Source organism: Balaenoptera acutorostrata, chromosome 1, assembly GCF_949987535.1.
Source record: "Balaenoptera acutorostrata chromosome 1, mBalAcu1.1, whole genome shotgun sequence".
NCBI lineage: Eukaryota > Metazoa > Chordata > Mammalia > Artiodactyla > Balaenopteridae > Balaenoptera > Balaenoptera acutorostrata.
Genome location: NC_080064.1, coordinates 112,938,305 through 113,184,094, shown reverse-complemented (window position 1 = coordinate 113,184,094; position 245,790 = coordinate 112,938,305). Strand labels below are relative to the sequence as shown.

Here is a 245,790-nt window from a genome sequence, read left to right as displayed (position 1 = left end):
AATGGATCTGGGATGAGACTTGGGCATCAGGTGACTCACTACTGTAAAGGTACATTCTCTCTCCGTGCCTGTCTGTTCCTTGCAGCACGGGCAGGGAGGAGGTTTGGACTTTGGAAGCAGATAAAGACCTGGGTTCCCATCCAGACCTCCACCTACTGTGTCTGTGACTTCTGTTGAAATCCCTTGAGCTTCTGTTTCCTCATCTGTCAGATATAAGAAAGTCTATAGTGGTCGGGATGTTTATGAAGATACCGTGGTTGTGAAGCTCTAGACACATGACACAGGGTCCAGACCACAGGTGCTCAATCGATGTCAAAACGTGCATGTCTGCCCTCCTGATTTGACAGACAGAAACTGGTGCTTGGCTTTCAGAAGCAACCACAACCAGCTCTTGAAAGGGCTCACCAAGATTCCCCAAGGAGCCTGAAGCTGACAGGGTGGCCTCAGAGCCGAGTTTGGAGGGAGCGCAAAGTGCTGAAATAAGGTCTCAGCTAAGAAGTTTCTGGCCGAGCAACTGCTAATTAGAATGTGCTTTTCCACTTTGGGCTTCAGACTGATCCTAACCAGGATCCAGGTTCCTGGGACAGCAGGAATGGGTGTGGCCTGACGGAAGCCCCCAGTGGATAGGACCTGGTCTGAAGAAACAGAGCTTCTGAAACGCAGCCCTCACACCCGGTGCATCTGGCTTTCTCTGTGGGAACCACCCATCAGCGGTGCCTGGCAGAACTAGGCACATGCCCCGACCCACCTCCTGACGGAGGCTGGTTTGGGTGGGCTTGCTCTGGCCACACCCACAGACAGGGGTGAAAAAAAGGCATGTTGAAAGGTAGATCTTTTGGCCACTGGCCCTCTCTCCTGATATTTAAAATGAGGTTGCAGGAGGCCTGGAAGGTGGTTCCCACTGTGGTTGCCCCCCTTTCCCTCTATTTGTGGCAGATACAGACCTGAAAAAAATCAAAGGGGGACTGAAACCAGAAGGCTGCAGAAAGCCCTCTGCTCAGGGAGGAGAGTCTGAAGGAGGGATGTTCAAGCCCAAGAACAGGTGTCTCAGAACGCACCTGGCTTCTGCACCGAAGTGGGCTGCCCCGTCCAAACCACCAGCTGGAGCCTGTGTTCTGGAGTCAGACAGATCGAGTTCCCATCTCAGCTCTGCCATTTGCTGGCTGTGTGACTAGGGCAAGCTACTTAACCTCTCAGAGCCTCTATTTCATGATTTGTGTGACGAGAGCAGCAATATGCAAGTTATTGGCATTGTGGTTCATATGAAAATATCTGGCCTATCTTTATCTTCTTAGCCTCATTTTCTGCATCTCCAAGCTTGAATATAATTCTGTTTCTACAATATTATTTATGTCCTCTCAACTCCACACCTTTGTTCAAGTTATTCCCTCTGCCAGAAATCCCCCTAGAGAACTAAAGTGTTGCCTGCCCTATTAGTACACAAAGGATGTTGCAGCCATCAAGCCGTCACCCTGCTACCCCCATGGTGCCCCCTGAGGAAACTCAGGATGAGAAAGCACAGGATACTGGCCCCAGGTAGCTGAGGTGCATATCAAAGGAATGATTTCAGTGAGCCCAGACTCTTGCACCTTCCCATACATAGAAAAACACTAAATTCCTTAACTTGAGATATCTGGTTTTCTTTTATTAACAGTAATCTTTTGATCTTCTGAGTACCTGGTCTTTTGTTGCAAAAACTCCCGTATATCCTTGTTTCCTTCTTGCCTCTTCGGATCAGTCTCTCAGATTTATTTGAGATGCTGTCTTGAAGTCCTAAGAATGTCTGCTAAATTAAACAGAACTCTCAACTTTTAGGTTGTGCTTTTTTTTTCAGTCGACACCCTCCTTTGTCCTACACCCTACTAACCCTTAAGACTCACCTGGGATGTCTTCTCCAGGAAGGCTGACTGCTTCCCTGGAATCCTATCATCCACGAGGTTGGATTAGGTGGTCTGTCTCTGTGCTGCCTCAAAACCCCCTCCTGACTTTGTTCACCACCCCATCTTCCCTGCCACACCATAAAGCTCATCTTTGTATCCACACGGCTGAGCAGGGCCTGGCATGTGGAGGGCCTTTGTCGGGGAGATGTGGCCTCCCCTGGGGTACAGTCTGAGCAAACTCTCTGAACTCCTTCAAGCCCCACCTGAGTTCTGCACTAAGTGAAGTTTCAAAATTCATGGGCCAACATTCCAGGCTTTGTTGTGAAAAACACTGATAAGGAAGAGAAGAAAACATACATGTTCAGTTCAGCCTGACCTGCCCTCTCCCAGGCCTGGTTCTTGATGCCAGCTCCCATGGGGGTCACCAGTGTCTCAGGCGAGACTTTTTGCCCCCCGGAAGAGGAGAAGACTCAGGCCTGTGGGGGATATAGACTTGGCAAGAGCTCTGGGGTGAATTGCAGAGTGAGGATGGGGCTATCTGGTCACCAGAAATCAGAAATAAAGACCAGACAGGGCTGAAGCACCCTGGGGACCTCGATTGCCAGACTCACTGCAGTGATCCTGCAGTAGAAGGGACAGCTAGGACTTTAACCAGGGCACCTCTCTTGGGTAACTGTGCTGCTTACAAAATGCTTTCGCAACTTGATCTCCTTTGAATTTCTTAACCCCGAGAACTAGGAGATAGTGTCCCCAGTTTTCAGAAGATTACGCTGAGGCTCAGAGAAGTGAGATGACTTGATCAAGACTGCACAGCTGGTACCTGGCAGCTCTGGAGTGAAGTCTGGCTCTTGACCCAGAACTCTCACTGAGGGATGGCGCAGTGGGCACAGGACCAAGGACACTGCAGGACAACTGTCGATCCCATCACAGCAGGCACTCAGGGATAAGTAGGCTGGAGGGGAGAGTAGGCTGGGGGGGTCCCTGGCATTTGGGACACGCCCTTCTTGGGCCTCCCAGACCCTCTCCTTCCACTCACTGTGTGTCCCTGCAGTTACCCTGGTCTCCCCTAGAGGGAGAAGCTCTGGGCTGGCGCCACTTTTTTTTTTTTTTAATTGAAGTATAGTTGATTTAAAATGTTCTGTTAGCTTCAGGTGTACAGCAAAGTGATTCAGTTATACATATATATATATCTACTTTTCTTTTCAGATTCTTTCCCCTTATAGGTTATTACAAAATATTGAGGAGTATAGTTCCCTGTGCTATACAGTAGGTCCTTGTGGTACTGCTTTTATCAGACTCCTTCCCAACCAGCAAGTCCTCTCTCACCTTTGACCTGAAGAGATTAAGCCTCTTAAAGTCTGCCACAGACAGAAGTCTGTTGGAGGCCCCATAGAATAAATACATAGATTGTTTTGAATCCAAAAGGTATTCTTCATCATCTGCTCCTCTGCCCTCAGACCTCCTGAGGGAGACTGGTTTGCCAAAGATGAAACAGGCAGCGACCGCTGGTCAAGATCCCAGATATAATGACTCAAAGGAGTCTTTTTTTTTTTTTTTTTAATTCTCTCCCTGCCCCCATGCCCTCCAGGCTTGGGCTGCTGTGTTAGGGCTATTCTCATCTGGGAGAGTTTAAAACAATACGCTTTGTTTTCTATTCACTTTTAGGGGCAATGATAATCCTAAGAAGTGCAGCAGGGTCGGGGAGTGGGATTGGGCTGAACTGCAGACCCCTCCCCTGGCCTCCTGCCCTGACTAATCAATAATTACCGGAAGGTGCTCATTATTCCCTGAAACTTTCCCCTCCCTTTCTCCTCAGCTGGAAGGAGGTTGACAGCATGCGGCCAGCTGAGGTATAATATGGGAACCCCTCTAATCAGCAGAACTCAGTGTCTTAGGTCAGCAGCACCCCCAAAGATCAAGCCCCAACCAGGGCCCGGCACCCTCATCCTGCCTGGGAAGACTTCTCCACCTTCACAGTGGAGGTGAACTCCAGCTCCACAAAGCACTCAGGCTCTCTCCATTCACCATCTGCAGCAGAGCTTAATACATTGTCCCTTCCCTTTTTCATCACATCACCAGCTGAGTTGGCCCTCAGAAAAGGGATTTTTTTAAAAATTGAAGTATAGTTGATTTGCAGTATTATATTAGTTGCAGGTGTACAACATAGTGATTCAATATTTTTATATATTATACTCCATTTAAAGTTATAAAATATTGGCTGTATTCCTTGTGCTGTACAATATATCCTTGTAGTTTATTTATTTGATACATAGTATTTTGTACCTCTTAATCCCCTACCCGCCCTCCCCTGTCCCCACTGGTAACCACTAGTTTGTTCTCTATATCTGTGAGTCTGTTTCTGTTTTATTATATTCATTTGTTTTATTTTTTAGGTTCCACCTATAAGTGATAATATACAGTATTTGTCTGACTTATTTCACTAAGCATAATATCATCTAGGTCCATCCATGTTGTTGCAAATGGCAAAATTCCATTCTTTTTTATGGCTGAGTAGTATTCCACTGTATCCATTTTGTGTGTGTGTGTGTGTGTATACCTCACATCTTTGAGAAGGGATTTTTAGCACCATTCTCAGAAAGGGTTTATAAAATCTCCCCTTTTTGTAATGTTTACAGAATGTTATAACTTTGTAACTGCTAAAAAGCAGCACAATTAAAATGAAATATGATCTAGCAATGCCATTTTGGGGTATATATACAAAAGAATTGAAAACAGGGACTCACACAGATATTTGTACACCCATATTCACAGCAGTATCATTCATAATAGCAAAAGGTGGAAGCAACCCAAGTGTCCATCTTTGAATGAACGGATAAACAAAATATGGTATCTGTATACAATGAAATATTATTCAGTCTTAAGAAGAGAGGCAGTTCTGACACATGCTGCAACATGAATGAACCTTGAAGGCATTTTGCTAAGTAAAATAAGCCAGACACAAAAGGACAAAAACTGTATGATTCCACTTATACGAAGAACCCAGAGTGGCCAAACTCATAGAGACAGAAAGTAGAATGGTGGTTGCCAGGGGTTGAGGGGAGACAGAAATGGACATTATTGTTTAATAGGGATGGAGTTTCAGTTCTGCAAGATGAAAAGAGTTCTGGAGATGGATGGTGGTGATGGTTGTACATAATGTGAATGTACTTAATGCCACTGAACTGCAGACTTAATTATGGTTAAAATGGTAAATTTTATATCATGTACATTTTACCACATTTTAAAAAAAGCATCACAATTATAAAATTAAACAAACTAGGGGCTTGAAAATTCAGATATATAAAATAGATGCAATGTTGAGTAGGTGGGGAAGGGAGATGACCCATGTTATTAAAGGATTTACTTGAAACTCCTTCAGAGTGTGGACTTTTTAAAATGCAATATACAATATAATTCTATGTACACAGACTCTGGAGCCAGATTGCCTGGGCTCAATTTCCAGCTCTGCCGCTTATTAGCTGTATGTCCTTAGACAAATTACTTAACGTCGCTATGTTTCAATGTCTCCATCTGTAAAATAGGGGAAATAAAAGTAGCCTCATGGGATTTTTATGAGAATTAAGTTAATTACATATGTAAAATGTTTATAACAATGCTCCACACATGGTAGCTCCTATATGAGTGTTTGTTTCAAAAATGTAAAAGTAAATTTTCCCAAAGCACATTTTTTTCTAGACAGAAGAGTCCATCTGAATATGTTTTTTAATTATAGCTCATTATATCACCCATAAAGTGAACAGGTTGCAATAGAATTTGGTTATTAGACACTCTCTTAGGCCCCTTCTAGCTTCATGGGTTAAACAGCATTCTGGAATAGAGAACAATTTACCAGCAGACTTAACATTCCAGACCAGTTTGCTTCTGCCGTCAACAGTAGTCTTTCTCAGGGCTGGGGCCTCTGCAGTTACTACCTCTGTCTGCCATTTTACCTTTCCTGGAAGATAGTCTAAACTTGGATTTCACGAGTACATGTGAGCTGTTTGTTCTTTCACTTCCCAGCAGAAGCTGCATTACACTCTGGATTTTCACAGAATAAGGGTTGAGTAATAATTACCCTTCCCATCGCTGATCGTCTACTCCATTTGTGTCCATTAGCTGGCTCTTTAGCAATCATTCCTGTATGTGTAGCTGTATACATACGTGCAGACATACATGTGTAAGCAGATTCCTGAGCCAAATTGCCCGAATTCAAATCCAGCTCTGCCATTGACCAGCTGAGGATCTTGGATAATTTCTAAACCCCATTTCTCCAACCTCATTTTTCCTTATCTGTAAAACAAGAATAGTAAGAGTTTCTACTGCACAGGGCTATTGTGAGGATTAACTGAGAAAACTATCTGATGTACTTAGCTCAGTCCCGGCACCCAGGAAGTGCTCAGGAACTGTTAGCCTGATAATAATAATCTACATGTGTAATAACCTCGTCCGCCCCGTGGAGATGGGTGTTACTTACGGGAGAAGGAAGGTGTTACTTATATCTTTTTTTTTTTTCTGCTAACTGAAATTTTCCTCCAAGGGAAAAACCTTATTTATACTGACAGTTTTCATGAGTCTCTTTGCTAAATTTATACACTTTTCTGGATCATGCTGAACATAATTTTATTAAATTTCAAGCGATATAGCATAGAGATTAAAAGCTTTTGAGTCAGCTAGAATTTAAAAGTCAAATAATAACAAGTGTTGACAAGGATGTGAGCAAATCAGAACCTCATACACTTTTTTTTTTTAAGATTCAATTTTAATTGAAGACAGCATTGTTTGTTTTTTGGTTTTGGGGTTTTTTTTGGCCACACGGCATGTGGTATCTTAGTTCCCCAGACCAGGGATCAAAACCGTGCCCCCTGGGCTTCCCTGGTGGCGCAGTGGTTGAGAATCTGCCTGCCAATGCAGGGGACACGGGTTCGAGCCCTGGTCTGGGAAAATCCCACATGCCACGGAGCAACTAGGCCTGTGAGCCACAACTAGTGAGCCTGCGCGTCTGGAGCCTGTGCTCCGCAACAAGAGAGGCCGCGACAGTAAGAGGCCCGCGCACCACGATGAAGAGTGGCCCCCACTTGCCACAACTAGAGAAAGACCATGCACAGAAATGAAGACCCAACACAGCCAAAAATAAATAAATTAATTAAAAAAATATATATATATGATATTTAATTTAAAAAAAAAAAAAACGTGCCCCCTGCAGTGGAAGCGCAGAGTCTTAACCACTGGACTGCCAGGAAAGTCCCTCATATACTTCTGGTGGGAATGTAAAATGATACAGTCACTTTGGAAAACATTCTGGAAGTTCCTCAAACGATTAAACATAGAGTTACCATATGACCCAGCAATTCCACTCCCGAATATATACCCATGAGAAATAAAAATATTTGTCCACACAAACACTTGTACACAAATATTAAAGAGACATCATTTATAATAGCTAAAAGGCAGAAAGAACCCAAATGTCTATCAGTGGATGAATGGATAAACAAAATTCAGTATCTCTGTACAATGGAATATAATTCAGCTATAAAAAGGAATAAAGTAGTGATACATACATGAATGAACCTTGAAAACATAATGCTAATGAAAGAAGGCAGTCACAAAAATCCACATATTGTAAGATACCACTTATATGAAAGTCCAGAATAGGGAAATCTATAGAAATAGAAAGTAGATTAGTGGTTGCTTAGGGCTGGGAGCATAGGGGATGGATGAAGAAATAGAGGGGTGATAGCTAGAGGTTATTGTGTTTCTTTTTGAGGTGATAAATATGTTCTAAAATAGACTGTGGTGATGGCTGCACATATCTATGAATATACTAAAAAAAAAACATTGAATTGTACACTTAATTTTTTAAAATATTTACTTACTGATTTATTTTATTTGGCTGTGCCGGGTCTTAGTTGAGGCATGTGGGATCTTATTTGCCGTGTGTGGGATCTTCGCTGCGGCATGTGGGATCTTTTTAGTTGTGGCATGCAGATTCTTAGTTGCAGAATGCATGTGGGATCTAGTTCCCAGACCAGGGATCGAACCCGGGCCCCCTGCATTGGGAGCTTGGAGTCGTAACCACTGGACCACCAGGGAGGTCCCGAATTGTACACTTTAAGTGGGAGAATTACATGTCATGTAAATTATATCTCAATAAGGCTGTTTAAAAGAATAAATAAATAAAATGAAATAAGTTTTTGAAACTTTTGAGTCAGACAGACTCAGTTTGACATCTTTGTATTAGTTATTTAATCTTTCCCAGCCTTGATTTCCTTACCAGTAAAACAGGACCAAGAGTAGGACCAAAATCATAGGGTGGACATGAGGATTACATGAGATAATACACGTGAATCGCTTAGCACAGTGCCAGGCACATAGTATTAACTCAGCATGTTGCTAGGAAATAGCATTATGTTTCTAACAAATATTTAATGGATGTCAGCCATGTGCCAAACTTGGAGCTTGGCACTACAACAAATTCAAAGATAAGAAGGACAGATTGTGCCCTTCTTATCTTAAGCTAATACCTAATATATTAATAATTGTTCATGTTAATTATACCTATAATTGATTACTCTTATATATAATACTATATTAATTACATATAAAGGTAAAAAGAATCATACAATAGACATCCATGTACTGCCATCCAGATTAAGAAATACAGAAACATGCTCTAGGGTTACTATACGTGACCTTTGAGCAGCCTTGGACAGGTTTACCATTCCTTCCTTCTTAATTCACTCATTTGGCTTCCTTACTATCACACTTTCCTCCCACCTTCCTGGCCACTCCTCTCAGTCTCTTTTATAAACTCTTCCTCCTCAATCTGATGCTGATATTACTCCCTAGGCCACCTTCTCCTCCCAAACATTCTCTCTCTAGTCTATTTCATCCACTTCCACTGACTCGCAAATGTTTATCTTCAGCCCAAATATTTCGTTGGCACTTGTGATCAGCACATACAACTGCATACCTGACATCTCCACTTTGAGGTCTCATGTGCTGCTCAAACTCAATGTGTCCAAAACTGAGCCATCCTCTTCCTCTCACGATTTGATCTCCCTCCTGTGCTCTCTACCTCGGGGACTTGCCCAACCCTCTGCCCATGTCGGAAACCTAAGAGTCATCCTTAACTCCTCCTTCTCCTTTTCTCTGTCATCCAGTTCGTTACAGCACTGCGATCCAGAACAGATCTCAAATCCTTCTGCATCTCTCTATATTCACCGCACTAGTCCACACTTACCATATCACTCTTTTTTTGCTTAGAACCCTTATTGCCTTCTCGTAGGCATGTGTCTGTCTCGTCATCACTCTATCCTCAGTGCATAAAACAAGTTCCTGACACAGAGTAGACACTTAATAAATATTTATTGGATGAATAACCAAAGAATGTTCACAACCTTATTCAAGGAGTCTTTGTTTTAATCAAAGTGGAAGAGGGAATGAAGGCCATATATGAAAAACCCACAGCTAACATCATACTCAATGGTTAAAGAATGAAAGCTTTTCCCTAAGATCAGGAACAAAACGAGGGTGCTCACTTTTGCCACTTCTATTCAACATAGTACTATAAGTGCTAGCCAGAGCAATTAGGCAAAGAAAAGAAATTAAAGACATCCAAATTGGAAAGGAGTAAGTAAACTTATCTCTGCTCACAGACCACATGATCTTATTTTTTAAGAAAATTCTAAAGATCTCACACACACACACACACACACACACAAACTTGTTAGAGCTAATAAATGAATTCAGCAAAGTTGCAAGGTACAAACTAAACAGACACAAATCAGTTGCATTTCTACACACTAGCAATGAACAATCAGAAAAGGAAATTTTAAAAAACAATTTTATTTACAATAGCATCAACAAAAGTAAAATATTTAGGAAGAAATTTAACCAACAAGGCAAAACACTTGTATGCTAAAAACTACAAAACATTGCTGAAAGAAATTAAAAGAGACCTAAATAAATGGAAAGACATCCTGTGTTCATGGATTGGAAGACTTAATACTGTTAAGATGATGATACTACCCAAAGTTATCTACAGTTTCGATGCAATTCTTATCAAAATTCCAATGTCACTTTTTGAAGAAATAGAAGAACCCATTCCAAAATTTATATGAAATCTCAAAGGATCCTGAATACTCAAAACAGTCTTGAAAAAATAGAATAATATTGGAAGACTTACACTTTTTTATTTCAAAACTTACTACAAGGCTACAGTAATCAAAACAGTGTGGTGGGACTTCCCTGGTGGTGCAGTGGTTAAGAATCCACCTGCCAATGCAGGGGACATGGGTTCAAGCCCTGGTCCAGGAAGATCCCACATGCCGAGGAGCAACTAAGCCCTAGTGCCACAACTATTGAGCCCGTGTGCCACAACTATTGAAGCTGGCGCGCCTAGAGCCTGTGCTCCACAACAAGAGAAGCCTGCGCACCGCAACAAAGAGTAGCGCCCACTCGCCGTGACCTCGCATAGCAGTGAGGAACTCACACAGCCAAAAATAAATAAATAAATAAATAAATTTATTTTTTAAAAAAAACAAAACAGTGTGGTACTGGCATAAGGACAGACATACAGGTCAATGAGATAGACTAGAGAGCTCCCAAATAAATCTTTATACATATGGTCAATTGATTTTTTTTTCAGTGCTATTGAGGAATCTGTACTTGATATGGCCAATTGATTTTCTGACAAGGGTGCCAAGACCATTCAACAGGGAAAGGACAGTCTTTTCAAAAAATGGTGCTGGGACTACTGGATATCCACGTGCAAAAGAAAGAAGTAGGAGGAATTCCCTGGCAGTCAAGTGGTTAGGACTCAGCGCTTTCACTGCCTTAGCCCGGGTTCAATCCTTGGTTGCGGAACTAAGATCCCACAAGCCTCCGGGTGCGGCCAAAAAACAAAAACAAAAGGAAGTCGGGTTCTTACCTAACACCATATACAAAAATTAACTCAAAATGAAGAAAACATACAGAAAGGACTTCCTGGCAGTCCAGTGTTTAAGACTCCACGCTCCCAATGCAGGAGGCATGGGTTTGATCCCTGGTTGGGGAACTAAGATCCCGCATGCTGCACAACGCAGCCAAAAAACAAAAAGAAAAATACAGAAAAATCTTCATGATATTGTATTTGGATATGACATTTAAAAAATAAGCCAACAAGGGACTTCCCTGGTGGTGCAGTGGTTAAGAATCCACCTGCCAATGCAGGGGACACGGGTTCGAGCCCTGGTCCAGGGAGATCCCACATGCCGCAGAGCAACCAAGCCCAGCGCCACAACTACTGAGCCCATGTGCCACAACTACTGAAGCCCGCGTGCCTAGAGCCCATGCTCTGCAACAAGAGAAGCCACCACAATGAGAACCCCACACACCGCAACCAAGAGTGGCCCCTGCTTGCCGCTACTAGACAAAGCCCACGCACAGCAACGAAGACCCAACGCAGCCAAAAATAAATAAATAAAATAAATTTTTATTAAAAAAATAAAAACAAAATATGTGGAAGGGAGAAAGACCAATTCAAAATTACTGTACTTCCCGGAAGGATATCATAATATCCATAAAATAGATAAGTCTGCTTTTTATAAATCAGAGTATGGTCAAGAAAGCAAAAGCCACTCCATATTTTTTTTTTTTTTAGATTTTTTGATGTGGACCTTTTTTTTTTTTAATTATTTATTTTTATCTATTTATTTATTTATGGCTGTGCTGGGTCTTCGTTTCTGTGCGAGGGCTTTCTCCAGTTGCGGCAAGTGGGGGTCACTCTTCATCGCGATGCGCGGGCCTCTCACTATCACGGCTTCTCTTGTTGCAGAGCACAGGCTCCAGACGCGCAGGCTCAGTAGTTGTGGCTCACGGGCCTAGCTGCTCTGCGGCATGTGGGATCTTCCCAGACCAGGGCTCGAACCCGTGTCCCCTGCATTGACAGGCAGATTCTCAACCACTGCGCCACCAGGGAATCCCAATGTGGACCATTTTTAAAGTCTTTATTGAATATGTTACAATATTGCTTCTGTTTATATTTTGGTTTTTTGGCCCTGAGGCATGTGGGATCTTAGCTCCCTGACCAGGGATTGAACCCACACCCCCTGCATTGGAAGGCTAAGTCTTAACCCCTGGACCACCAGGGAAGTCCCTCCACATGTTTTTCAATTGATGGAATGAAATATAAGGAATTAGTTACAAAGGTATTGGGAGGGCTGGAAGAGCAAAAGGCGGAAGTGAGATTTGGACAGAACTACTACACCATCAGCTCTCCTGGGGCTCCAGCTTGTCAGCTCACCCTGCAGATCTTGGGACTTGCTAGCCTTCAGATCACATGAGCCAATTCTGTATAATAAATCTCTTTATTAAAAGAGATGTATATAGGATATACAGAGAGATAACACACACGCACACAGGATATATATCCTAATGGTTTCATTTATCTGGCTAATACAGACAGGAATGGAGGTGAGAAAAAAGTGGCCTTCATTAAAGGTTTGGGAGTTTGGGAGTTCCTATTCAGTTTGAGGGCATCAATTTCATAGTGGAGTTGACACTGAGCTGGACTTAAATGTACCATGTCTGTAAATAGAGATGGAGAGGTGAGGGAGAAGACAGAGAAAATTCCAAGCAGAAGCAACGGTATTAGCGAAGACATAAAGACAGGAAAATTCTGTCTGCATTTGAAAAATAATGTATCACGGTATAGCACTTTATAGTTCATTGCTTCCTTCCTCACACCCTACTGAGTCATCACACAGGAGCCAATAGAAAATGGGGACCCAGATAAACTTACCAAAGGGCCCATATAGCTAGACCCAAGTTGTTAGCTCCCATCCCCAAACCCACAGCCTCTAGAGAAAAGTACAGTCTCCTCAAAACACTTCACACTCTGGCCCCAGGATGCCTTTTCTTCCCCTTTCCCATAAGCCCTCTCCAGATATACTGTGTTTCAGCCAAAGAAGACTTGAGACTTCCAGACAGAGGCCAGGAACCGGAAAGTCACCCATGTGTCAGTGTTAACTGACTTAGCCAACTTGAGAAAGCCAAATCCTAAAACTGCCAGCAGGGAAAGACAATTTATTCCACAAAATCCTCAAAAGACTCATGAGCTGACAGTTCCAAGGACCTTTGAAACTGAGTGTGTGTATGTGTGTGTGTGTGTGCGCGTGTGTGTGAATAGGGAGAGGTGGTTGAAAGCTATTTAAGAGGCAGCTCTCTCAATCTCCCTCTTCTACCTTCTATTATGGGGTAACTGTCTCCCTTTCACTCCCACAGAAATCTACAGGTTTATTCTCTAAACAGGGCAAAACAGGACCTCTGAACTGGGGGACATCAGGCACATTTGAGAGCATAGGCGAGGTTTCTAGAAGAAGAGGATTGGCTGTGTGTGTGCTGAATGCTAAATGCCGAGGCCCACAGCCCTCTGCTCCTTTCAGCAACCAGAATATGGGGGGCCAGACCAGTGTTCCCTGCTGGAAGGTGACTGCTAGATTCTTCTCCGGGAAATCTGACGAGCCTGAGAGGAAAGACCTAAAGATTCAGACATTTGGGAATTTTCCCAGCAAACAGTCCCACTCAGATACCCCACCTCCACCCCGCCCCAGAGCTTCCGGTCAGCATCTTGGTTCCTGTGTCAGATATTTCCCATCTGCTCCTCTGCACCTCCTTCCTCTCCGCCCTGCCCTCTGCTTGGGGACGCTCCCAGGTATGGAAGATATGCAGGCTCCCGCACCCTCCAACTTCTGGTTGGTTTGACCAATGTGGAAGCCAGGAAGTAAACAGGAGCGAGGGAGGAAGACGAGGCTGGGCCGTTTGCTCTTCTGTTCCTCTCTGATGTCACCTCGGCCTCCCTGTGTCTCCCCACCAGAGACGCAGCTCCTCCACTCTGCCTTTGTAAACAGCCATTTTGTAAATAAAGCCTCCTGAAATTACCCTAGTTTGAGTGAAACTATGTTTACTGTTGGGACCTGACTGATACAGTTTGCCTCTCAGAAATAATCAGACTGTCTAGGATTACCAGACACCTGAGTAAAAACCTTCAGCACAGAAGATACCAACAAACAAAAAAACAGAAGGGGGGGCTTCCCTGGTGGTGCAGTGGTTGAGAATCTGCCTGCCAATGCAGGGCACACGGGTTCGAGCCCTGGTCTGGGAAGATCCCACATGCCGCGGAGCAACTAGTCCCATGAGCCACAATTACTGAGCCTGCGCGTCTGGAGCCTGTGCTCCGCAACAAGAGAGGCCGCGACAGTGAGAGGCCCGCGCACCGCGATGAAGAGTGGCCCCTGCTTGCCACGACTAGAGAAAGCCCTTGCACAGAAATGAAGACCCAACACAGCCAAAAATAAAAAAAAAAAAAAAAAAAAAAAAAAAACAGAGTGAAAAGCAACTTGTTGAAACAGAGTCTGTGCAGGAAGAAGACTTTTTAAAAAGTATCACTGATATTCTCAGAGAGACACTAAAAGATATTATGTTCACAAAACAAAAATGAAATGCTATTTAAAAAGAGGAAAAACATTCAAGGATCAAAAAAGAGCTCTTTGAAAATTAAAAACATGACAGCAGAAATTAAAAACTCACTAGAAGAGTTGAAAGATAAAGTTAAAGAAATGTTCCAGAAACTATAGCCAAAAAAAACCAAAGCAATAGAGTATAAAAGGAAAAGATAAGAAAATGAGAAAAACAGTCCAAGAAGTACACTATTTGAATAATAAGAGAGAAAAGAGAAAATAGAGAGGAAAAAATAATTTGAATAATTCAAGATTTCTCAGAACTAAAAGACTTGATGAGTTCTTGGACTGAAAGAGTCGGCTGAGTGTCTAAAACAAGGAATGAAACTAGACCCACACCAAGGAAACACTGAAGACAAAGAAAGACTTTTACAAACTTTCAGCAAGAGAGAAAAAATAATCACCACAAAGAATCAATGTGCCAGTTACCAATGTACTGTTTCTCAGCTCCAAATCTACCTTTTAATACCTTCTCAGTGATGATGGATGGGATTCTTTTTTTTTCCAATCAATTTATTTATTTATTTATTTATTTATTTATTTATTTATTTTTGGCTGCATTGGGGGGATTCTTTTAAGCATCTCTCTTTCACAGGGAGCAAGCTGTTGCTCGCTATTAAGCTTTCTAGGTAGAAGGTGCTGGAGGGACATTGCAGGAGGAAGGGGCTTTTCCTGCTGGGTCCAGCAGCTGCACCATTGGTCAGAGGTGGGAGGGAAGGACATCCTGGGTTGCTCTGCCCCAGCCACATGCCCCACTGTCCTCCCGATGCTGTGACCCTTCACATATGGACTCTGTGCACTGCAGGCCTACTGCACCAGTGCTCTCACCCTCTTTGTATGCCGGGCTACCAGCTGTGGCTCACCTGTGCCCTGAAGGGTTGTTTCCTGCCTGCCCAGCAAACCAACACCCTTCTCTGCTATCCATTGGGCTGCAACTACACCTTCTCCAGTTAGGTCTGAAACCCTGCCTCAGGGAGAGAGATCCCTTCCAAATGTATTCTTCCTTGGATATCTCCCTCAGCCCTCAGATACCATAGAGTTCTCTTACATCTTATAATCATTCTTTTGTCATACTTTAACACCTTTTTTTTTTGGCCACACTGCACGGCTTGTGAGATCAGGGATTGAACCCATGCCCTCAGCAGTGAAAACACCAAGTCCTAACCACTGGATCACCAGGGAATTCCCACTTTAATACTTTTTTGTAGTAAACTTCCCTGTGTGGAATCACTGTGTGTTCCTGTCTCCTGATTGAACCCAGACTGATAGAAACAGGAAGCAGAATGGCTTGGTCTCCATAGCAACACTAGAAGAAAGAAGGCAATGGAGCAGTGCTTTCAAAATTGTGATGGGAAAGTATCTCCAACCTAGAATTCTATACCCAGCCAAAATACAAACCAAACGGCAGGGTAAAATAAGGGTGTTTTAAATAAAGCTGTCAGAGTTTGGAGCTGCACACAAAAATGTGTGCTAATAACAGAACAGGCCTGTGGGATCTGCAGGAGGGAGAAAGCAGCAGTGTAGATTCTGAGCACGGGGAGACGACTGCTCCACCTGGAAGAACAGGTCTACACCTACCCGTGTACAGAAATGCCTGCAGCTCTGCTGCTACAGACAAACCAGTGAGGAACTGCCAATCGTTTCCTCCTTGCTTTTAGAATCAGGCTCTCTCCTCTAGACGGGCTTTGTGGTCTGTGACCTGCCAGGCTCACGGGACTTTCCAGTGCCTTCCTTTCCCCTCCCCACCCTCCAGCCCTCTGCCCTCAGGGTCCCCAAGTTAAACAATCAAGATGTACACTTCAGCCTCCAGGCACCACACCCCATCCCTTTCCTGGATCTCCACCCTTCCCAAGGTGATGGAGAGGAGGGGGTTAGAGGGGAGGAACTCTAAATTCAATGAATAACATGAGAAATGAATACATTGGAAGTTAGTCCTATTGTTATCTTTGAACCGTAGGAAAGGGCAGTGTGAGAAGGACCCAAAAAGCCTCACTCCAATTGAGTTGGAGTGGGGCAGGCTCTCCTCCACTTTACACCCTTCATGGGCTATGGCTTATTCCCAGTATCAGGCTGAAATGCCTCAGCCAAGAAAAGGGTTCTCCAGAAGCCACCTCTGCTTTTATGTCTTGCCTCATCTCTGGCCTCTTTCTCCTTGCTGTCTGGGCTTCAGCCTCAATAAACAGTGCTCTTGCATTCAAGAACATTGACTTGACATGAGTAAGTAGGGCTCCTGCCCTGGGCCTCACATTTAGAACACTCCACATTACACACACACACACACACACACACACACACACACACACACACACAGCACAGCACTCCCCGGGTTCAGTTTGAGGACAGACATGATGGATGGCAAAGGAGACACTTCCTCCCTCTTGCTCTGGATCATGCTGAGTGCAGATGTGAGACCTGGGAAAAGACAGTGCCAGAACAATCCTTGGAGCATTGCCCCCTGTCACCACCATCACCCAAAGGATGGCAGGACGGCTGAGCTGAAGCCCATTCATGGCTATTTTGACTTTTCTGATACTCCAGCTCAGGGTCAGCAAACCCTAGCCTTTGGGCCACATCAGGCCCACTGACTGTTTTTGTACAGCACGTGATGGATGAATCTCACAAATGTAAAAGACACAAAATATCAGGCTGCCTGATTCAATTTATATACAGCGTAAAAACCGGCAAAACTGATCTATGGTGTTGGGGGTCAGGATAGAGGTTACCTTTGGGGAAGTGGGGGCAGGTGTCTGGAGCAGAGCACTAGGGAGGTTTCAGATGTGATTACATGGATAGTTCACTTATTAGAGTTATTTCTAGATGTTTGTTTTGGAAGCTTATTATAAATGGTATTTTTCTTTTTTATGTTCAAATTGAAACATATTATACATAGCCATGAGGTACACTAAGTGTAGACCTTAAGTGCATAGTTCAATGAATTTTTGCATATGTATACATTCATGAAAACTCCACCCAGGCCAAGATATAGAATATTCCCAGAAGGTTCTTCCCCATCCCCAGCACCGCAAGAGTAACCACTATTGTGAGAATGACTATTGCTGGTTCTGCTTCTTCTTGATTTGGGCATAAATGAAGTCATATATAATGTTATCCTTTGTGTCTGGCTTATTTTACTCAACATAATGTCTCTGAGATTAATCCATGTTGTTGTGTGTATCCATAGTTCATTCTTTCTATTGCCATGTAGTATCTCATTGTATGAATGTACAATTTGTTTACCCATTCTGTTGATAGACAGACTGTTTTGACTTTTTGGCTATTGTGAATAAAGTTGCTGTGGACATTCTTGTACATGTCTTTTGATAAACATATACACATATTTCTCTCACCTAGGAGTGAATTTTCTAGTCACAGAGTAAGCATACATTTAGCTTTAGTTAATACTTTAGTATTTAAGTATTAAGTTAGTATGTTTTATGTCTTAATTTTCTCTCTACTTCAAGGTCATAAAAATAGCCTTCTTTGTTTTCTTCTAGAAGCTTTATTGTCTTACCTTTTATACTTTGGCCTATGATTCATTTTGAATTAATTTTTTTGTGTATGGGTGTGAGGTAAGGGTCAATATTTATTTTTTCCATATACATTCAATTGTTCCAGCACTATTTATTTAAAAGAACATGTTATTGTTGATTTATATAGAACTTCAATCAATTTTTATTTGACTTTGTATCCATAATCTTCCTAATTCATTTATTAATGGTAATAATTTATCTATAGATTCTTTTGGGTTTTCTATGTACACAATCATGTTATCTGCAACAATGATTTTTTCCTTCCTTTCTTTCTTTCTTTTCTTCTTTCCCTTTCTTTCTTTCTTTCTTTCTTTCTTTCTTTCTTTCTTTCTAATACTTGCCATTTTTATTTCTTTTTCTTGCCTATTACACTGACTAGAGCCTTCAGAACAATATTGACTGGAAGTGATGATAGTGGATAACTTTGTCTCATTCTCAGTCTCAGGAGGAAAACTTTCAATATTTCACTATCAAGTCATGACATAAGATGTAGGTTTTTTATTATACTCTTCATTAGATTAAGGAAGTTTCCTTCGATGTCTAGTTTTCTAAGAGGTTTTATTATGAATTGTATAGAATTTTATCAGGCACGTTTTCTGTATCTATTGAGATAGACATGTGTTTTTCTCACTTATTCTGTCAATATGATTAATTACATTGATAAATTGTCAACTCTTACACCAGTCTTGCTTTCCTAGAATAAGTCCAAATTTTTTGTGATGTAGTAAGTTTTTTATATATAGTTAGAATCAATTTGCTAGCGTATTATTTAGGATTTTTTGTATTTATATTCATAAGAAAGATTAGCCTACATATCCTTTATTAATGTTCTTATCAGTTTTTGTTATCAAGGTTATGGTGATCTCACAAAATGAATTGGAAGAATGTTTTTACTTTTTGCTTTGGTGTTTATTGGAATTCACCAGTGAAGCCACCTGGACCTGGAGTTCTCTTTGTTGAAAGATCTTTAATTTTTAGACACAAATTCTTTAACAAATACAGAATCTTCAGACTCAGATTTTCTACTTGTTTCTGTTTTGAAAAGTATTCTTCATGGAATTTGACTATTTCATTGGAAATTTCATGTTTATTTATGTAGAATTGTACACAGTATCCTCTTATTATCTTTTTTTTTTTTTTTTTGGCCTCGCAGCTTGTGAGATCCTAGTTCCCCTACCAGGGATCAAACCAAGGCCCTAGGCAGTGAAAGCATGGAGTCCTAACCACTGGACCTAGAGGGAATTACCCCCTTATTACCTTTTTAATGTCTATTGTGATATCTCTCTTTTCATTATTGATATTGGTAATTTGTGCCTTTTATGTATTTTTTAATTAATTTATTTTTTAAAATTTTGTTGCGCTGGGTCTTAGTTGCAGCAAGCGGCCTCCTTAGTTGCGGCAGGCAGGCTCCTTAATTGTGGCTCGCTGGCTCCTTAGTTGTGGCATGCGAACTCTTACTTGCAGCATGCATGTGAGATGTAGTTCCCTGACCCCAGGCCCCCTGCATTGGGAGCGCAGAGTCTTATTCACTGCGCCACCAGGGAAGTCCCAATTTGTGCCTTTTTTAAAAAAAAGTTTATCAGTCTTGCCAGGGGGGTCATCAATTGTATTAGTTCTTTCAAAAAAACAGCTTTTGCTTTGTTGATTCATACTATTATATGATTGTTTTCTATTTCATTAATTTCTGTTCTTAGATTTATTCCTTCCTCCTACTCTCTTTGGGTTTAATGTGCTGGGGGTTTTTTTCCTGATCTCGAAAATTGATTATTATATCATTGATTTGCAGCCTTTCCTCTTTTCTAATATATGCACTTAAAGATATAAATTTCTCTCTGAGACTGGGTATAGCTGCATTCCCTAAATTTTGGTGTGTTATAATTTTAATGTCATTTAGTTCAAACTATTTTCTCATTGTTGTGATTTCTTCTTTTTGTTCATGGGTTACTAAGAAGTGTATTACCTAATTTCCAGCCATTTGTAGATTTCTACTTATCTTTTCACTACAGTATTACTATCTACATTAAGTCCCTTGTGGTAAGAGAACTTTTCTGTATCATGTTAATCCTTTAAAATATGTTGAGACATTTTATGATCTAATATACGGTCAGTTTTGTTCAGCGTTGAGACTTCCCTGGTGGCACAGTGGTTAAGAATCTGCCTGCCGGGTTTCTCTGGTGGTGCAGTAGTTAAGAATCCTCCTGCCAATGCAGGGGACTCGAGTTCAAGCCCTGGTCCGGGAAGATTCCACATGCCGCAGAGCAACTAAGCCCACGTGCCACAACTACTGAAGCCCGTGCGCCTAGAGCCCGTGCTCCGCAACAAGAGAAGCCACCACAAAGAGAAGCCCGCACACCACAACAAAGAGTAGTCCCTGCTTGCCACAACTAGAGAAAGCCCGAGTGCAGCAACGAAGACCCAAAGCGGCCAAAAATAAATTAATTAATTAAAAAAAAAAAAAGAATCTGCCTGCCAACACAGGGGACATGGTTCGATCCCTGGTCTGGGAAGATCCCACATGCCGCGGAGCAACTAAGCTCGTGCACCACAACTACAGCCTGCAAGCCACAACTACTGAAACTGTGTGCTGCAACTACTGAAGCCCAAGCGCCTAGAGCCCATGCTCCATAACATGAGAAGCCACCACAGTGAGAAGCCCGTGCACCACAATGAAGAGTAGCCCCAACTCGCCGCAACTAGAGAAAGTCCGCATGCAACAATGAAGACCCAACACAGCCAAAAAAAGGAAAAATTTTGTTCAGTGTTCATGTGCTCTTGAAAACAATGTAAATTTTGCAATCATGGGTGGCAGTAGTTTATATGTCACATTCGATCAAGTTTCTTAATTGTATTTTTCGCATTTTTGTATCTTTATTTAAGTTTTTAATCTCCTTATTCTATCAATTACTGAGAGAAATGTGTTAAAATCTCCTGCTATGATTGTGGATATGTCTTTTTCTCCTTTTAGTTCTGTCCTTTTTTGCTTTGTATATTTTTAAGCTATGTTATTAAGTACATATAATTTAGAATTATCATATCTTTCTGGTCTTTTTATCCTTTTGAAACTTTCCTCTTTATTTCTAGTAATACCTCTTATATTAAAATCTACTTTGACTGATAGACCTATAGCCTGCCAGCTATCTTTTAGATACCATTTGCATTGTATACCTCTTCCTTCCTTTTACTTTTAACCTTTCTGCATCCTTATAATTAACATGTGTTTCCTGTAAGCAGCATACAGTTGAGTTTTTTTTTTTATACAATTCAACAGTCTTTGTCTTTTAATTAGGGAATTTTGTTCTTTACAGTAATTGAATTACTAATATATTTGGATTTAAATCTTACCACCTTATCATTTGTTTTATATTTATTTCATCTTTTCTATTTTTCTTTTCCTGTCACTCTGACTTCTTTGGATGAATTAATTATTTTTATTATTCCATTTTTCCTTATGTTCAATTCTTAGTTATACATTCTTTTTTTTTAATTTTTATTTATTTATTCATTCATTTATGGCTGCGTTGGGTCTTCGTTTCTGCGCGAGGGCTTTCCCCAGCTGCGGCAAGCGGGGGCCACTCTTCATCACGGTGCGCGGGCCTCTCACTGCAGCGGCCTCTCTCGTTGCGGAGCACAGGCTCCAGACGCGCAGGCTCAGTAATTGTGGCTCACGGGCGTAGTTGCTCCGCAGCATGTGGGATCCTCCCAGACCAGGGCTCGAACCCGCGTCCCCCGCACTAGCAGGCAGACTCCCAACCACTGCGCCACCAGGGAAGCCCAGTTATACAGTCTTTTACTATTTTTGTTGGATACCTTAGACCAGAAATTCTTAAAATTTTTGGTTGAAAGATCCCTTTTTACTCTCAAAAATTATTAAGAACACAACTGGACATCCACATGTAAAAGAATGAAGTTGGACTCTTATCTCACACTGCATAGCAAAGATAACTCAAAATGGATCACAGACCTAAATTTAAGAGGTAAAACTATAAAAGAAAAAAACCCTTAGGAGAAAGCATAGGGGTAAATATTCATGACCTTGGATTTGGTGATGGTTTGTAAATTATGTTACCAAAAGTTCAAGCAACAAAAGAAAAAATAGGTAAGCTGGACTTCATCAAAATTAAAAGCTTTGGGCTTCCCTGGTGGCACAGTGGTTAAGAATCCGCCTGCCAATGCAGGGGACATGGGTTCTAGCCCTGGTCCAGGAAGATCCCACATGCCGCGGAGCAACTAAGCCCGTGTGCCACAACTACAGAGCCTGCGCTCTAGAGCCCACGAGTCACAACTACTGAGCCTGCGTGCTGCAACTACTGAAGCCCACGCGCTTAGATCCCGTGCTCCACAACAAGAGAAGCCACTGTAATGAGAAGCCCGCGCACCACAACGAAGAGTAGCCCCCACTCACTGCAACTAGAGAAAGCCCGCGCACAGCAACAAAGACCCAATGCAGCCAAAAATAAATTAATTAATGAAAAAAAACTGAATTAAATGCTTTTATGTTTCAAAGGATACTATCAAGAGAGTGAAAAAATATCCCACAGAATGGGAGAAAATATTTGTAAATCATATATGTGATAAAGGTCCAGAATACATAAAGAACTCTTAAAACTCAAAAACAAAAAACAAAACAAAGCAAAAAAAAAAAAACTCAAAGACCTGAATAGATAGTTCCCCAGAAGAGCTATACAAATGGCCAAGAAGCACATGAAGAGATGCTTAATGTCATTAGTCAGTAGGAAAATGCAAATCAAAACCACAATGAGGCACTTCCCTGGTGGTCCGGTGGTTAGTAATCTGCCTTCCAATGCAGGGGATGTGGGTTCAATCCCTGGTTGGGGAACTAAGATCCCACATGCTGTGAGGCAATTAAAGCTGCACGCTGTAACTAATGAGCCTGTGCGACACAACTAGAGAAGCCTGTGAGCCGCAAAGAAAGATCCCGTATGCTGCAACAAAGATCCTGCACGCCACAACGAAGATCCTGCGTGCCACAAATATGACTCAATGCAGCCAAATAAATAAATATTTAAAAAAGCAAAACAAAACAAAACCACAATGATATATACCCTCAAAATGAATGGCCCTAATAAGAAAGAATTTTAAAGGAGAAAATAAGAAGTATTGGAAAAAATGTGGAGAAACTCGTACACTCATGCACTGCTGAATGTAAAATGGTGCAGCCACCGTGGAAAATAGTTTGTCAGTTCCTTGATAAGTTAAACATTGAATTGCCAGTCTGACCAGCAGTTTCACTCTTAGTATATGCGCAAAAGAATGGAAAACACCATTCTTTGTGTTCAAACAAAAAACTTGCACACAAAGGTTCACAGCAGCCCTATTCACAATAGTCAAAAGGTGGAAACAGCCCAAATGTTTATCAACAGATGAATGGGTAAACAAAATGTGGTATATTCACACAATGACATATTATTTGGCCAAAAAAAGGAATCAAGTAATAATACATGCTACAACATGGATGAAACTTGAAAACATAGTGCTGCGTGAAAGAAGTCAGAGACACAAAAGGCTATGTATTATATGTTTCCATTTATATGAAATACCCAGAATAGGCAAATTCATTGAAAATAGAAAGCAGATTAAGGGTTGTGGCGGGTGGGGAAATAAGAGCGACTGCTTAATGGCACAAGGTTTCCATCTGGGGTGATGAATAGGTTCTGGAACTAGATCGTGGTAATAGTTGAACAACATTATGAACATACTTAATGCCACTGAATTGTACGTTTTTAAGTGGTTACAACAGTAAGTTTTATGCTAATCTATTTTACCACAATTTAAAAAGTAATTGAGGACGTCAAAGAGCTTTTCTTTATGTGGATTATATGTAACAATATTTACCATATTAGAAATTAAAATTGAGAATTTAAAACTATGTATACTTTAATTCATTCTAAAATAATAACAAATTAGACCATTACAAATAACATATACTTCATTTGGGGTTTTTTGTTGTTGTTGTTGTTCGTTTGTTTAGAAAAAAGAAACAGAAATAAGAGTGGCATTGTTTCACATTTTTTACTTTTATTTTAATTCTGTCTTATAAAAGACAGCTTGATTCTCATGTCAGCTTCTGTCTCCATTCTGTTACATGATATTTTAGTTGAAGTATATAAAGAAACTTTGCACACCCATTGGATGGCTGCTACCAAAAACAAACAAACAAAACCCAAACCTCACAAAATAAGTTTTGTTGAGGATATGGAGAATTGGAACGCTTGTGCACTGTAGGTGAGAATGTAAAATGGTGCAGCCAATCTGGGAAACAATATGAAGGTTTCTCAAAAAAATCAATCCCGCCTCTGGGTATATACCCAAAAGAACTGAAAGGAGGACATTGAAGAGATATTTGCACACCCATGTTCATTGTAGCACTATTTATAATAGAGAAGAGGTGGAAACAACCCAAATGTCCATCAATGGATAACTAGATAAACAAAATGTGGCATATACATACAATGGAATATTATTTGGCCTTTAAATAGAGGGAAAGACTGATACAAGCCACAATGCACATGAACCTTGAGGACATTATGCTAAATGAAGTGTCAGTCATAAAAAAGATAAATATTGTAAAATTGCATTTACATGAGGTATCTAAAGTAGTGAAATTCATAGAAACAGAGAGTAGAATGGTGGTTGCCAGGGGATAGAGAGAGAGGGAAATGGGATATTGTGATTTAATAAGTACGGGCAGACCTCAGAGATATTGTGGGTTCAGTCCAGACTGCAATACAGTGAACATCACAATAAAGCAAGTCACACAAAATTTTTTGGGTTCCCAGTACATATAAAAAGTTATGTTTACACTATACTGTAGTCTATTAAGTGTGCAATAGCATTGTCTGAAAAAAATGTACATACCTTAGTTTAAAAATACTTTATTGCTGAAAAAAAATATATTAACCATTATCTGACAATGCAGGGTTGCCACAAACCTTCAATTTGCAAAAAAAAAAATGTAATATCTGCGAAGCACAATAAAGTGAAGCACAATAAAACAAGGTGTGCCTGTGAAAAAGAAAGTTTGGCATTTGCAGATATGTAATTGGAAAATAGAATATTTTAAAAGCCTTTTCAGATAATTGTGGATATTCTTTTTTTTTTTTTGATAGATTTATTTATTTTTGGCTGCGTTGGGTCTTCGTTGCTGGGTGCAGGCTCTCTCTAGTTGTGGCGAGCAGGGGCTGCTCTTGGTTGCAGTGAGCAGGCTTCTCATTGCGGTGACTTGTCTTGTTGCGGAGCACGGGCTCTAGGCACGTGAGTTTCAGTTGTGGCACACGTGCTCAGTAGTTGTGGCTCGCGGGCTTAGTTGCTCTGCGGCATGAGGGATCTTCCCGGACTAGGGCTCAAACCTGCGTCCCCTGCATTGGCAGGTGGATTCTTAACCACTGCGCCACCAGGGAAGCCCAAAATGTTCACATTCTTTTTGTACATTAAAACACATTGGTCTATCTTGCGCTTTATTTTTTTTATTTATTTATTTATTTTACTAAGAGTTCAGTCTTTTATTTATTTATTTGTTTTGCTGTGTTGGGTCTTCGTTTCTGTGCGAGGGCTTTCTCTAGTTGTGGCAAGCGGGGACCACTCTTAATCACAGTGCGCGGGCCTTTCACTGTCGCGGTCTCTCTTGTTGCGGAGCACAGGCTCCAGACATGCAGGCTCAGTAGTTGTGGCTCACGGGCCCAGTTTCTCCACGGCATGTGGGATCTTCCCAGACCAGGGCTCGAACCCGTGTCCCCTGCATTGGCAGGCAGATTCTCAACCACTGTGCCACCAGGGAAGCCCAAAATGTTCACATTCTTTTTGTACATTAAAACACGTTGGTCTATCTTGTGCTTTATTTTAAAATATTTATCTATTTTTTTGGCCAGGCTGTGCTTCATGCAGGATATTAGTTCCCTGACCAGGGATTGAACCCACGCCCCCTGCAGTCGAAGCATAGTCTTAACCACTGGACAGCCAGGGAAGTCCCTATCTTGCGTTTTTGTTTTTTTTTTTTAATTTATTTTTGGCTGTGTTGCATCTTCGTTTCTGTGCGAGGGTTTTCTCTAATTGTGGCAAGCGGGGGCCACTCTTCATCGCGGTGTGCGGGCCTCTCACTATCGTGGCTTCTCTTGTTGCGGAGCACAGGCTCCAGATGCACAGGCTCAGTAGTTGTGGCTCACGGGCCTAGTTGCTCCGTGGCATGTGGGATCTTCCCAGACCAGGGCTCGAACCCGTGTCCCCTGCATTGGCAGGCAGATTCTCAACCACTGCGCCACCAGGGAAGCCCCCTATCTTGCGTTTTTTTTTTTTAATTTTTTTTTTTTTTATTTATGGCTGTGTTGGGTCTTCGTTTCTGTGCGAGGGCTTTCTCTAGTTGCGGCAAGTGGGGGCCACTCTTCATCGTGGTGCGCGGGCCTCTCACTATCACGGCCTCTCTTGTTGCGGAGCACAGGCTCCAGACGCACAGGCTCAGTAGTTGTGGCTCACGGGCCCAGTTGCTCCGCGGCATGTGGGATCTTCCCAGACCAGGGCTTGAACTCGTGTCCCCTGCATTGGCAGGCAGATTCTCAACCACTGCGCCACCAGGGAAGCCCCCTATCTTGCGTTTTTAATGGACTTTTTAATCATGCAAATTTTTATAACACTGTGCATTGGTCATGGTGTATGATCCTTTTAGTGTGCTGTTGAATTCATTTTGCTAGTATTTGGTTGCAAATTTTTGCATCTATGTTCATCAGGAATATTTGCCTATAGTTTTCTTTTCTTGTGATGTCCTTATCTGGCTTTGGTATCAGGGTAATTCTGGCCTCATCAAATGAGTTTGGGAGTGTTTCCTCCTCTTCAATTTTTTGGAACTTTGAGAAGCACTGGCATTACTTCTTTAAATGTTTGGTAGAATTCACCAGTGAAACTATCTGGCCATTTCTTGTTGGGAGGTTTCGATTACTTATTCAATCTCCTTATTTGTGATTAGTCTGTTCAGACTTTCCATTTCTTCATGATTCAGTCTTGATAGCTTGTATAATTCTAGGAATTTATGCATTGCTTCTAGGTTGTCCTATTTGTTGGTATGTATTTGTTCATAGTAGTCTCTTATGATCCTTTGTATTTCTGTGGTATCAGTTGTAATGCCTCTTCTTTCATTTATAATTTTATTTATTTCAGTCCTCTCTCTCTCTCTCTCTTTTTATTTGCTAACCTGACATCAGTTTGAATTCTTTTCTTCTTATCTTGTAATCTAGCAACCAGCCATTTATTTAATTCAAAGCTGAGCATTTTCCCCTTCAGTTTTACCTTCAGCAAATGTCTAAAATTTTCTTAAAGGGACAGCACATTTAAATAATTAATTTAAATTATTATTTTTTAGATAGCTAGTGGGAAGCAGCCACATAGCACAGGGAGATCAGCTTTGTGCTTTGTGACCACCTAGAGGAGTGGGATAGGGAGGATGGCAGGGAGACGCAAGAGGGAGGAGATATGGGGATATATGTATATGTATAGCTGATTCACTTTGTTATAAAGCAGAAACTAACACACCATTGTAAAGCAATTATACTCCAATAAAGATGTTTAAAAAAATAAAAATAAATTATTTTTTTTAATTTATTTATTTGTTTGCTTGTTTATTTATTTATTTATTTGCCGCACTATGGGGCTTGCAAGATCCAGGAGTGGCTGTTTGTTCCAAAGGAAAATAACCCTGTATCTGCAAGCCTATCTCCATCCCCTTTCTCTTCCCAATGGGCACACCTACAAATGAAGACTCTTGATCTGCCCAGGGTGAGGATATTTTTATCTCTTTGTACTCTGCAATGCATGCGGCAGCTCCTCTCCCTAGGTGACCCAGTTGGTGACAATGCAGACTCTGTGAGCAGAGGCCAACCTGCAGCTGCAGGAACCTTCTTTTCAGCATTCCCCTTACTGCCTCTGGAAGCCCTGCAGAGCCTCAATCATTGCCCTGGTCCATCAGTGGGAAAGTCCCAGTCATTCATGATGGTGGCCATTCCACCTCACATCTCATCCCACCAGCCTTTTCTGCCCTCCCCTCTTCTCTCTGGGTTCTTCTTATGTCACTGTGTGATGATTTCAGTAGATCAAGTAAAAATTGTATTACAGACGACAGTAATGCTAGGAGGAAAGAATGAAGAAAACCAGCACACAGTGATTAGAGCCCATATTCGCACAACCAAAGAGTCAAGAAATTATGGATACAAAAAAAAGAAAAGAAAAGAAAGAAAATGGAATGATGGATTGATGGATACAGAATGAGTAATCAGCTGTGGCTGCCAGGTGACACTGTAGCAACTCCAGCTAGGACAAGGCAAAAAAAAAAAAAAAAAGATCAGCAAGCCCTTCATGCCTTCGTAGTATTTATTATATGGATAGCTTTTTTTTTTTTTTTAAAGGAAGGAGCATGGCATATTTTATTTTATTTATTTATTTATTTATTTTGGCTGCATTGGGTCTTCGTTGCTGTGCGCGGGGCTTTCTCTAGTTGCAGTGAGTGGGGGCTACTCTTCGTTGTGGTGCGCGGGCTTCTCATTGCAGTGGCTTCTCTTGTTGCATGCAGAGCACAGGCTCCAGGCCCGCGGGCTTCAGTAGTTGTGGCACGCAGGCTCAGTAGTTGTGGCTCACGGGCTTAGTTGCTCCGTGGCATGTGGGATCTTCCCGGACCAGGGCTCGAACCCATGTCCCCTGCATTGGCAGGCGGACTCTTAACCACTGCGCCACCAGGGAAGCCCTGGATAGCTATTTTTTTTTTTTTTTTAAAGGATTTTCTTATTTATTTATTTATTTATTTATTTTTTTGGCTGTGTTGGGTCTCCGGTTCGTGCGAGGGCTTTCTCCAGCTGCGGCAAGCGGGGGCCACTCTTCATCGCGGTGCGGGGACCGCTCTTCATCGCGGTGCGCGGGCCCCTCTCTATCGCGGCCCCTCCCGTCGCGGGGCACAGGCTCCAGACGCGCAGGCTCAGCAATTGTGGCCCACGGGCCCAGCCGCTCCGCGGCATGTGGGATCCCCCCAGACCAGGGCTCGAACCCGTGTCCCCTGCATCAGCAGGCAGACTCCCAACCACTGCGCCGCCAGGGAAGCCCTGGATAGCTATTTTTAATAGTCAAGCTCTTCTGTTATAGAACAGATTTTCTTATTTATGAATATGTAATCTGTCTTTGATTCTCTTGTCTATCCTTGGCCACTGGCCAAGTAGAAGCCTAGTGCCATGATACAGCGTAAGGAGTTTTGGACTTCTGGATAAATTATGCTAGAATTCCACACAGTTCAAGGGTCTATATCCCCAAAGCAGGTATTCTCCTTACACCACTCTTAGACTCAGGCAAGAAAGGCTATTGTTCTGCGTTCATCTAGAGTACCCTCTCACCACCACCACCATGGGCCTTCCTCTGGCCTCCCCACCCTAGGGACTGGCTTTTCTGGAGCCCACATTGACTCTTTCTAGACCGGGGCTACTCAAAGTGGTTCTCTAACCACTACCAGTCAGCAAACTTCTTGTTACTGGTCCACAACACACACTAAATATAGGAATTGAAAGCAAGCATTTAGAAATTTTTATCACAATTTGACTTTGTTACAACTTCCAAGCTCCTGGTCATCCTCCATTTTCCAGTAATGTTAATATAATACATTGCATTGCTAGTGCTAATGCTAGTAAAATTACATTGTATTTTATAAAAGTAATAGTTCATCCCAGATTGGAAACTTAAAAAGCTAGCCATTCACCAGAAGCACTGTTTTATTTTAGACTCTGGCATTTTCTGCCCAAATAGCCTGAGCCCATTTCCTCCAGGGTCTCTGCAGGCCTCTGCCTGGGACATCCCCAGGTGGGCAGATCTCTCTACAAGTGTGCACACCTAGCCTCAGTAGGTGGCCAGGAACCACTGTTCATAGGTGTGCAGATTGAGCTTGGACTTGTGAGCTGGGGTGTCCATTGTGTGCATGCAAGGCCCCTCACAGTGCAGAATGGAGGGAGGGGAGAGGAATGGGAAGGGAAAGGGCACAGGTTGAGGGTTGGAGAGCCATGAGTGGCAAGTTCTAAATCTAAACCTGGCCTTCCAAGTTGTTATGAAGAAATATCTGTCAAGGTAGAAGGATAGAACACATTTTAACAGTGCGTTAGCCTGACCTCTTAAGGCCTCAGTACTCAGACAAGTGGTATGTGGGCCTCCATTTGTTACTTGCCCTGGGGCCCATAAATGTACCCAACAGAGCTACCTTAGGCATCCCTGGATGGACAGCTGAGGAGCCCATTAAGCTACATGCACTCTGTAAAGACACATGAACGTTTTCTTGCATAACTTTTAAGCGGACCCTGAGCCAATAAGATTAAGAGCCACTGGCCGAGATATTGCAGAAAATCTGCTGGGACAAGTCGGCCTGTTCCACTATGCTAGTTCCAGAGACAGAGTCAAGGACTGTCTCTTCCTCTTCTTGGGGCAGACCTAGAGAACAGCCATCATTGGTGGCCATGAAGGTCTCCTGCATTCTTCCTGTATCCTTTGTATATCCGATGACAAATCAAAATTATAAAGGAGTATCGACTGAAAAAACAACAACAAAAACAAAAACTGCACAACCTAAAAGCTGCGAGTTGTGTTTTACTGAGAACTACAGACCAGGAGACAGCCTCTCATATAGCTCTGAGGCAAAGGAGGAGCCAGGATATATAGGAGTTTTTGCTGGGGAAAAACAAACAAACAGAAAACAGTAGTCAAACGTCAAAAGATTATTGCTAATCACAAAAAAAGAGACATCTCAAGTTAACGATTTTAGTGCTTTTCTGTGTATGGAAAGGTGCAAGAGTCTGGGATCACTGAAATTATTCCTTTGATATGCATCTTAATTCTCTAGGGCCAGCATCCTGTTTTTTTCCATCCTGAATTCCCTTCAGGGTGCACCACTGGGGCTGGCTGCAGCGGCCCACAGCTTGATGGTGGGCAACATTCATTGATTACTGAAACAGCAGGCAACATTTTTTTGTCAACAAGAGTAATCACAGTTCAGGCATTTAAAAATGGAGTCAGGAGGCCATTGAGGATCTGGTCTCACACACGTCTCTGCACCACTGAGAACTTGAGCTTTCTTTGAATTCTACCAGACCGAGGGACACCACCAGCATATTCAGAGCAACACCTGCCACCTGCAACCTTATGGTCTCCCCTTGTAACTATGCAACCACTTGGACCCCAACGAATCCTCACTTAACCAGCACCCTTACTTCTTGCCAGCTTCGATTATAATTCTTGATAACGCATGTAACTTAACTGTAACCTTGCAGTTTCTGCCTTTACAAACATATCCCACTTTGTAGTCCAGCAGAACACAATTCAAGTGCTTCTTGAATTTGTGTCTCCCAGGCTGCAGTCCTAACAAGCCCCAAATAAACCTGTTTATTTCAGTCAGTCTGTTTCTAAAATTTGTAACACTCCCACAGATCAAACTTGCTGGGTTTCTAGGAGTCGTCCCTTCCTCTCCAGTAAAGACCCAACCCCAAGATCCAAGCTCTTGCATTTTTCCCCTCTGGCCCCGCGGGTCACCAGGTGTTGGAGAAGGCACTTTCCCTGCAGGGGCAACCGCTGGCCTTCCTCCCGTTGTGCTGGCGGGGGAGCCCAGGGCGCTATGAGGAACAGAGGCACGCTCTGTGAGATGCCTCCAGCATCTCTCCCCCCACCGCTGGGAGCAGGTTCCTAACCTGGAGCCCTGTCACAGCAGCCCCCCACCCGGGTGTTTCCCGCAGAAGCACCGCACCCAAGGGTGACCAGGGAAGAGAGGCACCCGGGCTGGCTCCACGAGGCGAGCAGGGCCAAGAGAGTGGCTTGCGGAGGGAGTGGGGCAGGACATGGTCTTTTCCTTCCACCCGTGCCCCCTCCTCACCTCCTGCAGGCCCTGAGTAAACCTGGGCACCCTCTCCGCCTCTTCCTGGTACTTGGACCCACACTAGTCCCCTCTGGGCCCTGGGGGACAGAGAACTGACCTTTTCCAGGGTGGCTGGGGCCTCCGGATCCTGCAGTCGTGGACAGATGGAAAATTTCTGTGGGACCTCCGGCCCAGACAGACCTCAAGCCTCAAGCTGTCCTAGCCAAGGGGGAATCTCATGCTCTTATCCAGAAACACTCGTTTCTTAAGGGAAAACATCCCATAACTTTTTTTTTTTTTAGATGGATTCTAGGCCCTAGGAAATGTTTGGGAAAGACTTCCCTGTCACAACTCAGCGAGATGAAGGTTACACCCTCCCTGGCTGGCTCAGCTGCTGCCTCTGCAGTGCAGCTCCCAGCAACTCACTGAGAACTGGAAAGCTTCCAGAAGTATTGGGAGAGTCAGAGAGGAGGTCAGCATCTCTAACTGGGGTCAGGACACAGTTCTTCAAGATAGGAGGATGAAGCCCCAGAGGAGCGTCTGCACTGAAGCCTGGAACAGACACCGTGACTTCCACTGGACACAGTCAGAGCCACCATCGCCTCCCCCATCCCTGACCTTAGGAGGTAGCCCTCCAAACCCAAACTCTCCCCCACACAATGTAAAAACTTGGGTGCAGTCTTCCCAACTTTGTTCTGAGAAATGAGATAAGAGGGAGAATTCAGCTCCTCCCTTCAGCTCCAGAGCTCCAGCTGCTGGTGCAGGGAATCTCCTAATAACCGATCCCTCCTGAGTAGAGACCACAGACCATAGCCCTGGGTCTTTATCAGTGACTCCCTCCTTTGTGCTCGAGGGAGGTGGCAATGGTGCGATGCTGCAGCCACCTGCCTATTTGACCTGAGTCCTCTGGTCTCTCCCCATTATCTCCCGCAGCACCAAGGAATGTAGCGTTACCCAGCTTTTCTGGCAGAAAAAATGTCTTTGTGTTTTGAATCTCAACCTATATGGCTCCCCCTTAGGGCCAGAAATTTGGTTGGTCACAATCACTGGGAAATAGTGGCTCAGGACATTGCAGTTTAATTCATTTCATGCTAAACATCAAGGAAGATGAAATATACAACATGGAACGTGGTGGCACCAGAGCAGATGTATGGGGTTTTTCTCCAGGACTTGTGAGTCTGGCTTTGGTAACTGGGAAGATAGCGTGTCATTCACTGAAATAGAGGACGCAGGAGGAGGAGCAGGTGCTGGGGGGGAATAAGGTTCATTTGGAGGCATGTTGAATGTGAGGTGCTGGTGGATCATCCAAGTAGAAAAGTCCAGTGGATAGTTGAATACAGGCCCTGGACTATGGGGGTGAGCAGGGAGAAGTCCAATCTGGAGGTGAACCATGGTGACGCTCCCAAATCTTATGTAAACCATGGGTTTGGATGGGGACATTCAAGGACCTTGCACTGACCAGAAGAGCTCGGAGCCAAAATGGTGCCATGGGGGAGAAGAGCAGAGGAAGGAGCTCCAGGAAAGGAGACTGAGAAGGAGCAGCCAGAGAGGCAGAAGTGAAACCAAGAGGGCTTTTGTTTGTTCTGTCTTTAAGCCAATGGACGGACGACAAGAGTTTCAAGGAAATAAGTCAACAAAGGCAAATACTAAGAGATTGCAAGTAAGATCAAACCTGGGACTTGGCCACATGAAAGTCAAAGGCGATGTTGGCGAGAGCATTTGAGGGGTGGGTCAAGGAGGAGCCGGATGGTAGGGAGTGCAGGAAGAGGACGAGGACATGGACACAGATCACTAAGTCGTTTACAGGGCTGAGGAGGGGGGAAGTGCGGGAAAAGCTGAGCATCCTTATTTGGTAAAGGGAAGAACCGTGAGCGAGGAAGGGGAAGGTAAGATAAAGAGGACAATGGATGGGGGATCATGGAAGGTGAGAGGATGGGGGCTGCGTGCCCTGCCTCTGCGGAGTGAAACTTGTAGGTGACGGGGAAAGCTGAAGAAGTTATTTTCCTCTGTGAAGTAGGAGGTAGAACCATCTGCATAGGGTAGGGTGGGAGATGGTGGGAAGGAGTTGAGGAAAGAGGAGAGAGTTAGGGATTGTCATTGAGGGGAAGCAGAATGAAAGTGAGCAGAGATGCACAGCATTGCCTCACTGTGTGACAGGCCTGCTGCGGCGGGAGTCTGTGAATTCCCAGCTCCTCTACTCAATATGGTCACGCGGCTTCCTCCTTCTACATGGACAGCTCACCGTGGGACACGGCATGTTGACCCAGCATCGGAGTGCTGCTAGGCAGAGTGGTTAATACCAGACCACAGGCTATGGGCTGGGATGCCAAGCAAGTAAGAGCCCACACAAAGGAGCTGCACGACCAGAAGAAGAGGAGTTTGTAGTATGTATTGGGAGTATAGGTGAAAGGCAGAGGAGCTGAAGGACACAGACAAATGCTGGATTGTGACCTTTTGGAGGTGACACTCCCGATGGCAGTGGGGCACCCATGGGAGTGCGCTGTTTTGTGGAGAAGAGGTGAATGCCCTCAGAAATGAGGAGGCTGAAGGAGAACAAAGTGAGGGCATCACACAGATTTCTCAGACACACATTCTGAGAAGGCACTAGGGTAATGGTGGGAGAAGGGACCAGAAGACAGTAAGCCAGGTGCCCAAGTCCTCAGTGAGTGCAGGGAAGGAAGTAGGAAATCAAGAACAAATGGGTTATCTGAGTGGCAGGAGACTCAAACTCATGCTTATCTAGAGATGGAAGAAAAGATATCTGGAAGTGGCAATGAGAGTAAAAAAATAACTCGGGCCCTGCCCCTCAGATATGTATAATGGGATCCTGGGTGAGGGGAGACCTCAGCTGCTCATTTGAGGAGCGGGGGAGAACATTCTCTCCATGCTTGAATAGCACTTTGTCTGTCCTCTGAAACCTCTCTTGTAGGTCAGCAGTGGGGGGGGTGGGGAGTGGGGACCCTGAGGATCTGTCACAGGGTGAGGGACATCAGCCCTTTGGTCAGGGTGAAAAGTGGCAGGAACAGGAAGGCTGGGAGCCCAACCAGCCTCAAGGGATTAAGGCCTGTTTCTCTGTCCTGGGGGTGGGGGGATTGAGGCCAGATGCCACTTGCTGCCTGAGGCTCAGGGTTCCAGAAAGAGCCCGGTAAAAGGCTGATTTGCCCCTAAACAGGTTCTTCCTGTGTGGAGGCAGGTACCAGTTTGTGTCCCAGGGGTCTGTGGGCTATCCCTGCCCTGAACTATTCCTCAAGAGGAAAACTGATCTTATCTCCATGTCTTTCCTCCAAGCTGAGGGACCATTGATTTTTGTATTTGATTTATTTTTATTTACTTATTTATTTTGGCCAGGCTGCGAGGCATGCGGGATCTTAGTTCCCTGACCAGGGATCCCTGCGGTGGAAGTGTGGAACCTCAACCAGTGGACCACCAGGGAAGTCCCTACTTAGGCTCCTTAATATTTACTTCTGTGAAAAGCCAGGAAGATGGGAGGATATGAGGCCTGTGCCAATGGAAAAGGCATGGAGTGGTGGTTAAAAAAAAAAAAAAAAATCAAACTGTTTACCCGGTACTTTCCCCTACACATACCCACCTATCTGGTATGTGTTAGGAATGAGAGTTTGGCTTGTGTTTGGAAAAGCAAACAGTCAAGGTCCTAAGCACCCAGCCATCAGCAGAACACAAAGTCCCTGTGATCCACATCAGTCCCGCCCACTGCCCCATCTTCCAGCTGAAACTCAGATCCCAGAAGGTGTGCAAACAGAGGAGGTGCTCTACCCCACCAGTCAGATTCTGTTTTCTCCACTTCGGCCCACATCTACCCACTCAGTTCCATTTAAGAAACAGTTTCTATCTGTCTTTACTTTTACCACCAGTCTTGGTTAAACATCAGAAAAGACACAAATTACACACTTCTCAGAAATTGGAATTTTATAAAAAGGCATTTTTCTCTTATATCCATAAAATGATATAATTTTTGCAAGTATAGAAATGTGTCATAAATTATACAGAATGTTCCTTAATTACAGCTCATTGCAACTTGGTACTTTCCTCCCTCCCTAAAAAATGAGAGAGAACCAAAAAAATAATATATATATAACTGTATATATATATATATATATATATTTATATTTATATAATATAGACAAACCAAATATGAAAAAAAAAATCATTTCCTCTTTGGTATAAAAATCAGACTCTCACCTTGAGAGACACACAAACAGACATGATGTTGGGTTTGTAAACCGTGTAGCCTAAAGAATTTCCCTGTCAAGCTTTCCCCGCCCCCATCCCCTGCCCACCCCACCCTGCCTCAACGCAGCCCACCTCCAGTTCCCTTGGGACTCCCACATACCCCGCTCCCAGCTCCACACCATTCCTGAGTAACCCTCTCCACTACCAAAGACAAGGAAAAAATTCTTCCCAAGACTGATTTGGTAGCAACTAGCTTGGGAGACACGTAATTTGGGGAAGAGCTTCCTAGGTGTAGATGATGGAGAGGAAGGACAGGCAAGCCGAAGCTCTGCTGTCCAGACCAAGCCAGGCACGGGGCAGCCGCCTCCTCTGCTTTTCCCCACCACTCAGTACAGGGGCCCCACCAACTCCCGCCGTGTGAGGGGCCTGGAGGGGCTGGGACCTCTTTTACCAGAGGGAGGAGTAGCGGTCGGCTTCCCTTCAGCCTCGTCTCGTGGTGCTCAGCTTCCCCTTTCGGGCCGCCTCAGGCGTGGGAAAACACCAACGAGGAGGGAGAAGGAAAGTCAGAACAGACTCTGCCAGTGAACTTGGGTCTAAATTTAAAATTAAAGAAAATGTTCTTAGGACTACATTTCACACCCAGCTTTAGGTCACTGAGAAGGACGGGGCCACTTTCCTAGGCTCCAGCCCAGTACCAGCAGGACTTACGGAATCCAGGAGTTGCGTGTGTTGGGGAGGGGTAGCACTTCACTCTCAAGGTGAGGAAGGAGACAGGAGCAGACCCCTGTATACTCTCCCCGCACCCTCTGGCTGACAGGCACCTCCCTCCCTGGTCAGCCTCTCTGTCCCTCGTGGGCACCAGCTCCTCCCAAACCGCTCCACACCTAGCCGGCCTCCTCTTCCCCAGGAGAGTGAAGAAACCAATCACAACATAAAAGTCATATAAAGGCCTCCTCCACTTGCCAAATAAAAAAGACAAAACCAAACTGGACACAAACACAAATCAAGGAGAGACACACACACTGTGAGGGGCCCAGGGCCCCAGCAGGTCTCTGGCTTCCCGGCATGATACATTCTTGTGTAATTCAGGAACAGGGGCTCTGGGGCCCCTCTGGGGAGTGGGAGTAAAAAAATACAGAGATTACAGTCTCCCTGTGGGCTCCCAGGCAGGGCAGGGGCAGACACAATCTCTCAGTTTTTTCTTCTGTTTTTGGTTCCACATCTGATCCCCCACTGGGGCTGGTCAGCCCCCGCTCTGCCCTTGGGGCCGGCCCCCTCCACCCTCCCAGATGCTACGAGGGCCCTGGGCTGGGGATGCCCTGGCCACTCCTAGTGGGACCAGCAGGACAGAGTCTACCAGGGGAGATGGGATGAGGACCTGGGCAAGGAATGAGGACGCGCAGTTCCGAGATGCTGTCCTCTCGGTGGCCGGCCAGCCCTGCGTGCGCTGCTCACCGGCAAGGGGCGTCCCTGTCCCAGCCGTCACCCCTTGAGGGGCTTGTCGGCCCCTCCGCTGGGGCTGCTGGCGCTGTCACTCTTCTTCCTGCGCAGGCTCTCAATCCAGCTGGAGCTGGAGCGGGTGGTGAAGCCGGAGAGCGCCAGGGAGCTGAGCCGCATGTTTTTGCCAGACATGATGAGCTCCCCGAAGCCCTCCTGGTGGGAGAAGGCGTAGCCCGAGCGCCGGGAACCCGTGCGACCCACCCGCCTCATGCAGCGGTGCTGGGCCTTCTGCTTCTTCCTCACCAGCTGGGTGTAGCGGACCTGGTGGGGGAGGCGTGAGGGAAGGAGCCTCCGTCAGCGTCAGCGTGGCAGCGTCACACACCGCCTCAGGGAAGGGACCCAGAGCGCCTGGGATGGGGCAGGCACGGGCACCTCCAAGACTGCACAGGGCGTCTGTCCCCGGGAAGGGCAGAGGACCACCATCCACGCACTTAACAGAAACTGCAGCCACAGGCGTATTTAAGCCCGAGGGCTTCCGGACACACGGGCTCCGTCCCCCAAAGCAGACAGCCTGGCCTCTCACCGTGTCTGAGAGATCCGGCTTCAGGTTCAGCTTGAGGAACCGAAAGGCGACCACAGGCATGATGCAGACGACTGTGGTGAGCACGATGGTCAGCCACACGGTGGGCTGGGCCAGGGTGTTCTGGGCATTACCTGGGGACAAAGGAGTCAGGGGCCCTGGGAGTCACAAAGCAGGTGCAAGGGCAGCACACCCCCGCTGAGTTCCCCATTTCTTTTTCTGGCAGCCCCACTTCCCCAGTCTCAAAACCTAAGTCATCCCTGGCTTCTCTTTCTCTCTGCTCTCCAAATATTTATCTCCAAATTGGACTCTAGCTCCAAACTCTGAAAACAACTTCAGACCTGCTTTGTTTTGTCTTTTTTTTTTTTTTCTTTTTTTGGCTGCACGACACGCAGGATCTTAGTTCCCCGACCAGGGGTCGAACCCGCACCCCCTACAGTGCAAGCACCAAATGATAACCACTGGACCGCCAAGGAAGTCCCCAGACCTACTTCTTTAACTGCCTTAACCTGACATCTCTGTTGAACGTCTAACAGGCATCTCGGTTTCACACGGCTGAAAGTGAACTACTGTTTCCTCCACCCCAATCTGCTCCACATCTTCCCCAGCTCAGGAGGTGCCACCACCCACTAAGCTGCCCCAAGTAAAAGCCCCGGAGTCAACCTGGTTCCTACCCCCACCATCTCAGGCCCCCATCCAATCTGCTGGCTCCATTTCCAAAATATCTATGAGATTCCACCACTTTTCACTTGACTCCAAGCCACCATCATTGTCACCTGGGTTACTGCTATAGCCTCCTAGCTGGTCTCCCTGTTTCTACCTTTGCCCTCTACCTTTTATCATCCACAAAACAGTCAGAGTGATCCTGTAAAAACATAAATCAGTTTATGACATTTCCCTGCTCAAAACCCTCTGATGATGGCTTCCTATCACATTTAGATTAAAATTCAAAGTTCTTACTTTGACCTACAAAGGCTTAAATGATCTGGACTGATTCTCATCTCTGCCCTCCTGCCTCAGCCCTACCTTCCAACCTCGTTTCCTTCACTCCCCCAGCTCCTCTGCTGCTGACGACCTCCCCACAAGCCCTCACCTAAGGCTTCCATGTCACTGTTTCCTCTTCCTGGGCTGTTCCTGTCCAGAGAGGCACATGGCTCACTCCTTCCCTTTATTCAGATTTCTCTGTGCCAATGTCTCTTCCTCAAGAGGGCTTTGCTGATGACCCTTGCACCTTTCTACCTTGCTTGATGTTTTTTATAGGACTTATTGATTTCAGACATTATAGCTGTTAACTTGTAAATAATTTGTCTCTCTCACTGAAATATGAGATTCAGGAGGGCAAGGATTTTGCCTGTTTTGTTAACTGTTGCATCCCTGGCATCCAGGATAGCGGGTGACTGAATGCCCAGTGGATTAATGAATGAACAGATCTAAAGCAAATGCCAAGACCCGCAAATGAGTCTTTCACCTCATGCTTTCAACCAGTCCCTCTTGGCCACCCACCAGAGCCACCCTGCGGCGGTTCTGAACACCCTTGCACTTGATCACTACAGCAGCTTCCTCACTGGCTGTCACTGCCACGTTCATCTTTCTAAGGTAATTCTTTGATGCCATTCCCCACTCTCTCCTCAAAAAAAAAAAGAGAGGCTCCTGGCAAGTCAAATGCACACCTGACAGCCTGGCATTCTGATTCCTCAAATGGCCTGCCTTTCTAGCCTCTCTTCCACTGCTTCTCAAAGGGTATTCTTGTCCCACCCTAGCTGGAGCACTCTCTGTTTCCTGGAAATAAACAGCCTTTTCACACTTCCAGCTCTCTGACTTGGAATCTGGCTCCCCAATCCTGGCTACACCCTCAGCAGCCTCTTCTGTGGGACTATCCCTGACCACCCCACAAACAGTCATTTTGCTGACCATGAAGCCTACCACCCCTTCGCCTCCCTTGTAGCCTGGCAGGGCTGTTCTTCATTTTCACGGATATGGAGACCCTCTGAGGGCAGGGCCTGGGTCGGATACACCTAGATCCCCACAGCACCTTGCAGAATACCTGGCACATAAAGAGTGTTGAATAAATGCCTACCTACCCCATTAGTCCCAGAACAACTGTGATTCCTCACTGATTCAAGAGGAAGCCACAGGCACTCACCCACAAACCGGAACTGGTTTGGAAACATGTCGAAGAGCCCATTGCTGTGCATGGCAAAGAGGATAGCAAAGTAAACCGCCAGGCTGCCCCAGATGAAGAAGTGGTTGATGGCCGTCCAGTAGCCGGTATCCAGCCCAATCTGCAAAAAGCAGTTGTTACAGGCAGAAGGAGCACCCCCCCCCCACCAAAACCCAGTCCCCCCTCCCAGGAACAGAACTGCAGTGCCCAGGGCACCCCAAGGACAGGAGCCCCACCCCTTCCAGAGGGGAGGCCAGTTCCCGGACTGCCTCCTACCTGCACACTGACCACGATGACCAGTGAAGTGGCCACGGTGACCGCAAAGGACTGGTAGTCAGCCAGCTGGGTGCCATCATCGCGGGTGGCCTCAGCAAACACCCCATAGGGGATGAAGAACATGAGCACAGACGTGTAGATGCCCTGGGCGATGCAGATGAAAAACTCCCGCTTGTTGAAGAGGAGGTTCAGCTGGCCTGGCTCGTACAGCTTAGGGTACTCCATGCTCCGCTGCTCCGGGACATCCTGTGTGCGGAGGGCCCGTGGCACAGGACGCCTCAGAAGCTGCCGCTTTAACTCAGGAAGGCCAAGGGCAGACTCTGTCCCCCCTGCCTCTTTTTTTCTAAATTCTTCGACAGCTATATCCGACCTCAAGCCAGCTGCCCCCAATCAATCTTTTGTTCAGCAACCCAGGGGAGTTACAGGGCAGGTGCGGCTGAGAGGGAGAACCAGCCACACCCTGCCCAGCTCACAGAACTGCCTTCCCAGGGACCACAGGCAGTGGGCACAAGCCTACCACTATCAGGTGTCTCCCTTGCAGCAACGTCTTTCTCCCCAGCCCGCCCGGTCATCCAACTCCCCCATACCTGATCGAAGACCCCCATAGCCAGGACTGGGAGGGAGGTGTACACGATGTTATAAAGGGTGATGAAATACTGGTCATAGACGGTCTGGAAGGAGAACAGGGAGCAAGAGAGGAGTGAACATGCAGTCTTTCTTCACTACAAATCAGGCGGAGGAAGACAGCCGACGTGGCATATGTGGAGGCCTAAGGAATTTTCTGGAACTCCCTCTCCACTTCTTCAACAAGCATTTTTTTAAATGCATGCATCAGACAACAGCTAGGCCCTAAGGGGACCAAGCAATGAACAGGACAGACACAATCTCTGTCCTTAAGGAGCTTAAGGATTGGCAAGTCAGGGGACTGGGGAGCTCACTACCTGGGCCGAGAAGCCGCAGAAGAAGCCAAACCAGAAGTGGACCATGGTGAAAGCGAAGTTCTTGTAAAAGAAATAGCAGAGGAACTTGCACATGCGCAGGTAGGACCAGCGCCCATGCACCAGCAGGAGGCGTTGCAGGAACTTGAACTGGGAGAAGGAGTAATCGGAGGCCAGGACAGCCTGGATCCCTTCCTGCCCACTGATGCCCACACCAATGTGAGCCGCTGCAGAGACAAGAGATGACAAGAGGATGAAGACAGCCACACCCTTCAGACTCACATCACATTTCGGCCCCCTCCCCCATCATTCCTCCCTGGGCCCCTCTCCCTTCCCCAGCGCCCAGCCGCCACACCTACGCAGTCCACTCACTTTTGATCATGCTGACGTCGTTGGCTCCATCCCCGATGGCAAGGGTCACAGCCTTCTTGTACTTCTTAACCAGTTCCACCACTTGTGCCTTCTGCAAGGGGGTCACCCGGCAGCAGATGACAGCTTTGCAGGCACAGGCTGTCTCCAGAAACTCCAGCTCCATGTCTGCCTCTAACGCATGGGCCTGGAACACAGAGTGCTGAGAGAGCCCCAGTCTTCTCCAGGAGAGACCTGGGGGTCAGCTCCTCCCAGTCCCTTTAAGACTGCAGCCCCCCTGAAGTCCAGGGAAATGGGAACAAAGTAAGATATAAGAGCCGCTCTCTGAAAAGATACTGCCCAAGCGAAGGATGGCGACACTTACCAGGCTGTGCCCGTTGATGACCAGGGCGTACTCCCCAGACACAGCTTCCAGGACAGAAGTGAGCTTGGAAGAAGAAAGCTTCTCCTGGTAGGTGAAGCCGTTGCCTACAGTGCGGGACGAGTCCATCATCTTCTCCCGGGCTTTCCTGTGAAGGGGGGAAACGAGACCGTGGTCTGCCAGGACAGGAGCAGGGATTCAAGCCCAATCGGGGAACCTCTGCCCGACCCCCAGGTACAGTGCAGAGCATCTACCTGCCTCGGGCCTGTTTACCTGAGCTCCTCCCGCACTTCCAGGACCGTGTGGCCAGTGACAATGAACACCTCCGTCATGTCATCCGTCAGCATCTTGCAGGAATAGCCAATGTTCACAGCCGTCTCTACCAAGAGAGATTGCAGGAGCTCTGGACAGGCCCCCGACAAGGTCAGCGCACTTGCCAGCCCGATGTCCTAGGCTCATGCAAGGACCCCACGGGGCTGTGTCCAGATGCAATCTCCTCTGCCCTGCTGGTTCTCACCTTGCTTGTCTCCTGTCAGCACCCAGATCTTGATGTTGGCCAGCGTCAGGAGGGCGATGGTCTCTGGAACCCCTTGCTGAAGCTTATCCTCAATGGCCGTGGCGCCCAGCAGCTGAAAATACCAAAAGGGTCCCTGGGAAGAGAGTCCAGGGACGACCACTCCTTGCCCACCCTTGGCCCGTTCTGCAGCCCATACCATCATGTCGCTCTCAACCTCCTCGTAGACGCTGGCCAGCCGGTCCTCCCGGCTGTCCTGGGCCAGGCTGGCCTGGAGCCGTCTCTCGGCCCACTCCTCATAGTACTCTTCATCCAGATCCTTGTAGGCCAGGACCAGGGTCCTCAGCCCTTCGCCCGCATACTCCTGGAGCAGGAGTCAAGAGAGTCAGCCCTCAGCCCCTCCCACCACCCCACGAGTAGCAGGACCACAGGGCCCCCTTCCTCACGCCTACATTCAGGTGGTCAGCGGTGGTGTTGAGGAGCTCCTGGGTGGAGTGGTGAAGTCTGTCCAGCAAGATGGTGTCAGCCCCTTTGCAGTACAGTCGGATCTTCCCCTCTGGATTCCGCACTACGGGTGGGGCGGGGGGAGAACGTCCCAGAAAAATTCAGGCAGCTGAAGCCCCCAACCTTAAAACATCAAGGGTCACCCAGTACACCTCACCCATCCCGGGTCTGCATGCTGCCCCTGAATGCCCCCGGCACCCCCGTCCCGGCCTCACCTATGACTGACATCCGTTTGCGGATGTTGTTGAAGTCCAGGATGGCCAGCAGCTGGTAGGTGATGGCTGTGCCCATCTCGTGGACAGTGATGGTCTTGGGTGTACGAGAGCGGAATACGAAGCCGAAGTTCCTGGCTGCGGTGACCAGAGCCCCCTCGTCTGGCGACTGGGCTTTGTAGTACAGCTCCCCTGGGTGGGGAGGAAGAACACAGGTGGTGTCAGTGGCCACGTTCTCAGCCAAGTGTCCCGCCCAGGAAGCCCCAGGCAGCCACACTGCAGACCACAGCCCGAGCCCAAAGGCACAAGTCAGGTGGGGGAGAACACAAGCCAGATCCTCGGCGCACCTTCGTTCTTCCTTTTTTTTTTTTTAAGGCCGTGCTGTGCAGCACGTGGGATCTTAGTTCCCTGACCAGGGCTCAAACCCGTGCCCCCTGCATTAGAAGCGTGGAGGCTTAACCACTAGACCTCCGGCAAAGTCCCTCACCTTCGTTCTTTTCTTCTGACATGACGGTGTGACACAGGGAAAGGAGGCGGAAGAACTCGTGCGTGTGTGGGTCCCCCATCTTGACAGCCTCCAAGAGGGTAGGGTCCCAAAATAAGAACTTCTTGTCAGCCAGAGGATTGAAGGAGAAGTTGACGGGTTCAGGCCTCTGGAGCAGGTAAGAGGGCGATCAGGAAAGGGTAGGTCACGAGGCTGCCTCCCAGGGAGGCGCTGTCCTCACCAAGATCCTGTCTACTGTGGACCTCAAGAGTCCCACTTCTGCTACCAGCTCTTCCTTAGAACACCATTTCCTCCAAGCAGCTTCCATTTCCTGACCAGACAACACATCACTCCTAACCACACCAACCCTGCCCAGGCACCCTGTGTTTCATTGGCACAGACAATCACCATGGGGTCTGGACCTTACCTCTCCCAATTCAGCTTTGTGGCCCAGGACATCGAACACGTCACCTACACACAGCCAGGACAGAAGGAGGAGCAACGTCAGAGCTCGAGATCTCGCAGAGCAGGGGGAGAAGCCTCCAGCGCAGGACCCCCACAGGCATCTGGAACCCGCAACCCTAGTCCCTGAGTAAATGTCACCCAGATTCACACGGCTGACTCAAAGGACAGGAGGCGCAGGCACCCTGGATCCTCAGAACCCCAGGACTGAAAGCCATGACACCCACTGCTCCCCATCCCCGTCCACGCTCCAGCTCTCCCCCCAGGGCAGCTCCAATTCCACACCCATGTCCCCAGGGCTCCCAGGCCCCTTCGGGCACCTTTCGCTCTTTAGGCCTGCACAGCAGACAAAGCCTCACACACTGGCCATGGGGCCTGGGTTAGTATAGAAAGCAGTTAGGAAAGGGGTTCATTCTGCATAAAAGACCCCACACACCCTGTCCAAGCCATCCCAGCAGCTCAGCCACAAGGCCACTGCAGCGGGGCCACACTGGAAAGGCCATGGTCACATTCCAGAGACTCACAAGGGCCCTGGACAGCAACACGGGGAGAGTCTAGACTCCACCAGGGCTGACAAGGTCCAACCTGGCCGGGGTGCCCAGGGGCCAGTGTCTAGGGCCTCACTTCAAACAGCCAAGGAGCTCCCCTACTTCCTGGAGCTGGGATCGGGGTGAGGGCGCCAGCAGAGGAGAGGGGAAGCACTGTCAGTGTCTATCTCCTGACCCGGGGCGCAGAGCATACCCTCTCAAGTCCCGCAGACCCAGGTAGGAAAGAAGTAAAACCCAAACATCAAGACAATTGTGGGAGCCCCAGTAGCACAATCCTTCAGGCGAGACGCAAGCCCTCGGTCCCTGGAGGCGCAGCCCTACCGTAGCTGCGGCCGTTGATGGAGCACTTGTTGAAGACCATGATGTTCTGGGTGAGGGTGCCTGTCTTGTCGGAGAAGATGTACTCCACCTGGCCCAGCTCCTCGTTCAGGGTGGTGGTGCGCGCCTCCGCGGGCGTCCGCTTCTTCATGCAGAACATCTTCTTATCCCAGTTGATGAAGTAGCTGTGGCCCAGGCGGATGACCTCCACGCTGCACAGGGTACAGGAGGTGAGGCTGGGGGCAGGAAGGGGAGGGGGACCCCACCCCCACGGGCCTTCGCTGCAGGCCCTCCGCCTGGGGAGAAACAAGAACGGAGCGGATACCTGGGCAAGGACACCTGGGTGGGGGAGGGCAAGGAGAGCCTAAAGGTGGGGGTCCCCGACCCCGACCCTCCGACGCTCTCCAGACAAAAAGGTGCAAAGGGCCTGGGCAGGCGGGACAGACGGCACAGGCAGAGGAGAAGGGACTGCGGACAAGGCACTCGACCAGTTCTTACCTCAGGACTAATAATACAGAAACCATGCAGAGAAAACAAGAGAAAGTGCAAGAGAGAAGGAAGAGAAAAAAAAAAAGAGAAAAAGAAATAATGAGGGTGCTGCGCGTGCCACAGGCACACAGACGCCCCTGCAGGGAGGGGAAACCGAGGAGGCCCTGGAGCCCGTGCCTCGCTGCCCGAACACAGGCCGAGCTCGCTCCTTCCGCCCGGCTCTGGGCTGCACAACCTGACCTGGGGTGTTTGGGAAGAAGGCGGGGCAGACTGAGATGCTGACTCCAGAAGGGAGCGGGGCCTCGAGAGCCTGGGCAATAACACCAGTTTACAATGGCACAGGCCTCTCAGCGTCCCAGAGGTCTGTTCGCATCATCCTCTTTGCTAGGCATTACCCCTGGGATTTGGACTGTCAGCATCTCAGAAAGGGCCCCATGTTTAGGTCCAGCACAGCCAAGCAACGGGGCCACATCTGGAACCCTGCTTCCAACCTGACTGAGGCTGCTGTCAGCATCCAGTTACCACACAAAAAATGAGCTGGCTGGAAATGCCTTAATGGCCTTTGCCCCGCTCTGCTGATCAAGCGTCCCCTCTCCACCCTCCCCGCAAACACACGTACTGTAACCTGATGGGACTTAGAAACTTTCTCAGGCAGCTACCATAGGCTTCGAGTGAACTTGGATACAAAACAAAGACAGCAAAGTCCAAAGATGGAAAAAAAAAAAAAAATCAGATTGGAAACAAGAAAACCTTTAAATAGTAATGAAATACCAGAGCTGCGATGATAATGATGAACACGCTACCACGTGTTATTCGTACAGTAATTTAATTTTTAAAATGTATTTTCCAATCTTGTATCTTATATCAAAATGTCCCTATGAAGAGGATGAAACTGGTATTATTCTTCCCATTTTACATGAGAAAACCAAGGCCCTAAGGGACTGTGGATTTGCCTGAGGTCACGTGGCTACTGAGTAGGCAGGACTAAACCACAAGCCTTCTGAGTCTCCTCCTAATGCTCGATAAAAGCCCCACTGTCCACCCTCAGCACAGAAACTCCTTATCTCCTACTCACTGTCAACAGCACTAGGACTCAGTGGCTAGTGGGGAGATCTGAGGACGATCTGGGGAACCTATGTGAACAAAAACAACATATGGGAAGAGATCTGAGCATCTCTGTAAAGCATTTCCTTAAAAACGTCACAGGTTGGGAGTTCCCTGGCGGTCCGGTGGTTAGGACTCTGCGCTTTCACTGCCGAGCGCCTGGGTTTGACCCCTGGTCAGGGAACTAGGATCTCACAAGCCACGCAGCCAAAATAATAATAATAATGATAAAGTATACAATTTGATAAATTAAAAAAAGTCACAGGTTCTCTTATCTCAAGTGCAAAGCACTAAATACAAAGAGATCTTCTCTCTTCTTGCCATTCTTTCTTCCTCCTGCATCCCCCTGCCCTTCCTATTCATTCTCCCTGTTAACATTCTCTTTCCTGCAAACATCCTAGACGTCCTCTTACTCCTATTCATGCTGTTAACCACTGCCAGCCAACACTTCCTAAAGCATTCTTTAGATTTTTTTAAAGAATCTTTTAATGGTTTACTAAGTAAAAGTCCATTGGCAAAGATTCAGGACCCTCCACGATAGGGAACAAGCTTATGTTTCCAGCTCTCTGTCTCACAGCCCCCCACTCACAGTCCATGCTCCTGCCAAACTGTCCCAGGACCAACCATTCCAAGGTCCCTATCTCTGTGCCTTTGTTTCCAGCCCTCTCCTCCAGGCTCCACCTTCACCCATCCCTGCCGCCATTCAAAGCTCAGTCCACCAGCAACCTCTTCAAAGATGTCCTCCCTGATTAACTATGCGGGGAGTAATGCTCTTCCAACCCTCATGGCACTTTGTGCCTCTGTGGTATCTCAGTGGGATGCATGGTAGCTCGGTGTCTTTCACTGTTTGCATCTCTCCTCCCCTACCAGTCTGCTGCTTTTGAAGGCAGAGGCTGTATTACACATCAACTGTGTCCCCTTGCTTTACACGTAAGGGTAACACTGAAGGTGTTACAGCACTAGTTCCCATTTTGTTTTAGAACATGTTCAGATTTATCTCCCTCTACTAGACTGAAGCTCCTGGAGGGAAGGAAATCCATTCCTAATACATCTGTATGTGCCACAGCACCTAGCATGCTTCTTTGCACAAAGTTGGCATGCGATAAATATGTGCTGAATAAATCAATATGGTTTTTGTTCTAATACAATCCAAAGTGCCAGGAAACTGTGGTGAAGTTTGCTTTGTACAGAAAGATAAACAGGTAATATAAAATGTTCACAGCACAGGAAGGAGAGGACCCCAAGTTCCCTCTCGAGAATTGCACCTTCACAGAAGAGAGAAGTTTGCCAAGGGACCACCTGAGCTCCCTGGAGAGACCCCAGAGCAGAGAGAGCGCATACCTGACATAGAGCGATATGGGCACGACGGTGTTGAGGATGATGATGTAGGACCAGAAGGAGAGGAAGCCAGAGAAGAAGGCACTGTCCACCGCCTCATCCCAGGGCAGGTAGACCTGGAAGCGTGTCCCGACCTCATGCTCCCAGATGGCATTGCCAATGGCTAGGATCACCCCCATGCAGACCAGAAATCCAAAAATCTGCAGAGGAATGAGAAGCAGAGGCTAAGCTGCCACTTAGGAAGCCCTCAAAACCAAGTGCATCCCTGAAGGTCACCACTGGTACCCTGAGCCCTCGAAAGCTCAGGCATCTTTTTTTTTTTTTATAAATTTATTTATTATTTATTTATTTTTGGCTGCGTTGGGTCTTCGTTGCTGCGCACTGGCTTTCTCTAGTTGTGGCGAGTGGGAGCCACTCTTCGTTGCAGTGCACAGGCTTCTCATTGCGGTGGCTTCTCTTGTTGCAGAGCACGGGCTCTAGGCATGCGGACTTCAGTAGTTGCAGCACGCAGGCTCAGTAGTTGTGGCTCGCGGGCTTAGCTGCTCCATGGCATGTGAGATCTTCCCGGACCAGGGCTCCAACCCGTGTCTCCTGCATTGGCAGGCGGATTCTCAACCACTGCGCCACCAGGGAATCCCCTCAGGCATCTTTAAAATGGTGGCATGCTCTAGTGGGAAGCACCCAGAACTGGTGACAGGTTCTAGTCTGTCACTGACCATCACGTGGACTTTTTCTCACGACGTTTTCTCAACTGTATGCTGGGAGGGCTGAAATGGTTGTGTAGCTCCCACTCTGACATCCTAGAACATTTGAGAGACCTCAAAGATGGTAAGAGTGGGGGTGAGCTACTTTCAACATACCAAAGAAGCTTATTAGAAATCACCCATTTACTGGAGCTAAGCCTCTACAAGCCAACAAAAATGCCAGGATTTCCCTGGTGGTCCACTGGCTAAGACTCCATGCTCCCAACGCAGGGGGCCTGGGTTCAATCCCTGCTCAGGGAACTAGATCCCACATGCCACAACTAAGAGTTCTCATGTTGCAACTAAAGGTCCCACATGCCACAGCTAAGACCCAGCGCAGCAATAAATAAATAAATAAATAAATAAATATTTTTTAAAAAATGCCAAGTTTCTGTAATGTTCATTATCTTATACAGATTGCCAAAAAAAGTTTTTTAACCAAGACACAAATTATGTCTTCATAAATGTAGATTTCTTAATAGTCAAAAAACTTATAAAGCTTGGAGTCCTTGAAGAAGGATCATAAGAAAGTTTTGGTGGTTTAAAAGAAAAAAATTGAGACCATTGTGTGATTTCAGACATCTATCTTCAAAGCTGCCTCCACTCTGGATGCTTTGAAACAAAGCAGGAACCATCCTGATGCCCAAGGACTACCAGGGGGCGATGCAAGCCTTGGCCTGATAGCCTCTCAGGCTGGGGTTTCTGCAAACCCTTCAAGGCCAAGGAGGAAACTGTCTCACCAGAGGCTGACCCCAGCTTTTGCAAGCTGGCGTGTGGGGGGCAGGCAGCAGGCAGTGGGAGCACAAGAAGGGGAGGAGAGCCCAACAAGGAGCTCAAATTTCTAGCCAAACAAGGGAAGGATTCAGGAATTGCCAAAAACTAAAACAGAAACTTTTCCTTTGGGATCCTTTGCTCTTGGAAGTCAGGGGAAAAGACCCTGCTATCCATACTCCAAATGGAAATTTTTCTTTTAATTCGCTCTCCATCCCCATGAAGGCCTCCTTGTCCCTGGCAAAGCAAACAGAAGGTCACATGCTAAGCTAAGTCACCATCATAACTGGAATCCAGAGAAGGGAAGATTTGTTTTAACTTTCTTTAAGTTGTTGATTCATGCACGCTCCTAAGGATTTTTAAATAACATCTTCCAAGTCCAAAAAGCGCCTGAAATAAACACTGTCTTTGAGTGGTTGACCTGCCAGTGGCTTTAAAGCTAAAACCTGAAGGCTGACTACTGACCAGAGAGGAGAGATGGAAGTAAAGGGACCCGCCCAGGGAGAACCAGAAGGGCAGGGGCAGGAACCATATGTGGGATGCCTTACCCAGAGCACCAGTGTATTCATTAGGCGATCAATACTTGTTCTCTTGAATTTTGTCCTGCCGCTGTTCTGCATCAGCTTAGTGTCAGGACCTAGAAAGGAATGCAAAGGGCTGGGAAAGCCAAATAACAAATCTGCCTCTGGGCTTCTGCCCCGGTCCCCAGACTACAGGACATCAGGGTGGAAGAGAGACACTGGCTGGATGAGAAGCTTGGATCCAGGGCCCACTTAGCCTCCTCCCACATTCCTGTGGGAGGGTGAAGGCAGCAACTCTCACCCTTCTTTCTTTGGGCCCTAGGAGGCTCACCTGCAAAGATGACCAGCCCGAAGCACCACTCGGTGTTTCGCAGCACGCAGCCCCGCAGCAGCATGTTCTGGTTGCTCAGGGGGAACTTGTTCTCCTTCCAGTAAAGGGTTCCGCTGAATTTGTCCAGCTTATTGTTGGGAGGTTCGCAGATCACTTCACCTGAACAGAAGACAAGAGTGCCCCTGCTCGAGGTGCAGTCTGTAGCTTAACCACAGGACAGGAACACAGAAAAAGCAGCTGCAGGGAGATGGTGTTAGGATGTGAGCCCATCACACACTGCTGGTGGGAGTGTGAACTGATGCAACTTTCTGGGAAAGGAATGAAGCAGCATGAACTCCCATTAAAAGTATACATACCCTCAGACCCAGTAATCCCACTTTGAGGACTCATTCTACAGAAATGATAGCATAGGGCTTCCTTGGTGGCGCAGTGGTTAAGAATCTGCCTGCCTGTGCAGGGGACACAGGTTCGAGCCCTGGTCCGGGAAGATGCCACATGCCGTGGGGCAACTAAGGCCATGCGCCGCAACTACTGAGCCTGCGCGCCACAACTACTGAGCCCACGTGCCACAACTACTGAAGCCCACGCGTCTAGAGACTGTGCTCCACAACAAGAGAAGCCACCCCAATGAGAAGCTCGTGCACCACAACGAAGAGTAGCTCCCCCTCGCTGCAACAAGAGAAAGCCTGCGTGCAGCAACCAAGACCCAACACAGCCAAATTAAAAAAAAAAAAAAAGAAATGATAGCATAGCTCACAACAATTTTATTGAAGCATTATTTGAAGAGTAAAAGACTGGAAACAACTGAATAGTCAGGGGAGAGCTGAATAAATTACAATACATCAATTCTTTGAAACATTATATGGTTATGAAAAAGAATGATGTAAATTTCTTTACATAGCGACATGATAAGATACTTATGATGAATTTAATAAGTACAGAAAGGCGGTTGCAGAGATTTTAGTACAGTATGATCCCATTGATTTATGCTCACGTGTCTGTATAAACAGAGAAAAGTGTGGATGAATACACACTAAACTGCCAGTTAACGTGACTACCTAAGGAGACTAGAATTGGAGGGAAGGAGGGCTTTTTCTTATACATGCTACATAGTTTGTCTTGCTAGAAGGAGCATATATCATTATTCTGAGACGAATAAGAAATAAGAATAAGCTGAATTTCAACATGTACAGCAAGGAGGGAGCTATCAGCCATGAAGATCTCTTGAAATGACCATCAATTCACAAGTAAATGATAGCCACCCGGCATTCCTGACACCCCTGCTCCCCAACCACCCAAAAAAGTCCAGGGTGCTGCATAATCACAGGAACAAGAAGCCAAAAAGAGAAGGCACAATTTAAAGCCCCAAACCCACCCACCTCCTCTACCTGAAAGTTGCTTCTCCAAAACTACTCACCATCAAACTTGGCAAGCTTACTGATGTCTCCCAATTCCGAGGTGACCGGAATCGCCTGCCGTACTTTCATGTTGGTCTCTCTGGAAGGACAGTGTCCCTGAGGCCTGGTTCCCTTCCCTTCCTCTAGATTCTACCTGGGGGCACCTGACCATGGAGCACCACCACCCCCAGGCATTACGAGGTAGGTAATTCTTTTACACACCCAAAGCCTTTCTTACCCATCAATTTTCCAAAAGGTACAGACCCCAGACCTGGGAACCTCTTTCAAAAACAAGCTTGTTACCCCAAAGGAGGCAGAAGGAGATGTGTGACACTGAGCATGCGACTTACCCATCGAGTTCTGCTGTCTCTATGTAACACAGCCCATGGGGCTCACTGCTGGAAAGGAGGAGGAGATCCGCCTAGAAAGAAAACCTAGTGAGAAGGCCAAAGACCCAATCCTCCACCCCCAATGGACTCTTTGATGATCCCTCCTTCCACTAAGCACTCTTGGTTTGCTTAGTCCCAAGCACGTGAATGGCTAGAAAGGAGGCATATTAATATGACACAGAAGCTTCCCACTCAAGGAGGTTTCCTCCCATGGGTGTTTAAGAGGCAATAGTCAATCAGGAAAGACTCATCCCTTTCTGCCAAAGTAAAGGTAGAGCCCTGTAGGCCTAGAGGGGCACCTTGTCCCTTACCGCCACAAACTGGTTATTTTCTAGCTTGATAATATCACCAACACAGACATTCATCCACTGCTCTTGCTGGAGGCTGAGGCAATGAGAAGATAGAGGAGAGGCTGTCAGTAGCTAGAGAAGTTCCCAGGGGACCCCTTTCTTCCCCAAGGCCCTCAGTCTCCAAAGGGCACTCACATTCCATTGATCAGCACCTGAGACTGACGGTTATTCACCTGGTTATCACTCTTGTGGCGGAACTGAAAAGAGGAAAGAAAGGTAAGACACCTTCTCCCACTCCAAGGGACTTAGATGATCAGTGGAATGCAGAGCACGCTGGGTACCACCTTGTCTACACCTGTTCACAGGTCTACTCTCTTCCTGACTCCCCCTCCCTACTCTCAGCCAAGATATCATGGATCTAGCTGGACCAGGTAAGGGATGGCAAGGTCACCGAGGAATTGTGCTGGGTGGAGGAAGGTGAGTTGTGGGGTGGGGGGGTGGGAAAAAGGTAAAAGAACGACAACAACTCACATAGTCATCAGTGGCGTCTTTAACAGCTGTGATTGTGAGGACAAGAACCAAAGGCACAATGGTGGTGAACCAGGACAGGGAGGAGATCTGTGGGATCAACTGAAAAAAGGAAAGAGAAGTCACGCCTCCAAGGCCCCGTCCTCGTTTCCCCTAGACCTTTCTCTTCCTTGACTTTATTTCGCTTTGTGAGTTGCAAAGGGTTTACCACAGGTCACTTACCTGGAGAATGAGAAGGAACAGGAAGTAGGTATTGGCAACTTCCTGGAACTGCTCAAAGAGGTTGACAGGCAGGAAGGTGAGAATATTGTACTTGGAGGTCTTGATGCAGTTACTCTGTGGCAGTGGGAGAGAAGATCATGAGGCAGCCTCCAACCCCAACCCAGAACGAGACTGAGGCTGCCTCCTCCGTCTACACTTTCCAAACCTCTCTCCCCAAAAGCCAGTGACCAGAGGTGTGGGAGGGCGAAAGAGGAGGAGAGAAGAGAGTCTCACGGGGTCAATGTATCCTGCTTCACTGACAGGTGAAGGCCATGAAAAATTCAGCACATAGCAGGTGGAGAGTGGCGAGGAGGCTGCCCTCCCCTCCCTCAAGCACTCTCCCAGCAGTCAGCCCTCTGTCCCAGCCTAGGACAGATGGGATGCACCTTTCCCCCTTTCTGACTCAGGAGGAGAGCACAGGTGGTCTAGAGCCACTTACCGCATACTGGAATCTCTCATTGTATTCTCGGTCATTGGCCCGCGCCCTCCTTTCTTCTTCTGCAACAGAATGATGCTGCAGTCAGGAGCAAACTGAGGCCTGGCCCAACACCTTGTCAGGCCCACCCCGCTCTATGGGTTTTCCACTGAGGGCCCTTGGTTCCCTCCACAGCACAGAGATTTTAAGGAGTTAGCACCACACCTGAGATGCCACTAAAGTCTTCCCTCTAGTCCACCTCTCACCACCAGCCTGACCACTGGGCTCTGCAGGTATTACATTCTCAGGACAGGATGCCTTCTCCTTTCCTCACCAACAACCATCAAGGTCTTCCACTGGGGACACTCAGTTTCTCTCCCCCATCCCTCTAATTAATGCTGTAGGAATTAACGGTCTTGGGTATCTCCAGAGGAACAGCAGCTGAAGACACTAAGCTTCCTTCTCCTGGAAACCCCTGCAGATCCAGCCACGGTACTGCCCTCCTCCTAACCTAGTGGGTGGGGTGGGTGGCAAGACAGAGGGTCACTGTGCCCTGTAACTGCTCTGCGGCAGCAACCCAGCCCCACGTGCAGTCCCCCCTACAGAAGCCTCTGCTTGTCACATGTCATCAGCAGCGGCTTCTGACTGGCCCACAATGACATCATCTTATTTCAAAGCTCATCTTCAAGTCGGGGGGCGGGGGCTGGTCAGGGATATGGGTCATGCAGACTGAGACAGAGATGAAAGAGGGAGGAATGGGATGTAGTTGAAGCAGTTGCTCTCTAACCGTAACCTTTCTTGTGCCATCTGCACATATTTCCCCTAAACAACACATCTGTCACTTAGTGACAAATGAACTACACCTATTCTGAACACCCACAGATCTGGGACTGCAGGCACCAAGTTCAGGTCCCAAAACATGGGGTTGTCCTAGGAAGGGTTCTCCAGCCCATCTCCCATGGTCACAACCACAGGCTGAAAAAGGGGGTACCCTGGTTAGGTAGTAAACATAATGCAAACCTGTCCTGGAGCCAAAGGCAGCATTCCAGGCGCCTTCCCTCACCCCCTTCCAAGCCCCCTGCAGAGCACACTGCAGTAACAAAAACCTCAGACCACTGCATCCTCTGCCTACCCAGAGTGCTCCTTCCCTGCGTGGTCACCTTACTCCCAAAACTTCTCCAGAGGGGACCCCTCAGGCTGAGTCGCCTGTGCAGTCACCAAAGACCATGCAAAAGGAGAGGTAGGGACCAAAACCTTCGGAGTCAGGATCTCTGGGTCTGCAGAGGACATGGGAAGGCTGGGGGAGGCCGGGGACAAGCGAATGTGAGGGAGGGAGGGGGTAAATTACGGGCCCGGGAGAGCTGCCAGTCGCTGCCTCCCGTTACCTGTCCCCCAAGAGGGCTTCTTTCGGCTCCAGGAGGGGGGAGCCCCGGCCCGGGCCCACTTCTCGGGCATCTCCTTGGGGACCGTCATGATCCCAGTTTGAGCGGGGGAAGGGCGGGCTGTCTGTCGGTCTGTCCTCGGCCTCAGCGGCTCCGATGGGGCGGCCCCCCGGGGAGGCACCGGAGCTGCGGCAGCTCAGAGTGGAGCCCCGGCCGTGTGGCGCGCGCCCCACCTGCAGCCCCGGCCATCCTCCCGGCCGCTCGCACCCGGCGACGCCGCGCGCTCTGCTGCGCCGCCCCCGCCCCCGATGCCCCCCGCGGACGCCAGCGCGCTCTGAGTGGCCCCGGACACGACTCGCACTCCCTGGGCTCCGCCCCCGCCCGCTCCCCCGACTGCAGGGGTAGCCGCCTGCCAGCGCGCCGCGTAGGCGAAAGCCAGCACGGAGTCCCGCCTCCCTCGGCCCGGCCAATGCGGGTGAGGGGACTGCCAGCGTTGTCCGGGGCAACCGCTTTCATCCCACCGCCTCCCACCCCCGCCCCCGCCCTCAGGAAAACAAGGAGGACCTGGCCTTGGATGGGAAAATGAGGGGAGGAAACGAAGTGCGAGGACGGAGAGGAGATGGTGCGAACACAGCACCCCGGGCTCCCCAGACCACGGAATGGGAGTTCCAGGTGCCCCAAGATAAGATAAGAGTCTATGTGTTTGGGGGTGAGGGTCAGGTACTCAGCACCCTCCTGGGGAAGAACCCAGCTTAGGGAATCAAGGCGAATAATTCGGTTTCCTAAGGCTCCCCGCAGGATGGATAGGGCCTGCAATCTACCCTCCTTCAGGCTCATTACCTGTCGTCCCTCTTCCCTTTGCTCCCTGAGCCATAATAACACCCACTCTTGATGGTCCCAGGGATTCCCCCCGACCCCGCCTCCTGCCTGTCTTACCTGGGGGGCGCTTTTTTGCACACAGTGCCATCTCACCCAGCAAGGTCCCAGCAATCCCATGGGAGACCCTGCAGGAAGGTGACATATGCGTGAGGTCAGGAAACTGAGGGTAACCTTCATTCCCCTTTTCAGACTCCTCCTGAAGGTTTTCTTCCCCAGTTCTGAACTTGCCCCTCCCCCAGCCTTCCCCACTAACTCCACAGCAACACTCTGCTCTTACTACCCTGATAGGTCCCTGAGAAAGAAGAGGGAACTTCCCCACCGCCTCCCCCCATGCCTCTGCCTTGGATAACATGAGGGGACTGACCGCTTACAAAAACCAAGACCTGCTGGGAAAGGAAGGAGGCAAAGAGAAGAGGCCAGATATTGACAGGAGGGGCACAGCTCTCAAGGTACCCATCCCAGGGACAAAGGATGCCCCATGTGCCCTCCTGGTGGCAGTGAGTGGGTGCCTGTGTTTACTGGAAAGCAGAATTTCCACTAAAGGGTGGGGTTGAGGGAACATGAGCCAGGAAACACCTGGCAGAGCATCAGGAAACAGGGTGGGCAGGCTCCACCCTTCTCAAAAAGCTTATAATCTTCCCATCCCCCCTCCATTACTGGGGCTTCCATTATCACCTCCTCCAGGGGAGCTCACTTTAGAGGCTTGGCCTTCACTTCCTGCACACAGTCCCCAAACCACTTCCTCTCAGTCTGGGTCAACCGCCCTTCTGGGCCAGCAAAGGGGTCTTTTCAACCCTGCTGGGGAGTCATCCCTAGCTCTCTCTCTCTCACCCCAAGCCTAGTCCAGTCAGTATGGCACTGGGTGCAAGCTCAGGGAGCATCAGTCAGATGGACCTCTGCTTCTTTCTATCTCCCCATGTCCTTCCTTTCACCTAAAAAGGTAAAAGCCCTGGCCTATAGACAGGGTCACAGAGCCTCATCCCAGCTTGGCTCAAAGGAAGCTGCCAGCCAGGTCCTGGGTCCTCTTGTCCACCTCCTCTTTCTTCGTCTGGGTGGAAAGCCTTCATCCCCCTTGGTTCCCCTGTCTCCAGCCTCCTGGGAACACCCTGCCAGCCTGTCAGCCCCAAGAGATACTAATTGTCTGTCTGCCCAGCCTCTATAATTACACACTCTGGCCAAGGCCCTGTCACCCACACCAGTTCTTCGTTCACTAAGCCGGACTCCCTTCCTGAACCCCAATCAGGCAATACCTAGAGCCAGAAGTCCTTTTCCTCTCTGACCCTCCCCGACCCTGGCAACCAAGGGTGCCTGGATCAGGAAGAAAAACCTCATCCACGTTTTCGAGATGCCAAGCCTTCCTACAAGGCCCCCAGCCAGGGTCTCCACCCAGTCTAGAGTATGAGTCATAGGAGGGTGGGGCATGGAGAGAGAGGTTAAAAGAGAGGATGCAAGGGTGGGCATCACAAGTTCCATAGCCAGCCCCGCCCTCAGGGAGGGAGGCAGTCAAGAAACACTATCAGCCTGAAGATCAGGGTTTGACTCCTATGAAAGAAAGAGTTAATGAAGGAGCCGCACAGGCTCTCAGGAGCCAGGAGTCTGGACACTGCTCAGGAAAGTTGTTTTACCTCTAAGACCCTGGGGAGACTGAAAGCTGGCTGGCCCCAGACTTCATCCCCTCTGGGGTGCCATAATAGGGAAGGAAAGGGAGCGGGGAGACCTGGGAACAGGGACCCTCTCACTTCTCCTTCCCAATCTCACACAGCCTGGGTTTTCTGAGCCCAGGCCCATTAGCCACGTCGCTCTGCCCCGTCACCCTGCCCCAGCCCCCTCTGCAGCCACATTTGGGATAAAAATAGCCAGCTCTGGGAAGAAGGCAATGCTCCATGGAGGAAAACGGCTCCTCCTCTAGGCCTGGCCCCTGCTCCCCTCCAGTCCAAACCCAGGAAGCCTGACCCCTTCTTTTAGAGGAAGCTGGCAGGGATATTTATGGGCAGGTCAGGAAAACAGAAGAGAATGGAATCCAAGACCCCCAGCTCACTTGCCACCAACGCCTGGCCACTTTCCATGGCCAAGGACAGAACCCAGGACTCTCTCCCAGCTCTGGACTCCCAGAGCTAGGACCTCGCCTGGCACCCTTGGTCTTCCTCACGCACAGAGACCTCCACCTTACAGAGACAGCGCCTACCACCCCAAAACTCCCTTCTCCGGGCACCCAAACCCTCGGACCCCGGGTACTCCCCTCACCCCCACGACTCTGGCCGGTTCTCCCCTCTCCGCTGCTCCATAAGCTTCTCCTCCGCACTCCCGCGCCCCTTTGCTGGTCTCCACGCGCCCCTTCAGCACCCCACCCTCCCATCCTGCGGACGGCCTCCCGAATCTTCCCCACCCTCAGGCACCCAACACCATCTTCTCTCCAATCATCCACTCCCCCTCCTCCGTCTCACCGCAGCTCCGACTCCCTGTCCCCTGTCCGCCCCTGCCCACACCCCCCGCCCCGGCCCCTCCAGTCCCGAGTCCGCGTCCGCAGCAGCATCTCCCCCTGCCCTCCCGGCCCCGCGCTCCTGGGCTGCTGCCCCCGCCTTGCCAAACCTCACCTCAGCGCTCAGCGCTCGGCGCCCGCCCCGGCGGCCACGTCCTGCCCATGCCGGGGGCTGCGGCGGGGGGCGCTCGGCTCAGCTCCCCGCGGGCTCCCGCCCCCCCAGCTGCAGCCCCTCTCCCCCCCGGGCCTCGGCCCGCTACTTTGTGTCAGTTTCGGCCACGGCGGGGCGGAAGTGACGGAGGTGGCGGGAGAGGGCGGGGGGCGGGAGGGGGTTTTGGGGAGGGATGAGGGAGAGGGAAGGCGGGAGCCGCCATCTTTGTGCGGGGCAGGGGGAGGGTCTTAACCCCTCTGATGCGCCTCCGCAGTGTGAGGCCGTGATCCCCACCCCACCCACTCTCCGATCCATCCCCGGTCTAAAACAAACGAACAAACAAAAGTCTGGAGGCGAGAGAGCGCTGAGATTTTTTTCTTTTTTTATTTGAAAAAAAGGAAACAGAAGAACGCTGTTTATCTGCTAATGTGTGAGAGAGTTAGGGAAGCGGTGAACGACGAGCATTTTCCTCCGCGCCAGCTTTCTTTACCCCTACACTCATTCCCTCTGTTCCTTCGCCTTCTCTCCTCGCCCTGGCTCATCTCACTGTTCACCCTCTCCTTCAATGACACAGCCCGGAATGTCTAGGTATTGGGTCGTGCCTCAGTTTCTCCCGCTTGCTCTCCCAGTCTCTAGGCGCTTGCGTGCCTGTGTTCCTCTGGCGGCCCTCCCTTTTTCCCCCCACCACGCCCCCTTGGTGGAGGCGGCTCCCCCTACCCCTAATTACTATCTGCGGGGTGCTGAATCTAGGCGAGGCGCCCCAGTGAGCGGAAAGGCGGGCGGCGCTGAGGTTATGAGAGCAAGGAGTCAGGCAGTGGGGACCAAGCTTTGGAGGAAGTCCCCTGGGTTATGCCCCGCACTGGATGGTCGGCCCCCACGATCCTGCGGATTCCCGCAGCCTTCCCAATCTGGGTTCCAGGGTGCGCACCCTCTGGCGGCTACTTTGAGGAACTGCGTTCCTGGAAGTCCAGGGTCCGAAAACCTGCCTGGGGCAGGAGGGGATGAAAAGCCTGGGTCCCTTACCTGATCCTCCTCAATTCTCCCTGTCCAGGCATCCTCCCCAGTTTAGGAGGAAGCGATGCCTAGATGAGTAAACGGAGAAGCTGCCCAGGGCCTGGTGTATTAATAAAGAGAAAAAACATCTTGTCACCAGGCATGGGTCTCTGGCCCTCTTCAGTGTCCATGAGGGAGGTGAGGACTGTCATGTCAGAATCACAGCTTACTCTCCTGCACCTGAGTTGCGGCAGGACTTTCCAAGTCTGAGGCTTCAGGTTGGGCACACTCTAGATCCTGAGCTGGCTCTGAGTGCTCAGGATGGTGCAGAGGCACCAGCCGCTGGTGTGTGGCTGTGCTAAGTGTGGCCCTCACCAGAGGGCCTACCACCAGCCATTGCCAGCGCTACAAGAGAAGATCAGAAGGACGATATCAGGGTGAGTCCCTTAGCCTTCCCTCTGAAGGACTGGCGGTAGTAGTAAGAGAACTCCCTAAAGCAGTTCCTGGGGTGATAGACATCAGAAAGAAGGTGTCTTGGCACCAGAGCATAGCGCTTAGAGAGGAGACCCCAGGAGAGCTTGGTCCAGCCTCTTGCCTTAGGGAATTATCTGAATATCTGTGTTTTGTTGATGAGATTACTAATGTCCAAACAGGTAATGTAATGTGCCCAAGAACACAACCTCTAAATGTCACTGTTTCAATGGAAAGAGTGGAGGGGGAGGCAGGGGACAAAAGAGAAAGGGAGAACTTGGGCTTAGAGGAGGTTCACTGTCCTAAGAGGCCAAGAGAATTATTTAAAAGGAAAGATCTGGGGACCGAGGGTTAGAGCCCTTAGCAGAGGGATGAGTGGAAGGACGGCACCAGGGGAGGCCGTCTCTCCCCTGAAGACTTCAGGGCCCCAGCCAGCCACATAGGTGAAAAGCCGTGGGTCGAGGTCCCAGGCAGGGTTGATTGGGAACCCACAGCTGGCACCCATGGATAGCCTGATGGCCAGGATCAGCAACCCCACTACCACAGGCTCCACACCCGCAGGCACTCCCTTGTTCCGTGTGTCCAGGATGGCTAAGATCCCCACAATCAGCATCCAGGTACCCAGAACCTTGGAGTGGACAGAGGCAGAGGGGCTCCCATCAGCTGTCAGGTGCTCCATCTGGCCTATCTCACCCAAGCGCTCCAGGCTACCACCCCACGTCATCTGACTTTGTCCAGCACAGGCAGCTGGGGAAGGTGAGGTGCAAACATAAATGCAACCCCACATCCCACCCAGAGCCTGAACAATAGGCCGAGGTCCCGGGAGACAAGGGCAAAGGTTGTGGCTTTCCCAAATCACCCCCTCATGCCTACCTGATCCAGGAAGCCATTGCTCAGGGTCAGATAGGGGACAGGGTAGGTGACAAAGATGGAGGCTGTCTCCTTGGGACCAGTCACTGTCAGGTTCCCACCTGTATAGTTCTGTAGGGCATCTGCAGGGTAGGCGGACAGCCAGTATTTCCATCTTTGCTCATTCAAAACTGCTCTAAGGCACCCTTGCCCACACACAGGTGTCCCCAGCCCTGTTCTCTCTGTTACCGTGATAGAGAGCATACACCTATGCTCCAGAGGCACAGAAAGCAGAGAGCAACTGCACCAAGGAGTAAATGGGAAACTTGGCCCAGGGGAGGCATCCCAGGAGGCACGTGGCCAGGGAGAAGGCTGGATTCAGGTGGGCCCCTTCAAGGATCAAGAAAAGAAAACCAATATCCATTGTGTCACTGCCAGGCACTGTCACCAGGTAACACTGCTACTCCTCCCCACAACTCTTAAGACAAATGTTACTATTCCCATCATATAGGTTAGGAAGTTGAGGCTCAAGGAGGTTAAGCAACTTGTCAAGGTCACACAGTGAAGCCAAGTTTGAACCTGGATCTGTCTGCTCTTTCCACTATAGCACTTGATGCAATGTGTGCCTGGGGGACGAGCAGGTGAGGTCCTGAGCAAAGATGAACCCCCGAGGGCTTAGGTGGGGGACAGAAGAGGAGACCACTTACCCTTGATGCTTTGCCATAGATCTCCATCTATGTGAGTGGAGGATTAATGTGAAGAAGGGGGATGGCAAGATACAGAAAGGGAAGGAACTGGACTGGGCCAAAGGCATATCTCAGTCCAGGGCACTGGTCAAGCTCAAGGAGATAATGTCTATGAGTCACCAAAGGATCTGCCTTTTCACCATTACCACACTCAAGTACACATCCTACCCCGTCTGATGACCAGACCTCACCCTCCTCACCTGAGACATTACCACTGACGTAGATGGCTAGCCTAACACCCAGAGAGCCAGCCAGAAACATGGTGAAGAAGTTGCCTTTGGTTCCTCCACTGGTGACAGCCTGGGCCAAAGTCCCCTGTATGAGGAGCTGGTAGAGAGAAGGAAGATGAGGAAGAGGGAACCAAGAATAAGGAGCCTGGTGGACCACATCCCTGGGATGTGGGGTGAATACACTTCTAGGAGGCTTGGGGAAAATGATAGCTCACGCTAAGAAAAGTAAAAATGCCTAAACAAGTCATTTACATTGATGACCATTATTGAAAAAAGGGAGAATACTCAGACATTTTGAGGATTTTTGGAAAAAGCATCTGAACTAACATTGACAGCTGACAACTCAAAGCTGTACCACGACCCCTTGTTAGAATAGGAGCATATGGGGTCCAGATAATAAGTGGAGTCCTGGGCTCAGGTCTGGTTCACAGGATATTCACTGAGACCAAGGATCCACCAGGTGGTCACTTCCCTGATACCCCAATATATAACTGAAATGGACATTCTTTGAAGTTGCAGAACACTCATATTGGTTTCTTGACCTGTGGAGTAAGTGATGAAGGCCAATTAGAGGGCTGAGACTACCCCACACCAAGATAATAAATAAAAACAATACCATATCCTAGGGTAAATGGAAGAGATTAGTGCCACCCTCAAAGATGTAAAGAATATAAAAGAGGTGGCCCCTTTCATACCACCAGTTTGGCTCCTACAAAAACCGGATAGATCATGGCAGCTGGCAGTGGTCTATGGTAAAATTATTCAAATAGTAACTCCAATTGCAATTGTTGTGTCCCAAATGGTAACTTCATAGAGCAGTTTAATACAGCCTCTGGTTGGTAGTATGTAGCCATTAATCTGGTGAATATGTTATTTTGCATCCCAACCAGATCAGAAAGAAGGATCACAAGGAATTTCATCCACGTGGGAAGTCTAGCGATATACACTTACGGTCTTACCCCAGGACTATGTTAACTCTCTGGTCCTCTGTCGTAATATAATCTGAAGGGAGCTTGACTATCTGGACATTTTGAAGAACATCATATTGGTCCACTATACAATGGACCCTTGAACAACACAGGTTTGTACTCCTTGGGTCCGCTTACATGTGGATTTTTTTCATTAAATATGTATTACAGTACTACATGATCTACAGTTGGTTGAATGCGAAGATGCAGAACCACATATACAGAGGGCTAACTGTAAAGTTATACTTGGATTTTTTTTTTTTTTTGGTCTGCGAGGCATGTGGGATCTTAGCTCCCTGACCAGGGATCGAACCCGCACCCTCTCCAGTGGTTAAGGCAAAGTCTTAACCACTGGACCTCCAGGGAAGTCCCTATACTTGGAATTTTGACTGGGCAGATGGTCAGAGGCCCTAACCTCTGCGTTGTTCAAGGGTCAACTCTATATATAACATCATGCTAACCAGATCAGAAGAGGAAGAAATGGAAGTATATTGGAGGGCCTGGAAAGATAACATGTATTCAGAAGGTGGGAAACAATCTTATAAAGATTCAGGAAACTGCCACCTTGGTAAAGTTTTGAGAGGTCCAGTGGTCTGGGACATGCTGGATATCCAATCTGAAGTAAAGGACTGATTATTGCATCTCCCACCTTCCACCACTGAGAAAAAAACACATCACCAATCTACTTAGGATTTAGGAGCGATGTATTTCACACTTGAGAATACAACTCTGACCATTGAAGGCTGTCAACTTCGAGTGGGGCCAAAGCAGAAAAGGCCTCTGCAGACATGTGACCCAGCAGACCCAGTGAGACTAGAGTATCTGTAGTAGGAAAAGATGCCATGTGTGGTTTGGCAAGCTCTAATAGGAGAATCATAATGTAGACCCACAGGGCTCTGGAGCAAAGCCATGCCATCTGCAGCAGAGATATACATACCTTTTGAAAAGCAGCTCTTACAGTGCTACTGGGCTCCAGTAGAGACAGAGCATCTGATTACAATTCATCAAGTGACCAAGTAGCCAGAACTGCCCATCACAAGCTGGGCTCTGCCTGATTCTCCATGTCATTAGGAAGGGTGGGCCCAGCAAGAACACATTGTAAAATGGAAGTGACATCTTTTTTTTTTTTTTTAATGTTTTGTTTTTTTAAAAATTTTATTTATTTATTTATTTATTTATGGCTGTGTTGGGTCTTCGTTTCTGTGTGAGGGCTTTCTCTAGTTGCGGCAAGTGGGGGCCACTCTTCATCGCAGTGCGCGGGCCTCTCACTATCGTGGCCTCTCCCGTTGCAGAGCACAGGCTCCAGATGCGCAGGCTCAGCAATTGTGGCTCACGGGCTTAGTCGCTCCGCGGCATGTGGGATCTTCCCAGACCAGGGCTCGAACCCGTGTCCCCTGCATTGGCAGGCAGATTCTCAACCACTGCGCCACCAGGGAAGCCCGGAAGTGACATCTTTGAGTTCAGGCGTAAGCAGGGTCAGAGGGCACAAGCCAGCTGAAAAGTAAGTGGCCCAGACTCATGTCATTTACCAGGCATCTCTCCCTCAGCTCACATGACCCTATTGGGGATTGTCTTAGTCCATTCAGGCTGCTATAACAAAATACCATAGACTGGGTGGCTTATAAACAACAGAAATTGATCTCTCACAGCTCTATAAGCTGCTAATTCCAAGATCAAGGTGCCAGCAGATTCGGGGTCTGGTGAGGGCCCACTTCCTGGTTCATAGACAGCTGTCTTCTCACTGTGTCCTCACATGGCAGAAGGAGCAGGGAAGCTCTCTGGGGTCTCTTCTATAAGGGCACTAATCTGATTCATGAGGGCTCTGCCTTCATGACCTAATCACTTCCCAAAGGCCCCACCTCCAAATACCATCACATTGGGGGTTAGATTTCAACATATGAATTGGGTAGGGGGGGCACAGACATTCAGTCTATGACAGGGATTCCTTGTGAAGAGGGATCAGAGAAGGAATAAGCTTGGTTCAGACATGAGTTGGCACGGTTTGTGGGTAAAAGCCAAAAATTGACTGCTGCTGCATTGCAACAAATCAGGAGTGTCCTTGAAAGACAGTGGTGAGGGGAAATCCCCCCAGGGGACAGAGATTTGGACAGTACATCTGGTCATCCACTTTGCGTGGCAAGAGAAGGTAAGAACATACACAGTCACAACTGGCCTGGTTGTTTGGTCAGGGGCTTGAAAAGACAAAGAGTGGAAGATCAGGGACAAGAAAGTCTGAGGATGGACCTATGGGAGTAGTCTTGAAGTGGAAAGGTCTTTGTATTACACGTTAACGCCCACCAGAAAGCATCCATCACAGATGCACTGAACAACCAAGTAGGAAGAATCACTTAGCCACTGCCTGTCATCAGCCACCCACTTCTGAACAATGAATACACTGAGTAGAGTAACTGGTGGTAGGATAGAGGCTATGCACAGGCCCAACAGTGTGAGCTCCTACTCACCACGGCTCAGTTAACCACTGCTGTGGCCAACGTGCAATCTGCCATTAACAAATACCAACACTAAGTCCCTAATACAGTGCTATCTCTCGAGGAGAGGAAGCAGACACTTAGGGACAAGTTAAGGACACTAGATGACCCATCACTTTTGACTGGGATTGACACATACTCTGAGTATAGGTTTGCCTTTCCTGCCCATAGGGTCTCAGCTAATATCACTCTATAAGGACTTATGGAGTACTTGATCCGTTAATATGGGACCCACATTATATAATTTTTAAAAAATTATTTATTTATTTTTTGGCTGCGTTGGGTCTTTGCTGTGCGCGGGCTTTCTCTAGTTGCAGTGAGCGTGGGCTACTCTTCATTGAGGTGTGCGGCTTCTCATTGCAGTGGCTTCTCTTGTTGCAGAGCATGGGCACTAGGGCATGCGGGCTTCATTGGTTGGGGCACGCGGGCTTCGGTAGCTGTGGCTCAGGGGCTTAGTTGCTCCACGGCATGTGGGATCTTCCCGGACCAGTGATCAAACCCGTGTACCCTGCATTGGCAGGCGGATTCTTAACCACTGCGCCACCCGGGAAGTCCCTGAAAACTTTTTTAATGAGAAAAAGATCCAATAATTTTTTTTAACATCTTTATTGGAGTATAATTGCTTTACAATGTTGTGTTAGTTTCTGCTGTATAACAAAGTGAATCAGCTATATGCATACGTATATCCCCATATCCCCTCCCTCTTGTGTCTCCCTCCCACCCTCTTTATCCCACCCCTCTAGGTGGTCGCAAAGCACCGAACTGATCTCCCTGTGCCATGCAGCTGCTTCCCACTAGCTATCTTACATTTGGTAGTGTATATATGTCAGTGTTACTCTCTCACTTCGTCCCAGCTTACCCTTCCCCCTCCCTGTGTCCTCAGGTCCATTCTCTACGTCTGCATCTTTATTCCTGTCCTGGCTTTAGGTTCATCAGAACCTTTTTTTTTTTTAGATTTCATATATATGCGTTAGCATATGGTATTTGTTTTTCTCTTTCTGACTTACTTCACTCTGTATGACAGACTCTAGCTCCATCCACCTCACTACAAATAACTCAATTTTGTTTCTTTTTATGGCTGAGTAATATTCCATTGTATATATATGCCCCATCTTCTTTATCCATTCATCTGTCGATGGACATTTAGGTTGGTTCCATGTCCTGGCTATTGTAAATAGTGCTGTGATAAACATTGTGGTACATGACTCTTTTTGAATTATGGTTTTCTCAGGGTATATGCCCAGTAGTGGGATTGCTGGGTCGTATGGTAGTTATATTTTTAGTTTTTTAAGGAACCTCCATACTGTTATCCATAGTGGCTGTATCAATTTACATTCCTACCAACAGTGCAAGAGGGTTTGTTTTTCTTCACACCCTCTCCAGCATTTATTGTTTGTAGATTTTTTTGATGATGGTCATTCTGACCGGTGTGAGGTGATACCTCATTGTAGTTTTGATTTGCATTTCTCTAATGATTAGTGATGTTGAGCATCTTTTCATGTGTTTATTGGCAATCTGTATATCTTCTTTGGAGAAATGTCTATTTAGGTCTTCTGCCCATTTTTGGACTGGGTTGTTTGTTTTTTTGATATTGAGCTGCATGAGCTGCTTGTGTATTTTGGAGATTAATCCTTTGTCAGTTGCTTTGTTTGCAAATATTTTCTCCCATTCTGAGGGTTGTCTTTTCGTCGTTTTGATGGTTTTCTTTGCTATGCAAAAGCTTTCAAGTTTCATTAGGTCCTATTTGTTTATTTTTGTTTTTATTTCCATTTCTGTAGGAGGTGGGTCAAAAAGGATCTTGCTGTGATCTATGTCATAGAGTGTTCTGCCTATGTTTTCCTCTAAGAGTTTTATAGTGTCTGGCCTTACATTTAGGTCTTTAATCCATTTTGAGTTTATTTTTGTGTATGGTGTTAGGTAGGGTGTGTTCTAATTTCGTTCTTTTACATGCAGCTGTCCAGCTTTCCCAGCACCACTTATTGAGAGGCTGTCTTTTCTCCATTGTATACTCTTGCTTCTTTCATCAAAGATAAGGTGACCATATGTACGTGGATTTATCCCTGGGCTTTCTATCCTATTCCGTTGACCTATATTTCTGTTTTTGTGCCAGTACCATACTGTCTTGATTACTGTAGCTTTGTAGTATAGTCTGAAGTCAGGGAGCCTGATTCCCCCAGCTCCATTTTTCTTTCTCAAGATTGCTTTGGCTATTCGGGGTCTTCTGTGTTTCCATACAAATTGTGAAATTTTTTTTTTCTAGTTCTGAGAAAAATGCCATTGGTAATTTGATAGGGATTGCATTGAATCTGTAGATTGTTTTGGGTAGTATAGTCATTTTCACAATGTTGATTCTTCCAATCCAAGAACATGGTATATCTCTCCATCTGTTTGTATCATCTTTAATTTTTTTCATCAGTGTCTTATAGTTTTCTGCATACAGGTCTTTTGTCTCCTTAGGTAGGTTTATTCCTAGGTATTTTATTCTTCTTGTTGCAATGGTAAATGGGAGTGTTTTCTTAATTTCACTTTCAGATTTTTCATCATTAGTGTATAGGAATGCAAGAGATTTCTGTGCATTAATTTTGTATCCTGCTACTTTACCAAATTCATTGATTAGCTCTAGTAGTTTTCTGGTAGCATCTTTAGGATTTTCTATGTATAGTATCATGTCATCTACAAACAGTGACAGTTTTAGTTCTTCTTTTCCAATTTGGATTACTTTTATTTCTTTTTCTTCTCTGATTGCTGTGGCTAAAACTTCCAAAACTATGTTGAATAATAGTGGTGAGAGTGGGCAACCTTGTCTCGTTCCTGATCTTACAGGAAATGGTTTCAGTTTTTCACCATTGAGAACGATGTTGGCTGTGGGTTTGTCATATATGGCCTTTATTATGTTGAGGTAGATTCCCTCTTTGCCTACCTTCTGGAGAATTTTTATCATAAATGGGTGTTGAACTTTATCAAAAGCTTTTTCTGCATCTATTGAGATTATCATATGGTTTTTATCCTTTAGTTTGTTAATATGGTGTATCACATTGTTTGATTTGCGTATATCAAAGAATCCTTGCATTCCTGGGATAAACCCCACTTGATCATGGTGTATGATTGTTTTAATGTGCTGTTGGATTCTGTTTGCTAGTATTTTGTGAGGATTTTTGTCTCTGTTTTCACCAGAGATATTGGCCTGTAGTTTCCTTTTTTTGTGACATCTTTGTCTGGTTTTGGGATCAGGGTGATGGTGGCCTCATAGAATGAGTTTGGGAGTGTTCCTCCCTCTGCTATATTTTGGAAGAGTTTGAGAAGGATAGGTGTTAGCTCTTCTCTAAATGTTTGATGGAATTCGCCTGTGAAGCCATCTGGTCCTGGGCTTTTGTTTGCTGGAAGATTTTTAATCAGTTTCAATTTCAGTGCTGTGATTTGTCTGTTTATATTTTCTATTTCTTACTGGTTCAGTCTTGGAAGGTTGTGCTTTTCTAAGAACTTGTCCATTTCTTCCAGGTTGTCCATTTTATTGGCATATACTTGCTTGTAGTAATCTCTCATGATCCTTTGTATTTCTGCTGTGTCAGTTCTTACTTCTCCTTTTTCATTTCTAGTTCTGTTAATTTGAGCCTTCTCCCTTTTTTTCTTGATGAGTCTTGCTAATGGTTTATCAATTTTGTTTATCTTCTCAAAGAACCAGCTTTTAGTTTTATTGATCCTTGCTATTGTTTCCTTCATTTCTTTTTCATTTATTTCTGACCTGATCTTTATGATTTCTTTCCTTCTGCTAACTTTGGGTTTTTTTAATTCTTCTTTCTCTAATTGCTTTAGGTGTAAGGTTAGGTTGTTTATGTGAGATTTTTCTTTTTTTTTTTTTTAATTTTATTTATTTATTTATTTATGGCTGTGTTGGGTCTTCATTTTTTTCTTGTTTCTTGAGGAAGGATTGTATTGCTATAAACTTCCCTCTTAGGACTGCTTTTGCTGCACAATAATTTTTTTTAATTGAAGTATAGCTGATTTACAATATTATGTTATTTTCAGGTTTATAGCAAAGTAATTCAATATTTTTGCAGATTATATATTCCATTATAGGTTATTACAAGATAATGGGTATAATTCCCTGTGCTATACAGTAAAAATCCTTGTTCCTTTATCTATTGATATTTTATACAAAGTAGTTTGCTTCTGTTAATCCCTTATTCCTAATATGTTCCATCTCTCTCCTTTAGTAACCACAAGTTTGTTTTCTATGTCTGTGAGTCTGTTTCTGTTTTGTATATACATTCTTTTGTGTTATTTTTTAGATTACACATATGAGTGATATACAGTATTTGTCTTTCTGTGTCTTATTTTACTAGGCATAATATTCTCTAGGACCATCCACATTGCTGTAAATGGCAGTATTTTACTCTTTTTAATGGCTGAGTAATATTCCATTATGTGTGTGTGTGTGTGTGTGTGTGTGTGTGTGTGTATATATATATATATATATATCACATCTTTTTTTCACCGTCAAACGTCATTTATTAGATTCAAAATGATGTCATCGAAGCAAATGAAAGATTTGTATAGATTTTTTTTTGGCTTCCTTGCAGAAATCACATATTACAAAAAAATTTTTATTATAGTTGATTTTCAATGTTGTGTTAGTTCCAGGTGTACAGCAAAGTGATTCAGTTATATACATATATATAATCTTTTTCAGATTTTTTTCCCTTACAGGTTATTACAAAAGAGTATGGTTCCCTGTGCTATACAGTAGGTCCTTGTTGGTTATCTATTTTATATATAGTAGTGTGTATATGTTAGTCCCAAACTCCTAATTTATCCCTCCCCCGCCTTCCCCCTAGGGTAACCATAAGTTTGTTTTCTATGTCTGCAGGTCTATTTCTGTTTTGCATGTAAGTTTATTTGTATCTTTTTTCTTAGATTCCACATATAAACAGTATATGATATTTGCCTTTCTGTCTGGCTTACTTCACTTAGTATCACTAGGTTCATCCATGTTGCTGGAAATGACATTATTTCATTCATTTTTACAGCTAATATTCAATTGTATATATATATCACATCTTTTTTAATCCAATCATCTGTCAATGGGCATTTAGGTTGCTTCCATGTCTTAGCTATTGTAAATAGTGCTGCTAAAAACACTGGGGTGCACATATCTTTTCAAATTAGTGTTTGTGGTTCTTTCCACATATATAACCAGGAATGGAATTTCTGGATCATATGGTAGTTCTATTTTTAGGGTTTTTTTAAAAATATAAATTTATTTATTTATTATTTTTGGCTGCATTGGGTCTTTGTTGCTGCACACGGGCTTTCTCTAGTTGCAGCAAGCAGGGGCTACTCTTCGTTGTGGTGCGTGGGCTTCTCATTGCGGTGGCTCCTCCTGTTGCAGAGCACAGGCTCTAGGCATGCGGGCTTCAGTAGTTGTGGCACACAGGCTCAGTAGCTGTGGTTCACAGACGCTACAGCACAGGCTCAGTAGTTGTGGCACACAGGCTTAGTTGCTCCACGGGATGTGGGATCTTCCCCGACCAGGGATCGAACCCATGTCCCCTGCACTGGCAGGCGGATTCTTAACCATTGCACCACCAGGGAAGTCCCTACATTTACATCTTGAGTTTTTCTATCTGGTATGAGGGAATGTTCTAATCTACTTGTTTTACATGTGGCTGTCCAGCTTTCCCAGTACCACTTGTTGAAGAGACCAATAATGTTTTGCTAGTTATATTTTCCCTAATATATACAAAAAAATAAAAATAAAAACATAGCCAGTAAAGGAAGAAATATTTGCCCATGTACTTCATCAAATTATCTCATGAACTACCCAATCATAGTGCTCCCACACCTAGGGAAGCACTTATACACATACTTCCTTTTTTTTAAATCTAATGCATCCTCATGGAGAAATTCCCCTGGAATTATCACTAGTTATCTCTTCATAAGGAAAATCATCTTCTAGAGGTACCTGACCCTTACTTACCAAAATCAGGTTTTGGAAGTAAAGCAAAAAATTAAGAAATAATTTCTTGTGGGCCAAGTTAATTTGGGAAGCCCTGGATAGTGTGAGGAAGTGGAACAGCCATGACAAAGCCAAGACTAAGGAATTAGCATAAATAAAGGTTTTATTGGTCAGTCTGGGTGAGTGACATACTGACATACCCTCAATTCACTGTTCCACACACCCAAGGTGCTGAGGCGGCAGGAGGAGAACTAAGCCCATTGCTGGTGAGCAAAGGGTGGGAGGGGGAAAGAACCTAAAGGCCTCTGAGGGTTAACAAGGCTACCGGGACCGGAACCAACGTCCTAGGAACAAATCCAGGATGGAAAAGGCATCATCCAGGGATGGAGGTGTTGGTGATTCTGGACCTAAGGAAGAAAGTGATACACAGAGGGTAAGTGAAAGAGACTAGATAGGGGCAAAGGAGAGGAATAATATTAAAGGGTAGGAGAGTTAAGGGTTTCCCTTTCCCAAGGAATTAAGAAATGGATCCCTTTGATTCATACTCTTTACTTACCATCCCTAGGAGAGCCACCTGCTTCTTGATGGGTTACTGTGGTCTCTTTCCGGCCCTCACTGTCCACCACAGTCCGGCGCTCCTCTACTGTCTACAAGGAGAAACCCCCACCATATCCCTAACATCACTAAAGGTGAGTTAACTGATTTCTTTACATAGGTCTTCCTTTCCAGAACATTCTCTGCCCATAGTTCCCTTTACCCGACTCTCCCAACTCACCCCATCTGGCTTAGTGATCTTAGTCACAGAGACGCTCTTGAAATAGGATTTGGGCTGGGGCTGCAGAACGGGGCCAAGGCCCTCCTCGGAAACCTGGGTATCAAGATCTAGAAGGGCAGAGAGAGGAAAGAAAAAAGAAAGAGTCCAAGGGAAAGAAGGGAACAAGTGCGGCAGGAAGAAATTTCAGGGAGGGAGAACAAAGGGCTGGTAAATGTCCTTTCCCTCCAAACTCACCATTGTCCTCTCTGGCTCTAGCATGGGGGGTCACAGGCCATGTATCATCAAACTGCAGAAGAAGCCAAAGTAGGTTAAATGACACCTTTCAATTATATTTGAGGGGATCACAGAACCCAAACTATTTCCAAGTTCCAAAACTACTTTTCCTCAGGAGAAATAATCCCAGCCAGGATAGCTTTATTTACTTACACCTTCCTCCTTCCTGTTTTATGTATCCCTCTACCAAAAAGCATTCCTCAACTGATACTTTTCTGTCCTCCCTCAAGAAGTCTGCTTTGTCCAAGAATCATTTAGACCAGCAATTTTTTTTAAACAGAAAGCAGAACTCACATTTCCCCCCAAAGAAAATCCTACAAGAAGCTTAATACAGAAAACAAATAAATAACACCAAGTGGAGGGCCTAGGACTCCAACCCAAGACTGTTAAGATTCCAACAAGGTTTCTAGTCTTTGCAGTCAGTTTTCTCCACAGGCTCCCACTTCAGGCCCAGATGTACTCACCCTATGAAAAGGTCTCTGGGAGCCCCAGCCTGGTGCTGGTTTGGAGGATTCAGTTCTTGCATCACTCTCCAAGGCCCCACGAAAGATCCTAGGCTGGTGACTATCTGGATACTTAAGCATTGAGTCTCGAAGCGTCTGTCCTTCCTGCCGTCTCTCACCAGGTGTCTCTGACTCAGGACCTGGAAGTTCTGCAGAAAGGTGGCAGGTGGATGCTGGGGACTTGGACTCCTTTAAATCTCCTTGAAATCATCACTTTTCTCACACTTCCCAACCCCCAACTACTCTCTGCAGGTTCCTTTTTTCACCCACCGACCCAGCAGAAACCACAGGTTCTCCCCCGGGGCATCCACACACCAGGAGGGCGGGAAGGCAAGGTCCAGGCCCCCATCTCGCTGAAGATGTTATTGAAATCCCGTACTAGGTCATCAAAGCCGAAGTTATCGTGGAAACGCATCCCTCCTCCTGGGCTGAAGCTGAAGCCGAAGCCAAATTCCTCGGGGGGCTGGGGACCCTCAAACCTCGAGCTCCCACGGCCCCACGTGGCTCCTTCTTCTTCCTCATCATCTTCATCTTCATCGCGAGTCATCCCTCCAAAAAAGGGATCTCTGTGGCTAGGGGTGGAGGCAGATCGGCCACCAAGATTTCAGCACTACTTAAACCATAAAGTCAGTTAGTGGGTGACAAAGTGAGACAAGAGTTGCGATCTAGGAAGCTGAAGTGAGGGTTAAGGGGACTGGCCATCGGGTTTGTTTTGTTTTTATCAAAGTCAGTCCTCACCTCGCGGCTCCCCCAAACGCTTCCGCTCGGCTTTTCTTCACTGTTCCCCAGCCCCTCCCTTCCCTCCCAAGGTCCTGCTCACTTGCTCATTGTTCTCTTCCCCAGAGCCCTATTGTCTTCCCCACCCGCGCCCCTGTTGCACCACCCCAGACTGGAGAAAGGTTTAAGCGGCCATTTCCTCTCCTCTTAACGACCGCCCTGGTTACTGTCGCGGGGTGAGTGCTCAATGTTGACTTCCGTTCTCTCCGCAGGAGTTGAAGGAGCAGGGAAAAGGATGTTTTTCCAAAAATAGGGTGTCAAGGGTCAAGCTCCCCTCAGAGGATCCCGCCCCGCCTTCTCTGGCCCGGACCCGCTCTCACCTCCGAGGTCCAGAAAAGCCGAAAAAGCCCCGAAAGAGGTCAAAGAGGCTCATTCCCGCAGTGGGACTCGAACCTTCGAACCCCACAGCTGGTGGCAGCCAGAGCTACGCTGTCGGAAATTGAGCGAAGCGTCAGACCACGGTACCGGAAAGCAAGCCTGCGATCGGACACTGTCGTAAAACGACCGTAAGCCGGACTGGGTGGGGGGGCAGGGCAGACGGGCCTATCACGTTCCAAAGGCTCTTTTACTCCGTTTCCTGTGAAGGGAGCGGGCGTACTGAATTTTCGTTTTCCAACGATCACCTGCCTCCTAAGCCAATTCTCCTTCCTGCCGATCAACCCGCTCCAACAGGGTGTTTCGAGGGTTTGACACTGAATGGCACCGGAGGCAGCCGCCAGAGGGCAGCCCACCCGCACAAATGAACCGGACCGAGACCCTCCCTCACCGCCGGCCCACCACACCCATGGGCTACCAGTCTTCCTTCTAAACCCACCTCGCCCCTTTCCTCCGTCCAGTTTGTTTCTTGACTGACACAATTAAGTCTAATATTAGAGGGATGGAAAAAATGTTGCATTAAGCTCCTTCTAGTATAGTGACTTCCCCAGAGTTGAGTATAAAAGACAGAGGAACGCATGGATTTAACTCCATCTCTCCAGCTATTAAGGAGTTTGTCATAACTATAAAGGATTCTCCTAATTCTTCCAGGCAGGGTCTACAACCACCAGGATAAAGACTTCGTAAGAGAGCAAGGGAAATCTATTGAAGAGTCTTGGGAGAGAATCTGGGGCTATAAGTATCCCCTTTTTCAGGTCACTGACTTTAAAAGCCTCCCCCTCGCTCTACCCCCACCTCCATCCCAACCCTGGCCTTGCTCTAGACTCCTCCTTTTCAAGGGGTTGGATATTAGCTACTTGAAGTGAAAGCACTCAAGAAGAACTACTGCTTCAGTTTTGCTAGCCAACAGTGCATGTTGCCCTCATTTCTTTCCAGTTCATTTGCCTGGACCCATCTAAATTAAATTTTGATTCTCCAAAGCCATTTCTTTCAACTCCTGCTTAATCCTCTCCCCTTCCACCCAATATCTGCTCTCCCTTCACTGCCTAAAATCTGCTGTAGATCTGGAGGAAATGAAGATTTGCAGTGATTCTTTCCAGGCACCACGCTGTGTAATTCTTAGGGGAGGGGGGGAAGGGAATGCCCTCAAGGGCAAGATGATACTAGCACATTAAGGTCAGAGGAGTTCTTAAAGGGCGAAGATTTCATTTTATTCCACTGCCTTCGGGGCCTGCTAGAGAAGGCCCAGTTGGTACAGTAATACTTATTCACCAAGCTGGTCATCGACGAGACTGAGGATATCCTAGACGGAGCAAGAATGGGCAGAGGCTGAAGGTAGAGGTTTTCTTTTTATATATACAAGACACATTAATCCATTAAATTTGAGGACACAGTACAAAAAAAAAAAAAAAAACACTTCAACTAATTCATCTGACAATGCTGTTCATATTCATGACGCCATTTTTTTGTTGTTGTTGTTTTGTTTCCTAATAATAAAGGAGGAGACTTAGGGCTGTTGGGCTGATATATATTTGGGAGTCCCCCCTCCCTACCTCACCCACACACCACCAGGGTGAACAGGAGGAGGAGAAGGGAAGGCAGGGCCCACAGCAAAGTTTCATAATCTTGAACGCAAGGGGGGAGGAGAAGAGGAAAGGAAGAAAAAAAAAGGAGAAATACAAATCCTATAATACATACAACAGAGTGGGGATGGTATGGGAATGGGACAGACATGAAGCTGAGGCATGGGATGGGCCGCTGGGGGTGGGGGCAGTGGAACCCCCCCACATTCCTTTCTCTCTTTGATGCTGTTTCCATAGTTGCCAAGCTGAGAAGCCCTCTCAGAAGATGGGACCGGGAGAAGAGAGTCAGGGCCTCAGTTGGCCCCCCAGCTGTAGCTGTTGTAGGCAGACTTGTTGGTCTGGGGCTTCTGCGGGATGGAGCTGGTCTGGCTACGTTGCCCGCTGCCCGTCTGCAGGGGAATGGGAGGGTGAATGGGGAGGAAAAAGATGTCTAGTTAGTGGGACAGATTTATGACATCTTCAGGTAGAAATCTGGAAATTGTTTTACTCTCCCATTCCCCTTGCTTAGAAACTACGCTGAAGCTTACTTCTCAACCATAGGAAATTTGTTTTATACAGCAGTTAGAGCACCTCTGACAAGTAAAAAAACACTCTCAAACTTTAAATAAGGGAAAGATGAAAAGAGGGCGGGATACTTTTAGAGACAAGATAGTGCATCAGTTCTACTAATTTTCAATTTCACCTTCTCCTCACCCCCCAAACCCACCTTCCCCTGATCCGAGGAAAGGCTACTCTCTAGAGAGAATTACAGCCTCTTGGAGATGAGTGATCACAAGGTGATTTCACTTTCACTGATCCCCATGAATGCCTCAATTTGGACATCTGTCTTTGAGAGCAAGGCAGCCCTTATTCTAGCTCCGCAACCACCTATGAGGAAGGGGGAGAGGTCACCTGCACCACCCCAGGGCTCCCCACCCCTACCACACATCTGCGAGCCCACTTCAGGAAAGGTAAGAGGGACAGTCTGAGGCCCCAGGCTCCAGATGCTGCCCCAAGAATCCTTTCCATTCCGGTAACCAAGTGTTTCAAGAGTCGGGGAAGGGTAGAAAGAAAAAGAGGACACTGAGGAGAGGAGGACAAGAGAGGAACGGGAGGCCAGAGAGCTCAGCAAGGTGTTTGTGTTTGTGTATCCCGATTTGTGACCGTGCAATCTTTTCTCTTCAAGTTCCCTGAGACTGTGGAGGTGAAATGGGGACTGAAAAGGAGTGGGTTCAAGCATATCATCATTCAGTTTCATTACCTGCTCCTCCTGCTGGCGCTGGCAACAGAGAATCATCTGCAAATATGGTAGCTGAGGCAGAACCAGGATATATGGAAAATAAAGGGACAAACTTTGACAATAGAACTCCACCATTAGAAGGGAAAGCTATAATGTCAGGGAAGGGGGAAGGCTGGGAGAGGTAAGAGGGGAGGTGTGACCCAGGTCTGATAGGATGAGGACAACTGTGCTATGGGAGGAGGTGGAGGAGAAAGGCACCAAAGGAACTGGGCAAAAAAGGTTTCAATCTGGCCTCTTCTCTGACATCTCCTTTGCCGGCCACTCGTGTTGTGTGCGCTTGTGTCTGTATGTGCTGTGTGCCCATGGCTGGCGCTGGGGAGGACTGGGTGAAGGTGGTGGTGAGGAAGGGTAAGAAAAGGAAAGGGGAGGTAGTTTTAGGGTATAGGAAGGAAGAGGAAGGGAAAGGAAAGAGGGGGAAGGGCTATTACCTGGCCATCCTGCTGCAGGTGATGGTGAAGGATCTGGGAGTGCGGTTGCTGATGGGGGGTCAGAATGTGCATAAAGGGGGCAGGTGGGTAAGCAGCAGCTGTGGCCGGATTGATGGGCCCCCCACTTCCTAGGGCTGAAGGCAAGTTGAAGGAGGCAGCAGGAGTACCGGAATGAAAACCTTGTTTCTCAAAGGACTGCTATCCAGGAGAATGGGAGGAGAGAGAGTAAAAGGGATCAGCAAACTAATCCTCAGAATTTCTGAACCCAAGATCCCCCACCCTCAGAAAGCAGCATGGTGTCATAGAATGAATGCTGCACCTGAAGTCAGACATTCAGGTCTCAGCCTCAGCTCTACCCTTTAGCAGCTGTGTGATCCTGAGAAAATTAATCTCTCAGCTTCATTTTCTCTTAACATAAATCACGGATGCTATTAACCTCTCAGCTGTAAGGACCAAATGAGAGGATAGATGTGAGAGCACTTCGTAAATTCTAACATGATTCATGAACACAGTGAAATCTGCTGACTACTCTTAGCACAAACAGGGATACCCCTGGAGTTGGGTAAAAATTAGAACTCCTTGGATATTTCAAAAGAAATGAATACACACTGAGGTATCTTGAGTGTTAACGGTCTTGGCCATGAAAGACTCCACCATAACTCCTCATACTTTACATCAAACTTTTAATTATTTATGGTGTGTGTTGGGGGGAGCAACACAATACAAATCTGTGGATAATTCAGATGCCTCACTTTAGCTACTGGGTTGTGTCCTCTCCTACTCTGTTTATAGATATACTTACAAAAAGAATGGAAAGAACTAGTTTCCCTTCATTCCATATCTGTTCTCTTGGAAACTTATGAAAAGGTTGGGAGTGGGTATGTAAAGGGCCAGGATAGTTGCACAGTAAATCACATGACATATCACAACAATTTACCACACTGCACCTTCCTGTAACATTTTTCTTGCTTTTTCCCAGAGGGTTAAATTTAAACTTCTTCAGGAAACTGAAGTTTAGAGACACTCATTTTCTAGTAGAATGGATTTCCTGACACCTCTCTTAGGGTTGTTCTTCACTGTATTTTTTTCCCCCTTTGGCCGCGCCACTCAGCTTGCGGGATCTTAGTTCCCCGACCAGGGACTGAACCCAGGCCATGGCAATGAGAGCGCCAAGTCCTAACCACTGGACCGCCAAGAAATTCCCATGTTCGCTGTACTTCTATCATTCCAACTCCACCTCCTCTATGTCATTTCTTTTTCCACTTCTATCCAGAGCCAGGCACCTACCTGGGTTTTGGAGTACACAGAACCCGAGATATCTGGCACGCCTGTGTTACTGGAGGTGACTGATACACCTGGGGGAGGAGGAAACAGACAGGAGGATTAGCTCAGCTAGCTGCCTAGCCCCATCCCTGGGAGATGATGTGTGTAGTAGCCCTTCTAGCTATAGCACTGCAAGGGAATTTTGGTCTGTTTTTCCAGCTTCATGTCAGTCCTAAGGGATAAGAGTTCATGACACAAAAGCTCCCTAGGTTCTCCTGCCCTTTCCAGATGTGTACTAAGTATTTATGTGAGAGTGAGGTGTGTTGTATTGGGGAGGACTAGGGAATATAGCCAAACCTCACTAGCATATGGTTTTCAAAACACTTTTCTGTGCCAAAGCCCAACAGGATTGTATTAAACTTTTAACGTCCATCTCAAATCAACTGACCCAAATTCCACTCAGTTCTGCAGTCCTGCTCCTGAATGGGCTCAAAATCCATGCCTCCACAGCATAAGGTAAGTATTAGAGAAGCACTCCTATTCAACCCCCAAGAGCACTTTCATTCTCGGAGCCTCAGTTTACTTAGTCCAGCTTCCCCAGTCTTGGCACTTCTACGCTACAGACTTATGATTTAAAGAGCTGGCACAAAGGCTAATTTCCATTTACTCAGTTTAAGCCAAAGCATGGAGAGAGAGGGGTAAGGAAGGTAGATAGGGGTAGGCTATCTCCTACAACCTAGGTGGAACACAAAAATCCAACTGTCATTCTAGTTTACAACTTCACCTTTTCCACGAGATAAAAGCTCTAATCCATACTCGAGCAACTTGCATGTTTCCTATTGAAAACCTCCCTACCACCAACTACAATTTTAAGGAAACCACAATAGTACAATTCTCCATTTTGATTTGTACTCCTTAAACTGAAATACACATACTATACCTCCTAGGGTATGGGGCAATAGGTCAAGGATAGGAAAAAGCCATCAGGTAAAATAACCCAGCAACTTACTTGAGAAATTGTATACCAATATTGAAGGAAAAGTAACTCAAATTTAACTAGGAATTTAGAGCATTCTAAATACCTGTTAGTTTTCAGGAAGTGAGATAAAATGAAACCTCAGGAAAACTTTGCATTTCAGTTTATGTCTTTGGATCATTCTCCTCTGCTGTTAGAACACTTTGTTGAGAGTTTTTTGGAAGCCCTAAACTGACCAAATCACAAATGAGGAATTCTCCATTCACCCACAATTCAACAGCAATCTCCCTTCAAACTCCAGAACCCAAATCCTCTCTAGACCAAGGCAGCCTTCAAAAGCTAAGCCCACCTTGGACAGCCACTTTAGAATCTTCCCAGTAGAAGTGGCATCTTACTCTGGAGAACCCTCCCACATCACAAGGCCAGATAGTTCTAGGGAGGAGCAAATACCAACTAGGAAAAGAACAGAACTACAGAAACCAAGCATGAGAAAATACTTCCCATCTCCAAAGTATCAACTCTACACTTTAAAGGCACTTAAGAAAAAGGGGACAATACAGGAACTAACATGATAGTTTTTTCCCTTCCCTTTTCAAGCCCCAGGTGCCCATTTGGCAAATCACTGGTAATAGGCATAACTTTAAGAACAGGAGTTCATTTATGTAAAAAGCTAAGCTAATGAGGAGGTTTGTGTGGAAGGGTTGAGAGTAAGGTGTAATAGGATATAAATGGAACATTTTTGAGGGGAACCAGAAGAGACAATGATCTTTACTGCAAAGGCTCAAACAGCTTGCTGACACCACTTGGTCACCCCATACAGAATGGGAGAAATGGCCGATTCTCAAGCCAGGTGGTAGGGAGGAATTTAGTTCCAGTGTCTACCTGGTCTCATTCTTTCCAGAGGGTGGACTAGCTAAAAAACAGCTTCTACTCTAGAGGCCTTAATTGGCCTGTTGGTTGAAACAACTGGAAATGCTGGAAAAAAGAGAATATTTTGTGTAGTAGCCCTAAATGGCCTCGGTGTAAGCATCTGAGACCCTAGAAAATAATGGGCATTGGTTTCCCTATCATTCACCAGTAATTAGCAATCTCCTCAGACTACAGTTTTCTTGCTTTCCTTCCAACAGTCAACACCCCCTGATTACCCCCACTCCCAAGCAGTGATGATCATACAAACACAATGTGGATGGCCGGGAGGAGAAACAAGAACCAATCTCTCCCAGCATGGCAGCCCCTGGGAAAGCTGGTCACACTCACAGGACAAAATTACTCCAGAGGGCTGGGAACAAATACAAAGAAAGTAAAATATCTAGGTTTCCAATTAACCAAGGACAGAGTTCTCAATGTCCAAGTTAACTCTATGAACGAAGGGCTGACGGTGTACCAGTTGGATTGAGAGGGGATGAGAATTTCCATAGTCAAGGAGATGTCTAACCAAACCTCTCTTACACATTCTTAGCTATACCCACAAGTGCAAAACGACTAATAATCCACAATCCCTGAAAAGCCATCGAGGGACTAAGAACAATGTTCCAGGCTAGAACAGTTTCCACAGCCTGAGTCATCAACTAGCTGGTCACTAATTACTTTATCTGATCTCAATCAGCCACTTGGCCTTTGGGAACCAGATGTGGGAATTAAGCCTTGGAAGATACTTTCCTAACAAAAGCTCTGAACACCATTTCTTCAGCCTTTCACAATGACATGACACGAACTTTTTTGTCCTTTCTCCTCTGCTTATGTCAGAGACAAGGGGAAGATCTAAATGGAAAAGTGAAGAGCTATAATAAGCATGGAGAATCGGGCATTTTCTACAAATAGCTTTCTTGACTAACCAATCAACAGGCTGGGGACTGAGGCCACTTCCCCTCCCCCACCTTAATAAAACCACCATACTGAAAAGTTAACAGTTCTTTGGCTATGCTGGGGTTTGATTGAAAAGGCCACCCTCCACCCTTCATCCACAGCACAACATTGGCTCCTAGTGTCCAGAAAGACATGCACGGAAAGAACGCCAGAGTTAGCTAAAGAAATACCACAGTTTATTGAAGACTACAAATATTTTGTTACAAGTTGAAACTACATGCCTTCCAGAAATCAAAAGCAACAGCAGGTGTGTGCATTGATGCTTCGGAGGAGGTGCTGCACCGCTTGAATTCGAAATGGGTAAGACAGGGTCAGACACATGGGGGAGAGGGAAATGGGGGAAGGGCAAGTTCAAAAGCCCAGAAGGTATCCACCAACTCATTTCCCCAAGCCACGCAGGCCATGGCCACAGCTCAGCAGGCTCTCCTCAGTGGTCTGGTTTCTGAAACAAGACTTCAGTGCAAATTTACACACACACACAAAACACAGCCCCCAGCCTTGGGCCAAATTAGCTCTCTGCCGTCCAGAAATGCTTGTAAGGGGGTGGATATTTTCTTCCTAAAAGGAATCAAATACATAAAAATAAATGAATTTAGAGGTTGATGAGGAATGGGATGACAAGAGCCCTCTGTGGGGTTGGGAACTGGGGATTCTTAAAGGGCTGTTATAGGAGGTCTCTGAAATCTTAAGGGAAGTATGAAGCTAGGATTTCCAAAATCAGCTATGCCATTTTCTTCTATTACCAATCATCTACCTCTTCAAATTCTTGAACCTGGTCCAGCTAAGACCTAAATCTAATATTCTTGGAATAGGGCCACTCCAAGACAAAAGCTTATAATCCTCCCCACCAAAGACTAGGGTGGACCTGCTCAGTGAGAGGGGGGCCCTAGGCACAAGGAGTCTGGGTATTATAAAATCTCAATGGGGTCTCTCAGGATTTCTTTAGTTTAAATCTTGACCCACTCTAAGTCATACAACACAGTTCAAAGCTCCACCTGTTAGATCCCAGACCTACTGCCCTCTTTGCTCAGCTCAGTTTCCCAATAATTGAAAACCTTGGTCAATTTTAACCACCTGGAGCCCATACAAGGGTGAAGAACACAGATGTAGCTCCATCCAAATCACCATGTAACCATAACTAAGCTAAGAATTTTAAAGGACAACCCTCAACTCCAACCCCAAGCAATGGCAACCACCTCCTCCCCATACACATCTACAAGGCACTGAAAAAAGTAGATGGAATTGTTTTATTCAAAGACTCTTACTCCCTGTCCTCCAAAAATGGAGAGTAGGTGTCAGGTATGGGAGCAGGGGATAGGCTAAATATCTTTTAGGTCAGCACCCATTCAGAGGATTCCTGTATTTCCCTCCCTGCCATCAGAGGTGCAAATGGACTTTGCAAAGAGACCAGCCATACAAATGAAGGAACCTAAAGGTCCAACTCTCCCTCTATTGAGTATTCATGCCTTACTCCTTTCTCTCCACATCTTCGGCCCTCTAGATAGGCAATAAAAAGGGGCCACATGAGAAAAGCAGTACTACAAAGAGATTTAAGCCAAACCTACCACAGCATGCTAGCTAAGAACCCATTTAACTCTTCTATTCAGTGAATATATCCCCTATTGTACTACCAGTACCTTAAATGTTAACACTTGCCTCCACTGACATCTCAGTAAAATCTTGGGGCCCTCTGCTTCCCACCCAAAGTTTAGGCCAGCCAACATATTCTAATAGTCAACTCATGTGCCAGGGCATTCCCGTCATGAGTAGTGGATACACATTCTAGTATTTAGCTCCTCTGTTGGTGCTGCTCAGACAGACACCCAAGTCAGGCAGACATTAACAATCATACATGGAGCAGCAGCACACCCTCACCAACCCTGTTTTCTCAAGCACCAGATCTTCCTCCCTGAAGCTCATTTAATGACATCCCACAGACACCAGTGACAGCCAGGGTCAAGGTGAGCTTACCAGTGTTGTATCCATGAGACCCATATCCACTTGGCTGTTGGAAAGGGGTGGCTGATGCATTCACACTGACATTCACACCATGCTGCTTGGAAGAGGTAGGAGCCACCTGAAGAGCAATAGGCCAGAACTACATTGAAATGGCAGCAAAGTACCACTCAACCGACCCCTTCTACTCCAGAGACTGGGCATTCAGCTGGCTACCCACTCTGATGTATGCTGTCCACAGTTTACTTAGCAAAAGGGGTTCAGGGAATGAATGAGAGTCTGAGGGAAGCAAAGCTGTACATTCCCCCTTTAGCTAATTCTACGAATGGGTAATCCCTTATCCCAATCCCAGCCCCACTCCCTCTCCCAGGCCAGAAAGAGGCCAGAGGTGGAAACTGTTCCTCTTCATTATTAAAAAGTCATCTAGCCTTGAAAGCAGCTAGCATAGCGTCCAGGGCTAGGACTCTTCACCACAAGTAAAGACCAAGCCCAAGTACTTACAGGGAACACAGCAGGCCCATACTGGAAGGTGCTGGGGAGGCCCGGAACCCCTGTGTAGTATGGCAGGCTGGTGTAACTGTAGCCAGGAGGCAGCGCCGGGTTCAGGAATGTCTGCTGCGTGGTATGGTGAGTCTGTGTCTGGTTCTGCTGGGGCTGGGCCAAGGTTGTGGCCGGGGCCGGGGAGGAGGCATCCCCACGGCCGAACTTTGTGAGGTCACCTGTGACACGAGAGGCTAAATGTATCTGCCTCTTTCACCCCCCAACACCAATGCAGAATTTCCTCTTCTGGTTTCACATGATTCCAGGAGAGCCTTCAGAGACTATTAAAGTTCAATGCTTTGAATTACATTTCTTTGCGGCTCCATTTAGCACTGCTGAGCACACACTCTGCACAGTGCTAGTCAAGGACTAATGTTGCATGACTGTGCAATACTGTGGCAGAAACCGGCTCCCAGAATAAAGCTCCTGTATGATTTCCCTGCCCACCTGTTTTCTTTCATCTCTTCCCCACCCCACCCCCTCCTTTCCTTCTCTGCTTCCCCTCCATGGGGAAAACTCCATGCTGGACTTGAAAAACAATGCTAGGTCAGGGAAAATGACAGGTCAATAAGGTCAACAATAGGTCAGGCCCTGGCCTAGCAAGGCAATGAGACTGCCACATGAGTAAGGAACAGGAGCAGAGCTGAGTAGAGGAAGGCCAGTTCAACCACAGTACTTCCTGGAAAAAGCTAGAGAATAGCTGAGAAGTCAACACATCATCCGGAGTCACAGGGAGACAACAGAAAGCGGGATGAGAAGCCAAGTTGCTACATGCCCATCTTCAGCAGGATTCTGAATCTACCAACCCTGATTTACCACATCCATTTTGTACTTCTGTCAAAGATCTTAATTAAAGTGAGAACTGGATCCCTTCCTTCTACTAATCAGGTTTCTGCCACCAAGGCCAACACAACTTCCCTTTATTCAGCCCCATCCCAATCCTACCAGAATAAGGGTTGCTGGCCAGGCTACCATCCCTCCCAGTCAGCGGAGTGGTGGGTGTGGGAAATGGGATGCTGTAGTAATCCTGAAAGAGAGAGATAAAAGAGCAGAGACTCAGTGCCACTCATTCCCAGAAGTGAGGACATGTCATTCAGCGTGAGAAGCAAGAGAATGTTGGAGTACTGCAATTTATCCAGCCATTGATTAAGCTGGCTTGAACTGGCACAAACTCCATATTACTCTTGCATACACTGTCCCCCCTGCCTGGCCATGGGGACAGTCAGGCAAGGTCTACAAGTATGCCCACCAGGAAACACTTCAAGTCCATCAGTACCAATAATATTCTCAAACCTCTAGATATTATCCCTAATAGTCTACTACTACTGAGAAAACAGATCTTCCTTCTGGAATTCATCAAAGTGTTTGAGACATACAGGAAGCATCCCAAGAGCTCCACAGTACTCTGAGCTTTAGAACAGGTTAAAATGTGTTTACTTCAAAGATGCCACAACTCTGATTAAAAAAAAAAAAATTACCTTCTGTTAGAACCACTCTCTAAGTACATTCTAATATATCTTAAAGTATGTGTATGGAGGTATGGCTTGAGAAAGAGCCAAGTCTGTGACTTATCAACTGAACATTTGGAATAATCCAAACATTAATTTTAAGATCACTTTCTTTTCCTAAGCTCTACAACCATATACTCACCAATGGAAATCTTGTCTGAAGCATCTGCAAGTCATCATAACCATATACTTGTGGCTGAAAGATACAAACATGTAACAACATTAATGAGGACTGGTCATGATGGTAGCAAACCAAGGAGCTAACAGACAAGATAAATCAACATTCATCCTCATTCTTAAGAAGAAGAGGACATAAATTATTTCCTTCATTTTCTTTAAGAAAGAAGTGAAATACAAAGAGATTACATGATTCATGAAAGGTCTTGAAGCTTTCCTCGAGCTACACAGTGATTCAACTAGGCTGGCCTCTGGGTAGCAGTAGGGTATGCACAAGTCATACACATAGCCTGCTTTATTCTACCTGTCTTTGTCTCCTTTGCCCTTCAAAATATGGCTTAAAATTTATCTCCTTCAGAAAGGATTCACATTTTACTCTACTCTTTAATGTTTGGGTACTAAGGTAGTGTGTTAGATATTAAAAAAGTGCTAATGGATGTTTCATTTGTATGATATTCTTCTAGACTCTCTGAAGGCAAAAACAAGTTGTTTTTTTTTTTTTTAATTTTTATTGGAGTATAGTTGATTTACCATGTTGTGTTAGTTTCAGGTGTACAGCAAAGTGAATCAGTTATACATATAACATATATCCACTCTTTTTAGATTCTTTTCCCATATAGGCCATTACAGAGTACTGAGTAGAGTTCCCTGTGCTACACAGTAGGTTCTTATTAGTTATCTGTTTTATATACAGTAGTGTGTGTATGTCCATCCCAATCTCCCAATTTATCCCTCCCCCCGCAACCCCCGCCCTAATCCCCTGGTAAACATAAGTTTGAAAAACAGATGTTTTTTAAAAAATTTTTAAAATAAATATCCTTCATCTTAATAGGCACTGAATACATGAAGCTGATACAAGACACAACAGAGCAAAAGGCTACTACTGTCAGTCACCTATTCTCAGATAGCCCCAGACTAAGTCAGGGAACTCTACTCCGACTAGGTCAGAGGCAGCATAGACCACCAGAAATTAGGCATCAATCCAACTAGAGAAAATAATTTCCTAAGAAATTGAAAGGGATTCTATAGTTAGACACTCCGGCCTTTGGCTTCTGAGGCCCAGAAATTGTGTTTCACCCAAGAAAATACACAATAGAGGACCTGGTCTAGGTTTAGTCCTTCCTCTCTAAAAAATTATTTTTTTTCCAAAACTACAAAGATTAAAATCTTGTTTACATGTGACAACCACTCATTTATTATTTAATTATATTCTTCCACCTGAAGCCATAGCCATAAAGAATAGCCATACCACCTTCCTCTTTTGGAGAAGATCCTTCAGTCTCACTTACCGGGTAGGCATGTAACAGCCCTGGAGCCATAATATATGGATTAGGCAACAACGGCGGGACCCCAGGAGGGAGGTTGGGAGGAGCTTTTCCTGAAAGAGAAATTATATTTTTATCTTGTCACACTATTACTTTGCTCGTCCATACCAAAGGAATGCAATTCATCTTCTATGCAGGGTTACCTGAAGTCGTAGCAACTGAGCTTCGAGTGGAGGCTGTGACGGTAGAGTTGCTGCCTAGGCTGAGGCCCAAGCTACTGCCACTATTGAGACTGGAAGAGACACTGACCACTGGGGGAGGTGCAGAGACTGTGCTGGATGTGGTGGAGAAAGTGCTGGAGGAAGAATGAAGATTCGCCTCACTCTCCACGCTTGTGTGCTTCAAAAAGGCCGTGCAGTGGAAGAGAGGAGGAGGAAACAGTGATTAGTATAACAGGTCAGGAAAGACAATCCCTTCTGTTGATTATATCACACCAACTTCTCAATTAAAAAGGCTGAGGCAGGGTACTAGGGTGCTCTCTGCCAAAGTAATTAGAAGAAGTTACTAAATACTGTCTGGCTACACATTCCCCAACATTCATCTGGTAAAGATGGTAACAACAGACCCACTGCACATTATCACCCTGTTCAGAAAGGCAGCAGAGCGAGTAGGGACAAACTCCCTAGAAACCAACACTGACTAGTCAGTGAGGAGACAGAAGATAGGTCTGAAAAATATATCATAGTCTTCTCTCCCACATTCTTCTTCACTAGGCCAGCACAACGGACCAGTTCACAAGCTAGAAAGAAGTACAAGTTCTAATGAATTTAAACCTGAAATAGTATACTTGAGGAAAGAGAGATTCCTGAGAAAGCCTTAACCCTCATTACCTTGCCCCAGGCTTTTGACAAACCAGACACCTTTGCCCAAAACAGGTCCTTCTGAAGTTAGTTTTCTTCCTTACCATCTCAGCTTAATTCCACAAATTGTTATAAAATCACAACAGTGAAATTAATTCTTTGGCCAAAAGCTCTCATCTGGCCTCTACTTTCAAAGGATGCCCAGACTCAAACTGATTATTTTCAGGACTCACGTCTGCCATACCCCAGACCAATGAATGAAAATGGCTGTACCAGTTAGAAAGGGATGTATGTTCTTACAGAATTTATCATAGCATACAAAGCCCCACCCAATTACAGTGTTAAAAAAAAAAAGGTCATATATTCAAAAAAAGTCACTTCCAGGGCTTTGAGAATTGGCCTACAGCTCTGCAATATTTCTGGATTCTTCTGCCTCTCTTGGCTTCAAACATCCTTTTACTCCTTTCCTGAAACTTCAGATGAATTATCATTTTGCCACCTCATGAAGAAATTTTCAATAGTCCCTTCTTGGGAGACTCTTACAGTTGGATAGTTGTTTAAGTGTAACAGGACCACACTTCCTCTTTTATAGCATCACACTTACCAAAAGTGTGGATGTCGAAGTGCGCCCAGAAGATGTTGATGATGAAAGGGTATTCTGCTGAGTAGATAACGTGCTGTAAGGTAAAAGAGGTTGCCATTAGCCATAGGGCTATGGTTACCTGACCTGAAGCTTCAGTCAAGAACACAGGCCAGACACAGAGAACTGACTTGTGGTTGCCGGCAGGAAGGGTGGGGAGGGATAGCGTGGGAGTTTTGGGTTAGCAGATGCAAACTAGTATATATACAATGGATGAACAACAAGGTCCTACTGTATAGCACACGGAAATATATTCAATATCCTGTGATAAACCATAATGGAAAAAAATATTTAAAAAAATATGTATATGTGTAACTGAATCACTTTGCTGTACAGCAGAAATTAACATAACATTGTAAATCAACTATACATCAATTGAAAAAAAAAAAAGAACATAGGCAAAGAAGGCAGAATATGGGACCAAGGAGATCTGAGATCATATGGTAAACACAATGGCCAGCCAGGGGTAGTGAGCAGTTAAAGCAAGAATGGGTGTTGAAAAAGGGGAAAAAGCCTCCTGTCTTTACTTCCCATAGCTTTTAGGTCACCCACTTAGCTAATGTGGTCTCTGCTAGGCAGAGAGGACAAGATAGAACCAGAGAGCTCTGTTATTACTACTCACCAACCCAAACCTCCATCCTCACCCCAAATCACCTGCTGTGTTGTGTGGTGGTAGTATTTGGAATCTCCTCATTGTGGCTCAAGCCACCCAAGGCAGATGAGTGCTGATTGGTTGTCGTCAGTAAGGAAGCTGCAGATACCGTTTCACTGAGAGGGGGGATGCTAGAAGTGGAAGGTGAGTCAGATTTCACAGCAGAGCCTGTAGCACCTGGAAATAAAGAAAGGAATTCACCTCATCAGAGGAAGTTATTAAGAGGTGACGACAGCCCTAGGCTGTCCCAAAGACAAGAGTGTGAGTCATTTAGTAATGGACCACTAACATTTAGGTACAATCTTTTCTTTTTTTTTTTTAATTCCAAGCATTTCACAGCACTGATCTCATTCGTCCAATAAAGAGAACCCAGAGGATTATCACTGTTACAAGACAGGAGAACCTGAAACTTAACGACAGTTTGAGATTAAACAGCAAGGTAGAAAGAACCAAGCTAAGACTACACCAGGAGTTTTGATCATTGAGGCAGGGCTCTTTTCACAACAATCTACGAAATGCAAAAATATTTAAAGGGGAGTAAAAACACTACAACTGAGAGGAAAAAGCCTGGAGAACACTCACCTTCAACAGATTGCGTGGTCTGTAACTGCGTGGCCTGCACAGAACTGAAGCCATTCTGGTACAAAAAACAGAGGAATAAGAAACAGACAAACTCAAGTGAATAGGTCAAGTTAGCACACTGACTCAGCTTAACTTCTGTCAACCAATTTCTTTCAGAGAAGTTCTACAAGTTAATGAAAGAATTAACATAATGTATACCACCTAAACAAAATAAAAACAACAAAAATTTAGAAACAACAAAAATAAGATATGCCAACCCTGTGTGACCCAGGGCAACAGAAGGCAATGCCCAAACTGCTGAAGAGATCCCAAACCCCAAACAGATACAGGAAAGGTCCAAATCCAGTGATCCCTGGGGGAGGATGTGGGAGTATGACAGTTCAGCCAAACCACCTATTCTGCTGGCTGCATCTGACAGTCACTCCACATTGCCTCTAGCATATGCTGTCCCCCTCACCAAGCCAAGACATAGCAAGGTGAGGTCTACTGATATGCACCCACAGAAGGCTGGCCATCAGATCTTCCAAGAAAACAGGTAATTGAGACTGATTCTACTAAAGAGAATGAATCTTTAGTGCAAAGAGAATGATCTTCTGGCTCTAAGTCTCCAAAGTTAGTGAAGAGAACTTTTATTTCACCAACCACAAAAATGTGGTTCAGCTTCTCAATCAGCACTTCAGAGGTGTCTTAGCACCATTTGTCAAGAAGTAAAACACTTATATTTCAGAGATTTTGCCCACTATTCTCCTAACCAATGCCCAGGGGTTCGTGAAGCCAATACCTTTGCCTGAGTCAAGTCCTTTTGGGGTGATGAAGAGATGGAGCTGGGGTACCGCCGAGTCTGTGTGGATCTTTGTTCATATAGAGGGCCCTGAGCATTATTTTGGGAGGTATAGGTTGTCGGCTGAATTGGGCCACTCTGATAACCGGACTCCTGACTCTGGTTAGATGAAATTGTGGATGAAGATTCACTGTGGGGAACGGAGAAGGAAAATCTGAGAGTGACGAATAGAGCAGATCCGCTGATACTAAAACAGTGGAGATCTACTACTTGTGTAAGTTGATTACAATCAAAAAGAAAAATTCCAGCAACAAATAAAAGAAACTGCCGCAATTTTCTCTTGACAAGAGTAGGAATTTCCACCTCCTATAGAGCCAGGGATCTAAGCTAAGAATCGAGTTTAAAAACATTTTCAACTCTTAAAGGAAGAGAAAAAATTCTTGTTTCCTTACATCCTGCTGTTATTAGAAAAAGAGGCTAAAAGTCAGTAGAAAGGATATACTAACTCTTGGTCCCTTTGATACCATCATAACATGAACCCTAAACGTGGGAAAAATCACCTTTTGCTCATGTTCATTTTAAGGAATTCTGAGCTCCTGGCCCTCTCAAAAACCCTATGAAGTAAAATTCTCTTGAAAGGAACTTTTAAAATATTCATATGCATTAACAGCAATTATGATTCAAAGGAGCTAGGCTGGGGCAAGACATCTCTATTTTTAAATTCTAAGGATTGAAAAAAATACCCTAGTACTCTGGAATTCCTCCAGGATTTTCTACTGCTTAAGATGGCCTTCCCTGATAGCTATCAGAGGAGGCAGGGAAGGTTCTACTGGAAAGGTTTCTTTTAATTGTGTAATATATTAATGTTACCTCCTTCCTAGGAGTTCAAAGCTACATCCTTCGTAGGCTTAAGTCCACACCAAGGGGCTAAAAGTGTCAAAAGCAATTTTAGCTGTGGTAGATGCCAAGGTACTCTGTTAAAGGTGGGGTACACGTCTCTAAGAACTGTGCTTGGATATTCTAGAAGTGCCCAAGGGATACATTTCTGTTTAGAGTTAGGAAAAACCTAGTAACAATATCTTAAAGTGCTCAACAAAATGCTACAATTGGCTACTTTTCCCTCACTCAATCAGAGGCTTGGCCTGTCCAGAGTTCTGGGAATCAGCAAGAGATTTAGAAAAACTGGTAAAGATCTGATAAAAGAAGTCTTATGACGGCTGTTTCCTCTACCTGGCCGTGCTGGTATAGAGGCTACTTGGAGCCTGGCTTGAAGAGGCGCTCGTGGTGGGGGTGGACTCATAATCAGAAAGGACAGGCTCTGACCCGAACTGCAACGCCCCAAACTGCAGGTTTAGCCCTGAGATATCTGCCGAGCCAGGCATCTCCACAGCCAGAGCAGGAATCTGTAGAGAAGAAAAAGTAATGGTTTACTATAAGCTTACTGTAAGACTAATAAAAAACTTCTGCTTCAAACCTCCAAATTACACCCTTACAATCTCAATTCTCAAATCCCACACCACTTTGCCCTAAAATAATATCTATCTAAAAGTTCAAATATACCTTAGAAGTCAAGGAGGCTTTTTTCTTCTGCTGTTTCAGTTTTTGCTGAGCCGGCTGAGGGCTGGACGACTGGTTGTCTGAAGACCCGGGAGACATCTGTGGAGCCGAGGTGGATTTGCTTGGCAGAGGAGAAGACGGAGGCGGAGGTGCAGCAGTGGAGGTAGCCACTGCGGGTGGCTTCTCCTGAAGGAACACCTCCATCATGGTTGAAGATGGGGTGAAAGCCTGGCGCTTTGTAAAGGGGCTGTGCACTGTTGAATCATTTGGGTTCTTCAAATCTGCACGAGGAAATCCAATAAGCATGAGGCCAGAGGTGCTCGTGAACCTCAAGAAAATGCTATTATCCTGCTCTAGAGCCATGAATTAGGGCCCCAGGAATCAGAAACTCATATAAACAGGTCCTCTTTTAAGATTTAATCTCATTTCTATAGATGGCAATCATAGGATTTTATTTGTTAAGTAGAACCGAATCAAATCAAAACTATTACTCTGCCTATGTAAGAAAGGAATCCAGGAATTGTCCATGTTTAAAGTGTAAGGTCCTAAAATGGAAAAGCCCAAAGGCAGTATGATGTTTTCAAATACTGAAGATAAACCTAGGGAAAACCCAAAACATCCTCAGGTCAACAGAAGACTGCAAATGTGTACAGGGCTAAATTTGATGAAAGAGATATACAGCCTCAACTTACGTATTTATTTATCATTCCCCAGCTTTCTCAACTGAGCCTATCTCACCAGGGGAAATCACTGTGGGAAAAGAGCCAGTTGGCTGCCCTTCTCCTCACTTCAGAACACATTCTCCACCCCTACTCCTGCCAGCCTCTTGGCAGTAATGCTCCAATGCTTAAAGAATTCAAATCACTTTCCATATTTCTCACCATACTGCACCAGCGATGGGGATTGTGTGGTGGAGCCCATGTCCCAAGAGGAGGTGGTGGTGGTTCCAGATTGAGAATGCTGAGCTGCCAACTGAGCCAGGGCCTGAGCAGTCTTGAATTGCTCCAAGAACTGGGAGCCTGTGGTGCTGCTGCCTTTAGCTTCACCGACATCACCAAATCCTTTCCCTAACATGCTCACCTGTAGATCAACACAGAGATTAGAGAAATCCACAGCCAAGCAACCTTGTTCAGCTACTCAAAAAACAAACAAACAAAAGCAAAACACTTATCCTGGTTAAGAGCCAGCATAGGTAAGACAAGTAAAGAATGTCCAGGGGGCGTCCCCGGTGGCGCAGTGGTTGAGAATCTGCCTGCCAATGCAGGGGATCCGGGTTCGAGCCCTGGTCTCGGAAGATCCCACATGCCGCGGAGCAACTAGGCCCGTGAGCCACAACTACTGAGCCTGCGCGTCTGGAGCCTGTGCTCCGCAACAAGAGAGGCCGCGATAGTGAGAGGCCCGTGCACCGTGATGAAGAGTGACCCCTGCTTGCCACAACTAGAGAAAGCCCTCGCACAGAAACGAAGACCCAACACAGCCAAGAGTAAATATAAATAAATAAATATTTTTTTTTTAAAAAAAAGAATGTCCAGGGCTTCACTGGTGGCGCAGTGGTTAAGAATCTGCCAGCCAATGCAGGGGACACAGGTTCAAGCCCTGGTCGAGGAAGATCCCAGATGCTGCAGAGCAACTAAGTCTGTGCGCACAACTACTGAGCCTGCGCTCTAGAGCCCACGAGCCACAACTACTGAGCCCGCGTGCCACAACTACTGAAGCTCACGCACCTAGAGCCTGTGCTCTGCAACAAGAGAAGCCACCACAATGAGAAGCCCGCGCACCGCAACAAAGAGTAGCCCCCGCTCGCCAAACCTAGAGAAAGCCCGCGTGCAGCAATGAAGACCCAACACAGCCAGAAATAAAAATAAATTAAATAAAATTTTAAAAAAAGAATGTCACCAAATAGAATAGTCCATTACAGCATAAGCTCTGGACTCAGACTGTCTAGATTCAAATCCTGGTTAAATAATTGTGGAAAAATTACTTGTAATTGGTCTGTACCTCATTTTCCTCATCTGAAAACAGGAATAAAAGTAGTACCTCATAAAGGTGTAGGAAGATTAAACAAATACTATATAAAGCATTTAATATGTGCATGGCACATAACAAGCAGTCAAAAAAATAAGAGCCATTAAAATTTATACCGTTACCGGGGCTTCCCTGGTGGCACAGTGGTTGGGAGTCCGCCTGCCAATGCAGGGGACACGGGTTCGAGCCCTGGTCCGGTGGGATACCACATGCCGCGGAGCAACTGAGCCCGTGAGCCACAACTGCTGAGCCTGTGCTCCAGAGCCCGCGAGCCACAACTACTGAGCCCACCTGCCACAACTACTGAAGCTCGCGTGCCTGGAGCCCGTGCTCCGCAGCAAGAGAAGCCACCGCACTAAGAAGCCCACACACTGCAACGAGGAGTAGCCCCCGCTCACCGCAACTAGAGGAAGACCGCATGCAGCAGCGAAGACCCAATGCAGCCAAAAATAAATTAAAAAAAAAAAAATTTTATACCATTACCATCACTTTCCCCTCCCTCCTTCTCAGGGACTCCTTTAATGACTGGAGGGGTTTTCTCCCCTTTGAATTTTTAAATCAACTAATACTTGATTACTAAGCTAACATGAAGGTGATATAAAATTTCACTTCAGCCATTAAAATCTTTGCCCCTTCCACTGAACAGCTCAAAAGGAACAAAAACAGCTAACTGAGCTTCATCTCAATGTTTCTAATAACTAGCATAGAGACAAAGAAGCAAAGTTAAGGGGCTATCTCAACTTCTGCACTAAAAGATCAAGTAATGAGTCAATATGATTTTCTTGTTTTCTGTGTATATCCAAGTTCTACAGGGTAATCACGATGACAAAACAAAATTTACTCTTAATGTTTCTGGGAATTCTCTCTATTCCCTACTACCAAGTAAAACTACCAGCCTAGACCAGAAGATTAACCATGTGGCCTTGACTATTCTAAAGAACCTCCAAGGAGATTTAGTCTAGTCTCTCTTAGGTTCTTACTTAAGCACATCATGATCTTCATCATTAAGCGGTGCTTATACAAAACCAATCTGTCCAACCCAAGGTAAGACTTTTTTCCCCAACTTCAGTCTGTATCCCAAGACTATACAAACAAGAACAGAAACACTGGAAATCTAGTTGAAAGTACATGATTGCGGCAGAGAGATGATCCCGCACAGCAATGATTACCAAATATTCTGCAAGCGTGAAACACTGAAGGTATAGAAAACTACCTAACATTCATATATTATGATAATGGGGAAAGGCTCCTATATTACTTACATGTATTAAATTTCAAGGGAAATTAATCCTCTAACCTCTGTCCTCAATGGAAAAGAACTACATTAAATAGCATACTGATTAACACAGGTAATGAGAAAAAAGAATAGTACTTATGTTTAGTTTCACATATCACACGATACACATTAAACAGAATGTTAAAGTGGAAGTATAATGAAAACTTATTTTTGATATGAGAATTTGGATTTAGGTGTAAATCTTCAACTCCAGACATTAAAGGCAATTAAAAGCGACACAGAGCACTTAACCCATTTTCCAGTCATGTATCTCAGGTGTTGATAGTTATTTTCTGATCTTCATTATATCTTCCTACGACATTTGTCCCATTTTGTTTCTTCCTTCTTTTTCTTTTTAGTCCCAACACTCCTCTCCCTTCTCTGCCACCTTTTCTCTCCTGTGACCACTCATACACGGCAGAATATCAACCAGCAAATTACTATTAACACAAAAAACTATTTTAAGACAACAGTTAAAAACTAACAGAGTGGGACTTCCCTGGTGGCACAGTGGTTAAGAATCCGCATACCAATGCAGGGGACACGGGTTCGATCCCTGGTCCAGAAAGATCCCACGTGCCGCAGAGCAACTAAGCCCGTGAGCTACGACTACTGAGCCCTTGTGCCACAACTACTGAAGCCCACGTGCCTAGAGCCTGTGCTCCGCAACAAGAGAAACCACTCCAATGAGAAGCATGAGCACCACAACGAAGAGTATCCCCTGCTCGCCGCAACTAGAGAAAGCTCGCGCGCAGCAACGAAGACCCAACAGAGCCAAAAATAAATAAATTTATTTTTTAAAAAACCTAACAGCTCTGGATTAGAGGCTGACTTAGCAGTTTTACAGCTGAAGTAACTACTATAACCTTACTACTAGAAAAATAAAAGTATACGCACACATGTAGTTTCTTACCTCTTACAACTATAGTAACCCTCCACCAAAAAATAAACAGGAAAGTAAAAGCAAAGAGGAGAGAAAAAGCAGTACTTTTAGGATTTACTGACCATCTTTGTTTAGTTATTTAGCCTTTGCTATAATTGATGACACTGAATTTTAAAAAATATTCTGAATCAACAAGTCATTTGCCGTAAGTGCTCTAGGTTGTTAATAACCAATACCATTACTTCCACATTTGTGGAGACTTTACCCATTATCTTATTTATCTTCCTGAAGCCCTGTAAGATAGGCACAGCAAGCACTCTTATCCCCACTTAGAGAGAAAGGGAGAAATAGCTAGTAAGTGGGCAGATTCAGGAAGACCCCAAGTTTTTAGAAGCCTAGCTCAGAAATGTCTGGTTTAAATGAATACATATGACAATTCTGCTCTCTCAAGAAACAGGGAACTGCTAGACTTCCCTGGTGGTCCAGGGGTTAAGACTCTGTGCTCCCAATGCAGGGGGCATGGGTTCAATCCTTGTTCGGGGTACTGAGATCCCACATGCCGCACAGTGCAGCCAAAAACCAAAAAACAAACAAACAAAAAACAGGGAACTGCTACAACCTTCCATCAAAGTTTAGTTAGTATTACTAATACTAATTAGTATTAAAATTGGTTGTCATTGATTTTCACTCTTCAAGAATAATAGTGGGGGCTTCCCTGGTGGCGCAGTGGTTAAGAGTCTGCCTGCCAATGCAGGGGACACGGGTTCGAGCCCTGGTCTGGGAAGATCCCACATGCCGCGGAGCAACTAGGCCCGTGAGCCACAACTACTGAGCCTGCGCATCTAGAGCCTGTGCTCCGCAACAAGAGAGGCCGCGACAGTGAGAGGCCCGCGCACCGCGATGAAGAGTGGCCCCCGCTCGCCGCAACTAGAGAAAGCCCTCGCACAGAAACGAAGACCCAACACAGCCAAAAATAAATAAATAAATAAAATTAAAAAAAAGATATTTCAGAATTTAAAAAAAAAAAAAAGAATAAGTGAACAATGTTCGCACAATAAGTATTCAGTAAATGATATTAACTCATTTTTTTTTAAAGTCTACACATTTAAAAAATACAATTAATTAATTAACTTATTTATTTATTTTGGCTACGCTGGGTCTTAGTTGCGGCATGTGGGCTTCTTAGTTGTGGCATGCATGTGGGATCTAGTTCTCTGACCAGGGATCGAACTCGGGCCCCGTACATTGGGAGCGTGGAGTCTAACCCACTGGACCACAAGGGAAGTCTCCTAACTCATTTTTATAAGATGACTCAGTCTGTCCAAAGCTAAGTCCTCTCCTAGAGCTAGCTATCCCCTACTACCCAACTCGACATCTCTACACCCAAGTCAGCTTAGGAAGACAAAAGAAGACGCTTTACCTTGCCCCAAACCTCTGGGTATCACTGAAAGGAATTACTGTATGTATGTGCTGGGGTTGCAGAAAAGTTTGGTTAGGATACACCATGTTTCCTACTTACCATACTGTGATGAGAAAACGTGTTCCCTGAAGCAGGCTGTGATATGGCACTCTGCTTCGAGTTACTGAACACCAGAGGCTGGGCAAGAGAAGGAGCCTGAGATGGATCCAGATTAGATGAATCATTCTCCATTGAAGATGGTGTCTTCCCCAACAGAACAGCAAGGTCAATTCTGGTGGAGAGATGGGAGCTTGATGAAGAATGAACATTCCAGCATTCCCCAACACCCAACTCAGATTATGGTTAGATCAAAATGAAGTCACTCCCCAGAAACACAAAGCCCTGAAATGCTTAATTCATCAAAATAACAGATGTGTAAGAGCCACAACAGTATCTACCTATGCTCCAATGAGGCTGCCAACCTTAATAATGTTAAATATTTTAATTTTAGTGAAATTAACTTAGTGAAATATCAAACGTTAACTTTAATACAGCAGCTCGATAATTGGGCCAAAATTTACAAATTTTTACCCATGATTTTAATACTGAGTACCTGTCATTACCAATATCTAATATATAAAACCACATACTAGAATGCTGGCTGGCATCCTCAAGCAGCTTTGGAACAAGAAGGGTTTGGGGAACTTTTCCCCAAATTTTTAAAAAATTTCAAGTTACTTGTGGTATAATGAAAATATATACTAGAGGCTTTGCAAATTTCCTGAGTAGTAGGATTGTCTTTTGTTTTTCATAATTGGTCTCTTTCAACCAGTTTATGCTAATAAAGTTACTCAGGGTGGGACCCCTCACACAGTTTCAAGAAGGTGGCTGGTCACCAGAAACACCAAGAAAATGATTAGAGTTGGAACTTTCAGCCCCATCACACTCCACCCACTTCTAGGGAAGGAAGAGGAGCTAGAGATTGAATTCAATCACCAATGACTTCATCAATCATGCCTATGTAATGAAACTCTGATTAAAAACTCTTGAACAATGAGGTTCAGCGAGCTTCTGGGATGGTGAACACATCGATGTGCCAGGAGGGCAGCACACGCAGAGAGGGCTTAGAATCTCTGTGCTCCACCAACCCCCATACCATGCCCTATGCACCTCTTCCACCTGGCTCTTCCTGAGTACTGGTTATAATAAACCAGGGACAGCAAGTAAAACTCTTTCCTGAGTTATGTGAGTCATTCTAGCAAATTATTAAACCTGAGAAGGGGGCTGTGAGAACTCCCAAATTTGTAGTCGGCTGGGCAGAAATGTGCAGGTGGCCCATTTGCAGCTGACCTCTGAAGTAAATAAAGGCAGTCCTGTGGTACTGAGTGGTCAACTTGGGTCTGCGCTAACTCTGGAGAGTTAGTGTCAGAACACCCAGCTGGTGTCAGAGAATTGCAGAATTGGTGTGGAAAAAAAAATCACAGATACTTGGTATCATAGGGGAAAAAAAAAAAAGTATGGAGGTTCCTTAAAAAACTAAAAATATAACTACCATATGACCCAGCAATCCCACTACTGGGCATATACCCTGAGAAAACCATAATTCAAAAAGAGACATGTACCACAATGTTCATTGCAGCACTATTTACAATAGCCAGGTCATGGAAGCAACCTAAATGTCCACCAACAGATGAATGGACAAAGAAGATGTGGCACATATATACAATGGAATATTACTCAGCCATAAAAAGAAACGAAATTAAATTATTTGTAGTGAGGTGGATGGAGCTAGAGTCTGTCATACAGAGTGCAGTAAGTCAGAAAGAGAAAAACAAATACCGTATGCTAACGCATATTTATGGAATCTAAAAAAAATGGTACTGATGAACCTAGTGGCAGGGCAGGAATAAAGACGGAGACATAGAGAATGGACTTGAGGACACGGTGGAGGGGAAGGGAGAAGCTGGGGCGAAGTGAGAGTAGCATCAACATATATACACTACCAAATGTAAAATAGCTAGCTAGTGGGAAGCAGCAGCATAGCACAGGGAGATCAGCTCGGTGCTTTGCAATGACCTGGAGGGGTGGGATAGGAAGGCTCAAGAGGGAGGGGATATGGGGATATATGTATGCATATGGCTGATTCACTTTGTTGTACAACAAAAACTAACAGCATTGTGAAGCAATTATACTCCAACAAAGATGTATGAAAACAAAAAACACATTACCTCTGGTAATGACATCCTCAACATCCTATTCCTATCGCACTTCTCTTTAGGACATTCTGAATCAACAGCTATCATACCCAGGTCTAGAAATAATCCAAGAGTCTTTCAGGGGATAAAAATATTCCCTGACAAGTGTCATCTCCCTCTACTGACCCCAATACCTATGTTCAAGTTCTAAAAATTTCATAAGCCAGATCCTAGGGAAAAAAATTATCACCATACTCAGTGGGCTAAGCAGGCAAAGATCATAACTATTAAGCAAGAGATGAAACTGTTGAACAGTTCTGCAAATTCAGAAATATATGAAAACTTTCCACTTTCAGCTTCTCTTTACCTGACTTACTACAAGTTCTAAGTTCTAAGCTTTAATCAATACCTGTGATGCTGACAAGGCTGACCTATGTATTAAAGGGCTATTTGGGGGAGAGTTAGCTTTAAAATTGTAATATATGGATTTCCATTCAGTAGATTACTAATATCAACTCTTACAAATCTACCAATCAACTTAATAGGACCCTAATGTGATTTGGTTATCATCATTACCGACACCATGGGAGTCTGAAGAGGCCCAGTGCCACTCTTCCTTACAACTAACTTAGCAGATACCCTTGGGAAAAGATACTGAATTATACCACACACTTGCCTCTGACCAGCAGTGATTGTCACATTCTCCGCAGGCAGAGGCACTGACGACACATTAGAGGCAGTGAAGATCTTGGTCTCAGAAAGCTGGAAAACAGAGGAATTAGTCACTCCTAGTGTTAGGTAGGTTTCAGTCAGAAACCTGGCATAGGTAAGGGGAATTCAACATCAAGAAAAAGGGGGAAACCCTTAGAAGAGAGAACTATCTACTCTAAGGAATCCTGAATGGACTGACCTTCAAACCCCTTCTATCTATGCACAATGGTTTTATCAAAAGAGAGGGTAGAATCAAGAAACCCAATAAAATCTAGTGAAGTCACATAATATGTGCACTGAACTTACAGGAAGGTGAATATGCTAGACAGAAAAACAGAGAAAGCCCCTTTATATTTTCCCGCTACAGCTCCCAACTCCTACCTCAATCCAAACCATACTTTATCTTCCACTACTCCTCTCAAAGAAAGGAAGATCACAGCCAAGATGAAGACAGAAATAAGTTAATTCTTGGCTTTTGAGCAGTAAGGGCCCAAGTGCTGATGAGTTGATATATGGAGGAATAATTTTAACATGTATTTTTTGGGGACTTCCCTGGTGGCGCAGTGGATGAGACTCCGTGCTCCCAATGCAGGGGGCCTGGGTTCGATCACTGGTCAGGGAACTAGATCCCACACGCATGCCACAACTAAGGAGCCCACCTGCTCCAACTAAGGAGCCGGCGAGCCCCAACTAAAGGAATCCTGGAACCGTGACTAAGGAGCCCGCCTGCCACAACTAAGACCTGGTGCAACCAAATATATATATATATATATATTTTTTTTTTTTTTTTTAAGGCATTTTTTGCCTTAAAACTGACTTTGTTACACCTAGTCTCTCCACTATAAAACACTAAAATTAGGTAAGCAATTGTAGGGAATAAATCTTCCTACTATTCAAAAGTTGATTTTTTTTGAGGGGGGGGCATGCTGCCCGGCCTTCTGGGATCTTAGTTCCCCAACCAGGAATTGAACCCCGGCCCTCAGCAGTGAAAGCGTGGAGTCCTTAACCACTGGACTGCCAGGGAATTCCCCAAAAGTTGATTTTTTTAAAAAACTTTTTGATTAAAATCTCCCCTCTAAAAACAGGGAATCCACTCCCCCAAATATATCATTCTCTGGAAGGTGGTTAAGCAGACAAGCCAAATCTTAGAAAGTATTCACAAAGCAGTCTAGCTCTGCTACAATAGAAAAGAATCACCCTCTGATGCTGATACATCCAGAATTTTAAAACTCAGGCCTGAAAACCAAAACAGTTTGACACATCATTTCCTCTTATCATATTCTGTCTTGACTGAATCAATACAAGTACAAGAAAGTTCATCCATGATCACGGGAAACTGTAATTCACAGCAAAAGCTTGACTGTGACCAGGGATCAGCAAAATTCTTTTACTCAGGTACTACTCCAGTGAATTCATATAGCTTGTTTATGTGCCATCCATCTATGAGGTTTCCTAGTTTAGTCAATCTGGAAGATAGCCAAACCTACATGTTCATCTCAATTACAATCACCACGTTGGGCTCTTAGTACAAGAACAAAAGGGGTCCCAGAGTCAACCAGACTGTAAACTTAAGAACTTGGTACTGTAACTCTCATCTGTACCCATCTCTAAGCCAATTACAGGACCATACACCAATGCCTGAATGTGAACCAAATAACTGATTTGATCCAAGGAGAGTCATGTGCCACCAGAAGCTGTTACTCAATGCACTACCTGCCTAACTCCATTGCTAGTGCCCTACCCAACCACCATCTCTTCCTGGGATAAATCCGACAATCAGATATTGGACTTACACAAGTGCACTTGCCCTTTCCATAGTCTGGTTCCACAGAGTCCTGTTCATGCCCAGTCTCCTTCATATAACATATGTGAAATGTTCTGGCTCAGAACACTATTTTGGATGTAAAAGTTTTGGGTCAGAATCTTCAGGGTGAATTTTGAGGGGTAGAAACATACCCATTTTCTATCCCTAAACACCACTTAGGGATAGAAGGTACTAATGAGGAATGACCTGGGAATACCTACATCTTCATTCCAATCTTCAGTTCCCCACTCCTCTGTTGCAGTCCTCCATGCACCTGGGAATAAAGGAAAAACAATGAAGTAATTTTAAGTGCCAGTACCAAGCATAGGCAGAAAATACGGATGTATTAAACTTTTGGCAGCCAGAAGTGTAACCAGAATTTAGTAATCAGAAGGGATTCTTGGGCTTCAGAGGGAGGAAAGGACTTTTTAGAAAGGGATACCTCAGAACCAGGGTTTTAATAAGATTATGATTTCACAGCTATTTTCAGTTCTTGTTACACAGCTGTAATAGGAAAGAGAGCGAGACAGTAAGAAAGAGAGAGAAAATGCAAGAGAGAGCAAGACACCAATGGACCCAATGCTCCAAGCAATCTCTTAAGGGCCTTCAGTCCTCTGACTTAGTAGTCCGTTCAGTGAAATGGCAGCAGACAATTTAAACTGAAACATGCAAGCTATACTTATTTGGTATAAGACAATACAAAAGGCAGTCTGAAGAAAGATGGCAGCAGGGGCAGAGGAACACAAATGGCTGCCACATTATAGTCAAAGGGCAGTGAAGAAGGAAAGGCTTGAAATCCAAACTGAGAGCACTGACACCTACCTGCTATGGGAACTGAATTTAAAAATGCATACTCAGGGCTTCCCTGGTGGCGCAGTGGTTAAGAATCCGCCTGCCAATGCAGGGGACGCGGGTTCAATCCCTGATCCGGGAAGATCCCACATGCCGTGGAGCAACTACACCTGTGCGCCACAACTACTGAACCTGTGCCCTAGAGCCCGTGTGCCACAACTACTGAGCCCGTGTGCCACAACTACTGAAGCCCGTGTGCCTAAAGCCCATGCTCCACAAGAGAAGCCACCGCAATGAGAAGCCTGTGCGCCGCAACGAAGAGTGGCCCCGCTCTCTGCAACCAGAGAAAAGCCCACGCGCAGCAACGAAGACCCAACGCAGCCAAAAATAAAAATTAAATTTAAAAATGCATACTCAGCAGAAGTCAAGTTTATAGATCGTATTGATTTAACTATAAGAAACCCCAATGGATCTGTTCTTTTCAGAAGACACGAGATGAGACTGAAAAATCAAATATGTGTAATAGTTACCGTACTGGTCCTAACTATACAAAACACAAAATCTGACCTGCTGAGGTCATGGCACAGTCTGTAAATAATCAAACCACCTTCCACATTCCCCTTGTTTTGCTTCATGTATACGCATATCCTCAGAAAAGGAACCTGTCATTTTTTAAGGAACATAGGTGAGTTTCTATGAGACCTAAAATTCTTCCCTTCAACCAAAGAACCACACTAAGAAATAGGAACCTCTGTGTAGCAAGGACCAGAAAACACCTTATTTTCTTCTTCAGAATAACAGTATATATTTAATAATTCTTAAAACATTCTCTACAAATGAAGAAAACTTCTTACAAGAATGAAAGAATGAAGGCGTGGCATTCAGATTTCACTGTCACTGAAGAGAAATATTCTAACACCTACAAAACCGTCTGAAATTCTCCTAAACATTTAATAATGAAAAATCCTATTTCCTAGAGAAAAATACGTTCAGTGCAATGCCCTTCCCAGGAAAATGTTAAAACTGTGCCAGGGAAATTCCAAACCACTTAATAATGACAATGTTCTCCAAATCAAACTAAAGTCCAATCTCAGTTTAGATAAGTTACAAACCACATTCTCTCCTTCTCTAGTGATGGCATTTTTCCTCCCCATTGACAACCATCCCACCCTGGCTAATTGGAATCCAAAATCTGCGTTAACACATACACACAATCCTAGAATTGGAAGTGATCTAAGAAGTTATTTACTACTGAGAGGCTATCTCTCAATGCAAGAATTTTTTTCCCCCTGCACTCTGGCGACTGCATCTGGAATGGAAAGGAAGACTGTAGACAGCTACTTGACACCTTCCTATATAGGACATATGGTCTTGGCTAAGGAGAAGGACTACACTGAGGAAGCGTTAAGGCGCAGAAACAGTGCAAATGCTCTGAACAAAAGATTAGGGCTTCCATTCCATCAGCAAAAAGCACAGACAATGTAAATGTTAAATATTCATTAAATAAACTAATTTTTTTAAGGAGGAAAAACAGGCACAGAATATGAGAGAAAAAAGCAGAAAAATAAAAAGCAGGAAGACAGAAAAATGACATATCCACAGATATTTCAGTTCATAAAAATCTATTAAATATCCGGGGCAGTTAGGCGCCTGGATGTATCATACCAGGAGCAGTCTCAAATTTTCGGGGATAATTTGACCCCTCAACCCCAATGAAATCAAGTCCTGAAACAAAAAAGAAAAGAAAAGAAAAAACAACCAGTGAAATTTTGCTTGTGAATGAGAATGTTTGCCCCCAACACACAATTCCCACTGTACCTGTGGATATTTTAAGGGTAGATTTGAGTCTCTTTTTAATTTAAAAAGGGAATTTGTAATTTGCTATCATGAAAACACAAAAAGAGATCATGCGTGAAGGTAAGTTCAAATCATGAAACTTGAAGGGAATGCATGAAACTATACTCAACACTTTCACACTAACAAGATGACAGCAGCAATTCACATAATTTTTCATTCAGCCACAAATCAAAGATTTCTGATTCTAGCCTCCCAAATCTGCTGTTCTCTACTCGGTATAAATAAACACACCTCTTCCTTCCCTCTCTCTTTTCCCAACCAGATCCTTGTTGAAAATAGCTAAGGCTTTCAATCTAGGACTGGGACTCCATGCCTGATTTTCTATCCACAACTAAAAACAAATCCCTCGACTTCTATTATCTTTTCTGCCAATGATAAAAAGCCAAATACCCAAGAACGAACTAGAGCTCAGAAACATATCTGTTATTCAGACTGTTACCAATGCTCTACAAAGCCATCAAGAGATGAATGAAGAGCAGTTCTAATGCCTCCAAAATATAATAAGTTAAAACAGAAGAGGATATTTCACAGCCAAATGGTTAAGGGACTTCAAAAAGATATCTAGCTTGCCAATAACTCAACTTTAGCCTCCACCAATGAGAAATCTGTATTAAAAATGAGTTTATAAGATAGCTTGATGAACAAAAAGCAAGTAACATTCAGGACGTGAGGTACAGCATATTGTCGGCAGTAGATGAGAAATGATTTGTGCCAAAGACCTTCCTAAAGACGCAGGATTAAGGTAACTGATCTTTGAAAGGGGGCAACGCAAATTTAAATGGATAAGGAGTCAAAGAGCCTATTTCATGCTCTACTATTAACCCTTCCCCTACTTTGTAAGAGGAAAAAAGTCTCAGGCTTTCCATGTGCTGGCTCAGCCAGAAAGAGGTAGCTGATCTCATAAGAAAGTACTCTGGAACCAAGAGGCTGCTCTTATTTAAAGTAGTAAAAGTTATCTCTTACTCCCAAACACATCTTGGTGTATCCCACAAGCCTAACATATCCTCAAACATATATACGCTACCCAAATATGCATCAAAGTCAGCTAATAAAAAAAGCGAATCCCATAATACTCTACCACACCCAGAAGACTATCCAACAAAGAGAGGCAGAATGTCTCCAGATTTCCTTCTTGCCCAGATACTGAGATTTCCCAAAAATTAAGGGAAAAAGATACTCCTATCTCTGTATGCAGAAACAAATAAATTGACAGTGGGCTTTGATTCTGGGCCCTATTCATCTTTACAAGTAGTGGGTTGATTAATTAATTCTGGATATCTTTTCAAAAGGCAAAGCTAAGTAGCCAAACAGAAACACTAGGAAATACAATTGGAGCTAATGGTATAATGGAAAGAGCATGAGCGTTTAGAGTCAAAAAATTCTGAGTTCAAATACTAGCAAATTTCATAACCACTCTTGCAGTCTAAGTCTTGTTATTTGGAAAGTGACGATAAATAATGTCTATTTCATAAAATAGTGATGAAGATCAGGTGAAATAGCATGTATAATGTGCCCATGGGCACATAGCAAATGAAGAGAGTACACTGTAATTCAGTTGTCACCCCTTTCTCTGACTCAGCAGCCAAAAACTACTCCACTTTTTTGTTAGTATAACCTCAAAAAAATTATTTCCTTAGATTCCCAGAGACAAGAAACTAATAAAAGTCACTCACTCGTCCCATCATCTGGTTCAAAGTGGCCAGTGTTGTTCCATGTATTGCCGCTATTATTGCCATAGTTATCATCAGTATTGGCCGGCTCTGCATAATCAGCTGGGTTAAAGGTTCTGGGAGGAAAAAAAAAAAAAAAAAAAGCTTAAAAGAGCCTCTGAGCTCTAAGCAGCACCAGTGAAAATTAACTCAAAAGGAGGGCAATCAAAATCTTGACTGTCTCTTTCCTAGTACAGATCAACCATGGCCCCATTCTATAAGCCTATAAGCTGCCTACTTTTCCTCACTTACCAGCTTACCTAAAACTTCATGGTATAAGCTTAATTTATATCCACTATCCCTTTTGGGTTAGGACACCAATAAAATCCACATGAAGATTTTGGGAAAATAGCAGGTATGTATATTCAAATGAAGCTATGAGATAAAATAATCCAGGTAGTAAATGCTTATCTCCCAAAAATAGCCCTATGCCTATACACACCTGATGAAATAGTCCAGTAATCTTTCTGATCACACTTTGGTTATAGCTGCCTATTATCCTCAGGATACCAGGATATTAACCATGCTAAGACATTATGGTAATGCTTAAGGAAAAATAAAAATTAAAGACTTTAACACTGGATCAATGAAACTTACCCCATTCCTTGAGCAGAAAACCTTCCTCCCCGCCTACCAGAGCCACCTAAAGAATGAGAAAAAGAGGGAGAAAGAAGTATTTTAGAAGTTGATATAAAATCACCCTGCCAACTGAGGCAGCTTTGGAAAGTAAGTGGTTGACATCATCAGATATTCCTTCTCTCACTCTGTAGCACATCAGTTAATATAACACAGCAGGACAATTATTATTGACAAGGTTGTTCCTTTGCTGATCAAACTGCTGGATCCTCAAGCAAATACAATAATAGCAACAATAAAGAGCAGAGAAAATGACATCTACCTTCCTTCCCACTGCCCACTCAGTAATCTCTAGAATTTGCATGACATCTCAACAATTAAGGTATCCAGAATCCATGTGAATTTGTCTGGTTTTAAATAAAGCAGACCCCTACTAAACTAATAAGAGTAGCTTGCCCCCAATATCCATCCCACCAACAAACTGATCACCTCTGCCTCGGCCACGACCTCTTCTGCCTCTTTCTGTGCCTCTTCCAGAAGGCCCTCCACTCTTGGTGCCGTCTAATCCATTTTCCTGACCTCGAACTGAAATTTAAAAACAAAACAAAACAAAACAAAACAAAACACCACAGATGGCCAGAGCAAAGTGAATAGAAAGTATGTACATAAATGGTATGTATACATGGTGGTGGGGAGACAAAAACAAAGAAGAGAAAATGAGCTGGAAGGATGGAACATGATGGTTACTAAGGGAATGGTTACTAGTCAAACAATTTTACAAACGGCTATAAGGTAACTTCATGCTAAACTGGTGGCTGTTGCTAGAAAAGGCTACATGCAAGAAATGCCAAGGTCTCAGAACAGATAATTTTAAGAAAAAATCAAAAGGATATAATGGTTACTAGATCCAGCCTCGCAGGGCCCTGACATCCCTCAAGTCTAGACGTTACTAACCCACAGCCGTTTTTGTTAAAGCCCCATGCATACACTCTCGTCCGCGGCTGGCACCTCTCCCCCGTCTTGGTGGCCCACCACGTCGCCGACTATAGTCTCTGTCCCGGTCTCGATTTTCTTTGCCTTCCTCGTTGGATTCCGTTTGGCCACCGTCCTTCTGTCCTGAGACTCCTTTCTTCTTCCCAACCATCTCCCAGGAATGCTAAAGAAGAGCAGAGCATTCATGTCTAATCAATATAGGTTGCTACCAGGAAACCAGAGATAAAAGCTGGGACAACTGTTAACCATTCTCCTCTCAGCATCCACATCTAAGATAACTTCTATTAGTTTATTTCTGTTTAAGTGGAGAGTATAGACAGAACCTCAAAACAAATTCTACACCTATCACTGCAAAATTGAAGCCCTTTTTGTAGAAGAGGTGCTTATAAGCAAATGGATTGCAGGGATCACATCCAAAAGGGTTACCGAGATCTCTATCCAGTTCAGTCACTCGGCGTGGTAGTCAAAGGACCTAGTTACTTACTAGTCCTTTCTTTCAAGTGTGTTTCCTGGGCTGAAAAAACTAATTCCCTTTGGATTCAGTGACTCCCAGTTTTTTATAGCCTTATCCATGTCAAATAAAGCAGAAAAGAAAACTGAAAGTTTGTAAAAGTTAACTCTGAATTCAGAATGAATGAATAGCATTTGGCTCTTGAGTATATTCTCTAATTCAGCAACCTAGAATTTAGGAGGAAAACAACTATTACCTACAGCCCAACCCACCCCCCTTCACACAACACCAATTTCCTTTATTTAAAAGAAGACCAAATAGCAGTCAGGAAAGCACAGCCTTGGCCTTGAGACATGCTGACTATAGGAAGCCTTCCATTCCTGGTTTTATTCACTGTGTTCTCCTCTATACATCCTGAATTGCTACAATACGATTCAACCTTCCTCAAAGCAGTTCATTCCAGATTTCAGGAGGGAATATTTACAGTAAGGAAAATGAGCTAAACAGTCTTGCAAAAACTCATTCCTTAGGAAAATGAGTTTTATAAATTTGAAGTTGTTTTTTTTTTTTTTGGCCTCTCCGTGAGGCTTGTGGGATCTTAGTCCCCTTACCAGGGACTGAACCCAGGTTCTCAGTAGTGAAAGCGCAGGGTCCTAACCACCAGCGAATTCCCTATCAAGTTTTAAACACACAAATACATTGATTTACAAATTTTTGCAGAAAATATGTACAAATAAAAGTTCCAGTTCAAACACCAAGACTATCAGATCTTTACTATCCTAGATACCATCTAACCCAAACTACAATGGCCCTGTTCTGTTGCTCAGCAACAGGTATCTAATATCCAATGACTTTGAAAATATGGAATAGTAACATGAAATTACTATTAATTTTGTCAGGGTTGATAATAATATTGTGGTCATATAAAAGAGTATCCTTTAAGGGAAACATGCCAAAGAATTTAGGAAATAAAGTACTATGATGTCTACAACAACTTATTTCCAAATAATCCCAAGCATCCACCAGTGGATGAGTGGATAAACAAAATGTGCTACAAACATACAACGGAATATTATTCAGCCTTAAAAAGAAGTGAAATTCTGACACAAGCCACAATATAGATAAACCTTGAAAACATTTTGCTAAACGAAGACACAAAAAGACAAATATTATTTGATTCCACTTATATGAGGCACCAAGAACAGGCAAAACCTTACACGAGGTAGTGAAAATAGGTGTTACCCCAACCTGGGAGTGGGGAAATGGAGAGTTAACTGTTTAATGGATACAGTTTCTAATTAGGAAATGAATAAGTTCTGGAAATGGATAGTGGTAATGGTTGTCCAACACTGTGAATGTCCTTAATGCCAATGAACTGTATACTTAAAATGGATAAACTGGTCAATTTTGTTAAGTATATTTTACCACAATTTAAACATTTTTAAGTTCAAAAACAGTAAATTTAAAACTATACTAAAAGCATACCTACATACTCTGTAAAGTCCACAAGAAATAGTTTACTAAAAATTAAGTATCTGCCTAGGACTCGGCAGTTCCTTGTTGCCTACTCTTTCAACCCACCCTGATTCCACATTAGAGCTGGTAGGTCAATTTTTGCTCACAGTAGCTTCAATTCATAAATTATAGTAACCTTGTAGCTAAATCTACATCAGGAACACCGGAAACCAGACTCCACACAGTTCTTCGAGTTTTTGCTACTCTGTCTCAAAACCTGATAGGTTTCAGAAACCTGTCACCTTTTTCTTCTCTATGGTTATACATCAGCTGCTGGCACCAGATGGGTTCTGTAAGTAAAAAGAATTACTATAATCTTCCCGAGGCACTGCCAGTTTTCTAATACGATCTCATCCAACCAAATACATCCAACATTGACTCCCACCGGTTTCACTAGTAGCTGGTTTATTTGTGGCATAAACCTACATTCTCTACCTTTTTTTCTTTTTTGATACTGTGAAAGGTCAGACTTGTAGCACTAGGCAGGAGATGCTAGAAGGTGAAACAAAATATGACTTGTGCAAAAAAAAATAAAAATAAAAATAATTCACTTTTTTTTTTTTTTTTTTTTTTAAGCCGTGCCATGCAGCGTGCAGGACCTTAGTTACTCAACCAGGGATCGAACCCATGCCCGCTGCACTGGGAGCTCAGAGTCTTAACCACTGGACCGCCAGGGAAGTCTCCCAAAAATTCACACTTTTTAAAAGTGTAAGTAGATTCACCTCCACCTCTACCCCACTCCCTCCAAAATACAGAGGCAATTACTCTGGAGTAAACTCAAGATGAACCAGAACCGCTTTCTGTTTATCCAGGCAGTAACTTTCAAACAAGGCCCATAATATAAAATCTAATTTAGGACCACACTTTTGAAGAGAAAAAGCTACAAATTTAAATTCAATGATTAAAAATAGTTTTTCACTATTATTTCCCATTGCTTCAAGGAAACTGACAAACCTCCAACATTCAGCTGAAGTGACACTGTAACATCAGTAAGTTAATCTAAGGATGAAATCTGGTTATCAATCTCAACCAAAGATCCCCTGAGTAAGACCAAGTAAATAAAAATGACTTCAAATGATACACTCCTTATTAAAAAAAATAATAATAAAGTTCTCTACTAAACACTGCAGGAACATCCCAAAGATTAATTAGTAAGGCAGAATCCCTGTTCTTAAGAGGCTTAACAATTTGAAACAGTAATAAGACAATAACAAAACACAGGATTCTCATTAAACGGAAAGGAAAGGAGGAGGTGAAAGCAACTCTAAATTCTAGGGCAAGAGTTCCTCCAATATCCCCTATCATCTCCAGGGATGGTCAACAGGCTCTAAAGTTTGTTTCTCTGCTAATTCAACAGAAGTAAGTTCACATGATGAAAAGGTATTGTGAAATGTAAAGCTGATATTGGTGGGAGTGTTCTGAAATCAGAATCCAGTAGTCTGTGGCTTTGTTCAATAGCAATAAAACATGTGAGAAGAAATCTTCCATGATTAGTAACTAAGGCTATTAAATAGCACCTCTAACTCAGACTAACCAAATCTTGAAAACAGTCACTAGCCTAGAATGAATAATTTATTTCCAGGCCAACTAGAAGAAACTGATTTTATCTGTTTTCTCCTATTTATTGTGCATAAATTTTAAGTACCTGCAACCTGCAGCAAATAAGCTCCAAGACAGTTCCTTGCTTTATTTGGAGAATAAGATACTCTGCTTTAAGGTGAGTTACCCCACTTGTTATTTCTGGAATTTACTAGCCTCTCAACGAGGGACCCACTTTCTAGAACACTTTATTAGCACTCTACCGTATCTGGGTTTCCTTCCAGCAGTACATTGATGGCTCTGTTGACATCTCCATTGCAGTCATGCAGAGCAATGACACATTCATCCTGGTTCTTGCCTGTGATATCAATCAACTGAAAGAGAAAGATCAGCAACCATCATGAACAAGCTTGTACTCCCCACAAAAGAAAACTAGGTGAAAAATAGGGAGAAGACACAGCTGAGTTTGAAAGAACCAGGCTTAAAAAAGTAAAACATGCAGAATTTTGGTACTCTAGTTCCAAAAGCAAAATATTAACAACCTGTGATTAGGGATGGGGCAAAAGTATTTATAAAGCAGTTAAACGATACAGCATCTAATAGAGAGTCAAATGCAGAAGCATACAGGATCCAGAAGCATACAGGATATGCTTCTGTATCCAGAAGCATACAGGATACCATGACTTTCCACATTTCCTAGATGCCACAACTATTCAAAGCTGCTGTACAATGGTACCAAAAAAGTCATTCAATAAACAAGAGGTTAAAATTAAGGTAAAACCTCTTTGAACAAGGTATCTGTCCAAAGGGGTACAATCAGACAATAAAAGCACTCATAATTCTTTTAATACTATAGTGGAAAATATCCTGGTAGGCATCAATTCTATTTAACTGTGCTTTGATCTTGATGTCTTTTCCCACAGCTTATGGCAAATGAGCGATACACTCACTTGTTTCACCTTTTCCTCAAAGTCAGCATCATTATGGTCCGAAATCATCTGTGCAAGTCGAATTTGTTCCGCAGTGGCCTAAGAAAGCATGATCAAGAGACAACAGTTTAGAGAAATAAGAGGGACATATATAGTTAATATTCATCATCTCCCACCCCAATTTCCTTCTCCTTGTTACAAATGCCCAACTAATAAAACGCTACCACCATGACAACAAAGAGTGAAGCTGTGACTATTTCAAGCTACAATCTCTAAAAAAGCAGGGAGCTTTTTCACCTATGTTCACAGCTAAAGAGACTTTCACTTTGGGGTCACAGCACCACTTTGAAACATCTGTGCCTTAATTCAATTTCATTTATTTGCAAAGTCATGTGTAAACCCTGTTCCTGATTCTGCAATGACCAATGCCACCCTCTTATTCCTTAGGGATAAGAATATCATTAAGGTTTAGTCTGAGGATACACTCAGCATATCTTCCAAGTATCCAGTGTATGTTTATAAGACGTCAGAAATTTTAGCCCCAACTGAGATTAAGTACTAAAATTCTGCTAGAAATTCACCTGGAAAAAGAAGTGAAAGAAAAATGAATAAGAGGAAAGTTCTAGTCTTACATATTCAATTTAACTGACCATAACCAAATACAAATTAATTCATTCATATTAGGTGCCAACAAATACCAGACTGGTTATTAAAAAAAAAAAAAAAAAGATCATATCTAAATCCAACTTAAAAAGAAAGAAAAAAGAGAGAACTCATAAACCTCAGCACCCAGGTGCCAAGGAGGTTAATTTACTCTTTAAAACTGAGCAATACTCTAGAGTGTCTCATTTGTTAATCTTGAAGGAACATAGTAAAGATGCTAACTCCTCATGGGAAAGGAAAAATCAGATTAGACCTCAATGAGACCAGAGAGGAAAACAAAAGACAAGTTAGGGAAAAGAAGAGCAAAGGAAAGGAAGAAGGTGGCAAGACAAAGATTGAGGGCTTCCCTGGTGGCTCAGTGGTTAAGAATCCGCCTGCTAATGCAGGGGACACGGGTTCGAGCCCTGGTCCAGGAAGATCCCACACGCCGTGGAGCAGCTAAGCCTGTGTGCCACAACTACTGAGCCCACGTGCGTAGAGTCCATGCTCTGCAACAAGAGAAGCCACCGCAATGAGAAGCCCGTGCACCGCAGCGAAGAGTAGGCCCCATGTGCAGCAAGGAAGATGCAATGCAGCCAAAAATAAATAAATAAAATAAATAAATTTAAAAAAAACTTTTTTTAAAAAGACAGATTGGCTACAGGGATGTCAAAGTGCAAGGTCTAGGAAATAAGAAACGTATTGCTAAAACAACCCAGATGAATGAAGGAAAGTGCTATCTTAGAGATACAAAGCACAGGACCCATTCTTTCCAAGCCTCATAGTGCAGTAAATTAAGCACATTGCATCACAGCATGTCATTAACAGTTATCAGGCCCCAAGTGAAAAGAGGCATGGATTAGAAAATAAGAATAAAGAACCCAAACTAATAATCCAAAGCACAGAATGATGCTGCCCTAGATGGAAACCAGTATCAACCAGTAAGGCTACCCCATAGATCCATATCCCTTGGGTTCTTTACCTGGGGCCGCTGCTTGTGCTGTGTCTGATTTTGGTTTTGAGGTGGTTCCCAGTTTCCCCGGGCTCGGTTAGTGCCCACCGACGTCATCATTTACAGTATATACAAATAACAGTATTTACAAGGTAGAATACTGAAAGATTTAAGAAAAAAAAAAGTTTAGATGTTAAATGTGGGCAAAATGTTTTCAACCTCTCTTTCATCAGCACCTTCACCATTTTCATTTCTTTAAAGAGACAAACCAACATTCACCTGTTCTTGAGACAGATTTCCAGTATGATAAATTCCTTAGGGAACTGTGACTATTAATCCATTTTTGTAAAACAAGAAATATATAAAACATGTGTTAAGTGATGGTTTGTTTTAAAGTTATGAGCACGATTTGGTTACAGTCCCCTATAAGCAGCCTTTGTGAAGTTTTGCTATCTTGATAGTAAGCAAAACAATGTTAATAATCAAGTCTTCCAATAGGTGAAAATACCCAAAGTCCCTTTGACAGAAGGAAAGATAATCAGCAAAGCCTGGAAACAAAAGCCTTCCAGGAAGGAGATTAGTCTATACTCCAAATAAAAACAATTTAAAATGCTGTACTCAACCTACCTTTGAAAACAGCTTTACCTGCCTTACAACCTTTTAAACGTAAGTTGCATGTGTCCTCCATCATTTGGGAAAGGACAAGCTCAAGTCTAGCCTCTTTCTTCCTCCCTCAAGTTTCTATCTCTCAGTATGGTGTGGGGGCTCCCACACCTTTCAGCAAGGCACGTATCAGACCCAGTGACTTTGCCCAGAATCTCAGTTCCTTGGTAATAATTCTAACACGCTGCTTTTGTGGCTGCTTCTGTTGGTTTCCTAAGTCCGCAGTTCCAAGAAACCAGAATTACAATTACCCTCCACCACTCACCTTAATATATAGAGAATCCCAAATTTGTCCCAAACCAAAAGCATCTAGCACAGAGTTTTATTTGGAAGAAAGTGCTTCTGGGAAGTCATTTTAAACTTGAGACATTATTGCCAGCAAGATGACTTTGTTGAGTCTTTAAAGAGACATGGAACACACAGGGCCTTCCCAAAACCAGATCAGTTTTGTTAATAACACTTCTAACAAGCAAAGATTCTACTGAATTTAAGTTGCCTTCATTCATACTTTGTTTTATAATGCAATCTCAGCTGTTGCATTTAGTAAACAAAGAAAACATTTATCATATGATGGAGTGCTCAAAATAAGGTTACATTGCATTGTTTTATTCCCTGCCAAAGAGGACAAGTTTATACTTTTCTGCTCTACATTTAATTTTTTTTCATTAATGAAACTTCATATAGGGTAATTTTAAGCTGCCCAGAAGACATTGCTGGATTTGAAGAACAGGTAGGCTGGGCTTCTAAAGAAATATGCAAGGATTAATATTAGGAGAGGGAATTTCACTTGTTTCTTGGGTCACAAAGCCAACTTCCCTGTGGATAAATTCTTCACCCAGTTGGGTCAATATGTTACATAGGTCTTTGTCGTTTGATGCAGTCATTAAGAATTGAGTTTTACATTCCCTGTCACCAAAATATTTTTAAGGAAAGTTCATGGCTAATTTTTAACCATTACCTCTTCTCCCTACACAAATGTGCACAAAAAGGCCTGTAAATATGTATAGGTAGTACAGGATTATTTGATACACTGTAGTCCATTTTCCCAGGCTGCCATTATTGTCAAGTTCCAACACTTAATTTACAATAAACAAGTGTTATTCAACCAAGTACACCTGGATTCAAATCAAAGAGAAAAAAAAAAAGAAAGAAAAAACCTAGAGGAAAACTATTCGGCTTTATTATAATTGACTCTAAGATGAATATTCTAACATGGGAGTAGCCTCTCCTGTAACTTACAAATATTGATTGCTTTCTACTCATCATGTGATTTCAACTTGTGAGCATGAGTTACACTGTGGATATGAATTTCATGACTACCTGTATGGACAACTGCATGTACAGTACCAATCAATGTAAATACATTAAAAAATCATTTTGAAAGCCAATTACTCAGGAAAGGGGGAAAAAAAATCCTCCTAATCAGTCTTACTATTAACTTCCATTTCTCTCTTACAAATGCTTTGAAACGTGTGACTAAGAAATTCTACCACCTAGGTAGTAACAACACTGACCAAAAGATCAAAAATAAGTGATCTGGGATGGATCACTGGAGGGCACAGAATTAGTAGCCTTTTAGTAGCAAGCAGAGACACATACCCAGAGTTATCACAGTGGAGATGAGGAATCTTGTTAAGTACTCTTTCTTAAAACATAAAAATATTTAAGGGAAGTAGGTGACAAGTATTGGAGACCAAGGGAATAGTGCAGGAACAAATACAGGTTTCAACACAAGAGTGCCCTTGACTGTTTTCTGAAAACCAGCTACTTAAAAAAATAGCCAGAGAAATTTTACAGAAAAAAATAAATAACAAGTATTTATTGAGTATCTACTATGTGTCCAATACTTTAGAAAATACAAAAGCAATATGACTTGGTTGCTGCCCTCAGGGAGCTTACAATCTAATGTGAGAAACAATTCAGAAACTCTGAAGCTGGACGGGGGTGGGTAAGGCTTGCTACGTCTAACAGAGCAACTAATTCGCCTAGATGCTCTGTGGAAATGATCTCTGCACCCCCTTCCCCATCAACTTGAATCTAATTTAAAAAAGAGTACTTCCCAGTTAGGACACATTTGGCAACAAGGGGCTTTAAAAATCAAAATCCAAACAGTACATTTTAAGGCCTTTCATCATTAGTTTACATGCCAGCAACACTTCCCCGACTTCCCATTCACAATGGAAATAATCACTGGGATAGTCTAATCTTTAAGGACAATGGTTGTAGGATCTCAAAGCAGTTTTAACAACCCATACACAGCCAAAACGTTTTACTTCTCCTGTATTTCAGGTTGTCACTGACCCTCATCACATCCCAGCAAGTCACATCAGACATTCATTCTCAAAGCAGAATATGGGTGGTGGAAGTGGTTGGGGAGAAGACAAAAAGGATTTATCCATCTAATAATCAGGGACAATCAAAGGCAAAAAGGGTAACAATAACAAAAAAAAATGCCTGTTACTGTGGTGTTTTTCTTTCCACAACATCCTACACCAGAGATGGCTACATTTCAAGAACGGTGGAAAAGGAGCGGCCTCCTGTTTGTGACATCAGTTTGCAAAGCAATTTAAGGACTGTCCACAAGGTGAAGGGTCGAAGAAATTTGGAATTCCTGTCCCATTATAAGAAGAGTGAACACATACCCCACTGCTCTAATGACGTCCCTTAGGCGTAATATACCCTATGGGGGCTTTCAGGCCCAGCTTCCCAAATAACATCATTAATTGTTTGGGGTACCCAGAACTACAGTATGGAAGACAGGAGACTAAAGACAGCAGCAAAAAAATATATTCCAAGAGCTGGAGCGGTGAGCAAGAAGGAAAGGTAATAAGAGGAGCTGACAAAGAGGCTGGAAACGGAAAGGGGACGCAAGCCCACGCGTGGAGGATGGGAGGCTCACCCCGCTCAGCGCCACATCGGGAGCTCCCGGGGCCAATCGCCTCCTTACCTCCCACCCGGAACAAATTAATCCTCCGCACTCCAAACTGAGGGCCACATGGGGGAGTTTGGGGCAGCTCCACCCCATCGCCCTCCCTCTCCCCCCCCCCACCCCGCCACCCCCAAACCAGGCCGGATCCGGATCAGAGGCCCGCAGAGGGTTGGAAAGGGAGGAGGCCCTCTCGTCTTCTCCACAGGCACCGGCCAGGGTAGAGAGAGGGCCCTACCTCAGGCGGGGCCCAGGCCTCGCTCGCTCGCGCTCTTTCTCGCTCTCCCCCCTCTCAGGCTCTAGCCGCATGGCCCCCCCGCTCCGGCTGCCCCAAGCCCCGCCCCGGCCACGCTCCCAAATCGAGGCCCCGGCTCTGGCGCGGCCCACTAGGCCGCGAACCCAACCATAAACAAAACCTCCAGCGGCCGACTCGGGAGGGGGGGGGCAGGGCTCGCAAGACTAGGAGGGGGGGTGTACAGTGGGGAACACACGGTGCGGGGGGGCCTACCGAGGGAGGGGGATACGGCGGGGGTAGGGGAGAAAGAAGGGAGGGTAAAAGGGGGATCGTGGATTTAAAGGGGCCGCGGACAATACCCGGCCCCGCCGCGCTGCCGCCGCCACCGACGCCGCCACCAACGCCGCTGCGCTCCCAACTTTACCTCAGTCTCCTCCACACTGACACCCCGGGCCGCGCCGCCCCTGTCACGTGATATAAGGTTCCCTCCTCCCCACCCCCCCTCCCTCCTTTTCCCTCTTGCGCTCGCTCTCGCGCCTTCCCCTCCCACTTGCCTTCCTGCGTCCCCCAACACGTGACGCGAAAAAGGACGCGCACGCAAGCGTGCGCGTGCCGCCTCGCCACGAGACACCTCATTCCGGCTCCGCGCGTCCGCCCCGCCTCCTCCGCAGCGGCCCCGCCTCCACCACGTGACGCGCGGATAGCCTCCGTTTCCTCTTACTGGCGTAGTTCCGCGTCTCCGCACTCGTCGGTCCCGGTTGTCATTGCGTGCCTGAGTCACGTGCTGAGGGGAAGCGGGAAGGCGTCGTTCTTCTTTCCTAGCCCCCGCCCCCCCTGTCCGCCATGTTTTCAGGCCCGGTCAGCCTTGGTCTTTCCCCGTAAGGAAATGGCCGGGGCGCTTCAGGGAACCCAGGCGCCGTTGCCTCGGCGCAGCCCGGGCTGACGAGGCAGGGCAGCGGGGTAAACCGGAGCGGTTCTGCGCGGGGTGGGGAGGCCATGGCGTCCGGCAGTAACTGGCTGTCCGGCGTGAATGTCGTGCTGGTGATGGCCTACGGGAGCCTGGTGAGGAGATTCCCCCACCCCATTTCCTGCTGTCGCCTCTGACCCAGTAGAGACCCTCCTCTTGAGCAGTTCCCGGTCCTCATTCTCCACCCACTCACCTGCGCTTTTTCTGGGCTTTGACTCCTATCCCAGGAGTACCTGGGAGCATAAGTCACCGACCGCCCCGCCCCTGGCCGAGAACCCTCCCCCTAAACCCTAGGATTAAGACCCCCAAGCCTCTACACTACAGGCTCATCTATGTCCACGCCATCGCTGACGGCCTTGCTTTGTCCCAACTTATACCCCGAAGCATTCGTGAGAGCCCGAATTGAGGGATTTGAAATGAAGGCATGCCTTTTTTTTGTCTAACTTTTTAATTCAAGGTTCTTTACTTCTCATATCTTTTGGACAGGTGTTTGTACTGCTATTTATTTTTGTGAAGAGGCAAATCATGCGCTTTGCAATGAAATCCCGAAGGGGACCTCATGTCCCTGTGGGACACAATGCCCCCAAGGTAGGTCCTTAAGGCATGAGATAGGCCTGGTTCTCCAGATCCATTAGGGCCCAGAATGAGATTTCCTTTGCCTTTAGAAATGACTTAATTCCCGTATTTCCTTGTCCAGTTACCCATGTGTATATTAGTATATTGAGCAATAAAGGTCATCTTGGGTCTTGGCTTACCTGTTCACTGCCGTGGCACAGCAAGTAGCTTATCCAGGGACTTCAGTTTCTGCATCTGCAGAATGAAGGACTTGGATGAAAATTCCCAACTCTTATGGTATGATGTTTCCCAGTTCAATTTAAACTACCCAGTGTTTTCTGTTTTGGGTTTTTTTTTTTTTTATTTAGGATGGGGTTAGAGTGGTTAGAATTAGCCCCAGATCAGTGAGAAGGGTTGCCATTACGAAACTTTAGATTTATAAGGGCCCCATAAATCATCTAGTTCTATCATTCATGTTACCAACTGAAATCTAAGAAAAGGAAGCAGCTTACTGGAGGACATACAGGAAGTGAATAACCAAGCAGTCTCTGTCTGTACTTTCTCTTTAGGTAATTGCTTTCCTTTCCTTGGCTTTAAATATGTACTGATGAAATTTTATTTCTATCCCATCCCTCCTTCCTGAGTTCCATCCTTGTGTATCCAATTGCCTACCTAACATTTCCAATTAGATGTCTGATAGGCATCTCAAACCTAACATGTCCTAATGCCCCACAGAACTCTTAATACCCCAACTGCCACCCCCATCCTGCTTCTTCCGCCTTACACTTCTGGGTAAATGTTGCCTGCTGTCCTTACCAACCTCCTTTTGTATGGCTCTCCCCTGATCACTGGGATCCAGCTACACTGGTTGAATTTCTTATCTTTATGTGTGCTGTCACTGTGGCCTAGAATGATCTACCTCTGGTTTTCACTTGGCTAGCTCATTTGATCTTTAGAACTTACCTCAAATACTATTTCCTACAAAGAGAAATGCTTATGACCCATTATAAAGTAGGTCTTCTTTGTTTCCAGATAGCATTTTACTACAGATATTCTTTTATGTTTATTTGTTTAATGCCTCTCTCTTCCCTAAGCTCTAAGAATGTATACACCATGCCAGTTATGTTCACTGTTGTAGAGCCAGGGCCTACACATAGTAATAATTCATTGTTGAGTGAAAAGCAGGTTGGTGGGAGGGCTAGAGCTAGGACACAATTCTGTCAACTCCTAGACCAATGTTCTTTCATTAACTAGTACTGTAACCCTCCTCTCATTGTTCTTTGCTGATATATTTCATGGAAAGCCTCAAAGAAGATGTTGTGGCCTGAAACCTCAACAGTGCTTCCACATTCTCCCAGTTCTCCAAATGCCAGCTGCCTCCCATAAGAAGGATACAGGGTTAGTTTCCAGTATGTCATGAGCTAATCAAACCTTTGACTATTTAGGACCCCCCAACCTCAGACTAGATGAGATCAAGATTCCTTTTGCTCTAAAAAGTTCTGGCTAAATTCTCATCCATTGCTGGTGGAAGTACAAATTAGTAAAAGTGCTTTGGAAAATATTGGGGTATTGTCTAGTAAGATTGCAAATGTCCCTAATCCATAGCCCAGCAATTCCACTCCTACCATAGAGAAATTAATTTTTGTTCATGTGTACCAGAAAACACGTACAAGAATACTCACAGCATTGTTTCTAATATTTTTTTTTTAAAAACTGTTACTCTAAATGTCTATTTGAGAATGGATACATAATAACGTAATAGTATTCTGGAATACTATAAGGAATGAAAATAAACTGAAGATGAGTATATGAACACTAGTGAATCTCCAAAATACTTTTGAATGGAAAAAGTAAATCACAAATATGAATGAATCTCAAAAACATGCCAGGTGAAAAAATGCCAGAAAGCCATTCACAAAAGAATATGTACCGTATGATTCCATTCCATTTGTATGGAATTCTGGAACAGGAAGAACTATATTGATAGCATATCAGTGTTCCCTGGGGCATGAAAGGGGAGGTTGCCTGCAAAGGGGGATGAAGAACGTTTTGGGGTGATGAAAGTGTTCTGTATCTTTTTTTTTTTAAATAAATTTATTTATTTATTTATTTTTGGCTGCATTGGGTCTTCGTTGTGTTGCGCGGGCTTCTCATTGCAGTGGCTTCTCGTTGCAGAGCACGAGCCCTAGGCGCGTGAGCTTCAGTAGTTGTGGCACGTGGGCTCAGTAGTTGTGGCCCGCGGGCTCTAAAGCACAGGCTCAGTAGTTGTGGTGCACGGGCTTAGTTGCTCCGCGGCATGTGGGATCTTCCCGGACCAGGGCTCGAACCCATGTCCCCTGCATTGGCAGGTGGATTCTTAACCACTGCACCACCAGGGAAGTCCAGTGTTCTGTATCTTGATTGGGATGGTGGTTGAATGGATGTATTCATTTGTCAAAATACGTCAAACTACACACTTAAAATGGATGTATTTTATTGCGTGTAAATTAAATCTCAGTAAAGTTTATTTAAAACTTTAAGGGGCTTCCCTGGTGGCGCAGTGGTTAGGAATCCGCCTGCCAATGCAGGGGACACGGGTTCGTGCCCTGGTCCAGGAAGATCCCACATGCCGTGGAGCAGCTAGGCCCGTGAGCCACAACTACTGAGCCTGCGCGTCTGGAGCCTGTGCTCCGCAACAAGAGAGGTCGCGACGGTGAGAGGCCCATGCACCACGATGAAGACGATGAAGAGTGGTCCCCGCTTGCCGCAACTGGAGAAAGCCCTTGCACAGAAACGAAGACCCAACACAGCCAAAAATAAATAAATGAATTTTAAAAAACAAACAAAAAAAACTTTAAAAGATAGGTTGCAGAGCAATTCAAAAAGTATTTTTCAAAAAAAATATATATATATATTTTTTTTTCCATTTGTATAAGGTTCAAAACCAGGCAAAGCTAAACATCTTCCTCAGGGTGATGTGATAAAACAGCAAAGAAAAATAAAACTTGAGAAGTTAAGGTTGGAGGTTGCATTCAATCGGGTGGACACACAAGGCTTCCAAGTCATTGGTCATATTCCAGTTCATAAATTGGATAGTGCATACAGGTGTGCATCTTAATGAATTTTGTAATCAAGGTGTATGTATATGTCAAATGTATTCTACGAATGACATATTTCACAATAGAAGTTCCTAAATGTCACAAGAAAATACTTGCTGGGACTCTGGCAACCCTCATAAGACAGATGAATATGAAACTGTTAACAGTGGTTGCTCTGGGTAAGTGGGGGTGACACCTTTCGTATCTTTTTGAATTACCTACTTAAATTAAATGCGCTCTAGAAGAAAGCCTCTAGAAATCCTGTGGTCCACCAGGTAGGGATAATTCCCAGACTTCTAAACCACATACAGATCTTCTTACAGGTTTTTAGAGTAGATTATGACCTCCAGTTGATGTCCATTTTTTCCCAGCTCAGGAAATTCTTTATGACACCTAACCAAGATTCTTCTAAATCCTGTCAAGGGAACTTCCCTGGTAGTCCAGTGGTTGAGACTGTGCTTCCACTGCAGAGGGTGCGGGTTTGATCTCTGGTGGGGGAACTAAGATCCCGCATGCCACTCAGCGCCCCCCAAAATTTCAGTTGAAAATCAGAAATAATGTTAATGGTGTAGAGCTTGAAGGAATTCTGGCAGGTTAAAAGATCTAGCTTAGGGATATGCAGTTTGGAGAGGTTCTTAGCGAACCCAACCCCATTCTTTATTAAATTCTTGAGTCTTACCTGGCAATTTCATTAGCCAAATGAGCATTTTCTCTGCTTCTGTTGTCTCAGTTGTTCACCTGCTCTGCCCCATTTCCAGACTGATGGGAAGCAAAGTACAGGCTAAGTGACTGTATTCTTTTCTCCACATGAACAGGACTTAAAAGAGGAGATTGATATCCGACTATCCAGGGTTCAGGATATCAAATATGAACCTCAGCTCCTTGCAGATGATGACGCAAGACTGCTACAGCTGGAAACCCAGGGAAATCAAAGTATGCGGCATGCTCTTGGAGGATACTTCAGTGAGGGGTCTCACAAACTCAGAATTCCTTTGTTCTCAGAGTTATAAACATAGCTGCTGGCAGACTCAGCAGCTGTGGTTCCTTGTTACTAGGTATATGTCAGATGTGGGAGGCACAATAAGCTTGCTGGAGTTTGGAGAATCTTTTGAGGGTTATGCCTGAGACGAGTCTCTTTCTTAACAGATTGCTACAACTATCTATACAGGATGAAAGCTCTGGATGCCATCCATGCCTCTGGTAAGGGCTGCTCAACAGCCGTTCCGGATCCTGAAAGCTCACCTGGGGAAGAGAGGGAGGAACCCACTTTATGTGTTAGAATTTGTCCTTTCTGCACATCTCCGGCTGGTAGGAATTTCCTAGTTTTGAGAGTACTGGGTTACTATTTTACCTAAGGAAATGATGTATTTAAGTTATTTTTCTCCAAAGAGTCTGGATTTGTTTTGTTCTTTCTAGACCTTTAGTTTCATGAACTAGATGGTGGTAATTTGCTTGTTTTCCCACAAAAGACAGGCAGCATCTGCTTTTTCACCAAACCTATTTAGATGGTTCTTGAATTTTTTTCTATATGACCATTGTCAGAAATGCTCTTGAATTTTTTTCCATTTTTTTCATATGACCATTGTCAAAAATGCTCTATCTCTACCAAAACATATGTATTTTAAACTATGGGTAAATAGGGTAAATAGGAAAATGACACTATTGTGTGTCGTTGGTATAGTTTAACAGTTGTATTGCCACCACCATATGACCACTCAGACACAGCTCTATATCTCTGGTCTTCTGAATTACCTTAGAATTTCCCCCCAACTCACTCATTGGACCTATTTGTAAGTTTGGGAAATTAATTAGAAAGACTAAACAAATGGGAAAGGGGGTATCATTGTTCTATTATCTCCATAGAGATCCCATTTCATGCTGAAGGCCGGCATCCCCGTTCCTTAATGGGCAAGAATTTCCGCTCCTACCTGCTAGATCTTCGAAACACTAGTACTCCTTTCAAGGGTGTGCGCAAGGCCCTCATTGATACCCTGCTGGATGGCTATGAGACAGCCCGCTATGGGACAGGGGTAAGCCAGATGGCCACTCTTTTCCTTCAGGGAACTAAAGGGATGCCCCAGACTGAGAGATTCTCATTCTCCCTTCCTCTTTCTTCAGGTCTTTGGCCAGAGTGAGTACCTGCGCTATCAGGAGGCCCTGAGTGAGCTGGCCACAGTGTGAGTTTGGAGGGGAACATGTCAAAGGGAGCTGGTTAGAGAATACAGGTAGTGCTGGACTGTTCCCACAGTGAGATGACCTTCAAAAGCACTGTGAACAAAATCTATGGTAACATAAGAGTTGTCAGGTCCTAGACTGTTAGAGCTGCTGCTTGCTCACATTGGAAAGCAAATGCTGCTCTACAAGCTAGTAAGGGAAGTTTCTCCTATTGTGCATCTCTTCTTCTCCTTGTTTTTGTTTTTTGTCCAACTCAATAAAATGTCAGAATTGGTATAACCTATTACACCAATAAAGGGAATAAAATAAAGTTTTTCAGCACACAAAGATGCCTTCTTTTCAGGGCCCCAGTGTCATCCTTTTGTGCCTTGGTTCGATAAAAGAATTAAATGCCAACCGTTTTTATTACCACTTAAAGTATTAGTAACCCTATCTGAAACAAAAGGTATCACTAAAGAATCAGCTGCTGAGGGCTTGTGTTATAGAAGAGACATCATGATTTTTCTCTGGGAACTTTTTTTTTTTTTCCATTTATGGTATGACCACATCACAATTCCTCTTTTTTTTTTTATGTTATGTATTTTATTTATTTATTATCTTTTTTGGCTGTGTTGGGTCTTCGTTTCAGTGCACGGGCTTCTCACTGCAGTGTCTTCTCTTGTTGCGGAGCACGGGCCCTAGAGCATGCGGGCTTCAGTAGTTGTGGCTCGCGGGCTCTGGAGTACAGGCTCAGTAGTTGTGGCGCACTGGCTTAGTTGCTCCACGGCATGAGGGATCTTCTCAGACCAGGGATCGAACTCGTGTCCTCTGCATTGGCAGGCGGATTCTCAATCACTGCACCACCAGGAAAGTCCCTCGCTGGGAACATTGTAAATACATACTAACAAACCTTCATTATGTTGTTTATGCATATGTGTAACTGAAAGAGTAAAGAGGGAAAGCCAGTCTAGAATAAAAAGTTAGTTACCAGCCATGAAAAAATACATCTGTTTTCTGCTGTGTTGACTATGGCTCTTTCTCAAAAGATAAGGGGTATGTCTGTCCTGTCCTCTCTATTCTTAAAAATAAACTACCTTGTTCTAAAGACAAAAGGTCCTAGTAAAAACTACTTAGAAAACTAATGAAAATGAACATGTGGAAAGGATGGAAGAGAGCATTTGGTCTAGAAGTCAGGCAGGAGGCCTGTTCAGAATTCAGTTTCTTTGAAAGACAAATACTGTATGATTCCACTTATGTGAGGTATCTGGAGTAATCATATTCATAGAGACAGAAAGTAGAGTGGTGGTTGCCAGGGGCTAGAGGAAAGGGAGAATAGGGAGTTGTTTAATAGGCAGAGAGTTTGTTTTACAAGATGGGAAGAATTTTGGAGGTTGGTTGCACAACAATGTGAATGTACTTAACACTGCTGAACTGTAAACATTTAAAAATGGTTAAGATGGTAGATTTTATGTGTATTTTACCACAGTTTAAAAAAAATTGTCTCTTTGATCTCTAGTTTCTAGAAAGTTTCAATGAGTATATTGAAGAGTAAAGGCTCTGAAATCTGACAAACTTAGGTTTGAATCCCAGCTCTCTGTCACTTACTAGCTTTGTGACCTCAGGCAACTTACTGGATGGACCCTTAGTTTCCTAACCTGCAAAAGAGGATGATACCACCCTATAGGAATAGTGGGATGTTAGTAAATTACATGTTGGTAAAGCACCAGGTTTAATGTCCTAATAAGTACTTAGTAGTTAACTTCAATATTATTTTTTGTTATTCAGTTGTTTCAAGGGACTGGGAGTATATTAATGGCATGCACACATTAGGTGAATCAGCAGAATTAAAAGTTTGCTTTAAGCACAGTGAAATGAAGAAGAGGTTGAGTCAGAGGCAGGGACTCAGTGGGAAAATTGGTTTCTCTGCTATTTCTAAGCTAGCAGATGAGATTTTAGTAACTATAGTAACTAGTTTATAAGGTAGGACAGAGACCATTTGTGGCTACAGCTGCATTTATAGGATGGATAAGCCTTGAATTGTTTTCTTCCATTAGTCCTCATTCTGTCCATGACCTGCCCTTTTTGTATTCTTCAGGGTCAAAGCCCGAAGTGGGAGCTCTCAGCGACAACATCAGTCAGCAGCCAAAGACCTAACCCAGTCTCCTGAAGTCTCCCCAACAACCATCCAGGTGACATACCTCCCCTCCAGTCAGAAGAGTAAACGTGCCAAGCACTTCCTTGAATTGAAGAGCTTTAAGGACAACTATAACACACTGGAGAGTACTCTGTGATGGAGCTGAAGAACTGTCACTGTTGATGGAGCCAGACAGACTGCAGTGTGCTTGCCGGGCAGCCCTCAGGTCATCTGGCTCAGCAGCCCGGACTGGATCAGCTGAAGCTCTGGTCGTGTTCAGAGCTCTTAGAGTTCATGCCTAGAGGATCATTCTCCCACCCTCTCTTACGACCAGTTGCAGAACATGAGTTAAGACTTTCCCTTGGTAGCACTTTTCTCTGGATTTGAATTCAGATGTTTTTCTTAATATTTCTGTTAAAGCTTCCTTAAAAATCCTCACTTGGTTTTAATCATGGTTCATCTGTCCTTTTCCAGACTATAAATAATCCCAAGGGTGACAGTTGGGATGACGGGGCTTGGTGTCTTTCTTCTGTATCTATCCCTTCGAACACAGTTGTATGGGAACCACTTGGGTTTGAGACATCTAAGAGTTCATTGGTGGGAAAGGTATACAGGAACCGGTGGGGAGATTGGGTGAGGCCATGAGTGGTATGTGGAACAACTTACCCTGGTGCTCCACTTAAACCAGGATGTGTTGAAACTTTAACACAACTTCCCTGGCGTGCAAGGATCTGCCTTCTACTTTCATTCCATAGTGTCATGAATAAATTGAAAAGGGAATGTTTTGACACCTGACATAATCTCATCCCTCCTCATGTGTGGTGTAGTGTGAAGGAATGGTCAGACCAATATATTGGTCTGACTTTATATAAACTATTTAATAAAATGAACAATTAAAAACTAAAGCATATGAGTCATTCCTTTATAGTTGTCTTTTAATAAAACAGGCATGTGATATGCTCTCTGGACCTAGAACCATACAGATACTCCTTGGGACCACAAAAGAAGAAATCCTGAAATGTGAGCGTGGTCCTTGCTCATAGAATTGCCTGTGTCACTAATAGAAGGCTGGAGAACCAGGATTCCCTTCAGGTCTCCAGGGCAACAGGCCAGGTGACCAATCAACTCCTAGGCCTAGGCTCATTGTTGGAGGTGTAAATGTTGCTATGACTACTGAAACCTTGGTGACTGAAAACAAAGTTGAGCCTGCTCAGTCTCCTAAGACTACATCAAGCAAGTTTGAAGACATGTCTGTGGAAAGGATGGTAAAAGTAGAAGAGGTATGCAGAGTTGGAAAAGGGGCTGGGTTGGATGTGTTTCCCTGGATGAGGTTTCCAGATCAATTTACCAGAAATGGACAGATGTAACAGAAGGGTAGTAGCAGGAGTGGGAGATTATGTCTGGCACATAGTAGGTATTCAGATATTTGTTGCATACTAACCGCTGCATGTTACCTTTGGTCCATTCTGAAAGGAGTAGGACTTTCTCCCCACCTCCCTTAGGAAATTGGCTACTCCCTGTCTCTAAAGAAAAGGTCTATGTGTCTCCCACTATGATAGGGTACTGAGTGAGGTACTGGAGATCAAGGCAGATCAACAGAACTCCCTTTTCTTGCAGAGTTTTCAAAGGGCCCTGGGACTTAAGAAGATGGTGGACAGGTAATCTCTGCTTCTATCCCTTCCCTTAGCCTTCAGATTGACCTTTTCACCCTCCTGTCCTCCTTAAGCCACTTCTGAGATCTCCATCTTGTTAGGGGCTCCTCAAGAATGCAAACAGGTATGGGAGGGGCAAGAAGCACCCCTTGTTCTCACAAGCAGAGATCAGCCTCCTAGTGCCCACTCGGTTAGGCTACATAGGCAATGGTTTCTATTCTCCCTTGCTTCCCATTCTCTGAAGGAAAATTGGAGCAAGTTTTTGTTGTTTTCTTTTTTAACTTTTTAAGGAAAATTCAAGTATTTGTTGCCCAGCATCACACTAACCATGTGGTAGGTATGCAGTAGGTATGTATTGAATGAATGAATGAGAAAACTCAAAAGATTAGGCTGTATATCTCCATCACCTGGGGAGCTTTTTTAAAAAACACAGGTCTTAACCCGGAAGATTCTAAAATGGTCTGGGATTAGATAGGATAAGCCTGTTTTTTAAGGTTTCATAGGTTATACCCAGAGGTAGCAAGGATGTGAGGTAACAAGAGTGCATATAGTTTTAGTGGGAATCAAGATTGATGCAGCCTTTTTTCTTTTAATTTTATTTGTTTATTTTTGGCTGCGTTGGGTCTTCGTTGCTGTGCACGGGCTTTCTCTAGTTGCGGTGAGTGGGGGCTACTCTTCATTGCGGTGCGTGGACTTCTCATTGTGGTGGCTTCTCTTGTTGCGGTGCACGGGCTCTAGGCACACAGGCTTCAGTACCTGTGGCATACAGGCTCAGTAGTTGTGGCTCACGGGCTCTAGAGCACAGGCCCAGTAGTTGTGGTACACCGGCTTAGTTGCTCCACGGCATGTGGGATCTTCCCGGATCAGAGCTCGAACCCGTGTCCCCTGCATTGGCAGGCAGATTCTTATCACTGTGCCACCAGGGAAGTCCCTGATGCAGCCTTTTTTTATGAAGCCTTTTTTATGAAATCTATCAAAATTTTCAATTCACATATCCTTTGAACTGGCAACTCTACTTCTAGGAATTTACACAGATATACCTGCAAAAGCACTAGAATGTACACACACGAGTATTCATGACAGCATTGTTTATAAAAATAAAAAAGCTAGAAACAGGGCTTCCCTGGTGGCGCAGTGGTTGAGAATCTGCCTGCCAATGCAGGGGACACGGGTTCGAGCCCTGGTCTGGGAAGATCCCACATGCCACGGAGCAACTGGGCCCGTGAGCCACAATTACTGAGCCTGCACGTCTGGAGCCTGCGCTCCGCAACAAGAGAGGCTGCGATGGTGAGAGGCCCGCACACCGTGATGAAGAGTGGTCCCCGCTTGCCGCAACTAGAGAAAGCCCTCGCACAGAAACGAAGACTCAACACAGTCATAAATAAATAAATAAATAAATAAAAGAACGTGAATTTCTTTAAAAAAAAAAAAAGCTAGAAACAACGTGTAGCTGGTTAATTTATGATACAGAAATACTAGGCAGCCTTTAAACAGAACAAAGCAAATCTCTGGCTGATATGAAAAGTCCAAATTGTTAAGTAATACTACTTATGTAAACATATGATTTCATGTTAAAAAAAATTAAGGGACTTCCCTGGTGGCGCAGTGGTTACTAATCCGCCTGCCAGTGTGGGGGACATGGGTTCGAGCCCTGGTCCGGGAAGATCCCACATGGCGTGGAGCAACTAAGCCTGTGCACCACAGCTACTGAGCCTGCGCTCTAGAGCCCACGAGCCACAACTACTGAAGCCCGCGCGCCTAGAGCCCGTGCTCCACAACAAGAGAAGCGACCACAATGAGAAGCCTGCGCACCACAACGAAGAGTAGCCCCCGCTCGCCGCAACTAGAGAAAGCCCGCACGCAGCAATGAAGACCCAAGGCAGCCAAAAAATAAAATAAATAATAAAAATAAAAAAAAAAAAATTAAAAGATAACACTTGCTGATATAGAAAAGTTTTCTGTAAGGATACATAAGAAACTGATAACTTTGTTGAGAAGGACTGGGGCAGAAGAATGAAGCTTTCACTTTTCGTTTAATATATATTTTTGTATCAATTTAATTTTTCAGCCATCTGTAAAAACTACTTGATTTTTTTAAAAAAGGTCAACAGGATTATCTGAACAGAGGGTGTGTGTGTGTGTGTGTGTGTGTGAGACATACATATATTCCTCTTATATATTAGAAAACCTTAATTCAGACCTAGCCAGGACTGAGTATCACTGGTATGATGGAAGGAATTAATCCTTAGATTGGATTTGATACCCAGGTCTGCCATTAAGTGACCTTGGGCAGCTCACCTGAACTTTAAAGTTTCCTTGTCTGTATAATGCAAAAATTAATATCTATGACACATGGTTATTTTGATGATTGAGTGACATAATATACTAAGTTCTAAGTCAGTTCTAGTTATCCTTTCAAGGAGTTTGCAGTCTTCTCACGATGGCACAGAAGTTCTGGTGAAGAAGCAGCCTCACTGATGGCGTTTTTGTCTCCACTCCTGACTTTAACCCATTCAACCCCTACCTTTCTGCCTGGGACAGGTGGCAAAATTCACACACTCACTGTCTGTGGCAGATGACATTAAGCCAGAGGAGAAACCCATATGCCATCCTAAGGATGCAGGACACTATGGTGCAGGAGTTGGCACTGGCCAACAAGCAATTACTGATGGTGAGTTCTAGCAAGGGTGACCTGAAGTTTCATCCCCTACTGCCCTGTGCCTTTGCCCACTGGGATTCCCAAGCTCTTAGTCTCTGCCGTTATACCAGAGCAGCAACTCTTTAACCGTAAAACCAAAGCTCCTTTTCATTGATTCTTTGCATCCAGCTGCAGAGTCCCAAACTTCAGTCTAGTCTTTGCTCCTCTCGCCTTGGTAAGACTGCTTCTTAGTGCCTAACACCTGCCTCTTGGAACCTCTCTCTCTCCCTGGAGTCCCCAGTTGCTGTCATGTCACCATCTTTGTATCCAAGGTGCCTAGAAAAGTTTCTGGTTCATGGTATGTTCTCAGCAAATATTTGCTGAACATTGGAGCTTCACCCATGGGGAAAAAAAATCGGTAGGCTTCCACTCCAATGGTTCAGCCTCTATGCTACTGCCTAGCTTATGTCACAGCTAAGTCCAGATCCAAGAGAACACAGGTGATGGGAAAGAAACCAGGGAGAAAGATGGGTAAACAGAGGGCAAACATGACACTCTATTCTCCCCTCCCCACCAGGTCCGTCAAGCTGCCCTGCACCAGCTGTTTGAAAAGGAGCATCGGCAGTACCAACAGGAACTAAATCAGATGGGCAAAGCTTTTTATGTGGAGAGACTCTAATGGCGTTTGAAACATTGTCCTTCCATTCTCACCATACCTGCTAACCTAGATTTCTTGAGCCCCACCACCTTCAACTTCCTTCCCAAAACTCACCTGGATCTAGTTATGTGCTCAGGACTCAAGACAGTGCTCCAACTCTCACCTCTGGTGCCCCTGTCAACCCCCTGGTGCTACAGGGGAAACAATCTATGAAACAATGGTAAAAACAAGAGTGACGCCTTGTGGTCAGAATGACATATGCAGTGTTGATGTAAGTGGGGGGAGGGGAGGTGGATAGAGGCACAATGTGAGAAGCGAATCCTGATTTGGTTTAACAAATAAAGCTAGTTCTTAAAGGTTCAAACCTGGACTACTGGCTCATTCTTTCAGCCCTAAATCTTGATCTGTTTCAAAAGTGCTTATTCACAGCTGCCATAATCTTAATACAGCTTTCTGGATTTTGCTCACCACCTCTCTGATCTCACTTCCACTGATCTTCTGTATACTTGGACAAATAGCTCTGAATATGGCTATTAATCCACATGCACTATGGTGCTTGATGTCAGGAGGCCTGGATTTTAGGCTCTGACTTGGCCAGTTATTGTGAGACCTTGGACAAGTCTCTTTCCTCTGGATTTCTGCCTGAATTCCCACCTCGGCAAAATAACAGGGTTCCAGACTCAAATGCCTTCAGGAGTCCGGCAGTTATAAGGGAATAAGGGATGGTGGGATTTATGGGGGACTGGAAAGAGCATGTGAAATCTAAATGCATTCAAAATTCTGAAAAGTACTGATTAATCATTTGCATCTATAGGCCATAGAGAACCTTACTTATAAAGATCCGCTTTACATACAAATGACATCTAAAGCCAGAGAGACTCCCATTCTGCAGCCAGTAACAGGTGCAGGAACACGCCATCACTCTCTGATGCAATTGCCATCATACATACTTTTCCCTGTTCCCTCACCTTGCCATCTGCATGCTCACTGGTTACTCATCCTTTCCACACTGATGGTTTCCTGCCCTCAACTCCATGTGGCTCTGTCTGCACTGCAAAACTTGCACCTTTTCTTTCCCCCCTCCCACAAGTCTGCCTCTGTCCTTCAATATGCATTTTTCATCTTAGCTCGGAGCTTCTCCTTCCTCCTTTCCCTACACACCCCACTGATGCGGAGCACAGAGAAGCAGCAAGGTATAAAGAGAAGAGCACACGCTATGGAGTCAGGTGTGCGTTCGAAGTCTGGCTTCACCTCTTAATTGTGTCACCATGTGTAAGTTACTTCTCTGAGCCTCAATTTTCTCTTCTGAAAGTGGGGATAATACCCATCTCAGAGGAACATTATGAGGATTAAATAAGATTATGTAGACAGCAAGCCCAGCGCTTGGCATGCAGTAGGTATCCTCCCTCTTCCCTCTTAGGAGATTTCCCTGTGACCAAGCCCTTCACAGGTCCCCTACTGGCCCCCTGGCCAGCCCCCTTATGCAGCTCAAATGTCATTCTCCATCCCAGGCCTGTCTTTCTGTCCTATATATCCATTCATCCTCCAGTCCCCATCAGCCCTGCTTCCCAAGCCGTCTTATCTTTAGTCAATAACTACTCAAGTGTTGTGACACCAAACAAGACACGGAGCTCACAGGCTGGTCGGGGAGGCAGGCGTTGACCAAATCATGACAGGTATGATGAGAGTTTTATAGGAGAAAAACCACACACGTGTCCTGGGTTTGACCCGCAAACCTGGCTGAGTCTCCCATTCCTTCTGCCTGTTCCCCCGCCCTCTATTCCCTGCGGGTCCACCTCGCCTTCACTTCTTTCATCTTCCCTTGTATCTATCTCCCAGCCGCCCCCCACCTCTTATATATGGCAGCATAGCCTGGCGTTAGGAGAACAGGCTTCCACATGACAGAGCTGGGTTTGAATTCTGGCTGTCACTTACTGCCTGTGTGGCCTTGAGCATGTAACTTTAACTTTCTGGGTCATAGGGGGTTTTTTATATGTAAAATGGAGATAACGCCTACCTCACTGGATTACTGTGGAGATTAAATAAAGCACTTAGCAGAGAAGTGGCATATAATATCCAATAAATGCTAAGTCATAATGATGTTTTCCTGCCCTGTGATAGTCTTTCTCTTTTTATTTCCTCTCCATTACCTGGCTGCCCCCCCACCTCCCACCACACTCTCTCATCAACCCCTTTTATTCCTCTTTCCTCTGTTCATTTGGGCCCACAGAATGCCCCGCCCCCTGTGCCTTGATCCCTGACCTTGGCCTCTCTCCCCAGGGCTTGTCAGTGCCAGGTTGGCTCCAGTATTGGCAGTCCGGCCCCCTACGGAGCCCATCTCCTCTGTTCCTCTCTGCCTACTCTGTCCGCTCTCATCACATCAACTGAGTAGTTCACCCCATCATACCCAACCAGCCCCTTTTCCCTCTGTGGCTGGTGCCTTACCCAGCTCCTCAGGCTCAGAAGGACTCAGTCTTGCTTGAAATGACTACACAGAAGTTACTTCCAGGAGAGCTAGTAAAGCTTTCATCAAAGGCAATCTGAGATTTCGGCCTGGATGTGCCGTCCTGTCAGTCTCCTTCTAAGAGAGCTGCTCCTCCCCTACATCAATGTTTCCTGTCTCTGCCTCTGTTTCCCCAGTGCCCCAAACACTAAAGTCCTTTCAGTTCCTGCTAGTCCCTTTCCCAGCCTCTCTCCCTCCAGCCTGTGGTTCTCCAGGACAATCAAGATTCCCAGAGAAGGGAACTAGAACTTGGGGGAGGGGGTGTTAAGGATAAAAAGGAAGGTCAAGAAAGTAAAAATTACACACAGATTGAAACCCATAAGACAACACCACAGGTGCCTACCTCGGAGCTTGTATGCCCATTTGTTAGTCTTCCCCTGGAAGGCAAGAGCCACACAATAGGAATTGACTGGGGCTTGGGACAAGCTATCGATCTAGATCAAGGGCACTGTCGAGCTGGCATATGTGTTTGTGTGTGCGTGTGTTGAGGGGGTGTGGAGGTGTCCGGCCTAATGGGAACAAGGACACATGGAACAGGCCTGGGGGCTGAAGCAGAGCATCCTCCTCCCACCCCACACTTCCACCCAAGCCCCCCGCCCCACCAGTGTAGCTATAACTCGGGCTCCTTTCTGCCACAGTAGAGAGAAGAATCTGCCTGCCACATGACATTCAACAGACCTGATTCTCTTCAGAAGAAAAATCTCCCAGAAAAGCAGGCACCAGGCTGGATCCCTGTGAGGGAAGACCATGAGAGAAGCCGGCCCAGGAGCTTGCGTTGTAAAAAGCCCCAGAAGAGGAGGAGAGTCCCAAGGACTGCAGGCTGTTTCCTGGCAGAGGGGGTTTCCTCCCTCCCTTTGATCTCCTAAAGTCTTACTTCTAATTCCGCCAGGCAGGAGAGACCATACGTCTTCTCTGGAGCCCAGGCTGGAGCCTGCTAGTGAGACAGGTCACTCTTCTCTTCTGGACACCCAAGGGTGACTTTAAGGAGGATGCCTGGAGGACATGGGGAGAAGGTGAGAAGGGACAAGATGGTGGGAAGAAGCAGCCAAGCCTTCTGGAAGTTTCTCATGGCTACTAATCTGTCGTACTTAAGAGCAGGAGGGTTCCAGGAAGGTGTCCGCTGAAAGGCCTTCAGCAGCCTTGTGTGGGTGTTGGAAAGGGAAAGCAGGTTGTGCAAGTCCCCATCCCGACTCTGGCAAAGCCTTGGGGCAACAGGAGGGGAGTTGAGAACAGGTGGCAAGGTTGATGAGGAGCTGCTGACACTGCTGATCCTCTGGGCACTGGGGCCGTGACATGTTGGGGAGAAGCTCCGTGTTGGAGCTTTGGGGAAGGATAGGTGCCCAGATGTGGAGCCCTGCCAGATATTCTTCCTGGTTTAGGCCAACGTGATCCAGCGAAGGCCAGGCACTAGTAGGAGAGGAGCCGAGTCAGGGATGGCACGAAGAGAAGATGACTAAGAGCTGGCTGCCTTGGGAGGCAAAGAGCAAGGGTCAGTGCCCCTCCCCAAGGAGATGGCTCTCCATCTAGCCATGCTTGGTGCCTGGTGTCTCTGCTCTGTCCTTTCTTTGCAGTGGGGAGGAAGGCAGAGGACCACCAAAGCTCTCCTGCCTGCTTCTGTGTGATATGTTTGATATTGGGTTGTTTAATTAAGAACCAACTAAATGTCAAACATATTCTTACAGCAGTAGGCAATTTGGCATCACACTCTTTCCTACCTCAACCTCTGGGGCTCTGGGGCTCCTGTCTGTTTTACTGAACCTCTTCTCTCCAGGACCCCTTTGGAAGACCAGTCGCTGCAACCTATGTGGATTTCAGTCTTGAACTGGAGGGCTGGTGAGGGAGCAGGAGAGAGCTGAAGACTGAGTATCAAATCTTCCTATACCTTTCCCTTATACTAGAAGGGATATGGCTCTGATCTTCTCCTGTCCTTGTATTTTTCTCCTCCTTATTCAATCCCCCCACCGTATTACCCACTGCTTCCTGTCCCTGGGACTCTCTCATTCCGTTCCCTAAGTGCAACAGTAGGGGTTTTTGGTTTTTCTGCTTTCCTTCAAGAGTCAGCTGATGGTCCATCTGCGTATCTACCTCTATTGACTGGAAGCTCTCCTGAGTGGACTCCAGTTTTGCCCTCTACGCTGGTGGGTGTTTCAGTCACCCCATTGTTGGGGCCTAGTATTAATACTACCCATCTATCCTTGACGTAATGACTAATTAGAGCCATTTATATTCTTCCATGTTAGCTCTGGTCACCTTGAACAGTGCCCACCTCTCCCTGGCATATTGTCAGATTGTACGGTGCCAGTGTCTGGGATTAACTGCCACCTGTCAGTAGCAAGGCTCCAAGTGGAATGAACATGGCCTGGAACTAAGCCAAGGGGAATAGAGGGGGTAATGATGATGATTATGATGATGAGTGGGGGGAGTTAAGAAGGGAGCAGAGGGTGAGGAGGAGAGTAGAGAGCAACACAGACCTTGGTCTGTGTCGCTATAAAAGTTCTATTTAAAGACCACTATGGGGAAATGGAGAAATGGAGGACATTACCCTATCTGGATCACTGTGACCATCCCCCTCTTTTCTCCCCCGGCCCCACCCGCTTGAAGCTCTGGGATGGCCTTCTAGATCCCAACCTTACCCTCTTACTCCATCCCTGTGGCTCTTAAGGGGGAGGAATGATGTCTCCCTGCCAATTAGAGACGCTCAAAATAGCACAGTAATTTGATCTGGGGATCTGGGGGAATTGTCAAGGATCATGAGTGGCCTCCCCTCTTCACTGTTGCTCAAGCTCCTTGAATACCAGGAATCAAAAGGTAAAACTCAACCAGTGGAATTTGATTAGCATCCAGCACAGTCTGGGTGAGAGTAAGGGGGAAGCTGAAGGGCAACTAGGAGCCTCTGGGTGAAAACTACCATTCTAGAATTGCCAAAGTACCCTTCTCTATTTCAATGTCCTCCCCCTCCCCCTCCCTTCTCTTTTAAAACACCCATAGAGCTGCCCAGAGTGAGTGGAAAGTTTCAGGGTCAGGGAGAACCTTTCCCCTCCCCCCACTTTCCATTGTCTAAAATCAGCCTCAGCTGTTCCCTAATTTTTCTTTGCTGGTGATGTCAGTCCATCAAAGTGTCTCACCCTGTGTTCCCCTGAGAACAATGATGGGGCGGAGGGAGCTGGAAAGACCATATTAGGAACAAGAGGTGGAGCCATGGGCAGAAATAAAGGCTCAAGTCTGGGGAACTAGTCACTCAGCCAGCAGCCCCTTCTTTCTTACCCTAGTCTCCAGTCCTCCAGTGTTCACAGGTGAGCTCCCCAACAGCCACTGTTCACGATGGAGGCCATCAAGAAAAAGATGCAGATGCTGAAGTTGGACAAGGAGAATGCTCTGGATCGGGCAGAGCAAGCTGAAGCCGAGCAGAAGCAGGCAGAAGAAAGAAGTAAACAGGTAGGCCTTGGCCTTGGTCTCTCTCACCTGCTGGTGAACAAGACTGTGAGATGGAAGAGAGTTTTCATGGGAAAGGCAGTGACCACTGGTGCCAGCTCATCCTTTGGGTGGGAGGGACTCCTCTTCTTCCCCAGCCTCACTGGATAGGCAGGGGACATCTAGGGTATTTACCTCAGACTGCCTGTGTGACCTTGGGAAAATCGGTGGCGCCTTCTGAGCCACAGTGTGTCTGCTGGATTTAAGTGGGAGTGGATCATGTTTTGGAAAAAAACCCTGATTTCTAGAGGAAAAAGTGGGAGCTTGGCACGTAGCATCTCTTTTCCCTTAAATGGAGTCACGGACATCTACATCCTAAGTAAGTGTCTTAATGAAAACCCAGCATGGCTTGGTCATCTTAGGGTCAGAGATTACAAGGTCACAGGCGAAGGGCATAGCATAATTCCTGGGGCAGTTGGCTGAAACTGACTAGGGAGAAAGTGTGTCTCTCTGAGGATGATAACATAGAGGCTGAGCTCAGGGGTCTGTCAGGGCTCAAGAGCCTAGGGTCTGAGACTGCACTGTTGTGTATATATGTCTTGTGTGTGATTCTTGGGGCTTCTATAGCTGGAAGATGAGCTGGCAGCCATGCAGAAGAAGCTGAAAGGGACAGAGGATGAGCTGGACAAGTATTCTGAAGCTTTGAAGGATGCCCAGGAGAAGCTGGAGCTGGCAGAGAAGAAAGCAGCTGATGTGAGTATAGAGAAATGGGGGGACGGGTTTAATCTACACACATAGATCTTCATGTTAATAACTAAACACTTGGACATATACATACTTGTGGATTCGGAGAACATAGACATTGATACCCACATACATTTTTGCCACATGGTGGCATACCCTTGTAATGGCATATGCTTTCTTTCTTAAAGACATGTAGAAGTCTCACCTTCTTACCCCCAATCCAGGAATTTAATTATCTTTCCCAGGACCTGGACAAAGGGAGGGACTCCAAGTCCAGACTGCTATCACTTTTCCCACCTCCTCCCCCATGCCACATTCTTAGCTTTTGCGTCCAAGGATTGGCATGTAGATATGTGTATTAATAGGGAAACTCTCATCTCTCAACTGCCCAGCAAAGCCAGCTCAGATTTCACAATGGGACAAAGGAGGTCACACTGACCCTGGCCCTATATGGGTTTATTTATCTTGGCCAATGTGGGCATTTACCCTTATGTCACAGAGATGCCATAGAAAACATTGCTTATAGGGCAGCAGAGAGAATCTTAGAATGATATACTATAATAGAAATAAGGACTCAGGGGGTAAAGTTGTCACCACCAGACCTTATTCTGTGACCTTGACTAAATTACTCAGCTTCTCTAGAGCTGAATTTTCCCATTTGAAAATGAAACAAATTCTCTTTTCCACTTCATGTTATCTCATAATCACCCACTTTCCTTCATCTTCAGTCCTGAAGTTAACCACAAAGATAAATGAGAGACTACACAGAAAAGATTTTTGGAAGAAAAGTAACATAGGAATCTTAACAGCAACAAAAGAATGTCCCAGTATTGATGGAAATACAGTCAATTCTCAGCACTGAGTTAATAGGAACATGTGTTTTTTAAAATTCCACTTGGTTTTGGAAAACAGCTAGAGACAGAGTAGGCCGTTCAGAAATGTTTTCGGATCCTCACATTCGAACGCTTTACTATTAGGTTTCTGATCTCCTCTTTGGCTTTCTGCCACTTTCAGGGGCCTGGGGAAGTGGTGAGGGTTGCTGAATATATCATGCCAGAGGTCAGAGACACAAAGCATATCATATATATTATACATGTTCATAGTTTCCAAAAGTTTAGGCCACTGCAAACTATTAATTAATTCTTCCTTCTTGCAAAACTGTGAACAACACAGGTTAATCCCAGGACTTTGGGCAAATGCTTGATGGCCTACTGGAGTTGCCTAACCTAGGTTCTAGGTATAGATGGATAGATTTCTCTGGTTCTAATAAACGGGCATGGGAGTAAGTTTTCACAAACTGACATAATGTCAGGTTGATAACAATTTTGTGACATGTTGAGTAACAACTCTCTGAGAAAGTCCTTAGGCTGAAACAGCTAGTATGTGGGCTTGAGGAGGTGTTTCCAGGAACAATGAAAAGAGCCAACAAGCCTAACCTGAGATCTTGGGGGTGAAAGAATGACATAGAGGCTCTAAACAATATGCCCATATCATTGGGAAGATAAAGGAATTTGCTGGGGATGAATTCTATCTGTCCTTACACATACACGCAGACACATACACACACGTCAGCCCCCACCTAGACAGGGTCTACTAAGTACATTCATTTGAAAGAAACTTCTCATATTTATATAGGAATCCACCAAAACCATTTAAATACGTAAAGTATGAGTTAAAAAACTCATTCAACTTCTCTCCCCCTTGTTAGCTTTCCCAGCAGTCATTAAGTACCCTCAGAGATATGCAGGGGAACAAGAAATAGGAGGGGAAGGTTGTAGGCAAGAGGCAAACATCTGTTAGTCCCAGGTTAAGATGGAAACAGGAAGAAAGGTTTTTTTTTTTTTAATTTTTTTTATTTTTGGCTGTGTTGGGTCTTTGTTGCTGCGCGGGGGCCCTTCTCTAGTTGCGGGAAGCAGGGGCTACTCTTCGTTGCGGTGCACTGGCCTCTCATTGAGTGGCTTCTCTTGTTGCAGAGCATGGGCTCTAGGCGCGGGCTTCAGTAGTTGTGGCTCGTGGGCTCTAGTGCGCAGGCTCAGTAGTTGTGGTGCACGGGCTTAGTTGCTCCGCGGCACGTGGGATCTTCCCAGACCAGGGCTCAAACCTGTGTGCCCTGCATTGGCAGGCGGACTCTTAACCACTGCGCCACCAGGGAAGCCCCAGGAATAAAAGGTTTCTTTTCTCAAAGCTGAGGTCAGCAAACTACCACCTGTGGAGTAAATCCTGCCACAGCCTGGTTTTGTACAAAGTTTTATTGGAACATTGCCATGCCCATTCATTTACATATTGCCTACTGGCTTTCTCCCTACAAGGGAGTGGTAGCCACACCCTATGGCCCACAAAATCAGAAATATTTACTGTCTGGCCCTTTACAGAAAAAGTTTGCTGACTCCTGCCTCAAGGGCTCAAAGAAGGAAAGTGAGGTGTTTATAGGAATTGGGAAAAGTGCTGAATAAGGAGGAGGCAAGAGGTTAAAAGTAGAAAGCAAGGGTCAGAGTCAGCAGCAACATAATATATGCATCTTTGAGGGGAGGCTGCTCTGTCTAATACGAAGGGAGTTCACAGCTCAGCTTTTGCCCTTGAGATTAATAAACAAGTAAACAGGGCATATTACTTTGATGTAGATATAAGGGGAAGAGAAGGAGGAGGGAGTCAATAACTGCATGTTTACGCAGGGAGTTCTGGTTATCTGAAAAGCCTTTTTGGAAAGTGTAGGATTTGCCAGGACTCCTTGAACAAAGAAAGGGTGAGGGTGTGGCAAGATCAGACTAAACTTATTTCCTCCCTGAGTTCATCCAAGGTCCTATTGGTTTGTTTTTTAATTGTGGAAAAAATATACATAACATAAAATGTGCCATTTTAACCATTTTTAAGTGTACAAGTCAGTGGCAGTAAGAACATTCACACTGTTGTGCAACCATGTCTAGGGTTCCTTTAATCTGAAATCAGAAGCTGTTGAAGGTAAAATAAGGGGAAAGAAGAGTGCAATAGTTTGGACATGAGAGTCATAACACCCTTTTTTAAGGACAGGAGGTGAAAGGGATGGGGAGAAGAGGGACAGGACAGACATATACATCTGTTGATATACTGTTGTATTGTTGGTTACCAGGAAGACAGTAGCACTGGGCCCCTTGCTGCCCATCCATCATGCTTTTAAAGGTCATTAGGAGTCAATCCACCTGTTTCTCGGGATCAAGAGAAGATTATCTGTTCAAATCTACCAGCCTCAGGAATGCAGTGGTGCTCTCACCACTCCTTTGGTTTGTTTAAGATGAGGTCTTCTGATTCTTCAGTAGGGCAAAGCGGCGGGGGCGGGGACGCGCAGTGTGTGTGTGTGTGTGTGTGTGTGTGTGTGTGTGTGTGCGCGCGCGCGCGCGCGCAATACTGCCCCCTGCTGATCAGCACCCAGATGACAAAGTCTCATTTTTGTTTCCATAGTCCCTCTCATCAGATTTCTCCAAAGAGAGTTGTAAAACTTCTTAGGCCATCAGGGCAGTTTACTGAGGCTTCAAACCCTGCTTTTTCTTTCCAATTCCTGGGGTGGGGTGGGGTAATCAGAGTGTACAGGTAACTCTATCAAGCAAATTACTTACTGTTTGCGTTGTTTCTGTTTCCTCTGAATAGTCTCAATGCTCAGTATTTCTAAATGGAGATAGTTGAAGACACACCCTCTGGTGGGAGTGTCTTCAGAACCTGGCACTGAGTGCAGCACCTGACTTACCTATCAATCTTTTTGCGGATTAGGATTCTTAATTTAAAATCCTCTTCTACACCCTCATTCTCCAGAGGAGAAGAGAGCTGCATCACAGGAGAGACTTATTATTATTACTTACTGAGAAGGTGGCAGGAACACAACGAAATAAGAGGGAACAGTAAAATCTCCAAGGCCCTTTACTACTGTGCTTCTAAAAATCCTGCATGGCAATGCCTGTAGGGGCAGTTTGTAACTCATAAATAGCTCCTTGGGGTACCTGGAAGCAGAGCGGTGTGAAATTGGTGAGTTATAACATAGAATGGAGGCTGAGTTCCACAGTACTATAGTTTTTCAGGTGCTCATATCATGCTGTTGCACAAAGGATCTGGTAACAGTAGTCTGTAATAGAGGATTCCTTCTGACAAAATGGAGGCATAAGATATCTTCCTCACCTACAAAAGGAATTGTAAGCGATGATTAATTACCAAGTCCTGAATCATTCAAGGTTTGGAGAGGCTGGCAAATCACTGGCGCATATTGACTCTCAAAAGTAACAGGGGAAAAGACCAGTACTCTAAATAGAACACTTACGTTCATAACTGATGCCAAATAGATTGAGAACTTTGTCAACCTGCCCATCTCTTCATCCCCCATTAATTCCTTTCATTGATTTTCAGGAGATGGGAGAGAACCTACCTGAGCAGACTTTAAAAGGAGGCTGGAGAGGTCATCGTCTTTTGAAGATGAGACCCAGAAAGTCTAGGCTTTTCTTAGTACCTGGGTTTGGAGCATTTGTGGGGTGGGTGGAAGTAGAGGCTTGTAGGGTGTTTATGTTGTGGAGAGGACACAGGGTGCCCTAGCGGGTAGGTGGTGGCGGACCAGCACTGAGGGAGTGAGGGGTCAACGGCGGGTGTAACGGCCGCACAGGCCAACCATTGCGGGCAGCCTGCCCAGCGACTGGAGAGGCTTAACCACGACGCGCCTTCCGGTTACCATGGTAGCCCTCCCTCTTCCCAACCCCGCCCCCCTTTACTGGCCCGAGGGAAAGGCTGGGAGCGGTCGCCTAGGGCCACAAAGAGGTCCCGGCCCTCGCTCCCAGCCGCGGGTCTCCCTCCAGTGGGCGGCCTTCCCGCCTGCCTGCGGTGGGAGGGCGCGGCAGCGGTGGCGTCACATCCTGGCGGGTGGGTGAGTTCCGGTATTTCAGGGCGGAGCAGGCGGAAGTAGGGGTGAGAAGCGGCTGCAACGCCGAGCGGAGGAGGCAGGAACCCTAAGGCAAGCAGGGGCTGGGTGGGGACCATGGCTGGGATCACCACCATCGAGGCGGTGAAGCGCAAGATCCAGGTTCTGCAGCAGCAGGCCGATGATGCAGAGGAGAGGGCCGAGCGCCTCCAGCGGGAAGTGGAGGGAGAAAGGCGGGCCCGGGAACAGGTACGGAGAGGGCGAGGCGCGTGAGGGAGGGGCAGGCGCTGGAGAAGATGGGACAGAAGTGGGTTCCATTTTTGCGGTGGAGCACGGTCCTTAGGGGGCCAGCATACTCGAAGATGAAGTTGGAGCCCGGAGGATGGGTGGGGCTTAGCTTCATTTGGACCTCGAGCGGGTGAGGGGGGAACTGGGTGCTCGAGCGAGCAGGCTTGACCTTTGAAGGAATTGAGCTTCACCGGGACTGGGGGGTGGTTTTCTTTCTCCTCCTCCTCTTTTCTCCCTGCTCATTCATTCAGTCCCTCTGAGTCGGGCGCGGTCAGGGGAGGGGCTCAGCGGCCTCTCCCTCCCCCACTTCCCCGTGGCGGGGGGCGGGGATTGTGCTCTCGTTTGAGGTTTCTGGCCCAAGGGGTGAGAGTAGGTGGATGCGTCTCTGGTCTGGGTGGGGGCAGAGCCGAACTTAGTGTGAAAGGGTGGGGAGTCGGGGGTGGGAACCGCCGGAAAGCCCCCGACGTGGCCTGCTGGCAGCTTTTCCGCTCCCTCCTCCTGCTCAGGAAATGAGGCAGCAGTCGGCTGAGAGGAAGCGCGGTGCCCTCCCTGGAGGAGGTTGAGGCCACAGCACCGCCTCCCATCCTCCGTCCTGGGGCCCTTTCCTCTTAAGGGGAGCCCTTGCAACTGCTAAACCCACTCTCTCTGTCGTAGTGAAGCAGGAGGGGAGGAGATGGTACTTCACTCTCTCTGTTAGTGCAAATGTAGGAACCAACAGAACTTACCATGATAACCTGGAAGGCAGGAACTTCTGCCAGATTCAGGCGTTTATTGCTGAAGTGTGAAGAGTGCAAGTTGAACCGGTTAAGAACACTTCTTCCAAGCAGAGCTGATAAGCGAGTGTATGTGGTAGAGAATCTGATGGAGTGCCGATTTCTGTCAAGGTTTCTGGTTGACCTAGGCAGTATGGTTGATGGAGACAAAATAATGAGTTCCGAAGTGATGCTACTCTGCTACTTTCCCAATTACCCATTACCGTGTCTTCTTTTTTTTTTTTTAAGTTCAATAAATATTTGTTCAACTGAAAGTTGGAACTTAAAATGTTAATGGATTGAATGGTGATTCCTGAAACTGCTTTCTGTTTAGAAGTGGTGGACTAGTTTTAGTAAGCCATAAGGTTTTCCAAGGTCTAGGGTGCAGTCCAGTGGGTGGAGCTGATCTCCTGAGTTGAGGCTTTGGTTTTGGAGGATCTTGAGGCTGGAGAGGAAAGTAACTGTTGCTAAAATTTGAAGACTTAGTGAAAGAACTCTTGTGGTTTATGGTATTCCTTGTTGTTCTTTCCCTTGGTAAGTCCCCTCCCCCCCACCTTTCTGGCTGCTCCTTCATGGAGTGGCTGAGAATTAATGTTTTGGGGGAAAAGGGGGAAAACAGCTGCCCTCCAGGTTAATACTTAAAGATTGTTAGAATAGTCATTTCTTTTTATAACTGGGCGTGGAAATGCTGGGAGCTTGGCTTTCTCAGTCACCCATTTCTCAGCAGATTTTTCTTTCGTTCATTATGCCCGTAACTTCTAATTATAAATTCAAGTGAGATGGACTGGCTGGGTGACTCTTTATCACTAGTGACAGTTTCTGATCTCCTTTGTTCTGGAGACCAGATCCCCTTAAAGGGGAAGACAGGGATGGCTTGAAGGAACTAGCCATGTGTTGAGCTCCAGAATCAGGCTCAAAGTAGGGGCATGCTAGGAATAGTTCTGGGGTAGATGATGTCGTCCCCCCAGCAACAGCCCCCAGGATTTTGTTTTCCCCCTAGGATCCTCACCCACTCCCCCCCGGATTTGGTAATTTTCCTTGCAGGAAAATTTAACTCCTTTTTTCCCCACCCTTGGTGACTCTAGGGTAATAGGCAGCAGAGAGAGCAGCTTCAGATGTTTCTTAAGCTTCTCCCTCAGAGCCTGCCAAATTTGCTTATTGAGCTGAGTGAGATCTAGTGAGAAAGCCCTCAGATGGGGAAGTAGGGTTAAAGATTTATGAAACCAGTATCTTCTACTCCCTAGCTTGAGGGAGCCTAATCTTTTGACTTTCTGCTCTAGTGAACTTTGAATTCCTCCTGAGGAGACACCTGTGGGAAGGGAGGGGAGTGGTGCTTGAACTGCCTGTTATCCTCTTAGGGCATTCTGGAATGTGGGTTTTGCAGGCTCCTCCCTCCTGGAGCTGGAAGCTCTGCACTCCCTGATGGTATCGCATGCTGTTAGTGGGATTGTCACTTAATTCCTTTTCTGGTTGCTTTGTGTGAACATCCAACCCTTGTTGGGAAGCTGGATGAGTCCAGAGCAGAGACTGAGTTGTTCTGGAATCCATCTATCTTTTCTGCTCTTGGCCTGGAGATTGACCTTTTATAATGTAGCACCTTGTCAAATCCACTTTTGATTTTGAATCTCCTTTGCACTTTTTGCGAAACTGAAACAGACTGCAACATAATATTTAAATGCAGTGTTTTTCCTTCTGTGTGTGTGTGTGTGTGTGTGTGTGTGTGTGTGTGTGTGTTGTGGTGGTAGAAATACACAATGGTAAGTATTTACCATTTTAACCGTTTTTAAGTGTACAGTTCACCTTATTTGTTGTTAATACCTGTCTCCTAACTTCCGCGGGTATTTCTCTCTCTGTCTCTTTTTTTTTCTGGTCTAAACAATTTAGGAATACTACTGAGGGAGTGAGTGGGCTTTGACTAGCAGTTTCGATTGTGGCCTTATTCCCAAATTCCTAGTCTGCAGGGGGTGGGTGGCTGTGGTTAGAATGTCTGACTGTTGTGTGGCTCTCTTCTATTCGTAGGGTCTGGTGGAGTAAGCAACTGGCTTTATCACCTTTCTTTGGTTTAGGTTTGCTTTCCCGCTGATTACCTTTCTCTTACCTTCATACTAGAGCACATACTCATAGGGGAGAGGCAAATAGCCCTTTGCTCTGAGTGCCTCCGCTTAGACTCCACCTTTGTTTACTCTGGGACAGATAACTCTGCTCCCTTCCTTCCAACTTGCCAGCCCCTTGCTGAAATTTAAAGTCCCCAAGGACACAGTATCTCCCTGGGTAGATATATTTGTGAACACAGTGAACTGGGGCAGTCCATTACTCACAGGGCTCAATCCTAACTTTTCCATTACTCTTTTCCTTTGAATTTCATCTGTGGCTTTTGTCTAAAAAGAAAAACCCCAGAGTGGCAAAATGCCAGATTTAGGCTAATCCCCTTCTGTCCTTGGCCCTGATCTGCCTCTGAACACCAGTCCCCTGTCCGTTTCTTGCCTTGACAGGTATAGCGCGCTTGGGGAATCTCTTCAGTGTGGAGGATGGTAGCATTTAAACCAAACTCATTTCATAGCTGAAGCTGTTGTCAGCCATCTTCTGATGTGACTGAATCGCTGCTGTGTTCCCCTCTCCAGCCTTGGGGTTTTTGCTTCTTGGGTAATGGAGAATCCTATTATTACCTGAAGGAAGGACCTCACAGTGTACCTCCAAGCTGGGCAGAGGTGGGCAGGCTGAAAGATCAAAACCACATCTAGGCATGCTAAACCTAGGATGACAGAAGAGCATATAAAGTTAATGTTTCCCAGGGCCATGTTTCCCATTCTCATCTGCAGAAGTTAGTCCCACTCAATCTCTTGGTACCACTTGATTGACCTGAAAGGGATAGGCATTGTGCATAGGTTCTGGCTGGAAGGAAAAGTCAGGTAGGTGTCTTCCCTTGTTCCTTTAAACATTAAACAGATCTTGATTTTGCAAGCTTTTGTTTCATTGTAAAGAGAACTGATCCTCTGTGGGAGGAGAAAAAAGAGAACAGTGACTGCCCTCCTCCCTTCCCTCCCCACCCAGGTCTCCAAAGCTTTTGCTGGGACTCCCATCCTGGGTTCTGTTTTTGGTACAGGCTTGTTCAATGTGCGCATGCTCTAGTTAGGGCATCAAGATGTGTTTTCTCCTCCTCCCTTTTCAGCCTTGCGAAGAATTCTATTGTAAATGCTGATTTGTGGGAGAAACTGCCCGAGCCAGCTTGTTGTCATGGAAACTGTACACCCCCGCCCCCATAGCCTGTTATCTTTACTTAATTTGGGTAACTTCTGGTGAGCTGGGTGGGACTTAGATTTCATGAGCTTCCTTCAAATCTGGGTTCGATGTTGTTCTTTTTTTTTTTTTTTTTTTTTTTCAGTTCTAGGCATCTGAAGGGAGCGGGGTGGGATAAATCATTGTACTGGCAGTGTTTCATAGTTCTTGGCTGATAAGCAGACTTGTTCTCATAATCTTAACCTGTCAGCCTTTTTGAGCTTGTGAGGCGAAATGTGTGTTGTCCTAGGGCGCATCTGGTTTCCTGAGACAGGACCGGAGAATACTTGTCTTTGTGATATTTTGAATAGAGACGCAAATGGTTTCTTAGTAATTTCAGCTTATATAGATGTCTTGATTTTCTTTTCCTGTAGGTCAGTGGTTATATAGCCCCAGCCCCTGCAGTGCCTTGAATCTCCCATGTTTGTATTTGGAAATTTTTGTGCCAAATTACCTGATTCTTAACAGGAGTGTTTTGGGCTATATCCCTTCCCATAGGGGCTGGTGGCCCAGATTATTTCTCTAGCTACCCCCACCCCTGACTGCCAGGAGGAAATCAGGGTAATAGAATTCAGGCACAATCTGGGCTGTAGAAGAGAGATCGTGTTTGCCAAGCACTTGGATAAGCATCGGAACCTGGGGAGCGTGCAGGGCAGATTAAATTCCTGTGCGGTTGTGGCGGTCAGTGTACTTGCCACCAGTAAAGGTGTGGGGAGGGAAAAGGCAGTCAGAGGAGGGAGGATTTTCTACCAGTAGAATTCATGCACATGCAGCTGCCTTCTTCTTTCCTTGTTTCTTATTCCATTGCCAAGGAGGAGGCATGGGATTACTTGGACTCTAGCCTGTGCCTTATTGTGGGGTGGAGGCCAGGGAGAGGATTGTCATATGCCGTACTGGAGGGTTAGGCTAAAGGGATGACTTGAGGAATAGAAAGGAGTCACAATTCAGAAATTTGGAGGGGTGGTGGTGGGCATGAAGGAAACATTCTTTTCTGCCCCCAGTTTTTTTGGTAATGCCATCAGAGCAGATAATTTTAGCCAGAAGAAGCTCCTTGTAGCCAACTTTTAAAAGGTGGGAGGAGGGGGCAAGTTGAAAGGGTGGGAGGTAGGTATCCCAATATTCCATCCTTTTGCTTTTTCTGTTCTGGAAGGTTCTTCTGGAAAACATTATTCTTTTGGCTAATCTCCTCCTGGTGTTAGGGTAAGGTGATCAGAGGGTTAACAACTTGAGTTAAGCAACAAATTAATAGATAATACAAGATTCCCTCTTTAAGAAACCTTTCTTATTTTTCCACTTTATGTGACACTTATGAGAAAGCTGCTGCAGAGTGAGATACACCTTTAAGCCAGAGCTCAGGCAGAAGGACCCCTTTACTGGCTACCTTTTCTGACACTGGCGTGTTCAGGAATTTGAACTGGTAGTAACTGACACTGGGCTGGGCAAGGAGCTGAGTAAAAACACTTTTCCTGTGGAACGAATGGGAATTCATTGATGGGAAAGGGAGGAAAATACATGTAATATTATAGAATATAAAATCATGTCTGCTAGGTCTTATGTGCATCTGAGTTATGACATGTTCTACCCTGCAAGGCTCTGGCTTCCTCATGGTGGTAGTCAACCCCAATCTTAGTGTCATAATTAGTTCAGTTTCTTTTCACCATGCCTCTGCTTCCTTTTCCCATTCTTTCATTTAAACACAGGCTGAGGCTGAGGTGGCCTCCTTGAACCGTAGGATCCAGCTGGTTGAAGAGGAGCTGGACCGCGCTCAAGAGCGCCTGGCCACTGCCCTGCAAAAGCTGGAGGAAGCTGAGAAAGCTGCTGATGAGAGTGAGAGGTGTGTAGAGGGGCCTGATGAAGTGTGGATTTCAAAAGAAGTTCATAATGGCTCTGATCAAACAGGTTTCTTATAAACCTGTTTTTTAAAACCGTAACCTATCTTTATAGGATCTTCTTTCCTTCTGCATATTCTCTCCATATGAAGACCGACAGAGTAGGGGTTACCTGGACCTGTGACCCTTTTATAATTGGTGTTTCTCTATAAATTGACCTAATGATCCTTAAATGGGGTCACCAGGATGGCCTCCACTTAGACGGCACCCACCCATAGCAGTTCTCAAAGTGAGGTTCCAGACCAGCAGCACCTGGGAACTTGGTAGAAACTCAAATCCTCAGCAGCCCCTACCCCTCATCTACGAATCAGAGACTCTTGAGGTGGAGCCCAGCAATCAGTGTTTTAATAAGCCCTCAACCCTGGCTGCACTGTTAGAATCATGGGAGTGTGTGGTGGGGATCTTTGGGGAGTTTAAAAAATATATCAGGGACTTCCCTGGTGGCACAGTGGTTAAGAATCCGCCTGCCTATGCAAGGGACACAGGTTTGAGCCCTGGTCCGGGAAGATCCCACATGCCGTGGAGCAACTAAGCCTGTGCACCACAACTATTGAGCCTGCGCTCTAGAGGCCGCGAGCCACAACTGCTGAGCCTGCATGCCACAACTACTGAAGTCCGTGTGCCTAGAGCCCGTGCTCCACAACAAGAGAAGCCACCGCCATGAGAAGCCCGCGCACCGCAACTAGAGAAAGCCCTCGTGCAGCAACGAAGACCCAACGCAGCCATAAATAAATAAATTTATTTTATATATATATATATCTCAGAATGCCTGGGTCCTATCCCAGATCTGTTAGAATCCATTGCAAAAGAGATCTGGGCATTGATGTTTTTAAAGCTCCTCCAATAATTTTTTGTTTTTTTTGGGCCGCACTGAGAGGCTAGCGGGATCTCAGTTCCCCAACCGGGAATTGAACCCAGGCCCCGGCAGTGAAAGCCTGGAATTCTAACCACTAGGCCACCAGGGAATTCCCTCCTCCAATAATTTTAATATGTGCCCAGGGTTGAGAACCACAGTCCTTGAACCAACTCATTTTTGTCGAAAATAGCCAATTGGCTCCTTGTCACGTGTGAGTTAAACGAGAACAAAAGTGTGTGATGACTTGGATGGGATCAAACTAAGACGTTCAGAATTAAAAATACCCTGTTGGGAGTACATTAACGCAGTGCAGCTGTGAAAATAAATAAGACAGCTATGTGTGTACTATTACAGAGTAGTGTCCAAATTATAGAAATTGAGGAAAACCAGTTGCAGAGCAGTGTAGTATGATTCCTTTGGGGTGTGGGGAAATGGAGATGAGATTTTGGGCATATAAAACACTTCTGGAAGGATTATGAATTAAGAGATTACTTCTGATGAGCAGGACTAGAATTAGGGAGGCTTACTTTTTGCTTTATGCTTTTAGACTATACACTTAAATATTTAGTTTTTTAATAAGTATTATTTTTATAAGAAAGTTTTAAACAAAATAATTAAACTAAGGTGGGAGGGTGCTATGGAAATTCTTTTTGAGTGGCAAGTAGAGAGGAATGGGCTTTAAAAGGTGCAATTCTGGGTCCCTTGGAGTTGAGTTGATGACAGGCTCCCCAGGCTGTCAGTGCCACATTTGTCCGTATTGTTTCTGGCAGAGGTATGAAGGTTATTGAAAACCGAGCCTTAAAAGATGAAGAAAAAATGGAACTCCAGGAAATCCAACTCAAAGAAGCTAAGCATATTGCAGAAGAGGCAGATAGGAAGTATGAAGAGGTAAGACGCTTTTAGCTTGTCCCTCTCTCTTCAGCGATATTGGGCTTCTGAAAAGAATCATGAGAGGGAAATGGCTCCTTCTTTGCTTCACTGAGCTGTACCTGCGTCTTGTCCCGTAGGTGGCTCGTAAGTTGGTGATTATTGAGGGAGATTTGGAACGCACAGAGGAGCGAGCTGAGCTGGCAGAGTCGTGAGTATCTTGCCATACCATTCTGTTCCTTCCCCTTTGGCTTGGGCACTAATGTGAATAAACTAGCATTCCTTCAACCTTGTTAAACAGGACCTAGAGAGTGGGAGTCATCTAGAATGCTTTTTTTTTTTTTTTTTTTTGTTAGCCCTAAGAATGACTTTGGGCTTTCTTACTCTCTTAACTAGTGACAAGTGACAAATGAGGTCACTTGTTCTTCATTGAGAGGAAAATGAAACCTAAAAAAATGGTGAACTGTTAACCGGCAGGCCCTACTGGGTCCTTCCAACTGGGTTCTGCTTCTCCTTGAGGCATTGAATTGGTTGTGCCGACTTAAGATCTGCCTCTGTTTTTACCACTTTGCCAAGCTTCTGGGGAACTTTAGGGCAAAGGCAGACATGACCTGCTCCCCTGTTGGCACCTTCTGGGCCTTGTTTAACAAAGTCCGTGCTGATGCGTATTTATTTGTGCTTCCCTTGCATTCCCCTCTCCTAGATGTGACATATCATGACCATGGTGATGTTTTCTTCCCATTTTTTGATTTTTTATTTTTTTTTTCCATTTTGCTGCTTGTTTCCTTGCTGTGTTCCTTTTTGACCTTTCTCCCTCCCCACAACCTGGCTTGTGCGATCCCTGTGACTATCACTAACAGCCGTTGCCGAGAGATGGATGAGCAGATCAGACTGATGGACCAGAACCTGAAGTGTCTGAGTGCTGCTGAAGAAAAGGTACTAACCATTGAACCCACAGAGAGGTTATACGTATGGTGTGGTTTTGTTTTGTTTTGTTTTGTTTTGTTTTGCAGCTGCCTCCCCTCCACTGGTTGATTTGTTGAGTGCTTTTTCATCTCTTCATGGAATGCTCCATTCCTCTCCACTTACTTGGCATCTTTCATCTCTTCTTTCCTAATTGCTTCACTGCCTCTCCACAGGGTCTCACCTTCCCTTGGGTGATTTGGGGGACTATTTGGGTTGGGCATCCGTTCCCACCTCCACCCCAGGTAGCAGTTATGATTTGTTCCTGGTAGTGATTTCTGTCAAGTGTTTTCTTTATTAGTATCCAAACATTCTGAGTCCCAGCCCAGGAGGGTCCAGCTCCTGACATGTTCTATGGTAGAGGGAGGAGGGTTGATGCTTGCTCAGATTACCTGGGAACTTCTCTTTTCCCCAGTGTGCCTTCCAACTCTCTCTACATATAGGTACAATTCATGTCTGTGTGTCTCTCTCCTTTTTTTTATTCTCTTCTTCCCCTTTCCTCTCCTGCGGTATTTAAAATATTCACAGTAAGTGTTCTGAGCTGGAGGAGGAGCTGAAGAATGTCACCAACAACCTCAAGTCTCTTGAGGCTCAGGCGGAGAAGGTAGGGGCTGGTTTGTAAAAGTGACAGGCTTTGGGGCCTGGGCCCAGCCCTGCCCTTGATGAAAGACTGGAGAAACCCATTCCTTATATAATCCAGTGAGAAGTATCCACCTACTCTCTCTCCAGATTCTGGGTTTAATGCTAATTCCTGTGCACATTGATTGCTGTAGTTAAAATAACTTCTTGGTCTCAGGTGACTGGGGTCATGTTCTCCTCTGGCTGATACTGCTATGCTGACAGAAGGGGGCAACAAATAGTATCAGATCTGAGACCTAATGAGCAATCAAGACAGATGACTTGCCTTTATCTTCTTGTGGGACTCTTTCAACCATGTGGCCTCAAGGTGTCACCACACCTACTCATTAACCTGGAGGCAGGAAGAATACCTTCCTGGGTTGATCTGAATAAGATCAAAGCTTAGGTCCATTTTAAAAATAAAGGTCCTGGGGACTTCCGTGGTGGCCTGGTGGTTAAGACTCCATGCTCCCTATTCCGGGGGCACAGGTTTGATCCCTGGTCGGGGAACTAAGATCCTGTATGCCACTTGGCCAAAAATAAAAAAAATTTTTTAAATAAATAAAGGTCCCGGAGGATTCTGAGGGTATCATGGCTCTAAGGACATTAATTTATGGATTTTAAGGACTGTTGTCCCAAAACGGCCTTGCTCTTTCTCATGGATCATTCAGCACATTAAATCCAAGAGGATGTTCAGTGTAAAAGTAAATGTCAGGAGGGGGGTATTGTCTGTGTGAGTAATTTCTATTCTGAAATGTTTATTCTACTTCTCTTACAGTACTCTCAAAAAGAAGACAAATATGAGGAAGAGATAAAGATTCTTACTGATAAACTCAAGGAGGTGAGCTGAGGGGATTATAAGGAAGGACCCAAAACATTTAGAGGCATGTAAGGCATTAATGTAGACTTAACACTAGCTGGCTTTGGTTCTGAAAGGTATAGAAGTAGAAGGTGGAAGAAGAAGAGATCCTTCTCTGTCTTACTCATCTCTTGATTCTGACTGATTTCACGTTTCCCCCAGGCAGAGACCCGTGCTGAGTTTGCTGAGAGATCGGTAGCCAAGCTGGAAAAGACAATTGATGATTTGGAAGGTATGGAGCCTGGGTGAGGGATTAAAATAAAGAAATCTAGAGGATGACCTTGCCCTTTGACCGTTAGCCTCTTCCCCTATACACCAAAGGGAGTTGGTAATGACTTGGCATGCATCCTACGCCCTGCCCTGTGCCACAGCTAGGTGAAGTGGGTCAAATCCTGGAAGTGGATTTTTATACTTACTCTTCCTGTAATAAGACTTTACCTAATATTCTGGAATTTGCATCCTTCCCTTGGAGGAGACTGGTAATAGCATGTACCTCCATGTCACCCCATGGCTACTTTTGGCAATCTTGTTCACCACTCAAGTTGTGGGGGACCTCACCAAGAGATGCAGCAGTGGAATGACCACTTCTCAGAGCTGACCGATGCCAGGGGCTTTCTAAATACTTCCTGCCCCCATAATTTGGCAACTGCATCTACCCTAACAAGGGAAAGTTTGTACTTTGCTCTGAGAACTCTGAGATATGCTCCTTTGGTACACTCTGGGTAGCAGGATATTCTTTGGGAGAGTTTTGCGGAGGCAACCTGTAGAGCAAAGGGGCCAACAATATTGGTCACGATGGGTAGGTAAAGAAGAAGTGTCTGAATATTAATGTGTATTTTCTCCTTTTTCTATGTTTGTTAAATTCAGCATTATCACTGCTAAGAATTGGGTTAACTGGGTGGGAATGGTATCCTCTTGAGTGCCTTTGGTAATTGGAATTTCTAGTCATGACTATGCCCAGGTTCTCAACCTTTACTGCAGTTGATTAGAGGCGTCAAGAAGTCCCGTTCGTCCTGGGGACAGTGGATCTGAAAATGGCCAGTCGTGGCAACCAGGATAGATGTTCTCCTGACTGTGGAATTAGACCCATGGTCACACTTTCCCTAATTTCTAATGATTCCCTCTCTTCATCTGCTTCTGATACCTTTTACTCTGTCCCCTCGTTCCTCCCTGTGGTTCCTGTGCCTGTCCAGATGAGCTCTATGCCCAGAAACTGAAGTACAAGGCCATTAGCGAGGAGCTGGACCACGCCCTCAATGACATGACCTCTATGTAACTATCTGACAGCAGAGTGGGGCTGGGACCTTGGCTTGTGGGTGGGTGGGGGTGTAGGCTGTGCATAGTGTGCTCTGGTTTTGTTTTCTGAAAACTAGAATCTCCACTCTTATCTTTAAAACACTGGTGCTGGTTACTTGTTGGCAAAAGCTGGGGAGGCATTGAATCCTGGATCAGTGGTAGCACCCTGATCTACGAGTAATTTTTGTATTTTTTATTCATAGTCCCTTCATTATGACACCAGGATTTTTCTATCTGTTTCTCAAATTTAGTCTCAGAAGGGCTACTGATGAAGATAGAATCATGTCATCATATAAATTTAAGGAACTAGGGCCCAGAGAGCCAGTGACTTGGGCCCTAGCATCTTACAACAAAACTCAGACTTCATGGGTGTATATGATGCCCTGATATTAAAGTTTAGGGGAAACACCCATGATTGGAAATACCAAATTCACCTAAAAATCAAGCTGAGTCCCAGAGCAAGCCAGGTAGTAAAAAGCACCAAAAAGAGTTGTTGGGGACTTCATCTGTTTGCTGTGGATCCCTGATCCTTGATGCTAATCTGCCTTTTTCCCACTAACCCTGAAAAGAAGCCAAATAACTCAGGTTGTAGTGTCTGGCTCTCTTTTATCATTCCTACTGCCACCTCTTCCTTTTTCACCTCTTCCTTTCTCCCAGATTGCTGTCTAGATTGATGCTAGTCCTTCTCACCTAGAGTCTCCTTACTTTTTCACACAGATAATTATCACCGTTTCTGCTCTGTTCTGGATCTGCCCCCTTTCCTCGGGGAACCCAACGCCCCACTCTCGCTCTGGATTCCATTTGGGTCAGCCTGGCTGACCCCCAAGGCATTAGGATGGGCGGGGGGACCACAAAGCAACTTATGTATTCTCTTCCACCCCTCACCCCAAATTAAAATGTTAAGCTGCCGGAAGCCTCATGCCACCCTGCATTTGTGTCATTGACAAAGCTGCTGCTGTCCCTAAAAAGGAGCCTTGGGGGTGTGATGTGGGGAGCAGCTATTGTAGGCTCTCCCTCCTCTGACTTATATAATCAAAGCCACTTTTGTGTGTGTCTATTTTTTCTTGACATTTAAATTCAACTGATCTGAATCTATCAGAGTGGTGGACTAGGAGAAGTTACTCAAGCTGAATAAGATCATCTAAGTCCTTTACTTCCAGGTTCTTAAATCATCCCGTCCGGAATGTTTGTCTTCTCTTTAGGTTCTCCTCCTTTGAGAGACCACAGAAGTACCTCCCAATATATATTCTCTACCGTTTTACCAGTGGTTCAACTGGTGCATCCTCGGAATACCCGATGAACCCAAATATGTTACCACTAAAATTGACTAATTATATTATCCCAAGTCACAGAAAATACGTAATAGGTAGAATTTCCAGCAGTTTTATGTTTTCTTTAAACCTTTCTTACATACTTGAGGCTCACTACCATTTGCGTGCTAGTATGTGCTACCGGGATAGAAGACAAGTGATAAATGATTGTTACTGGAAAAATAAAAACAATCATGCATATTTCAAATATTATACACAAGGTAGTAATTTATTACATGCATAAATATGGTTAATTGCTTCTAGTAAGATTGTTCCTAGTTTATGTTGTGGAATTAAATATCAACCTTTTGGAAATTCCTACGCTAATTTACATAGCAGAGATGGTTTAATCTGGGTAGTGCAGTCATCGGTTGTACTTATCTAAGCACCTAAGTATTGTTCACTTAGTATTTCAGTTTCTCAGTGGAGTATATATTTAAAACTTGCCTTTCTTTTAAACAGATACAGCCAGGTAGAGAGGTTTTCCCTAGTTTAAAACTTTAGGTCTCATCAAATTCAGGTTTCTTTCTGTCTGTACCATTTCTTTTTGCCACACAGCCTTTGTGATTAAGGTACAGGTTAAGTTATTAATTTAGGCACAGGGTATTAAGGTGGGGACAGAAATAACCAAAGATGGAGGCATCATCCCTACTCTCAGGTTGCTCAAAATCCAGTAGGAGAGAGAACATATGTATAAAACTAAAGATGATGTGTGATATGTGCCCCAAATAATAAAGTTTTGTGGGAGTTCAGAGGCGGGGAAGAGGTTGATTGCAGTGGGGATGATTAGGAAAGTCTCATGATAGGAGGCACATAAAAGGTACTTAATAAACATGTTAAAACTTTCCTCTTCGTTTTTATTGGATTCCAAAAGATTGGATTTTTGACAACCAGAATCTGGTTGAAGGAAAGTGGATATTGAGTATCTTCATTAAAGAGAAGCAAAAGAATAAAGGCGTAGAGTTGGGAAGGACACCAGAGCTATAACCATTTAGTTAGAGTAGGGAACAGGTATGTGCTGTATCAGGCTGGGGAGTTTTAATTTTATTTTGTAGGTAATGGGGGTGCCACTGGAGATTTTGAACAAGGATATGTTCTGAGTAGCATATAAGAAGAGTTAATTTGGCAGCTACGAATATGTTAGAAGGGGAGCAGATTATCAAAGTGATCCATTAAGACGATGATTCCCAAATTTCATTCATTTGCATACCACTTTTGATGGCTTTTGCCATATTCACATGCAGCCTACATTATTTTTTTAATTTACTTGTTTTCAGATTTGTTCTTACGCTACACAATTCTAATTTGAAATCAAAAGTTTTGACATGTGCTAGTGTTTTTTTCTAATGCACATTAAAATAATACAGCTAATAAATTTTTTTTAAGTTCACAAATGTATACTGTCTGCAGTCTTCTCACATATCACTAGCAGTGACTGTAGCACACTTTAGGAAATACTGGGTTAGGTTATTGCAGTTTCCCAGAGATAAGAATATGAACTAGAGTAGTGGTAGTAGGGGATGGTGCTGAACCTGGGCATTGTGAAGGGCCTGGTCACTAAATGCAAGAAGGAAGTGTCAAGGATGACTGGCTTGGAGCCTAGGAAAATGGTAGTATTAAAGGTGTAGAGAGGTCATGTGGTCTTGGTTTGGGGAGGCACAGGAAAGTAGAGAAGAATATAAGTCTGAAAAACTGGCAGGTATCCAAGATGAAAACAAAATCCTAAGACTTGAAGGGGAGAAATTGATATGAGAGATTTGGGAATCCATGAGGTTGGCAGGCAGTTTAGGCCATGGAAGTAAATTTGAACCCTAAAAGACAATTACAAATGTAAAAAGAAAAAAATAGGCAGAGGAAAATCTGTGTAGAGGACGAAGCCAAGTGGAATTGGTTGGAGGGATAGAAGGAGAACGAGTAACTTTGATACTTTAAAAACTTCAAGGCTGGGTGATTTCCAGTGATTCTCAACTTCAGGTAGAGAAGGAAGATAACTGAAAATAGGACATTGTTGCTGATGTTTTATTAATCTGAGGGTATATACTGGACATTTAAGGACAAGGAGAGGAGCCATATTTCAAGGAAGAGAAGAGTGAATTGGTGGGAAAGAAAATAAAGGCATGAAGTATAGTCTATACAAAGTCCAATAGAACTTTTGGCAGTGATTTCCAGTATAGTAGCCACTAGCCACATGTGGCTGTTGAACACTCAGTGTGGCTAGTGTGACCCAGAAGCTAAATTCTCATTTTATTTACTCTTAGTTCATCTAAATTTAATTAGCCACATGTGGCTAGTGGCTGCTGCATTCATTGGATAGTACAATTCTAGATGTTTTAGTATGTAGGCAGAAGGAGTTGACTTTGGTACAGAGAAAGGCTTCTTACAAAGGAAAGAAGAGAGAGTAGAGAGAGATTAGAAGAAAAATGAGGTGTTATACTTTGGTAGCTCCTGTCTTTCCCCATGGCATGACTGGTGTGAGCAAGGATAGAGACCAAGAAGCCAGGGTAGCAGAGTGAAATTTGAAATACTGTACCATGATAAATTTACTCTTTTGTTTAATGCTTTGTATCCTTATAGAAACCATCCTATGTTACTTGAGCCAGGACTAGCTATGGGAATGGGGTGAAGCATCATTGGTAATCTCAGAGCAAAGTGCTTCATCTCTTAACTTTCTCTCATCTTAATTTCTAAGAAAGAACCACAGGCTGTTGTGTTGGAGTCCATTCTTCCCTTCCTCATTACCGTTGTTGGGATGAGGAATAAAACAAAATGTGACTGGACCCCAAGTTACCTGATGGGTGGAACTGGCCTGTTATGTTAGGCAACCTTGTCTTAGTCACACCCAGTTTCTTCCATTCACATATTGAATACTCCTTAGCCTTAACATGAGGGGGGAGTTTTAAAAAAACAAAAAAGAGCAAAATCTGTTTTTTCTACCTCATTCCTTGAACTTTGAGGCTTTAAAACTGATAGAGTTCCCTTTACTCCAAGCACCCCCACCCCTTTTCCTTTTCCTGTTACAGAATGAAATTGACCTGATTCAGACCAGTGACGGATGTGTAGCATCCATGGGATTATTCCCTGAAAGGAAAATCAGACCAAATGGGGATTCTCTGGCTTGTTTTTTTGTTTGTTTTATTTGCTCTTATCAGGGAACCAAGAACTTTAATGAACTAGTGTCTGGTCCTGAATTTTTAGTTACTAGAAATAACAGAGTTAGAAACCTTACTTATTACTAAGTTCAAGGTGAGAGAACAACCACATTTATCTTTTTGACCTTCTGCAATTCTTAAGGAACTATAAGTTCTGGGATTTAATTAGGCAATAAAATGCTCCCACTTCTTCTCTGTCTCTTTATTTCTTCCCTAAGTGGAACAAAACCCTCATTGAACCGGCTGCTTTTAGGGATATGATCCTAATAACACCCTTCTTTCCCAGGGAGGAAGTGGGAGTCACACTGCCTAACTTGGATATAGGTGCTATGGATCAGTCAGGTTGCATATGGTCTTTATATGTAATATAACACCAGAAAGTTCAAGAAGTGAGAGTTCAACATAATTTGAACCCCTGCTATTTTTCAGAGTTGCCCCAGTGAATAAGACAGGTTGAATCCCAGGCCTCATGGACTAGTATAGACTAGTACAGTGTTTCTCAATGATGAACTTTAGTCCTTTAAGCCAGGATAATTCTGGGATATACAGAACAATCCTACTTATTGCTGTCCCCTGCCCAATAAATATCTGTAGGGCCCTCCAGTTATTGTGACAAATACACATTTCTAAATTCCCCTCTAGCGGAGGGGAGGGGCAGTATTCCTCCTACTGAGATACTGGTTTAGTGGGAAGTACAATTTAAAAAATTGCCTCCAGTTCTGCCCCTTAATACGACTCTTGTTTTTTGGTTATTCCGCCCAGGATCTTTTTGTACATATATGCTTTCTGTTTTGATTGGGTACACAGAGTGACAAGTATTATTGGGAACATACTGGCCCCCAGCTTCCAGGTAGAACTGGGAAAACCTCAGCCCAGAAGGCAAGGTACCTGAGCAATGCCCACGGTCAGCCCACAGAGGCAAGGCAGAAAAGTCTTTTTCATATTGAGGTCCTGAGACCATTTTGAAACAGACTGTAAAACATAGAAAGAAACTTGTTTATGAACACCAGAGGCTGACATTAGGAGTAGACCAGGAAGATCCATCCCCAATTGCCATTACCTCTGTGTTGGTCACATGGATTTGGATTCTCTCTACCCCCTCTTTTTTATTTATTAAAAAAAATTTTTTTTCTTGTGATGAGAACTCTTAGGATGACTTTCTTAACACCTTTCATGTATAACATACAGCAGTATTAATTATATTATGTTGTACATTTCATCCCTAGTACTTCTTTATCTTATAACTGGAAGTTTATACCTTTTGACTACCTTCATCTAATTCCTCCTCCCCCCACTCCCCACCTCTGGTAACCACAACTCTGATCTCTTTTCTATGGCTTTGTTTGTTGAAGTATAATTGACCTACAACACTATGTTAGTTCCTGGCGCACAACATAGTGATTTGATATTTCTATGCATTGCAAAACGATTATCACTCTACACCTCTTTAAGATGTGCTCCAAGTAGAAAATCCAGATAAAGCCAGGGGACTTGAGCGCTTAATTACTTGTATCAGGAATGCTTTTGGTTATAAGAAACATCTTAATAGCAGCTTAAATAAATATGGGATTTATTTTTCTCTCATAATAAAAAGTCTTGATTTGAGCAACTGTGGCCTGATATAGTTGGGATTTCCGTGATTCTCACGGCCCTTTCTTTTAAGGTTGAAATTTGCAACTCTAGTCATCACATCCATCATGTTCAAGGCAAGAAAGAAAGCTAAAGTTTTTCCAGAAGCCCCGGATAGACTACCCCCTACATCTCATTGGCCCAAACTGGATCACATGATCCCCCCAAGCTGCCAATGAGGCTGGAGAACCAGGATAGTCTTTTTTTTTTTTTTTTTTTTTTGATAATCAAACATAATTTTTATTTGGTTTTGGAGTATAACAGGATAGTCTTGATTGGCTTGTACCAGTAATTCACCTTACCTGGGGCTGGCTGGACACACTGTTGGCTCGGACAGGTTTGGGGTTCTTTTAGAAAAGGTGAAGTTGGGTTTTGATTCTCTGTGCCACTATGATGGGCTTGTCACCCAACACCTACAACAAGAAGCAGTAGAAAGTACAGGATTGAGTGAGTGTAGGGATATTTATCCCAGTCTCCCATTCATAATGCTGTACTGAATGCTTTTACAGAAAAATGTTCAACCATTCACTCTGGTTCCTTACAGACCCCGATTATTATAAATGTATTTCTTATAAGCCAGGTGTATTCCTTCCTTTGCCGTGTTTCACTTGTCTCAGTTTCTCAACCCAGGGAATAAATACGGTGAAGGAGATACTTTTCTCCCTCAAAATGTCATCCTTTCAACTTGTCAGTCTGCATTTTTTATTTTATTCCTCTGTTGGTCTTTCCACCAACTGACCTAATCCTCCTCGCATCCATCCTGCCTTACAGATGCATGTTATGTATACCAGGTAGTTGAAAGTCTCAAAATTTACTTCTGGTACTCTACTAACCTTCCCTTTTTCTCTTTCTCCTCCTCTTTTTCCTCTCCTTCTCTTGTTTTCTCTCCTCTCCATTGCTGCTGCAGAGCGTCTCTACAGCCAACTTGAGCGAAACCGCCTGCTTTCTAATGAGCTGAAGCTAACGCTGCATGATCTGTGTGACTGATGGGCAGGGCTCACTGATGCCCATTAAACCGAGCTTACGGCTCACGCCACTGACCTGGACCCCAGCAAAAAGCTGATTGTCTTTTAAAAGTTATTATTTTGCCCTAAGCAAATTGCTTTTTAGTTGGGACAGTTAGAATAGTGTCGACTTCCTAACTGCACTGTAAAGTGGGAACAGTTAAGATTAATACTGCCTTTCTGTCCCTTTTCAAGAGATTGTGGGTGATGAAGGGAGGGACCTGAGAGACAGTGAGAAAACCTGGGAGAGTTTTCTGTTTTCCACCCTTACTTGCTGCTCTTTCACTTGTGCACTGACTGTAGGATATGTTCCCTTGCATGGATGTTTTCTAACAATAAAAGGACTGACTTGACAAGATGTTGTAACTGCTTCGTCTGCAGGCCCAGGGATGGGCCCTTCTGACCGGGTAGAAAAAAGGGAAGGGAAAGAAAGGGGTGTGGGATATGAATAGGTCTGCGTTGCCATCCCCTTCTCTGAGTTGAAGAGTATTTTCCCCACCTCCCTAGAGCAGTGAGTGGTTTACTTGCTGGGAAGCTTTGATTCTCCGTGATGTTCAGCTGCCGGTTTTCTTCCTGACATTTTTCCTCTTGCTGCTTTCTCCTGGTATTATGTTTAATTGTAAGTAACTATGTCACAGGCTAGTTCTGAAGAATAGCTCTGCAAAAATCTCAGTTAAGATTTTGCTTACAAGGATATGTTTTGTAGTATTCTTGACTTTGTTTTCTTTCGGGATTCTCTGACTTAGCTATGGGGGTTCTTTTATTTATCCCACTAATTATTCCTTTCCTCTCCACTTGTTGAGGAAAGCCTGTAGTGCATGAGGATCCTCCTGTACTCTTTTCAAGTTGAGGTTCTGCTGTTTCTACTGGTAGAAATATGCCCATCCTTGTTCTCAATGTGTCAAACTCCAGCGAACTATTTCGAGTAGGTGTTGTCCTGTGGGCAGAGACTAGAAGAGTGGATGGCTGGTGTTTAAGGCCACCTCCTTCAGTGACTGAAAGCTGAAAGCCTTGGTTGGGTGTGGGGAGGAGAGGAAATGACTGATAAGGTCCCCAGCTCCCTCCCCCAGAAGTACAGCAACACCTGTAACTTCAGTAGGCAAGCCTGAGGCCCTGCAAAACCGAGTGATGCAATGGCTCACTTCTGTGGCTGAGAAGGCAGCTGCTTTATTAGTCTGCAGTTTCTCTGCAACAGGAGCAATTCTCAGAGTGGGTAGACCTTGAAATTTACTTCTAGTTTTTATAACGTCTCTCCTTTACCCCCATTAGATAAACTGAAATGCACCAAAGAGGAGCACCTCTGTACACAAAGGATGCTGGACCAGACTCTGCTTGACCTGAATGAGATGTAGAGCACCCCAGTCCCATCCTGCCGCTGCTCCTCCCTCTGACCCCGACTCCGCTGAGGCCAGCCTGCCCGAAGCTGACCTTTAAACTGAGGGCTGATCTTTAACTGGAAGGCTGCTTTCTCCTTTCGCCACCTCTCCCACCCCCACCCCTGTGTCCTTTTCGCCAAACTGTCTCTGCCTCTCCCCAGAGAGTCCATTTGGGCTAGAGGCTGAGCACCTTTGGGAACAACGTTTAAGGGAATGTGAGCACAATGCTAAGTGTCTTTAAAAGCATGTTGTGATGTACACATTTTGTAATTATCTTTTCTGTTGTTGTTGATGTAGCAGCCATTTGTAAAACATTCCAGATAATTCCATAGTTTTGAAGCAGCAGTCTAATCCCTTTCTCACTTTTGGAAGGTAACTTTTCAGCTTAATGCATGTTGCCCTCTCCGTAGAGGAGGGGAAAAGGTATGGGCATGCCTTACTGAGAGCCAAACAGCCCATTGGGAAACCTTATTGCTCTGTAAAAAGTACCCGCCAAACCAGAAAGGTGATTCCAGAAGGAGTTACCCAAAAAAAAAAAGCTCTGTTCAGGTTTTCAGCTTTACGGTATCCTTGGGCAACTCTTTTTTCCATCCGAAGTGACCAGATGAAATCAAGATGGTGAGACCTCTGAGACCAAATCCTTGTCCCAGCTCTACCCTGTTCCCAGCCGCTCACAGAATGGATCATGTGCCCCTTATTTTGAGGCGACCACTTATTTGCTCTCCCGCCTCCTTGAAAGAAAGGAAAGAAAATTATGTTTTACCACTGATTTAGCCATATGAAACTCATCTCATCACCCTTTTCTGGGTCTGAAGCTGCTGTCTCTAAAAGTGCCATCTCATTGTGCATTATATCAGTTAGTGCTGGAGAAATCTTGAATAGCTTATGTACAAAATTGTTTTTAAATTTTATATTATTTTGAAACTTTGCTTCTCTGGGGTTGGGGCACACTGGTCACCCCATCTGGCTGTGAGAGCTCTCTACAGTCTGGGCTGGCAGTGTGCTGATCTTTTAAAGTTTCTTTCCCTACCCAATCCCCTCTTTTTGGTGAGGTTTCAGTGAGGTCAGTTAGGTGTGCATCCTACAGCTTAATTGGCTTAAAATGTACTCCCCTTTGGTGTGGTCTCTTTGGGGGCCAATTGGGAGAAAGAAAAAACAATAGTGTAACTGTTTTGATACTGAACATTGATAAATGTCTTTTTGAAATAAAGAACCAGTCCCTCCAACCCTCAGAGGTGCTTGCTTTTATTTCCTAATCCAAATGGGCTTTCTACACAGGAGCTATGAAGTTTGGGTAAAAATCAGACCTTTGTGGGTGGAAGCAACAGGATTTGATGTAGAGCACACACTTTGGAAGGTGACCAAAACTCGGGTCAGAACTCAGCTCTCAGATCCCTAGTTGTGTGTTCTGATGTCAGTCATTTAGTTTCATTATCTGTAAAATAAAGATAATATGTATTGTTAGGGTAAATGTGAAGACTAGAAATATTTATGTGCCAGACCTTTTATAGGTTACTTAACACTGGCATCTTCAGGGTGAGCTATACATTTCCTTTACAACTGTATTGATTCTTTCTTATAAATCTGGATTTATTAGGCTCTGCTCCCTAAACAACTTCAACAATATATGACATGGATTACATACTCCTATACCTTTGTGGTTTTAGTAAACCGTCCTGAGACAGCCTTCGAGCTGATACTCTGTTGGATATTTGGAGAAAACAAGTTAATTTAACAAGAGGTGCTCTCAGAGTATTTGCTTACAGACAGGCAGCGTGAGTGGATAGCTTTCTAAGCTGCCTGTGAGACGCCAGTGCCTGGCATTTCCTGCACTCTGGCCTTGAGGCTGGACCTGAAACTGACGTCCTAGTAAAAATGACACAGCTTCCTTGACAAAGTCCAGCTGTTTATACTAGAGACTGGAAAATTTTTTCCGTTTATATGTACGGGCCGATGCTGACTGGGAATTATTGCCCAAAAAAAGGGGGGGGGGCGTTGCTCTAGGAACCAAACACGTAGTAGGCAACAGAAGGAGAGATTTAGCTGGGAGAGATTATTTTTTTAGACTGTTCTGCTTGTTCTTTACTATTAAAAAAATCTGCCACTCAATATTTAAGAAAGTAGCCCTTTAAGTGGGTAGCTGGGTTTGTGCAGTAAAGTTTCCATAACGGCTTGCTGGAGCGCTTCATAAAAACATTCCCATAATTCCCCGGAGAACGAGGACCCGCCTCCTGCTGACGTCACGCCTGCGGATTGGCTGACGTTGGGGCTGAGGGCGCGGCTGTAGTTGAGCGGGAACCGAGAGCTGGCAGTTGCCATGAAGGCAGTTGGATCACCCGGGACCCGAAGCGACGGGCTGTTCTGCTTGCCTTTGCAGCGCCTCCTGTTGCTGCTTCTCGTTTTGCTTGGAACCCTGGCCAACAAACTTAACGTGCCACAGGTGTTGCTGCCCTTTGGCCGGGAGCCAGGCCGGGTTCCTTTCCTGCTGGAGGCGCAGCGGGGCTGCTACACTTGGTGAGGGGTGGAGGGTCACGAGGGTATGCACCCCCCACGCCACCCAGGAAGAATGGGAGGGGTTCCTCAACCGAAGACGCCACAGGAATGCTTTGCGGTCACTCGGCCTGAAGAGCCCCTTGCCCGTAGGGGCTGGGGGTGGGGTGTCAGTGGGAGTGCAGTGGCCAGCCCTTCTGAAGTGGCCTGTCCTCGTTGTGTGGGATGTCTTCAGCTTATGTGTGGGACCTTATATGAGCACTTAGGGTGTGAGACTGGCCTTCTTATTGTGTGTTGGGAGGGGTAGTCACTGTGTGAACAGCTATCGGGGCACAAGGAAGCCCTGTGTTGGAGGCCTCAGGCATTGATGGCTACCCAATGCGAAGAACTTTAAGTGTAAACAGCTAGAGAGGGAGTTCCCAAGGTGTGAGGAAATTTACCGAGGGGATAGAGAGGCTTAGGTTGTGAGTTCTCTACAAACTAAATAAGGTGGGGTTTTCAGTGTAAAAACACAACTAATTATTGCATACTTAACTAAGCACTTTGCATGTGTTAACTCATTTGGTTTTTACAGTCGTATGAAGCATTATTATTCCCATTTTACAGATGAGTGAATTGAGGCATAAACACCATGAAGTATAAACTTCTTGTAATATGAGAAGATGTATTTTGGGTGGAGATGAGATCTGCCTGTAATATTATAAGTTCCCCCCCTTATATGAGAGTACTCTCAAAGTGTACAGTCAACTTTGGGGTAATCAACTCTGGGGGGATGACTTTCTGACTGGGGGTGGAAAGACATGATTTTCTGGTGTGAGAGGACCCAAACATAGGTGGTGTGGTTTCCTAAAGTGTGAGGGAACCTAACGGAAGTGGGTTCCAAAGTATCAGAGGGCTCATCCTAATTGGAGTAGATTTCCCTTTACCATCACTTAAGAGAAGCACTAAGGTTTGTCCAGAGTATAAGAAGCTCGCCTTGCATTTTATGAGGAAGTACAAGGGAATCAGGCTTATATGATGATCCTGTGTGATTTATTTCCTTACTGAGGATGATGGAAGGCATGAATCTTGCATTGAAAGCCATTCCTTCCATCCATCTAAAAATATTAATGGTTTTTTAAATTGTATTTTGAGTTGGACTCACACCTCATAATTTGGGCAACATTTCCACCTTAGATGGCAGCAGCCCAATTTCTAGGATCGGAGGAAATTCATTCCTCAGAGTGTGAGAAGCCAGGTCTCTCATTTTTGGAAAAACAACATCAATCCTATTTTTACATACTGAGGGAAGAAAGTAAAAATCTTATTTTAAATACTGAGGGAAGAATGTAACTTGGCACAAGGGATCACTGGAAAATGTTCTGATCAGTCTCTCCCACTTAAATCTTGTGTCCCTAAGCAATGTTTCTACTTTAAAGAATCATTTAAATACACCTGGTAGTATGTAACATGGAAAAACTATAGGAATCTATGTTATACCAAAAGTTAATTTTAACCCACATTCTTATTTCATACTCCTAAGTATTTTATTCTGGCAGGCATTCCACCCATCATGATGCAGTAACTGTTGAGCCTTTATATGAAAATGGCACCTTATGTTCCCAAAAAGCTGTGCTCATTGCTGAATCTACCCAACCAATACGCCTCAGCAGTATTATTCTTGCTCGAGAGATAGGTATGTTGAGACAAAACACACTATGTAACAGTTCATCAAGAGTAGAATAATCTGATATCTTTTATAGATGGTTAACAGAGACGGTGTTGGCTTCAAATGATAAGACGTAAAAAAAGGATTCCTGCAATTGTGGCATCCTATTCTGTGATTTTTTTTTTTCTTTTTTTTTCTTTTTTTTGGTACATCCAGCCCCTGGCATGGTGCCTGATACAGAGTGGAAATTCTGGTTGTTTGAATCAGTGATGAAAGGAAGGAACTATTTATCAGAACTAGCTTGGGTGTTAAGGTCTGAGGTTGGTCTTGAGTGAGGCAAAAGGCAGTATAAAAACTAGAACTTCTCAAAGTGTCAATCTATGAATCTAGCATCTGCATCATCAGCATCACCTGGGACCTTTTTAGAAACGTAAATTCTCAGGTCCCACCTTAGATCTGCTGTATCAGAATCTCTGGCGTGACCCCAGGGACCTGTATTTTTAACAAGCTCTCCAGGTGATTCTCATACAGACTAAAGTTTGGGAAGCACTGCACTAGTCTATTTTAGACCAGAGCAGCTTAAGAAATGTTAATTGTGGGACTTCCCTGGTGGCACAGTGGTTGGGAATCCGCCTGCCAATGCAGGGGACATGGGTTCGAGCCCTGGTGCAGGAAGATCCACACATGCCGCAGAGCAACTAAGCCCGTGGGCCACGACTACTGAGCCTGCACTCTAGAGCCCGTGAGCCACGACTACTGAACCCGTGTACCACAACTACTGAAGCCCAAGCGCCTAGAGCCTGTGCTCCACAAGAGAAGCCACCGCAATGAGAAGCCCGCACACCACAGTGAAGAGTAGCTCCCGCTCGCCGCAACTAGAGAAAGCCCGCACGCCACAATGAAGACCCAATGCAGCCAAAAAATTAATTAATTAATTAATTAATTAAATAAAATAAAATTTAAAAAAGAGAAATGCTATTTGTATCCAAAATCAGAGCAGGGCTCTTTGTATACCTGAGTTTCTGGCACTTGATATTGTCATATTGATAGGCCAGAAATATCTGTATGGCTTTTATTATTTTTTTTTTTATTTTTTATTTTTTAAGATTTATTTATTTTTTTATTGATTAATTGATTGATTGATTGATTGCTATGTTGGGTCTTCGTTTCTGTGCTAGGGCTTTCTCTAGTTGTGGCAAGCGGGGGCCACTCTTCATCACGGTGCGCGGGCCTCTCACTGTCACGGCCTCTCTTGTTGCGGAGCACAGGCTCCAGACGCGCAGGCTCAGTAATTGTGGCTCACGGGCCCAGCCGCTCCGCGGCATGTGGGATCTTCCCAGACCAGGGCTCGAACCCGTGTCCCCTGCATTAGCAGGCAGATTCTCAACCACTGCGCCACCAGGGAAGCCCATGGCTTTTATTTTTATTTACTTGTTTTTTTCATTCATTTATCTTTGGCTGCATCGGGTCTTCATTGCTGTGCGTGGGCTTTCTCTAGTTGCGTCGAGCAGGGGCTACTCTTTGTTGCGGTGGGCAGGCTTCTCACTGTGGTGGCTTCTCTTGTTGCGGAGCATGGGCTCTAGGCTCATGGTCTTCAGTAGTTTCAGCACGGGGGCTCAGTAGTTGTGGTGCACGGGCTTAGTTGCTCTGCAGCATGTGGCATCTTCCTGGACCAGGGATTGAACCCATGTCCCCTGCGTTGGCAGGCGGATTCTCACCCACTGTGCCACCAGGCAAGTCCCAATGTATGGCTTTTAAATATTTTGATAAGTTATATATCTATACTATATTCTTAAAGATAAATTCAAGATGTTTGGTATACCATATTTCTTATTATTGAAGATGCCATCTATTGTAAAGCTATTTTTAATGTACCACTAAGAAAGAACAACATTGCCAACTAAACTATGCTTTTCTTCACTTAGAATTTTTACTTTATACCTACTGAAGAACTCTTTGACTTAGATGGTTATTTTTATTATGTATCACTCTCATGCCTAATAAAAAGGAAAATATAAATAAAATTAACTGGTTAAAATATTCCTAAGACAAATTTAACATTTTGCCTCATCTGAATCACTTTTTGACTGGGAATCATCAGTGTCTGTGTTTATCCCCACAACATCGTCCTTTGTGCCATCGAGACTGTTGGTGACATAGCATTTCTTAAAAGAATCAATTAAAACCAAAACCACCTAAAAGGTATTAGTATTGGGCTCATAAGTTGGCTTTGCAATTATATAGAGCTGGTCTGTTTTTGTCTCCAGCTTTGAAAAGGTTCCTAACACATCTGAGTCACCACCTTTCCCACCCTGTCTCTTTAACCATTTGGTTCCAAGGGAAAAAGAGTGCTCCGCCATTGTTCACCATGTTTTCTTCCAACCACTAATACCCATTCTGCAAGTTTGATGTTGGCCCTTTTAAAGTTCTCACATATGCAGTCAGTGACAACTATGTCATGACTGCTGCCTGGCTGACAATTCTAAGATGTCATCAGTTATAAAATCCCAATTTCAGAGATGTTAAAATGTCATAAAAATGAGTGTCTTAGAATCAATGAAATATGAGATCTCAAAGTGAGAATCTTTGAGGACCATATCATGCAGGGCAGCTACAATAGATAGAGAAGGATACCAAGGTCAGGAAAAAAAGCATTGCTTTTGTCACATATGCTATTTTTTTTTTTTTATAAATTTATTTATTTTATTTTTGGCTGTGTTGGTTCGTTGCTGTGCGCAGGCTTTTCTCTGGTTGCGGCGAGCGGGGGCTACTCTTTGTTGTGGTGCACGGGCTTCTCATTGTGGTGACTTCTCTTGTTGAGGAGCACGGGCTCTAGGCGCATGGGCTTCAGTAGTTGTGGCACGTGGGCTCAGTAGTTGTGGCGCATGGGCTTAGTTGCTCCACAGCATGTGGGATCTTCCCAGACCAGGGCTCGAACCCGTGTTCCCTGCACTGGCAGGCGGATTCTTAACCACTGTGCCACCAGGGAAGCCCACATATGCTATTTTTAATGTAATTACTCTTAACTACATGAATTCATTCTGATATTGAAAGATTCATTCACACAATTGCTAGGGAAAATGTCAAATCTGGCTCTCAGCTTTGATTCATCTGACTTGTAAATATTCCAAAGTTAAGTATCTTTCAAATCAACTTTCCCAATTTTGCTATTAATACAATTGTGTACATAGGTGATGGAGACTCCCAGTAATGAATGGCAGTCTTGGTGTCCTACCAGGTGCATTCTCATCTGAATGGGAACTGGTACTGTGAAACGGGAGGTGGGGGAAGGGACGTTTTGAAAGGGAAGAGCATGCTCTAAGAGAAACTGTTCATTTGTTTGACAAATATTTATTGAATTGCCTACTAACTATAAGGCTTCTGTAAGGGTTAAAAGATTTAAGCACTCCATTGGTGTTTAGGTGCTTAGGATTTTGTTTATGATGTTTTTGGTGATAATGTAGTAAAGAAAATTAGTGGTTATGACAGAGAAAATGGATAGAGGTGAGAGACAAGTTGGGCATATTCCATTTGGTAAGAGTACCAGATTTCTTTTGATTTTTTGTTTGTTTTGTTTTGACTAGGTGTTACCTCCCTTTGGTAAAATCTTTAAAGAATATTAAAGGTTATAAAAAATATATATATATAAGTTTATATAGTTAAAAGTAGATCTCTAATCTCATTTCTCCAAGAGACAACCACTTTTCTGTATCCTTCCAGAGGTAGTCTATGAATATATGAATATGTCTCTTTGTAGTGGGATATCTAGATTTTCAACCTTAGGTACAGGACAGGTAGAGGAGTTTGGAGATGAGGGTATAATTTTAGGTAAAAAAGCTCACATGGAGGATGAAGAAAGGGTTTGGACAACTGGATGATTTCGGTGGAGAGAGTAGAATGGGGTGGTCAGTACATTTTGCACTGTGCTCAGCATGTGGTTAACGTTCAGTAAATACTTATTATTTGCTGCAGTGGGTTGTAATCATAAAATCAAGAGGAGTTGATTTGGAAGCTAGGATAAATATGAGAATCAGGGCAGAAATATTTGTTATTTCTGCTCCCTCTGTTTTGCCTCTGGCACTGCATCCCTTTGGTTCTCTCAGTCTTGGCTTCATTCTCTTATTTTTTTCTCCTTCCTTCCTTCTTCTTCCTGGATCACCTCTCCTCTTCTCTGCCTCATAAATTTTTCTATTTTTCTTTATTACCTCATTACTGTATGAACCTGAAGTAATATGGACATGTAAATAAGAATATTCATTATATTATTTACTGAAGTTATTTGTTTCTTTTTATCTTTAAAAGCAGGTAAGTTAAATGTTTGATATTTCTCCTAATCACTCTAAATTTACTTATAAATCATACAAGGTAATTTTTTTTTCTTTATGGTCAATGGCCCTATATTGAAAAGCTTTCTGCTACTGAAGTAGTCAGATGGATAGGCGTTATGTACACAAGGTTTTTCATATTATTATTATTATTTTTTAAATTTTCTGTTTGTTTTTTTTTAAAATATTTATTTATTTATTTGGTTGCACCGGGTCTTATTTATTTATTTATTTTTATATTTATTTTTGGCTGTGTTGGGTCTTCGTTTCTGTGCGAGGGCTTTCTCTAGTTGCGGCACGCGGGGGCCACTCTTCATCGCGGTGCGCGGGCCTCTTCACTATCGCGGCCTCTCTTGTTGCGGAGCACAGGCTCCAGACGCGCAGGCTCAGTAGCTGTGGCTCACGGGCCCAGTTGCTCCGCGGCATGTGGGATCCTCCCAGACCAGGGCTCGAACCCGTGTTCCCTGCATTAGCAGGCAGATTCTCAACCACTGCACCACCAGGGAAGCCCGGTTTTTCATATTATTTATGTAAGGTCACAGCTGCTTCACATTTCTCCAGAGAAGATAAGAATTTAATTTCACATTTAACTGATGCTATATTATCCAATGCCTGATTATCTAGTGTATATTATTTAAGCTCACCCTTCTTTCCTTCCTTTGCCATCCCTGGAAGACTTCCTTAATGGTATATTCTACTAGCAGATTCTGTGAGATTTCAACTTCTCTTGGTTCTTGTCCATAGGTCTCATATCTTGGTCTTCAATTCTTTTAATTTCAGGTTCTGTTCTTCACTTAAATTTTTTTTTTTTAATTAAGTGATTTATTTATTTATTTATTTTTGGCTGTGTGAGGTCTTCATTGCTGCACACGGGCTTTCTCTAGTTGTGGTGAGAGGGGGCCACTCTTCGTTGCAGTGCGTGGACTTCTCATTGCAGTGGCTTCTCTTGTTGCGGAGCACGGGGTCTAGGCGCGCGGGCTTCAGTAGTTGTGGCTCACAGGCTTAGTTGCTCCTCAGCATGTGGGATCTTCCCAGACTAGGGCTCGAACCCGTGTTCCCTGCATTGGCAGGTGGATTCTTAACCACTGCGCCACCAGGGAAGCCCCTGATTCTCAGGCTTTTTAATCTCACGGTCCAGAGGAAAAAAAAAAAATTGAAAGAAAGTGAGAGAGAAAAATTTATTGGCAGGCAGGACTGACATATGGTTGCCACCCTCTTACTTTCCTAAATAAATATATTTTAAAAATCTACTCTTACCATAATTTCATTAAAAAAATTTTTTTAACACTTCAGAAGTAATATACAGGGCTTCCCTGGTGGCGCAGTGGTTGAGAGTCTGCCTGCCAATGCAGGGGACGTGGGTTCGAGCCCTGGTCCGGGAAGATCCCACATGCCATGGAGCAGCTAAGCCCGTGTGCCACAACTGCTGAGCCTGTGTTCCGCAACAAGAGAGGCCACGATAGTGAGAGGCCCATGCACCGCGATGAAGAGTGGCCACCGCTCGCCGCAACTAGAGAAAGCCCTCGCACAGAAACGAAGACCCAACACAGCCAAAAATAAATAAATAAATTAATTAAATTGAAAAAAAAAGTAATATACAGGGACTTCCCTGGTGGCGCAGTGGTTAAGAATCCGCCTGCCAGTGCAGGGGACACGGGTTGGAGCCCTGGTCCGGGAAGATCCCACATGCCGTGGAGCAGCTAAGCCCGTGTGCCACAACTACTGAGCCTGCGCTCTAGAGCCCACGAGCCACAACTACTGAGCCCACGTGCCACAACTACTGAAGCCTGCGTGCCTAGAGCCCATTCTTGGCAACAAGAGAAGCCACCGTGATGAGAAGCCCGCGCACAGCAGCGAAGAGTAGCCCCAGCTCACCGCAACTAGGAAAAGCCCGCAGGCAGCAGCAAAGACCCAACACAGCTAAAAATGAATGAATGAATGAATGAATTAATTAATTAATTATTTAAAAAGTAATATAGAATGTAAGAATAAAGTATATTCCTTTGAAGTGAATATATTTAATTTTATTACTGTTTTAAAATTCTTATTTTTCTCATTTTTCCATGGATGAATGAAAGCATCATTATAGATCACTGTTTGAGAATCACTAGTCTAGTGTCTCTTTTTGTAAACAGATGCTTTTATATTTTGTTGCTATGCTGTTTTCTTCCACAGGTTGAAAGGAACTGTTACAGCCTTTCTTTTTCTTAGTATTTAGAATAAGCTCCTGAGTGTATGAGACATTTAAAAGATTCATGACCTGTTGAACTAAATTCTCAGTTTTGGGGTTCATTGTAGTGACTGACCATGAACTGCGCTGTGATGTTAAGGTTGATGTGATAGACAGCATTGAAATTATATCTCGAACCCGGGAACTCTATGTAGATGATTCACCACTGGAACTGATGGTGAGGGCATTGGATGCTGAAGGTAAAGAATGTCAAAGGATTCAACAAAATTACATAGAATAAACACCTTTGTGTTTAGCATTTGGAAACAGCAATTTGAGAGATAAAAGTAGATTGGAAATAATATTTATTTTCTCATATGAAGTTCATATGCATGAGGAATTAATAATTCTGAGTATGGTTTGATGTATTAGCTACATACTTTCATTGAAATTTCCTAATTAAAATCCAGATTCTGCCACTGAGTTTTAATGGTCCCTAGATCAACAATTAAGAACATTTTTTGGAATTTATTTTTAGCTCTGTTTTGATCAGTCTACTTTCTATAGGCCAGGAAAATTAAATGTAAACCCGTGAAAAAGTTTTATAATTTTATCTTTCTTGAGACTGATTTTACATGCTTTTAATATACTATATTAATGTAATATGTAAAAAAAAGAACATTTAAATGCATTGCTTCTTTCTTTGTAAACTAGTAAAGAGTGATTTTCTAAATCTGAAAAATTAACGTATTAGAAATATTCAACTCTAGTTTTTATAAAAATTTTTATTGAAAGGATCAGGATTTAGAGATACCTGTCAACCCTGAGGTAGACTATAAGGTGGCCTTTATGTCGAAAGGAACAGAAAGAGTGCCATAATTTTGTCAACCAGAATTTAATCAGCTTGAGTCCTTTTCACTTTTAGAAGGCTTATACGACAACAGTACTTACATTGTTTGTGTAGGGGTCTTCCTGGTATTTGTGTTTTAATTCATTAATGATAGTGTTTCTATTTGTTAATGAAAGAAGCCTAAAAATAATTTTCTAGTTAGGTTTCCCTTTCTTGTTAAAGATACCTGAATATTTTTGAATATGTGATTCTGTCTTGTCTGCTTTTGGCTTGCTCTACAGGAAATACTTTTAGTAGTTTGGCAGGGATGATGTTCGAGTGGAGCATTGCCCAGGAAAATGAAACAGCAAGAGAAGAACTGTCTAGCAAAATTAGGTAACCTTGAAATCAAACATAACCATCTGACTTTGAAGGCGACATCTGCCTTTGGGTACCACACTGAACAGCAATCATTTGTGTGGGCTTTGATAATCTTTCTATCTGGAACTTTTTGGAACAGATAAATTTATCAGGGGGAAATGTCTTTGGTAGAATGACATATGGCATGGATTTAGGTACCTTTATGATAGTTTAATTTGAGCCACTGCAGAGGAGTTCATGAGCTCAGGACTGTACAATTATTTGTCAGGTGTATCTTCTGCCAGTTTTATTGTTCAAGCTATCTACGCATGCCGAAATACAGTGAGTGGACAATAGTATGAAATTTTGTCTTCAGTACCAAGTAACAGCTCTCAGACAATACAGGTTTTAGTCCTGCAACAGTTTTAGCCAGAAGCATATTAAGTACTTTTCTTCTATCTAGTCCTTGTGGAAATTTAAAACTTTTGACACTATATAGACATTGAAGAGATTATGTTTAAAGTCTCTCAGAGCCTTTTGGAAGAAGACTCATTAATTTACTAGAAACAAACCTTATTTTATCTCTTTAGGATTTTGAAATACTCTGAAGCAGAATATTCTCCCCCTGTGTATATAGCTGAGATGGAAAAGGAAGAGAAACAAGGAGATATGATTTTGGTGTCTGGGATTAGAACTGGTGCTGCTGTTGTAAAAGTTCGAATTTCTGAACCATTCTATAAGGTAAAATGTTTGTGCTATAAAGTTTCATTTAATAGTCTTGCCTATGGAATATATAGTTTTTATGTTTTTCTTAGTAGAAGCCCTCTAACCTGATATGATTTGGGCCAATTGAAAAAGTCATTTGAAATGGATAAACATTTTTTAAAAACTTGTCTTCCTTAAACATGTTATTACCCCATTACAACTGACATTTTCTCTTAAAACAGGTAACTGCATTTTATTCACCAATCCTTTGAAGTGTAAGTCCAAGAACTTTGGCTGTGAGTTCACTGGTTAGAAATATACATACTCGTTCTTGCATAAATTACAGCTTCTAGTTTCTTTTTTTTTCATTTTTCATTTTATTTTATGGTCAAGTGAAAAATTACACATGTGTGAAACAACTTGAGTGCAGAATTCTATATTTTTCAAGGATTTTTCCCCAGTCTTTTACATTTCTCACCTATACCTAATTTGATAGCAGTACATTTTAGCAGCTTACCTGTAACTTCTTTTCAAAACATTTAAATTTTTATAGAAACAACAACTCTTTTCATATAATGGTTTTTTAATGTAATTATAATTAAAAGTGCAACTGACATAAACAGGGTTAGGAAAAACAAATGTCTTTTGGTAAGCATTTAATTCAAGTGGCAGGAATGTTTGTGGACATCTAGAGAGCAGCCTATTAACCTTGTATTGGGTAAGCCTTCACAAGAATCAATATGTTCAACAAGGGATATAGAGTAACTTAATCTAATTCAGTTCGCTGGAAGTTGGTTAAAAGAGTTTCCATGGCATACCGTTAAGTCTTACCTTTTCCCATTTTAGCATAGTGTCTTTATTTACCTACTCTTCTCCTTTAGAAAGCTTGTCATTTTCTATTCTTTGTTTGAGTGACTTAGAAAGTTAATATAGTATTAATATTCATGATCACTTTTTTTTTAACATCTTTATTGGAGTATAATTGCTTTACAATGGTGTGTTAGTTTCTGCTTTCTAACAAAGTGAATCAGTTATACATATACATATGTTCCCATATCTCTTCCCTCTTGCGTCTTCCTCCCTCCCACCCTCCCTATCCCACCCCTCTAGGTGGTCACAAAGCACTGAGCTGACATGATCACTTTTTAAAAATTAATTAATTTATTTATTTCTGGCTGCGTTGGGTCTTTGTTGCTGCGCGTGGGATTTCTCTAGTTGCTGCAAGCGGGGGCTACTCTTCCTTGCGCTGCTCGGGCTTCTCATCGCGGTGGCTTCTCTTGTTGCGGAGCATTGGCTCTAGGTGCGCGGGCTTCTGTAGTTGTGGCTCGCGGACTCTAGAGCGCAGGCTCAGTAGCTGCGGCACACAGGCTTAGTTGCTCCGCAGCATGTGGCATCTTCCCAGACCAGGGCTCGAACCCGTGTCCCCTGCATTGGCAGGCAGATTCTTAACCACTGCGCCACCAAGGAAGTCCCATGATCACTTTTTAAGGCTAACTGAAATTATGATCTGTGATTAGGAAAGCATTTTTTAAATCTTGATAAAATATTTTAGAAGAAACTTGTTAAAAGTAAACTTTAACGAGGAAGATGACCTTGAGGATTTTGCCTATGGAAACTTTGTGTTTTTTTCCTTCTTCTTTTAGAAAGTGGCAGCAGCATTGATACGTCTGCTTGTTTTGGAGAATGTATTTCTTATACCATCCCATGACATTTATCTCTTAGTAGGAGCATATATTAAATATCGAGTTGCAAAAATGGTTCAGGGAAGAATGACAGGTAAATATCTTATCTTTTCCTAAGACTAACATTTCCCAAATCCTTTCTGCTGACAAGAGAAGCAACTCCACATTATGTATGCAAAATACTACTTTCTGTCTTTAGATTTTGTGATAAAGTACAGTTTACCCTTGAACAACACGGGTTTGAACTGTGCAGGTCCACTTATACACGGATTTTTTTCAATAAATACTATAGTACTACACGATGCGTGGTTGGCTGAGTGCACGAGTGCAGAACTGGGGTTACGGAGGGTTGACTAATATGTGGATTTTCAACTGCATGATGGTCAGGGGGTGGGGGGTGGTGTCAGTTCCTCTAACCCCTGCATTGTTCAAAGATCAACTATATTCCTCAATTGCTGTACGTGAGCTAATACTGAGCAGAGATAGTCTCCATGTCTTAAACAGGCTAATGCTACTTAGCTTCAGTGCCCATAGACATCTGAATTGTCTATTAAAACAACAACCAAAAGTTTACTAGCTTTTATAGGGCAAGTGAAGAAACTTTACCAGAAGGGACTTGAATGATCTTTGCAAAAGGTGTTTATTGAGAAACTCAGTTCATTAACTAAAAAACTGAATACTCTATTGACCCCCAAAGTCCCACTGAGTTTATAAAGTGTGCATTTGCTCCATTAACATTAGTCCTTTAACTTTAGTGGGGATCCCTCCTCCTACTCTCAGTTCACTGAGTTTTAAGAATATAAGCAATACCAACAATAAACTCATATAGCATTCTCCTCAAAATGGCTACATGTAGAAATTCATCATAGTGAGGGAAATTAAAAGCAGATTGTACTCTTATTTAGACCTGCTTCCTCTTATAATCCAACAATACACCATTATCCGTTGGAATGGCTGCCCTCGTTACATTTATGTATCTTTCATGTCTTACAGAGGTGAAATTTCCCCTGGAACATTATACACTGGAATTGCAAAACCACAGAGTTTCACGTAATGTGTCTCTTTCTGGAAAAGTGGCTTTACTGGATGAGAAAACAGCCATGGTGACTGCTGTCCAACTGGGCCACGCTAACCTTGTCTTTATCCATAAAAGTATCCTTTTGCTCAAGTTTTCACTGCCAATCTATATTTCCTTGAGCATGCTATACATGTTCCTTGGTAAAATAATTAGTTAAGCATGATTATAATACTACTACATTTATTTTCTATAGGTTCTATTTTTAACAAAGCACTATAAATTATTATTGTCATAATTTCTAACAAAGGATAGGTACAGAAGAGTAGTTGGAACTTGGAATCTGTTGACTTCAGACCTTATGTGCAACCTCAATCAAATTATAAATAGGAGACTGGGGAAAACAGTTTGGAGGAACTTGTGTAAATGTTATTTAATTTGTTCTTTCCTGTTTTCACATGAATAATTGAGAAAAGATGGTATTGTCTGAAGTGGCTACTTAATTAATATTTGTTAAATTGAGAGTAATTTTTAAAAATTCACTAAACTTGGGCTTCCCTGGTGGCGCAGTGGTTAAGAATCCACCTGCCAATGCAGGGGACACGGGTTCGAGCCCTGGTCTGGGAAGATCCCACATGCCACGGAGCAACTGAGCCTGCGCTCTAGAGCCCATGAGTCACAACTACTGAGCCTGCAAGCCACAACTACTGAAGCCTGCATACTCTAGAGCCCACATGCCGCAACTACTGAGCCCGTGTGCTGCAACTACTGAAGCCCGCACACCTAGAGCCCATGCTCCACAACGAGAGAAGCCACTGCAATGAGAAGCCCACGCACCACAACGAAGACTAGCCCCTGCTCACCACAACTAGAGAAAAGCCTGAGTGCAGCAACAAAGACCCAGCACAGCCAAAAAAAAAAATTAAAAAAAAAATTAATAACAACAAAAAAAGTATTAGGAGGGGGACTTCCCTAGTGGCACAGTGGATAAGACTCCATGCTCCCACTGCAGGGGGCCCGGGTTCAATCTCTGGTCAGGGAATTAGATCCCACATGCATGCCGCAACTAAGAGTTCGCATGCCACAACTAATGAGCCGCCTGCCACAACTAAGACCCAGCACAACCAAATAAATAAATAAAATATAAAAAGTAGTAGGAGGGACTTCTCTGGCGGTCCAGTGGTTAAGACTTCGCCTTCCAGTGCAGGGGGTGTGGGTTCTATCCCTGGTCGGGGAGCTAAGATCCCACGTGCCTCGCAGACAAAAAACCAAAACATAAAACAGAAGCAATATTGTAACAAACTCAATAAAGACTTTAAAAATGGTCCACATCAAAAAAATCTTAAAAAAAAAAAAGTAGTAGGAAAACCAGGAGAGAGGTTTCATGATAACCAAGTGAGGAATTTACAAAGAGAATGTTCCTCAGGTGAAATAGGCAGAGATAAAGACTAAGATAAAGACTGAAAGACTGTAGTAACCAGTAAGTCTTGGATCACTTTTTCAATAAAAACAGCTTGGCTTTAAAAAGAAGGAGGCAAAAAGGTAGAACTTTGAAAAAAGCATGAGAACTTTTTTAAGTTAAGAGAAACTTGAATATGTCTATAAGTTAAACAGAGAGATGGCAGAGATATGGAAGAAAAGAAGGCCAGCTGATGGAGTAAGATTTCTGAGGGGCAAGAGAAAATGAGATTCAGAACAGATGGAAGGATTAGATGAAAGGAAGATATCTTATTCTGATAATGGAGGAATGAACTGGTGTAGAGACCTATCGAGATCCGTTTCCTTGTCTGTAAAAACGAAAGGAATAAAAAACAAACAAACAAACAAAACGAAAGGAATGATGTACTCCTGGATTCCTTCTAGCTCTTATATTTTATGAATACAGTACATATCAAAACCAAACCTACATTGGCACAGAGTTGCCTACAGTGTTTAAAAGATTTGCTCTAATGAATAGATAAAAAGTAATTTTAATTAGCATATCAATTGTATGTATATTAGTAGCTCATTTGGAGTACTGGGACAGCTTTAAAAGTTTGATCCCTGAAATAGATTAAATATTTTGCTTTCATTATCACTATAGATAATGTAGTGCTAAACTGTAGCCTAGTGCATGACTGAATTAATAGAACTTCTAAATTAGTGTACTTTGAAATAATGAGTGTTTTCCGTTAAGTCGTTTCAGAAATATATTTCTCAGAGCAGAAATAATTTCTTCTTAGCTTTTGGATGTAGTATATTTTTGAGAGGAAAGTACGTTACTAATTAGATTGTGTATAGGCTAACAGAATAAATTTTTATTTCTGCTAAAAATTTTTTTAAAATATTTACTTCTTTGGCTACGTCAGGTCTTAGTTGGGGAGGGCGGGCTCTTTGTTGCAGTGCAGGGGCTCCAGAGCGCATGGGCTCAGTAGTTGCGGCAACCTAGGCTTAGTTGCCCCGCGGCATGTGGGATCTTAGTTCCCTGACCAGGGATCGAACCCGAGTCCCCTGCATTGGAAGGTGGATTCTTAACCACTGGACCAACAGGGAAGTCTCCTGCTAAAATTTAATGAAAGGGAATAATGGGTAGTATGATGTGTGACCTAGAAGTATCTTTGCTGGCAAAGAGAAAACATTTTGGTATTAAAGAATTGCCACAGATAATAGAAAATCAACTAGTGATTTTTAAAACTGTCTGCAGAGCCCCAGGCAAGTTGCTGGGCTGGATGGCAAGTCATGCCTCTCCCTCCCTCTCCATCTACCACTGACCATTTCTTTAGCCAGGTCAATGCCACTTTGTCCTGCTTTCCATAATGGGCTCCTAGGTAAGAATTTTGCAGGAGGAAAGAGTTCCACAGCTAAATGAATATTAAAAACATGGAGCATGATCTTTTTTCTCTCATTTCGTCTTCCTCATATTTGAAATTCAAGAATACCTGATTCCTGTGATTGCTGAGCCCTCAGATTTTTCTCAGAATATACACATTTAAGTTTTGCTTTCCAGTGGATAATAAAAGATGATAGAATTTTTATTTGCTTTCATTTGTGGGCTTATTTATTTATTTTTGGTAACTCATATTTCTCTTTTCACCCAACTGTAGCTCATACAATTTCCTTAAGCAAAAATTAAGATGTCCATATGCGATCTGTGTCTGGACTCCCAAATTGCACCATATATGTTGTAGAGCCTGGATTTTTAGGTATTTTTAGATAATAATTTTCAGAAAGCTGAATAGCTTAAAGTATTTCACTGAAATGAGTGCATTAAAGACTAGAGTGCTTCATTTTGAGACTTAACTAATTTCAAATTCAACCTTACTTGACATGTTTTCTCACATTGTTCTGGTTAAATGCTATCTGCAAGAGTAAAGCATCTTGAAACAGATTGTTAAAAAACATGAAGCTCCATGTAATACAACGTTGGGTTAGAAAAAGAGACTTTATACAAGGAAAAAAGAAACCTAATGTCCTTAAGCCATATGGAACAATGAATCTGACTGAAAGCAGCTGAAATCTTGCCTGACATATCAGAAATGAGCAAAATTGTGGATTTGGGGGTGGGGTGGCGTTTGTATACAGATATAAGTGAGAGTGTTTCCTTTATACCTGAGATGAGCTAAGTTAAGCCAGGATCTTTGGAACCCCGAATTATTATACAATTTTATAGAGGCAACTAAAGGATCTACTTTGGAAACCATCTCCATCTATTATTGAGTTTTGCTCTTTAAATGGCTTTTTAAAGTTTGTATTTTTTAATTCATTGTAGAAAAATGTTGGCCTCTTCTAATATTTTTGTTTCTTGATTTGTGTGCAGGTTTCACAGTCCAACCTGGAGACCGTTGGAGTCTAGAGGTGGGGCAGGTGTATGTTATTACAGTAGAAGTATTTGATAAAAGCAGCACAAAAGTCTATATTTCAGATGTGAGTCTCTCTTTTGTATTTTTCTAGCCCCTTTAAGGATAACTCCTTGAGTGGGCAGTCTTTCTGGCTAGGAAAGCTTTTTTTCTTTTGCTTCCAGATTTTACCTTTGGAAATGCAAGTTACTACTTTATTATTATTATTATTAAATAGTTCTATCCTTGAGGAATGCTAAACCAGAAGTAAAAGATATAATCTGGTTAGAATTATAGAAGAGAGATGAAGTTGGCACCAATGATAACACTTTGGAGGGGATCCTCATTTTACAACTTCATTTCAGAGATGGTCACCAGAGTTTTATAGTGGTGAGAGTAATAGTGTGACCATTAAATGTGAAGTGTTGTAGTCACTCTCCAGTGTCCATTATTTTTTTCCCCTGAGAACTGTCAATTTATGGAATAGCACAGATTACACTAAAATTTACATAAGCTTTGACTCTTCCTATTTTTGATTACTTGCCATTAATGGATCTTTCAAAAACTAGTACCATTTTAAAATGACATCTTTCCAACTTAGAATTTGGTGAGGGAGAGCAAAGATTTTGTTTTTGTTTCTTTAACCCCCAGAATTCATAGCCACACTTTTTTTTTTAATGCTTTGGGATTAAGATGGCTTTAGGGAAAAAGCATGTCTTCAGGTTTGTGTTGATTTTGGGCTGATTTTCAGAATCTCAGGATTATGTACCAATTCCCAAGAGAGTATTTTGAAGAGCAGCTGACTACTGTGAATGGATCTTACAATGTAGTGAAAGCCCTGAAAGATGGTGTGGTCATGATAAATGCATCCCTGACTTCCATCATTTACCAGGTAGGAATTAAAAGGATGGTCTTTGAATCCTGAGAACACTGACTAGACTTGCCTGACTTGTTGATTTGCAAGCACATATATGGCATATCCCACCTTTATCTTTCACAAAATAAACTAATAAACAGTACACTTAGTAGTTTATACCTCTACAAATTTTCTGTTCCAATCTCTGTTAATGCATATATCTGCATTTGTGTTCATTGTGTATGTGTGTCATTTGAGGGTCCTTTAAAAACTATTTCATATGCACATTTCCTTGTGTCATCAGGTCCACATAGGAGTACTTTCTATTCTAAAAATCCAAAGGGTTAATATGCCAATTGTTCAACCATGCCACCAACTTTGAACTTTTGCATTTTTAACAGTTTTTTTACTTTGTAAATGGCATAACTGTGTATCTTTGTACAATTTTTATTCCTTTTGGTTAATTTTCATATGGTATAATAACAGAAATGGAGTTATGAAGTAAAGGGATAAGGAATGAATCTGTTTCTAATGCCTCTAAAATGTGTAAGTATCTGATTTTTAACTGTCTGTCAAATTTGTTTCCTTCTCCCAAGCCTACTTTTTCTCCAGTGATCCTTTCGCCCAGCTGTTTAAGACAAAATCCCAAGAGTCACCCTTGACTCTGCCTTCTCCTTCACCTTCTACATTCAGTCCATTATTGAATGCCATGTCAGTTCTTCTAAATGTCTCTCAAACCCATTTCTTATTAGGTGAAGAAGACACTGCTGTCTTTCACCTAGACTTTCACAGTAGCTTCTAAACTGATATTCCGACCTCCAATATTGTCCGTGGCTAGAATGGTATTCCAAAAACTACAAAAATTATTATGTATTTACTATTTAAATTCCTCTGGTGGCTTCCCATTGATTTTAAGGTAAAGTTTAAACTTCTTAATGTAGTTTTATAGGACCCTCTATGACAGAGATCACAATCTGGTGGCCTGCAGACTATCTTGTTTGAAATCTTGTTTTTTATTTAGGTGCGTAAGTTTCTTTTTAATTGGGAAATTTCAAATAAAATCCAAGATTTCTGATTCTCTAGATTATATGAAAATCTGACAGTGATTAGCTGGAAGAGATAGTGGCTACAACATTTAGACTATACTTTTCAGCCTGCTGTGTTTCCTGCCATTCCCTGTTATTTTATATTCAGCTTAATAAACCTGTTTATAATATCTACCTGATACCTGTAGGCATTTGAGTTTGTGACTCTATATGATTGGCCCCTGACAACTTCTCCAACCTCAGGTCTTGTCACGCTTCCTCTCTTATGTTTCAGCCATACTGAACTTACAGTTTCTAAAAAATGTCTTGTTTCTTTTTGCCTCTATTTTATTTTCATTTTTTATAAACAAATGTAATTCCTTTTGTCTACAGCCCTTTCTCCCTACTCAATGCACAGGGCTAGCTTAACGTTGGTTCCTCAGGCATGTTTTCCCCTTTCATATGTTCTTAGGGCTCCCTGAACTTCTCAGATCAAAATATTCATCATAGTTTATTGTTATTATTTGCTTCTTTCATCAGATTATAAACTTTAAGGGCAAAGATTATGCCTACTGTATTCACAGCTGTTGCCCTAACATCTGAGTGAATAAACATACAGTTGATACAAATAAGTATTTGTTAAATGAACGAAGGTGTTTGGATTAGTTATGGTCAGGTATAGATATATATTCAGTATTAAAATATATCCAGTTTTTTAACAATATTTAATACACAGTGATTTTTAAAATCCATTGTTATGGTATTTCTGACAGTTTGACCCTATTCTACAATTATTCTTCAATCCCACCAATCCTGCTTTTAAAAAATATTACGTTTTAAAATTTGAGCTCACCCTTACTCCTTTATTTATTTATTTATTTATTTTTGGCTGTGTTGGGTCTTCGTTTTTGCATGTGGGCTTTTCTCTCTAGTGTGGTGAGCGGGGGCTACTCTTCGTTGAGGTGTGTGAGCTTCTCATTGTGGTGGCCTCTCGTTGCAGAGCACGGGCTCTAGGCGCGTGGGCTTCAGTACTTGTGGCACACAGGCTTAGTTGCTCTGCGGCATGTGGGATCTTCCCGGACCAGGGATCAAACCCGTGTCCCCTGCATTGGCAGGTGGATTCTCAACCACTGCGCTACCAGGGAAGCCCTGTAGATCACTTTTGAGAGTGTTGCCATCTTAACAATATTAAGTCTTCCAATACATGAACATGGGATGTCTTTCCATTTATTCAGGTTGTCTTTAATTTTTTTAAGCAATATTTTGTAGTCTTCAGTGTACAAGTCCTGCACCTCCTTGGTTAAATTTATTCCTAAGTAGTTTATTCTTTTTTGATGATATTGTAATGACTTTTTTTCTTAATTTACTTTTCTAGTTTGTTTATTACTAATGTATAGAAGTACAACTGATATTTATGTGTTGATCTGCTATGCTGCAACTTTGCTGAATTAGTTTATTAGCTCTAGTATTTTTCCTGGATTCTATAGGATCTTTCATATATAAGATCATATCACCTGCAAATAGTGATGATTTTGCTCCTCCCTTTCCCATTTTGATGCCTTTTATTTCATTTTCCTGCCTAATTTCTCTGGCTAGAACTTATAGTACAATATTGAATAAAAGTGGCAATAGTGGGCATCCTTGTCTTGTTCTTGATCTTAGGGCAAAAACTGTCATTCTTTCACCATTGAGTATGATGTTAGCTGTGAAATTTTCGTATGTGGCCTTTATCATATCGAAGAAGTTCTTTTCCACTCCTGGTTGCTGAGTGTTTTTACTGTGAAAGGGCGTTGGATTTTTCTCAAATGTCTTTAAGCATATTTTTTTCTTTCATCCTACTAGTGTGGTATATTACATTGATTGACTTTTATATATTGTACTGCTTTTGAATTCCTGGGAAAAATCCCACTTGGTCATGGTGTACAATCCTATTAATATGCTGCTGGATTTGGTTTGCCAGTGTTTTCTTCAGGAGTTTTGTATTTATATTCTTAAAGGATACTGGTCTGTAGTTTTCTTTTTTTGTGATATCTTTGATTTTGGTATCAGGACAAATGCTGGCCTCTTAGAATGAGTTAGGAAGAGTTCTCTCCTTTTTCTTTTTTTCTTCATCATCTTCTTCTTCTTTTTTCTTTTTTTAAAGGTTTGAGAAGCATTGGTGTTAATTCTTCTTTAAATGTTTCTGAAAATTTACAACCGAAGCCATCTAGGCCTGGGCTTTTTTTTGCTGGGAAATTTTTGATTACTGATTCAATCTCTTTGCTTGCTATAGGTCTGGTCAAATTTTCTACTTCTACTGGGTCAGTTTTTTTAATTGATGTGCTTCTAGGAATTTGTCCATTTTTTTTTTTTTTAATATTTTATTTTTCTGGATTGTGTGGTGTTTGTGGTAGTTGTCAGCATTTTTTTTTTTTAATTTTATTTATTTACGGCTGTGTTGGGTCTTCGTTTCTGTGCGAGGGCTTTCTCTATTTGCGGCAAGTGGGGGCCACTCTTCATCGCGGCCTCTCTTGTTGTGGAGCACAGGCTCAGCAATTGTGGCCCACGGGCCCAGTCGCTCCGCGGCATGTGGGATCTTCCCAGACCAGGGCTCGAACCCGTGTCCCCCGCGTTGGCAGGCAGATTCTCAACCACTGCGCCACCAGGGAAGCCCGGAATTTGTCCATTTGATCTAGGTTGTCTAATTTGTTGGTGGACAATTGTTCATAGTATTCTCTTACAATCCTTTTTATTTCTGTAAAGTTGGTAGTAATGTCCCCACTTTCATTTCTGATTTTAGTAATTTGAGTATTCTCTCTTTTTTTTCTTAGTCACTCTAGCTAAACTCAATTTTGTTGATCGTTTTGAAGAACCAAATTTTGGTTTTGTTGATTTTGTGTACTGAGTTTCTACTCTCAGTTTTTTAAATCACTGCTCTGATCTTTATTATGTTCTTCCTTCTGCTAGTTTTAGGTTTAGTTTGCTCTTCTTTTTCTAGTTCCTTTAGCTATACAGTCAGATTATTTTTTATTTATTTATTTATTTATTTATTTATTTATGGCTGTGTTGGGTCTTCGTTTGTGTGCGAGGGCTTTCTCTAGTTGCGGCAAGTGGGGACCACTCTTCATCGCGGTGCGCGGGCCTCTCACTATCGCGGCCTCTCTTGCTGCGGAGCACAGGCTCCAGACGCACAGGCTCAGTAATTGTGGCTCACGGGCCTAGTTGCTCCGCGGCATGTGGGATCCTCCCAGACCAGGGCTCGAACCCGTGTCCCCTGCATTGGCAGGCAGATTCTCAACCACTGTGCCACCAGGGAAGCCCCAGTCAGATTATGGATTTGAGATTTTTCTTCTTCTTTTTTTGGTCACACTGTGCCCAGCTTACAGGATCTTAGTTCCCGGACCAGGGATTGAACCCGGGCCACGGCAGTGAAAGCACCAAGTCCTAACCACTGGACTGCCAGGGAACTCTGTCTTCTTTTTTAATACAGGTGTTTACAACTATAAGTTTTCCTCTGAGCATTGCTTTCACTGCATCCTGTAAGTTTTGGCATGTTGTATTTTTGTTTTCCTTCATCTCAGAATTTCCTAACGTTCCTTATGATTTCTTCTTTGACCCATTGGTTGTTTAGAGGGTTGTTTAATTTCCACATATTTGTGAATTGTCCAGTTTTCCCTATGTGAATTCTAGTTTTAGTCCATTTTGGTTGAAGAAGATACTTCATATGATTTCAGTGTTTTTAAATTTATTAAGACTTGTTTTGTGGCTTAACATATGGCCTATCCTGGAGGACGTTCCATGTGCACTTGAGAAGAATGAGCATTTTATTGTTTTGGGGTGGACTATTCTGTATATGTCTGCTAGGTCTAGTTGGTTTATAGTGTTGGTCAAGTCCTCCATTTCCATATTGATCTTTTGTTCTGGTTGTTCTATCCATTATTGAAACTGAGGTATTAAAATCTTCAACTATTGTAAAACTGTCCGTTTCCCCCTTCAGTTTTGTCCAGTTTTGCTTCATTTTGTGGGGGGCTCTTTTGTTAGGTAGGTATATGTTTATAATTGTTATATCGTCTTGATGAATTGACCCTTTTATCAATTTATAATGACCTTTGTCTCTTGTAACAATTTTTTTAAATCTGTTTGTTTGATGTTAATATAGACTTCTCCCCAACTCTCTTTTGGTAATTATTTGCATGGAATATAATTTTCCCTTCTTTCACTTTCATTCATGAAACTAACATGAATCTCTTATAGATAGCATATAATTGGATCATGTTCTTCTTTATCCATTCTGTCAATTTCTGCCTTTTAATTGGAGAGTTTAATTTATTTACATTTAAAATAGTTACTGATAAGGAAAGACTTCTGCTATTTTGGTATTTATTTCTATGTGACTTTTTTTTGGTAATTACTTCTTCCATTACTGACTTCTTTTGTGTTTAATTGATTTTTGTAGGTTCATGTCTTTTATCAAATTTGAGACATTTTCATCATTATCTCTTCAAATATTCTTTCAGCACCTTTCTTTCCCTACTTCTGGGACCCTTGTTTTGTATATATTGATTTACTTGATGTGCTCCACTGGTCTCTAAGGCTTGGTTATTTTTCTTCATTCTTTTTTCTTTTTGCTACTCTGAATAACTTCAATGGACCTCTCTTCAAGTTTGCTGATTCTTTCTTCTTCCAGCTCAAATATGCTGTGAAGGTCTTCTAGTGAAGTTTTCATTTCAGTTATTGTACTTTTAGCTTCAGAATATCTGTTTGATTCCTTTTTTATAATTTCTATCTCTTCATCGATATTCTCTATTTGGTGAAACATTCTTCTGGAGTGATGTCCATCGTTTCCTTTAGCTCTTCGATTTAAAATCTTTGTTTAGTAAGTCCAATATCTGTGTTTCCTCAGAGATCGATTGTGTTAATTTCTTTTTTTTTCTATGAATGGGCCATATTTTCTTGTTTCTTTGCATGCCTTATAATTTTTTGTTGTTGAAAAGCTAACATTTTGATATTACAGTGGACCCTTGAACAACATAGGTTTGAATTGCACAGTTCCACTTATACATTTTTTCACTTTTAATACATACTACAATACAACATAATCCATGGTTGGTCTGCAAATGTGATACCCATGGATATGGAGGGCTGACTGTAAAGTTATACATGGATTTTGACTGCACAGAGGGTTGGCACTCCTAAACCCCACATTGTTCAAAGGTCAACTGTATAATGTGGTAACTTTGGAAATCACATTCTTCCCTTTCCTCAGGGTGTGTTGTTATTGCTTGATGTGGGTTGTAGTTGCTTGTATGTTTAGTGAGTTTTCTAAACTATTTTTGAAGATTGTGTTATTTGTCATCTGTAGACTATAAAATCTCAATTACTTTAGCTTGTAGGCAGTTAGTGGTTTGACAAATAATTTCTTTAATGCCTTAAGTCACCTTTTTCTTGGGGCTTCCCTGGTGGTGCAGTGGTTAAGAATCTGCCTGCTAATGCAAGGGACATTGGTTCGAGCCCTCGTCCGGGAAGATCCCACATGCTGCAGAGCAACTAAGCCCACGTGCCACAGCTAGTGAGCCTGAGCTTTGGAGCCTGCGAGTCACAACTACTGAGCCCACGTGCCACAACTACTGAAGCTCTCGCACCTAGAGCCCGTGCTCTGCAACAAGAGAAGCCACCGCAATGAGAAGCCTGGGCACCGCAACGAAGAGTAGCCCCTGCTCCCTACAACTAAAGAAAGCCCACATGCAGCAATGGAGACCCAACTCAGCCAAAAATAAATAAATAAATAAATAAAATTTAAATTAAAAAAAATACATATATATATATGAAAAAAAAAGTCACCTTTTTCTTGATTCAGCATACATTTGGTTGCTGTAAACCTTTGAGTAGTTTTGAGTATTTTCCAAAGTTAATTCTGACTTTTTTTTTTTTTTTGCATTTCTATGGAGGGACAGGTTCTTGGAGTTCCCTACTTTGACACTTTTGCAGATATCTCCCACCTGCTGGTATTTTTTATTAGGATTTATGAGCGTGATATTTTTTCAACTTATTTAGGACTTTAAAATAAAATTTTCTTTCAGCAATGTCTTATAGTTTTCATCATACAGGTCTTGAAGATATTTTATTAAATTTGTCCCTGTTTTATGTTTTTAAGCTATATATGTATTTTTAAATTTTCTCCTTTTACTTGATCATGCTAGTATATAGAAATACAGTGGTTTTTTGTATGTTATCTTGAATCTTGAAAGCTTGCTGAATTCATTATTCTAGTAATTTTTTGTAGATTCCTTAGGAATTCCTATATATACAGTTATGTTATATGTGAATAAGAACAGTTAACTCTGGACTTCCGTGGTTGCACAGTGGTTAAGAATCCGCCTGCCAATGCAGGGGACACGGGTTCGATCCCTGGTCTGAGAAGATCCCACATGCCGCGGAGTTACTGAGCCCATGTGCCACAACTACTGAAGCCCATGCGCCTAGAGCCCATGCTCCACAACAAGAGAATCCACTGCAGTGAGAAGCCCTCACACCACTATGAAGAGTAGGCCCTGCTCTCTGCAACTAGAGAAAGCCCGCGCACAGCAACGAAGACCCAATGCAGCCAAAAATAAATAAATAATTAATTTAAAAAAAAAGACAGTTAACTCTTTTCATTCCAATAAATATGCCTTTTAGTTCTTTTTCTTGCCTCACTGCACTGGCTAGGACCTCTACTACAATACTGAATAGAACTGTTAAGAGTAGACATGTTTGCCTTATTCCTGACCTTAAGTGGAAAGCATTCACCCTTTCACCATTGAGTATGATGTTGACTATAGATTTTGTGTAGATGCTCATCCTTAGGTTGAAGAAGTTCCTTTCTATTCCTAGTTTATTGAGAATTTTCATCATGAATTGGTGCTGAATTTTGTCAGTGCTCTTCTGCCTCTGTTGAGGTGATCAATATAGTTTTTCTTTTTTAGTCTTTTAAATATGGTGAATTAATTACATTGATTGATTCTCTAATATTAAGCCAACCTTGCATTCTCAGGATAAACCTCACTTGCTTATGATTTGTTATCCTCTTATACATTGCAGGATTTAATTTGCTAAAATTCTGTTAATGACTTTTGCATATATGTTTTTGAGGGCCTATAGCTTTTTTTTTCCTTCTTCTGTTTTTTGTTGTAATGTATTTGTCAGGTTTTGGTGTTAGGATAATATTGGCTTTATAAAATGGGTTGGGAAATATTCTTTTCTATTTTCTGGAAGAGTTTTGTAGAATTAGTGTTATTTCTTCCATAAATATTTGGTAGAATTCACAATGAAACTATTTGAGCTTGGAATTTTTTTATGGAAAGTCTTTTGTTATTATAGTGATAAAACATACATAACATAAAATTTACCATTTTAACCATTTTTAGGTGTACAGTTCAGTGGCATTAAGTATATTCATGTTGTGCAACCATTACCACCATCTCTCTCCAGACCTTTATAATCTTTCCAGACTGATTCTCTCTACCCCTTAAACAATAACACCCCCCCAACACCCCACCCCCATTCCCTGGTAACCACCATTCTATTTTCTTTCTCTATGAATTTGACTAGTCTAGTTACCTCATATAAGTGGAATCATACAGGGAATTCCCTGGCAGTCCAGTGGTTAGGACTATGCGCCTTCACTGCTGAGGGTGCGGATTCAGTCCCTGGTCAGGGAACTAAGATCCCACAAGCCACACAGCACTGCCAAAAAACAAAAAAAGGTGGAATCATACAATATTTGTCTTTTTTGTGTTTGGCTTGTTTCACTTAGCATGTCATTAGGGTTCATCCATGATGTAGCATGTCAGAATTTCATTCCTTTTTAAGGCTAAATAATATTCTATTAAATGCATATACTGCATTTTGTTTATTATTTATCCATTGATAGACACTTGGGTTGTTTCCACCTTTTGTCTATTGTGAATAATGCTGCTATGAACATGGGTATACAAATATTTTGTCAAATCCTTGCTTTCAATTCTTTGGGGTATATACCCAGAATTGGAATTGCTGGATCATATGGCAATTCTATGTTTGACTTTTTGAGGAATTGTCATACTGTTTTCCACAGCGGCTGTCATTTTACATTCCAGCAGCAATGCACAAGGGTTGTGATTTCTCCACATTCTTACCAACACTTGCTATTTTCTATTTTTGATAATAGCCATTCTAATGGGTATGAAGTGGTATATCACTGTGATTTTAATTTACATTCCTCTAATGATTGGTGTATGGGAAGTTTTAAAACTATGAATTCAATTTTTAAAATTTATGTACAACTATACAGGTTATTTCTTCTTGAGTGAAGTTTGGTAGGTTGTGTCTCTGAAGGAATTTCTGTTTAATCTTAATTGTTGAATTAATCACATAAAGTTGTTCAAAGTATTGCCTTATTAATTTTTTTTTTTTAATTTTATTTATTTATTTATTTATTTATTATTTTTGGCTGTGTTGGGTCTTCGGTTCGTGCGAGGGCTTTCTCTAGTTGCGGCAAGTGGGGGCCACTCTTCATCGCGGTGTGGGGACCGCTCTTCATCGCGGTGCGTGGGCCTTTCACTATCGCGGCCCCTCCCGTTGCGGGGCACAGGCTCCAGATGCGCAGGCTCAGCAGCTGTGGCTCACGGGCCCAGCTGCTCCGTGGCATGTGGGATCTTCCCAGACCAGGGCTCGAACCCGTGTCTCCTGCATTAGCAGGCAGATTCTCAACCACTGCGCCACCAGGGAAGCCCTGCCTTATTAATTTTTATGTCTCTAGGATCTGTAGCAATGTTGTCTCTTTCATTCCAGATATTGGTTATTTGTGTTTCTCTTGTTTTCTTCATTAATCCAGCTAGACATTTATCAATTTTATTGCTTTTTACAAAGAACAAGATTTTGGTTTCATTGACTTTTTTCCAGTTCTTTATCTACTTTCTCTTTCATTGATTTATGCTTTTATCTTTGTTATTCTATTACTTTTTCTTACTTTGGATTTAAAATGCGTTTCTTTTTTAAGTTTCTTATTGTGGAAGAATCTTACGGTGGATCACCGGTTTTATATCTTTCTTCTTTTTAATATAAGCACTTCAACCACATTCTATTGGTCATTCAAACCATTCCTGACACAATGTAGAGGGAAGTACACAAGGATGTGAATACCAGGGGGTGGGGGTCAGTGGAGGCCATCTTGGAGACTTGCATCTCCAAGTTGATTCTGGGTTCTCTATTATTAGATTTAAAGGCATTACTGATCCTGTTTCTTGTGATTAAGAAGTGAGCATTGAGGGACTTCCCTGGTGGCTCAGTCATTAAGAATCTGCCTGCCAACGCAGGGGATACGGGTTCGAGCCCTGGTCCGGGAATATCCCACATGCCACGGAGCAACTAAGCCCCTGTGCCACAGCTACTGAGCCTGTGCTCTAGAGCCAGCAAGGCACAACTACTGAAGCCCGTGTGCCACAACTACTGAAGCCCGCGCACCTAGAGCCCGTGCTCCGCAACAAGAGAAGCCACCGCAATGAGAAGCTCGCTCACCACAACGAAGGGTAGCCCCCGCTCACCACAACTAGAGAAAAACCCGCATGCAGCGACGAAGACCCAACGTAGCCAAAAAAAAAAAAAAAAAAGAAGTGACCATTGATAGTTCATGGTATGAAATAGCAAAACAGCTACTTAAATTATTACCTGTAGACACTATAGTTAAGTGCATGTAGAAGGCAAAGCTTTTGGGGCTTCCCTGGTGGCGCAGTGGTTGAGAATCTGCCTGCTAATGCAGGGGACACGGGTTCGAGCCCTGGTCTGGGAAGATCCCACATGCCACGGAGCAGCTGGGCCCGTGAGCCACAATTGCTGAGCCTGCGCGTCTGGAGCCTGTGCCCCGCGACGGGAGGGGCCGCGATAGAGAAAGGCCCGCGCACCGCGATGAAGAGCGGTCCCCGCACCGCGATGAAGAGTGGCCCCCGCTTGCCGCAACTGGAGAAAGCCCTCGCACGAACCAAAGACCCAACACAGCCAAAAATAATAAATAAATAAATAAATAAATAAATAAATAAATAAGAAAATCCTTTAAAAAAAAAAAAAAAAAAAAAAAAAAAGAAGGCAAAGCTTTTGGTAACCAGGTAGTTGCTGCCATAAAACATGTTAGTGAAAGTCTGGGATATAATAGGGTTTATTGATTGTTTCTAAGTGTGCTGGGTAACTTTGGGAAAGAAAATGGTTAGTTCAGGGCTTTGAATTCCCAACTCAAGATCCACCTAAGAAATCTAAAAGAAGCCCTTATGACAATATTTCCTTGTTCTACAATCATAATGCAATTTATTTTTTATTTTATTAATTAATTAATTTATTTGTTTGTTTTATTTTTGGCTGTGTTGAGTCTTCATTGCTGTGCGCGGGCTTTCTCTAGTTGCGGTGAGCGGGAGCTATTCTTCCTTGTGGTGCGCAGGCTTCTCATCGTTGTGGCTTCTCTTTTTTTTTTTTTTTTTAAACATCTTTACTGGAGTATAATTGCTTTACTGTGGCTTCTCTTGTTGCAGAGCACGGGCTCTAGGCGCACGGGCTTCAGTAGTTGTGGCACGTTGGCTCAGTAGTTGTGGCTCATGGGCTTAGTTGCTCCGTGGCATGTGGGATCTTCCCGGACCAGGGCTTGAACCCGTGTCTCCTGCATTGGCAAGCGGATTCTTAACCACTGTGCCACCAGGGAAGTCCGACATTTAAAATTTTTATTACCTCTTTTCTTATTTTGTATAGTTCACTTTGAATTTCATCCTGCACTCAGCCATGTCCCACTTTATCCCAGTTTGTTTTCTTATCTCTGCTTTTACCTCTTATTTCATGTCCATGTTTTCTCGTGTGCCAAAGCAGATACTGTTGAAATCTTCTGTTCCCTGCGGTCAATATTTTTTAAGAGCATGTAATCTCCTAAAAGGGCATAGTGCCTTTTTAGGTACTATGTTCTTTCTCTTTCTCCTTTATGTTATAAAATGTCTTCCTAGGACCAACCCATTTTGTACTATTATTACCTTATTCTTGAATTATAAGAGTCCTCTCCAGGCCTAGCATATGCTTCCTACTCCCAATAGATTTCTTCTTGTTTCCCTCAGTGATCACCTAAATACCATCAGAATGATATTCTCTCTCTCTTTCTCTCTTTTCAGATCAAGACAACACAAATTTATTATCTTTCTTACAGTTGTGAAGGTCAGAAGTCCAAAATCAGTCTCAGGAGGTTAAAATAGAATGACGTTCTTTTAAACTGAAAGAACATCCAGCTAGCCACCTTAAGAGAGTGAAGAGAAAATCAGAGCCATTACTGCAGATGTGACACAGTTGCTAAATATTTCAGGGCTTCTTTAAAAAATAGATAGATAGATAGATAGATAGATAGATAGATAGATAGATAGGTAGATTTTTCCTTCAAAGAGAAAACACCAACATAGTTGAGTGTGAGAATTCTATTTTACCTGTATGGGTACCCCCCTTAAACCCTGCTCTTGTTTTTAAGCAGGAGGGGAATGTCTTACCCCAGCATCTTTAAATGTTCTCTTTATTTTCTTCTGAATAGCTTGTAATATTCCTTTGCCTTTACAATTTATATACTTAGCTGATGGATGTCCAAGGATCTTTCTTTCTGAAACTATGATTGCCCTCTCTATGTTGATAAAACTCTTATTTCAGGAAATTTAAACTTCTTTCCATGACTGTGATACTTCTTTTAGGTCTATCAAAATCCCTTTCATTATTATTGAACTGTAGTAGCTGTGCTTCACTAATGAACAGGAACGTTTATTTCTTTCTTTTATTGATAGAAACTGGTTGAGTAATTTATTAACACACCATTTTGCTGATGCTTTATATGTGAATGTGGACCATAAGAACAGTCCTTATAAAATCTGTTTTGCTCCTTTTTTTCTGCTCTTATAGAATAAAAATATTCAGCCTATAAAATTTCCAATTATACATCAGCAAGAAGTGAAGATTTATTTTCCCATCAAGCTTACACCCAACTTTCTGGCATTTCCTCATCATCCCATGGGAATGTTATATCGTTATAAAGTACAGGTATGATGTCTTATAATGAGAACTCACAAAGAAATAAGTCAGTTTCTCTGATAGCTTAACTTATTGAAGGTTAATGTTAAATCTTATTTCCCTCTAATCCTAGTAGTATAACTCAGTTTTGGGTGACAACCAAATCATGCTCTTGAATACTGTCATCCTAAGAATACTTGGTGTACTTTCCTTCTCTTCCATATATCCTTTCCTTGCGAGTTTTATAAAGTTTTGTCAAGCTCCCTTGTGCTCTTTTTTGACATTTTGTGATACTGCCATTACATAATCTCCCTTTATTTCCCTTCCCCATTTAGTTACTTTAGTATAGCATCACAGTTTCTTAATGTTCCAGAAATAATTTATTGTATAGTTTTATTATTTCCTAAACTTTATTTCACCAGATTTTACATCTTCAGTTAAATTCCAATTTTCTTCCTATACTAATTCAATATAAGGTTGTATTTTTTTCATAGGTAGAGGGTGGCAGTGGCAACTTCACCTGGACCTCTTCTAATGAAACAGTGGCCATGGTAACCACTAAAGGAGTGGTGACGACAGCTGGCCAGGTCAGGGGGAACAGCACTGTTTTGGCCCGAGATGTACAAAATCCTTTTCGATATGGGGAAATTAAGGTAAGCAACTCTCCAAACAACGTTCATATCTCCTCTGAGACATTGATGTCTAAATTTAAGTACAGTAACACATTAAATTTTTTTTTCTTTTTCAAGTTGGCTATTTTTAAATGATCCTCAGGACTTCCCTAGTGGTCCAGTGGTTAAGACTCAGCGCTTCCAATGCAGGGGGCATGGGTTTGATCCCTAGTCAGCGAAATAAGATCCCCTGCTGTCAACAACAGGAAGCCAACACAGATTTTTCCTAAGGTCAATAATATGGTAAAGCCTGTGTTGAGAAAGATACCTAATTATTTTTATAGCCAGACAACAACAACTATAATATTTTTTTAAAAAGGAATGAAAGATAGTTTCTGGAGCTATATACTAGTAGACTAGAATAGAATGAAAGAAGAAATTGAAGGCAAAGTATCCAGTTAAGCCTAAACTAACAAAATGGTATGAGAATAAAGAAAAAAGGACAAATTGAGGGTTATTTTAGAGGTAGATTAATCAGATTTGATGCCTAGTGGGGTGGGAAAAAGTGAAAGATTAAGCTTTGACAGCTTGATGGATAGAAAACACAAGAAAAGGGGAGTTCCTTGGTGGTCTAGTAGTTAGGATTCGGCGCTTTCACTTCCGTGGCCTGGGTTCAATCCCTGGTTGGGGAACTGAGATCCCACAAGCCATGTGGCACAGCGCCGCCACCACCCCCAAAAAAAAACCAACAAGAAAAGGAAAAAGAAAAAGAGGAAGATAATGAATTCAGTTTTGGATACATTTAGTGTGGGACTACCCTGGTGGTCTAGTGGTTAAGACTCTGCTCTTCCACTGGGGCACAGGTTCGATCCTTGGTTGGGGAGCTAAGATCCTGCATGCCTCGTGCACTGCCAAAAAAAAAACCCCAAACATTTCGTGGGGTTCACCTATGGAGCATCCAGGTGAACGTTTAAAATTGGAAATAGGCATCTGAAGTACAACTGAAAGATTAGGGCTAGAGATAAAAATTTGGAGTGATCAGCATATGGTTGGTCATTGAAGCTTTGGAACTGGATAAGATTTATGTGTCATTTTAAGGGACATTGGCAGAGTAAGAGGAACTGGCAAAAGACACATAGAAAGTGACCAAAAAAAGACTCTATTAGTCCATTCCGGCTGCTATAACAGAATACCATAAACTGGGTGGCTTATACACAACAGAAATTTATTTCTCACAGTTTTGGAGGCTGAAAAGTCCAGAATCGAGGCACCAGCAGATTCAGTGTCTAGTGAGGGAAAGCATCCTGGTTCATAGAAGACTGTTTTTTGCCTTAACCTCATATGGCAGAAGGGACTAGGGAGCTCCAGGGGTCCCTTTTTTAAGGGCATTAATCCCATTCATGAGGGCTCCACTCTCATGACCTAACCACCTCCCAAAGGCCCCACCTCCTAATACCATCATTTTGGGGGTTAGATTTCTACATATGAATTTGGAGGGACACAAACCTTCAATCTATAGCAAAAACAAAATAAAATGTTTTTTTAAAAGATATCAAGTAAGAGGAAGTGCTCTATATCAGAGGTCAGCAAATTTTTATTTAAAAAGGCCAGGTAGTAAATACGTTAGGGCTTCCCTGGTGGCGCAGTGGTTAAGAATCCACCTGCCAATGCAGGCGACATGGGTTCGAGCCCTGGTCCGGGAAGATCCCACATGTCGCGGAGCAACTAAGCCCATGCACCACAACTACCGAGCCTGCGCTCTAGAGCCCTCGAGCCACAACTACTGAGCCCGTGCACCTAGAGTCTGTGCTCTGCAACAAGACAAGCCACCGCAATGAGAAGCCCACACCCTGCAATGAAAAGTAGCCCCCGCTCGCCGCACCTAGAGAAAGCCCACGCGCAGCAACGAAGCACAGCAATGCAGACAAAAATAAATAAATAAAACAAATAAATTTTAAAAAAAAATTTTTTTAAGTTATAAATATGTTAGTATTTGTAGGTCACATACAGTCTCTATCTCATAGTCTTCTTTTCTGTCATTGTTGCTTTTTATTTTACAGCCCTTTAAAAATGTAAAAGCCATTCTTAGCTTACAAAAGTCAAGAAAATTGTGCACTGGTCATATTTTGCCAGACTCGTGTTGAATGGTGTTAGATGCTTTAGAGAGGTCGATTGATTAAGGAATGAAATGAGTGACAGGTTCAGCACCTAACACACACACACAAACACAAAACATACATATATGTTATGTATATGTATATTTAAATATTTAAGAAATGCTTTCTTTTCTTCTAAAACTTTCCTAACATAACTTTCTTGAAAGATTAATTTTTTTCGTCTCCAGATATGTGTTCTGAAACTAAACAAAATGAAAATGTTACCATTTCATGCTGATGTAGAGATTGGCCAGATTATAGAAATCCCCATTGCCATGTATCATGTAAATAAGGAAACCAAAGAGGCCATCGCGTTCACAGACTGCTCTCATTTATCCTTGGATTTGAACATGGATAAGGAAGGAGTCTTCACTCTTCTCAAAGAAGGTAAGAGTAGGCTTTTTATTTTTTCCTTTCTTTGTCTTTGAATTAAAGGACCAATCAACAATTCAGAAACTATGAATTAAAGTCTAAATTCACATATTGGGGATTCCCTAGTGGTCCAGTGGTAGGGACACCGGGCTTTCACTGCCGAGGGCCCGGTTTCAGTCCCTGGTCAGGGAACTAAGATCCCATGAACCGCGCGGTGTGGCCAAAAAAATTAAAAATTAAATTTAGGTATTACCTTTCTTTATAATACTTTTATTTATTCTGTCAACTGCCTGTATTAGGTGTTACAATATAATGTAGAAACAAAGGCACAAAAATTGAATAACATGTCCAGGGTTCATTGTGGCCAGACAATATCAGTTTTTAGTCATATTAAAGGCTTCTCTTTCCAGCCTCAAGCTCTTCTTTCTTTCTTTCTTTCGTTCTTTCTTTCTTTAATATATATACTACACCTCTTTCTAAGAGGACTGTATTGCCAGTTAATGTATGTATATATTAAATTTATTCCAAAAAAGAAAATACCTTTTTAATAAGAAAAGAATATGAATAAGCTATCCATAAGGATCAATATCATTTACTGTTACGGAACTTCATATTTGATCCTGATCACCATTGTTTTTTCATCAATAATAATGACATTAGTAGCATCTAACATTTGTTTAGCATTTCTATTTCCTAGGCTCTGTTCTGAATACTTTTCATATACTAACTCATTTAATTCTCACAATACATCTATAAGGTTGATATCAACTTGGACTTCTCTTTTGCCCTTGTTAATTATACTATATAATATCTCTCACCTCTCCTCTGTTCTTAGGCTGTCTCTCCCCATTTTTAGGCCCTCATCTCTCACTGAGAATTTAACGATATCCTCCTAACTGTTCTTGCCTTTGATAATCATGGCTACCAGATAGATCTTCATAAAGCTCAATTTCAAAATTAATTTTCCTGCTCAAAAATTTTGAGAGGCAGACTTCCCTAGTGACGCAGTGGTTAAGAATCTGCCTGCCAATGCAGGGGACACGGGTTCGAGCCCTGGTCCAGGAAGATCCCATATGCCGTGGAGCAACTAAGCCTGTGCGCCACAACTACTGAGCCTGTGCTCTAGAGCCCGCAAGCCACAACTACTGAGCCCACGTGCCACAACTACTGAAGTCTGTGCACCGAGAGCCTGTGCTCCGCAACAAGAGAAGCAACCACAATGAGAAGCCCCCGCACCGCAATGCAGAGTAGCCCCTGCTCGCCGCAACTAGAGAAAGCCCGTGCACAGCAACAAAGACCCAAAACAGCCAAAAATAAAAATTAATTAATTAATTAATTTTAAAAATATAAAGTATACAATTCAATTAAAAAAAAAAAATTTGAGAGGCTTCTCCCTGCCCGTGGACAACAGCCAAAATCCTTTTAGTTTAGTATTAAAGGCCCTCTACAGTGTAACCCAACCTACTTTTTGGAACTTCATGCTTCGGCTTCATGTATGGCTCAGCTAAACTAACTACTTTAGTTAAAATTTCCCATATATCTCTTTCATATACTCATTTGTATCTCATTTATATTTCTATCTTTGTTCATTTATTTGTCAGCTTAAGATACTCTCTTCTGCATATCTAAACCTTTCTTGATCTCTCCAGCTAAAAGTAATCATTCTGTTTTCTAGGTTTCTATAATGCTTATCGTTTTTTACTAATAGTTTAATTTATGTAAATGTTCACCCTCCCCTTCTAAACTATATATGCCTTGAGGTCAGGATCTTTGCTCATATTTGTATCCTCACCGTACATAGAACTGTGTCTTACATGATATATATTTGTTAATAGAAGGAACATTATTTTATATCAACTTAATATAAATAATTGGGGTCTAGTAGTTAGTGTGTGAGGTTAAGAATTTTTTAATATATTAAAATTCTTATATTTCTATAGACTGATTTCCTTGAGGACTGATTGCTTATTACCCTACTGAAGTCATGTTTTTTGATTTGCAGGTATTCAAAGACCAGGACCAACACACTGTTCCAGTGCACATATAGCAGCCAAATCTCTGGGCCATACTTTAGTAACAGTTAGTGTGACTGAATATGAAGAGTATTTGGAGAGCAGTGCCACATTTGCTGCTTATGAACCCCTAAAGGTGAGATATTTCATGCTAAGGAACTGCCATATCTTTTCATGGACCCCACTATGTCCACTTGGGGGCTTCCTGCATATCTGTGATCTCTATTAAAGATCAGTGATATTTATGTTCTCTTCACTTACCACTCTCTTGTTTTTAGACCCACAGCTCCCTCATCAAATCTGAGTATCAGGGAGTTTATGCTCTCATGTTTCGGCCACAGGAATATTTATAAGTTATTTATTTATTTATTTATTTATTTGTGGTGGGGCTGTGTCGGGTCTTAGTTGTGGTATGTGGGCTCTTTGTTGCGGTGTACAGGCTTCTCTCTAGTTGTGGTGCGCCAGCTTCTCTCTAGTTGTGGCGTGCGGCACGAGCAGGCTTAGTTGCCCCGTGGCATGTGGGATCTTAGTCCCCCAAACAGGGATCGAACCCGTGTCCCCTGCATTGGAAGGCGGATTCTTTTTTTTTTTTTTTAATAAATTTATTTATTTATTTATGTATTTATTTATTTATTTTTGGCTGCCTTGGGTCTTTGTTGCTGCACGCGGGCTTTCTCTAGTTGTGGTGAGTGGGGGCTACTCTTCGTTGTGGTGCGCGGGCTTCTCATCGTGGTGGCTTCTGTTGTTGCAGAGCACGGGCTCTAGGGCGCACAGGCTTCAGTAGTTGTGGCACGTGGGCTCAGCAGTTGTGGCTAGTGGGCTCTAGAGCGCAGGCTCAGTAGTTGTGGCACATGGGCTTAGCTGCTCCGTGGCATGTGGGATCTTCCCGGACCAGGGCTCGAACCCGTGTCCCCTGCATTGGCGGGCAGATTCTTAGCCACTGTGCCACCAGGGAAGCTCCTGGAAGGCGGATTCTTTACCACTGGACCATCAGGGAAGTCCCAGCAAGCTTTAGATATTCTGCTTTCTTTCCTCTTTTTTACTGAGATATAAAAAACATATAGTAAAGTACACTAATCTTAAGGTACTATTTATTTTTTTTATTTGGCTGCACCGAGTCTTAGTTGCAGGATCTTTAGTTGCGGCATGCGAACTCTTAGTTGTAGCATGTGGAATCAAGTTCCCTGACCAGGGATCAAACCTGGGCCCCCTGCATTGGGAGTGTGGAGTCTTAGCCACTGGACCACCAGGGAAGTCTCTTAAGGTACTGTTTGAATTTTCACATATGTATGTATCTTTTTAACACCACCTGGAAGAAGATATAGCATATTAGTATACTCTCTTTTGAAGAACTCTGAAAGAAAACCTTCCACCCTAGGGAGAGAAGTCAATCATCTTTTACCCTTTATACTGACAAATTTTCAGCACAACAGTCATTATTTTGGACCCCAAGGATTGGTCCATTATAATTGGGATATTACGACAGGTGGCCTTTCAAAATAAAAGTAGATAGGGACTTCCCTGGTGGTCCAGTGGGTAGGACTCCATGCTCCCAGTGCAGGGGGCCCAGATTCAATCCCTGGTCTGGGAACTAGATCCCACATGCATGCCACAACTAAGAAGTCCACATGCCGCAACTGAAGATCCCGCATGCCGCAACGAAGATCCCGCATGCTGCCACTAAGACAGAGCAGCCTAAATAAATAAATAAATAAATAAATAATTTAAAAAATAAAAACATAAAAGTAGATAGAGCCTGTCCTGCTTTCTATATATTTGAGTCCTTCAGGAGCTAAAATTGATGTCTAGGAGCTTCCCTGGTGGCACAGTGGTTAAGAATCCGCCTGCTGATGCAGGGGACACGGGTTTGAGCCCTGGTCCGGGAAGATCCCACATGCTGTGGAGCAACTAAGCCCGTGAGCCACAAGTATTGAGCCTGCGCTCTAGAGCCTGCGAGCCACAACTACTGAAGCCCATGTGCCTAGAGGCCATGCTCCGACAAGAGAAGCCACCGCAATGAGAGGAAGCCCGCGCACCTCAACGAAGAGCAGCCCCCACTCGCCGCAACCAGAGAAAAGCCCGCATGCAGCAACGAAGACCCAACACAGACAAAAATAATAAAAGTAAAATAAAATTTAAAAAATAAACAACAAAAAAAATTGATGTCTACAAGTTCTTGCTGATACATACTGACAAATACTGACTCAGTGCCTCTTAGGATGAGGAGGCATCCACAGGGAAAAAGTTGTCAATGGAAGAAGCAAGGTAAGTTATTAATTTTAAAAAGATAACTTGTTCATTAATATTTGCATTTTAAGTTGGCCTCATTGTACATTGTGCAGCCTAAGTATTAAACATATGGTTTGAGCATATTTCATTCATTCTCTTAGCGGATGAATCATCCTACTTGCCTAATTAAGTGAAAGTGCTAGGCTGCAGCCCATGGCCATTTCACGAGGTTTTTTCTTAGTTTTATCATTATCCTTACCCTAATTTTATATTTATTGAATGTCCCACAAATCAGATCTCCCCTGAATGAAAACTATCCTTAAAGGAAGGGAAGTAAGATGGTGATTTTCTTTTTCTACCTAGTACTTTGGTCATGTATCTTTTTCTTTAGCTGCTGAAAAATATATGTATGTTTTACTTTTGTTATCAATCTTATGTTTCGGTACATGGTATATAGTTCTCAATTTGTCCTTTTATATATCAGTTCAATTCAGTTGATCTGATTAATTTTGGACTATATACACCTAGGAAAAAGGAATAACTCCGGTTTTGCTTTCTCAGGAAAGCCTTCCATGAAGCCTCTGACTACTTTAATTTCTTCTATTTGAGGCTTGTTTGGCACTCTGTACTGTGCCTTTTTGTAACACTCATTATACTCTTTACCTACTTCAAATCTGTCTTTTCCAGAGTATTAGCTCCACTGTGAGGCAGGACCTTATTTTGGCTTTCTATTACTGTATCACCAGTGGGCCATCAATGAATATTTGTTAAATTGAATTATATATACATTTTTAAGAGAATACTGCCATTAGACATAGGAATGTTTAATGTTAATAGTATTCAATAATAAATATGATTGACTAGTTCAGGAAAGAAATATTAAAACACGGTTTGCTTACATTTTCAGAATGATTGCTTCAACTCTATACTTCATTTTGTCACTTAGTCACTGTTGTAGACACTGTGCGCCATACAAAAACCCCTACACTTTGAGAATACTTCGTTCCCCAAAAACCAGTTTCCTCATCTATAAGTAGGATACAACTCCTCTGTATACTGGAGTGAATAATACCTGTTTTGACTACCTCTTAGGTGAGAGTTCTTTGAGAAACAGATGAACTGTATAGATGTATTATCTTCATATTTCTAGGGCAGGAGTTCTTTGATACTTTAGTAAAATATCCATTTAAAAATCTTATGTAATATGGTGACAGATGGTACCTAGACTTGTTGTGGTGATCATTTTGCAGTGTATACAAATATCAAATCATTATGTTACACACCTGAGACAAGTGTAATGTTATATGCCAGTTATACTTCAATTTTTTTAGAAAGAGAAAAAAAGAAAAAGTGTTTATGCACTTATTTATCAATACTTTTTATGTGCACAGCATTGTACTAAATCCCACTGAGGAGGAGAGATTCTTTTAAAAATTTGGGGTATAAGATACTCTTTTCTCTTAAGAAGTTTACATAACTAGACAGTGTAACAAGAATTATTAGATGTATATATATGAAGATTTGACATATTTAAATAGCATTAGGGGATAAACAAGTATACAAATTAATGGTAGAGATAATTACTATAAGAGCTTAGAGGATGCAGAAGTGGTTGTGGTCTGGAATGATTAGACATAAATTAATGGATAAGGTGACACATGAGTTAGGCTGAATGATAGGTGGGATCTAAATTAGTACAGAGGTTGAGAAGCATTCCAAATAAGAGGTATAACATACATGTGTCCTCATTTGGGAATTAAGTCTAATGTCATTTACATTATAGTTATATAACCAGTTTTTCACTTTAGAAAACTGTTGAATTCTCTAACCAATCAGGGGTTAATTTCTTTAAATGTCATCAGGCTCTAAACCCTGTGGAAGTGGCACTGGTGACATGGCACTCTGTAAAGGAAATGATATTTGAAGGGGGCCCTCGTCCATGGATCTTGGAGCCCTCACGATTCTTTTTGGAGCTGAGCATGGAGAAGACAGAGAAAATTAGAATAACACAAGTCCGGCTGCCAGCTAAGAGAAAACAGAATCAGTACATCTATCGGGTCCTGTGCCTGGATTTAGGGGAACAAGTAGGAAAATGATCTTTTTCTAACATTTCTTTTAGCAATAATACTCCAAATCTTTTGTACTTCTAGCCATTCCTTTTCAGATTCTAATGGATTTAGTTTATGTACTAGATGGGAAAATTCTAATTATTGATTAAAAGATCTTTTTTTTTAAAGCTTACTATCCTTTAAATGTACACCAAAGGTTTTGGTTTGCTCATCTGAGAATTCTAACAGTTCACCAACCAAATGGTTCAAGATTTTTTGTAGTAGGGGGCTTATTTCAATCACTTTATCACTATAATTCATTTCCTGTTGCCTAGACTAGAGGGTATATAGTTTTCCACCTCCAAAGAATGTGAGGAAGGGAAATTTAAAGTGTCATCTATGGTTATCAATTTTGAAGAATGAGTTAGATCTGTATTGATAAGAGTAATTAGTATATTTCCCTTTATCAGTTTAATTAGTTTTGATTATTTTTAGAGGTAGTGATGGCTTTATCCATAGCTGCACCCTGCTTCTACCAAAACCAGTAACAAAGGTTTTCAGTTTGACCAGGATTGAGAATTTAAAGTATGACTATGAGGCATAGCCCAGCTAACCAGCCCCCAGGGAATCCATGTATGATTTTAACTTAAGAAGAACTGTGCTATAATCACTTGAGCTTCATTTTAATATCTCTAGTGTACTGTATTGTATATATGACTAGCTATTAGTGATTTCAATCCTAATTACCCCCTTTCGAAGCTCTCTAGCTTCTTTTTGTTTTCACATTGTTATTCATTAGTATTTCCACCAGAAATGAGTTGAAACACAAATTAGTTTTTCCACTTTTTGCCAACTGGTAACAAAAGATTTGGTGGGGGAAAAGAACGAAGTAATTGGTCAGTTAGATTTTTTTAATGTTCCCTTTGTTTCTATGATACCCTTGTTTCTCTTAGCACAGATAATTAAGAACTATAGTGTCTTTAAGGGATTGGCCTGATTATAATGTCCAAAGGGACTCTATACTGGAATTTGAATAATTCTAACACATTTAGATTGGCACAACTGACATCAAGTGTCTACCCACAATTATCTCTTGCCCTTGTGTTTTCTTAAAGATTCTGACATTCCAAATTGGAAATCATCCAGGTGTCCTGAACCCTAGTCCAGCTGTAGAAGTTGTGCAGGTACGCTTCATATGTGCCCACCCTGCCAGCATGTCAGTAACTCCAGTATATAAGGTGCCAGCTGGTGCCCAGCCATGTCCTATGCCACAGCATAACAAACAACTGGTGAGTACAGTGTTTCCAACTAATTTACATTTTGTCTAACCTGATTTAAGATAAATGGTCTGAAATGTAGCTTTTGTCTTATTGAAGTTAAGGAAACTCTTTTATTTGTTATCCAATCTCTGATAGTGTCTGAGAAGTGGTGATTCAATTAGGTTAGAGTTGGCTATACTTAGTGACACTTAGTGACTTTGCTTGTTGTACTTAGGTACATAGTCAGCTTGTAACTATGACAATAGGCAATTGAGAACTCTCTAAATAACTTCCAAATTGTTTTGCTAGTATCCTTCCCTACTAAATCTTTTATTAGCATTATTAGTAACTTATAGGATTTACCTCTACTCCAAACCCATATGAGGAATAATGATAAGCAATAACATAGCTAGAAGGTAGGCAACAGGGAATGAGGAATAAATGAGTTATCTAACCTAGAAACTAGAACATCAGACTATACACTAAATGAGGTTAACTATGATTCCAAGCATGGGAAAATAGAAGTCATTTCTTAGCCTTTGCAGAATAGAACAATCCATTAATGATTCCCATTTTACAGATGAAGAAACTGAGGATCCTAGAAGTTGAGTAATTTTACCAAGGTCATAAAGCTAGAAAGTAGCATTTTCCTTCTGACTCTAAAGCACACATTATTAACTTTCTTGCTATACTGCTTTTTTATTATAAAAGAACTTATGAGATGTTGCAGGTTAGGGACTCATTTTTTTTTCAGAACCAAATTCAACATTAAATACTATTATTTGAACTTTATAAATTATTCACTTTTTTTTTTATTATTATGTTTATTTTTGGCTGTGTTGGGTCTTCGTTTTTGTGTGAGGGCTTTCTCCAGTTGCGGTGAGTGGGGGCCACTCTTCATCGCGGTGCACGGGCCTGTCACTATCGCGGCCTCTCTTGTTGCGGAGCAGAGGCTCCAGACGCTCAGGCTCAGTCGTTGTGGCTCACGGGCCCAGTTGCTCCGCGGCATGTGGGATCTTCCCAGACCAGGGCTCGAACCCGTGTCCCCTGCATTGGCAGGCAGATTCTCAACCACTGCACCACCAGGGAAGCCCTATTCACTTTTTTAAAAAGCACTTAGATGGAGCAGAATAGAAGTTATATCTATAATGGCATTGTCATTCAATATCTTTTTTTTCATTTGAAATAATTTAAATTTATAGAAAATTTCCAGGAAAAGTACAACTTTTTTCCTGGAACCATTTAAGAGTAAGTTACAGACATGATCCTCCATACTTTAGCATTTATTTCTTTTTTTGTATTTGAGTATAATTAACATACCATAAAATTCACCTGTTTAAAAGTGTACAAGTAATATTGTTAACTAAGCTCTACTTCAATTTTAAAAAGTGTGCAAATCAGAGTTGTGCAACCATCACCACTCTCTACCTTCAGAACATCTTCGTTTCCCCAAAAAGAAACACCACACCCATTAGCAGTCACTCCCCACTTCCCCCTCCCCTAAGTCCCTGAAAACCACTAATATACTTTGTTTCTCTATAGATTTGCCTATTCTGGACACTTCATATAAATGGAATCATACAATATATGGCGTTTACATGTAGCTTCTTGCATTTAGCATGTTTTTAAGATTCATCCAGGTTGTAGAATGAATCACTACTGCGTTCTTTTTTTAAGGCTGAGTAATATTCTGTTATATAGATATACTACATTTTGTTCATCCATTTGTCAGTTGATAGATATATGGGTGGTTCCCATTTTTTGGCTCTTATGAATAATGCTACAGTGAACATTCATGCACAAATTTTTGTGTGAATATATTTTCAACTCTCTTGAGTATATATTTAGGAGTGGAAGTGCTGGGTCATATGGTAACTCTATGTTTAGCCTTTTGAAGAACTTCCAGCTGTTTTCCAAAATGGCTACCTCATTTTACATTTCCATTACCAATGTATGAGAATTCCAATTTCTCCACATTTGCCAATACTTGTTAATGTTTGTCATTTTGATTATGTCCTTCCTAGTGTGTGAGAAGTGGTATGTTATAGTTGTTTTGATTTACATTTCTCAATGACTTATGACATTGTGCACCTTTCCATGTGCTTATTGGCCAGTTGTATATCTTCTTTGGAGAATGTCTATTCCAATCTTATGGGTTGTTCGTCTTTTTATTATTGAGTTATACAAGTTCTTCATGTATCCTAAATACAAGTCTTTTTGAGATATGTGATTTGCAAAAATTTTCTTCCATCTTATGGGTTGTCTTTCACTTTCTTTTTTAATTGTTTTGCATTTTTAAATTGAAGTATATTTGATTTACAATGCTGTGTTAATTATTACTGTACAGCAAAGTGACTCAGTTATACATATATATACATTCTTTTTTAAAAATTTTTTATTGGACATACATATGCATTCTTTTTCATATTCTTTTCCATTAAGGTTTATCACAGGATATTGAATATAGTTCCCTGTACTATACAATAGGACCTTGTTGTTTATCCATTCTATATATACTAGTTTGCATCTGCTAATCCCAAACTGCCAATCCATCCACCTCCCACCCCCTCCCCCTTGGCAACCACCAGTCTATTAAAAATATGGAATGCTTCACGAATTTGCGTGTCATCCTTGTGCAAGGGCTATGCTAATCTTCTCTGTATCATTCCAATTTTAGTATACGTGCTGCTGAAGTGAGTACTTTCACTTTCTTTTTTTAAACTTTCACTTTCTTGATGGTGTATTTTGAAGCACAAAAGGTTTTATTTAACGATGTCCAATTCATCACTTCTGTTGTTGTTTTTGTTTGTATTTTTGATGTCATATCTAAGAAACCATTGTCTAATCCCAAGGGCATGAGTATTTACGCTTTTGGCTTCTTCTAAGAGTTTTGTAGTTTTAGTCCTTATATTTATGCCTCTAATCCATTTTGAGTTTATTTTTGTATATGGTGTGAGGTTGGAGTCCATCTTCATTCTTTTGCATGTGGATATCCAGTTGATCCAGCACTATTTATTAAAAAGATTATTCTTGGGGCTTCCCTGGTGGTGCAGTGGTTGAGAATCTGCCTGCTAATGCAGGGGACATGGGTTCAAGCCCTGGTCTGGGAGGATCCCACATGCCGCGGAGCAACTGGGCCCGTAAGCCACAACTACTGAGCCTGCGCGTCTGGAACCTGTGCTCCGCAACGAGAGAGGCCACGATAGTGAGAGGCCCGCGCACCGTGATGAAGAGTGGCCCCCGCTTGCCGCAACTAGAGAAAGCCCTAGCACAGAAACGAAGACCCAACATAGCAATCAATCAATCAATCAATAAATCTTAAAAAAAAAAATTATTCTTCTTTTTTTTTTTTAATGCTATTCTTGTCTGCTTACATTCTTTTTATGTATGTATGTATGTATGTATGTATGGCTGTGTTGGGTCTTCGTTTCTGTGTGAGGGCTTTCTCTAGTTGTGGCAAGTGGGGGCCACTCTTCATCGCGGTGCAGGGGCCACTCTTCATCGCGGTGCGTGGGCCTCTCACTATCACGGCCTCTCGTTGCCGAGCACAGGCTCCAGACGCGCAGGCTCAGTAATTGTGGCTCACGGGCCGAGTTGCTCCGCGGCATGTGGTATCTTCCCAGACCAGGGCTCGAACCCACATCCCCTGCATTGGCAGGCAGATTCTCAACCACTGCGCCACCAGGGAAGCCCTTCTTTCTCCTTTGAATCATCTTGGCACTCTTGTTGAAAATCTATTAACCTTAAATGTGAGGATTTATTCCTGGGCTCTCAAATCTCTTCAGTTAATCCATACGTCTGTCCTTATGCCAGTACCATACTATCTTGATTACTGTAGCTTTGTGGTAAGTTTTGAAATTGGGAAGTATGTGTCCTCCAACTCTATTCTTCTTTTTCAATATTGTTTTGGCTATTCTGAGTCCCTTGCATTTGCATATGAATTTTAGGATTCCTTTGTCAATTTCTGCAAAGAAACTAGCAGGGGTTTTGACAGGAATTTCACTGAATCTGTAGATTCATTTGGAGAGCATTACCATCTTAACAATATTGTCTTCTGATTCATGAATGTGAGCTATCTTTCCATTTATTTAGGGTTTCTTTAATTTCATCCAACAATTTTTGTAGTTTAGAGCAGTAGTCCCCAAGCTTTTTGGCACCAGGGACTGGTTTTGTGAAAGACAATTTTTCCACACATGGGGTTGAGGGGGGGTGTGGGGGGATGTTTCAGGTGGTAATGCGAGCGATGGTTCAGGCGGTAACGTGAACGATGGGGAGCGATGGGGAGTGGCAGATGAAGTTTTGCTCCCTCGCCTGCCGCTCACCTCCTGCTGTGCGGCCTGGTTCCTAACAGGCTGCGGACCGGTACTGGTCCATGGCCTGGGGGTTGGGAACACCTGGTTTAGAGTATACACTTGCACTCCTTTTGTTAGATTTATTCCTAAATATTTTATTGTTTTTGATGCTATCATAAAGATAATTATTTATTTCATTTTCAGATTGTTGCTCTTGTATAGAAATACCACTGATTTTTGCATGTTAATCTTGTATCTTACAACACTGCTGAACTCATTTATTAGATCTAATAGTTTTTTTGGCAGGTTCCTTAGGGTTCTATACACAAGATTATGTCATCTGAAAATAGAGACAGTCAGACTTCTCCCTTTCCAATCTGGATGCCTTCATTTTGTCTTCTTGCCTAGTTGCCTTAGCTAGAACCCCCAGCACAATGTTCAGTAGAAGTGGCAAGGACAGACATCTTGTCTTATACCTGATCTTAGGGGCAAAGCTGCCAATCTATAACTATTAAGTATGATATTGGATGTGGATTTTTCATAGATGCCCTATATAGGTTGGGGAAGTTTAGTCTGTGGAATGTTTTTATCACCATAGAGTTTCACATTTTGTTCAATGTTCTTTCTGTATCTGTTGAGATGATCGTGTGCTTTTTTCCCTTTTATTCTATTAATATGGTGTGTTACATTGATTGATTTTCATGTGTTGAAACAACCTTGCATTCCTGGGATAAATTCCACTTGTTTATCATGTATTAACCTTTTTATATACTCCTGGATTCAGCTTGCTAGTATTTGGTTGAGAATTTTTGCATCTATATTCAGAAGAGATTTTAATCTGTAGTTTTATTTTCTTGTGGTGTCTTTGGTTTGGTATCACAGTAATACTGGCCTCACAGAATGAGTTGGGAAGTATTCACTTCTCTTCTACTTGTTTGAAGAGTTTGTGAAGAATTGGTATTCATTACTCTTTAAACGTTTGGTACAATTCACCAGTGAAGCCACCTGGGCCTAGGATTTTTGTTGTGGGATGTTGTGTTGTTTTTTTAAATTACTTATTCAATCTCTTTACTTGTTATAGATCTAGTCAGATTTTTTATTTCTTATTGAGTCAGTTTTGCTTGCTTGTATATTTTGAATTTTCCTATTTCATTTAGGTTTCATTTAGGTCCTCAGAGTTTTGGTGTCCAGAACTTTTATAGGGGTTTTATTACATAAACATAATTGATTAAATCATTGACCACATGTTTAAACTCGATGTCTAACCCCCCTCCCCTCCCTAGAGGTCAGGTTGGTATCACCTGGCTCAAAGTCCCATCACTATAATCACACGGCTGGTTTTTCTAGCATGACCAGCCCCCATCCTGAGTCATCTTATAAGTATAAACTCAAGTGTGATCCAAGGGGTCCATCATGAATAACAGATACACTCCTATCACTCAGGAAATTCCAAGGGTTTAGGGTTACTTCTCAAGAACTGGGGACAAAGACCAGACAATTTCTTTTATTTATTTATTTTTGGCTGCATTGGGTCTTCATTACTGTGCGCGGGCTTTCTCTACTTGTGGCGAGTGGGGGCTACTCTTCATTGTGGTGCGCGGGCTTCTCATTGTGGTGGCTTCTCTTGTTGCGGAGCACAGGCTCTAGGTATGCGGGCTTCAGTAGTTGTGGCACGTGGGCTCTAGAGCACAGGCTCAGTAGTTGTGGCTCATGGGCTTACTTGCTCCATGGCATGTGGGATCTTCCCGGACCAGGGCACGAGCCTGTGTCCCCTGCATTGGCAGGCGGATTCTTAACCACTGCGCCACCAGGGAAGTCTGTCAAGATCAAATTTAGATCAAAAATTTAAGACAGGTATAAAAGACGTTTTGGGGGACATTTGGGGAAATTGAAATATTGACTATACAGTATGTAACACTGAATTAATGTTAATATTCTTATGTGTGATAAGGTAGTTTTTGCTACTCATTCTTAGGAAATGCATGCTGAAATATTTAGGGGTAAAGTGCCACGATACCTAAATCATTTGGCAAAAAAAAAAAGACACACACACATACAAATACACACACACAGAGTATGAAAGTAGAGGGAGAGACAGAGAAAGCAAATGGTGGATTGAGATGAAGTACATATAGGTATTCATTATACCATTCTTTTAACATATCCATACCTTTGAAAACTGTCAAAGAAAAAATATTGGGAGAAAATATGATCCCTAGCTTCAGGAATATCTTACCACCTCTTAAACTATTGTTTCTTTTCTTACTTTTTATTTTAATACAGATTCCTGTATCAAGCCTGAGAGACACAGTCCTGGAACTGGTAGTGTTTGATCAACACAGGAGAAAGTTTGATAATTTCAGTTCACTGATTCTAGAATGGAAATCCTCAAATGAAACACTAGCTCATTTTGAGAATTACAATTCAGTAGAGATGGTAGCAAAGGATGACGGCAGCGGGCAGACCCGGCTACATGGTATTGTAAATATTTATGAATCCTTTCATATACCTACTAAATGGTTCTGCACTAAATATTTCCTTGTGGGTAACAGTCTATTTATCCTATCTCACCTTTCACCTTCGATCTTTGTATTTTTTAGAAAACAGCATAAAGGTAGATTCCCTTGTTTGCAAAGCTAGGGTCTAGAGTCCAACGTTTCTCACAAGAACACAAAATTAAATTAATTTTAAAATGTATTGGTTACCTATTATTTGCCTAAAACTTTGGAAATATTATTCATTTGTTAGGCAGTGTTTATTGAGTGGCTACTACATGTAAGGTCCTCTGCTAGGCGCTTGGAGATATAATGGTAAATGAGACACTCACAGCTTCTGCCCTCATAGACTTACAGTCCAGTTGGGGAAACTGGACTTTAAACACTACATTGTGTTAGGTGTTTTGAAGGGCAAATATGGGGTGCATTAAGAGCTTATAACAGGAGAACCTAACCTAGTTTAGATCAGAGAAGACTGCCCTAAGAAAGTAGCATGTACTCTGAGACCTGAAGAGATGGCAGAAAGAGGAAATAGAAAGAATGAACTAAATAAGTCAAGTGAGACTGACTTAGAGAGGGGGCAAGAGGCACAAGATGAGGTTCTAAGAGGAAAACAAGCCCTCAGGGGCAGCAGCCCATCAAGCCTTTGCTTGTATCACATTTGCTGAGGTCCTACTCTCCAAAGCAAGTCACCTGACCAAAACCAGAGTCAAGGTAGGCCAGGACTACTCAAGAGCATGGATGCCACCAGGCATGATTCACCACAAGCCATTAATATAACAATCTACCACAAATCAATCCCAAAAGTAAAGAAGAAAGTGGCACAAAGGGTAACTTTTAGGTTTCTGGTATGAGTATTTGGTAACCATTCTTTTCTTTTAACTTTTTATTTTATATTGGAGTATAGCTGATTAATAATGTGTTAGTTTCAGGTGTACAGCAAAGTGATTTAGTTATACATATACATGTGTCTGTTCTTTTTCAAATTCTTTTCCCATTTAGATAACTATTCAATTGAATAAGAAACACTAAAGAAATAAGATTTAAGCTTTCCCTTACCCACAGGGAGTTTATACTCAGGACAAGTTTAAGGGCTTAACTAGAGAATATGATAACATAATATTAATATGTATATGACACTATAACACTATAATACCAATAATATGATACAGTTAATGTAAAAAGTGGTAGGGAAGAAAGAGATGCTCCTAATATCTGTAACAATCCATCATCAAATACCATCCATTTTATTTTCTAAAGGTTTTCTCTCTTCCTCTCTATCTTCATCACTAATGTCCTCATAACCTCTATCCTACATCACCATAGTAGCCTCCTAACTGATCTCAATGTGTCTCTCCTACCCTCTAATCCACCCTCCATACTACTGTCCAGAATGATCTTTCCTTTTTTTAAAAAATATTTATTTATTTATTTATTTATTTTGGCTGTGCCGGGTCTTAGTTGCGGCATGCAGGATCTTTAGTTGCAACATGCGGACTCTTAGTTGAGGCATGCATGTAGGATCTAGTTCCCTGACCAGGAATCGAACCCGGGCCCCCTGAATTGGGAGCAGAGAGTATTACCCACTGAACCACCAGGGAAGTCCCCAGAATGATCTTTCTAAAATACAAATCTGGAGACTTCCCTGGTGGTCCAGTGGTAAAGAATCTGCCTTACAATGCAGGGAACGTGGGTTCAATCCCCGGTCAGGGAACTAAGATCCCACATGCTGCAGGGCAACTAAGCCCGCAGTGACACATATTGTCACTGTGTCTTTCTGAATAAAGTTCATATGTTGCAGCTTAACATACCGACCCCTGCCTACTTCTTTGGCTTCACTTCTTATTACCACCCACATGTATTCTACATTTTTCTCATACTCAACAATTTTAGATCCTTAACCATGAAAAGGCTTGTCATACCTCTTTCCTTTGCATATGTTTTATTTTCTCTTTACTTGCATCTTCACTAGGCTAAAATCTTCCTCTAGTAATCTAGGAGTTTTCTGTTCCTCTATATTCCCAGTCTAAGGAGAATATTCCTTCTTTGTGCTCTTATATATTCTGTATTATGTGCTCTGTACATACTTCTATAATAGTACTTATCACACTGTATTGCAGTGGTTGGTTTACCTCTCAGCCACCCTCCTAAGCTGTGGGTTTCTTTGAAGGCAAGAATTGTGTTGTTTTCTTCTTCATCTCTGTATCCTAATTACTTTCCATAGTGCCTAGCATACAGTTAGGCCCTTAATAAATCTTTGTTGAATGAATGAATGTAACATCATGAGAAAATGCTTTACAGATTTACGCATGATCATGTGTTGAGGATAAAATAAGAGTTGTCCTAAGTAAAGTGGCAGATTCATGTTAGTTAAAAAGAAAGAAAAAAGAATGAATGAGTAAAGCAGGGTCAGATTATGGATGGCTTCAAATACTAGTTTAAGGAGTTTGAATTGCTCTAATAAGGACTAGTTAGCGATTAAAAAAAAATTTTTTTTGCATTTAAAATTTTTGAGTAAGGGACTGACATGACATTTACATACACAAAACAGTTTAGAAGCGTGAAAAGTCCCAAAGGACAATCTACATTTACATACACAAAACAGTTTAGAAGCGTGAAAAGTCCCAAAGGACAATCTCTTTATTTCTCACTTTTATTTTTAAATCAAACAAAAATTTCCCCATACCCTATTGTCAGCTTATTTTGGGACTCACAAACCATTAGAGCTGGAGAAAATTTTAGATTTTGCCTGTCCCAACCCCTCATTTAATAAAGGAACTGAGAAATAAAGTGATTGCCCAAGGTCACATAGGAATATAATTGCAGAGTCAGCATAGAACCCCAGTTTTCTGTTTCTTGTGTATTTCCCTATTCACTGTTTTTTGTTTTTGTTTTTCTCCCTGAAATAAAACACCATTCGGAAAAAATTAGGGCAGATTTTTGGTTTTCTGGAGACACTTTTGTATTCTACATGTTACTGTTTCTCACAGGGTACTTTTTTGCATGTCTCCAGGTCAAAGGATCCTTAAAGTACATCAGATAAAAGGGACTGTACTCATTGGAGTCAATTTTGTGGGCTATTCAGAGAAGGAAAGTCCAAAGGTAAGTGGAGGCTGTTATATAAAAAATATTAATTAACTGAAATTTAAGGCTCCTTAGAAGTCATTTATATAACTGATGTAAATCTGAGAACTATGCACCTCTATGAATCTGTTATCTTTGGCACTTGAAAGAGTACTGGAATCTTCACTCACTGAGCTGAGGAATTAAAAGTTTGTGGTTCTTATTACATTTCTAGGAACTTTCCAACTTGCCCAGATCTGCAGCTGTAGAGCTGCTCCTGGTAGAAGATGTAACAGTATCGCCTGAGAACGCTACCATCTATAACCACCCTGATGTGAAGGTAGAAGCTATATGGGTCTAGCTAAATGGAATCATTTTGGAGGGGAGAGTACTAGGTTATTAAAATTAATAGTATAACAATAAAAAAGCTCACTTATGTGTTGAAAATCAGTGATACACATATATAATGCATATATAATAATTATCCTTAGCAGTTATACTTTAATAGTCATATTTTGTCTTTGGTCCACTGACTGTAATCTTTTAATGTCATACTCTTTCTTAGATAAGTAGAAGTTATTTTCTTTGAATTATTTATAAACTAAAGGGAACGGAATATTGTTTGTCTGATTTTTCCATAGGAAATATTTAGCCTTGTGGAAGGATCTGGTTATTTTTTAGTCAACAGTAGTGAGCAAGACATTGCCACCATCACTTACCTGGAAGCAGAAAGCTCTGTCCAGGTGAGTTCTAGAGATATTCCCAGACTGATGGTCTCAGGTCAAAGCTCATTCTTAGGAGAATGATTGGAAAATTTTTATTGGGTGTCTCAAACTTGTTACAAAAAATAACATTTGTGTCTTTTTCCTTATTTAACCTACATAGATTCTTCAACAAAAAAAGAGGGTTTTTTGTTTGTTTGTTTTTTTCTGTAACTAGCTACAATATGTTGCAATTTTTGGCTCTGATTGAATGGAAACAGTGTAGGAGACATCTAATTATAAGATTTCCATTAAAAGAAGGTTCATTTTTATAAATTTAAAAGCACAGAACTGTGTGGATAGTTAGATATACTATTGACTTTATAACCTGAGTATATGGTATTTTCAGCCAGGACATGGCAACTTAAAATATTAAGCTGACTCCATAGTCAATATGCCAAGAGATTTGCTTTTAGTTGACTTGTAATAATAAAAAAATAGATTATATTAACATATGTATTTATTTCCTTCAAAGAGCTCAAAGGAATGTAACTTACTGTCGTCATAATGTTGCTTTTTAAAAGAGGAGATTGAGGCCCTATGGGCAAAGGATGTGAAAAACCACGCTGCTGTGCAGGAGCTGTAGTACAAGAAGGAAAAACAAAGTATCAGTCCGCCCGGTGCTTTCTCTCCCTCCTTGTGATTGCATATAAATGTACATGATTTTCTTCCTGACTCCTTTCCCTGTTGAGGATTCTGCTTGAAATCAATCAATTTAAACTCTGCTCTTTATCAGTTAGTATTTGTTAAGGGTACATATTTTGCCACAAACTGAAACATCACTTTAAGGGTACATATTGTGCTATGCCTGAAACATATAATGTGACCTCTGAGAGTTCCCATCACAAAGAAAGTAAGATATTGTATTTTCCACTTTGGGTGGAAATAATTGCTATGATTATGCTTGGAGCATGTTTGCTTCTTTATCCAGCTACCATCTTCTTCCTTCTAGTTAGTTCCAGTACATCCAGGATTTCTCAGCTTGGAGGTCTATGACCTGTGTTTGGCTTTCTTGGGTCCAGCAATGGCTCACCTCAGGGTGTCAGACATGCAAGAGCTGGAGCTTGATCTGATTGATAAGGTGAGAAATGTTTGCTTTCTCTCTTAAATGAAGCAGGCATCATTCTCACTCACTAGCATCACCTAATATAGTCTGTGCTCAGCTACCATGTGTGTATACCAGGCCCTTTGATGATGTGAATGGAAATACCTGCCCTTAAAGAACACGATTCCAACACTAAACATGATGAAGATAAATAGAGTGTTAAAGCACAACTTAGGGACTTCCCTGGTGGTCCAGTGTTTAAGACTCCATGCTTCCAATGCAGTGGGTGTGGGTTCGATCCCTGGTCAGGGAACTAAGATCCCACGTGCCACAGGGCATGGCCAAAATAAAAAAATTTAAAAACAGTTAAAAAAAAATAAAGAACAACTTAAAAGAATACACATAGATTAGGCTTACTCAATCAAAGGCTGACCAGGAACATTTAGCATGAAAAAAAGAGCTTGCCACCTCTAAGAGTTAAACGGCCCTAGGTGAATGAGACATCTCTACTAAAATTACCTTAAAAAAATTATTTTTTTTAATTTTTGTTTTTTAACCACTAGGTTGAAATAGGTAAAACTGTGTTAGTAACTGTGAGGGTTCTTGGCTCTTCCAAACGCCCATTCCAAAATAAATACTTCAGGAACATGGAGCTCAAACTGCAGTTGGCTTCTGCCATTGTCACCCTGACGTGAGTACCATTTCAATACTCCTTTCTTGGGGACTTCCCTGGTGGTCCAGTGGTAAAGAATCCGCCTTAGGGACTTCCCTGGTGGTGCAGTGGTTAAGAATCCGCCTGCCAACGCAGGGGACACGGGTTCTATCCCTGGTCGGGGAAGACCCCACATGCCTCGGAGCAACTAAGCCCGTGCGCCACAACTACTGAGCCCGCATGCCACAACTACTGAAGCCCGCGCACCTAGAGCCCATGCTCTGCAACGAGAAGCCACCTCAATGAGAAGCCCACGCACCGCAATGAAGAGTTGCCCCCTCTCGCTGCAACTAGAGAAAGCCCACATGCAGCAGTGAAGACCCAACACAGCCAAAAATAAATAAATAAATAAATTTATTTTAAAAACCCAATCCTCCTTACAATGCAGGGGACGTGGATTAAATCCCTGATCAGGGGACTAAGGTCCCTCATGCCGCGGGGCAACTAAGCCCGTGCGCCACAACTACTGAGCTTGTGTGCCTCAGCTAGAGAGCCTGCGTGCTGCAAACTACAGAGCCCACGCGCTCTGGAGCCTGTGTGCCACAACTGGAGAGAAGCCAGCGTGAAGATCCCGTTTGCCACAACTAAGACCTGACGCAGCCAAAAATAAATAAAATAAAATAAATGATAAATAAATCTTAAAAAAAATACTTCTTTCTCCCTATGCTTAATATCACAAGTATATCCCTCCTAGTAGCCTGGTTAGCTCTCCCTTAGGTTATTTCAGATTTCCTTCTTTCCTTTTTTTGTAACGGTACCTTTCAGCCCATACTCTCTTCCCATATTCAGCTCTCTACAATATACCCCTTCCAGATCCTCAGATGTCTTATTTTGGGCCTAAAATCATGTGTCTCATTAATATTTCCATTTTATGAAACTTCTCCTTGGATGATATCCTTTGGGGGTGCTTCAGACTTGAGGACCTTCAAAAAATCTAGAAGTAGAGGCACTGGTATTGCCCTCTGCAAAAGGGAAAATACAGGAATTCTGAGGCAATTTAGTATTTGCAGTTTTGCCAGTCTATGTTTATATTGCTCTTATTCCTTTGAACACTTAGAACAAATTTTTGCCCTTCAGGAGCCTTCTGCCATTGCTATGAACTTTGTCTTGACTCTGGAAGTTATTTTCTGGTAGTTCCTTCTAAGCTGAGTTAAAATGAGCAGAAGATTGGGAATTCCCTGTGATTAGGACTCTTCGCTTTCAGTGTCGTGGGCCCGGGTTCAATCCCTGGTCGGGGAACTAAGACAAGCTGCACCACGTGGCCAAAAAAAAAAGAAGAGAAAGCAGAAAATGTTAAGCATCTTAGAAAGATGCATAACTGTCCACTCTTAAAACCAAATCTTTCTCACCTAGAAATTTGTGGGTCTTTGCAGGCTAATTGAGAAACAGGACGAATACTCTGAAAATTATATCCTTCGAGCTATCACTATTGGGCAAACCACACTTGTAGCTATTGCCAGGGACAAGATGGGGAGAAAATTCACGTCAGCTCCTCGGCAAATTGAAGTAAGGAAATTATCTCATCCAAAATTCATACTTCGTCTTCTTTATAAATTTATAAATTTTATAAATTTCCAGTGGTTAGGACTCTGCACTTTCACTGCTGAGGGCGCAGGTTCCATCCCTGGTCCGGGAACTAAGATCCCGCAAGCTGTGAGGCATGTCCAAAAAAAAAAAAAAGTAGAAAAGAAAGGTAATTGTAAACATAATCTTAATGACCACTTTTATTACAGTGAGTGGATATGTAATAACTTATTTAAGCATTCTCACTTAAGTAATTTATAATTTTTTGCTATTATAAATAAAATTTGCATTTATAAATAAAATAAAATACATATTTTTGTATATAACTTCATTGTACATAATTAGGATTTTTTTCCTTAGAATAAGCTGCATGATCATTTGCTATGAACTTGACTGTAGTTAATCACTGTTGTCCTTTTGGTTTTCTCCTTCAAGGTGTTTCCTCCATTCAGACTGGTTCCAGAGAAAATGACACTGATTCCAACTAATATGATGCAGGTGATCCTAAAGCCAGAAATGAGGCTTTCTCCCCATCCCACCTCTGCTCCACCCCAACACACATATACACATACACCTCTTCCTGTTGACCTTCCCTTGTCTACTCTCAGCCAAGTACAACAGGATTTGATAAAGAAGAAAATTAGTATTTTCTTTGTTCTATGAGAAACATGATTATGAACTACTTCTTGGAATCCCATGGATCATTTATAGCACTTCCATTTCATGTGCATTTGAGCTGATGTGGCATATGCTGGTTGGAATGTGGGGGAAGATGAAAAAGTCGAGTTACTTGGACAAAAGGTTGGGAAAGGCGATGTGACTTCTCCCCAAGGTCCAGGCATTCACTGGCGTGTTTACATTCCAGGTAATGTCTGAGGGTGGCCCTCAGCCTCAATCTATCATTCACTTCTCCATCAGTAATCAGACCGTGGCTGTTGTTAATAGGAGGGGCCAAGTTACAGGGAAGGTAGTTGGCAGAGCGGTGGTCCATGGCACCATCCAGACAGTAAATGAAGATACTGGAAAAGTCATTGTGTTCTCCCAGGTATTGGTTCTTTGTTCTGCTCTGCTTCTACTCCTCCATCTGGGAATCACTGGGAGGTGGAGGAAGAAATAGTGATGGGGAGGGTGTCAACAGCCCAGGAAAGTCTTTTCAGTCCCCTCATTTGGCATTCTCTTAACCAGGCATGGGAAATATGTAATCTTCAGTGAAAAACCCACAGAGTACTTGGCATTGTTATAAGACAGTCCCTATACTTAAGGAATTGTTTCAAGAACAAATACAAAACAAAAACAAAAAACCTATACCTATGGCATGTTTGTTGTTGTTGTTGAATGCCCCAAACAACAACAAACTAGTTATCATAAGCATCCGCCCCACAGACACCCCCTCTTAGCCTAAGCTTGCTCTCCACGCTCTTGAGCAGGATGAAGTGCAGATTGAAGTTGTGCAGCTAAGGGCTGTTAGGATCCTTGCAGCTGCAACTCGGCTCATCACAGCTACTGAGGTCAGTATGATGGCTCTGTTCCAGGTTCATTATTTTGATAATGCCAGCTGGACAGGATGTATAGCACAAACCACTCTTCGTTTTCAGATGCCAGTTTATGTCATGGGAGTGACCAGTACCCAGACCCCTTTCTCCTTCAGCAATGCCAACCCTGGGCTCACATTCCATTGGTCCATGAGCAAAAGGGATGTATTGGATCTAGTGCCCAGGCATTCAGAGGTATGAACTTATCTGTTTATTACATTACCTTAGGGATCTTGATACTAAATTTATTTTATTTCATCATAAGTTTTAGACTAACTAAAATAGCTATTTTCAACAGAGGGAAGGGCGCAGTGTTTATTCATGAATATTTCTTAATCCATCCCTTCACTGTCTAGGTTTTTCTACAACTCCCAGTAGAGAATAACTTTGCCATGGTTGTCCACACAAAAGCAGCTGGTCGGACCAGTATCAAAGTCACTGTCCGCTGTATGAACAGTTCCTCTGGGCAGTTTGAGGGGAATTTGTTGGAACTGTCTGATGAAGTTCAGATCCTGGTAAGGTCCCAAAGCTAAATCTTGTTTTTGTATATCAAGGAGAAGAAAGTTATATTCTCTTACCATCCATGAAGAGCTTAGTCTGGATAGAGATAGAGAAATTGCTAGAGGGATCTCTAGAATAGGCTTATGGTTTCTAGATCTTTGTTATTCCTGCTAATTGCTTCTATGAGTACTGACATTAGAAACTACAGCACATGCACTCCCCTCAACTCCCAACACAGTGAATACAGTATATGAACACATAATAACTAAAGAGGAATTAATTTCTGATTTGTTCTGCCTAACATAGATATTATGATACAGTCCACTTAGCTATACTCACAGGCAGAATGAAATCCTATCCTAACTTCTGGTAAGGTATGAGAGTACGAACAGTTTCTACAGATGTTCTCAAGCTGAAAGCTAAATGGCCCTATTGTTTTTAGAACTCAGAGAAAAACTATTTTTTGTGTGGGGCAAATAAGTTTCTCTACCTCTGAATTTGGGACTAATTTTTTTTTCTTTTTTCCTTTATTTTGGCTTTGGTTCCCTGATTCAGTGAGGGGTAGAGGAAAAAGCACTTTACCAGGAGGCGGAAGACCAGAATAGTGCCCTTGCTAATTAAGTACTACAGGTTCTTCATTCTCAAATCTCTTTTCAGGTTACTAGAACTAAAATTAGAAATTTCAAACTTATTTCATACCTAATATCTAAGTAATATAGGGGATGTAGTAAGTGTAAACTATGCCCAGTCCCTTGTAGTCAGAAGCAGGGCTAATATTAGGTTATATATTCTACACTACCTAAATATGTTTTAAATGCCTGGCTCATTTTGGAAAGCAGTACTGTGGGACATTGGGCTAAATTGAAGTTGGGCAGACTTGATTTGTAGTTGTCCATTTGTGAGTAAAAGTCATCATTTGTCTTTTCCGGAAATGAGGAAAACATCATTTTCTCATTCTAGGTGTTTGAAAAACTCCAACTTTTCTACCCAGAGTGCCAACCTGAACAAATTCTGATGTCCATGAATTCTCAGCTCAAACTCCATACCAACAGGTAAGGAGAATGGAGAAGAAGCAGGCCAGGATCTAACTTTACCCTCAGAGAAACATTGCACATGGAAAGAATCATTGCCTTCTAGGTGATTTTTCTAACCCACAAATAATTTTTTTTAGTTGAAGTGAAATTCACATAACATAAAATTAAATTGTACAATTCAGTGGCGTTTAGTACATACACAGTATTATACAACCATCACCTCTAGTTCCAAAACATTTTCATTACCACCAAAGGAGACCCATACCCATTAAGCAGTCTCTCACCATTCTCCCCTCCTCTCAGTCCCTAGCAATCACTAATCAGCTGTCTCTGTGAATTTAAATATTGTATATTTCATGTAAATGAAATCATACAATACGTGACCTTTTCTGTCGGCTTCTTGCAGTTAACATGTTTTCGAGGTTCATCCACATTGTAGCATGTATTGGTACTTCATTCCTTTTTATGACTGAATGATATTCCATTGTATGAATGTGACACATTTTGTTTATCCAGTCATCTGTTGGTGGACTTTGGTTTGTTTTCCCCTTTTAGCTATTGTGGATAGTGCTGCTATGAACATTCACGTACAAGTATTTGTTTGAATACAGTTGGCCCTTGGTATCCACCAGGGATTGGTTCCAGGACCCGCACTCCCACCAAGATCTGCAGATGCAAAAATCCATTCTATAAAAATGGTGTAGTATTTGCATATATGCACATCCTCCTGTATACTTTAAACTATTTCTAAATTACTTATAATACCTAATACAATGTAAACGTTACGTAAATAGTTGCCAGTCCAAGGCAAGTTCAAATTTTGCTTTTTGGAACTTTTTGAAATTTTCAGCCTGTGCTTGGTTAAATCTGCAGATGCAAAACCCATGGATATGAAAAGCTGACTGTACCTGTTTTCAATTCTTTTAACCAAATAATTTTTTAATGATAAATATGTAATAGTATTTGATTTTTAAAGAGATAAGCATAATCCAAAGGCTGACTTTTACCTGAGGAAAAAATAACTACACAACATGGAGAATGGCAAGCAGTTTTCTCAGAGTACAGCCTCTAACAGTAATCCTGGCAGTCTCTACTCCTTTCTTTCTTGTCAAACAGAACCCCCAAGAGATGCCATTTGCCCCGTTTATTCCCTAGGGTAGGGGCCGCCTTTGTGAGTTCCCGTGTTCTCAAGTGTTTCCCTAATTCATCTGTCATTGAGGAGGACGGTGAAGGGCTCCTGAAAGCTGGTTCCATTGCAGGTACTGCTGTGTTGGAAGTCACTTCTATAGAACCTTTTGGAGTCAATCAAACAACTATAACTGGGGTTCAGGTGAGTTCAGGGACTTACTCAAAAAAAATAAAAGGAATACCATGGCCTTAAGAGGCAGATTTCCTTTTTTAAGAACTAGAAACTTCTCTGGAAGTCAGAAATGAACTGTAAGATAAGAGGACAATCTTGACATGAACCATCAAATTAAAGTGGACTTTACAGTCCTTGTTATAAGAGATTAGCCTCAAACTGGTATGACTGTCTTCTGAGCAGCTTTGGCAATAGGGTTGGTGTGGGAGAAGCATAGAACTATTGCTATCTATTGCTAAATTAGGCTTTGTTTTTAGATTTTTTTTTTTTAATTAGAAGAGACCTTAGAGGTAAGTTAGTCTAAAACAAACAAAAAATGTTTTGGGCATTAAAAATCTAGTATATTCCAGCTTCTGTGTTGCTCCTTTTACGTATATTATCTTTTTTAACTACCACAAAAACCCTATGATAGGCATTATTAGCCCTATTAAACTGATGATAAATATGAAACCTAGAATGGTTAGATGAAGATATGAAATAATAAAGCTAGGATTCAAACCTGGACTTCCCTTATTGTATCAGTTTATCTCTTGCAGTGTGAAAACAAAACCTACAGTATTCTTGATAAATGATCAATTATTTAACAATAAATATTGACACTTTGCACAAAATAGAAGAAATTCAGTCCTTTCCTCAAAAAGCTCCAGCTTCTTTTCACATTTCCACTGTTTTAGTAATTAAAAAGCCGTTTCCTGTACTGTCATATTTCTTTTTCACTCTGTCATCTGAAATCAAGAGCTATTTCCTACAAAAGAGGAACATCATTTTTATCATTGATTATAAGTCTCAGAATATGGTCTCAGCTCGTCTCCAATGCATCCTTCTCTGTACTAGAGGGTTTTGTCTCCCACAGGTAGCACCAGTGACATACCTGCGAATGAGCAGCCACCCCAAGCTATACACAGCTCAAGGAAGGACCCTATCAGCCTTTCCCTTGGGCATGTCTCTCACCTTCATTGTTCAGTTTTACAATAGCATCGGAGAGAAATTCCACACACACAATACCCAGCTTTCTCTGGCTTTGAACAGGTATGGAAGGCAAAGGAATGGTGTTGACATTGTGGTAGACATCTTATTGATTAACCTGGGATTATCTGAAAGCTCCACTAAATTCCTCTCATATTCTGCACTTGGAATCTGATCTTTCTTTCATTAAGATGGGGAAAAGACCAGAATTAGTTGTTCAATGAAGAAAAATTTCAGTATGTTTTGAATTTGACAAGTCCTAGTTCATACAAAGCTCCTGTAGGGAGCCAATTGGAGTATTATCAAAAAGCCATACTAAAAAAAAAAAAAAAAAAAAGAAGCCATACTGAAAAACATTTTTTTTTAATTAAAAAAAAAGCCTAGGGACTTCCCTGGTGGTCCACGCTGGTTAAGACACCGTGCTCCCAATGCAGGGGGCCCAGGTTCGATCCCTGGTCAGGGAACTAGATCCCACATGCCACAGCAAAGATCCCACATGCTGCAACTAAGACCGGGCACAGCCAAATTAATTAATTAATTAATTAATAATGATTTTTAAAAAAGCCTAGCTGGGCACTATATATATAAATGTAATTGACCTGATCCCTGGCCCTAGTTGCTTACTCTCCATTGTAGAATTCCATCCGAACTTTTGAGCTATTGAATATAAAATGTTGATACGGTCTGCCCCCAGAACTGTTTCCTAACTATTGACTCTTTTCAGAGATTTCTACTTTTGATGTCTGCTTTCAGAGATGACCTGCTGCTTATTGGACCAGGGAATAGGAACTATACTTACATGGCTCAGGCTGTGAACAGAGGGGTGACACTTGTGAGGCTCTGGGACCAGAGACATCCAGGCATGGCAGACTATATTCCTGTTTCTGTAGAGCACGCCATCGAGCCAGACACCAAGCTTACCTTTGTCGGAGATGTCATCTGCTTCAGTACTCACCTCCTCAACCAGAATGGTTTGGATACCTTCCCTTTCTCAACCTCACAACTGACAGGATTAGAAAGCAACTCATCCCTTAGAGGATTTTTTTTTTTCCAAATTATCTAAAATCTAAGGGGCTCTCTGAGAAAGAAAATACTTTTGTGTGTTTTATTTTTCATGTTAACTGATAATTCTCAGTTTAGTGCCCATTTCTCTCCATAGCCAGCCAATTAGAGGTCAGCCAGTAATATTTACCAAGTGTCTATTGAATATATAGGCAGTGTAGAGTACTGTGCCTTCTCCTCCATTCCCAGCTTCTGAAGGAGGGTAATTGCTAAGTTGAACATCAGTAAAGGATGAAATAAAAGGAAGGAAAGGGCAATAGGCTTTAGTTCTAAGAACCAATTGTGTGTGCACTGTTTTGTGAAGCACATCTGAAGGCCTAACTTCTACATATACCATCACTGTAAGAAGGTTTGGCATTGTACTGGGCTACACTATACTCTTGATCAGCAAAGCATTTCTGTTCTAAGTACTACTGAGTTACAGAAAATCAGTCTTGGGTTAGGAAATGTGTGTTATATCTTTAGGCTTCCAGGTAGCATATCCCAAAATGGTATATACTGACTGGGTATATGCTACCAAATAATCCATCCAAGTAAGGCTGGCTGGGGTGGTATGTGGCTTGGGCTTTGCGTCCTCTTTGGTGAACTATGGATACATATGTTTGGGTAAAGTGATGTAATACTGGACCTGACTTTAACATTAACTGTGTATTTTGGACTTGATACAAAGCGAATTCTATTCAGCCTAGGTCAAATCCTCCAATCCTGTAACAGTTGACTTGTAAGCAACCACTTCTTACTAACATGTAATCCATGGCCAGTGAGCTAACTCTGCTTACAATACCATGATTGTTAATCTTTTGTCAGTGAAGCAGAGGCTTTTTTTACTCCCTTTTCCTAGGTTCTATCAGGACTGTCCCTCTGTCTTCCATTCTGGAATTTTTTGGGCATCTCAAATCCATACCACTTTAGATGAGGAAGCAGAAGGGCCACAAGCCAGGATCAGTAATCTAATCTAATATTTGCCATTCCTCTGCTGCCTTGGGAATTAAACCAAAGTAAACGAATCCTCTCTTCTGCCAGTTGATGCTTGCAGTCTTCCTGCTGATATCAATCAGTAGGTCAAAGCAGATTCATCCTTAGCAGGGTCTATACAAAGTTTAATCAGTGTTATTCCTATGTGTAAAAAGCATTTTTCTTTTTCCTAAGGAGAACAGTTACATTCTCCAACTAAGTAGCTTCTTTTGTGATTGTGAAGGTCAGCAGTTCCTATTTTATTTTGCTGGCATGACATACGAAGGGGAACCCAACATTAAGAAAACGTTAGGGGGGCTTCCCTGGTGGCGCAGTGGTTGAGAATCTGCCTGCCAATGCAGGGGACACGGGTTCGAGCCCTGGTCTGGGAAGATCCCACATGCCGCGGAGCAACTAGGCCCGTGAGCCACAACTACTGAGCCTGCGCGTCTGGAGCCTGTGCTCCGCAACAAGAGAGGCCTCGATAGTGAGAGGCCCCCGCTTGCCACAACTAGAGAAAGCCCTCGCACAGAAACGAAGACCCAACACAGCCAAAAATAAATAATAAATAAAAAAAAAAAAAAAAAAAAGAAAACGTTAGGGACTTCCCTGGCAGTCCAGTGGTTAAGACCCTGCACTTCCAATGCAGGGGGTGTGGGTTTGATCCCTGGTCAGGGAATTAAGATCCCACGTGCCACGTGACGTGGCCAAAAAAAATTTTTTTAAAGAAAAAAAAGTTACCCTCAAAGCTGGGTGTTCCTCCTGGGAAGGGATATATGTATGCTTGAATGGTCTACTGACTTGGATTCTGAGTAAGGTTAGAGTGACCAATTTATATCAAAGGTTGCAGCCAAGTGCTTTCTCTTGTCTTTTCCTAGGTGAACCCGGGATGTGGATGATTTCTGCTGATGACAGTATTCTACAAACAGACATTGTCACTGGGGTAGGAGTGGCCAGGAGTCCAGGAATAGCAACAATTTTTCATGACATTCCAGGACTAGTGAAAACATATCGAGAGGTAAACCTAATGTTATGAGTTGAAGGGTTTATAGGAGTTCCCTGGTGGCTTAGTGGTTAGGATTCCAGGCTTTCACAGCCGTGGCCGGGGGTTCAATCCCTGGTCAGAGAACTGAGATTCTGCAAGCCGTGTGATGCGGCCAAAAAAAAAAAAAAAAGTTGAAGAGTCTAGAGTAACTATTTCCATATATGGGAATATGCATATAGAAAGCACATCCTATGAAAAGAAATACACTCACATATCAGATATAAAGCCAGCCAACAAACTTTATTGGAACATAAAGGTAAATCGTGATTAAGGTTCTTAACCAAAAGAATGACTAGTCTGATTTATAATTTAAAATATCACCATGGGGGCTTCCCTGGTGGTGCAGTAGTTAAGAATCCTCCTGCCAATGCAGGGGACATGTGTTCGAGCCCTGGTCCAGGAAGATCCCACATGCCGCGGAGCGGCTAAGCCCATGCGCCACAACTACTGAGCCTGCGCTCTAGAGCCCGCCAGCCACAACTACTGAGCCCGCATGCTGCAACTACTGAAGCCTACATGCCTAGAGCCCATGCTCCGCAACAAAGAGAAGCCATCACAATGAAAAGCCTGTGCTCCATAATGAAGAGGAACCCCCGCTTGCTGCAACTAGAGAAAGCCCACGCACAGCAACAAAGACCCAACACGGCCAAAAATTAATTAATTAATTAATTAATTAATTTAAAAATATATATATATATCACCATGGCTACTGGTTGGTACTAAACTGTAGGGGCAAGAGTAGGAGCTGAGGGCTTCCCTGGTGGCACAGTGGTTAAGAATCTGCCTGCCAATGCAGGAGAAATGGGTTCAAGCCCTGGCCCAGGAAGATCCCACATGCCGTGGAGCAACTAAGCCCGTGTGCCACAACTACTGAAGCCTGTGCGCCTAGAGCCCGTGCTCCGCAACAAGAGAAGCCACCAAAATGAGAAGCCTGCACACCGCCAAGAGTAGCCCCCGCTCGCCGCAACTAAAGAAAGCCCACACGCAGCAACGAAGACCCAACGCAGCCAAAAAACAAAAAAGAGTAGGAGCTGAGACAAGTTGGGAGGCTATAATTGCAGGAATGCAGCTGAGTATGATGGATCAGGGTGATAACAGAGGAGGTGGTAGAAAGTTGATCAGATTCTAAATATATTTTATAGGTATAGTTGATACAATTTCCCAACAGATTATATGTAGAGTGTGAAAGAATCAAGAATGACTTAAGGTTTTTGATTGAACAACTAAAAGGACAGAATTACCATCAACTGAAATGCGTAAGACTGTAGGTGGAACAGTTTTGGAGAGAAGATCAGTTTTGGACATGTAAAGTTGGATGTCTATTAGATGTCAAATGGATGTGTTGAGGTAGCTAGATAGAAAAGTCTGGGAGTCACTGGCATAGATATTTAAAGCCATAAGATCGGACTCCCCTGGTGTTGCAGTGGTTAAGAATCCACCTGCCAAAAAAAAACACAAAAGAATCCACCTGCCAATGCAGGGGACACAGGTTCAAGCCCTGGTCCAGGAAGATCCCACATGCCGCGGAGCAACTAAGCCCATGCACAACTACTGAGCCTGTGAGCCACAACTACTGAGCCCGCGTGCCACAACTACTGAAGCCTGTGCACCTAGAGCCTGTGTTCCGCAACAAGAGAAGCCACCGCAGCGGAAGCCTGTGTGCTGCAACTACTGAGCCCACACGCCGCAACTACGGAAGACCACGAGCTCTAGGGCCCGAGTGCCACAACTACTGAGCCCACGTACTGCAACTACTGAAGCCCTTGTACCTAGAGCCTGTGCTCTGCCAACAAGAGAAGCCACTGCAATGAGAAGCCCACGCACCACAATGAAGAGCAGCCCCCATTTGCCACAACTAGAGAAAGCCCACACGCAGCAACAAAGACCCAACGCAGCCAAATTAAAAAAAAAAAAAGCCATAAGATCATCAAGAGAATGAGTGTAAATAGAGAAGAGGTCCAAGGACTAAGTTCTGGGGACACTCCAATATTAAGAGCTCTGAAAGAAGAATAGGAACCAACAAGAGAAATTTATAGGAATTTATAAGATTTATAAGAATGACCAGGGAATGGGACTTCCCTGGTGGCGCTGTGGTTAAGAATCCGCCTGCCAATGTAGGGGACACGGGTTTGATACCTGGTCTGGGAAGATCCCACATGCTGCAGAGCAACTAAGCCCGGGCACCACAACTACTGAGCCCATGTGCCACAACTACTGAAGCCTGTGCGCCTAGAGCCCGTGCTCCGCAACAAGAGAAGCCATCACAATGAGAAGCCTGCGCACTGCAACAAAGAGTAGCCCCCGCTCTCCGCAGCTAGAGAAAGCCTGCATGCAGCAATGAAGACCCAATGCAGCCAGAAAAATAAAAATAAATAAATAAATAATAATTAAAGAAAAGAAAAAAAATTTATTAAAAAAGAGAAAGAATGCGTAATGGGAGGAAAACCTGGGAATCCTGCTGTCCGGGAAGCCAAGTGAAGAAAGTATTTCAAGGAGGGAGGGGGAGATCAACCACGTGAAAGCTACTGATGGGTCAAGTATGAACACTGAGAAATGACTGATGGTTTTTTGCAATATGGAGGCTGGTGACTTTGAGGAGTAGCTTCAGTGGAATGAAGGGACTGGAAGTTTGATTGGAGAATTGAAAAAGAGGACTTGGAGACAGTCCTCTTCAAGGAACTGGAGTCGAGTTTGTTTTGTTGATTGTTTTTTAAAATGGGAGAAATAATGGCTTAGTAAATGATTCAGTAGAGAAGGAAAATTTGATGTAGGAGTAGGGAGAATTGCTTAAGTGATACCCTTGAGTAGGTGAGATGGGTGAACAAGTGAATAGGTAAGCTTTATAAAGCCTTTCCTATTTCCCCCTTAAATACATGTAACATCTCCTTCCTCTGTGCCCAAAGAATTTGCTTGTTCCTCTTTTCATTCCTCTTAATAGCTATTATTTTTTGAGCATCTACTATGGGCTTGGCACTCTGCATCTATTTTTTTTAAATTTTTTATTTTATATACAGTACAACTATCATTTTTAATCTTCTCAACCCTGCAAAGTATTATCCCAATTTTATAAATGAGTAAATTGCCCAATAAGTGCCCACATGGTATCTGGTACCTTCTTTTATAGAGCTCTAGTCGTAACATAAATAATTACATATAGATGGCATGATAACATAAATGATGTCAGAAATGCTCTTAGAATACAGAAGAAAGTCACTAATTCTGCCTAGACATTAAGGCTAAATTTTCCACAGATGACATTTAAACTGAATCCTGGGATTAGGAATTTGGCAGAAAAGAAAGGGAGAAGGCATATATGTACAAAGGCAAATAAAAAGTGTATGTTGTGTTTGAAGACCAATGAATAAATCAGGGTGGCTTCAGCCTAAGTTTTAAGGGTAGAGAGGGAAAAATTGGATAACATTCAAAGAGAACTTGTATCATGAGCAGATAAGAGGGTTGAGGAGAGAGGCAGCATGAAAAGACAACTAGAAAAAGGGGCTGAGAAGGTTCTAGGTGCTAGAAAAGCAAGGAGAAAGGTGTCACAAAGGCAAGGGAGAGAATGAGCTATGATGTCAGAGGCTACAGAGAAGTCAAAAGGTCATATTCCAGTTGGTGTACTTCGTAAAAATGCTCATTTAATTATTCACTAAGTGGTAGACAATCACTGAGGCCTGTTATATGTCAGTGATTATGCTAGGCTCTGGAAATACAAAGATGAAAAAGATAAAACTCCTTTCCTCACTGAGCTCTTAACATAACTAACTTGATTTAGTTACCGAGTCTAAGCTCGTACTGCTCGCTGCACGACAAGCCAGTAATCGACAAGCCAGTAATCGACAGGAGAGTTGTTGGGGCGGGGCAAGGAATAACGGCTTTATTTGGAAAGCTAGCAAACTGAGAAGGTGGTGGGCTCCTGCCCCAAAGAACCATGTTGCCTGAGTTAGAATTCAGGCTCCATCCATACTAAAAGCGGAGGGGGCAAAGTCAAACACTTCCTGGTTCCCATCAGCCTCCAGTGAGGGGATGTGTTCATTTTTTCATCCCTGCAGTCGCTCACTGGTGGGCCTGGTCAAGATGTTTCCTGTGAGCTAAACAAAGGTATTTTAGCTTAATGCTCATTTCCTGGGAAGCAGGGTTCCCAGAGATGGGCCTTTATGTATAATTTAAGCTTTTTTTTTCTTTTTTTTTTTTTTAATTTAAGCTTTTAGGCAACATCCCTTTAGTGATTAACTTGTAGTAGAACACAAAAGGTTCTTCCCTATTACAGTTTTAAGGTCCTTGAATATATAGGAAAAAATTTAAAACTACGGTAGTACTGAGGAGACTGGACAGTATACTGCATATAAATTGAAGGAATTTGGGAGGAATCCCCTGGTGGTCCAGTGGTTAGGACTCTGCGCTTCCACTACAGGGGGCATGGGTTTGATCCCTGGTAGGGGAACTAAGAACTAAGATCCTGCATGCTATGTGCCACAGCCAAAAAAAACAGACGGACTGGATACCCAAAGGAGTGAGAACCCAAAAATAAATAAATAAACCAGTAAGTTGAAGGTATTTGGGGGGAAAGGGCCATCATTATCACCATCTTCTCCCACTGTAATCATTAAGCACTTGCCTTATATTCAAGGCACAGTACAGGATGTACAAAGATATGTTAGGGTTCTAAGCTGAAACGCAGAATCTAATGGGAGGGATTTTAACAAGTATAAAAATACCTACAATATAAGGCAGAACATTACAAGTATTTTGAGAGAAACAATACTTTGAGGTTTCAGAAAAGGTTGAGATTATATGCAACTAAAGAGAGAAAAAGAAAACTTTCTAAAGGAAATTGCAACTGTCTTCAAAGACATCTAACAGGGAATCATACAAAGGGAATATATGTCAGAAGGAATAATGCACAAAGACCTCCTTTTAGAAAAAAATGTTATTTTCTTCTCAAAAGTAAACAAATTTTGTGGTTCTCAAATATGTGATCACTAGAAGGGCAATTTGCTCTTGTGTGAAACTGCTTTTAGCTAAATAAGTTATGAGGGATGGAGAAGAAGGGAACCAGATTCTCTAAGAACTTATGTACCAATTTTCCTTTGGTTTGCTGACAGGTGGTGGTCCATGCATCATCAAGATTAACACTCAGTTATGACCTTAAGACTTCTCTCACCAATACCCTCAATTCAACTGTGTTCAAGCTCTTTATCACCACTGGCAGAAATGGTGTCAATCTTAAAGGTCAGCAATCTCTTTATAGTTCTGGGTCATTATTCCCACCTTTCCCATTCTCCCTCAATTCATTTACCCCTTTGAATTAGCAATACAAGTTTTCTTTCATTTCAAAATTGATTCTACTTTTACAAAGAAATCACTGAGGGACTTCCCCAGTGGTCCAGTGGTAAAGAATCTGCCTTCCAATGCAGGGGACGCAGGTTCGATCCCTGGTTGGGGAACAACTAAGCCCATGCACCACAACTACTGAGCCCTTGCGCCTCAACAAGAGAGCCTGCATGCTGCAAACTACAGAGCCCACGCCATCTGGAGCCCACACGCCACAGCTAGAGAGAGAAAAACCCGCATGCCATAACTAGAAAAAAGCCCGTGTGCTGTAAGGGAGAGCCCGCGCACTGCAAGGAAAGATCCCACATGCCGCAACCAAGACCCGACGCAGCCAAATAAATAAACAAATGTTAAAAAAAAAAAAATCATTGAGAGCTATGAGACCTCAGAAATTATGACTGGATTAAGGTTTTGAAATAGGCTCAACCTAGTCACTGCTGTCTTTTTAGTTATAACCCTGAGATCAGGAGGTAGCCTAGACCAAGGATTTCCAAACATGGCTGATTTTTAAGGTTATCCAAAGAAATTTTTTAAAAATACAGATTCTTAGGCTCCATCCAGATTTAATAACTTTGGGATAGAGCCTAGGATACAATTTTTTTTTTTTTTGGCTGCGTTGGGTCTCTGTTGCTGCGCCCAGGCTTTCTCTAGTTGTGGCGAGCGGGGACTACTCTTCATTGCAGTGCGCAGGCTTCTCGTTGCAGTGGCTTCTCTTGTTGCAGAGCACAGGCTCTAGGCGCACAGACTTCAGTAGCTGCAGCATGTGGGCTCAGTAGTTGCGGCACGCGGGCCCTAGAGCGCACAGGCTTCAGTAGTTGTGGCGCACAGGCTTAGTTGCTCTGCGGCATGTGGGATCTTACCAGACCAGGGCTCGAACCCGTGTCCCCCACATTGGCAGGCAGACTCTTAACCACTGCGCCACCAGGGAATCCAAGATATAATTCTTTTAAAGCTTCCCAAGATTTGAGAATTGTTGGATTAGATGATATCTGAAATGTTATTCACTCAGCAAATTTGCCTTGTGCTTTTCTTTTTTTCATTCTGTATTGGGCCATGATTTACTGTCAAAAAAAGGGGGAGGACAGATAACTAAAATACAAGAAGCTTCTAATAGATTCCAAATGCTATGTTAGGAATTTTTATATCTTTTATCTCATTTAACAATCTCATCATGTAGTAATTATCATCATTTTAAAGATGAGAATACTGGGAATTCCCTGGCAGTCCAGTGGTTAGGATTCTACGCTCTCACCGCCAAGGGCCTGGGTTCAATCCCTGGTCGGGAAAAAAAAAAAAAGATGAGAATACTAAGTCTAAGAGCAAGTAATTTGTACAAGGTAACAACCAGTTAGTGGCAGGAGTGGTGGATATGTTCCACTCCAAAGTGCATGTACATCCTTTCATTCCTCTTTTTTTAAAGAACAAATTCCAGATTTGGGGGCAGGGGGAAGGTAAGGGGTGGGGAGAGGGTAGGGGGCGAGAAAACACAAACCAACCAGAGAAGTCCAGAATATAACAGAATATAACTGTCTATAAAACAAGATAATTTAAACTCTAATTGCCCTTTCTGTCCTTCAATTTTAAGCACTTAATATATTTTCTTTTCACAGTAGATATTTAATCTTATAAATACACTCTATGTATGTATAAATAAGAACACTTGATCTTTAAAATTCTCCAGGTTCTTTTACAAAGTATTAAATGTTTCTTCATAACATATTCACTCACTGTTGTCTACCTTATTAAATTTTACAAAGAGACTGTAATTTCTTTCCCCCCGCAGAATCTTTCTAAAACCACAACTTATTATGAAACCTCATGTAACAGTTCTTTTGATATTGCTGATAGTCTCCAAAAGATGAGAATGGTCACTAGACTGCTGGCAACTGAGAAAGAGCTTTAGCAAACTAAGACCATTAAGAAACTGTGCAGGGGAAAATCTTGTTAACAAGACATAGTTCCTATTTAATTTAAAATGCATCCATTGCAGCTGACCCAACCTTGGTACCAGTCTGTTTCTTGCTGGCTATGTGGCTCCTGTTTAAGGCACCACTTGTAATGAACTTCTCGAGATCTTTGACTTGAATCATACTGCAAAACAGTATGTTTTGGAAAACAAACCTTCCTAGACTTAAAAGCTACCTCCCATGTGTAGCACTTTATTTCTAACAGCTGTCCAATTTCTCTGTAATCTTCCCACTGATGAATTCCAAAAACCTTTTAAAGAGGACAGCAGCTATGATATTGATAATAGAAGCCCCATTATAGTCACAGACTAGCAGAAGCAGATTTTTTTTACAATCTTCTTTCAACTTGATTGTGGTAGGACCCAACAGAGCTGGCAAGTAGACAGCTGTAGCAAGTCAAGCAGAACTGATCCTCTTTGTTGCTTTTTTTTTTTTTTTTTTAGTACCAAACTGCCTCTATAAAATAGCCTCTCCTTCTACAAATTCCTCTTAGTAACAGAGCTATTTCTCTTTTCTGCTCATTAGGATCCTGCACCCCAAGTCAGGCCTTGGCCATTACAACAACACTTCTTCCAGAGACCCTCATGCTGTGCCATGTACAGTTCAGTGATACTTTACCAGACATTCCAGCAAGTAAAGTCTTTCATGTCCATTCAGATTTCAGCATGGAGAAAGGTGGGTTCCACCAGCTGAATCTGGTTTCCCCCTTGTTTTCGTATCTGTGCAAATGTCACTTTCTTATTGGACTGCATTTCTACTTTCCAGTTTCATCTGCTATATAACTGTGGAATCTTTCTCAGTCAGCATTTTTGTTCTATCCATTCAACAAACTTTTAACACATGTCTATAATATGCTATGCTTTTCTATTATAACTTACTATTTTCTCCTTCGTTAGCCTGTTATCTTTGTGAGGGCTTGGATTATGTCTCATTCATCTTTTATCCCCAACTAGTAGCACAGTGTTTGAATGTTGCTGAACTGAAGGATATTCCAAGCAGAACAGCATTAACAAGTGGAAAGCAGAAACAGGCATGACACTGGGAGGACTTTAAATAAATCAACTGATCTAAAATGAGACAATTCATGTCAAATGTAAATAGGTAATGCTATATCATGGAAGAGCTTCTACTCCAAGGTCAGGCAGTTTGAATGGTATGAGTAATGAGAAACCACTGATAGAAGGTTCATTCAGCAAACCGTTGAGCACCAAATAGAATGCATGGTACCAGGACAGGCCCTGGAGGTACAGCGGAGTAAGACAAGGCTTTTAACTCTTACTAGAATTGCACAGGGCGATTAGTTATAGAATAAAGATATACATGGGATGCTACGATGGCAGAAAGAAAAGAGTATCTACATCAAACCTGGCAGTTAGAGTGAGGTTTAACAGGGGAAATAACCTTTAGAAGGATGACTAGGACTGAGGTAGATGTGAAGAGAACACGACATTCCAGGCAATATAGAGCCCTGGAAAAGTTTTCAAAAATAAGCTTAAAGTATATAGTGGCAGTACACAGAATGGATAAGGAAGAATGGGAGGCAAGGAGACTAGTAAATGCAATTTACATTGCAATAATCTAAGCATGAATTGATGAGTGTCTAGACCAGACTAACAGAAATACTAACAGAGCCAGATGTGAGACATTTCAAAGGATGAGTTAGCAAGATTTGGATACAGGAATGAAGGAATAGATGTCAAAAGACAACTGAGGTTGAGCACGGGTAACTAGAAAAACAATACAATTGACAGAAATAAGGCCATCAAGAGGTGGTTTGATACAGAAGTGATTAAAGCATGTTCAAAGCTTGCCTTTCTTCCACAAAACCCTTTACTGATCCAACTCTACTTCATCCTATATCCCCTTAATTTCCATTTACACTATATTATTTAATACTCCCTGACATGTCCAATTTACCAATAATGGTATCCTTAAGTTCAATTGTGGGTTCCCTGGGACTGTTTCATCTTTGGTAAACTCCTCCATAGTGGCCAAAAGTGTGCTAATAGTGAATACTCAAAACTTGAGTTCACATTCTGAATTTGCATGTAACTATTTTTCCTTCCTATCCTAATCCAGTTGGCTAAAGAGAGCCTCTGAACCTTCCTGCTCAGTTTTTCCTCTTTTCTTCAGGGGTTTATGTCTGCCTAATCAAGGTTCGACCCCAGTCAGAGGAGCTACTCCAGGCCCTCAGCACGGCTGACACCTCAGTCTATGGTTGGGCCTCGCTTGTCAGTGAGCGTAGCAAGAATGGAATGCAAAGAATCCTCATTCCTTTCATCCCAGCCTTTTACATCGATCAATCAGAACTGGTTCTTAGCCACAAAAACGAAGTTGGGGAGATAAGAGTACTGGGAGTGGACAGAGTTCTTGAGAAACTAGAGGTATGTTAAGGACTGAAGCAAAACAGATCAGGGTTTTGAAAAAGAGATTTTTCATTCTCAGTCCAGGGTAAAGGAACAGTTACTGAATGACTTGATAAAATTCACCACAGGAAATTCTTAAACAAAATGAAGAAAATCTGTCCCCTTCACAATGCCAGGGGGGCCCCCAGAGTCCAAAATCTAGGTCAAGAGCCTTGTCAGTCTGGAAGATAACACAAATACTTTTATGTATATATATATTACACCAATGCTATCTTGAAACAATTTTAGAATGCTAGCTTAAAACTTTTTTTGAAGGCTATATTATTCACAGATCGTTTTCTTCCCTTATCCTTCAACACATCTAAGTGAGAAAAAGTGACTTGTCAGACAGCTAGCTACAACTAGAAATCCAGATGTCTCACTGTATATGTTTAAGATTGGAATGTATTGACACAAAACTGACTTTTCTTTCAAACATGTTCCATTTCCTTTTCTCCAAGGTCTTCCCCAGCTCCCCAGTTCTAGTGGTCTCTGGCCATAGGCACTCTTCCCTCACACGTGGCCTGGCTATCTACCCCATAAAAGTAGTCAACTTCACTTCCCTCCAGCAGATGGCATCACCTGTTTTCATCAATATTTCCTGTGTGCTCACCAGTCAAAGTGAGGCTGTGCGAGTGAGAGCTATGAAAGGTAAGTCTGGTTCAGGTGAGCATTGGGGGTGCCTATTTTTAATCTAGAGGCAAAAAGACAGAATGCATTACGATTTAGTCAATGGGAAACATTCAGCCACTTGACCAACATTATTCAAACTAGCTGGGACATGGATCTTTATTCTCCAAGCCTACTCTATAAAATGTAACCTTCAGGAAGCTTTCTTACCACTAGCTAGATGTTATACTTAAATATATAAGTTATGTCAGTTTGTCAGCTGCATAAGTATACTTCTTACCGTGTTTTAAACCTCTTGATAAATGTTTCATTTACTTCAAAAGTATTTAGCAAACCTCTGTGCATCAATGGGCAAATGGTGGTAACCCTAGAACCAAGACTTAGCTTCCCCAAATCCTGATTCTACCATGACCCAGTTTAGAAATGATGTCAAGTTTGGGTGGGATGGGAACCGTTATGGAAAGAGGTGTTAGGAAAGCCAGAGAACCATCCTCCTTATACTTGTCACTCCCACTTGCCCATGCCTCAAGGGAAACAGTATTTCTCTTAATTACTGGGAGTGAATTAGGCTGAACCTTAGTACATCTAATGGGAGAAAGGTTTTTGCTTCTATAAGCACCCAATTTGTACGGGTCAATAAATATTCTAAGCATATTTATATGCATTTTGTTTTAATTCTTATGATTCTAAAGAGTTTTCTAAAACTTTATAAAGATGTTTTTCCCTTTAAAGAGTTGAGAAAATTGAGGTGTTCAGGGTCCCACCAACTAGAAAGTGTTCAACTCCAATCTGTGCTCTTTCTGTGAGAGCAGTTTTTAAATCTAGAGTTCATGGACCTCCACAAAGGTCCACAGATAGAACTCAAGGTGTCCATGCCTTGAATGGGGAAAAAAATTGCATCTTTATTTTCAATTAACCTCTGAAAGTTAGCATTTCCATTGATTATGAATATAGGCAACAAATCACAGCAGTATTATATGTGACTTTGTCACCAAGGGAAACCATAGATGTTCTCATGTTCCAACTGTCACATCTCAAAATATTTCATTTCAAAATTACATCAAAATTACAGTAGTTATCAGACCTAAAGCTACAACTTTTTTGTTATTACTAGAGCACACATACTACTGTATCACAAATTAGGCCTTTGAACATTTTGCTAACTGTATATTACAAATTAGGTTTTTGCCCTATTTTCATCAACTCTTGATATTGATTTCCTTTATTCCTACTACATTTTATCTTTTGCATTTAAAAACATTCTGAATTGGGATCCATTGACTTCATCAGACTGCTGAAGTTGCCCATGGCAAAAAAAAAAAAAAAAAGTTAAGAACCCCTGCACTTCTTAGAGATAAGAGGGAAAAGCAGTAGAACAGTACAATCACAGTAGGTGGGAGTCTTTAGATACAAATATCCAACCTTCAGCTCATTCATACAAGTGTGTGCCTACTGTTATGTGCCAAGCACGGTCCCTACTTGCAGAAATCAGATTTAAGACAGGGCCCAGGGACTTCCCTGGTGGTCCAGTGGCTAAGACTCCACGCTCCCAATGCAGGGGGCCCAGGTTCAATCCCTGGTCAGGGAACTAGATGGCACATGCTGCAACTAAGAGTTCACATGCCGAAACTAAAAAGATCTCGCATGCCACAACTAAAAAGATCCCGCGTGCCGCAACTAAGACCCGGCACAGCCAAATAAATAAATATTTAAAAAAGACAGGGCCCAACTTAGACAGGAATTAGTTCAATGCAGCCAGAACAAAGGGGTGCTATAAATTAATGTGCCTAAGTTTTATTGGGACTTCCAACAGTGGGACCTGATCAGGGATTAATATAGTCTTGTTTCTACTAATAAGCAACCTCAAATTAGTCTTCAAAGTGAAGCAGTTTGTAAACAGTATGAAGTTGTTACAATAGTGTGAAACAGAGTCTGGTGAGAGGTAAGACCAGTTAAGAGCCCAGAGGTAGAGGGCCTACATAAGGGATGCAGAATAGGAACTAGGTCCAAGGGCCTGGTGATAGTTTACCTGGGAAGGCCAGTTAAATTCAGGCAGTTTTGTGGGGCAGGGAAGAGTTCATTTCTAGACACTGAAAAGTTTGAAATAACCAAAGGCAAGTGCCAAGCATGCTTCAAACACAGAAGTCTGAAGTTTTATTGAGGACAAGTTTATAAACATATCAGAATGTACCTGAATAAAAAAGGACAAGTAGCCCCTGGATTTAAGAGGTCATTGGTGATCCAACGAAATATTTCATTCAGGTTAGAGGGATTAAAAGTAGAAGCTGAATCACCATAGACTATCACAAATTTGGTGAAGGGAAGCAGTCACCTGGAGTTCAAGTGCGCAGGAAAGGTAACAGGCATTTTAAAGTGGCAAAGAATTTAAATATTCTTTTGTAAGCTGAAAAGAAATGAGACTCAAGGATTGTAGCTTATTGTTAGAGAGATAAAAAGCCTAAAAAAGGTAAGAGGAGCCAAGTTCAGTTCACCCCTTTTTCTCTGGTTAAGAAGCAAAAGAATCTCCTAGAGGGCTAGATTTTGACTTTTTCAGCTAGATACTCTTAGGACCACACAAGTTTTTAAATGCAACATCTGTCCTGGATAACTATAACCTTCTTTTATTCTGCCAATGTGTAGATCAATGTGAAGATTCAGGTGTCCTCCAGAAGCTCATGGGTTCTTACCAGATTTTCTTTACCCTCTTTGCGGTGTTGGCATCAACAGCTTTCCTCTTTCTAGGTAAGGAGTCCTTATATTCAGCACCGTGGCCTTTTGACTTGGAAACTGCCTTCATTTTATTTCACAAACTAAATGAGGATGAAAATTAGCTGTTTATCACATCTAACTTGGGACATGCAATTGAAACTGATTTAGCCTCCCTACCCCTAGTCACCAGTGGACCAAAGATCCCGCCCAATTTACTAGGAAGCAAGGAACTGCATGTGGCCAACAAATACCACTCAGAAGTGGAAATTACTACTAAACCTTAGATTATAGCTGGTTTTGCTCAAACACATAGCTAGAAATGATAGAAGCAACACAACATGTACTATCATCTACACATGCATTTCCCATCTTTCAACCAGAAGTTGGAATACCTCTAAAAATCACTGAATAAAAATTTCCTGGAAGTATAATTATTTAATATGAAGCCTTTTTTTTATAGCAATACTTGCCCCTTAAGGCCTTCCTCCAGTGAAAACAGTTCTCTTTGGTGACATCTCCCTTATTCTTTTTCCAGCATACAATGCCTTCCTAAACAAGATGCAGACAGTTCCAGTTGTTTATGTACCAACTCTAGGTGCACCACAACCAGGTAAAGAATCACCATCTTTACTGCTGAGAAGCTCAGGTATCACCCTCATTCACTTTTATTCACCCTTCATCTATTTCCCTTCCTCCTTTACTTCTAGGTTCTTACACATCCACACGTTCTCCTCCTCCCTTCATAAGTCCACAACCCCCACCAGCGCAGCGTCGGCTACAACATTGGCTTTGGAATACAAGGCACTAACCTCTGCTTGGACAAGTCCCCTTAACTGCAGGGGGCTGGAGATTTCTAGCCCTAGACCAGGAGCCTAGCAGCAACCTCTACACTCATAAGCCTCCAAACAAGCCTTCTGAGAACTGTAAATAAAGGATCCTAAGCTGTTTTGTGTTAAAGTGGTGTGCTGGATTGCGTTTTAAAGATCAACTGTCAGTTCTTAATTATAAGAAAACATAGAAGTGAAAGCAAATACCCCATTTATATATCATTCCAGTTTTTAATCAAGCTCTGCAGATTTACTCAATGAGCCTAGGGATAGGAATGTCCCAAATGGACTTTTTAAGTATTTGACCACTTACTTGCCCCAAATGACTCTACAGTCCACTCTTCTGATTGCCCCTGAATACGTGAGGTAGGAACTTCCTAGCAGTAAAACAAGACAATAAACAGGACGTATCCAAAATGTGTTTATTGGGATGGTTTCCCATTCATCTTGATTCCAGGGGCTTTTAGTGCTGCTTCCGTCTGAAGGAGCACCCTGCAAGAATAAGTTCCAAAGGTTAACTGACAGCAGCCTACTTACCCTGTCCCACCCCCACAAAACAGAATGATGCCTGATAGCCACAGGAAACCTACATCTGTAGCTTTCTCAACTCTTTTAGCTCCTACCTACTCACTTAAAGACAACATCACCTTCAGCTCATATGAAGCCCCTTTTATCACCCATCCACCCCAGCCTTAGACAGAAGCACTGAGATTAGTGCTTTCTAATTATGCTTTAGGAGAGAAAAAAAAAAAAAAAAGACTATCAAAGCCAACCCTCTTTGCAAGACAGCCTGATAATTTACATTATACATGACCTCTCTTAAGATTCAAACCCCAAAATCACAACATTAATTAAACCATTTACCTTCTGTAAGCCTTGCTTTTCCTCCTGTAGGCTGGCAGAGGACGGTAGAGCAGCCAACACACAAAACTACTGTTTGTGCATGGCTAAAGACGGTGGTGATTTTATAGCATCCTGTGAAAAAACATCGAGTTACCCTATTTTCCCCAAACCTTTCTTCACTTAAACATATGCTGTCATGTATTAACTGTACAACAAGCATGTTATGTAAATTCTTGAAATTTACTTTCCTATTCTAAATCGATTACTTGGCTCTAGGTATACATTAAAGCCAACTCAGAAGCAACCTGGACTATCTGCCCCCACCTATGAATTTTTTGTTAATGCGTTACCACCATCATCCAAAAAAACTATCCGAGAGTTAAAATACAGACAATCCTCTATTTGGTGAGGAGGGACGCTCAGTAACTAGTCAACATATCCACCCCCTTGCCTCCAGGTACAAGTATATAAATGACCACAGCAGAAACCCAACATAACATTCCAGTGTTTTTCAACACAAAGAAATGTTACGGTCTGCACAAAAAGTTTTGAAGGGAGATCACTACGCATCACTGTTCCTGAAATGCAAAATTTTACCTATCTCAAACATTCAAATTTTAAGAAATCAGAACCGCTTCAAGGATACCTTTGTCCAATTCTTGGGGTCCAGTGCTTTCCCCACTACTGCAAGTAATCTCCTCACCTGGGCATTTCACATCCATGAAATAGGAATTGGGGCTCTGCACCAGGCGCTTCTTCTTGTGTTTCCTCTTCTCCTCTTCTGGAGAGGGATGAAGGAGATCCTTTGCGAGCTAAGAGAGGCAGAAATGCAGAGACTTAGAAACCAACGGCGAACACGGGATGATCGAAAACAGCCCCCACTGCCACACACCGGGGAGAGCTCGCCCCTCGCCGCCCCTGGTGTCTGCGCAGCTGGGCCGCCATCTTATCGCCTCTCCGCTCCCGTCTATGCAGGGGGCCCCACGGGCCTCTGCAAACTGCGGAAGGCAGGTGAGGGCCCTCTGCGATCCGAAATCAGCGTGAGGAGAGCGCGCGGACAGAAGGGCGAAATCTCCGCGGAAACCTGCACCAAGGAACTCACAGGCATGTTCTCGTGGGGCGGTCGTCACCGTCGGAAAGGAGCGAAAGCGGAAATCCTGCTCCTTAAATCCGCCGTCCCGCAGGAAGTGACGCCTGGGCCTTCTGCCGCCATGTTGGGAAGGTCCTTCTCTCACGGTGTGTGGGCGGCGGGGCGAGGAGGGGGCTGCCATTTTTGGAAGGTCTCTAAATGACAGGACATAGATGAGTGGCCATGTTGAGAGAGTGAGCATGTTCTCTTAAGGTCAGCGTTTGATCTCTACTGAGGGGTAAATGGACAATTTTTAAATTTCGCGCTACACTTTAACGATGGGAACTGCTTAGGAAAACAACGAGACTGAGCCATGTCTGGGACTTACTAAATTTCTTTACTATTTTTCAATTGGTTTAGTTTGCCCATTTTTAACAATTCAGAAATGTAAATATGAAAAAAGAAAGTCCTCATATTTTCCGCACCTCCAGCCTATTCCTAGGGCTAACCATTGTTAAATTTTATTCTCTCCTTTCCATCTTTCCCTCTAATACTA

The 245,790-nt window shown here is 43.2% G+C and overlaps 9 protein-coding genes and 3 non-coding genes across 40 annotated transcripts; 4 read left to right on the top strand and 8 right to left on the bottom strand.

Annotated features, from left to right (window-relative positions):
• Positions 1 to 36,906: 36,906 nt before the first annotated feature.
• ATP8B2 (ATPase phospholipid transporting 8B2) lies at positions 36,907 to 58,778 on the bottom strand. Of its 2 annotated transcripts, none has more exons than XM_057555548.1 (28): positions 58,568 to 58,778; positions 56,031 to 56,098; positions 53,737 to 53,795; positions 53,259 to 53,372; positions 53,040 to 53,138; positions 52,704 to 52,765; positions 52,530 to 52,602; positions 52,180 to 52,250; positions 51,850 to 51,929; positions 50,433 to 50,591; positions 50,129 to 50,217; positions 48,070 to 48,266; positions 45,139 to 45,347; positions 44,235 to 44,278; positions 43,811 to 43,976; positions 43,327 to 43,515; positions 43,060 to 43,175; positions 42,807 to 42,971; positions 42,611 to 42,722; positions 42,367 to 42,496; positions 42,097 to 42,241; positions 41,736 to 41,919; positions 41,367 to 41,590; positions 41,013 to 41,096; positions 40,426 to 40,671; positions 40,132 to 40,270; positions 37,992 to 38,122; positions 36,907 to 37,729 (listed from the first exon to the last, which is right to left on the bottom strand). In XM_057555548.1, exons 2-28 carry the CDS (start codon positions 56,059 to 56,061, stop codon positions 37,451 to 37,453), a joined length of 3,597 nt encoding a protein of 1,198 aa, XP_057411531.1. In that variant the 5' UTR covers positions 56,062 to 56,098; positions 58,568 to 58,778; the 3' UTR covers positions 36,907 to 37,450. The 2 variants fall into 2 exon arrangements, with proteins under 2 accessions (XP_057411531.1, XP_007178557.1); XM_007178495.2 differs by having other exon boundaries at positions 42,367 to 42,472; positions 58,568 to 58,776.
• A 1,037-nt stretch (positions 58,779 to 59,815) lies between these two features.
• AQP10 (aquaporin 10) lies at positions 59,816 to 62,156 on the bottom strand. The gene is given in 6 exon segments (XM_007198353.1): positions 59,816 to 60,001; positions 60,453 to 60,695; positions 60,941 to 61,059; positions 61,166 to 61,306; positions 61,863 to 61,989; positions 62,145 to 62,156. Coding segments are annotated over 6 exon segments (828 nt in total).
• Positions 62,157 to 71,450: 9,294 nt separating this feature from the next.
• Positions 71,451 to 74,384, bottom strand: HAX1 (HCLS1 associated protein X-1). 3 transcript variants are annotated; one of them, XM_007178496.2, is made up of 7 exons: positions 73,954 to 74,384; positions 73,172 to 73,428; positions 72,818 to 73,005; positions 72,315 to 72,366; positions 72,081 to 72,187; positions 71,862 to 71,952; positions 71,451 to 71,712 (listed from the first exon to the last, which is right to left on the bottom strand). In XM_007178496.2, exons 1-7 carry the CDS (start codon positions 74,004 to 74,006, stop codon positions 71,627 to 71,629), a joined length of 834 nt encoding a protein of 277 aa, XP_007178558.1. In that variant the 5' UTR covers positions 74,007 to 74,384; the 3' UTR covers positions 71,451 to 71,626. The 3 variants fall into 3 exon arrangements, with proteins under 3 accessions (XP_007178558.1, XP_007178559.1, XP_057384632.1); XM_007178497.3 differs by having other exon boundaries at positions 73,172 to 73,466; positions 73,954 to 74,383; XM_057528649.1 differs by lacking the exon at positions 73,954 to 74,384 and adding an exon at positions 73,595 to 73,613.
• Positions 74,385 to 75,137: 753 nt separating this feature from the next.
• Positions 75,138 to 118,493, bottom strand: UBAP2L (ubiquitin associated protein 2 like). 15 transcript variants are annotated; one of them, XM_057528496.1, is made up of 29 exons: positions 118,418 to 118,493; positions 114,200 to 114,329; positions 112,597 to 112,674; positions 111,910 to 112,020; positions 108,136 to 108,304; positions 107,638 to 107,733; positions 107,170 to 107,215; positions 106,537 to 106,649; positions 104,672 to 104,731; positions 102,436 to 102,488; positions 100,376 to 100,461; positions 97,625 to 97,796; positions 92,803 to 93,001; positions 91,925 to 92,202; positions 91,595 to 91,767; positions 90,365 to 90,554; positions 89,584 to 89,638; positions 89,004 to 89,178; positions 88,314 to 88,386; positions 87,053 to 87,248; positions 86,874 to 86,962; positions 85,550 to 85,603; positions 84,845 to 84,926; positions 83,861 to 84,078; positions 83,375 to 83,480; positions 78,586 to 78,653; positions 77,299 to 77,496; positions 76,832 to 76,882; positions 75,258 to 75,311 (listed from the first exon to the last, which is right to left on the bottom strand). In XM_057528496.1, exons 2-29 carry the CDS (start codon positions 114,287 to 114,289, stop codon positions 75,273 to 75,275), a joined length of 3,318 nt encoding a protein of 1,105 aa, XP_057384479.1. In that variant the 5' UTR covers positions 114,290 to 114,329; positions 118,418 to 118,493; the 3' UTR covers positions 75,258 to 75,272. The 15 variants fall into 15 exon arrangements, with proteins under 15 accessions (XP_057384496.1, XP_057384549.1, XP_057384538.1 ...); XM_057528476.1 differs by lacking the exon at positions 75,258 to 75,311 and adding an exon at positions 75,735 to 75,980; XM_057528513.1 differs by lacking the exon at positions 76,832 to 76,882 and having other exon boundaries at positions 75,138 to 75,311.
• Positions 85,011 to 85,146, bottom strand: LOC114237234 (small nucleolar RNA SNORA58). Its single transcript, XR_003622938.1, has one exon. It is a non-coding gene; the product is annotated as a small nucleolar RNA SNORA58 (small nucleolar RNA).
• Positions 89,944 to 90,080, bottom strand: LOC114237235 (small nucleolar RNA SNORA58). Its single transcript, XR_003622939.1, has one exon. It is a non-coding gene; the product is annotated as a small nucleolar RNA SNORA58 (small nucleolar RNA).
• Positions 118,494 to 118,783: 290 nt separating the features above from the next.
• C1H1orf43 (chromosome 1 C1orf43 homolog) lies at positions 118,784 to 127,785 on the top strand. 3 transcript variants are annotated; one of them, XM_028165532.2, is made up of 7 exons: positions 118,784 to 119,055; positions 119,447 to 119,548; positions 123,408 to 123,525; positions 123,739 to 123,792; positions 124,456 to 124,622; positions 124,711 to 124,817; positions 126,842 to 126,978. In XM_028165532.2, exons 1-6 carry the CDS (start codon positions 118,990 to 118,992, stop codon positions 124,771 to 124,773), a joined length of 570 nt encoding a protein of 189 aa, XP_028021333.1. In that variant the 5' UTR covers positions 118,784 to 118,989; the 3' UTR covers positions 124,774 to 124,817; positions 126,842 to 126,978. The 3 variants fall into 3 exon arrangements, with proteins under 3 accessions (XP_028021333.1, XP_007178561.1, XP_007178560.1); XM_007178498.3 differs by having other exon boundaries at positions 118,792 to 119,055; positions 124,711 to 124,769; positions 126,842 to 127,785; XM_007178499.2 differs by lacking the exon at positions 119,447 to 119,548 and having other exon boundaries at positions 118,787 to 119,055; positions 124,711 to 124,769; positions 126,842 to 127,785.
• A 334-nt stretch (positions 127,786 to 128,119) lies between these two features.
• CFAP141 (cilia and flagella associated protein 141) lies at positions 128,120 to 132,098 on the top strand. Its single transcript, XM_007178510.2, has 4 exons — positions 128,120 to 128,160; positions 128,498 to 128,538; positions 131,074 to 131,203; positions 131,748 to 132,098. Exons 1-4 carry the CDS (start codon positions 128,128 to 128,130, stop codon positions 131,847 to 131,849), a joined length of 306 nt encoding a protein of 101 aa, XP_007178572.2. The 5' UTR covers positions 128,120 to 128,127; the 3' UTR covers positions 131,850 to 132,098.
• Positions 132,099 to 137,552: 5,454 nt separating this feature from the next.
• On the top strand, positions 137,553 to 163,623 carry TPM3 (tropomyosin 3). 8 transcript variants are annotated; one of them, XM_007178512.3, is made up of 10 exons: positions 137,553 to 137,766; positions 138,370 to 138,495; positions 149,373 to 149,506; positions 151,188 to 151,305; positions 151,425 to 151,495; positions 152,776 to 152,851; positions 153,644 to 153,706; positions 153,887 to 153,956; positions 154,918 to 154,996; positions 163,382 to 163,623. In XM_007178512.3, exons 1-10 carry the CDS (start codon positions 137,653 to 137,655, stop codon positions 163,383 to 163,385), a joined length of 855 nt encoding a protein of 284 aa, XP_007178574.1. In that variant the 5' UTR covers positions 137,553 to 137,652; the 3' UTR covers positions 163,386 to 163,623. The 8 variants fall into 8 exon arrangements, with proteins under 8 accessions (XP_007178574.1, XP_007178573.1, XP_007178575.1 ...); XM_007178511.3 differs by lacking the exon at positions 163,382 to 163,623 and adding an exon at positions 155,738 to 155,933; XM_007178513.3 differs by lacking the exon at positions 154,918 to 154,996.
• A 1,902-nt stretch (positions 163,624 to 165,525) lies between these two features.
• On the top strand, positions 165,526 to 243,629 carry NUP210L (nucleoporin 210 like). Its single transcript, XM_007178524.2, has 40 exons — positions 165,526 to 166,002; positions 167,517 to 167,653; positions 174,250 to 174,381; positions 175,253 to 175,346; positions 175,901 to 176,051; positions 177,659 to 177,791; positions 178,691 to 178,849; positions 181,826 to 181,894; positions 182,509 to 182,615; positions 183,279 to 183,419; positions 196,313 to 196,450; positions 196,915 to 197,073; positions 199,376 to 199,574; positions 201,562 to 201,707; positions 205,663 to 205,884; positions 206,964 to 207,137; positions 213,683 to 213,875; positions 216,908 to 216,996; positions 217,193 to 217,297; positions 217,599 to 217,700; positions 218,671 to 218,799; positions 219,327 to 219,454; positions 220,849 to 220,981; positions 221,435 to 221,497; positions 221,865 to 222,044; positions 222,427 to 222,507; positions 222,595 to 222,726; positions 222,888 to 223,046; positions 223,993 to 224,084; positions 225,222 to 225,396; positions 226,280 to 226,455; positions 227,146 to 227,363; positions 229,287 to 229,426; positions 234,556 to 234,682; positions 237,277 to 237,426; positions 238,885 to 239,135; positions 239,618 to 239,807; positions 242,427 to 242,528; positions 243,031 to 243,105; positions 243,203 to 243,629. Exons 1-40 carry the CDS (start codon positions 165,806 to 165,808, stop codon positions 243,301 to 243,303), a joined length of 5,649 nt encoding a protein of 1,882 aa, XP_007178586.2. The 5' UTR covers positions 165,526 to 165,805; the 3' UTR covers positions 243,304 to 243,629.
• Positions 209,702 to 209,808, bottom strand: LOC114237233 (U6 spliceosomal RNA). Its single transcript, XR_003622937.1, has one exon. It is a non-coding gene; the product is annotated as a U6 spliceosomal RNA (small nuclear RNA).
• A 92-nt stretch (positions 243,630 to 243,721) lies between the features above and the next one.
• RPS27 (ribosomal protein S27) lies at positions 243,722 to 245,423 on the bottom strand. Of its 3 annotated transcripts, none has more exons than XM_028165519.2 (4): positions 245,268 to 245,423; positions 244,812 to 244,977; positions 244,187 to 244,297; positions 243,722 to 243,814 (listed from the first exon to the last, which is right to left on the bottom strand). In XM_028165519.2, the coding sequence occupies exons 1-4, from the start codon at positions 245,271 to 245,273 to the stop codon at positions 243,786 to 243,788; spliced, it is 312 nt and encodes a 103-aa protein (XP_028021320.1). In that variant the 5' UTR covers positions 245,274 to 245,423; the 3' UTR covers positions 243,722 to 243,785. The 3 variants fall into 3 exon arrangements, with proteins under 3 accessions (XP_028021320.1, XP_007178587.1, XP_057384681.1); XM_007178525.2 differs by having other exon boundaries at positions 244,869 to 244,977; XM_057528698.1 differs by lacking the exon at positions 245,268 to 245,423 and adding an exon at positions 245,058 to 245,222 and having other exon boundaries at positions 244,869 to 244,977.
• Between the last annotated feature and the right edge of the window lie 367 nt (positions 245,424 to 245,790).

Bases quoted from the DNA above. Each gene is read 5' to 3' on its own strand.
- TPM3 (XM_007178513.3), top strand. From the start codon at position 137,653: ATGGAGGCCATCAAGAAAAAGATGCAGATGCTGAAGTTGGACAAGGAG. The intron at 138,496-149,372 runs GTGAGTATAGAG...ATTTAAACACAG, and splicing joins CAGAGAAGAAAGCAGCTGAT to GCTGAGGCTGAGGTGGCCTC. The intron at 151,496-152,775 runs GTGAGTATCTTG...AAATATTCACAG, and splicing joins CGAGCTGAGCTGGCAGAGTC to TAAGTGTTCTGAGCTGGAGG.
- CFAP141 (XM_007178510.2), top strand. From the start codon at position 128,128: ATGTCTGTGGAAAGGATGGTAAAAGTAGAAGAG. The intron at 128,539-131,073 runs GTAATCTCTGCT...TGCCTGGGACAG, and splicing joins CTTAAGAAGATGGTGGACAG to GTGGCAAAATTCACACACTC. The intron at 131,204-131,747 runs GTGAGTTCTAGC...CCTCCCCACCAG, and splicing joins CCAACAAGCAATTACTGATG to GTCCGTCAAGCTGCCCTGCA.
- RPS27 (XM_028165519.2), bottom strand. The intron at 244,298-244,811 runs GTATCCTTGAAG...GTTTTTTCACAG, and splicing joins ACCCCAAGAATTGGACAAAG to GATGCTATAAAATCACCACC. The intron at 243,815-244,186 runs GTAAATGGTTTA...TTATTCTTGCAG, and splicing joins AAAAGCAAGGCTTACAGAAG to GGTGCTCCTTCAGACGGAAG.
- NUP210L (XM_007178524.2), top strand. From the start codon at position 165,806: ATGAAGGCAGTTGGATCACCCGGGACCCGAAGCGACGGGCTGTTCTGC. The intron at 237,427-238,884 runs GTGGGTTCCACC...TCTTTTCTTCAG, and splicing joins AGATTTCAGCATGGAGAAAG to GGGTTTATGTCTGCCTAATC. The intron at 242,529-243,030 runs GTAAGGAGTCCT...TTCTTTTTCCAG, and splicing joins AACAGCTTTCCTCTTTCTAG to CATACAATGCCTTCCTAAAC.
- UBAP2L (XM_057528476.1), bottom strand. From the start codon at position 114,289: ATGATGACGTCGGTGGGCACTAACCGAGCCCGGGGAAACTGGGAACCA. The intron at 97,797-100,375 runs GCAAGTGTGTGG...TCTCTCCACCAG, and splicing joins ACAATCACTGCTGGTCAGAG to AATTGACCTTGCTGTTCTGT. The intron at 89,639-90,364 runs GTATTGGCTTCA...TTTTTGTACCAG, and splicing joins AGGACTTGACTCAGGCAAAG to AATGGCTTCAGTTCTGTGCA.
- HAX1 (XM_007178496.2), bottom strand. From the start codon at position 74,006: ATGAGCCTCTTTGACCTCTTTCGGGGCTTTTTCGGCTTTTCTGGACCT. The intron at 73,429-73,953 runs GTGAGAGCGGGT...CTCCACCCCTAG, and splicing joins GGCTTTTCTGGACCTCGGAG to CCACAGAGATCCCTTTTTTG. The intron at 73,006-73,171 runs GTGTGTGGATGC...ACCTTTCTGCAG, and splicing joins CTTGCCTTCCCGCCCTCCTG to AACTTCCAGGTCCTGAGTCA.
- C1H1orf43 (XM_007178498.3), top strand. From the start codon at position 118,990: ATGGCGTCCGGCAGTAACTGGCTGTCCGGCGTGAATGTCGTGCTGGTG. The intron at 119,549-123,407 runs GTAGGTCCTTAA...CCACATGAACAG, and splicing joins TGGGACACAATGCCCCCAAG to GACTTAAAAGAGGAGATTGA. The intron at 124,770-126,841 runs GTGAGTTTGGAG...TGTATTCTTCAG, and splicing joins CTGAGTGAGCTGGCCACAGT to GGTCAAAGCCCGAAGTGGGA.
- ATP8B2 (XM_057555548.1), bottom strand. From the start codon at position 56,061: ATGGCACTGTGTGCAAAAAAGCGCCCCCCAG. The intron at 53,373-53,736 runs GTAAGTGGCTCT...CCACTGCCACAG, and splicing joins ATGAGAGATTCCAGTATGCG to AGTAACTGCATCAAGACCTC. The intron at 40,672-41,012 runs GTATGGGGGAGT...CTCCGCACACAG, and splicing joins CTATGGGGGTCTTCGATCAG to GATGTCCCGGAGCAGCGGAG.